At 40.4% G+C, this 288,358-nt stretch overlaps 3 protein-coding genes and 1 pseudogene across 7 annotated transcripts; 2 read left to right on the top strand and 2 right to left on the bottom strand.

Moving 5' to 3' along the window:
• Window positions 1-25,337: 25,337 nt before the first annotated feature.
• Window positions 25,338-27,110, bottom strand: LOC139587661 (inositol 1,4,5-trisphosphate receptor-interacting protein-like 1). Its single transcript, XM_071422052.1, has one exon. The coding sequence runs from the start codon at window positions 27,108-27,110 to the stop codon at window positions 25,431-25,433; it is 1,680 nt and encodes a 559-aa protein (XP_071278153.1). The 3' UTR covers window positions 25,338-25,430.
• Window positions 27,111-32,831: 5,721 nt separating this feature from the next.
• Window positions 32,832-34,604, bottom strand: LOC139587659 (inositol 1,4,5-trisphosphate receptor-interacting protein-like 1; annotated as a pseudogene).
• An 86,703-nt stretch (window positions 34,605-121,307) lies between these two features.
• Window positions 121,308-261,035, top strand: SEMA3D (semaphorin 3D). 5 transcript variants are annotated; one of them, XM_071424039.1, is made up of 19 exons: window positions 121,308-121,484; window positions 129,459-129,590; window positions 162,896-163,086; window positions 180,599-180,759; window positions 193,110-193,172; window positions 194,872-194,991; window positions 199,281-199,374; window positions 202,635-202,763; window positions 209,140-209,282; window positions 220,718-220,832; window positions 221,271-221,340; window positions 223,472-223,616; window positions 233,874-234,096; window positions 237,137-237,225; window positions 239,037-239,078; window positions 240,297-240,454; window positions 242,489-242,553; window positions 244,742-244,881; window positions 254,543-261,035. In XM_071424039.1, exons 3-19 carry the CDS (start codon window positions 162,972-162,974, stop codon window positions 254,954-254,956), a joined length of 2,286 nt encoding a protein of 761 aa, XP_071280140.1. In that variant the 5' UTR covers window positions 121,308-121,484; window positions 129,459-129,590; window positions 162,896-162,971; the 3' UTR covers window positions 254,957-261,035. The 5 variants fall into 5 exon arrangements, with proteins under 5 accessions (XP_071280140.1, XP_071280141.1, XP_071280138.1 ...); XM_071424038.1 differs by lacking the exon at window positions 121,308-121,484 and adding an exon at window positions 121,798-121,927; XM_071424040.1 differs by lacking the exon at window positions 129,459-129,590.
• Window positions 173,835-175,589, top strand: LOC139588729 (inositol 1,4,5-trisphosphate receptor-interacting protein-like 1). The gene has a single exon (XM_071424333.1). It carries the CDS (start codon window positions 173,887-173,889, stop codon window positions 175,210-175,212), a length of 1,326 nt encoding a protein of 441 aa, XP_071280434.1. The 5' UTR covers window positions 173,835-173,886; the 3' UTR covers window positions 175,213-175,589.
• Window positions 261,036-288,358: the final 27,323 nt, after the last annotated feature.

The raw sequence follows: 288,358 nt of genomic DNA, 5'->3' as shown, positions 1-288,358 counted from the left end.
ATCATCAGACTACAACCTTAAAAATATATTTACATTTATCACTGCAATCAGAAATAAGGAAGGCCATTAAAGTAGTAAAACAGCAAACTCAAGAAATAGTATGTAGGTTCATAGAAAAATGGCATTCATTTACACCTGCTGATCTTCTTATCCATGATTGTGAAGGAGATAATGGATTTTAAACTTTACCTTACTTACCAGGCATGCAGAAAAGTCCAGGTGTTAAAGGAAGAAAATGTGGAAGTTTGTGAATTCTTTCATCTGCTCTCCAGACCCTTGAGGCAGTTTTTACTTAAAAAAACCCCTCTCTAAATCCTCCCTTAGTTCAGGAAGGGGGATTGCTTGAGACCTGAGGGGCTGGTTCCATGCTTGTCTGAATGACAGATTCCTGGACAATGGGATACATGATTATCCACACTCTATTCAAGAGAACAAAAAGGTAGGAGGGCTGACAGAATACAGCAGTACCTTTTCCATGGGATTATCTCAAAGTTTGCTATCAAAACTATCTTCTTTTCTTTTGAGGGTTTATTGATTGTTTTGCTGCTGCTTCTTTTCTTTATGCATGGGATTAAGAAGATTTTCTGTCAATGTCAAAAAAGAATAGATCAGCAGAAACCCACCAAACCTGAAGGTTCCACACATAAGGAGAGGCAGAGTTTCCTAAGCCCAGGCTGATATGTTTGGATCAGGATTCTTCAACTGAACTGAATAGCATTCCTGCAAGACAAATGTCTGTCCCTGTGTTTTCAAGGGGTGCACAGAAAAATAAAAATCCTTGACATGGCTTTCAAAGGGTTGAAAGAACAAAAATAGAAGTAGGAAATCACGTCTTCATGGGGTGAAATGCATCTCACCCCATGTCAGCTATCTAAGGGCTAGGCATTGAGTTTAAGCCAGCCATGCCAGTACTCTGTAGTTTATGAAGAGGCAGGCACCTACAAAGGATAATTCATCTTCTTGAAGGACAGATGTGTATGAAGGATGAGGAGGAAGTCTGTCTTTCATCAGAGACTACTGGGGGAGCCCAGATGATGAGGTGAGGCCAGATGCCTAACCTTTGGACAGCTGATGATAAAGGAGATGAATCTGTGACTTTATCAGAAGATGAGAGGTGATAGTACTGCTGTGTGACCTGACAAACAAACTGGTTTCTGAAGAATATGTGCTATCAATTTCTTTAAAATCAAGCTGTATTCTCTCCTGATAAGAAAAACACATCAATATTTGATACTTAATTCATTGGACAGCCTTTGCATGAGTTTCTCCATTAGTTTTGGACAACTACTTTTCTGACAGCAGAACTGGAACATGTCTAGCCAAAATGACTTACAAAGGATGAGAGAAGAGAGGATGATGGAAAGAGACAAGCTTGCTATTAAAGTACATTACACTCAATAACTGCTGCTTTAAGGATGAGGGTGTTAAGCTGCTGCTCTGATGTGTCAACTTTTTAAAGTATAGCAGGAATGGAAATAAAACAATCATAGGATATGCTGAGTTGGAAGGGACCCATCAGGATCACTGAGTCCAACTCCTGGCCCTGCATGGGACATCCCAGAAATCCCACAGTGTGCCTGAGAAAGCTGTCCAAACTCTTCTTGGACTCTGTCAGGCTGGTGCTGTGACCACTTCCCTGGGGGGTCTGTTCCAGTGCCCAGCCACCCTCTGGGTGAAGAACCTTTACCTGATATCCAACCTAAATCTCTCCTGATTCAGCTTCAGGCCATTCCCTCTGGTCCTGTCACTGGTCATGATAGTGAAGAGAATGAGGTTTACCAGCACTCCATGCAGTCATGGGAATGGATAATTGGGATCGAGGCTTTGTTGACCTCAGAACAGTACTAATGGCACAGAACAACATACCAGGCACTAGGGGGCTTTCTTCCATAACCCTCATACTGCTTCAAAGCTAGATCTAAGGATTGCAGAATCATAGAATCAGTGATTTGGAGTGGAAGGGACCATCAAAACCATCTAATCCAACCCCCCTGCTGTAGGCAGGGACACATTTCACTATTTCACATTTCACATGTTGGTCAAAACCCCACTTTCAGCAATGGGGCAACAGCAGCTTCTTTGGACAACCTGTTCCAGCACCTTGTCACTCTCACAATAAAGAATTTTCTTCCAATATTTAATCTAAACCTGCACTCTTTCAGTTAGAAGCTGTTCCCCTTGTTTTGTCACTACAGACTCTTACAAATAATCTCTCCTCATCTTTCTTGCAGGCTGCCTTCAGGTACTGGAAGGCTGCAATTAGGTCACCTTTTCTTTACCAGACTGAACAATCCCAATTGTTTTAGCTTTTCCTCATAGGAGATATGCTCCATCCCTCTACTCATCTCCGTGTTTCCCTCTGGGTTTGCTCCAACAGGTCAATATTGTTCCTGTGCTGGGCATTCCAGAGTTGGATGCTTAAGAATAATGACACAGGCACCTTGAACTACCTAGAAAGCCATTTCTTGTTCATGGAGTCTAAGGATTCTAATACGCAGGCCATTCACACCCTAAACCACCCAAACTTCACACCTCAGTGCTTTTTCCCTATACAGAACATCATCTTGCAGATGTGCAAGACTCAGCTGAAAGGCTTATTTCTCAAAAAGGATTTAACACACACAGGCAGACCTCATTCCATCACCCAGGACAGCTGTGTTAGCCCATAACAGTAACACCTCCTGTTGGCTTCCTACATTAACAGAGAACCTCTGAGCCGTGAGCCATTCCCTTGAGGTATCCAGGATGTGTTGGCACATCCTTACCAGCCACAGGGCTCACTGATAATGACAGGACTCCTAGATAGCATAAAAATACAGGAGCAAGTGGACCAGGTACTGTTCTTCCCTTTACTCTCATTAAATCATTCTTGACACCCTGCAGCTTGGCACATATTAGGGTTGTGGAACCTTTTTAGGACTTTTCTCCTCAGAATTATTCCCTTCCTATCAGCTTTTTCAAATTTGTCTTTCACTTTCATGTTCAAAGCTAACAGGTTTGCTGTATAGGCAAAATTGCAGCCATGATATTTCCTGAGCTGGCATGGCAGAGCCTTGTTCTCAGGAGAAGGTCCTGAGCTTTGGACCAGCAAGAAGCAGAAGGTGACTGCTTGCAGCCTTCAGTCAAGTATCAGACTTCCCTGGATACAACCCTATGCTCCTGTTTCTATCAGGTAATTGTAAATTACCCACCTGCCACACAATGGCTTTAAATGTACTTCTTTCTCCCCAAATTTTCTATTAGAAAACTGCTTTCTGCTGTACTAAGACATTTCTGATTTCCATTTCAGGGGATAGGGAACCACTTTGGCATTTAACTTGCAGACAATGAAGCTTTTCACGGGGCCTACCTCTTTCCCTATAAATCTTGTCAGTAAAGGAGAGGAACTCACTTGTCAGTATCTAAGCCATCTACAGCTACTTATGGGTAAATCCGGGCAGGTGTGGAGCAGTTTTGGGTTTCCTCCTGTAGGCCTGCAGCCATATTATTCTCTGCAGGAGACAGACAGAAAATTTATAGCTATGCAATTATTGAATAAGCAGCAATGACTCGTGGGGAAGCCTCTATGTAAAGGAATCCCTGCAGAAAGAGATTATTTCATCTTGTTTTTATGCTAGTCTCCTGCATTGATAATCAAAGCAATTATATCTACAGAAACATCCCAGTTATTAATTTACTTGGGAGTGTTTTCATTTTCCTGACTTCAGTGAAGAACATCAAAACTGTGTTAAATCTGTTGATTCTCATTCATCTGCTTGACAAAGTAAATTCAGTTTCTACAGAATATTTCCCATCAAACTTAATTAGCCCCCTTGTAAATAACTGAAACAGCTACAATCAGTTGTCATAATTAACATATTTTACTCTCTTCTTTCTCCACCTGGGGCAGCAAAAGCTGTTCGGTTCAAAGGACCAGGGCTGTGACTTCATGAAGCAATAAATCTATTTATAACTCTTTAATACATGATCAAAAATTCTGCAATCATATGAAGTAGAGCACTGATATAGTCCGTGTTTTGGGTTTACTCACTGTGCTGGTCACTTTGCTAATTTAAGCTTGTTCCAAAAAATGTGACTGGCTAACTTAATTCCAGGAATTCAGCTGTTACCTCTGCTCCTGTTGCTGGCATCCAAATGGAATTAGCTACTATATGATTGCATATGCCTACCTGGCCTTATTCAACCTAAAAATCCTTGTGCCACCTACCTGGACTGGACTGGAGGAGTCAGCCAGAGCCAGGACATCACTGCGGCAGCTCTCTGCACAGAGGGGCAGTGAATCTGGTCAAAGACTTTTAATGGACCATTTTTGGTCTTTTCTTATAGATGCAGAAACCAGAAAGGGAAGATGTTTGTTGGTTTGGGGTTTTTTTCATGAATGTGTACTTCAGAAAATGTCTCTCAGAATTTTTTTTAAACATTCTGTAACTTGAAAAAAAAATCTTTTAGAATAAATAACTTCTGGACTAGAATTTCAGCTAGTAGAACAGATGGTGAAAAATTAGCATTGTAATCACATTACACATTTCTGATATTTTCAGAACGTTTCCACTTTCACAATTTGCATTTGTTTACTGGTATTAAAACTTGGAAATTTGCTCTTTTCATCCTGATCTGTGAAAGGGGCTCCTTGATTTGTTTGCTTATCTTTTTTCAAAAGTCTAAATCTTGCAGTTTGAGAAAAACAGCTTCTCGCTCAGCATAACACTCCCCATCGACTTTAAAAGCCTGTCAAACATCTTTCTGTAAATCTGATTTATTGAAGCCATGCCAAAGGTGGACGGAACAACTCTGGGCTTACTTGACCAATTCAAAGAGGGTGTTTATGGGCAGACACTGTGGCCTAGAGGACGTTATCTCTTTCCCACCCCCTGCCAGGATGGAATCTGACACTTCTCACTTCGTTGATGTTTTCTTCTCCCTTGCCCCTGGCTGTGGCTAAGTGATTGTTTATGGCAGATACTTTAAATCATTATCACCTCCCGGGCCTTTGAGCACAGCTACATAATCTGCTGTTGCATCAAGGAAACTCTTCTTTCAGTACAAAACAAGGCCAAATGTTTATCTGGTGAGATGATAGTCAAAGTGTCTCCTCTAATATTTAAAAACAAACAGCAGTGTCCCTGCTCTGTCGCAATGAGCATCTGCTGGCTGAAGCTGAGCAGGATTCCTGACACTCTGCAGGGTGTGACAAAGGACTCCTTGGATCTTTGGCTTTAAAACATTAATAAATACTCAGGAAACTTGAGGGATGGGAGAATATATGAATAAGCTCCCCAAAATCTGGTTTGTTTATGGCACTGCCTTAGCACTTAGAAGCCTGGTTTGCAGTGTGGTGGTGCCGTCACACCAAGAACAGATGTGCTGTGTCCAGCTGGGCAGCAGCCGACAGCTGGGCAGGGCAGAAGGAGATGCTGGGAGCACCAGGAAGGCCATGACCTCTCTGCCCGACTTGGGAAACCAAAGCTTGCTGTTGCTCCCCGGGGGGAGATAGGAGTTCGAGGGCTGTGATTAGTGATTATCATCAGCCAGCCATATCCTGGGCTGCACCAAACCATGTTGCTCTCCCCCTCTACTCTGTTCTTGTGCGATCTCACCCGGAACACTGTGTCCAGCCCTCGGGCCCCAAATACAAGATGGGCATGGAACCGCTGGAGTGAATCCAAAGGAGGCCACAAAGATGCTCTGAAGGCTGGAGCACCTTCCTGGGAAAACAGGCTCAGAGAGCTGAGGTTGTTCAGCCTGGAGAAGGGAAGGAGCTTAGGGCATTTTGCAGGGGCTGCAAGAGAGCTGGAGAAAGACTTTTTACAAGGGCATGTAGTGATAGGACAAGGGGTAATGACTCCAAACTCAAAGAGGTAGGTTTAGATATATATAATGCAGAAATTCATCACTGTAAGGGTGTTAAGACACTGGCACAGTGCTTAAAGTGACTGCCACATGCCTGGAAGTGTTCAAAGCCAGGCTGGATGGGGCTTTGAGCACCCTGGTCTAGTGGAAGGTGTTCTTGCCTGTGGCAGAGGGGTGGGAATGATGGTCTGTTAGATCCCCGCCAACCCAAATGATTCTGTGAGTGGTTTTATTAAAACAGCCTCTCCCTGAATCCCAGTGACTACAGCTGTGACCCTCCCAGCTTCCTGGGAAAAAGTGCTCTTCCACAAACATACCCTGGTTCTTGCCTCCTTGATTGTGCCTCTCATCCTCTTAGTTCTCCACATCAAGGCAGCAACATTCAGCTTTTTAAGGGGTTTAGAGACCTTCAGCAGGCTCAGGCAACTGCCACAGCAAACCTCACAGCTCGCTAAGGGTTTGCTGTCCTTTTCAAGTAGTTTGTTGGCAGAGGGGAGTTCAAAGGAAGCAATGGAACGATCCCTGTCAGTCGGCTGGTAATAATTACATAGCTCCTCTTACACACTGAGGCCAGGGGTATTTTCTGGGAAGCTTCTATTCGAGAAGGACTTTGAAAAGAAAAGTCTCACCTATTGAAAGGGCTCAAGTGAGTGTTGAAAATTTTCTGAATTGAAATTGGCCCAAAGTTCCAAGTCTTAGGAATCTTAGATCACTTGCTACTAAGTGAATGAGAAAAACACTGTCAAATGTTACTGTATAAAACCCTAAAATTAGAGTTTACTTTAGAATTCACGTGGAATTTTGTATTGGAATTGCAGTTCAATGATTTACTTGGTAAGGAGCTGGTGTTAGAGTAGGAGTTGATGTATAGGCTTAAATTCTGGTTAAAATGAAGTTCCTCAGGGCTTTGGCATGGACCAGAGTTTTTTGGAGCCTTTTTTTAAGGAAGTGGATGGAGAAAGAAGGGAGAGGAGACAGAAATCAAAGAAATAAGAAATAAGCAGGTTTCATGAATTTTCCCATTCTTCAAAGGGAAGTTTGCTGTCCAAAAACATTAACATCAACAGAAATGTAATGGGTTTACATTTTTGGTTAACCATACAACACAGCTGTTACTTCACTGTTCAATATATTGCAGTTTTAGTGCATGAAATCACTCTGACATCCAAACTAATCCAAAACATGGTAGCAGGAATAAACAAAACTAAATAAAGAAGTCCTGGTTGTGGCTTTGAAAGATTCCTACTGTTGCACTGCATTGAAAATGCCCAGAGTTGTCAGCACAGCCAAGGCTGACTCTCAGCATGGGTGCCTAGGAAATATTTTAAACAGCCAAAGGAGCTGCAGTTGCAGTTCGAGCCAGAGACACAGTAGTTGTTTTGTCCTTTCTATTATATTACCTCTCACAGTAATTGCCTGACAAAGACAGTAGTGGGGAGCAGCATGGGAGCATTTTTGTTGACTCTGCCCCTGTGAGCATGAATTAAAGAAAAATCTCCCTGTGCATAGGAGCAGTTAAAAGGTAGCACTGTTTTCTAGCTTGGGATATCAAGGACCAGACACGGACTATAATGACCTAATGAGATTCACATTTTCAACGTTGAAAGAGAGCTTGAGTCTGGTCCTTTCCTTATTCTTTTGGCTTTGCATTTAATAACCATATTGAACGTGTTACCTTTGCACTCATGTCTTTCAGCAAAGTATTCCTGCTGTTGTAGTTATATCTCCAAAAGTTAACCCAGCAAGCTAAGCCTGAAAAGGACATTTAATCACCCAGATCCAAAGCTTTGTGAATTTGACCTGAGCAACCACATTTTCTTTCAGCTGACTGATTTATTCCTGGATAGATTTCATTCTCCTTGCTGTGCCTAAACTTCCTAAGCATTACTCTGCATATTTGTTTCTCATGCTTTATAAATAAACTATTCTTTGCCTTATTGGAGTCTCTGACACAGCCTCACACCAGCTTTCTTCTTCCCTATTTTGACCTGTATTTTTTTCCTTCTGTCTAATCTTATCATTATTGACCCAGTTTTGCCTTCTTCCACTGCCTCAAAATCTTATATAGTCCATTACTTTTTGTCTTGCTTTGCATACCTCTCTCTTTAATGACCTCAGGATGGGAATGATTCCCTTAAAGTGGATCACTCATACTTACTCTTTTACCTCAGCAGTTCCAGATCAGATAGTCAGTATGGAGTTATTTGTCTAATATCCCCCTTTTGAAGTTCTAATGCCAGTTAGAACTTCAATGTGTCTAAGGATAGAAGTACTAATTCCTCCTGGTATCTCTTCTGCTCACTTTTCTCCACAGTTGTTGGAAGCTTCACCTCTCCATGTTCACATTCTTAAAGTAATTTGAGTTTGTCTTCTCCTTGTCTCCCATGCTTTCAGTCTTCCAGTAATTTTTATCATCTTCCTGTCCAATATTGTCAAACTTCTCTCTCTTCAAACTTTTGTTGTTCTGCTGTTAATCAGACACACAACTGTGATATTTCTTGCTTCAGTTAAGGTAGGCTTTAGCTTTTCAGGTTTTTTTATGAAGGTGTAGATACTGTGTTTGTCCATACCTTGCTCACAATGCCTTCTGGGAATCAAACAATTTTTTCACTATTAGTGTGTGTCAGTTACTGTCAGGTTCTTGTCCAATTTATTTTTTAATTCCAGTGTCTGAACAAAAAGGTTTACAGAATGGCCCGATAGTAATTTTTTAAAGCTTTTCTTACCCCCATGCTTTTCTCTCTGGTATTGAAACAATATTTAAAAGGCTGATTCCACACTGAGGAGAGGTGATGTTACAACATGTTCTTTGATGTATAAGCCAGTGTTATGTGGGACTTGAAACATCCTGAGTCAAATATTAAATCCCTGAAACAGAGCAAGAGATTTAGAATATTATTTTTTACCACCAGCTCCAGTTGGAGAATTTTCTTCCATAAACTCTTCAGTCTATGATTCCTTAATGTTGATATTTCCTGTGAAACCTGGTCTGCTCTTCAAAATACTGCAGTGCTCAAATGACAAGAAATTAGGATCTGGAAATCCAAACTATTAGATTACAGAGTTATTTCTTTTCCTTACTTCAATACTCCTCAGTATGACAGAGAGAATTTTCTCTGTAAACTATATTTCAGATTACCCTGACCATTGAATTATTGGGGGCCACTTGCTCTAGGGATGTCAAAATTAATTAACACAAAAGGATTATGATTTTAACAATTTTTTTTTTCTAAATTTGGCCATATTTTTGAAGTAACCAGAACACACTGTATAAAGTGATTGATTTTTGAAACTCACACAGCTAATTCCATCTAATGTGACCGAGAAACAACCTGACTTTGGTGGTGCTTTTTTTTTGCAGCAACATACCCTGATTCATGTAAATCTAAAAGAACCAGAGGAAGAATATTGAATAGCATTATTGACATTTTTATCCTGCTGCTGGAGATCTAGAAGAGATTTGTTTGTATGTTTGGTTTGGTTTATTTCCCTACTTAAGTAACATTATTTAACTGTAATAATGGAGAAAGGCAGAGGGAGGACAAATAGAGGAAAAAAAGAAAACCACATTTGTAGATTATGAATACAAATATATTATGAATATAAATTGTTTCCAGCATGACAAAAACAATGAAACCCATTAATTAACAAAAAGGATTTACAAAAATGTATTCTCATTGGAACTTGTATGGGCAATAGTTGAGAGCTTTACTTGCCTTAAAGAGGTAGTTCTGCTGTACTCAAACTTTTATTTGAAATATTTATTGTTTTGAGTAGAAGGAAAGGGCTATCCTTTTAATTCAACCTTCTAGCTTGATGAATATTTCTTTTTCACTACTGTAGTCACAGCTACTTGTTAAAATAATACACAGTGCAACGTAAAGGAACATCATCTCTGGGGTTACATCTCTGGGGAACACCGTTCATACTGTCTTAGATTATAACCCAAAATGAGCTGTTGATCTCATTTGTTTGCAGTATAAAACCACCACATGGTTTGGCACAAAAAGAATTCCCTATCCAGGGAGGGCTGTGGTTTTTGAAGGGTGTAGCAGGTTTAGTATTTAATTGAACACAAGGAATACACGAATGGCAGTGTAGTTTAATCACTGAACTAATTTACACACAGAAGAAATATGTTATTTGTGTTTTCTAACACCAGATACCTTCCTGGCTTGATTATTTTCTCCTTCTCTTTAAATTCTGTGATCCTTTCCTACCAGTATTGTGGAAACAGTCTAGTCAGAGTATCTATGAGTTCATTGTCTAGATGCTTGCATCATTTAGTAATAAACACAGCTGACACTGTTTTAGCTGATCAAGTCAAATTAAACCTTCCTTTCTCAGCAAACAAACCTGACCTGAAAGACAATAACACCTTGGTCTATAGTGTGGCCTCTCATTATTTTCTGAAATTAATGTTAAATTAATAGGATGTTGAAAAAGGTTGTTTTGGCTTTTGTGCACATGAAACTTGATTCTGCCCTGAACTGTTGCATGCTCATTAACTCTTCACTATTGGAAGTCAACACACAATTACATCTTCTATGTCAGTGTTCAAATTTTGAGGAGGAAGTATTCAATTAGCATTGTCAAATGAAAATGTAGACATTTGCTATAGAGAAGGAACCTTTTGTTGATTTAGAGTCAAGCTGTGTCAAAGGCACAGCAGGAAATTGCCATTAGCCAATCTGGACTTTCTCAACACGCAGCTCTACATCCCATAATCATCAGCTTCTGAAGGAGAGCAATTTAGGTAGCAAGTCAATCACATCTGTAACTTTGGCCAACCCATCTATGGCATGCATCCACAGATGGGATGAAGATTGCTTACACATTCCAGCTCCTGGACCTACTGCTTGACTCTTTTCTTTATCAGATGTGCCAAACACCAATGGGAGACTGTTGTTATTTTGGAGGCAAGAGATAACTGGCTTATCTTTAAAGTTAAACCAGCTGTTTCATTTTATACAGCCTATACTGCCAATATTCAAGGTTGCATTTGGTAATTGACATTTATTAACATGTTCAGGAGATGAAATTGTTGAAAATTTGGATTAATATTCAAATGGAAGACTGAATCATATGGAATGTTTTATAAGCAAATTTAGAAAGATGTGCTGAGTATGAGTCCACAATTCATTTCCAAAACCAGTCAGTACTGGAGCTATGTGTCATGTTTATGACATCATTCCACCTCACAACTGAGGCTCTGTGATGTGGTTGCATGCAATGACTGTGAAGTCATAAGCTCTGACTGACATTGTGCAGCAGCTGTGCCATGGGGGAGGAATGGACTTCCAAATGTCCTGCTCACTCAGCTGTGTGAAAATTTAGTTCACAGAACCTTTCTGAAAGAAAAACCTTATAGACCTTAATGGAATGAAAATTTTAGAAGATGGTTATGAGGATAGATTGTACCTTTGTTTATTAGAAACTGCAGTTATTTTAGTTTTAACTGAAAAATAACTGTTATTTTAGTTTTAACTGCAGTTATTTTAGTTTTAACTGAAAAATTATTAGGCTCGACATTGAAAGGTGCAATAAAGATTTATTTGGCTTCTCTTGGAGATTCAGGATAGTTGCATTAGTTGCAAACTCAAGGATAAGAATTAAACAAATTAATTAGTTAAACACAGACTGGATGATATAAAGTATCTTCCTATTCTTACTTTTCTTTCATTTTCCTTTGTATGTATGTGAAATGATTCAGCTCAGATATAATTTCTATAACTTTTAAATTGAATTGAATGATTGGAGAAAATATATAAACAGTAAATACTTTATTTAAAAAGGTACCTTATCTGGAGAGGGAACTTTGCTGAAAATGAGTAGATAAGTATGGCTAGCAATAAATATCATGAGATAAATGTTAACTTAAAACGGCACCCACTGTGTATTTATTGCCTAAAGAAGGCACATATCAAGAGATAAAGCGAAATATTCCTTTAGGCTGTAGATAAAGAGTACCATAAAAGATTGAGTATGCTCCTTGCAATCAAATGCCTTAGAGGGATTCAGCAAGGCTGCCAAATAAATTCCCTGATCTTAGCCTGACTTGCTATTTTTTTTCTCATGAATTTGCCTTTACATTGGTTTGAATAACTGCTGAATCCAAAGCCAGGCTAATTTTGGCAAGAAATTCCAGAAATGCTGAAAGGACTAATATATAGGGTGATAGAATCATAACTCAGCTGACAGATGGAACCAATTCTGATACACTGGTCTGTACTTGTCCATTACAAAATCATCCCTGGCTCAAAAAAGTAATTCAAATCATGGAGTACTTTTCAATTGACACATAACACAAGACCATGTGTTCTTACCTTGAATAGCCATGAAAATTGAGTTTAAATGTTTGGAAGTTGCTGTTGAGTTATAAGTTAGGTTCAGTCTACTCCTGGTGATGCAGTTGCAAATCCATGATGACAGAATAACTGATGGTATGTCACACCACTGATGAGATAATGTCATTACTGATCTACATTTTAATAACACAGCAAACACCACGATTACTCCTCTACTGGTGACCTAATCTCCCACTTCTGAAAGAGTAATAAATATCTTGCCTTAGACGATAAAACACACACAAAAGTAAACCATTTTAAATGAAGTTGAAGCCATAATCTCCAAGTTTTATGTTATGCAACCTTTTATTATGGTATGAACAGTCATCAATTTTCCTAATTGGTAGAAATAAAACTATGTTTGTAGTACAGCAGAAAACTGGTTATTTGATTTTTATAACCTTAAAAGAAGATTTTACTAGATATTAGGTGATCAGAATCCTAATACAGATATATTAGTGTACTTCAAAAGACCCAAAATCAAAAAGTCTGTTCTGTGGGAAAATCCAGTACTTTAGTAGGAGAAATCTTATCCTAAATCTGAACAAAATCCAGAAAGTCTGAAGTTTCTCTGGAAAACAAAATTCCTAAAAATGTTACCAAAGATTCTGGCATTGGAGGTTCAGCTGCTATCCTGACTCAGGAAGCCCCTGATACTGCTGAAGGACGAAGCATTGGTAGCATGGGGAAGAAAGATTTCCCTGCATCTGGATAAGAAGCCCAGAAGACTTAAGCCAGCCAGAAGGCTCCCCCACAAACACAGATCTGTGACAGACCTAGAAAGTTTTCTATCTATCTGCACGGCAAGATGGGTGCAGAGTATAAGGTCTTGTGAACCTGAGAAATGCCTGAGCAAGTAGTCTTAGGACCAGAAAAATATTCTACTTGTAAATTATCAGGCAAGTGGGATACACTTGTGATCAGGTTTTAGGTCATCTGTCCTTCCAATCCAAGTCCCATGTTGACCAAACCAAAGAAAAAAATATATAAAGATAGATAGATAGATAGATAGATAGATTCATATTACATAAACAAAGATTCATAGAAATCTGTATGATCTCCTGAAAAGAAAAAGTCTCAGCAGGAATCCAAATGGAAAAGTTCAACTGCAAGTTCTCTTTTTCAGACCTTTTCTCTTCTTTTGTTTCCTTGACTCCTCCTAGCTGAGAACAAATCTTTAGAACTGAAGTTATGAATTTTTAATTTTTCTCTCTGCTGATGAAAAATAAATAAATTTTGTTGACTTTAGTATCATATTGAAAGTATACAAAAGCAGACAGGACAAAAATAATTCAAAGGCTTCTTACTTCCTCAGGTGCTATTTAGTAGGGCTTGAGAATTAGAATGTGGCAGTGCTTTTCATGCTGATTTTTACAATGTGTTTGTGTAAAGTATGAGAAATGTTTTTCTGGCTATTTGCAGTAATGAGCTGGAGATTTCTACATCTGATAAAGTTCACCTCTCCATCATGTGAATAAGTAGTGCCATAAGTATTTTTTTTCAATTTATTAAAAATATACTTTTATATTAATATGCATTTAATTCCTGGGGTTTTTTTCATCAGGGACAAGTAAGTATCCAAAGAGTACAATTATCACTACAACTGACTGAATGCTTTATCTATATTGTTTGTAGATTAGGAAACAGAATTAACTATTGGCTCTTTCTGATCCAGTCTGGATTTTCTTCTCCCAGAGAAAAGGAAACATTTTTTCCTGAAAAACCCTGAACAAACAAAAATATTTTTCAGGTCAATTTAGAGCTTTGTCCAATTATTAAAATATTAATAAATATTTATTAGAATATGAAGAAGAGGTAATGCATATAGGATAAGGAGCCAAAGTTAGAAAGCCAGAGGAAAAGCTTTGGTAGAGATGGTAACAGATCTGTCATTCTTGGCTCTGCTGGGTGATTTCATTACTGAGAAATTAACACCCTCCTGAAGTTTAGCCTGAAAATACATGTAAAAAAGAAAACCTAAATGTACTGTGGTCTCACTGTGAGTTTTGGCATTAAGAATTCTATTACTGAATTACTTTTTAAAAAGAATTTTTTTTTTATTAGGTCTGCAAAATTTCAGATCATGTGACATTCCACTCAAACCAATGGAAAATATGTCACCAGCTTGGCTCTTTGTCTTTGTTATGCCCCACTTAAAAATGCCTTTCTCTTCACTGACACAATGTCATGAGGCATGAAATGAGTTTCCTTCCCCAGATTCTTGGTGCAATCCACAAGAATGTAATTAGATCTTGGTCATGTAAGCTCAAAGATGAAAAATTCTGTGTTCAGAGGTTCACTGTTTTTAGGAGAGGTACAAGTCATGAAGTGTGTCCTTCAGCAGTTTAAAATTGTCTGGAAAATAGTTAAGAATACAAATCAAACCTCCTAGTTGTTCAAATGTCTCTATTTGTCCCATTGTTACCCTGTTTGTATCATTCTGCTTAGAGGCTTCTTAAAATTCATTAAGGTGAAAACTGCTTCCAAAAGCTGCCTGAATCTGATCACTCCAAAATTGCTTAAGAAGAATTATCAGTCAGGAATAACACATGTAATTTTTTTGCTGGCATTATGCAAGATGAGTGCAAGATATTTTTGGGAGTAGGTCAGGAAGGGTGGAGTGACAGGGTGGGAATAAATAAGAAAGAATGAACCTTTTATGGAGCTTCCCTGTAAGGTAAAAATACAGAATATTTGTTGTACTAGGCTATTAGCAAAGTTCATTGCATATTTTTACTGATCCCTTAGGAAGAGCTTATTACCATCACTCTTTGATAGAGATCCCAGTGATGGATGAAAAAAGTGATGGATAAAAAGATAAAATTTCTCTGCTTTTATGTGAACTTAGTGTTTTGTCACACTGGTTGTTGGAAATGATGCTTTAGATGATACAGGTTATAGTTCTGATTCAGATTTTTGTAAGCAAGTAAACTTGACATTTGTGCATCAAAACCACTTCAGCTTAGATTCACAAAGGGCTGGGTGTGACCTTACCATGAAGAATAATTTTAATAGGATTCAGTTTCATAACCTATGTTACCCTCTTTTCCCTTCAAGGCTTAGTCCTCCCACCCTCTCATCAAATCAGTGGATTTGCAGATGCAGTAAAATTCTTAGGAGTCCAACCATATTTAGTTTTATTTCAAATTAGGGAGTGGTAATTGTGGACCTGAAAAATCTTTTAATACCAGTAAGATTCCATGACATTTCGTATTTCCATAATAAACCTGAAGACAGCAGCAAGTTTTCCTGCTGCTTCTGCTCATCGTCTCTGGGAGCAGCTGTACAGAGCACAACACAGTTTTAAATTCTAACTCAGTTAGTGCTTCGCCGATGAAGGAAGCAGGGAGAAAGGACTTGGCTTCACACTTGGAGAAAATGTGAATTTTCTTGTGGATTTCAGTGTCCAACCTGTAAGGGATTTTCTTCAGCAAATCCAAGGGACTGACTCAAGAGCTCTTCTGACACCACTGGCATGCGCTGAGAATTCTCCAGCTGTGATTCATTTTACTCAAAGCTGCGTTCTCCGAACGCTCATCTGACACCAGGTCTTGCCCCATTCAGCCTTTGCTAAATCCTTATTTAACAAGGATTAATTAAAATCCTTATTTTAATTAAAATTGTTAAATTCTGCTCACCGAGAGGCACTCTGGGAAGGGCTCAGCTGCAGGTCAGGTGAGAGACTGTTGAGAGTCAGTTGAACATCTGTTTAGCGGCGGTTGGAAGCCAGGCAGTGATTGGTTGGAGAGATGTGAGTGCCATATGAACAGAGAGCTGATTGGATGCAGTTGAATGTCGGTTGAGTGCCGGTTGGCAGAGAGGCAGTGATTGGCTGGGGAGATGTGAGGGATTGGATGCAGTTGAATGTCGGTTGAGTGCCGGTTGCCAGAGAGGCAGTGATTGGTTGGGGAGATGTGAGGGATTGGATGCAGTTGAATGGTGGTTGAGTGCCGGTTGGAAGTGAGGCAGTGATTGGTTGGGGAGATGTGAGGGCCCTATGAACAGAGAGCTGATTGGATGCAGTTGAATGGTGGTTGAGTGCCAGTTGGCAGAGAGGCAGTGATTGGTTGGGGAGATGTGAGGGCCCTATGAACAGAGAGCTGATTGGATGCAGTTAATACCAACTGAACTTGCTCAGTTACGTCATCAGTGCTGCCTCCTGTTTTCAAGGCCTGAAACAGCAGCTCAGCAACAGAAATGACATCCACATCATTTGCCTATGCTTGCTCTTACTGAGTAGTTTTCAATTTCCATCCTGGTGTTACTGCATACTACCCACCAGTAAAAATCAGCACCTGAGTTACACAGTAGTGTTTCAATGGCAACACTAACAGCTGTATGTTCCAGCCTTCCCCTCCCTCAGCATGTCCCTCACACACACAGCACACTTGCATCAAAACTCACAGCCAGACTAGCAGTTTAACTACCTGCAATAACCCTGGCCCTGGGTGGACTGTGCAGCAGGAAGCCATGGGGGCCGTGTTTCTCCCTGACTCCAAGCACTGCTTGAGAGCCCACACAAGCTCTGTGGTCAGGCTCAATGGCACACAGAGATCGAGGCCTTTGCACTGAGAGCATGTGTCCTTGTGGAAGGGGCTGATGAGCACTGAAGCTGGGGCAAGGGAGAGGGGAGGTCTCTGCACCTGGGGGCAGAGCAGAGGGGAACAGAGTGGGTGTGTGTGTTTGGGGGAGCACAGCGGGGAGGGTTTTCTCCTCCTTCCACAAGCAGGGCCAAAGGGGCTGTGGTGCGGGCAGTTCCTGCCCAGCAAAGGAGACAAAAGGCAGGGACCTCTGCGAGTACAGTTCTCTATCAGTGGAGCAGCAAGTTCTGCTGCTGGCAGCAATCCACCTTTGGGAGGTTCCTGCTTGCTCTCCCCCAAGGGAGCTGCTTGTTCCTATCCCACAGCAGGATTCCCTCTCCGACATGAGCCACAGCAGCTTTCATTTCCATGCCTTTAAGGAGGGGGAACTTTTATAATGACAGTGGGAGGATTGATTAATTAATATTTTAGCTGTTTCGAGCATCCATGATTTCTGGTTGAAGTCAAGAGGCAAAATTATTAGCCCTGCTTTAAAGTGCTACAGAAGTGGAATACCAAGAAATGACTGCTGAACACGAAAACCATTTGAACCACTTTGTCATTTTTTCAGGTAGCTGCACTGGATGGACATTCTTTAAGAAATAGGGGGCTAAATAAAAGGGACGACACATTTCCAGCAATTTGAGAAACTTTTCTCCTTTTATTTCTTCTTCTCACATATAAATGTAGATATTACTGAAGGGCAGCTATACCAGAGAAGCTCAATTTTTTAGGACTGAATTGTTCACCAGGAGCATATAAAGGTGACTGTGTAAAGAAAACTATTCCAAAGAATCCTAAAAAATTCAGGAGTACTCTGCTGTAAAATTTCAGGCACGTGAGGGCATTTTCAATTCAAGCTTCAAGCATTCTATGGGCATGCTTGAGAGACAGCATACTTAATATACCCAACATATCTGATTGCAAAAAGTATTTCGGATAGGGGTAGAGGAAGGACATCTTCTAAGATACAGAGGGTTAAATACAAAGAATGACACATTTCAGGCAATTTGAGAAACTTCTCTTCTTTTAGTATTTTTTAAACGTAGATATCCAAATATTATTTAAAAGCAGACAAGCAACTACAGTAGGGTAGTTCAATTCTCTAAAATAAGGGTAAAGAGGTAAATTTGCAAAACTGTAAACACTAAAGGGCCTCTCTAGAAGGAATGCTAATAAACAAGTCTTTTAAAGTTACAATTAAAGCTACAATTACAACAACAACGAAAGCTATACCTAAAGTTGCAACTACAGCTGCAACTACAACTAAAGCTACAGCTACTAAACTACATGATTACACTAAACTACAACTAAACAACTACATTAAGCCCCAACAGGCTAGGTTGCTGTCATCGAGATGTTCCAAGCAACCTCTCTCAACGTCACTGTCTTCTGTGGGGATGTGCAGGTGGAGCCAGTTTCTGCCTCACACACTTGGTCAGCAGCACTGCTGGAAGTGGAAGGTTAAGGGCAAGGCCACTCAGAGATGTGTGGACACAACAAATCCATGTGCTGCAGCATCTTTCTTCTGCAGGAGCAGGAAAACAGCTTCTGGATAGCAGTGACAGATGTAGCAGCTAGGCAGAGTTCAGGTGGCTGCCATCTGTATTCTTGCTGTCCATCTACGCTGTCTTCGCCTTCATTTAAATCATCATTGTTGCCCGCCTTCATATTTGCACCATTGTTTTTTCTTCATTCCCATTTTCTTCCGCTTCCTTTCCTGCGTTCTTGTCTTGCTCCACCTGTATATCCTTGTTTTCTCCATGTTCTTCACGTAATTCTTCTGCATTTCCAGTAACTTTGCCAGGTTCTTCTGCAGTTCCTTCAGCACTATTATCTCCTGGCACATTCTCATCATTGCATCCTTCAGCTTTAAGTCATGGCAATTGTCATTGTAAACATTGTTGTCATCCTTCGCCTTCACGTCATCATTCCCTTCAATGGCATCGTCATCGTCTTCTTCTTCTGTAGCCACAGCACTGCCTTCGCTGTCCTTTTCACTGCCGCTGTCGTCTGTCTCCACAGTCACATCAGTGCTTTCTCCACGTTCCTCGGAATCAGCACTGTCTTCTTCCTGTGTTTTCCCTCTCTCATCTCCCAAGGTCTTGCAGGAGTTCTGGTCCTTGCCGCTGCTGCTGGCCTCACAGCTCCTTCTCCTGCAGCTAAACCACAGGCCCAAGAGGAGCACGACTCCAGCAAGGACCCAAAATGGCCACTGCTGCAGGGCACCAAAGAGCACGGCCCCCCAGCCCTCGTCCTGCTGCTCCAGCTCCTGCAGCAGCCGAGCCATCTCATGGTCCAGCAGCTGCTGACGCTCCTTCATTTGCTGGTGCGTGGCCTCATCCAGCCCATCCCCAGCCGGCTGGGGGTACTGGATCAGGCTTTGCACGAGCACGAAAAGCAATGACAGTAAAGCCATGGTCTGCAGGAGGACACACAGAAGGGGTTCAGTAGGCCCAGAATGTAGACAGACAGGGGGGTGCAGGAGCCGCAGGGAGGTGGCGGCAGGAAGGAGAGGGCCCCGGCAGCTGGCGGGCGGCCAGGCCTGCACCGCTGCCCCAGCAAGCACCGCGCCCTCAGCGAGGCGCTGCCCCCGGGGCTGGGCCCTGGGTGCGGGGCCCGAACGCACGGCCCGGTACCGGAGCTCCTGCCCCAGCCCTCCTCCAACCCCTGCCCTCAGCAGCCCTGTCTCCTCACTGCTGTGCACTCACCGCTTGCCCAGGCTCTACTGGGGCAGCGGCACCCACCGGGGCCTTTTAGAGCTGCCCCCATTGTGACACAGCCCCTGTGCTGTCACAGAACCCAGAGCGCATCACAGGCCAGCCCCGCCCGCCCTCCCCAGCCCCCTCAGGGAACTCATCATGGCCCTGGGCACTGGAAGCCCCAACAGACACCAAGTGCAGACCCATCACTCGGGAACCTGGGAACCCCAGAGCTTCCCTTGACAAAGCAGGCAGAAGGAGCCTGCCACGCCACTCTTGTCAAATACAAATTTGGGTGACGTGACCCATGGATGTTCTCGTTATACAAGTGTACGCTTTTATTTAATACCGGTGGGGGACATTTTTTATTATTTGTATTCATACTTATTAGTTTTGGAGCAGGATGTCATGTAGGCTAATGCTGTGTTACAGATTGAGTGAGAAATCTTTCTGAAAGAAATCCAGCTTGCTTGGATGATGCACAGGAAGATTTCATCCTATCTAAAAAGGCCAAATAATTTAGTTACCAAATTTTGGTGCCTTCAATAACCTCTTAGCTCTCAAACACTAGAGTTCAACACCATACAAAATTTCAGGCAGTTCAGGGGATTTTCTGTTCATGCTTCAAGCATTTCTATGGGAATTGTCGAGAGACAGCACACCTAATATATCCAACAATTCTGTTTGCACAAAGTCTTTATTTTCAGATAGGGATATAGGATGGACATCCTCTAAGATACAGAGCGTTCTATACAAAGAATGACACATTTCAGGCAATTTTAGAAACTTAACTCCTTTATTAACTTTTCAATCATAGATATATAAATACTACTGAAAAGCAGACAAGTCACTACCGTAGGGTAGTTCAATTCTCTAAACTGAGGGTAACTTTACAAAACTGTAAACAAAAAAGGGCCTCTAGAAAGAATTCTAGTGAACAAGTCCAATTAAAGCTACAGCTACAACTACGACTAAAGCTACACCTACAGCCACTAGTAGAACTACAATTACAATGAAAATTAAACAACTACATTAAGCCCCAACAGGCTAGGTTGCTGTCTTTGAGATGTTCCAAGCAACCTCTCTCAACTTCACTGTCTTCTGTGAGGTTGTGCAGGTGGAGCCAGTTTCTGCCTCACACACTTGGTCAGCAGCTCTGTTGGAAGTGGAAGGTTAAGGGCAAGGCCACTCAGAGATGTGTGCACACAACAAATCCATGTGCTGCAGCATCTTCCTTCTGCAGGAGCAGGAAAGCAGCTTCTGGATAGCAGTGACAGATGTAGCAGTTAGGCAGAGTTCAGGTGGCTGCCATCTGTATTCTTGCTGTCCATCTACGCTGTCTTCGACCTTCATTTAAATCATCATTGTTGCCCGCCTTCATATTTGCACCATTGTTTTTTCTTCATTTCCATTTTCTTCCGCTTCCTTTCCTGCGTTCTTGTCTTGCTCCACCTGTTTATCCTTGTTTTCTCCATGTTCTTCACATAGTTCTTCTGCATTTCCAGTAACTTTGCCAGGTTCTTCTGCAGTTCCTTCAGCACTATTATCTCCTGGCACATTCTCATCATTGCATCCTTCAGCTTTAAATCATGGCAATTGTCATTGTAAACATTGTTGTCATCCTTCAACTTCACATCATCATTCCCTTCAATGGCATCGTCATCGTCTTCTTCATCTGTAGCCACAGCACTGCCTTCGCTGTCCTTTTCACTGCCGCTGTCGTCTGCTTCCACAGTCACATCAGTGCTTTCTCCACCTTCCTCGGAATCAGCACTGTCTTCTTCCTGTTTTTTCCCTTTCTCATCTTCCAAGGTCTTGCAGGAGTTCTGGTCCTTGCCGCTGCTGCTGGCCTCACAGCTCCTTTTCCTGCAGCTAAACCACAGGCCCAAGAGGAGCACGACTCCAGCAAGGACCCAAAATGGCCACTGCTGCAGGGCACCAAAGAGCAATGCCCCCCAGCCCTCGTCCTGCTGCTCCAGCTCCTGCAGCAGCCGAGCCATCTCGTGGTCCAGCAGCTGCTGACGCTCCTTCATTCTCCTGTGCGTGGCCTCATCCAGCCCATCCCCAGCCGGCTGGGGGTACTGGTTCAGGCTTTGCACAAGCACGAAAAGCAATGACAGTAAAGCCATGGTCTGCAGGAGGACACACAGAAGGGGTTCAGTGGGGCCAGAATGGAGACAGACAGGGGGGTGCAGGAGCCGCAGGGATGTGGCGGCAGGAAGGAGAGGGCCCTGGCAGCTGGCGGGCGGCCAGGCCTGCACCGCTGCCCCAGCAAGCACCGCGCCCTCAGCGAGGCGCTGCCGTTGGGGCTGGGCCCTGGGTGCGGGGCCCGAACGCACGGCCCGGTACCGGAGCTCCTGCCCCAGCCCTCCTCCAGCCCCTGCCCTCAGCAGCCCTGTCTCCTCACTGCTGTGCACTCACCGCTTACCCAGGCTCTACTGGGGCAGTGGCACCCACTGGGGCCTTTTATACTGGTCCCCATTGTGACACAGCCCCTGTGCTGTCACAGAACCCAGAGCGCATCACAGGCCAACCCTGCCCACCCTCCCCAGCCCCCTCAGGGAACTCATCATGGCCCTGGGCACCCAAAGCCCCAACAGACACCAAGTGCAGACCCATCACTCGGGAACCCCAGAGCTTCCCTTGACAAAGCAGGCAGAAGGAGCCTGCCATGCAACTTTTGTCAAATACAAATTTGGGTGATATGACCCATGGATGGTCTCGGTATACAATGTAGGCTTTTGTTTTTTACTGGTGGGGGACATTTTTTATTATTAGTATTGTCATGATTTGATGCTGGTGCAGTGCCAGGGCTTCCATGAAAATATATTCTCTCTGGCGTCTGCTGTGACATGAGACTAGGAATAGAGCAAAGCAGGCTCTTACTTGGGAATAAAGAAAAACTTTATTAACTTACAACTATATATAAAAAGAAACACACACAGAACTCAGAATGAACACCTTCTAAAAACATTCCTTCTTCCCCCACTAAATTTCTAATACATCACAGTAGTACAAAACCTTGGATTCTCCATTCAGTTACTACCCCTCAGATCACCAACTCTCAGTCTATTACCACCTTTCAGATAATCAATTCTCAAGAATTATTGTTTATTAAGAAGAGAGGAGTCCTTCTTGTACCATAGGCTTCCCCTGGAAACACAGCTGAGACTTCTTGTGTTTCCATGTCACATGTGACACCCCCTGGAGAACATTTGCCATCGTGACATCCTCCTTCCATGTACAGTGCTCTCACCACTGCACATGGACCAGAGCTGCTTCTAGGGTTCTCTTTTTAAGGATGCTTTGCTCAGTTCCAAAAAAAGCAGTTACTCACTTTTGGGACACCTGTCCCCCCCTAAATTCACCCTCTGGGGCCGAGGGGTCTCGAGAACAGAGTCCTTCTTCTTCCCTGAAGATGGAGGGCGCTACTACTCTCCTCACGCGTCGTCTCTGTTCATGCACTCCTTCATATCCCTGCAGTCCCTTGGCTCTAAGCCACTGCCTCCCCCTAAATGCAGTCTTTGTGTCACAGGAAAAATGGTTCTGTCCATGGCTATACAAGAAAAGTCCTGCCAAAGGCCACTCCATCATCTCCTCCCACCTAGGATTCTTCTCAACTTCTCTCGGACATCTTTCACTTGCACAAACTTGCATCACACCTGCCCATTTCCTCTTATTTCATCTTTATCTCTCTTCTCATTCAGCTCTAAAAAAATTAACATTTGTAAAGTTTCTATAATCTAAAAAAAAGTTAAAATCTCAAGCTCTACCTGTCCAAAACTCCCACAGCTGCCCTGCTAATCACCTTCTTACCACACCCCCTGCTTTTCCTTCTCAACCAACTGTACTATCAAACACCAGCTATCTCTCTTTCCAAAAAAAAAGAAGAAAGTAACTGCCTAATACCTCACAGTACTTCTCCATGCTTCTATCCTGCAAAAGCCTTCACCTCCCTTCTCTGTCCAAAGCCCCAACCTACCTCACCCAGCTGCATTGCTTCCCTTCCCCCACCCAGCCCGCAGCTAAACAAAAAAGTCTGACTTCTTTCACAAACAAAACTCAAAAAACCTTCACCCTAACAGTTCTCTGCTTTTAACCTCCTGTATTCTCAAAAGTGTACCCATGTCCTCAGTAGCCACACCAAGTGCCAATCTTCAAATCTAAACACCTATAAATTTAACCACAACATCACAAAAAACTCACTTCCTTTTCAAACAAAACCCAGTATTTATACTTATTAGTTTTGGGGCAGGATGTCAGGTAGGCTAATGCTCTCTTACAGATTTAGTGAGAAATCTTTCAGGAAGTGTTGTGTTGTGTATAAGTTGGACTGTTCTGTTCCCCCTATCATGTAATGTTTCTGCCCTGGTTCTCCCTTCCCTCCTTTATGCTGCCAGTTATCCCAACTCCCCCCCAATTGCCTTGGAGATCAATGTACCCTTTCTCAAATCCCTCCCCAGTGCCCTGTCCATCACTCGGTGCTCCCACCCTTCTCTCTAGAACTCTCTAGAAACTTCCAGCTAGAGCATCGAGTGATTGGCTCAGGGGCCGGGGCCCCACCCTCAAGTTATCCCCATTGGTGTTCTCCCTAAGTCAATCTTTTGTATCCCACTCCCCTCTGAAACCCTATTCGTCCAAGGACTGACTCCTCCCTTGTTTCCCTCCCTCCTTATAAGCTGTTGCAACTTCCCCCTTTTTCCTTTTTGGTTGTTGGTTTCCCTTGGGACCCAATAAACCAGGATTCACCACAGCTGGAGAGCGCTCTCTTATTTCTGCTGACTGTAGCCATAAGCCAAGCCACGTCCTACCACAAGGTAGTACTGCTGTCATAGCACAGAGTGTTTGCCTCAGGTGCTGTCCGAAACCACAGAAATCGGGATAGTGCCTCCCTACTGCTAGCGGTGCTGGATAGCTGGCCGGGACATCCGAGAAGGACAATCAAACTTTCGTCTGCTGGACCACTTCAGGAAAGAAATTCGGGTTGCTTGGATGATGCACAGGAAGATTTAATACCATCCCAAAATTTCGGTGCCTTCAATATCCTTTTAGCTCTCAAACTCCATAGTTCAAAACCATATAAAATTTCAGGCACTTCCGGGGATTTTCTATTCATGCTTCAAGCATTTCTATGGGAATGCTTGAGAGACAGCATACTTAATATATCCACCAACTCTGTTTGCAAAATGTCTTTATTTCAGATAGGGGTAGAGGAAGGACATCCTCTAAGATACAGAGGGTTAAATACATGGAATGACACATTTCAGGAAATTTGAGAAATTTAGCTCCTTTTATTAATTTTACAAACTTTGATATTCAAACATTATTTAAAAGAAGACAAGCGAATACAGTAGGGTAGTTAAATTCTTCTCTAAACTAAGGGTAACTGGGTACATTTGCAACACTGTCCACATCAAAGGGCCTCTAGAAGAAATGCTAATGAACAAGTGTAATTAAAGCTTCAATTACAACTACAACTAAAGGTATACCTACAGATGCAACGACAGCTATAACTACAAAAAAAGCTGCAGCAACAATACAAATACAGCTACAATTGAAGCTACAGCTAGGTTTACAAGTACAGCTACAATTACAACTACAGCTACAACTACAACTAAACGACCACGTTAATCCCCAAGGGGCTAAGTTGCTGTATTCAAGGTGTTCCAAGACACCTCTATACGCTTCACTGCCATTTTTGAGGATGTGCAGGTGCAGCCAGTTTCTGTCTCACACACTTGGTCAGCAGCACTGCTGGAAGTGGAAGGTGATGGGCAAGGCCACTCAGAGACGTGTCTGCACATGGAATCCATGTGCTGCAGCATCTTCCGTCTGCAGGAGAAGGCAAGCAGCTTCAGGATTGCCAGTGACAAGTGCAGCAGTTATGCAGAGTTCAGGTGGCTGCCATTGGGTGTGACCATCCCAGCACAGCTCAGTGCAGGGAACTCCTCTCAGAGGCTGGAGAGCAGCACCCAGAGGCGATATCGCAGCCAACCATAAGCTTGCATTGCCTCTCTGAGGGCGGCCGGATCTCGGGCCAGGTGCTCAAAGAGGTTGGGTGGCTCAACCCCTCGCATTGCCGGCGGCAAGCTGATCTCTGTAGGAAGCCTCTCATTGCCTAGCACAAAGTGCTCCAGGCGTGTCAGCTGCAGGCAGCGGTCCAGGTACGCCATGACATCCCAGAGCCGCCGTGGAAATGCGCTCCTGTGCCACCGGGACAGCGGTACTGTGGTCAGCACGTGCATGACCACAGTCTTCCAGGTAGAGCTGGAAAAACCTGTGCCCCTCAGGATGCCGGTGAAGAGCTGCAGGCATTTCAGGTGCAAGTTCTCACATGGCAGCTGCCTGGTGATGTGCCGGTAGAATTTCGCCTCTGCCACAGCGTACATCTCAGGCCATGCTGTGCTTGCAGTGATGTTGGCCTTGGTGGGCTGGCTGCTCACAAAGATGCTGGAGCCGCCTTTCTGGGCCTCTGTGGGCTGGCTGACCACAAAGATGTCAGAGTCCCCTTGGTGCACCCCAAAGAGCATCTCCACCCTCAGGCTCTTCCTGCCTTTGCTCAGCTGCAATCGGCAGGACCGGCTGCAGGGCTGAAGCACCAAGTGCCATGAGTGCCACTGAGGCACTTGCAACCACGAACTCCTCACCAACTGGCAGAACCAGTGGGAGGTTTTTTCCACGTCCAGGTAGGAGCTGGTGCAGAGTGTCCCTAGGAGGCTGCGCTTCTGCTTCCACCGCAGTTCCTTCCGCGAGTGGTGCAGGAAGCACAACGGCTCCTCTACCAGCTGCTCCTTCTCGCACGTGCACACCAGCTCCACACGGACGCTGAAGGTCCTTGCTGCCACCTGCCCTGCACTGTTCAGCTCCAGCTGGAAGGCGTGCCCTGGTGGGGCATTCAGTGGGACCAGCACACGGTACACCCCATCCCAGTGCCCGGGACTCCAACCCTCAAAGGCACTGCCCACCCCGATGGCTTCTTGAGGCACTGGGTAGAAGCTATTGCTCACGCTGTCCACAAAGACACGCGTCAAGCTCTCCATCAGCTCAGCTATCACTGAGCAACCTCTCTCCAGATCCTCCACAGGCCACTCTATGCGGTTCACTAAAACAATGCCTTGCTCATTCCCAACATCTCCGGTCTTTTCTGTGTTTTCCACACTGCTGCTTTCTTCCTTGCCGCCATCACTGTCTTCTTTTTCAGTGGCAGCCTTGTTACCTTGTTTGCCTTCTTTTCTATCCTCCTTCTTGTTTGCCTCTACATTCCCATCACCCTGTTCTTCAACTTTCACATCTGTGTATTCTTTCTTTGTATCTACTCTTTCTTCACCTTCATTTACATCATTGTTGCTGGCCTGAGGGCTCCTTCTCCTGCAGCTAAACCACAGGCCCAAGAGGAGCACGACTCCAGCAAGGACCCAAAATGGCCACTGCTGCAGGGCACCAAAGAGCACGGCTCCCCAGCCCTCGTCCTGCTGCTCCAGCTCCTGCAGCCGCCGAGCTATCTCATGGTCCAGCAGCTGCTGACGCTCCTTCATTCTCCTGTGCGTGGCCTCATCCAGCCCATCCCCAGCTGGCTGGGGGTACTGGATGAAGCTTTGCACGAGCACGAAGATCAAGGACAGTAAAGCCATGGTCCGCTCAGCCAGGCTCTACTGGGGCAGCGGCACCCGGTGGGGCCATTTAGAGCTGTCCCCATTGTGACACGGCCCCTGTGCTGTCACAGAACCCAGAGTGCATCACAGGCCAGCCCCAGCCGCCCTCCCCAGCCCCCTCAGGGAACTCATCATGGCCCTGGGCACCCAAAGCCCCCACAGACACCAAGTGCAGACCCATCACTCGGGAACCTGGGAACCCCAGGGCTTCCCTTGACAAAGCAGGCAGAAGGAGCCTGCCACGCCACTCTTGTCAAATACAAATTTGGGTGACATGACCCATGGGTGTTCTCGCTATGCTGGTGTACGCTTTTATTTAATACCGGTGGGGGACATTTCTCTCTATTCGGATTTATACTTATTAATTTTGGGGCAGGATGTCACGTAGGCTAATGCTGTGTTACAGATTGAGTGAGCAATCTTTCTGAAAGAAATCCAGCTTGCTTGGATGATGCACAGGAAGATTTCATCCTATCCAAAAAGGCCAAATAATTTAGTTTCCTAATTTTGGTGCCTTCAATAACCTCTTAGCTCTCAAACACTAGAGTTCAACACCATACAAAATTTCAGGCAGTTCAGGGGATTTTCTATTCATGCTTCAAGCATTTCTGTGGGAATGCTCGAGAGACAGCATACTTAATATATCCACCAACTCTGCATAAAGTCTTTATTTCTGATAGAGATTTAGGAAGGACATCCTATATGATAAAGAGGGTTATATACAAAGAATGACACATTTCAGGCAATTTGAGGAAATTAACTCCTTTATTAAATTTTCAATCATAGATATATAAATACTACTGAAAAGCAGACAAGTCACTACCGTAGGGTAGTTTAATTCTCTAAACTGAGGGTAACTTTACAAAACTCTAAACAAAAAAGAGCCTCTAGAAGGAATGCTAATGAACAAGTCCAATTAGAGCTACAGCTACAACCACGACTAAAGCTACACCTACAGCCACAAGTAGAACTACAATTACAATGAAAATTATACAACTACATTAATCCAAAACAGGCTAGGTTGCTGTCTTTGAGATTTTCCAAGCAACCTCTCTTAACGTCACTGTCTTCTGTGAGGATGTGCAGGTGGAGCCAGTTTCTGCCTCACACACTTGGTCAGCAGCACTGCTGGAAGTGGAAGGTTAAGGGCAAGGCCACTCAGAGATGTGTGCACACAACAAATCCATGTGCTGCAGCATCTTCCTTCTGCAGGAGCAGGAAAGCAGCTTCTGGATAGCAGTGACAGATGTAGCAGCTAGGCAGAGTTCAGGTGGCTGCCATCTGTATTCTTGCTGTCCATCTACGCTGTCTTCGTCTTCATTTAAATCATCATTGTTGCCCGCCTTCATATTTGCACCACTGTTTTTTCTTCATTGACATTTTCTTCCGCTTCCTTTCCTGCGTTCTTGTCTTGCTCCACCTGTATATCCTTGTTTTCTCCATGTTCTTCACATAGTTCTTCTGCATTTCCAGTAACTTTGCCAGGTTCTTCTGCAGTTCCTTCAGCAGTGCTATCTCCTGGCTCATTCCCATCATTGCATCCTTCAGCTTTATGTCATTGTCTTCTTCATCTGTATCCACAGCACTGCCTTCGCTGTCCTTTTCACTGCCGCTGTCATCTGTCTCCACAGTCACATCAGTGCTTTCCCCACGTTCCTCGGAATCAGCACTGTCTTCTTCCTGTTTTTTCCCTCTCTCATCTTCCACGGTCTTGCAGAAGCTCTGGTCCTTGCCGCTGCTGCTGGCCTCACAGCTCCTTCTCCTGCAGCTAAACCACAGGCCCAAGAGGAGCAGGACTCCAGCAAGGACCCAAAATGGCCACTGCTGCAGGGCACCAAAGAGCACGGCCCCCCAGCCCTCGTCCTGCTGCTCCAGCTCCTGCAGCAGCCGAGCCATCTCATGGTCCAGCAGCTGCTGACGCTCCTTCATTCTCGTGTGCGTGGCCTCATCCAGCCCATCCCCAGCTGGCTGGGGGTACTGGATCAGGCTTTGCACGAGCACGAAGATCAATGGCAGTAAAGCCATGGTCTGCAGGAGGACACACAGAAGGGGTTCAGTGGGGCCAGAATGGAGACAGACAGGGGGGTGCAGGAGCCGCAGGGATGTGGCGGCAGGAAGGAGAGGGCCCCGGCAGCTGGCGGGCGGCCAGGCCTGCACCGCTGCCCCAGCAAGCACCGCGCCCTCAGCGAGGCGCTGCCGTTGGGGCTGGGCCCTGGGTGCGGGGCCCGAACGCACGGCCCGGTACCGGAGCTCCTGCCCCAGCCCTCCTCCAGCCCCTGCCCTCAGCAGCCCTGTCTCCTCACTGCTGTGCACTCACCACTTGCCCAGGCTCTACTGGGGCAGCGGCACCCACTGGGGCCTTTTAGAGCTGCCCCCATTGTGACACGGCCCCTGTGCTGTCACAGAACCCAGAGCGCATCACAGGCCAGCCCCAGCCGCCCTCCCCAGCCCCCTCAGGGAACTCATCATGGCCCTGGGCACCCAAAGCCCCCACAGACACCAAGTGCAGACCCATCACTCGGGAACCTCGGAACCCCAGAGCTTCCCTTGACAAAGCAGGCAGAAGGAGCCTCACACACAACTCTTGTCAAATACAAATTTGGGTGATGTGATGCATGGATGTTCTCGTTATACAGGTGTACGCTTTTATTTAATACCGGTGGGGGACATTTTTATTATTTGTATTCATACTTATTAGTTTTGGAGCAGGATGTCATGTAGGCTAATGCTGTGTTACAGATTGAGTGAGCAATCTTTCTGAAAGAAATCCAGCTTGCTTGGATGATGCACAGGAAGATTTCATCCTATCCAAAAAGGCCAAATAATTTAGTTTCCTAATTTTGGTGCCTTCAATAACCTCTTAGCTCTCAAACACTAGAGTTCAACACCATACAAAATTTCAGGCAGTTCAGGGGATTTTCTATTCATGCTTCAAGCATTTCTGTGGGAATGCTCAAGAGAGAGCATACTTAATATATCCAACAATTCTGTTTGCACAAAGTCTTTATTTTCAGATAGGGATATAGGAAGGACATCCTCTAATATACAGAGGGTTATATACAAAGAATGACACATTTCAGGCAATTTGAGGAACTTAACTCCTTTATTAACTTTTCAATCATAGATATATAAATACTACTGAAAAGCAGACAAGTCACTACCGTAGGGTAGTTTAATTCTCTAAACTGAGGGTAACTTTACAAAACTCTAAACAAAAAAGAGCCTCTAGAAGGAATGCTAATGAACAAGTCCAATTAGAGCTACAGCTACAACTACGACTAAAGCTACACCTACAGCCACAAGTAGAACTACAATTACAATGAAAATTATACAACTACATTAATCCAAAACAGGCTAGGTTGCTGTCTTTGAGATTTTCCAAGCAACCTCTCTTAACGTCACTGTCTTCTGTGAGGATGTGCAGGTGGAGCCAGTTTCTGCCTCACACACTTGGTCAGCAGCACTGCTGGAAGTGGAAGGTTAAGGGCAAGGCCACTCAGAGATGTGTACACACAACAAATCCATGTGCTGCAGCATCTTCCTTCTGCAGGAGCAGGAAAGCAGCTTCTGGATAGCAGTGACAGATGTAGCAGCTAGGCAGAGTTCAGGTGGCTGCCATCTGTATTCTTGCTGTCCATCTACGCTGTCTTCGCCTTCATTTAAATCATCATTGTTGCCCGCCTTCATATTTGCACCACTGTTTTTTCTTCATTGACATTTTCTTCCGCTTCCTTTCCTGCGTTCTTGTCTTGCTCCACCTGTATATCCTTGTTTTCTCCATGTTCTTCACATAGTTCTTCTGCATTTCCAGTAACATTGCCAGGTTCTTCTGCAGTTCCTTCAGCAGTGCTATCTCCTGGCTCATTCCCATCATTGCATCCTTCAGCTTTATGTCATTGTCTTCTTCCTCTGTATCCACAGCACTGCCTTCGCTGTCCTTTTCACTGCCGCTGTCGTCTGTCTCCACAGTCACATCAGTGCTTTCCCCACCTTCCTCGGAATCAGCACTGTCTTCTTCCTGTTTTTTCCCTCTCTCATCGTCCAAGGTCTTGCAGGAGCTCTGGTCCTTGCCACTGCTGCTGGCCTCACAGCTCCTTCTCCTGCAGCTAAACCACAGGCCCAAGAGGAGCAGGACTCCAGCAAGGACCCAAAATGGCCACTGCTGCAGGGCACCAAAGAGCACGGCTCCCCAGCCCTCGTCCTGCTGCTCCAGCTCCTGCAGCAGCCGAGCCATCTCATGGTCCAGCAGCTGCTGACGCTCCTTCATTCTCGTGTGCGTGGCCACATCCAGCCCATCCCCAGCCGGCTGGGGGTACTGGATCAGGCTTTGCACGAGCACGAAAAGCAATGACAGTAAAGCCATGGTCAGCTCACCCAGGCTCTACTGGGGCAGCGGCACCCGCTGTGGCCTTATATAGCAGCCCCAATTGTGACACGGCCCCTGTGCTGTCACAGAACCCAGAGCGCATCACAGGCCAGCCCCGCCCGCCCTCCCCAGCCCCCTCAGGGAACTCATCATGGCCCTGGGCACCCAAAGCCCCAACAGACACCAAGTGCAGACCCATCACTCGGGAACCTGGGAACCCCAGGGCTTCCCTTGACAAAGCAGGCAGAAAGAGCCTGCCACGCCACTCTTGTCAAATACAAATTTGGGTGACATGACCCATGGATGCTCTCGCTATACAGTTGTATGCTTTTATTTAATACCGGTGGGAGACATTTTTTATTATTTGTATTCATGCTTATTAGTTTTGGAGCAGGATGTCGTGTAGGCTAATGCTGTGTTACAGATTGAGTGAGCAATCTTTCTGAAAGAAATCCAGCTTGCTTGGATGATGCACAGGAAGATTTCATCCTATCTCAAAAGGCCAAATAATTTAGTTACCAAATTTTGGTGCCTTCAATAACCTCTTAGCTCTCAAACACTAGAGTTCAACACCATACAAAATTTCAGGCAGTTCAGGGGATTTTCTATTCATGCTTCAAGCATTTCTGTGGGAATGCTCGAGAGACAGCATACTTAATATATCCACCAACTCTGCATAAAGTCTTTATTTCTGATAGAGATTTAGGAAGGACATCCTATATGATAAAGAGGGTTATATATGAAGAATGACACATTTCAGGCCATTTGTGAAACTTAAGTCCTTTTATTAATTTTATGAATGTTGATATCAAACATTATTTAAAAGCACAGAAGAAACTACAGTAGGCTATCTAAATTCTCTAAACTAAGGGCAACTGGGTAAATTTGCAAAACTGTCAACATTTAAGGGCCTCTGGAAGGGTTGCTAATTAACAAGTGTAATTAAAGCTACCATTAGAACTACAACTAAAGTTATAACTACAGCTGCAACTACAGCTACAAGTACAACTACAACTAAAACTAAAGCTACAGCTAAGTTTACAAGTACAATTACAATTATAACTACAGCTACAACTACAACTAAACAACCACATTACTCCCCAAGGGGCTAAGTTGCTGTCTTCAAGGTGTTCCAAGTAACCTCTGTCAGCTTCACTGTCATCTTTGAGAATGTGCAGGTGCAGCCAGTTTCTGCCTCACACACTTGGTCAGCAGCATTGCTGGAAGTGCAAGGTGATGGGCAAGGCCACTCACAGATGTGTCTGCACAAGGAATCCATGTGCTGCAGCATCTTCCTTCCGCAGGAGCAGGAAAGCAGCTTCAGGATTGCCAGTGACAAGTGCAGCAGTTATGCAGAGTTCAGGTGGCTGCCATCGGGTGTGACCATCCCAGCACAGCTCAGTGCAGGGAACTCCTCTCAGAGGCTGGAGAGCAGCACCCAGAGGCGATATCGCAGCCGACCATAAGCTTGCATTGCCTCTCTGAGGGCGGCCGGATCTCGGGCCAGGTGCTCAAAGAGGTTGGGTGGCTCAACCCCTCGCATTGCCGGCGGCAAGCTGATCTCTGTAGGAAGCCTCTCACTGCCTAGCACAAAGTGCTCCAGGCGTGTCAGCTGCAGGCAGCGGTCCAGGTACGCCATGACATCCCAGAGCCGCCGTGGAAATGCGCTCCTGTGCCACCGGGACAGCGGTACTGTGGTCAGCACGTGCATGACCACAGTCTTCCAGGTAGAGCTGGAAAAACCTGTGTCCCTCAAGATGCAGGTGAAGAGCTGCAGGCATTTCAGGTGCAAGATCTCACACGGCAGCTGCCTGGCGATGTGCTGGAAGAATTTCACCTCTGCCACTGCATATGTCTCGGGTCACGCTGTGATTGCAATGATGTTGGCCTTGGTGGGCTGGCTGCTCACAAAGATGCTGGAGCCGCCTTTCTGGGCCTCTGTGGGCTGGCTGACCACAAAGATGTCGGAGTCCCCTTGGTGCACCCCAAAGAGCATCTCCACCCTCAGGCTCTTCCTGCCTTTGCTCAGCTGCAATCGGCAGGACCGGCTGCAGGGCTGAAGCACCAAGTGCCATGAGTGCCACTGAGGCACTTGCAGCCACGAGCTTCTCACCAACTGGCAGAACCAGTGGGAGGTTTTTTCCACGTCCAGCTAGGAGGCAGTGCAGAGTGTCCCTAGGAGGCTGCGCTTCTGCTTCCACCACAGCTCCTTCCGCGAGTGGTGCAGGAAGCACAACGGCTCCTCTACCAGCTGCTCCTTCTCGCACGTGCACACCAGCTCCACACGGACGCTGAAGGTCCTTGCTGCCACCTGCCCTGCACTGTTCAGCTCCAGCTGGAAGGCGTGCCCTGGTGGGGCATTCAGTGGGACCAGCACACGGTACACCCCATCCCAGTGCCCGGGACTCCAACCCTCAAAGGCACTGCCCACCCCGATGGCTTCTTGAGGCACTGGGTAGAAGCTATTGCTCACGCTGTCCACAAAGACACGTGAGCAATAGCGTCAAGCTCTCCATCAGCTCAGCTATCACTGAGTAACCTCTCTCCAGATCCTCCACAGGCCACTCTATGTGGTCAACTAAAAGGATGCCTTGCTCATTCCCAACATCTCCGATCTTTTCTGTGTTTTCCACACTGCCGCTTTTTTCCTTGCCACCATCACTGTCTTCTTTTTCAGTGGCAGCCACGTTACCTTGTTTGCCTTCTTTTCTATCCTCCTTCTTGTTTGCCTCTACATTCCCATCACCCTGTTCTTCAACCTTCACATCCGTGTATTCTTTCTTTGTATCTACTCTTTCTTCACCTTCATTTACATCATTGTTGCTGGCCTGAGGGCTCCTTCTCCTGCAGCTAAACCACAGGCCCAAGAAGAGCAGGACTCCAGCAAGGACCCAAAATGGCCACTGATGCAGGGCACCAAAGAGCACGGCTCCCCAGCCCTTGTCCTGCTGCTCCAGCTCCTGCAGCAGCCGAGCCATCTCATGGTCCAGCAGCTGCTGACGCTCCTTCATTCTCGTGTGCGTGGCCTCATCCAGCCCATCCCCAGCCGGCTGGGGGTACTGGATCAGGCTTTGCACGAGCACGAAGAGCAATGGCAGTAAAGCCATGGTCCACTCAGCCAGGCTCTATTGCGGCAGCAGCACCTGCTGGGGCCGTTTAGGGCTGCTCCCATTGTGACATGGCCCCTTTGATGTTCATCATGGCCCTGGGCACTGGAAGCCCCAACAGACACCAAGTGCAGACCCATCACTCGGGAACCTGGGAACCCCAGAGCTTCCCTTGACAAAGTAGGCAGAAGGAGCCTGCCATGCACAACTCTTGTTAAATATAAATTTGGGTGATATGACCCATGGATGTTCTCGGTATACAGGTGTACGCTTTTATTTAATACCGGTGGGGGACATTTTTTATTATTTGTATTCATTCTTATTAGTTTTGGAGCAGGATGTCACGTAGGCTAATGCTGTGTTACAGATTGAGTGAGCAATCTTTCTGAAAGAAATCCAGCTTGCTTGGATGATGCACAGGAAGATTTCATCCTATCTCAAAAGGCCAAATAATTTAGTTACCAAATTTTGGTGCCTTCAATAACCTCTTAGCTCTCAAACACTAGAGTTCAACACCATACAAAATTTCAGGCAGTTCAGGGCATTTTCAATTCAAGCTCCAAGCATTTCTATGGGAATTGTTGAGAGACAGCACACCTAATATATCCAACAATTCTGTTTGCACAAAGTCTTTATTTTCAGATAGGGATATAGGATGGACATCCTCTAAGATACAGAGCGTTCTATACAAAGAATGACACATTTCAGGCAATTTGAGGAACTTATCTCCTTTATTAACTTTTCAATCATAGATATATAAATACTACTGAAAAGCAGACAAGTCACTACCGTAGGGTAGTTTAATTCTCTAAACTGAGGGTAACTTTACAAAACTCTAAACAAAAAAGAGCCTCTAGAAGGAATTCTAGTGAACAAGTCCAATTAAAGCTACAGCTACAACTATGACTAAAGCTACACCTACAGCCACTAGTAGAACTACAATTACAATGAAAATTAAACAACTACATTAAGCCCCAACAGGCTAGGTTGCTGTCTTTGAGATGTTCCAAGCAACCTCTCTTAAGGTCACTGTCTTCTGTGGGGATGTGCAGGTGGAGCCAGTTTCTGCCTCACACACTTGGTCAGCAGCTCTGTTGGAAGTGGAAGGTTAAGGGCAAGGCCACTCAGAGATGTGTGCACACAACAAATCCATGTGCTGCAGCATCTTCCTTCTGCAGGAGCAGGAAAGCAGCTTCTGGATAGCAGTGACAGATGTAGCAGCTAGGCAGAGTTCAGGTGGCTGCCATCTGTATTCTTGCTGTCCATCTACGCTGTCTTCGCCTTCATTTAAATCATCATTGTTGCCCGCCTTCATATTTGCACCACTGTTTTTTCTTCATTCCCATTTTCTTCCGCTTCCTTTCCTGCGTTCTTGTCTTGCTCCACCTGTATATCCTTGTTTTCTCCATGTTCTTCACATAGTTCTTCTGCATTTCCAGTAACTTTGCCAGGTTCTTCTGCAGTTCCTTCAGCAGTGCTATCTCCTGGCTCATTCCTATCATTGCATCCTTCAGCTTTATGTCATCGTCTTCTTCATCTGTATCCACAGCACTGCCTTCGCTGTCCTTTTCACTGCCGCTGTCATCTGTCTCCACAGTCACATCAGTGCTTTCTCCACCTTCCTCAGAATCAGCACTGTCTTCTTCCTGTTTTTTCCCTCTCTCATCTTCCACGGTCTTGCAGGAGCTCTGGTCCTTGCCACTGCTGCTGGCCTCACAGCTCCTTCTCCTGCAGCTAAACCACAGGCCCAAGAGGAGCACGACTCCAGCAAGGACCCAAAATGGCCACTGCTGCAGGGCACCAAAGAGCACGGCCCCCCAGCCCTCGTCCTGCTGCTCCAGCTCTTGCAGCAGCCGAGCCATCTCATGGTCCAGCAGCTGCTGACGCTCCTTCATTCTCGTGTGCGTGGCCTCATCCAGCCCATCCCCAGCCGGCTGGGGGTACTGGATCAGGCTTTGCACAAGCACGAAAAGCATTGACAGTAAAGCCATGGTCAGCTCACCCAGGCTCTACTGGGGCAGCAGCACCTGCTGTGGCCTTTTATAGTGGCCCCCATTGTGACACGGCCCCTGTGCTGTCACAGAACCCAGAGCGCATCACAGGCCAGCCCCAGCCGCCCTCCCCAGCCCCCTCAGGGAACTCATCATGGCCCTGGGCACCCAAAGCCCCCACAGACACCAAGTGCAGACCCATCACTCGGGAACCTGGGAACCCCAGAGCTTCCCTTGACAAAGCAGGCACACGTGCCCTCCCATGCACCTCTTGTCAAATATAAATTTTAGTGATGTGACCCATGGATGTTTTCAGTATACAGTTGTATGCTTTTATTTATTATTCAAGGTGGAACTTTTTTGCTATTAATATTGATATTTATTACTGTGGTGGTGCATGTCCCCTCCCTTGCTCCTTTCCAGGCTGCAATGTGGTCTGAGATATTCTTGTTAGGCCTTGGCCTTGACACGCCACCTGGGATCAGATCCTACTTTTTTGTGCGATCTCTAGCACACCCATTTGTGACAATTACTTTGGGGGCAACATGTCATATTTGCTGATTTTTTTGTGACATGAAGAAATCCACACTACTTTAACGATGCACAGGAAGTTGTAACATCATCCAGTGTTAAGGCCTACACTTTTCATGAGCGCTGTCCTGTCTCACAGATCTTTTGTGAAAACAAAGATGTGTCAGGGTTTCCCTTCTGAATTAGGAACACTTCCCAAGATCTCTTTATTGACTGAGAAAAGATCACGCATAACCAACTTATGGTTTGCACAGCAGCGTAAAAATCCTCAGGCCCCTACAAACTACTTCTTACACCAGAGATGGCTCATCAATGGTCTGGCTGAAGATTGGGCAAGCCACTGTAATCAAGAAATACAACTTTTAAAATGGAAAAAGAAAAGTTCTTGAAATACAGAACTTTTGAAGCTTAGCTCATTCCACTCTAATGTGCTTTCCCCCAATAGCACATAAAGATGTGCTCATCCTGACACTTGCTGCAAATGGCTACCCTAGCATGACAGCCATTCTGAGGGAAACTCTTTTTTATATGATATGTAGACATGTCTGCATTTGGACACCATCCTGGATACAAACCTCTTCCCTTGCTTTTTTTCTGGTTGGAGATCCTTGCTACTGCATATGATGGAGCTGTTTCTTGGGAAGAGTTTCTCTGATGTCGATCACAGCACAGCGGGAGGTTTTTGCTCCCTTGGGCTTCTCAAATTCTTTTTGGATGATCTCTTTATCAGCTGAGGGATGACAGAGCACAGAATGTCTGAATAATTGCCTTTCTCTTCTCCACCCATGACACAAGAGCTGGCTGCACTCAGAAAACAGTTTTCTGAACCATCCTATATAATAACAAACAATGCCTTCTAAATTCTGCCATCTAAATGAAGTCACTATTGAACAGCTTCATGTCCCAAGTGTTACATAGCAGGGAGGGAAGAAGAGGAAGACAGGATCAGAGCAGCGATTGATCAGTCATTCATAGGCATCACCAGGAAGAAACAGAAGAGATACATGAATTTCACAGGCTACTGTGTTTCAGCAGTCCATGTCACCCTGCTCCTTTTAAATCTCTTCTGATGACAAGCTTCCAGTCTCATCACAGTGCTCACCTGAGGCACATGAGTAACTAAGATGAAGAATAGGGGGGGAAGTTTCTCTGACCTCCAGTCACTTGAGCATCAAGCAGACAAGAAAAAACCTCTGCCTTACTCTTAGGGAGGTGGTTTAGGCTCACTATAGCTAAAACTATTCTGAAAGCCTTCATTATTAGACCCAGAGTGATAAAGAGCCTATGAATTTGCTGACCCTGGGAAAAAGGCAGCTTTAAATGAACTCTTCTACTCCTCCTCTCTCTCCTTAGAACTTCAAGTTGAGATGCTTAGGACCAACTAATGAAAAAAGTAATTTCATTCATACCCTGGTCAACTATTTCTCAGTCTCTTGTCCCTCCCAATGCACCAGCCAGTCAAACACAGAAAAAGCAAGATACCTATGGTAAGCTTCCAGCAGAAATACTGGCAAAATCCTCTTGGACTGCATCATTTGAAGGACCTGAGGTCAACTCACTGACTGTGAATCACTTTTACTGCTCTGCTTAGCCTACCACCTCAGCTCAGCTCAGCTCAGCTCAGCTCAGCTCAGCTCAGCTCAGCAACCTCCCAGCTACCTGCAGCTGCATAAGCCCATGACCTGCAATCAGAAAGGCATGAGTCTTATGAAAAAAAACAAACATGGGGACTGAAGGGTGGAGATTAGTCCACACTCTGAGGAACAGGCAACACTAACAAACAGTCTGGCAATAGGTTGTGTCTAGAAGCTGTGTACCTTCCAAACCACCTCAGGGGTTTGGGACTTGTGCTGAATTGCACAAAGGAACCCACTCCACCCTGCAGCAGTGGGCTCCTTCTTTCCAGCCTGGATGGAGACATGCCCTGCATTTTGCAAGCATGTCCAGGTGTTCAGAATGGAACATGCTGATCATATTTAGCACCTTAAGGCATACAGCTCTTCCTTTCTCAAAGTATGCTTTGTGAAATTATAGGTAGTGCTATCCCTACCTTTCCAAACAAATTACCCTCATTATATTGAACTTGCCTTCAAAATACTGCCACTCCTGTGTTTCAGACTTTGCTTCCCTCAGAAGGATGCACAAATAGATGGAGTAGTTGCAAGCACCTGCAATTTTCAACTAACTGCACCTCAGAAAGGGTTCTGACAACAATACATTCTCTGACAAGAACACAGCATGCTTAGGCAAGACAGATGACTTTGCTACATCTTCTAGCCCAGATCTCTGATGCCGGAGTCACAGTCCTTGAGATAAAATGAAAAAAAAATCAGGAAATGTATTTTTGCCAAATGAAAATGAATTAAATCTATTGTGGGCTCTCATTCCGTTTAAGAGCAGAGTTCCATATACCTGAAAAACAGGTTTGTAAAGGAAAGGCTTCCAGACACTACTTTATAAGAATGATAACAGGCACCACTGTGTTGAAGGCACAGATAACAGCCCAGTTAGAGAGGATTTTCTTTCATTATAGTCATACACAATTTAAAACCAGCTCCTTACTTGCTTTCTTTTGTCATATTCATTGTGAATTTTTCCTTCTAGGAAAATGTAAATCATTGTTTTCTATTTATGTTTCTTGTGAATTTGCAGTTACTTTGTAACCATTGTTACTCTCAAATTAGTTTCCTTAACCATTGAAAAGATGAAGAACAGCATGGTCTTGGCTGAAGAGAGTGATGTCAAGAATAAAAAAAGCATGGATTGTTTTTGCTATTCACATCTATTATTATTTTAACAAATAAATTTTCTTGTGGTTTGACTTGATATTTGATTTGAGTTGATATTGATTTATTTGAATTGGTATTACCTATAGGTTTCATAGGTCAGCATATTAATTTTTTTCCTTTGGTTCTGCCAAGAAACCCACTCATTCTAATTCTTAATGACGACACCTTTCATCTTTATTTATGTCTTGTAAGTTATAAGCAGAAAACAAATTGTCAGTGAAAAATGTTACCTTATTATTCTCTATTTTCTCCTTTTCTCTCTTCCTCAGCACAACTGAAATGGTTTATTTAGTTCAGTAGTCCTGGAAACAAAGATAAAAATTGTCTTAACAATTCTGATCGCCATCAGTTGTTCAGCAGATATTACAAGACTGTCTTATCTCCTAATTAATCAGGAAAGCACAAATTGCACTTGTGAATTTCTATTTTAGTTGTACATACATCTTTTGCTTCCAGAGAAGCAAGATGATGGTAAAAAGATCTTCCATGGAAACCACTATGCAGCTTCCTGATCAACAGGTTTTGAAGTTTCTGATCCTGAAATTTGACCATTAAGGGTAAATACAAACAGCTACAGAGCTGCAATGGAGCCAGTGAAGGTCTCCTTGAGTCTGTGCATTGTAATAGATGATGGTAATGGGAGAGCTAAAATAAAATGGTTGTAAATCCACAATATAAAATCAGCATATGAAAAGGAAAGACCTGAAAGATTTAAGAGTCCATAGGAAGAAAACCTGATGGCAACTTTATTTCATCACTCTCAAAACCTATAATAAAATTTTAAAAATTGTTCTCATGAGGTAGTATGAAGGTGAAGGTTTAAATGTGTGAAGAGAAAGGAGGAGGTGTTAGGGATGGTATGAGTTTGCTGGATTAAGTGATTTGGCTCCTAAGAAGCTGTGTTGAGTGATGAGGAAGGGACAAGGAAAAATGGAGAATTCCATTCTAACCAATAAAACATTAAGGAGAAGCATTACATGAAGAGTTCATTCTCTTGCAGCTTGATTCCTCCCTGCTGAATGTAAGGGCAATAAATTCTTCGTGGTTTTCAGGAGAGAATGCACTGAAAATTTTTGTTCCAGGAACTGTTCCATTCTTTTATCAGTGATGATGTGTGCTGCATATAAACAGTTGCCAGGAAGGGTAAAGTGATAAGAAAAGGTTAAATTTACCGATGAAAAAATTGCACGATTAAGGCTTAAAGAAATTCAAGTCTGAGACATTATTTTGAGCTAACGCCAGCATGTTTCCTTCTTCTTAGTCTGAGAAGAGCCACCTTGTTGCTGTGCTCACATATTTTCAGCTTTTGGGATAGAAACCTGCTCCTTTAGAAAGGATCTAAAAGAGCCTCTACTAAACCTGAATATGGTGGGCTTTTGCTCTGCTATTTCTGAACAGCCTGTTCTTATGAGGAAAAGCTTTTCTCTGAAAGGAGATCTAGGGAACCTCTAGGCCATAATGGAGATGGGAATGAAACAAGACTGAAGTACAGTAGGGAAAATAATTTATTTGCTGTATTCTTTTTGCTCAGATCTTTCTGAACAAATATCTGTGTGTGCAGAAGCAGCCAAATCAACCATTTGGGCTTCTTCCTTCCTCCTGACTTGGATAAAATGTACAACAGTGAGCATGAGGGAGGCCAGGAAATGGCAGATGTAAAAGTGAATTGCTGTCATGCTTCCTATCCCTTTCAAAAGTGTGGCATAATAGTATCTGAAGGCCTCTGATTGTTGATTTGAGATCTTCAACATGGCTATCTTGCCCTTATGACACTCACAGTTATGAGAGATGGTTATCCACATTGTTACAATGGCCCTTTCTCAGTGATTCTTCCTGCAGGGGAGTGTGACTCAGCCAGCCTGAACATTTTTCTCTGCATTTGCACCCATGAAACACAATGACAATGGAGCTGATGCAGCCTTTATGAGATTTGACCTGTGATTCATAAGAGGTGATCCTCACTTTCCAGTCTGCCCCTCTTCCTGAAGGCTTCCTGCTCAGATTTGATTGATCACTGAATGCATTTTCCAGATATGCTTTTTTGCTTTTATTTCCCCTCTCCCTTCTCCTTCCTCATTTCTGAAATGAAGCAACGAGGGGGAAGAAATGAACTGTAAAAGAAGCACAAAAGCAGAGATTTGCTGAATGACTACAGCAAACTCAAGGAGCCTTCAGGTAAGAATGGAGTAATTGGACAACAAAATATCAAATGATTTCAGGACATGATGTGACAAGCATTCATATGACCTTGAATTATACATGTTCAAATACTTTTCTGTCTTCACCCACCATTCCTCTGGGACCTCTTTCTGTATCATTTAGCTCAAAATGAAAGATGCTTTGTTCCTTTAGGCATACATAGGGTTTCTCAGATATCCTTCAGCCTATGTTTAGAAGGAGGGGAGGACACACATTTGCAGCCTGTCCTGGCAAGTGTGGAAGGTCTGTGACTGCCCTCATAGCTGTTCAGTTACCTCTTCCTCTCCTGTGGTTTTTATAGCTCTGCAGCCACTTCAGCTTTCCTCAGCTCACCAGTCTTCCTGAACACATTTCCCATTGGCTCCTTGACTTCAAGTGCATTCCAGGAAATGGTTTTGGTTTTAGAGTTGCTCTAAGTGAGTTTTTATCTTCTTGCAAAAATTTAGGCTAGCATAGTACTTCTCTGAAAATACAGACAAGTGAGGGGATTGGGAATAAGGCCTAAAGAATACAAGACCATTGTGGTGCCTGAGAGTTTTCCTGTATGTTGTATATTTCTTAACCAGGAGACATAGAACCTCATCCTTTTCCTCTTTCTGAGTCCTCTGTTTAGGTTGAAAGAAATCTCTCTGCAACACAGGGTTTCACACAGTGAGAGAGTCTCAAAACTCCGTGACTAATGAAGATGCAGGGAATGGGAATTCCTTTCTAATCACAAGTGAAATCCACAGCAGCTTTTAAAAAAGCATTCTTAGAGCTAGGCTGATTAGTACTGCTCTGTTGTTCAGAAATGTCTGAGAAGCAGACTGTATCTAGATTATTTTAAAATGTGTTACTCTTTCAAACTGTATGGAGTATCCAAAATGTGTTTTATATATGTATAATTACAAATAACACCAAATATGAGATGCATCATTTGGGTGTCTCCACACTGGGTTGGTCACATAGGACATTAATTTTCTCAATGTTTCTTTTTTGCTGAAGAAGATTTTATTTTGCATACTGTGATAGATGAGTGATGCGATGGTTGACTCTCACAATTAAAAGGCAAATATCATGTATATATGTTAAGAGAAGTTTTATAGACTTATGTTTTACCCTGTTTGCCTTGTGGTCAGGGAGTGGCCTGGGTTCTGGAGGGTTGGCTTGTTGCTATGGCAACAAGCAAGTGACCTCCAATCAAGGTTTAAGGAAGTAAACTCCACCACTGGACAGTGAAGGAGGAGTTGATGGACAGAACTTTGGGAGAGGCTAAAGGGTTGAAAGGTGGAACATCGATTGTGTGGATGAGCACATGGTGGGAAAGATCTCCTGCTCCTGGAGCCATAATATTTTCTCTGTTCAGTCTTCTCTTGCATTTTTGATAAGGTTTTAATAAACTTTCTTAAATTTTTGGAAGTGAATATCATTTCTCACAATACCTTTATAGAGCCTGTAAGTATTAGATATATTTATTCTTTAAAAAATTAGATTTACAGAAGTCTCCTGACATGCATACATCATGTCAAATTAATTTTGAATACACATCTTAAGACAAGTTTTGTCCAGATGTAGCTAATATGGTGTAATTATGAAAATTCTTCTGTGTTTTCAGGAAGGAAAACTCCTCACCATTTATTCAAAACTATTGAATTCTGTTCCTTTTTCTGAGCAGCATATGTCATTAGTAAACTTAAAATATGCATTGGAAGTGCCTACCTCAGGGCTATGTTGCTGTGTCCCTCTCTTCTCCCTGAACTGAAAGTGAGCTGGAGTCCTTTTAAGAGAACAAGAGACAAAGTGCAGTTGTAAAAGACTTTAAATCAGTGAAATTTGCAGCCACTTGAGCAAGCTTCATCTCTTCTTTCAGTGGAAGAGAAAAGGAAGGTGAATGTTGTCTTGATTAGAAGAGCATGAATAGGGAAGGTCTGTGGAAAGTCAATAGTGACTGTTGCCTCCTTTCCTGTGACTTAAGTACCTTTAAAAGAGGTTTGTTTGTATTCAATAGAACACAGAGTGTTCCAGTCCTGCTGCAAAACAGAGAAAACATCCAGGGAACAGCACTCACTCCTGCACCAACAGCCGTGTATTGTTTGAACCGTTGGCACAGGGAGGCTCCTCTCCCATCCAGGGGAGGTGGAAAAAGCACAACCTAGAATTTTTCATGCACACAGAAAGCAAGAAGGTCTCTTCTTCCTTTGGTATCTCTCCAAAAGTCTTCTGTTGCATCACCTTTTCCTATTGCAGAATCGTCATAGTGGGGTTGACTGCAGTATGGAATTCAGTCTGCCTCACGTGCCAGCCATTGTACTAGCCTTATTTTTCTTTTTACTTGCTTGTTTCATACTCATCTTTCTGTGGCTTTGACTCTGACATAAATATTTATAGGCTTTTGGATTTCTTTTCGCTGTAAGCGATTGTTTTTAATCAGTATAAGCTCCTGGGAAGTCACTGGTCCAGAAACCAAAATGTACTTTTTCCTATGTATGATAGCAGAAGAGGAACATAGGAATCTGTTCCCACTTCTCAACTAGGAGTCATTTCCTTTGCTCTCTGTACTAATGTTCTCAGACCAAGGCCAAGAAAACTGTGTAGATTTTTTATCTGCACTTTTGACCCCCATAAGATAAGTGAATATGGACAAAGATGTTCTATGTTTTATCCTAGTGAACAAGGAATGGAGAGGAAACTGATGACTATTTTCAGAGTAGCTACACTTTAAAATCACAGAATTGTTGAATGGTTGGGGCTGAAAGAGACATTTCAGATCACCTAGTTTCAATCCTCCTACCACATGAGGACACTTTCCACTGGATCAGGTTGCTCAAAACCCCATCCAACCTAGCCTTGAACACTTCAGGGATGGGGCATCCACTGCTTCTCTGGGCAACCTGTGCCAGTGCCAAACCACAAAGAAAATACTTCCTTCCTTATATCTATCTAAATCTACTCTTTTTCAGTTTAAAGCCATCCCTCCCCTTGTCCTATCTCTATATGTCCTTGGAAAAAGTCCCTCTCCAGCTTTCTTGTAGACCCCCTTGGTGCCCTGGAAGGCCACTATAAGACCACTTTGAAGCCTTCTTTTCCCCAGGGTGAACAATCCCCTCAGTAATATTTCCTCATAGGAGAGGCATTCTACAAATCATCTTTGTGGCCTCTGGACTCCAACAGAGGTTTTGTCCTTCCTCTGCAGAACCCCATCACTTTCATGATGCTGATTCACTGCTGAGCAGGAGAATGTAGTCTCTACACCATCAATTATCATCCAAACCAAACGTTTCCAAGTCCCAGGTGCCACGTCCATGCTCCATACCCATGCTGTGGTTTAGCCTGTGCTGCCCCAGGTGTGGCTGTCCTGTCACTGATCTGCTGGTAGCAGCATTTTGTTATTACTCTGTTCACAGTACCAACCACACACATTTACAGACAGGGGTGTAAATATTGGATTCTCATTTTCACCCCAGAGTATCTTAGTGGAAGGTGGGAGGAGGGTATGTTGTGAACAGTTGCTGCTCTTGGGAAAGAGGTGATAGTGTGGGAATGGAAAACCAGAGGTCATACACGTGCTGCTTTGGCCTGTCACAGGGCCAGTACTCTGGGCTTTTCTGAAAGGGTCTTGTGGACAGTCCTAGCACAGCAAATTAAACCTGGGATCCTTTCCCTAAAACTTTTCATCCCTCAGATACATCCATTTCCAACACATTCTTCATTACCCTGTAATATTCCAAGAGAGATAGGATTCATATTGATAACAGCTGTCTGTTTCTTCAAGCTTCCAGAAGCCACACGTTCATCTCCAAAACAACACATCTGCCATGACATTATCATGGGAATTTTCGGGGTATTTATATTGATCTGACTGAGGATGATAAGCCATTTGCAGTGTTGTCTTCCTTCATGAAGGCCCTAAGTGTCTAGTGATGCTCTTGCAGCTTGGGTACACAATAGCCACTGTGATGGCAGATCTTGAAAATCTGAGATCTGATCTAAAAGGCAGATCTGAGTTTTGTCAAATATATGAGTATCCCCACTGTACTGATTGAACCATTTAGGCATTTGGAGAAATATCCCTTTGGCAAGAGTGCACGTCCTGTGTTGTCTAAAGCATTCCAGTGTACAACGGTAAGGAGCCATTTGAAGTCATCCTTACTCATATTTCTTGCTGCAGTTACCTCCATAGGTCAATTAATCTGGTAATTTACAAAAGGAAAATAATTGCAAAATAATTTACAAAAGGAAAATAAAAAAAAAAGCTTGACACACTAGACTGTGGTGCTTTCTCCTCATCTCTCTGAAAAGAGTGATGATTTTGCTGTAAATAATGTGAATGGTGCAGTATAGTAAGTGTTAATTTGTAAAACTGTGTAGCTCCACCTGACCTAGATCCCCAGAATCCCTCCCCATACATGTGCAAGTGCTCCTCATGCTAATGAGGAAAGCATGCTCCTTGGAGAGGAAATACACACATCATGCTTCACATCTTAAAGTACTCAAGATGTTTTTTTGACATGCCAGAGATAAGTAGCACGAGACACAAATACATCCAATGCTTGATGAGGTACCATACTACTTGATGAGATACCAAAATATACACAAATCCATTATCACTCAGCTGTCTTCCAGTACACATGCTGAGACTATCAATAATCACACTTGGTTTGGATTCCTGGGTAATATCCTGAATTGAATTAAAATACAAGTACAACCTGGCACTAAGACTTTTTTCCTGCATTACAGGAAAAGCAGAGCTAATTCAAAAATGTGTTGGATTCACTGAGAATTTTGAAGCATGTATCTGCAACTACTTGCTGCAACTGGATTTTTTTTTTTTTTTTAGGTTTTACACTCTTTTTCTTCTCAAATTTTCCAGCTTTGACTTAGGAAAGTACAGAATAAGAAGGTAATAATTTAGTTTTCTTATATTTATGATAAAACTGAAAAAAAACCCCAGCATAAATTCAATATTACTTTTTTTTAAGAGGTCTGGCCTTGGTTAACTGTCTTTGAAAAACAAACCAACAGAAGCTTGATTAGACTCAAAGGTCATGCTAGATCAAGAGTAATAGTTAAATAATTAAAATAAATATAACCAGCCAAAAATATTATAAGCATTTTAACGAAGCCATACAATTCGAAAGAAAATAAATTATTGACTGGCAGACTGAGTGCTTGGAAACTTGCAGCTGGCAAAGAAAAGAAGCTAATGTGTTCTTTACAGTACTTTAAATTCATAGATTACTCCAGTAGTTTAGAAATAGGGCCTGTAATAGGACCTGTAATCCTTAGCCAGTGCCTAGCTGGTTATGTTTTCCACATTCCCAGTGAATCAGAAAGCAAACACCTCAACAGCACTGCAAATTCCTGTGTGATTTGTACTCATATTATTTTTGCAAGGTCTGACTCCTGATCTACCTGTGCGTAGAAAACTCTTATTCATGCCAACGAACACAGATGTAAGAATGCTGTATTTTACCTAATTTCTGTATTGAGTAAAACTTGAACAAAATTTGGGTATAAGTGGTATGAAATAATCACTATAAGAAAACACCTTCATCTGGATGTATATACTACATTCAAAGAACTACTCATAATTACTTGGAAATGGACATTATTTGCAAGACAAATGAATAATATTGCAAAACCCTGTCATGGGCTGAGAGCAAAAACAATAAACCAACCTAAGTACTATACTGCTCTAGGTTGTAGGCATGACCAGAGAGAATAAAAGTATGAAATAACAAAGTCCATCCCAAGTCCTCCTTGACATGTCAACAGGACTCAGAATCAGATCATTACATGCCCCCTTGCACAAGTGTATTGCAGTCCTGTTTTATTGTGTGAGCCTCTCTTTCCTGCAGTACAGCTGCATCCAGCAGAGCACAGGGTGAGCAATATTCCATGAGTGAGACTGCTGAGATTCCTTTCCATTTCTTACCCTTCAGTATAACGCTATGCCTCATTTACTCCACACTATCTGAAGTTTCCAGAGAGGAATCTTGTTTGTTGTTGCCCATCTGATTCTTACTGTAACAGTATTTGTGCACATCTTCAACAAGGACAAACTCCTCCTCAGCTCCCAGTTTGGGGCAAAAAAGGGAGGGAAAGAAGAGATTAAGCCACTTTATTTGTATGATATAAGGAGCAAAAGCCAAAGGCTAAAAAAATACCCCACTCTCTCAGATTGCTCTCTAACACCCTAATTCAGTTCATCTCTTCTGTTCTTGCTGGTTTAATCCCCTATTCCTTGTGGTCTCTGCCATGAATGTAAGAGTTCCAAGACTAGCAAACATCATTGTAGGACAGTTCTAAGTTTGGCACTCCCTGCTCAGCAAGGAGCTGCCTGTGAGCACTGTGGAACTCAGTGGGTTCATGTAGCAAAAACCCAACAGCAGGGCTAGGATCACTTTGGGATTTGATGGCACTTTCCCAGTTTCACTGGGATAGACTAAGAGCTGTTATGTTGAATTGTGCAGTGGTAGAGGAAAGAAGAAATTCCACTTTGTAGCTCTGTTTTCTGGGCAAATATTGAACAGTAGTCTGGAGAAAGGACAGCAGTGAAATGATAGAACTAGGTCTATGATTCAACAGTGAGATGGTGACAACATAGGTGAAAGTGTCTTGTGGTGCCAGATACTGCCTTTCACAGCCAAAGGAGACTAGCCAGTACTTCATGAAGGGAAGCAGATATTTGGAAAAAGGGGTTTTACCACTCCTGGTATTTGCTGATTCCTAGCACTGAGATAGAGCAGCTAATGCTGCTCCATCCTCACAGTGCTCTAATTGCTCCATTTCCAATACAATTTTCATTCACAGGGGAGAATGGGGAGGCCTTTTCTTCTTGCAGATAATGCAATTTTTCTACAGAGAAATATGTTAACTTTCCTGCAGCATTGTTATGAAGAACTTCTCTGCAATATCTGACATCCCCCCATATTTCTATCATTTGGCCTTGACAGGCTTGAGAAGTGGGCTGATGTGAAATATGTGAAGTTTGCACTTGTTTGCCAGTAAGTCTGTGACCTGCCTATTACACTTCAAGTGTCTGCCATCCAAATCCTTCAGTCATGATGTGTTTGAGATTCAGTGGTAGCCCTCCTAATAATCCAAAATGCCATCCCTTATTTTTGAAGATTGGATTTTCTAGGGAAAAAATCATTTTGGACTACTACTTGGACAGAGAAGAAACAAGCTATTCCAGATGGAAAAATTAAAGCAGAGAGGTAAATGGAACTGAAAGAGGTCTCAGAGAAATCTTTGTGTAGCTTTAGGGATAGGGATTGCATTAAACTCTGACTATAACAAACATGCATTTCATTGCAGCTTTAACTCCAGCTGGGAGCCAGCTTTGCATGTTGTAAAGTAAAGCAGGGTGAAAGGACAGCTGAATGGTAAAAACAAAGCATCAGGATGGACTAGGCACTGAAATGAGCTGTTTGGACTACTTGTAAAATTACTGTAGTATTGCTGGCACACTTCTTGGAGGTGATGGATTGATAAGCTGATTTCATTGAGGGCTATTTTAGGTGGAATACAAGGTGCTGAAACATTATTTAAGGCACTGAAAAGAGTGTTCCCTGTCTGCCTTTAGGATAATTCTTAATCATTTATCTAGAAATGTTTCAGATGGTGACAAGTTTTAGCCAGTATACTTGGTATAATCAGAAGTGTTTAAATGTACTGTTTTGACCATGGATAGACTTTTGGGTTTGGTTTTTTTAATGGTTATTAGTTTATTTGATTGTTTTTATAGATCTCCAAATTTAAAAAAAAAATCTAAATATAACTTACCAAAAGTCTCTTTGGATCATCTGCATAACCCACAGAAGACTGTCATCCTCCAAACAGTCATTCTGAATCTTGAAATTGAATTATCCTTTGAAACTGGCTTTCAAAAGAGTATTTGTATTTGCTGACTATTCAGTGACTACAGGATAATTAAATACTGGATGCAGCTCACCAGGTTTCAGTGCCTGATAGGTACATCTTCACCTGAACTAGTCCTTTAGGCTCAGTGGGGAGAAATACTTCAGAGAATAATGTACACATCTCTCACAAAAGACACATATTTGTCCAGGCAGCCATAAACAGAATTTATGGAGTGATTATTAAGTAAATCCTTCCATTAAAGAAGTCTCAAATTATATTCCTAATGTTTAAATACCTCTTTATTCTCTGTCCTCTACCTGTCCTGCTTTGAAACAGATGTCCTGATTATCCTTAGCATTTAAATGATAATACCTTGATTTTCCACACAGCTTGAAATAAAGATTATTATCCCGAAAACATAAGTATATAATTTGGTTTGTCTCTTACTCTGAAGTGACAAAACGTTTGTTGAACCAACTTCTCAGGTTCAGGATTTAATTTTTAGGAAGGAATGCAAAACCCAAAAAGGCCAGCACTTGGGGAAATCTGCCCAATTTAGAAGAGGAACACGAGGCTTGGCTCCTTCCATGCCAGATGCAAAGCTTATCCTCCACATTGTTGGCAGTTCTGCTGTAGGCCTCTCTTTTTCCTCTATCTTCCACATGCCTTGTCTTCCTTCCCCCAGCTTTGAAAAAGCTTTGTCAGGTTTGATTTCCCTTCCTTTGCCATCAGAAAAGAAACACTGTTTATAATCTAAAATCTGTGAAAAAACAGAAGATGTTTCTTTTTTAGGTCAGTCTGCTTATGAGTATGCTCAGCATCAGCAGAGAAATATAATAGTTTTGTTTAAGTGGCCAGAAGCCTCTGTTTAAGAAGGAAAAAATATGCACTGCAGCAAGCATTAAATGAAAAAACCCCAAACCCCCAGAAATACTTATGAAATGGAAATTAAGCTAGTGTTTCAAAACAACTTTTAAAAAAAAAATTCATTTCATTTTCTGGCTTCATTCAGTTTTCTGTTTCTATGTGTTCCAATTGTTTTTTTTTTAAAGAGATGTATTATTGAATTCTTTTTGCTGAAGATACTGCTTTGTGGTAAACAGAATTTGATCCCTCTTTTTCCAATCCTTTTGTCAGGCTAAAGAAAATGATTCTAATGGTTTCTGATTTTTGTTTAATAAGAAGTTCACTCACATCTTCCAATTTTCTTTCTTTCAAAACATCAAATAATGAAAAATTTCTCCTCTGAATGTCATTTTCACCTTCATTTTTACTCCTTTTAAATATTACTCTCTCTGCTCTCATTAAAAGAGTAGCACTATCTTGGCTTATGAACTGGGGGACTGTCACAGGAAAAATGGCTCCTACACAGATGACCTTGCTGACATAGGGTTACAAAAGTTTTTTTTGTGAGATTCTAGCTGATAACAGAAAAAGGACTCCAGTCCTGTTGTGAATATCCTAAAGTGGAAAAGCCCATCTTCATTTATCATGAAGGTTTTCTCCTTGCACTTGGCCATTCTTCATCTTTACTCTTGCTGCTCACTGCCTGTTCCATGACCTTCTTATCACCTTTTCTCCTTCAGATTTCTTGATCTCCCGAAGCAAGGTGCTTCCAGAGCCTGTGTTACAGTTAGGTAAATCAGTTGCTTGCTCACTCCAGGCCACTGCTATCCTCACAGGCACCTGAACACTAATGCTAGTACAGAGAGCAAAACTGATGCACTTGGAATCATAATCCTAGAATTGCTAACACTGGAAAATTGCTAAGGTTGGAAAAGATCTCTATGATCGAGAGCAACCCTTAACCCAGCACCACCCTGTTCACCACTAAACAGTGTCCCCAAGTGACAATCCACTTTTTTTGAACATTTTCAGGAATGGCACTTCCACCACTGCCCTGGGAAACTTATTCCAACACCTGACCACCCTCTCAGTGAAGATTTTTTCCTGATATGTAATCTAAAAGCTTCCTGTGTGCCAGGCTCTCAAACCAGAGGAAAGCCCAGGCAATTTTCAGACAAATGACCTCTGCTCTGTTCCTTGCACTAGAGTGGTAGATATGTTGTGTCATTGTCTACACAACACACAGCAGCTAGTTCAGGATGTTTCTGCTCTTTCTTATTCTCTTCTGGGTGTTGACTGTGTGCCCAGTCTTGTATAATGCTTAAGAACATATTGTTCTCTTGCAGAAGGTCATTGCATACATATTGGATATATAATGCAATTCTAGACCTCAAAAGAGCTCTTTCAAAGTGATTTTCTTTCACTTGCTAGTAAAAAAGGTCAAAAAACCACTGCATTTTTCACTCTGAAGCAAATCAAAAGCAGAGTTGGATGCTCAGGAATTTGTTCTGCCAGAGATGATGTTATGCTTAGAGCACAGGGGTCATTAAATATACCAGTATGCTCCTACAAGAATAAGGCACAAAGGGTTCAGAATTAGTGTCAGATACTTAGAATGAGGCATACTTGAATCAGAATCCTGCCATGAGTTTTTAGACCCATCTAATAAATATCCAGGAACCTCAAGTTTTGTAATTAATTTCTCAATTCCTTACTATTGTCAACTACATTTTAGAAATTAATTAAATGCCTCCTTTGTGAAACCCTTTTTGTGAATAAGGGTAAGTGAAGATGGTGAAGGGCCTGGAGGAGATGCCGTACAAGGAGCAGCTGAGGTCATTTGGCTTGTTCAGCCTGGAGGAGACTGAGGGGAGACCTCATGATGATCTGTAGCTTCCTCACGAGCGGGAGCAGAGGGGCAGGCACTCATCTCTGCTCTCTGGTGACCACCGACAGGACCTGAGGGAATGGATGGAAGCTGTGTCAGGGGTGGTTTGGGTGGGATATCAGGAAAAGCTTCTTTACCCAGAGGGTGGCTGGGCACTGAACAGGCTCTCCAGGGAAGTGCTCACAGCACCAAGCCTGGCAGAGTGCAGGAAGTGTTTGGACAATGCTCTCAGGCACAGGTTGTGATTGGTGTGCAGGACCAAGAGTTGGACTTGATGATCCTTTTGAGTCCCTTCTAACTTAGGGTATTCTATGATTTTATGGTTCCTCAGGAATATCTGTTTTCTGCATCACCTTTCAAGTGACTTTGAGGTGGCCTTCATATCCTGACACTGGCTTGATGAAGTCTTTTCTCACTATCCAACTGCATTTTTACAATCAGTCTACATTTTCCAATTGCAATTGTACTTCCATTTCAGCGTTTGAATCCAGCTTCAAGGCTTCCCTGACAAATAAATCCCAGAGTGGTTTAGCATCTGTACAAATGACATACTGCAGACACAGTACACTGAAATATGTTGTAAAAATTCAGATTTTATATGGTAGTCTAAGATATTTGAGTGAAAGCACAAACTGTGCTATCCAAGAGCAGATGTTAATTAATAAGTCTTGTATCATACGTGTTCTTTGCTCTTTATTGTGCTGTTTCAGGAATGTATTTCCAGACTACCTCAGTTATCTCCAAGACAGTTTGGATCTTCTATCATCTCATCAGTCTAAGAGGACAATCAAATTCTTACCTTTTGGAGAAGATATTTTGTCTGAGCAGTTCCATGTGTGCTGAAGCATATCCATCTGGCATCCATGAGGGGAACTCAGTGTGATAAATATTATTACAAATTAGCATAATTTGAAACCTTGGCTCCAAAAGGATTTAATTAACTTTATTTACTGAATGGTCTTGGGATGTATTTTAAGACTACTCCCTGCAGAGAGATGAAGGTAAACACAGACTTTGACACTACATGCTTGTGTTTGTATATGTGGATGTCTGCTCTCTCATCCAAAATACAGGTTTTGTTTTCTTATTCCAAGTGCAATATCCAACAACTTAGTCATTGGCAGTAAAACTTTTGGGTGCCTGAACTCTTCAAAATAAAATGTCAATAGCTGGTTTTTTTAACATATGACTCAGGGTAAAAGCGCTATTGCCAAGGTTTATCAGTCATTAAACTTTCACTCAGTGCAGATACAATCTGTGTGCCTGGGAGTTGAAACAAGAAAAAACACGTATTCCGAGGCATAAACAAAGATCTCATATGATTATAGTGCTGACCTATCTTTGGTTAAAATACCTTCCAGAACAGCTGTGGATCACCAGGCACATACTTATGGACAGGTATTTCATTGGCAAATTGATGGAGGTTCTGCTCTTGGCAGCAGCAAGTATTAGGTGTGGGATGAACAGCAGTGGAGAAGCAGCCAGTTCTGTGAAGAAGTGTGAAAGTAGCAGCAGAAGATTAGGAAGGGCAACTGGAACCACTTCTAGATGGCTAGACAGATGGAAATGAGTTCAGACACTTCGGAAAGTAAATTAAATTACAACTCAAGCATGTGCAAAAATTAAGAGACTGATAACAAAAGACATTCGGAAAACTTTAAAAATAAATAAAACATGATTCAGCAACTGCTCAGCTTCGCTGTGTTAAATGAAATAAAACTCCAGATGGACCAAAATCAAGATATGTAAATATGGCGAGGATACTTTAGATTGGTATCTTGTAACTGGCATTGTACATTAATAGACTGATCCACCTACAAAATATCACACATTCATAGTAATGATTTCTGGAAGACAGAAAGAATATTACTTCACAGAATGAGACTGGGTCAAGTCCTCAGCTGATGCAAATTGCCATAGTTACTTTGATTTCACTGGAGTTATGCCAGTTAATTCTGGACTAAATCTTCAACTAAAGATTTTACTTGTAAAAGTTTCAAATGTTTCATTAATACCTTCTGTGCTGAAGAAATTCTCTCTTCCATATTTCCTCTGTACTTCTGGGTTTTTTTTTTATTTTTTTAAAAAAATCACTCAGCCTCTTTTTTAGTGATTAAGGCCTTTTTCTGAATTAATTAAATTAGAAAAAATATTTTCCAGGAAGACATACTAGGAATGCATCACTTGGATTCATTTGCAAGGCAAAGCAATCCTAGTGAAAATGATGTTCCAGTTATTCATTTTTGGAATCTAGAGTTACATTGGTATTTTTCTTTTATTTGTTGGAATCTGCAATTGACTTTCAACATAATTTTGTTTTTTATAGGACTCTTAACTCAGTACATGTGAGATTTGGTGTCAATGTAATATTCTTACATGTATATATATACATATATATGTACATATATATACATATATATGTGTATATATATGGTCACTTTTCTTTTAGGTTTATGTACACAAAAGAAGTTATAGATAATTTTAATATATATTTATAAGATATAATAGATCAGGAGATTAGGGAAAACCCCAAAATATTCCCCAAGGTCTTAAGGAGCGTGCAGTTCCTAATTCTGAGATTCTCTATACTATCTTTGAAAACTGCTCACTCTCTTTGTGTCAGTTCCCCTTTACCTGTTGTGGTTTAACCCCAGCTGCAGCCAAGTCCCACACAGCCACTCCCTCCCCCACCAGCAGGATCAGAGAGAGAATTGTAAGGGTTTAAAGGCCAGAAAACTCAGAGATACAGACACTTTAATAAAGGACACAAAAGCTGCACATGCAAGAAAAACAAGGAATTAAGTCCCCTCTTTCCATGTTCAGCCATCACCAGGGAGAGCAGGGCCCCATCACACACATAATGGTGAGGTGAGCTGGGAAGACAAACACCATCGCTGCAAATGTGTCCCTCCATTCTTCCTTCTTCCCCTTGCCTTATGAGCTGCCCACAATGTCCTGTGGCCTGGAACATCCCTGTGGTCAGTTTGGGTCGCCTGTCCCAGCTGGGTCTCCTCCCAGCCTCCCACACACCCCCAGCCCCTCGCCAGTGAGGCTGTACAAAAAGCAGAAAAGGCCTTGGCTCTGTCTAAATCCTGCTCAGCAATAACAGAAACATCTTTGTATCATCAGTCCTGTGTCCAAGACAAATCTGAAACACAGCCCTGTACCAGCCACTGTGAAGAAAATTAACTCGGCCCCAGCCAAAACCTGCACATACTTGTGTTTAATGAGACATATTCTCATTCCATATCAATAGATAGCAAGGATAAAACTGCTGGGTCCTCATGTGCTGCTTTGACATGGTCAGGTGGAGTCAGATTCATCCCACCCAGCCTTGTCTTCTGTTCTATAATCTTTAGTCTACCTCACTGACAAAGGAAGAGAACCTACTTCCAGAAAATGCTTGTTCTTATCCATCTTATATTCCTCTCATATGCCAAGGTGAAACCATCCCTGAGATGGATTTGTTCTATTTGGGTTGGAAGGAGCATGGATTTCTAATCTTGAAATTGCTGAAATTAGAGAACTTAATCATGCATTATTAATTGATGATTAATTACATGTACAGCCAAATAAACTGGCTTGAGAAGACTGAGTTTTATAAATCATGATATACCTAAACCTACTCACAAAATCACTGATGTTCATTGCTGCCTGGGGATTTCCCAACAGTTCATAGCAGAAGTATCTGAAGGAGGAATTTTAGGGGGAACAGATGATTGCAATATATTCAGATCAATCTTCAGGGAGTATTTTGCAAAAGATAATCATCAACTACATCTTTATTATAACCTCCCAGATATTAGACAAGCCATGTGTCAGTGCTTCTGAATTTGAAAGGGGGGAAAATACTCATGGCTGGAAGCAAATCTATGTATGGGTTGATGGGTATCAAGCAGATATAAAATTAAATTTAGCCTGGTTTATGCTGATTACAGAACCATTAGAGATCTATGTAAAGGCTTAAATGATGTGTCACCCTAAAGATCTATAAAATTGCCTGTTCCATGGGCAACCCATTAAAATGATCTTGTATGCCTAGAGGGGTTCAGGATTTCTTTTACTTTTTCAATGTTTTGGTTTTTGGGCAGGCCATAAACTCAAGGCCTGTGCCTGGAAGGCAGAAGTTTTCTGTTTGACCTGGGATTGCTCTGTTTATGCCAAAGCAGAGGAACAACATACAAATAAGTTAGTCTTCTGTCAGTAGGACACATTTGCTTGACCACAACTTCCTTTACTATTTCTCAAGCTTATAATTTATATATAATTATTTTTATATAATTTATATATAAGCCAAGATTACCTTTAGCAAACACCACAGCTGAACTGAATTTCCTGCTCCACACTGAAAATTAGACTCCTTTTTGAAGCTCTTTGTGTCACCCATGTTTTATCCTTCAGTTTTCCCCTGCCTTCAGAGATATTTGGTCTCTGATGCAGTTCTTCATGCAAGGCAATGGTCACTGACTGTGTCCTAAAATTGAAGAGGAAGTCATGTTAAGAATTTTGAAAATTTGAGTATAAAATACACTTTATGAATAGTATAATGAATAATTTAAATTTCTTTTCTTTATACCATATGCCACAATCCTTAGTGAATTGTTAGGTTTCATTAACTTTCTATGGAATCTCTTAGGTGTTTTCACTTGCCATTTTCAGAATAAGTATCTGAAAAATTATATTGAATTTAATACACTACAATATTTTAGATCATAACCTCTCTGTACACATGCAAACTACATTATCACAGCTGTGTAATGCCCTTTTGACTGAAACTGACAACTCCAGACAAGAAACCTGTGCATTAACTTTTCTCTTGCATACAGCTTCTACTTGGTTCTCACTCATTGCTGACTAATCAGCTCTCTAGCAGGGTCTGGTGTATAAAAGGCACCAAAGCAACTTAAAGCCACTTTTGTTCTTCCATCACTCGTGTGAGGAGGTACAAAATACACAATTCAACTCATTGTGCTTTATACCACTTCATAACCAGCCTTCATCTTGTTTTCCTCTCACTAATGGCAGTAAAAGGATTCTGACTAACTTGGGAAAAGTATGGCTTTAAATAATTATGGTTTCCTGAACACAGCTCAGATGGTAGATACACTCAGCCTTTGTATTTCCTGGGATATTGGCCTAACCAACAACAAAATAAAAAGCACAAAAACTTCATTCACATCTCTTTTTTTAGTAGCAGAAAGGGATATTATGTAACTTTGGAAATTTGATAAAGACATAGCTTCAGACATGGGTGAGTTAATGGAAGCATTCTGGTTTCCTCAAAAGAATGATGTCTCTTTGTAATAATCATGGCTGAAGAGTCCCCCAGGGCTTGAAGTCCTCTTCTGTACTGCTGAAAGGATAATATTTAGAACAGAGACAATCAGCTACTCATCCCCTGCCCTGATTTATGCTGTAGACTTTGGATAACGCTCATGCAGTAGCGGAAATTGTCAAAGCTTTGCCTATCTTTTAAGCCCTGGGCAAGGATGGAAGGGGAATAAGAAGCTTGAATGAAACACTGAATATAATACACTCTGCTGCTGTGCATAGTAGTTATAGACACATTAATATGCTTCTCTGGAAATACTTTTGACCTCTAGGTGGAATAAGAGCTTTTTACCTACAGAATCTGTTCTGTGAGGCACCACAGAGAGTGGCTACTAGAGCGGATTTACAGTGTGACATGAAGCTTAAGGAAATGTCCAGAAATACACCTGGAAGAGGAGAGAATGTCAGAAGACAAGGAAGGCTGGATGTATCACAGGAGAATAAGGAAATACTCTGCTTAAAAGAAAGCCATGAGGTCAGGACATGTGCTCACTAAGACACATAACTGGTAATGGTGACAAGGAGAGAATTTTTGTTTGAGGGCCTAGATCTCACTGGGATGAGAATGATGACTGGTAGGTGAGGTAACTTATTCACATAATGTTTAACAGTTTTGGCATAACTCAAAGAAAATGTAGTCCTCTTCTCTAGGCTTTTAGTAATTTATTAGGCTCTGGGGCCACCCAGTTTCACCACCAAACAAGTTCCCTGGAGGCAGCAGTGGGGGGGTACTGGAGGGATCATTCTTTAGGCAGCAATAGCACAAATTTTTTTCCAGATAGGTCAGTGATTCTCAAACTAATTTTCCTTTGCTTCTCAATGGGGGGGGAGCTTGGGATAGGACACAGCAATAATTATTTAGCTCTATGGCTCCCAAGAACTACAGTCCCTGTTTTCTGCTTCTGCGTGTGCGGTCCATCTGTGCCCTTAATCAAAATTCTAGATAGAAACTTTGTGACTCTTAACTGCCACTGCTTCTTGTGGGAATCTGCCTGGCAATATGCCTGATCTTCTTTTCCATTCTCTTTGTCTCTAGTTTGAGAACTCTGATCCTAAGACAGGTTTTGCTTATTTATATATATATTTATATGTATTTTTTAAAATTTAAATTAATTAGTTTCCTGAAGCTTTCAGCTTCCTTGAGGAGTTTGGAATTGATCTAGTGAATAATTTCAACCATTTTTCTCTGCTAGTATCTTTATGTCTCCCCTCTCCTTTTGTATTTCAAATTCTCCTCCCTCATCTTCATGATATTACATTAACAGCTTGGGAGGGTGGGGGAGGAAAGGAACAATCCCTTTTTATTTTCTCATTTCCCTGTGTTACCTCTACTGCTCTTGTTTTAACACTGAGAGAAGCCATTGCAATGTTGTCATACTTTTTCATTGGCACAGGTTCAGTGTTCTGAAAAGCAACCTCATGCTCTGAATGGCATCTCTATTTGCCAGGAAATCACTTATTTACTCATGAATGGCTACACCCCCTGCTGAAGCTGTCAGGTGTTCTAAACACATATGGAACTTCTTTGGGATATGGAGGTTTTGGCTTAGCTGGCATCTTAACTAAGAGGCCGTACATACAATCAAAGTGGAATGGATCTTCTTGAATTAAATAGAAATGTTTACAAAAAAGTTTAAAACAAGAGCCTAAAGAAAAAGGGGAGAAGCTTACCAAAGATAATTTCATCTTTATTCTGTCTTGAAAAACAATTCTCAGTAAGTTAAACCAGGCAGGCACAGGGAGACATGCCTATGACTGTTTTGCACTCAGAAATGTTATTTTCTTAATGAATCCTCCACTCAATCAGATGCCACTTGCTCCACATAGTTAACAGTGTGGTGTGTTATTGCCATCCTAGGCTGACCCAGTACAGAAAGAAATTAAACAAGTCCATCACCAAATAATCACAAAATTTTAAGCATTTTTTAATAAGTGATCAAGTATTGCCAGGAAGTAGAAGCAACTAAAAAATGCTAGGATAAATATAGCAAAAAGTTTAAGGAAATAAATATGATTCTGTATTTATGAGATGTGCAAGTGCTTTCAAGAACCTCCCTGACATCCTCCCTGACAAAAGTAATGCTCTTGTAGACATTGGCTTGCCTACTGCAGTGCTTGGCCAGAAAGCCTACACATACAGAGAAGGGTGATAAGCAGGAATTCTGTAGAAGAGAAAATTCTCTGGAATTAATTACCTGACTGGCTGCAATAATTGGTATGCACCAAGCAGGATTGTTCAGAGTGAAGCTGGTTTTCTGTTGTCTTTGCCCTGGCAGAGATTAGAATTAACTGAAACAGAAGGTAATATGTGAATGCTCATGTCCATATTCTGAAATTCAGATAATACCACCTGGCTTCTTAAATGATTTCTTGGTTCCGGCTGATTTTTTTTTAAGGTAGAAGGACCATCTTATGAAAAGGATATTCAATTGAAATTCATATGCTGAACAAACACATTCCCTGAAATTTAAGTACTAGCAAATACAGTACAACTAAAGACCTGAGATAATTAGATATTAATGATAACCAAAAAAAAAGGTATTTTTTGATCTATTTAAACTCTTAAAATTGTGAAAAATAAATAATTCTTTCATCCATTCAATGTGATCAAACAAAGAAAAAATGCTCTGCTGGGCAAATTCATACCTTTATCTACAAAATCTTATATCTTTAAATAAGATAAAATTTATATGCTGACCTTTCAAGAAGAAACCACTTGGAAGATACTGGAATGCTTCATTGTGAATGCTGTAGTACTGAGACACATTCATATGCTTTGTTATAAAAGTACTCTTTTTAGATGACAATTTTAACCAGCCATAAAAATTACTAAGCCAAACTCCACCTTCTGTGTCTAACACTGCCCAATTGTACTGTCAGTCATTACACACAATAGTGAGATTTTGATGTTTTCAATGTGACTGAAAGTTCTTATATGACTAAATTAAGGTCATTAAAATACTGCCAACTTGAAATCTTCATGGACAAAAGGAGGAAATGTCTAATACAGATGCACTTAACCCAGTTTAACCCTCATTTTGCTTGTGAGAATAAATCTTTGGGTTTTATCACTGTAAAGAATAAATTTCTGTGTGTGTCATTGCTTTGAATAGGTTGGGTAAAAAACCCACTCAAACCAATCCGGCACTCCCAACACTGACCATGCTTTAATCACGCTCACAAGCACAGGCAAAAAAGGGCCTTAAATTTTCAGAGCATGTCCCAGTGGAAACATTAAAGATCTTGCTAGTGGAAAGGGGCTATCTAATACCACAATAAATATAAATCTGCCTGGAAAGACCATGATTATCCTGGAAGTCTAACAAATTGAGACACTTGGTTTTGGTTAGGAGAAAGCTTTCAGGTTCCTCAAGTGTTATCTGCCCAACATTCATTTCATCTCATGCAACACTTCTAGAATTATGTTAAACTGAGGTGTACAAGCCCTTCTATATTTCATTTTTTTTTTTTAGTTAAACAAAATGTTTTAGAGTTCCTGTGGCTGAGGGTTGATGAATTAAAATGCAAGCTTTGGTGAGACATGTAATTAGTAAGGATGTTTGATCAAAAAGAAGGAAATAAAAATAATAGTTAAACTGTTACAAGTTCTTCAGTTTTATATTGCTGTTGTCAGGTCTAGAAAAATGATGATGAACCATGCTTAATATGGTTTTAAATTTGGCCAGTGTCTAACATGATGTATTACTTCAAATAAATGTTTTGAGTGAATCATATCTATAAGACATTTGTAAAAGTCTTATGTTCATATAAATATACAGCTTAGACCTTATAATTTCACTTGTCACAAACAAATAAATGATTGTTTGAGAGTAAAATATGGGATTTTTTATCCAAACCATTATTTTTTTTTCCTATTAGAATAGACAATAAAGTTCTGAAATAATTTTCCATTTGTCAGAAGGAAATGGACTTGTAGGAAAGAAATATTTTTTTTCTTTGATGAAATAAAAGAAGACTGTGTTTATTAGATGTTATTTGGGGATTCAAAACAATGGATCTTCTGAAGAAATCCAGGAAATACTGTTCTGGTTGTAAAACTACCAAATTTGTAATATTTGGCTGATCATTCTGAGACTTTTTGTTCAACATCTGGATCTTACACTGGATTGATACCACTAGTTACATTCATTAGTATTATCAATACCGGTGTGTTCTTGGTAATGTCTAATGCTTTGATCTCTTCTGGATACAGCTGAAAGCCATAGTTTACTTTGTGTTGCCTTCATATGTGTTAAGGATTCAAATTATTCATGCAGAGTGTAAATGTATGCTATAACTGACAAAATCTCAACATCAAAACCTTGTGGCTGGTCACCTGAGACTCTCTTTGCACACAGCAGAGCTAGTTAGCAGAGATATATTTCATCACATCTTAAAATAAATGTCAAAAATAGGTCAAGTGTATCACACCCTGGAAGTCCTTAATTCTGCCTATTGACATTTGCAAACTCAGCTCTTGATGTCTGCTGCAGAAATCCGAGCACAAGTGTTTATACTTTCATTGTCAGATATGATTAGGGACTTGAAAATAGCACTGAAGTGATTGGAAAAACATTCCTGAAGCCTCTACTCCAAATCTGTCCAGCTATTGAAGAGATGTATTTATTCCACAATGAGAATGAAAAAAAAAATCAGTTTGGAGCTATGATAATTTTATTTTCTCTGATTTTGGGATTCTGATGGCACTTGCAGGGAAACAGGTTTATGTGTGTTAATTGCAAAGTTCATGGGAAGGCAATGCAGCCTGGCATGACAGCTAAATGAGCACCAAGTTCACATTTTGTCAATAGTACAGGCTGGACTCAGCAATGAAAGAAATGTTACGTGATAACAAGTATTCTTCCTGACATGAAAAGTCATGAAAGAAAGAAAGAAAGAAAGAAAGCGATAGAAGGGCTCAAAAAGGATGGAACTCCTTAAAGTACTGGAAAAAACCACCTGATATTTAGAGCAATTAAGCTGAAGACAAAGAATTTTGATCAGAGAGGGTAAAGAAACTAATTGTTGCAGCAGAGAACACAATAGGATGAGAGAAGATAAAATCACATGCAAAAGAGGGCCAAGTGGTTCTTTCTGTGCCTTTTGGAGTTGCTGATAATTGACAGTTCTTGGATTCAAACCAAAAGTCTTGCTGTATTTGATATAAAGATAACCCCAATAGCTTGGAGGGAATTTCATGAGTGTATCTTATCTCACTTCATGAAAACAGTACGTATTTTTAACTGATGACAAGTTCATTTCTGCAGAGTAGGAAAGAAAGGTGTGGAAAAAATGACTGATTTCCAAATACGATAAGAAAATAAGGTAGTGTTTAGTTTAGAAGGTGTGTCTGACAGCAAGCTTTAATTTATATGCCCAAAAGCCTTGGAAAATCTGGGGTGGGGGAAATAAACTTCAACAAAAATAGAACAATCATCATTCTGAGGTATAATTTACCTGCATTAAGGAGGCAATACATATCATGCTTTGTTTTGAGCAAAGTCTCTGGATGTATAGAGATTAGATCCAGCAGCAATTAAACCATTGCCTCTGGAAAACTGCACATTTTCAGGTATGTAACACAGGGTAAGAGGAAAATTTGATTTATTCAACCACATGAGAAAGAAAAAAGAAAAAAGAAAAAGAAAGAAAGAAAGAAAGAAAGAAAGAAAGAAAGAAAGAAAGAAAGATGTGTATGTTGTTATGTATGTTATCCACTATTCAAAATCATAGTATCAGTATGTGGAATACAAGACTGAATTATCATTGTTTAACTCATTACTGTCTGTTGCTGTTTTCTGGAAATAATGGATATTTTTAGCCCACCACCAGTTGTGAGGTTATAAATTATTTGTGAGGTTTTTAAACTGGTTTGTGTTGCCTCACATGTGAAACTGGATGAGCTCAAATATGTAAACATATAAGCTCAAATATGAATGTGCAATAACATTGCTAAATCCTAATTAGGTTGTGTACTCAAGTCACTGAGCCATTGGATCTAAACCCAGTCACTCAGGAGCATGCAATACTTCTTTCATGTCTGTGGAAAAAAATAACCTTGATTTCACCCAGAAACAAATCTGTAAACCGTCTAGGACAACTTTCCATTCCAAATCAACATGATTTTTGAAGATGACAGCAAAGGAAATCTGCATTCATTAAAGGCAGACAGGCCAGTTTCTGAGAAGTTCTGTTTTACTGCAGGAATGGATTTAATCAGGTCAAAATCACAGACTTCCAAAATATCATATGGATCAGAAATTTACTGTGTTCATTTCTGGGGTTTTTTGTTTGGTTTTGGGTTTTTTTTTCTCCTTATTTACAAAATCTGTAGTACAGGGAAACAGGTCTTGAAGTTTCATTAAAACTAATTCTGTTGCGCCTCTCTTCAAGAAAGACTGTCCCCGAAGACAACAAAACCATAAAAGATCATGAAAAACTGATTAAATGAGGACTGTTCTGGAAAACTGAGGTTCAGGGTCACTGGACTCCTCACTGTAATCCTGAAGGTTTAGCCCAGCTGAAGCTTTGGGACTTCATTGAATCAGGAATTACGGTCTACCAGATGAATCACTCTTCCAGGGGACCATGGAAGCTGTGGCTTCACTGGTTTTTTTTAACAGGAAAGGAGAGCTTAGGGAAAAATCCACTTAACCCTTTCTTGGAGTTAGCAGAATGGTCATTGAACTGGAAATGCTTCAAAACAATCTGAGTTCAATAAACCACTCCTGAATTAATGCTGTTAATTAAATTTTCCGACATGTTTAAAAAAAAAAAAACCATGAAATATTTCCATTTCTTGGTCTTTCAAATCATAGTCACTGAAAGGAAAACACATTTATAAATTTCTTTCCAATGTAAATTAACCAGGTTTTGTGTACACACAAGGGTCCATTTAGAAAGAGAAATGAGAAGGAGTTTTGACTGCTCAACAGCCAACAGACTTATCTGCTCCCAGAAGAGTCTCCTTGGTGTTGAAACACTGCTCTTGTGTCTAAATGGAAAGCAAAAAGTGACCTGTTTAAAGAAATTTCTGGTGTTGGTGTTGGGTTCTCATCAAAGGTGGGACTTTTTAAGGAAACATGCTAACTTCCTATATGCAATTACCAGCATGCTATGTTTTTTCCTTTAAATCTACAGTTAAACATGAGCCTGCTTGGCTGCCTATAGAAGAACCATTAAAAGATGCAATCTGTTCCAGTTACAGTAACCTGCAGCAAATATTTCATAATTGAGAGCTGTGGAGGTGTTGAATCCATACCTGAAACATTAATATCCTTAAAGCACATAAACAACTTCAGTGTCAAAAATCTTTTCCCATGAAGTTTCATTATGCTATTAAAATTCACACCTGAGGCTGCAGGGTAGGCTTGTTAACAGCTGACTTGGAATAAAATATAGTCTAGATAGGGTTTATTCTATTAAACTGACTTGTCAGTAGTTTCACTTTGTATTCTTTCCATAGAGCCTGATGTATGAAATGAATGTCTTAAATTAAGACAGTAAATGAAACTTGATACTTTGTGTTTTAAACATAGATCTGTGTACAAATAATTGATGGTATGGCTGTATTTTTCATGATGCAATGACATTTTGCATAGTTATCAGCCACTAACGAGGTTTTAAGAAACTGCATTTTTAAGAGTCAGCCTATGTGTGCTGATGGAATATATCTGGCAGCCTCAGAGAAAGCCTGTCACACTAAACAAGTTATTTTTCTGTGAGTTATCTGATAAGTGGCCTGTATCCGTGCAGAGCTCTAATGTAAATCTTTCAAAAATGTAAGAAAGCCTCAATATGATCACAATATGGTCCTGGGTGTTTTGTAAAGCCAACAACTCTTCCAGCCAACTTAATATTCCAGCCCTGGGAGGGACTCCTCCCTGTGTTTTGGGAGCTCTACAAGTTGTTTCTGAAATTCCAATATAATTACTAGCTTTATACCAGAAATCCCATGGAAGAGGCCTGATTGGAATGTATGCATTTTCAAAAACTGTATGATGTTTTAAAGGCTTCTTTTTGTAGCTCTGTTTAATGGAACTGACTCCAACCTCAGCCTGACAAGAAGAGAAATACTTTCCTTTCCAACATGTCAAAATATGGTCACTTGCTCAGTCTGAGAAAGATTATATTCATATTCCTTTCCATGCTGCTTCTCCTGTCACATCCACAGGGCTATCCCTTTAACTTTCAAAGCATTCCTTAAAATTGTTCCCTGGGCTGCTTACAAATAAGCAAGCTAACATCAAGATAAGACCTTTTACCACTATTAGTGATCACCAGATAGACCAATGTTATTTAATTTCCTTAAAAGCCCTTGGCTGCCTTTGCATAACAGTTTCACCTCCACATTTATTTTTCAGCCTTTGGTAATATGGGTCAAGGTCCAGTAGGCCTCCTGCCTTCATTCAGTGTAGATGCTGTGGCATTTTATAAAAACAGACTTGGCATGGCATTTAGATCAAGATTAATAGGCTTACAAGAAAGACATTTTCATATGCTGTATTTAATATCCTTTCTTATTTATTAACAATATAGTCAACAGCATCAATGGGATTTGAGGATGTACAATTCACTTTTAAAGAGACAAAATAAATTCAGCTCAGTATCTCAGATTTAGGCACCTAAAGATATTTGGGATGCTTGAGAGTATCAAGTATAGAGACAGAACTGACAGATCTGACACTCTACCAGTGATCTTCTGAAGCAACACTTCAGGTGATTCCAAATTACACTGGAGGTCTAAATGGCATCCTTAGTCTGAATTCCACATTTTGCATTTAGAAGCTAATCTAGATTGTGTAAATTTATTCTGTCATTAAGGAGAGGCAAAGTATCTTTAAAAAAATTGGGAAATTTGTATGCTGAGCTACCTGGAGCCCATTAAATATTATCTCTGTTCAGATGTATCCAAAATTATTCTTTTCTGTAGACATCTTCCTGGGGTTGTACATTTGTTCATTTGGTCTTCCCTAGTCTGGCAAACTCTTTATTTCTAAACCCATGCAATTTCTGTGATTAATGCCTGATGCCAAGACCAAGGGAAAAATACTTCTCAGAACTATTTCCCTCTAAAGCATTCAGTCTATGGTGTAGATAAAAGGTACCAGCTGGACAAATTGCTTGTATCTTTCCTTCCAGAAGAGAACACTTTCTGAAAGTCTTGTAAAGAAGACTTATTCTGATCTAGCTGGTGGTTAAACTGGTTCTGATCTAGTAATTGCTCTTTTAAAATACACTTTCTACAGGACTGTAGTCTAAATTTAGCATAGTGAATGTTTTTGTTCAAAGGCCACGCTAGTCAACAATTTCCAGTGCTGGAAAATATTATAAAAATTACTGGGAACAGCAGGCTGTCTGTTTTTTCCAAAAGCATTAGAAATTACCAGCTCTGAAATGAGACCCAGGCTCCCAGCTAGCCTGGAAATGGAATAAGAACCACCTATTTCTCCAGTACAGCTCTTGAATTAATTCTGGCTTCTGGTTGGAAACATAATTAATTTTCCTTTCATTTTTATGTTCTTGAAAGTTTTTTTTTTTTTTTTTTTTTATTAAAACTGGGAGGTGACATGACAGGAGAATGCCAACTTGGTGCTGCTTGATTCTTGAGAGCAAGAAAACCAGTTCCCTGATGGAGACCTCATGGAAAAGTTTTGTAAGTCTGAGGGGAGGGATGGGCTGAAGGAGAGGGGAAGATGGGAGAACAGGAAGAGAAAAATGGAGATTAGTAAAAAAAGATGAAAACAGAAAGCTGCAAAGTAGAAACTGAAAAATTTTTGGGTTGCTGCTTCCAGGATTTTGTACTGACAAGGAGGATTTGCTCCTTTTATGAAAGGAGTAAGTTTGGGAAAGCAAGTAGAGGCAGAAATGGTTTCTGGCCTAACCTTTCACAACAGCTTGGCTGAGCTGTAGACAATTTTACAGTGGAGATGAAACAAGTTTGGAGACAGGCTTGAGCATGGAATAGAGGTGAACTCCAAAAGCCCCAGGTTTTTAAAGAAAAGAGGTTATGTAAGGCTTTAAAGAGTATCTCAATTAGAGACCTTCGCTGTGTTATTTTGATTTGTAGATATACAAAGTGCCTTTGCTGTGAGCTGATAATCAATGTTTTTCAGAAATGAAGGTGAAAATCTTTCAGTGAAAGATTATCAGATTCATCTCTGTACAAATAGCAACTGTTATCTATCTCAGAGGCTTTAAGTAAATGTTAATATTTGCATAATTGCAGACAAACATTTTTAACAAATAGGAAACTTTGACATGTTCTGAAAAAGCTTCTTAAAAGAAAACCAGCTCCAAACTCAAAACAAACAGCAGAAAAACCAACTAAAGTCGTGCATGGGAAGCATTTAATTTTAGTTTATTCCATCCTTGATTAGTTTAAAGGAAAATATTTTATTATAGGAGCATGGTTTAAGAATAAATCTCTGTTCAAGTCAGCACTGGAGTAGTTACTTACTTTCCATTGGCACCTGTGGGACCTAAGCACATGATTCATATTAGACAGATGCTTAAGTGCTTCCCTGAATAGGACTGTGACACAGTGACCCAGCCCCAAAAGTGTATTAATGTATTATATGCAGGCTCTATAATATGCCAGTAAACCAGAAATAAAATGGCTGCTTGTGCCAAAAACATCTCATGATATGTAGCTTACAGAATGGCACATTGTAGGTTTACTACTGTAATTCATTTTTATCACTGCAGTTCAGCTGATTTCCTGACAGAAAAGGTAAACAGGACAGAAGAATCAGCACTCCACGATTCCTCTGTACCTAAAGAGATTTATTCTCAAATAAGCTTAGGGACATTCCTCCTGCATTCTGATAGACAGCAAGCAGATGGAAGAAAGGCCATGCTATTCCTGGGGCTCTCAAACAGTAGAGAAATAAAAGGATTCCTAAGACATAGATTTAATTTTGTAAGCACTCAGCAGAAAACCCTCAAATGTAAGTGAAAAGCAGAAACACAGTGGAAGAATAAATTCATTCAACAACTCCCCAGTTCACTAATTTAGAAATACCCTCCCATATGACAGCTAGGATAAGATACATTTTAAGATTGTTTCCTTATTTTTATAAATTTGTTTTGTAGATGCTTCCAGTTCTGTAATTAAGTATCTTACTCTCTTGCTTAGCTGGAATACAATTTGTCTTCCTATTAAATCCAGAGTTCAAAGTGATTAGATAAATCTGGGGGAGTACATAACACATGTTCAAGCAAAAAAACCCAAATAAATCAGTGTTGCAAATAAGTTCATTGCAGGGTCTATATTTTCAGAGGAATTAGGAGATTGAAAGCAGTGGTATGCTCTTGATAAATTCCAATGCTTGGATCAAGGTCTGAAGGAAAAAAGGAATTGCTCCTAGATGGTAATAGGCAATTCATGACTTAAAATTACACCAGGGAAATTAACCCTGAACTGCTCATTGCATTGAAAAGTGCTGCAGCTGGAAGACTAGGATGGAAAAAACCCAGACAAGTGGAGCTGGAGAAGTGACAATATGTAGGTGAAGATGTGCAGGAGATGAATTCAACAAGGTGAAGTCCATCCTGTGATAAAGGAGCTCTTGGTGCCTGAGTCCCACGAATGGCAAACGTGCACTGAGGAGCAAAAATGCCCCAACAGTGAATTTCAAAAGTTTAGTGCTGAAGAAGATTTAAACAACAAAGTTTAAATTACTGTGTTTAAATTGATTAGCACAGTTTCTGAATTGAACCTGAATTTTGGTACAATGACTGAATTGTATTCTAACTGATGAAAAAGAAATATGACTCTTTCCCATGCTGCTGCCAAATAGTCACTGTTCACATTGCATTAATACTTGCTAGTTTTTCTAAATGATTCTATTTTACATATTGCTAAGATGAGCCTGCAGGAAAACTTTCTAAATCCTCTTATCTTCATTGAAATTGCCCCAAAGAAATGAAGAAAGTGAGACTGATTCCCACCTTACTCAATCCAGCCCTAGAGACTTGGGTTTGGTGGTGATTACCTTTTCTCAGAGAACTTACACAGAAGAAAACTGCTTTGAATTCCTGGGTTGATACAGATCTGAAATCATCACCCACCTCTCTCTTTTTTATCTTCAAAAGAATAAACAGGATTGCACACAACCATTTAAATGAGCTTAAAGTGCAATCTGTTAAAATATTTCCCACTAAAGTCTTACTGAGGAAAACCTGTTCTGTGATTCAAGCATGTCCAAATCCACAGTAATCATGCATCTTCTGTTTTCACAAAAAAAGTCCTGGTAGGAAATATTAAAAGAGAATACAAGAATTCTCTAAAAAAACCCTTACAAATTCTCTAGTTTGATTGCAGTTGTATTTGAGTGCCTAAAGCACTGTGTTGCTTTGTGAATCAAAGGTTGTTTTTATTTTTAGATATTCTTTCAGCCACTGATGAAATTTCTAATCAACAGGAACATTTTCATCCTTTGTTATCTTGTATAAATTGTTAAAAAAAGCTCCTATTTACATTGAGGGGGCACAGAGCAAACTTTCACATATTGCAGGAGAAGTAGGTTGTGAATGTCCACAATGTCTAATTTTAAATATAATTTAAGGGTTTCTAGTGTAATGTGGGATTGAAGATGCTTTGCATAAGGAAAAAGGCAAATCATACCCATTGTCTCAGTGCATTTACTTGCAAATGCAGATCTGCCCAGAAAGGTGTCCAGATACAGTAATGTATGCTAAACACATTACCTGTGTCTGAAAGTAGGAGAAAATGAGGGAAGTTTTCTCCTTTCTTACCTCATTTGGTCTTGCTTTGCCTTTCTTCATAAGCCAAACTAAATACCAAGTGTATAAAAACCACTTGGAAGTGGAAAAAACAACAAAACGCCACAATGCATTTCTTGACTAGGGTGCTTCTCCCAAAGCAGAACTCTTTTGGAATATGGTGCTGGCACTCTGAGCCTGTATCCAGGCAGGGACTGTGAGCTGGGTGATAAGGCTCTTCCTCCAACCCAGACTTTTTCTCTTCCAGTCTGTCAGATGTTATTTGTCCATTTCCCTGCATCATTGTGAGTCTTAATCACTTAGGACAATGCTCATATAATCATCAGTGGAGAAAGGTTAAGGGTCTTAATGTGCCCCAAGCACTATGAAAGTCTCAGAGAAGAGGTTCAGTGATTGAACAATATTATCTTAAAGGATAAAGATGCTTTTTTTCTCCTTAATGTACACAACTAGACATGCTTTTACTGTAATGAGCAGAAGTGAGTATAAAGGTCACTGATAATACTCTGTATTTATAGAACCATTCAGAAATATTCCTATCTCTTCCCATCATTGTGGAGGAGTTTTACAGTCCTTTCCTTTCATCAGGTTGGCCAATGACACAATTTCTTTTACAAAGGTTTTGGAATATGGGTAGAACTTGGAACAATAGTCAGGAATTTGGATGTACGTGTTTAGGCTGCTACAAGTTCTTCATAATTACTAAAACCTTTATCTACTCAGGGACTTTAGTGAGACTTTCACAGTTCCATATATATAAATTAACTGATTTAGATTAAAGATCTTTGAGATCGAGCAGCTTCAAGAACTTACTGCCCTCTAATTATCAAAGCAATCATCACCTACCTAGCTTATATTTCAGGTTCTAGGTTTAGCAGCATTGACATCTCACACTCTCTTTGTGTCCCTGTTTTACAGCAGTGAAAATCAGGTGTCCCACCACTGTTTTAGCAGCCATTTTAATGGGTCATGGAACTTTTTTCTCTGAAGTGCCAATTTTGATACAACAACGCACACCCTAAATTAAATAGTTCCAGTAAAAGGATCAGTGCAGCCAACTAGGCTTCAAATTAATGTAAGTTGGCCTGAGTAAATCCTCAGGAGAATGGTGTTAAGATACCAGAGATACTCTACCATTGACATCCAAAGAACTTCCAGAAAGTACTCATGCATTTCTGTTTCACCATAGGCACATCTGAGTATGTGAGAGAAGGGCTCAAGTCTCAGTCATGTGGCTGTGGAGGCCTGTGAAGCTTTTGTATACATTGTGTATAAAAGGGGTATTTCAGGCTCTGGGATGTCCATTTGGCACTTCTTCAAGAATGTGAAAAGCAGGCTTAAATGAAAAATTCAAAGTTCTGTAATAACTGATTCTTCCACATAAAAGAGACAAAAGACTTCTTTACTGAAAGCAAAAATGTTTGTCCAATATAATAATTCTAAAATAAACAAAAGCTCTTCTATTTTTTTTCCCCACATGATGTGATCAAGTACATTTGTCATGGATAATTTGTAAAGTGCATGCTTTTAACACTGTGTTGGTCACAAGATTTGTACATTGGAAAGGCCCAGTAAAAGCTCAGAAAAAGCTTGGAAAACAGATCCTTGCTCATTGTAACTAGAGCATGGAACAGACTGATATCTGAGCAGTGAGCTAACAAATGACCCATTACAGAGGTTATTTAAATGTTTGGAATAAAAATGGTAATGCCTCTTTAGGTACTTCCAATGGCAACACAGGAATTTGAATTCTCTGTTGTAACAACAAAATGCTACACAATTTAATGAGAAGAGCCTGAACTATTAAACCCTACAAAGGTCACATTAATTGAAATCTATGTGTAAGCCATTTCACTGGAACTTGGTTTTTTAATCTGGAAGTTGATTTTTCCTCTTTTGTGGTTAGAGTCTATCATTATCTAAATGTTTACACAATAACATTGATACATTTTCTCATTTTTGAGTGAATGTGTAACCTAGTTTTTGCATATCGTGATGGCTATCACATTTCTGTATTTTTGTTTACCTTTAGCTCAGTATTTTTAAATATTAAGCACTGGTAACAGTCACTAGCAGTAGAACATTGCCTCCATGCACAATCCTGAAGGTATGGATCTGCACCACAAATCCACCCACAGTAAAATCAGTACTTTAATATTCTATGCCTTGTTTTCTAAAAAACAGTGTTTAGGGCATATCAAATGTGAAGGGCTTTCTTTAGAGCTGAGAGACCCTGAATTCCAGGCTGGAGGTGAGAAGGTTTACCCTGTTCATCTCATATACATAGTGGGATTTTACAGGTGCTGTTGTCTAGACTCCCTCTGTGCAGTGATAACTCCCTCAGTCCAGGAGATGACTCAAGTCACCCATAACAATATCATCCATTGAGTACAGTCTGTTACCCATAAAGGGAGTTGAATAATGCTGCAAATGTCTTTAAAACATAAAATAAAGCATTTTTAATGATAGTTCTCTGAGTGTGGAGGCTCTGGAAAGCTTCAATTAATTTACTTCGTTATGAAGTATTTTCTGTTCACAGAGAAATGTGAAGGGTTAATGAATACTGACACCTGAAAGTCTTGGAGATCTAAGTATTGGAAACACATCCTCTTACTGTACATCCCTAGAGCCAACCAATGCCCCTTATCAGTCACTGGATAAGCAGTTTCACTGTCTAGGACTTGTTTTCCTTAAATAAAGATTGTTTCATATGGTCCTCAGAAATCTAGCACAGCAAGCCAAGCTAATAGCTTTCTGCTTCATTTGCCTGAAACAATTATTTTGGTCTTTTCACTTGGAGAATTTTTTTACTCAGTGGTGATGATTAGAGTTTGGCTGACTTTTTTCTGTCTGGTCACTCTAAAGTTTTGTTATCTGGTACATGGATAAAACTCCATACAAACCAATCTAAGGTAAACAAAACAAAACTAAACTTTAGAAAAATGGAAACAAACAAATGGGAATTGGAGAAGTGTTCCATGGGATGTACAGCATCTGCAGGCTTGCTTGCTATGCTCAACATTTCAGATAAAGAGCTGAGAACTTTAGCCAATTTCTTTTCCTCTCATCTATAATTTCAAGTTCATTTTTGTATCATGGACATAAACCCATCTGCTGCAAAAACACATAGAAAATTATTTCTATAAAGCTGAAATTGTTGTGGTAAACAATACTTTTACTTCATGCAAGTAGAAAAACTCAGAGCAGTTTTACAGTACCATAACAAGAAAGAGTTCTTTAGCAGAACACTTTGCTTTGTAACTAGAATGTATAAGGGAATAAGTGATGGAGCTTCAGAAAAGCAAAGAATATTCATAGCAAACATCTGACTGTACAGTAGGTTTATAGCTAATATAGAATAATTTAAACTTAAGTTACATTCTCTCTTGTAATTAGATAAAGTGATTCCAGACCATTCTGGCTTGTAGCCATTAGGACTACTAAATCCTGAGCAAAGGTTCATGTTTTTAGATCTCTCTTTCCACTGGTGATGACCTTTTCAGGGAAACTATTAAGCCAGTATTCTTCATCACTTCATAGACAAGCAGCACAATATTCTCTTTCATTCCTTTCCAGATCTCATTCTTCTCTTAGGCTAAATTCATAGCCCTCTGTATGAGGTCCACCACCTATCAATGATCACAATGTTTGCCCTTTCTTATGGGCAATCTGTCAGCTGTCATCTGCCACTTTTTACCATCATTCATTTTTAATTAAAATGTTGAATGATTATCTTGATATTTTCCTTTTACTTTAGCACCTTAACCATCATTCTATTCCTTATATCGAGCTGAAAACTAGGGAAGAAAATATACACCAGAAGAAGAAGAAGCTATTTTGAATATTTACTTTGAATTTAAAAATTGGGAGAAAACAAAGACTGTTAACACCTAGGCAGTTAGCAATTTGTAGGTCTCAGGTCTAAATCTGGACCCCTAAATTTAGGAGACTATGATGTAAATATCTTCAGGTCTGTGAGAGACATTGTTCTCTCTCTCACAGAAGTCATTGGAGACCTAGCACAGGATTTAGTCAGGTTTGATGTGTGGTGGCATTTCAGGTTCCTTGTGGCAGCTGCTTGGCCTCTCTCTGCCAATTGAGGGGGATGTGGCTCCCCTGTAAATCTTCTGCTCTATCTCCCACTCCTGTGAAAATCTCAGACTCCCTACAGCATTTCAACTGGTGTCAGACACCTACATTCAGATAAATTAATTGAATACAGTAAAACACAGCACAGAGATCACAGCTGGCCAAAAGCCAGGTTGCCTAATCTAATCTAATCTAATCTAATCCCATTTGAAATATTTCATAGAATCTCAGCCAGGCTCAATTGTCACTGTCATACATCTCCCCATTGTTCTGTATCATTTGATAAGCAGCATGTCTTGTGTGCCAGGAGATGCATTTCCATCATACAAATTAGTCATGCCATAGAAGTCTGCTCTCAGAAGAGCTGAATGGCTTTTCCACGTGCTCTCAATGGTATTCTATCAAAATCTCTGTTGATAATGATGAGATCTTGGACACCTAATGACTATATAAAAGTGTGCAAATATGTTACTGAATTTAGACACATTTTACACAACCAAAATCTGCACTACAATAAATTTTATTTATGCCACTCTTTTGATAGTTCTAAATAGCCCTGCAGAGGGACAGGCTTTCCACCTATCCTTGTTCAAATGCACAGGTCCAGGAGAACAGCTGGGAGTGTATCTGTGTAAGTCAGCAGAGGACAGTGATAGCTGGTAGCACTCCACACTCCCACCCTCAAGGCCAGCTGACCTGTGCTTTGGCTTTGTGCTTCACAGTCCAAAATCATCCCTGAAGGTGCTCAGTTCAAAAGTGCTGTGTTTTGCTGCCTAAAGACTTGCTAGGCAGCAGTTCCAAATGGAATGCTGTCCATGATGGGAGTCTGGACTTAGTCTGATGGAAGTAATAGCAGGTGTGGAGAGATCCCTTTGGAAACAAAATGGGCCAGCACAGTTTTTGTGTTAATGCAACATGTGTTCTTAGTTTCATTTGCATGAAACCTTTTCTGTCCATGTGCATTTATGCAACTGAAGAGAAAAGCTAACATAATATAAAAGAACACAATGCAACTTTTGGAAAGCAAAGTGTGTATTTGGGAGACAACTGTTCACATCAAGGGCCAGTTGGATTTTTTTTAATACAAAGGCAACTCAGTAAAACCAATGAACAGTCTTGTTGTTGTAACTGAACAAGATTTATCCCTTGCTGTCTCAATTTTACAGCTGCATGGGGTGCTTATAAGGGTCAGGATTCTGTCCCTTTTTTTTTTTAGCCCTATTCCCCAAAATCTCAGCATTCAATCAGCAAGGTCACAGAATCCTTTGGGGGAAAAATACAGAAATTGGCCAAGAATTCATTCTTGCTCCTCTGGTTTTTTTTATATTTAGGAACTACAAGCTTTCTTTGAGCAGCATGAGCACAGTGTTTTTACTTTCTGACACTGAGAGGTTTTTGGAAATGCTTGATGTGATTTGAGTTTACTCTGTGCCTTTCTGTCTGCCTTGAAATAGTGCTTGATATTTCCAATGTATGTACTTCTGGTGTTTGAAAACTGAATGGTAATAAACACAAACAAGCAAAAAAGCAACCCAAAAAACCCACAAGCCAACAGTAGAACACATTCAGAGAGAAGGAAAACAAAGCATGGAGGAACTTTGTTGGAATATAATGGTGAAGATGGGAACTACATTAACAGCTCTGAGGAGAAACCTTGAATCTTGTTCAATTTGGATTTTTCTTGGGAATGTTTGGGAACATTTCTGTTTGAGTTAGCTTGTTCTAACCTGGAAGAAATCACAGCTTTAATAATATTCATCTGTGAAAATCTGAACAAGCTAATTATGTTTAGGCATGCCTGGGCTGAGGTGTTGCCCTAATTTAAGGCAACATTTTGTGGCTTAGCAGTGCAATAGTCACAAACCATAAGGAAACATAGAAGAGACTATTAAGTCTCCTCCCACCAGGAAGAACTGTGTGTGGTCCTTCATCCTACAAGTACTCTCAGTTATATGTAGAAATCACTGGAAAATAAAGATGATTAGTGGAGCAAGAGAACTCAGCACAGTGAATGGCAGCTCACATTTCTGGGTCAGCTGGATCTTAGATGTGCCCTTACTAAATTTCATGACTTGTCAAAGCCTTGGAAATTGTAAATTGTGAATGGAGCATTAATATAGAGTGTCTGGGAAGCAGCCAGTTGCCCATGCAGTTGCTTCCCAAGAAATTAAAGAAGACTTAAAATGTTTTCGGAAGTACTTTGGGCAAAGAATAACTTCTGATTGTATATAATGCTGGTTTTTATTGCAGTGCATTTCTAAGTCCACATTCAAAAAACGGTGTATTTGTCTCCTTGATTGCAGGAGCACCTAGACAGTTCACTATAATTTTACCAAGATACTCATTGGGAGATATAAGTTGTTTTTATTAGTGGTCCTAGAAACCTAACCTGGCCTATAAAACTGTCTAGCTGAAGGATTACACACATATAACTTTATTTACTCTTTTCAACCCTACCTGGCAAACATTTCACAACTGCACACCGTGTTTCAGTGGAAAGTAATCATTGTACTGCCAATGGCTTAGAAGAGGGTCTCCATCCTCAGCTGTAAATTTACCAATCTTCAGTGAGCAGCACTGATTAATCCCAGATGAGTACGTGATTCTCCAAAGCCGTGGTCACAGCGTTGCAGATCTGGGATGGAAACCAGGGGTCACATTTCTGTTTAGAGTGGCACATTCACATCGCTGGCTGCCTTGTGCTTTGCATACCTTAAAATCAACAAATGACTTACCTAACCTGGAAGGAATAAAGCAAAACAAAACAATACCCCCACAAAACACTCTTGTGAAATGAGGAAGATTAGGAACTTGCCCGTATGGCCTTTATATCTGTCATATCTTGCTGACTATTTTGCATTCCTATGCTATTGCAGCAATTTCTAAGTATGAAACTTCCTTTTCAGTGGTGTGTGTGGTGGGAAGTTATAAATTAGACCTATAGACAAATACAAATCTGAGGCAGAACGTTAGTGTGGATTATTCACAGCAAAAGAAGGAGCTGTCTTTACCCGAGCTGTCAGTGACTCTGCTATCCCACCCAAAATGCTAGATAATGATCTGTAGGGAAGAAATCTGTGCTGGCAACCAGCAGAAGTAGCATTAATAGGTCTTTTTTACTTCCATATTTTAAAAAAAATCTTTCAACACAAGCATGGTTTGGTGGGTATCTGGAGACTTTACTGAAATATGTCCATTTCACTCACATTGTGGTAAAAACATGTACATCTGAGCATGATCTTTTTCCAACTTGTAGAAGGAAAGAAAGTGGTTTAGGAAGCAAAATTCTGCTTTAAGGAGTTAAACTTCTGATCAAATTGTTCCCACTCTGTGTGACACTTTAAGCTGCCTTTTCAGTTTTCCTCTCATTTGAAAATTCTCTTGCAAGCGGGGAGATGGTGCTCTGGTGATTAAACACAGATTTTAGTGGCTTGCTTTATTAACAATGTCTCTGTTTCTGCCAAATGTTGTTGTTGCTTCAGGATTCTCTGGTGTGTACCAAGAGCTGGCACATCTTCCTGCATTTGTTCTGGCACTTTTCAGTCCCCACAGTGCAGCAGCACAGGCACTAGAGGAATAATCCAGCAAAACGCCCCAGGGACAGGAATGCCAACCAAGCGAAGCCTGACTTGAGTAATGCAGTCAGCATACTTGAACTGTCCTGGAAAATAGGAACTGGAGTAGTGGAATTGAATTTTACAAAAGGTACTATTAAAAAAAAAAAAAAAAACCAGAAAAGGTCTGAATTGACTTCAGTTTTAAAGCCAATGTGAGCCTGAGCAGGGAGCAGTGCATGGCTGCTCCCAGGGCAGGGCAGGAATCAAACTGATCCATATTTTCCCTGAGAGCATGAAAATGATGGATGGCATCTTTCTTACAGGCATTGATTGCTCTCTGCTTAGCTCTGGCTGGTAGAGATGAGAGCTCCCTGCCATCCATTCCCACCCACCTGGGGATGAGGGAGGCAGATTTTGACCTTCCTTCATCACAAACCCTGAACACCTTCCAGAAATGCAATGGTCCCCATGAAGGACACTGACCTGTGGAGAGCAGGAGGGATCTGTGCCCATCACACGTGAGGCAGGAGCACACAGAGGCTCAAGAATACAAACTCAGGTGTGAAGCTGAAAATGGAACAGCTCTGTGACCAAGAACCCAAATTTGCCCAAAACACTCCAGAGCAGCAGTGTGGGAAGACCCATGGAGCACCAGGCTGGGATTTGAAGCCGTAATTTTCCATGTGGAACCTGAGGTCTGTGCTGTGATCTGCAGTGTAATGGGAACATCTCCAACCTGCAAGATGCCCCAACCCAGAGATATCCCTGTCACAGAGAACACACACCTGGGTTTGTTGGGACAGTTTGGCCTCATTCTCCTGGAGAGACCAAACATGTTCCAGTTCTGGTCTCACCCTCATCCTGGACTTGCAGAGAAGTTGCAATGAGCTCAATTTACCCTACCTGCAGTATGGGAAATACGGTTCTTGTTTAAAGTGCTCTGTGATCTGCAGCTGACTGTGAACTATTGATTTCTTTGTTCCCTGCTCAAAAGAGCTCTTGCTTCCATTTAAGAATAAAACCTTTTTTCTCAGAACAGTAATTTTTTTTTCTGTATCCCAAATAAAATTAATTTTAAAATATCATTATATTAATTTTCATTTATTCAAACATATGAATCATCTTAAATTTTTTACAATGCTTTTCCAAAAGCTTTTAAAGGAAATATAATTTATCGGAAGAGTCACTTTTTAACACAGTATTTCTATAAAACGTAATTTATTTCTTTAGATAAGACAGGTAATATTTTCTTTCTGGCATCCCACTGACATTTTGACACTCTTCTGCTTCTCTCTGTTCTTGGATAACAGAAAACAACACTTAAGAAATTACAGGGGATTTATTTACAGTGAGACATTCATCAGTGAGGTGGCAATAGCCACTCTGGTACTCATTGCAATCACATGAGTTAAATAAATCCCCAAACAGCTGTGATGCCTCCTCTCTCCAGCTGTGCTGCCCATGACTATTTTAAAGATCATTAACAATACTCATGTAACAGCAGACTTACAATCACCATGCAATGTAAAGTTCCCTGACTAAACTAGCAATTTTCCATTACAATTTAAAATTGTTATTAATGGCAGGGATTTGCATATTTTAAAATATCATTTTATGCTTAATTTGTCTTCTAATGGCTCCAAACATGCAGTGCTTCAGTAATGACCCTTTGGACTGTGTTCCGCTTTCTTTCTGAATTAATCCTGACAGCTTTCTTACTGTAAGAAATCATTGATTTCATAGTAGTGGTGCACAGATTTCAATCATAGTCTTGAATCTGCATTTAGTTGTCATGACTGCAGCTGAACACTCTTCAAATGTTTAAGCCCTTCTGCTACCTCAACACCTTTTTAGAAAAGGCACCTCCCAGTGCCCACCAGGAATTAGCCATCAAAGCAAAGGCAGTTACCATGGTCTGGGGAATCACTGAAGCATCAGTCAGGAAGCCTTTTTTCTCCTTTATTTGCTTGTTACCTAGGAAGAAACCCCACTGTTTTTATGTTATTGATTCTTCCTTGATTGCTATCTCGATAAGTAGATTAAACATTAGCACTCTGTAGGGTCAGGCCACTCCTGCTGCTCATAATTTCCAGCTCTATTACAAAGATACTGTCAGTTTGCCTCAAACTCCCTAGCACATGTGTTTCACTTTAAAACTGAAATCATCTCCTACAGATGCAAATGGCCTTGTTGCCTCCCCAGGGCTTGTGTGAATTGGCATTCCCCATCATAGCCTCTCCAGCTTGTGTGTTCCCTGAGAGCAGCCACTTAAATTCCACCTTACACCTGCAATATTGTTCCCTTTAGAAAGAACTGCTCTCACTCCACAGGGATATGTCAGAATATAGCTGGTGGAAGCCAAAGGAGTCTTCGAAAAAAGACTTATTATATTTGGAGTTGAATAATAACGGCTTCTCTGCAAGACTGCAGATTACCAAAAGTCCACTTAAACCAAAATCTCTTTAGCATTCAAATAATCATTTAGACAGGAACTCAGCCACCTAAAGAAACTCCTTTCCACTTCATCATCATTCTGGGAATCAAGCCCTGAGACTTTTCCAGCAGTCTACTGGTATAAGACTGGTGTAAGAGGAAAATCAGACACAGAATTTTCAATTTTTTCCAGCTATTAGGTGCCTTTCAGTAATTTCCTTTTTTTGCCATTAATACCAAAGAATGTCACTTCCTCAACCTTTTTAATTCCCCCCTTTTCCATCTGGGTAATGAAAATAGAAGGTAAGACTCATGGCAGCATTACAGCAATGAAATCATATTATCACTGCCTTCAGTTTCCCCTTCCTGAGCACCATGCTTCCCTACTGAGTTTGTATATATCTATTTTTCCTGAACATGAAACATTTTTCTTTTTTTTTTTCTATTTTTAAACATTAAATATTAAAGGTCTTTACTTTCAAAATTACTCACTGGATAGATCTCTTATTCATTAAATCTCTTTAGCAGTTTAACTGCCAGTTAATTCAGGAAGGGTGATTCAGGATTGGGTCAGACCTAAACTTACTACAGTTTAGTTGACTTATAGCATGCTATTTTAAAGATTTTTTTAAAAATTGCATTTTTACATCATATCTTTGCTGTTGATGATATGCTGTGGGAGCAGCAAAGGTTTTGACTTCTGCTTCATTGACACACAAGAACCATTTTCCACCTCCTCAGACCAATTATCTCATGCACTTTCCATTTCAAAACCTACCAGCTGAATTCATTTGCAAGGAAATAATCCTACATTAAAGGATGTCCCAGGAGTAAATGCTACTTACTCTGTGCAAAGCAATGAAAAAATCACAGTCCTTAAATTATAATGTTGGCATTTCAGCTCTTTGGTTTCAGACTCCCAAGAGTTGTTTCCACCTTTTTGAGGTGGAAATAGTAATTTCTATTAAGATGTGACAGCATCTTTCCATAGACAGTGTATCTCAGGGAATTTTTGAGAAATTTGTGCCAAACCTCTTATTTGGTTCAGTTGGTATTGGGAGACTCTCTGATGGTCAGTTCTCATGGTTGCTTGGAATCCTCTGTGATAGATAGAGAGTTATATTATGTATTTTTTTCTTATTGCAAACCCATCCTGATGGTTTTTGCAGTGTACACTACCCAGAATTCTTGTGCCAATTTAAAATTCCCTGCTGCCATGTGAACAGAATAAACTGTAGCAATGGTATGCAGACAAACGCGGCCCTTTGTTCATTGCAATCGCATAAATCTGTGCGTATTGATACCGGTGCAAAGGTCTCTGATGATCCTGAAAGAGAGAATTTGGGCAGGATATCAATCTCTTATGATCCCGAAATAATGCCATGAGATCTTTAACTTCCACTTGAACAAGCACTAAAGGCAGGGAGATGGAAACTTGGATTAACTTCTTAGCCGAGTGACACCTCTCGCAATGTTTTTGACCCTTACTTTAAAGCTGTCACCGGTTGCCTTGATTTATGGAAACACTATCCTTTTAAATCCTCCTCCCTCTTATCTCTGCAGGCAGTTTCCTGATTTGCTTTTCTTTCTCTTAGATCATCCATATTATTCCTTGACAGAGGCTGTGTGGACAGCCACACTTTCGATGGTACTCTGAAAGAAAAATGATTCTCTGTTTTCCAGCCAAACAGAAAATATTACAGATGGTTTTAGTAGTTTCACTCAGAAGACTCCAAGACTTTTTGTTTCAGGTTACAGAAAGAAAAATAATATTTTTTTTAAAAAAATGCAGGAAAATATCACTGCAAAGTCGTTTTCATCTTACTCTAATTTCACAAGCTAAGTTTCCCAGGAAAATCTGAAGTGCACTATAGTAACAGGATACCTTTTCCATCATTCCAAAGAGCTTTCATCAGTAATAAAGAACCTGTTGGGCTAACTCTAATTCACCAACAAAAATAAAAGCAGGCCTCAGCCCCAGAGATTGTCTATACACTAGTAGAGTACAGAACCACGACCAGGGAACAGGTCAGAGCATGAGCACACCAATATCTGTGTTATTTAACAGTTGCCATGAACCCTGTGTTGCTTTGTGCCATTTAGTGTTATCCAGACAATACCTGGGTGCAGTTCAAGAGACTGCACGTGCCTGTTTCCCATGGGCAGTTTGGGTGTTTTCATCCTTCTCTTTTTTGGAGAGAAGCAAGAGCCAGTGTCTGAAGTCAGGCTGTGCCATATCATCAGGGGTGAGGGGCACAGAATGGTCTTTGTCCATTTTTACAACTCAGACACAGGAGGGAGTTGCAGATGAAACACCAGGAAAGCGGCAGCACAAGAAGACAGTGGAGTATCAGCCCAGGGGAAGGAAATTTTGTGAGGCATCACCTGGAGAAACATTGTCTCTACTCTCATAGTCTCCGCTGTATTTAAAAGGAGCTTTTCTAGAATCAGTCTGTATAGATGAAATAAGTAATGAAGTCTGGCTTAAATGCTGAGAATGGATGATAGAGTAGGATTGTTAGGTTTTGCTTTTTAGGCAGAAATGCACATTCATTTTTAAAATTATATGAAACTACCATTGGCCACGCTGTTATTATCCCCTGCCCATACTGGTGGCTTTCACAATTTGCTTTGGAGAGAGGACAATCAAGCTAATTCTGCTCTCATAAAAAAAAAAAAGAGTGATGAGGTGGGGCATGAATGAAGCAGAGCACATTTCTCCTACTCCAGTGGTGGCTGATCTGCCTTGTGGAAGCCTGGCCTTTCCCAGAGACTCATTCAAACACACCCCATAAAATGTTCAATACTCTCTATTATGTTCATTTTTCTGCCATGGCTTAGGAAAATCTAAAAAAAAAATGCCTAAAAGGTAATTTTGCAAAGATGACTACTGTTAAGTTAGTTACCATATAACAGCCCTACAGCTGAGATTGGTATCTCCTTTGGTATGTGAGAAACTGTAGAAATAGACTTATAAGAGTTTGAAAATATGGACAAGCAAGTTGTACTTGATGTCCTTCTGAAAAGCCATCAACAAAGGGAATAAAACCAGAAAAAAAGAGTAAGTCAAATATATTTGACTTACAAAATAGTAAGTCAAATATGTCACTTGAATTTAGACAAGTGAGCTCAATAGTGTAATAACTTGAATGACAAAACCATTAAAGAAAAGGATCAGATCTTAAAAGGATCAGATCTTCTCAATTTGAAAATAAATGTGAAATAAATCCACCTCCAGCAAAGTCACTCTCCTTGTGATATTAGTATTGCAATGTTCTGCAAAGAGATCAAAACTGCCCCACCTTAATTATTTTATATGCAAAACAAACTGGGGAGTTGTGACCAAAAATCTCAAAGTGAACTCATACAGTTTTTAATCTTTCTCTTCTTCTTTCTCTTTTTCTTTTATTTTTTTAACATGGACCTAGATTATATTGTTTTTTTTTTTTTTTTGAAGCTACTCTGGTGAAGAAGGGAACTGTAACATGAATGCCAGAACTGTCTGCAGCACCATCTCCTGCTGCTCCAAACCAGCAATGTGGGTAAGATCACAAACAAACAGCACAATCCCAGTAGGCTCCAAATATCCTGAACTTCCACTCATTAAAGTTGGGCCTTAAAACAATACAATATGGCTTCCCCTAGAGATACTTTTTTCTGAGAGAAAAGAATAATACACTGAATCTTTAAATTTTTTTGCTGTGTCTTGAGACTTCTGTGATGAAGCAGGGAAAGTACAGCATGATTTCATTATGTCTTGACTATATACATTGTGAATATTGACTTTTTTGTCAATAAAAATGTAAACATAGCTTGAAGATTCCACACAGCTTAATACATGATCAGCACAGTTACTCAGATTGTGGATATTTTAAGAACACGCCTAGATTTCAGCTATTAGAAGCAGATAATTTTATTTGATGTAATTATTGTGGCTTTCTTATGTGACTTAAAATGTGCAAAGTTGAAGTTCTCTTTTTCCCAAAGTCAATTACCACAAAGCTATGGGAGAAAAGCATTTTTTTCCACATGAAACCCAAGTTCTTAAGCTCTGTTCACACAGCTGGGCATGCAGAATCAGCAAAGCTCTTAAAAATTCCCCAGGGAATTAATGTGACTTAATGGCATTGTAGCAATGGGATAGGACTTGTCGCAGTCTTCCAAGTGACTTACAAATAAAATAAATTGTAAAAAATAAATAAAATAAAAAACAACCATTCAACCTTCTCTGACAGAGATAGCTGCAATGGTATTAACCAGCAAATTTGTTCAGACTGAGACTGTGACCCTCACTGTGTTTATTGCAATGAGACAACTGCCACAGTCACTGGAAGTGTAGTATGTGAAAATTTTTCATTGTTTCTGCACTAGTTTGTTCTGCTACAGTAGCTGAGGTAATTTAAAGGCCAACTCGTGGGAATTACTGCAGCATACATGTTAAATGTGAGCATTATGTTAATATCACAAGCCGATCTGATTTAGCAGCTCTTTAAGGCATAGTACAAGATGGTCCCTAGTCTCCTTTGAACTGAATATATGTCTTTTCTTACTGTGGGGATGATTTTTAACTGATCACTGAGAGACATTTTGAGCATTTTACATAATTTTATGGTCCTTATAATCTTGATTCTTTTTTAATAGAGAAAAATTGGCTGGCCTTCTCATGTGAATCATTCTGGTGTTTGGAAAGGGAAAACAGCCAGTAAATGTTACATAAAAACAGGAGGGGAATTGAGTTACAGACCTAACCCCAAAGCATCCAAACCAGTAAAACATATCACATATTATTCTTGAACAGTGCAGCCTTTTCAGAGGTACTGGACTGCTTTTCCAAGGTCCTGTTTAATACATGATTAACAAGAGAATGACATCCCCTGTCTTGAAGCTGACTTGACTGGCATCAGTGGAGGGGTCTCCTTTTGTCCCACCAAGCCTGAGCACTGAGAGGCCATCCTGTGCCTGATATCTCTTTCCTGCTGTCAAAGCATCAGCTTTGGGTTCCTGCTGCCTGCAATCCTGAGTGACACAGCCCAGGGTATCCTCTGTGCCACCCTTGTGTGTCGATGGACACAGCCAGTCTGTGTCTTCTCCTTCTTCCAGACTTTTCTGCAGTTGTCTCAAGTGTGAGGCCCACAAAAGGCTGATAGCAATTACTAAACTGGCATAGATTGAGGGGGGCTGTGAAAAGAGTAGACCTGAAAATTTGCTTATTTTAGTTCCGCAACTGAAGAAGGAAAAAAGAAGGTAGTGTTTGACAACGTGCAAGAGGCAAATCCATTCAGGTCAGAAAAGGTTAAAAATTGAAAACCTATTCCTTTGTCCAGCAACCCAACCTAAAAGACAGTCCTGAAAAAAGCTGCTCTTGGAAAATAGCCTCATGCCATTCTGCCTCAATATCCTGTCAGTGTAAGCAATCAAACCCTGGGCAGGATTCAAGGTATTTAGGACTTTACAGGGTTTTAGAGTGAGGTTCAGTGCATCTCTCTGCTGAGGACATTTGAACCTACTTTGTCCCACCTAGAAGAATGCCACAAGGGTAGCATTATGGTTCAGCTCTTTCTATAGATTAATATTCAAAAAATTGGAGCATAACTATCACTTCCCAAGTGAACACCTAAAAAAGTGTGTGGGATAACCAGTGCTGATATTTTTATATGGAATGATGTATACTTAAATCAAATTCTCAAAGGAGAGACTGGAGGAACCTCCAACATTTCTGATGATTGTCATACTCACTTGAAATCATACTTTGTTTTATTGAACAATGATTGAGAGTGATGAGGGGATTGCTGTGGGAGGAGAGGGATTTAAATTACTTTTTGTTGGTAGAAACAAAATTTGATCCCGTGTTTCCCAAATTCTGCATGAATTCTATTATTACTAAGTAAAATGAAGAATGAAGACATTGTTTCTGTTTCTCTTTAAGGCAGACTTAAGAAACTAGCCTTTTTCCTTCCAAACTCATAGCATTTCCTGGACACAGAACTCAAGAGTGCTACCATTTTGCAGAAAAAAAGAAGGAAAAAAAAATACTCAAAATTACCCAGCTTTCAGAGTAAATCTTATTCTTAGATTTAATCTAACCTAATCTAATCCAAGCTTCTCAATTTTCTCAGGTTAACCACACACTTCAGGGTCTCATTACTGTGTTCACACATCAGTATTTTGCCATTTATTTATTTATTCTGAAAATGGTCTTCATCTTCTAATTCTGATTGTATCTATTGATGTATGGGCTTCCTGATACAGTGAGACAATAATTCCTATGGAAGGCACACGAGGATTTTTTGGGAATGAAAGAAGAGAGAAATCTGAGGAAGCCAAACCAGAGAGTGACAAAGTATATATTGGTAGAAGATATTGTTTTCACTGCCTGGTGACATCACAGTCAGATTGTGTTCTGCACTGCATCTGCTGTGATGTACTTTATTTGAAGAAATACAACTCCCATGGTACAGTGTTTCCTAATGCCAAAATTGAATGTACATGTAGAATTCACTTAGACAGAAGCTGAACAAAAAAAAAAAATTACCTCCAAGAAGTAGGTGTTCCTAGATTAAATACTTGAACTGCTCATTTTGGAGATCACTTCTCAAACTAACATAGATGCAGGTCATGTTTTCCAAAGAGTAACAGTCTTGACCTCTGTTGGCTGGGACATAAAATTGTTGTGGGAGGCTATTGTGGAGCACGTTCCTTAGGTGAGTGTGTTTCAGTTTAGGTCATTGGACTCTGAGATAAAACCTCTCCTTTGGCAGTTTGTAAAGGTTTAGGCTCTTCAGAAAGTTCATGCAAGCCCAAAAAAAGAAAAACAAAACAAAACAAAAAACAAACAAACAAACAAACAAACAAAAAAACAAAAAAAAAACAAAAAAAACCCACCCCAACCTGGGGAAAGACATTGGCCATGGTTTAATAATCTCCTTTCCAACTCTTTTCCAATAATTTCTTTTATGAGGGGTAGAAAGGAAGGCTGGAGGCAGAGAGAGAGGGAAGCTTACTTAGGAGGAAGGGAGGCAGCAGAGCTAAATGATGACTTATGAATAATCATTTCTTTTGTTGTCATGACATTTTATTGCATTTGGCACCAAATGGCTGTGTCGTTATAGGAATTTATGTTCATGCCTCATAGAAGTGGAAAAAAAAGGAATTAACAATTTGTTTCTAAAATAAAAAGAACATGCAGGAGCATCTGCAATGAAAATGACCTCTTTCATTTAGTCCAGCTTTAATAATGTGTAAAAGTAGAAATTTACTGTCCAGCTGGTTTGGTCAAATTCTGTTTGGTTCCCCTTGGGCCTTATAGTTAGTCAAGCAGAGGAAGAACCTGCTAGCCATGTTCAAAACTGAAACATTTAGGTAAGATTTTAAAAGGTTGTTGCACTTCCAGAGACTATCACTCAGGTTTTTGGTTCCAATTCTTGAATTAATTACAACAATTATCCATCCCTATCAGAATTCATCTAAGGACTCCCTGAGAGCTGAACACTGGGCAGGCTGTGTTAGGTTAGATACACTGATTTGAAGAGCTCCTCAAGTGAAACCAGTGTATGTGGAGCCTGGGCTGAGAAAACAAGACATCCCACCTCTGTCTAAACTGCACGTTCTGTTTGCCTCTTTCCTGTCTCATCTCAGAGCTGGACCTATCCAGTGCCTCCACATATTTCCTCTGAAGCTCCTAGGTTGCTTTCAAAGCTGAGTGACAGCAACATTGGCACTAAAGAGAGCTGGGGTTGGGGTTAGCTGCAGCAAAGTTCAGTGTCTGTGGGTGTTCTCCCAGCTGGACACTTGTGTGCCCATGGCAACTGGCTTCTTGTGATGTCCACTTTGTGGTGTTGTTCTTGGATGGCTGGAATAGAGAATGCTTTAACAGCCATTTGCTTCACTTGACTGAGGATGGAATGGTTCCAGTTGTGTAAATAGCTCCTGGTGCTCTCCCAGTTTTTCTCCTCACTGCCCCACGGAGATGCTTTTGCTTAAGCAGGGCATAGTAGGAGAAGAAGCTCTGCTGGATTTGTCCTCACAAACCTCCCAGCACATCTCAGGCCTGACCTCCAGCATCCCTGTCAGGACAGCCTGTGACCTCTCCTCGAGCAAAAAGGACCAATTTTACCACATTAAGTCATGGTTTTGTCTAATAGCAAATTAAGAGGGATAACTTAACCCATGTGACTCCTGGCAGGACTTGGGCCTCCAGAGAATCAGGGAATATCCCAATCAGCTGCACATCTGTCTACCCTTATATGAGTCCCATGAGATAACAGTTGCACAAAAAAGGAATATTATCTAATTAACACATGCAGTTGGAATTTGATCTTCCATTTTCCTTTGGAATATCCCAGCTGAAACTGCACTCACATCACTACAGGATTTATGAGGATTACACAAAGAGCTTTTTCCCATACACATGGTGAGTATGAGTTTCATCCATCAGTGCAAGCTTCCATAAGCCCTGTGAATGACTTTGAAATCCTATCTCAAGTGGATAGTGGAAGAAATGGAAAGTGCTCAGAATATAACATACAATGTGTGAATATGATTTCTTTTTCATGGATAGTTGTCATCTGTAGTTTATGAATGTTCAATTCAGGCTGGAAGACGTAACAACCTGTATAACATAGTTTTCCTTTGTTTGCTTGTTAACTAAACAGCATGGGAATGAAATAACATCTTTTGATATTCCATGTTGTAGGAAAAACATCTGAAAGTTACTGTTTTTTAAGCAAGTTAAAGGCTTGCTTGCCTCCAAATACCCACAGTTACAGAGGAGAAGAGTGAAAATTAGTACTTATAATCCCCTGGCTCCTAGTTTTATAGCCACATCCCTAGATGCTTCTGGGAAAAATGATGGAGAAGGGAAGATGCCTGAATTCTGCTCTGATATAAATCCCTGTAGTTACATTTGTTCCTGGAGTTATGTTAAAAATGTATTTAACAAAAAAATCGAAAGCATTCACTGCTGACTCACAGCAATTACTCTCCTTCTCCACAGGTTGGAGTTGGTACAAAGTGTTGAACAATGCAGCCAGACAAAAAGTCCATCAAACTTTCCTACCCAGGGACTATTGTCTGAAACACTTGAAAGAAAAAATCACACCGAAAAACAGTTCAAAAATGAAGTGGCTTTTGTCCTTTCATGGCCTTTTAGCTTTGCCAGGGTCTCATTCAGACCTTTGAAAGAAGTGGAGAATACTGAAAGCTTTAGAGTAGAGACAATCTTTCCTTTTTCCTTCTTTCTCAGCATTAACTTTCTTCTCAAGCCCTTCAGTATCCTTAAACTTTCTTCCTCCAGGAAGCAGCATTAGGAACAGAGAAAGTCCGGACAGAAAATGTGTATTCCAGGGGCACAGAGACAGGATAGGCAGTAGAAGAATAACAAATAGAAGACTATTCATGAAGAGCTGGTCTTTGGCATCCTCTGGCATATCCCCAGAGGTGGAAATCGTGCCAATTCTTGGGTTCTGTTCAAAACACTGCAAAAGAAAAGCCAGCAGCATCCTCACTATCTTTAGAAGAGCTATCCTAGGGCAGAGAAAGCTGCTAAAACCAAGATCACACGAGAAGGAGGTTTTCAGTCCAGCTTCCGTCATTTTAATGGAGACATAATTTTAAGGAGTGATGAGCACTGACCTGGAAAATCAGTTTCTAACTGAGATATCTAAGAGGTAGAACCAAAAATGTTCAGTTAGTTTTAGCAGCTGAGCCTACAAAATGCAAATTCAATTGCTCAGAGAATTCCTAATGGTTAAAAAATATCTGGTCTTGTAGACTAGATACTGATCAGGATGCTTTACTTGAGTAATTTCTGAAAAATAAGACCCTATAAAACATAATATATTTGCTGGTAAAGAGATATTAATTGCATTTGTACCTCATTCTGTCCAGCTGGATTAAGTTCTTGCTGAGCACATCAGACAGCTTTTATTTGCTTCTTGTCAAGCTAAGAAAGAAGGCATTTAATGCTAGAAAATAGCTTTAAAATTATATAAATCTTTGCAGCCACAAAAGGACCCACTCAGACTGAAAATCCTTGCTTTTTAAAACAAACTCACTCTGTTAACATATTTTCAGTCCAAATATTCCAAGTATTGTTTAACCCTTGTTGTCTTTTCTCCCCTCTTACACGATACCCTGGCTCACTTATTGCAGTATACTTGATTTAGATCACAGCTCTTCACTGTTTGCTCAATGCAATGTACATGTAAGCATGGTAAAGTCTCATTAAAGCAAACAAATATAACTTTCAGGTCACTCTCTCAGTAACTTTGTATGGCAAGAGAACTGATGCATGTCTTTCATTAGAGTGTGATGTATAATAATAAAAATCCCGGGAAAGTTAAATGGACAAGCCTGGATCAGATATATGCTCAAAAATGTCATCATTCTGTAAACCTGAGAAGCTCAACAGGACACTTTGGATGCCAAAAATTGATTCATTTAAAAGTGGGAGCACAGCCTAGATTTAGCCAAGTCCAGGCTTTAGAATTTAGCAACATACGACATGGCTTATAACAAGGCATCTGAAAAATGGATTTTTATCTGTTCATATTTGCCATATACAGATGTAGACTTTATATTTTATTTTCATAATTAAGTTTTCATAATGAAAATATTTCAGGATCATATGAGTCATCTACTTCAAATATCCTGTTAAAGAAATGTAACACCTCAATTTAGAAAATGTGGAATATTTTCATGTCTAAAAAGCTCATGAGTGCTAGAAATTTTTTTTAGACTATCTACAAATTGAATTACAGACTATATTTTGAAGAAAAAAAATAATGAAATGTGATGCAAAATGATTGGTTTAGCAATTCACTCATAAATACTAAATGAAAAAGACAGGAGAGTGCTGCACCTGGAGACCACGTGCGTTAGAAAAGGATGCTCATTCCAACACTGGCCTCTGGTTTAGCCCTCTCTTGTTCAGTTCTGTTCATCCTTGAGGTGTAACAGCTATAAGCTCCATTGGTAACTCTAAATTCGGACATTACCAGGATTTTTATCATCTGTGGGCAAATTCTATTATGAAATGAGTTGGTTGCTCCACTCCTAGGAAAGATTTGATGATCTGAGTCCTTGCATGCAGTGATTTCCCATTCTCTGTGTTAGCAGAGGTCCATGAGAGCGGATTTTAGGTTGATTTTCAGCCATCAATCACTTTTTCTCCTTGAAGTCACAAGTTAGTTTTTCTGGCTGATATTAATCTGGGACATACCTTTTAAGTAGGAGCCAAGATAATAAAATTCACATCTTTGAATGTGAATTTAGGGAATTATCTGAAAGAACCTCACTAAAACAAAAAAGGAAAAATATCATAGGCACTTCTATGCAGACTGAAAATTAACTACCCTGCCAGGTTCTTGTTGGATTGGCCTAAATATTCTTGTGTCACCAATTGCTTTTACTATGAATATTTGGATTGCACTTGAGTGGTGTTGCAATGTTACCTGCATAAATCTTTTTCCAGTCTGCATTTAATGTGCGCTTTGTTCAGTCAAGGTCTAGAATCAAAGAAGAATTCTTTAAAAACAAACAGGAACAAATTCCAAGGTTGAGAAGATATCCCTCAGGAGCTCCAAAGGAACATATATTGAGTAATATTATCAGGAATTCTGTAGGCAACATTAATTGTTACTACCATGCCCAAACACTTGAAAAATCAGTCATTGGCTTACATGAGACTTAAAGTCTATAGTATTTTTCAAGCATGGTTTTCAGCTATCTTCTATTTGCTTTTTATTGCTGAAGTTGCTATGGTTTGAATTTCCAAGCTTTTCTCTGCCACATTCTGTAGGCTGATGTTTTAACCATGTTAAATGGAAACTGATCTTGTATGAGCATACAGCTTGGAGCTGAATTTTCAGAAATCTCTCAGCTCTTTCAAGCCCTAAAATAATATGATGAGTCTTGGAGTTACAGGGGCAGGTAAGAAACCACCTCATGGCATTTTGCTCCTGTGATTTGGAGATCCCTTGAGAGGTTCCCTTCCCAAAAGGCCCAAAAGTGTTACTGTAAAACCTAAGGCCTGTTCCATAAAAATCTTGCTCCAAAGAGAGGACCATGCCAGTTTGTCAGGGCCCAAGAATTCATCCCTTGGGATCTTTTCATCACACCTGGGCAATTCTTCACTGTGTGGTGCAGTGAAGCTGATAGACAGGTCCACTTGCTGTGTCTCTGTGAGAGAAGAAATAAACCCCAGAACGTCTGAAATAAACCCCAGAGCACAGTCCTGCAAGACTGATGTTTAAAAAGCTCATTATCTATGAAATGCATTGCATGTCTTTCATTGGATTGTAAGAATGTGGAATCTACAGTAATTTCATGGTGTCTTCCTTACAACAGCCTTTTTGTATTTGTCTTCTCAACAGTTTCCAGGGAATTGGTATTAGACTTTCCTATGAGCTGGGGGACAGGACACAGAGATAGATTACCTTGGACAAGTCTTCAGAAGAGTTGAACCTGGGCCATCACCAGACCACACACGTGTTCCTAACCCAAACAGGTGGAAATCACTCTTTGCTTCCCTTCCACAAAAATAGATCTCCTTATGATTGCACTTGGAGTTTCAGCTGCACTGTTACTTCCTCCCAAGGAAGACAGTAGGGTGGTAGCAGACTAATCTGCCTTTTATTTCCATCAGACAAGTAGCTTGACTTTTCAACTGACCCACTGTGATTTCTGAGTTGAGGAAAAACACAAAAGGTTTGTATTAAAACCAAAATACTTAGCTTTTTTGAAACACCCTGCTTGGTATTTGCTTTCTACACACTAGACCTGTTTTTCTTTTATCCCTTCATAATGTTTTGATGAAATGGATCCTCAAGCCTTACTATTCAGCAATTGGGCCTTTAAAAACAAATTTTTGATAATATGAGTTTTTAGAACACATTTATATATTTATTTCTTGGATTAGTGTATTTAAGGGGGTGCTTTTTCTAAACCACATGGGGTTCTCTTGGCATTAGTGATGAAGCTGTTCTATGCCAGATAACTGAGGCTTATGAACAAAGCTACTTGATTTAAGAGTTCACGCACAGGTTACGGAAACACTGGTGGTGTGAGCAGGTTTTCTGCTCTCCTCTTCTAAACCCTTAAACACCTCTTTTCCCAGCAACAGCTAACTCCAGCTAATGGGCTTATACATGCCTGAAGAAAGCAAAATGTCTGTGCTTCTGCTTCTCCAGCAAACCTGGCCACAGGTCCTGTGGCAGGCCCTCATTTGCTGCTTAATTCTTTTTACAGGCAGCAGGTATTAAAGGAGCTCCTTGCAGCAGCTGTTCTGGGAAACACTGGCAGGGCTGTAATCCCCTGGCTGAAATGCTCCCAGGTATTTACTGACTCTGCTCAGCTGAGGAGCCTCCCAGTCACTGGAGCCAGACTAACTCTGGGCTCCTGGTGTTAGGAGCCAAATGTAAAAACAAATCAAAACATACATTCAGGATCTGAGTGTTAGGCTAAGTAGGAAAAGCCCAGATCAAAAACCTCTACAGTGGGGCACCCAGGAAAGTTCTGTTCAGCTCTTGAGTCCTTTTCAAAAGATGCTTGTTTTCTTTAAATTTAATTCATCTTTTGAAATGTGGAATATGATTTCAAACTGGAATTAGAAACATATTTGCTTATGACTCAAATAGATAAATCAATGGGTTTTTTTCCCCTCCAGTTTTTTGTTTAATTTGAAACTACTTTTCAGCTTCTTTCTTAATTTGGTAACTCTGAATTCTGGGGTTTTTAAAATTTTATTTATTTTTAAGCAATTTTAGAAATAAAGTATTTACTGAAAAGCATCACCCAGCACTGGAAAATCACTTTGGAAGGAATTATAATGAAAAATGTTCTCAAAGAAAACACTGAAAAGGAACCAACAAACATCCTACTGCTAGATGAATGCGAATATGAAAAAAAAATAGACTTCATTAGACAGATCAATTCCTCATAATAGCCTAATCTAATAATCAGGCTGACTAAGGGCTTTGTGTCCTTTAGTGAAAGGAAGGATGTAAGAAATGCTGAAGTCCTGGTTCACTGCCTTCTCTCAGACACTGAAGTTCTATATTACAGCCTCTGCAGTAGCTTATTATTATTATTATTATTATTATTATTATTATTATTATTATTATTACTACTAGGCTGCTTTAACTTCCTTATCCAGGGATGAAAGTTTCATGGATTGAGCAGGCGGTGTACCAGCAGCTGAAGTTAAAATTATTCACTTCTTATATTATAGAAAGAACAGGTCATTTGGAATGGAAAGCTTTTACAGTCTCTGTAACTGAGATGGGCAAGGTGGCTCTCAACATTTTCCATCCACAGGATAAGTAAGATACTTGGATTTGTCTGTCTGGCTTGGGAATGAACTAGAAGCAGTTCTAATAGGAGCATAAAGATGGTTGAGCTTTCAGGCAATTCTGGAATTCACTGCCACCACATTAATTTACTCAATTTTATGGAGTCAGATCCTAACAGAGCATGATGCTCTATATAGAAAACACACAGACACAATGAGGTTGTGAAGTAGCTTGTACAGAAAATCTACCAGTGAAAGCTATTCAAACACTACCATTATTTTTTCAGCCTCCCCTGCTTGTTTTCCAGCACAATGTGGTACCTTGAAGAAACCTTAATGGCCAGGCTTTCTGTGCCATAGGAAGTGCTCTCACCTGGCCATGGCTCTGCAGAGGCAGCAAGGCTAAACCACAGGACAGCTCTGCCACAGGCACTCACAATAAACAGCAAATCACAGTTGTGTCCATGTCAGGGGGGCTGGAGCTAGATGATCTTTAGGAAAAACCTTCCATCCCAAATCTTTCTAAGGTTCTATTATTCTATAATTAGCATACTTAAAAATATTCAAATTGCTCCCATATTATGGTGCTGGCTGGCATTTTCCCCAATTTAATCCCTCTTCAGTCCAGTGTGTGAGTGTCAGAATGTATGCACTGCACCAGATGAAGTCTGGCCATGACCTTGCACCCAGGCACTTTTCCCCTGTTCTCTGTGGATCCCCTTTGCCTTCACAGAGCTCTGCAACACCAGCAGCTCACAGTGCTGCTGTGAGTCTGCTCTGCAGTCTGCTTCTCTTCCTTGCTGCTCTCAAACCCTCAGCACCCAACCCCTCCAGCAGAAAGTTTTATTACTGCCTAAATCAGTCCTCTCGCATTTCATGGCATGGAATTTTCTCCCATTTCTATCTCTCTAACAAAAGGCTTTCCAATTCTTTCTTTATGGCATGCCCATCTTTCACTACAGTGACAATGACTTCAAATGCTGTGTTGTCATGTTTTATTAGCTCACTTCTGGGCTTCTGTGCCAAAGTCATAATGAAAACATTACATTTAGTTAGCCCAGGTCTGATCCTTGAGAAATCCCACTGCAATGTCCATGTGATCCAAGGCTTCTTGTTTAGGTACAGCTTGTCATCTTCCATCTAAACAATCCTTTAGCCAAGTTCCAGTTCTTGTATTAGTTGTCTCCAGCCCAAGAAATTTCCTGTGACCCAGTCCCAAATACTTTACTGAAGTCCAGATATATACTGCATTTTTCCTCATGAGAAGTTGAAGTGTTTTATGAAAGGGAGATTGAGTATCTTTAATAGAAACATGTGGGACAATCTGTGGTTTTATAATATTTTCATTTGACTTTTTTTCCGTAATTATTTTTTTTAATTTATTACTCCTTTTCTACAAAATTTTCTTCAAGCCTTAAGAAATGCCATTAAGATTATAATGCCCTTTTCTCCTCTTTCCTTTTTTTTTTTTAAACAGCAGAGAATGACAATATTCCCAGATAACTAGTTTGTTTTAAAAAGGAATCAATACAACAAAATCTTTATGTGAAAAGATTTTTTTTGGCGGAAAACAAACTCTGTTTGTGACTCAGATTCCATTAGCCTTGGTGTATATTTGTCACAAGGCATTTCTGAATTTCCAATCCACATCTGGTATAAGTAAGACTAAAATGATATTATAAATTGACAAAAACCAAAAGACTACAATTCATGAATTGGAAGATGAAGGATTCCTGTCATAAGAAACTGGAAACTGTGTAGTCAGCTACATCACAAAGGAGGTCTTTGGATCACTGTCAGCAATGATGCAAAAGATGGCATAAATTAGATGTGGGCATTGGTGAAAATGCAAGATGAGGAAGTTATATTCAGAAGAAGAAGACCATAGATATTCTGTTTTTACAATACATAGTATTGTAAAAAAGCCCACTTGTGATAATTTAACTTTTGATTACACTGACAGACCTCTGATGATTTAGCTATGGAATTACTTTTTACCATCACCTCTGATGGATGCCCTAACCAAGACAGGCTGCACTCTTCTAATTAGATACTTCACCCTCCTTACAAATACATTGCTGAAAATGATACACGTTCACAAGTATTTAGTATCAATGTAGAGCCATTTTTCCCCCTCAAAATATCCTAAATTATTGTCTTAGAAAATTTCTGATTCAGTTCTTTGAGCCCACTCAAAACCTGGAGGAAGATACAGGTAAAACAACAGAGCAGGGAGGCACTTTCCAAGCCATGACAACAGTAACTTTGGTTTATTCAGTTTGTTTTTCTCCTGATGGTGGCTCATCTCCTGATCTGCACGTGTCTTCTTACACTGGGGAATCAGGAACTGCCACACACTCTTGGCCATTTTTACCCCTGTTAAGTTGTTTGGACCCCAGAGCCAGACTGGATGAATATAATCTTTCATTTCTGATTCTAAACATTACTGTTCATATGGAATAAGATTTTTTTATAGAAGTCCATTTTAGTGGAAGACAGAAAGGATTTAAGGACATCACCCACCTTCCCTGCCCTTGCAATGTGTGTGATGCCAGGTATGAGGTCACCTGGGTGAAATACAGAGATGCTTGGTTTCATAGGAGCCATAAACAAGAATTAAAAACCGAACAAAACCAGTGCTGCAGTGAAAATGAAATAATTACATTAATCTGCTTTAGGGCAACTGGTGTTGGATTAGAGCTAATCAATTGGCCACGCAGAACACATAATAGCCACCATAATGGGACATCATACAGAGGCAGCAGATGGATTTTTGAAGAGTAACAAAGAGACTTAGACACCAGATAGATTGACTTTCTTTATCTCTTCACACTTTTTATAAGCACAGAGCAACTCCCTCGGCTGGCATACACTCACTTGGGTCAGCTGAGCTGAGTGGAACTAAAGAGATTTACAAGAGCTTACAGTCAATTCCTTACACCTCTTTTTCCCCTCATTCTGCTTGCACAACTTAGCTTTACTTGCAATTTCAGTCTTTTTGGGCAGCCTCTGCAACTTATAAGAGGAAATTCTATGCAGAAGTAAGTTATTAAAAATAAATCATTCCACTGTAAAAGTTTTCTTGGTTGAACATCTCCTATGTACCTTGCACCTACACTTGATATCTATGAATTTCTTCACACGTGGCTATGTTGGGGAGGGGGCATTATTACTTCTCTATTTTCTCTTCACATCAAAGTGTGTCATTTTTTAAACATTTTCTCTGGATGCTTGCACATATGAGTAGTTCTGCTGACTCTGTTATTATGTGGAAGCAATAAATGTTGGAGAGAACCAGTCCTCTGTGAATAGTCAAAAATACTTAAAAGTACATTATAGCCCCTAGACATTAGACTCAAATTTCTGAATGAGGCAGCTTGAGATCTTATGTGAGCTCCCATATTTCTGCATCTAACTTTGATAATTTTAGCTGATGTTCCTACAGTGACAGTTTGCATATTCAAATACTTTCATAGCCCATTAAATTTTGGTTTTTTCATGCTTTTTATCAAATCAAGCAGAGAGAAAGAGAAAGGATTTTAAATTAGTGATTTATTTGCTCTTTCCCAGAAGTCCTTTGCTATTTCTTTATATTTCAATCCATCACTAGGAATAGTGAGAAAAGGTTAAAACAATTGAAGGTGATGAAAGTCTTCATGGTAATATAGATATCAGCTTTTATAAAGCTGTCAAAAAAGTACTGACATGCAAAATTTCAGTATTAATATAATAGCTTAAATAATTTTGTTATTTTTATAACAAAATTTTTGTAATTTTTATAACTCAAGCACATTCTGGATTTACATATCTACCAAAAGAAAAGGAATCTCTAATATGCATTATGAGCAACAATATATAGTTGTATACATTTTTAGAAGAGGAAGGCATCTCATCCTCCAGTGTTTAGGGCTAGTAAGAAAACTGTTGGACAGTGAAGGGTTAATTCTGAGGAGGACTGAATTCTTTGAACATTAAAGCTGCCAGTGGCTTGTACAAAGTGGTTTGTTTTAATTGTTCTTAGCAAGTATGTCCTGGATTGCTAAACATGATTTTAATTTATAATGGTATTAACACAGCAGTTTGTTGCATTGTCACTTTTGGGAAGCATGAAATGAGACATGAGAGTTACTGGATTTGTTTCTGGGCACATGGGAAAGTTTCATCACAGAAATCATTCTCTTAGGACTGAGCAGTTCATACTTGGATTTTTTTAAAAGCAGGACAGACACTAAATATTTCAGTAAAATTCTGGGTTTTATTGGCGCTTCTGTTGGAAGAAGAGCCTAGGGAGGGTGAATTTGAATTTAAATTTTATGTTTGTTGTTTTTGTTGCTACAGAAAATCCTAAGTGTGCATTGGGATCCCAGTGACAAACCCATAACCTCACAGCAATCATCCTGTCTGCAAAGTACTTCTCCTTATTTCTCCACCTGTGGGAACAGACTGAAGAATAAATCAGGGAATTGCTCTAACTGCATCAGGAGTGTTGTGTGGGAATGCAAATCCATCTGCAGCATTTCCTGCAGCACAGGCATGCACATCTCAGGTGGGTCTGACCCTTGGTTCTTGTTGCACAGTGGGGATGGTGACAGTGTCCTCACACTGACACTGCTGCAGTGGGAGGTGGGTGTAGAACTGCTCCAGCATCACCTGGACAGCCTTTCTATCACCTTTGGGTGCATCTCGTGTCCCCAGTGGGAAGGGAGCAAAGCTAAAGGAAAGGCTGAGGGAGCTGGGCTTGTTCAGGCTGAGCTGAGATGACTGAGACACAACCTCATCAATGTCTGTATCTGAAGGGATGGAGAGGATGGAGTCAGGCTCTCCTCAGTGGTTCCAAACAATAGGACAAGAGGCAACAGGCAGAAACTGGAACACAGAAAGTTCCACCTGAACAGGACAAAGAACTTCTTTACTACGATATCACTTTTCTGTGATAGAGGCTTCCTAATAGAAACCTGATTTTTGATTTTTTTTCCCATTTGTTTTTTAATACCTGTAGGCTTTTGACACCCACCACAGCATGCCACAGTCTGCACCACAGCTAAACTCAGTATTGTGTGAACAGATGCTTTCCTGTGACCTAACACTGGATAATTTTTTTGACACTTAACTGTTTCTTGCATCACAGGAAAAAACAAACAGCCTTTTCCAATATGATTTGATCAGGAGTAGCAGAGATAAACTGCATGAAGTACAGATGTGATAAAGAAACTAAAGGACTACTACTATCACAAAAGTATCTAACAAAGAACACAGGCTACCTCAAAACTTTCCTTTGTATCTGCAACCTCTCCCAGAAATATCCTTTGTTCAGACTATTCAGGATCCTTTATTCATGACCTCCACTTCCAATTGCTCTGTGAGTACTTTTACTTGTCAGGAAAAGTCTGTTCTTTAGCATCATCACTCTGAAATTGCATCATAGTGGCCAAAAGAGCTGGAATATTGGATCTTCTGCACACTGAGAAGGAAAAGTTCTGTAAAACACATGGAGTGATTTTGCAGGGTGTGGCAGAGAAAAGGCAGGTGGATGTTCTGGCAGTACCACCTGGATTTGGTGTCAGGGATAGGGCTTGGGCAGGGCTCACAGAACCCCATGCCAGCTGGGTCAGCATGGCAGGCAGAGCACTCATTTCTATGGATGTGCTCTCAGAATTGTTTCCAGATTGTCCAGCCTGGCAAAGTGATGCTGAGTAGCATTCAGTCAGAGCAAACATCTCCCTGCAATTTTCATTCCTGAGAGTTTCATGTGCCTGACAGCAGCCCTGCTGTTCCTCAGGTGGATATGTCTCACAGGTTTCCTGTGACAAATCTGCACATATGCTGCAGCATGGAAACAGCAGCACTGGCTTTCCCTGGAAATGTTCAATATGCATCTGTTAACAGGATCAGATTTTCTTCACACATTTTACAATCTGTTTATTATACACTGTTCAGGCTTCTTTGGCAACAGGGGTGTTCTTGCTAGCAAAACACCCTGCCATTGTGAAACACGTAGAGATGCCAGTTTGCCATGAGAATGGTTACAAAATGTTTTAATTTGGCATTCTAGCCAGCAGCTAACCTATTATCTACACTGCTTGTTTCCCATTCCATGTTCTTGTTGAGTGCTGAGGAATCCACTGGTTTTTTCACTACAACTGAAACTCTCTCCTTCTGTAGCAGACAATTCTCTGTGATAAATAAAGAACATGACCACTTATGTGGTCTTATGTGCTGTCTGAACTCTTGGGATGCTTATTCAATAGCCTTACTTCCTGTCCTATACTTAAGGGTTTAGGATAATTGGGTAGTTATGTTTACAAGCTGGAAAATTTTGGATAAAATCTAGGCAAAGCTAATTGTTTTCTGTTTTAGAATGAGATTCAGCTCATGGACTAAACCTAAATTTGGACATCTCTGTGTATAACTATGTGCCATGGTTGCCAGTGTAGTGGCAGCATATGCAGATATGTATTAGAGCACCTCAGATAACACTTAAATTTCTACATTTGAGCTACTGCTTTGAGTCCAGAGAACTAAAAAAAAAAAAAATCCTAGAAGAGAGGCCTATATTTAATTTTACAAAACTAATAACTATGAAACTTGTCAGGTCAAATGAGAAAGATTAGTAAGGTTAGCAGGAAGCATGAAAACCCCCCAATTATAGCTTGTTTACAGCACAGTTTAAAAGAACATTCTAGGAAATAAGCATTGTTTCCCATTATTTTGATACTTCCTTTAGCATCTCAAAATGCAAGCGTGCCAACACAGTGGTGCACTGGGACATAGCCACTCTTGGAGCATTTTAAGAACATTAAATCAAAAAACACTATGTTGAATAAGTAAAAACATGCCCTTCAATCTGTTTCAATGGTTTATTTCATAGCACTGACAGAAAACACTATTTATAGACTCGAAACTCCTTGAGTGGAAAAAGTTAACAAAGGTATGTTCCTTTCATGAAATGGTCCAGCTGCCTTTGCCCATCAGAGTGTGCTCTCTGTCTGTGTGTGACACTGGAAAGGCAGTGGCTTTGGACACACATAATCCTCTCCAGGAAGACTTTGAGGCTGTAGCAATCATCCTCACTGGATCAGATAACCCTCCCATGCTGCAGCATGACTCCTGCATTTCACAGCTTTATCTGCATTCTCCCTTTATCTGATGGAAGCAGACATTTTTTTGCATAACAAAGCTGTTAATTAGTTCTTGAAAAGATTGATAGGGACTTATTTTGTAATAATTAGAGCTAATGCCATTACTCCTGAGGCTAAGGCTGTGCTGGAACAGAGATTGACAAGCTTTGTAGTTAAACAGAGATTCAAAGGCACTCCATAAACAAACCTGTTTTATGAAGGTTTAATAGACATATGCATGCAAAAGCTGTGTATACCAAGTGTGTTTTGCAAGAACACATTATGTGAAGGAAAAACAAATTTTCAGATGATGTAATGGAATATAATACAGTAAAGTAGTTGTATTTCTTACAGGCATCTGAATTTCTCAACTACATTCTCTCTCTTTCTACTTTTGCATATCCAGTGCTAGAAATAAAACAATTTAGCTTTTCTGTGGAACTCCTAAAATAAACACATTTCTAAGGCTAAAATTCTGCCTTCAAACCCCTAGGTAAAACTGTCATTTCCTTCACTGGGTTATTTGGATGATGAGCACATAACAGGAGGTATCAATAGGTAAGTCAGAAGGAGGAGTAATTATCCATACCCTTTAAAACACAAAAATAGTTGTTTAGAACTCCCAATTACTTTTTTCAAAAATAAATTCAGGCTTCAAAAATAAAAGGCAGGCTTTTATTTAGCACATTTTGAACCATTGCCTCTTCCCTGGAGAAAACAGGGACCTCAGAATCATGGAATGGTTTGGGCTGGAACTGGCATTAAAGATCATCTCATTCCAGACACCTTTCACTAGACCAGGTTGCTCAAACCCTCATCCAGCCTGGCCTCAGACACTTCCAGGATGGTGCATCCACAACTTCCCTGGGCAACCTGTCACCACCCTCTCAGGAGATAATTTATTTTTAATATCTAGTCTATATCCACCCTCTTTCACCTTAAAGCCATTTCCCTTTATCCTGTCACCACAGACCTGCACTAAGGTCTTCCTCCAGCCTCTTCTTCTCCAGCTTTCTTCACAGGAGAGGTGCTCCCTCCCTCTGACCATTCCATGGCTCTCCTCTGGGCCCATCCCAACAGGACCATGTCTTTGTTGTACGGAGAGGCCCAGAGCTGGATGCAGCACTCAAGGTGGGGGTCTCACAAGAGCACCATAAGAGAATTGTGAATTAAATACACAGAAATCATGACCTCAGTACACACTGGCTAGATTAAATTTGTATGACTTAAAAATAGATATGGAGAGCAAAAACCATTGTATCAGTTTTAATCTGATAAAAATGTGTTCCTATAATTTTATACCAGAAGAATATAATTAGTAATCTGGCCCAAACTTCACTGACTTAAGAGAAATAAGCATCACTGAAAGGTTTTACTGATAGGACACTTTAATGTATTTCTTTACTATGAAGGAAATTATTTTTTTTTTAATACTTAAAAGTATCTCTGTCTTAAATCCATCTGCAAAGTGCACATTCTGCACAATCTAAATCCATTTGTAAACCTACCTACCTTATCTGAAAAAAAAATCTATTGTTTTTAAGTTCCTTTTCCAAGATCTCTGCTTACTTGCTCATAGTCTCTGATCTATCATCTACTTGAAAATGCCTGCAGGAATGCTTTATGTCTGTAAGGTGTAAATATCATAAAACAATTTTTTTTTGGTGTTACACACCTGCTGCTCATACAGTTACTTAAAAACTGCAGAAAACGCCCAGAATAGAAGTAGGATGAGAATAGGAGAACAGGGGGTGACTGCTGGCAAGTTATCATCACACATGAGCTTCGTGGTACGTGGGCATCAAATGCTCTGCAAGATGAGTGCTCCAGCAACCACAGGGAGGTATCTATTAACATATAATTAAACAATGGAACTCAAGAAGCATTATGGACAATCAGATCAAAAGTCACAACTGGCCAATTCATGAAAGGAAGGGACTGTGGGAGATTTTGTCATATGAAGACACCACCTCACACTTGAGTAGGACATTTTAGCTTCAAATGAAGTCATTGGCAGGGTTTGCTCAAGTGTATTCCTGCACAAAAATACCACTTGCCTGCACTTATTTTGCTTTGATCACCACTGTTGGAGACCAGACACTGATACAGATGGGCCCTTGGGCTGTTCCAGGACTGTTTGTTCTGAGGTCCTGTAAGGTTGGTTTTTTAAATTTAGATGTGGTGTTCAATGTCTTAAACCAGAAGGTGCCTTCCTGTTCGGATGAGGTATGAAGGATGACACTTAAGCAGGGAAAAATACAAAAGCAGACTCCAAATCCTGACTCGCTGGTAGCTGGTAGGGTGGTTTAAGCCAGATGGACTAAAGATGGACATTAGTCTCCCACATGTTATCCTTTGTGATTATCCTGTGAATTCAGCAGAAAAAGCCAGGGTGTGGGTGCTTTGGGCAGGCTGCACAGATGGCCACTGTGCACTGATGCCAGGGCAGGAAGCTGCTCATTTAGAAAAGTTTCCTCCTCTCCTTCCCAAACTTGCTAGCATGTGTCACAGGGAGCAGCCTTCTGATGTCCCATTTTTGCATCCCTGGCACGACTGGCTGGCCCTGACCACTGAGCTATAATAGCTGATGGATCCAGTGCTCCAGCATGAGCCACCTCAAATCTGGTGTTTGAATCTTGGTGCTGTAACAGTGCTTTCAGCTTCGAAGGCAAGAACAAAAGGAAGTGTCTTGAGAGTGTGGAGCTATGAAGAACCCATGTGTGACATTTCTGAAGTGAAGCACATTTGTAAAGCTACAACTGATCTCTTGCTCAAAACAGATTGCATTCTTGTACAAGCAGCATTCCCTTCTCCTTAAACTTGAGTACAGCTGCCCCAGGCTTGACCTAATCCAGCTCTCTGGAAAGTTTTCTGTGTGATAAATATGACTTAATTTCAGATGTTAATAATTTCTCCTCTATTTTTTTCCAAGTCTTATTTCTAACGACATATGTGAACCACTTAGGCTTCAAAACTTTATACCAAAATTGAAAGAGCAGGTCATTTACCATTAAATTACTAAAAGGAAGCACATACTCAGATTGAAAAACTGTGCCAGGAAAATACCTATGCTACTTGAAACAGGAAGAGTTTGCCTTAAATTAGTACTCACAGCTACAAAGAGATGGCAGGGACCTGCACTTGGGAACCCAAGCCATCTTTCAGGTGCCACTGATATTCATCAAAATGCCAGCAAACCCTGTAGGTAATTTAAGTGCCTAGATTAACAGATTAAGGTGTCAGTGACAAAATTACAGCATCATGCTGCTTTTTCTGTTATTCATGGACAGAAAATAGCTCCAGGCTGAGTCCAAGTGGCTGCATCAGGCTTTTGCTCTGCAATGCCCTTCAGAGCAGATCCTTTTTCTCAGTAGGGAATAAAAAGATGGACATTAGTCTCCCACATGTTATCCTTTGTGATTATTCCACATAACTCCCCATGTGACATCTGAAGTGAGAAACTCCAGAGAAGAAGGTTCCTGAACTGAATGTAAATCTTGGCCTGTCCTAACTCCACGTGAGAGTGGGATTCAAGCACCCCCCAGACATCTCCCAAATCTTGTTTACTGGGGAAAGATAACTGAGGCCCAGGCTGACTGTCATCCATGCTGAACTGTTCAGGGGTCTTTGTTTTGAAGCACTGCAGTGTCTCCTGTGCTGCAGAGCTGCAGGTCAGCCTAGGAGCAGTCCAAGAATTTGCAATTCTGTGTCAGGAAATGTCTGTTTTGAGGATGTCCAGGAGCAAGGTGCTGAACTCAGGCCCTCACCCTCCAGCATGACTTCATCCTCTTGCTCTGCCTGCCTCACCTGCGTGGTCTGATTTGCTTACAGACTTGCTTACAGCTTCTCTAACTCCATCACAGATCAATGAGTGCAATACTGCTGCCTGCCCACACACTCCATATTTTCGAGGTTGCAAATTCCCTTCTTCTGAGATTAAAACTGATTTTGTGTGAAATACAGCACTATTCATTTGAGCAGCAAGTGGAATGTAATTTTCTGTACAACCTGTTCGTGTTTTTGTTATAATTATCTATAAGGTTAATTAAATCGTGGGGAGATGAATGTTAGAGGCTTTTCTTAAAGAAAATCTGTTATCTTTCTAAATCAAATGGAAAGATTTCTTTGCAAAACTTCCTGCCAATTGGGAACATGGAGAAAGTTTTACTAAAATTATTTGCAACAAAACCTAGTGTCTTTTTAATTATTTTTTTCCCAAAACAGAGAAAATCTCCTGAAATCCTGAAACTACACTAAGAAATTAGAAGGAGCAAAACTAGCAGCCAACTCTCTCCCTTCCTTCACACTTTCTGGATGCCAGAGTTATTCCCACTACCCTCAAACCTCTCCCAAACACTTTCTCATAGGAATACTCCAATCTTAACCTGTTACTCCATGCAGAGACAACTCAGCTCCTGCTGTTACCCAGTGCAAACCTGGTGAGAAAAGAACTGAGCAATACCACAAACATTGCTCATTGTGAAAAAGTAAACATTTTATTTACCTATTCCACAAACAGAACAAGCAAAATCAATCCAAGAAATCGCTTTGCAAAACATTGCACAGGGCAATTCGTTCTCCTCCTTGACAGAAGAAAATGATGGAGATGATTTGCATATGAGAGCTGTTCATCATGTGTAGAAATAGTTATAAAAATGTTGTCAGCACCTTTTCATCTGAAAAAGGCTGTTTAGCAACAGTGATATATTTAAATACAATGTTGTGTTGCTTCCAGCAGGAGATTCTTTGATCTAAAGAAATGGACATTTCACTTATCAATGCATTAAAAAATCTCCTCTGTAAGCTGCTATGGTTTTTCATCTTGCATGTTAGTTTTGGCACAGCATTTCACAGAATTTTGTAACTAGCACATATGTAATCACATAAAAAGTAATAATAAAAATGCAAGGAATCTGGAGACTGAATTCAGGGCTGCTCAAAGTTCTGTTCAGGTCCAGCAACACCTTTAACATATTTGGTGCATAGTTACCCTCATAGCTATACCTATATGGAGGTAGATATATAGCTATCCTTACAATGACAGCCTTCTACCATGGATTTTTCACCTTTCAGTTATTGCTTGAACCTTAAAAACTTCAATTGAATTCATTTATATCAGGTTTAAGTCTTAAAAACAAACTTCCTGAAGAAGTTTATTCCACAGGGCATCAACTCCTGTAATTATAGTGATTTAAACTATATCTTTTATAGTTTTGTATATACAAAACTTCCTGCCTGATTTGCTCAGTTTCCCAAAGGTTGAAGAGCTTGCTTTGTCTTTTATCCCATAATTTTCCTATGGTTTATTTTAATTTACTCAACAACTCATGCCCTAGAGTAAAATCCCTTCACAGATTCCTTTTCATATGGAGGAATTACATATTTTTTTATGTGCATACATTTAAGATATGAAAAAATCATCTTTCTTACAGGCTTACATTGAGAAATAGTAGTCTTTTCTTTTTCCCTTTCAAGGTAAAAAATAAACTTATCTTTTATTAGCAGCGAGCCAAGAACTTGTCCTGTTCTCATTGTGCTCACACATAATGAATATTTTCAATAATAATCTTAATGAACAAGTCAGGGAATTAGTTGGCAGCATAAGTGATTAGGATCAGGTCACTTAAAGGGTAAGACAATCTTAAAATTAGTGAGGCACTGGGGAGGGCTATTTAGAACATTTCAAAATGTATATGTTGAGATATTCAAGAAACCTTTTTAACTCCATCTTTTGCTATAAAGAAACGATCTCCCACTGGCTGAAAAATGACAAATCATCCATACATAATTTAATTTGTTTTGTATAATTTTACCCATTATTTTATTTGGAATGAAAGACACAAGTTTGCAAGGCTTCTCAGCAAGTCTCTACTTGAATTTCTGCGTTTTGGTAGTGCACAGCAGGATAAATATATGCAGTGTTTCTTTCTCCCTTTAAGTAATGGAGACAGACAGTGGCATGGAAACATATCTATCCATGAAAGTGCTTGGTGCAATTCCTTTAGTCAGGCAGGTCAGCAGCTGATAATACCTGGTTGTGATGACCAGAACGTGCAGGGTGTGTTGTGTGTGTCCTTCCCTCCCACAAATCAGGATTATCAATCAGGATAGTGGTTTAAGTGCCATAAAATATTTTAGAAGACTTTTATATGTTACATAGAATTTTATTCTCATGAATTATGTCTTTCCATGTGTGAGTGTACAGCAGAAGTTCTGAGCCTTACACACATGTGAGTGTTTGAGAGTAGAAAAATAAAAGGCAAAACTGCGATGACGGCGTGGGTTTGTCTGACAAACAGAAAAAAAGCTAAGACAGGAACAAACTGGTATGGAACAAAAAAAAACATGTCTGTGAACACTTCAGAAATGCTTTTATAGGGAGAAGTAATATGTTGTAAATACTGCTCATATTTCACAATTGACTGTCTCTGCTCATAGCTTCGTGAGGGTCTGTGTAGAATTCCAATTCAATAATGAGGATGAAAAACCAAAGGCAAAAAAAATCATCCTTGGGAAATTAATGTTTGTCAAGGTAAAAATGCTTTTGAAGTTCATGTTTTAATTTATTCTGAAAGCAGACCCCAAATGAACCCCAGCCAAAACCCCTCTCTCTCACTGCAAAATGTTGACACTTTTAAAGGATTTTTCTGCTTTCACTTGACATGTCAAGTGGGGTCTGCCCACACCTAGCACAAATTAACCATTCTGTATTGAAACCAAGTTTCTCAAGTTATGGCTGCTATACATAGAAGACCAACATGTTTAATATACTTCAGCTCTAACCCACTCCTCCAATGGAAAATGAGTAATTTATAATTTTATTTTAATAAATTATTTCACCACTTGTTCTTTTTTGAGAAAACAGGCTGTATTGCTTGGCATAAGTGGTAGGATATTGTGCAATTCACAACAGAGTTCATATTTTCAGTCCATATTTGCAATGTTTCAGCACAGCTTCACTGAGGTCAGCGCTGCTGTATCAGCCAAGGATCTGCTATTGAACTGAGCTGCAAATTTAGTGTGTAACACACAGAGACAGGGGTAAAAAACCCCAATTCATAAAGAAAAAGCAGGAATGAAGGCTTGAGTCCTTAGTCAAAAAAACCATCTCATAACCAAAAAATTTTACAGTCATTGTTAATTTCAGTGGCTCACAATTCACTCTTCACTAAGCCACACCAGTATTTGTTTTGGAGTATTTTGCTATACCAGATATAGAAAATAACACAGCTTAAGAGTCATGGGCAGGGCAAAATGACACAATGAAACACAGACATAGAGAAATCAGCAGAACTACCTGGCATACCAAAAATACAACAAAAAAAGCCTCCTGAGAAGTCTATTGTGTATGTCAGCAGAAAGACTTGAGATGAAAAGAGAGGGACAAATTACAAATATTTGCCTTTTTTTTAATTAAAAAGTATATTTGCTTTAATCAAATATGAGAAACTAAAGCACCCACTTAAAAGCCCTCTTTCTGATTCCAGAAAGGAAAAAAAGGAGCACAACCATTCAAAGCAAAATGAAATATTTTCCCTTCCTCATCCTTGCTCCTGCAAATGCCACTTTTTTCAAGTATTGGAGGAAGGTGCAAAGATTCCTCTAAAGGACACATGCAAAATAATCTGCTAGAAGGGAAGATCTGCTTAGAGAAATAGATGCCATTTTTGAATGGTGGTCTCCTTGAAAAGTGGTAGAACTGAACCTTAAGTCTACTTTCACACATTATCTTTATATATATATATATATATATATATATATATATATATATATATAATGTTTATATATATATATGTGTGTATATATACCTCTTATATACATCATGTTATGAAAAATGTAAGTGCCATTGTGGGGTATCAGTTAAGAAAAATAGGGGAGGTTTTTGTAGCACAGTTTCCTTCACAAATTGGTGAGTTTATGTCTGCCAGAAGATTATCTCTTCTTTGGAGAACATATGTAATATGACAGTTGTAAATTCTATCACATTTTTCTTCTGGGGTGCTCATGCACAGGATTCTGCACTTAAAAGGAATTCTGTGAGACTAAAAATTTGAGGTCAGTGGGTCTGGATGTCTGTAACTGAAGTAGATATTCTGTATTTAATTAAGTGGCTGATCCTGAGAAAAGAATCTGCTGTTTCTCCTAACCTGAAGATGTGACTACTCAAAACTTTAGGAGTCATTCCCCAAAGTTAAGATTAGCAGTTGAAGAACCCATCCTGTGACTCATGGGATCTGAGATTCACAAGTCAAACCTCCCTTGTTTTGCAGGGGAGCAGTGAAATTTGGCTGGGAGCTCTGGGAATTCTCCCTGGTGGTTTCTATCTTGCCTTAATTGCTTTGCAGACTTCCAACCTGCCCACGTTCTCCTTTGGACTGCACAGGAGTAACAATGACATTGTGGGGCTATGGCGTTGCCTGCTTAAAAAATATAAAATCTTGAGGCTTTTTGGTGAGTGAGTGCCATGTAGAGGTCTTGGCACAGACAAATTTCTGCAGCAGCCTTGAGAGGGGCTCATGGTGGTGATTTCAGGCAGAAATTCCCACCTTCACCTCTGTCCAGCTGCTCCTTCCCACAGCTGGGCTCTTCAGCCAGTCCTAAATGTGGCCAAGGGGTTTGTGCATGCCCAGTTTACCTCCTTTCCACACAGTTTGTTCTCCCACATGTCCTTCTTCCTCACCTTCACTGCTATTTGTCACTTTTCCAATTGCAGCCCCTGCTGCAGCACAGAGCTTTCAGAAATGGAGTTAAGGAAAAAAACCCCTGTGTCCTAGATTGAAAAACTACAGATTGCTACAGATTGCATCTCTGTAATTGTTCTGGTTTTCTGGTGGTTTTTCCTGTGGATTAGGATGAAAATCTGGATCTCCTGATTGTCTCCACATGAAAGTAAAACATAAAATTCTGTTTCCAGAGTGATCTTCCTTTGTTATTTTTGTGCATGTTTGGTTTTGCATTGAAATATCATTATAATAACTTCTGCTGCTACTTTTTTTTTGTGTGTGTAGGGTTTGCAAAACCTCTCATTGTTCTATCCCAGAAATAAGTCTGACGTGCATGAGCTGCTTCTCTTGATGCACAGGACTTGATTCTGATGGCCACATATGAAAGGAGCAGAACTAATGGGCATTGTCCATTACAAAAATACCATTTTGATTCATGGTTTGGGGATTTTGCCTTGTCAGTGGTGTGGTATCACAAAACAAGGCTTAGATATTTTTCAGTGAATTCCAAGCCAACAGTTTTGGAATATGAAGAATGTAAGATATGCCATAAAGCCATGAGCACAGAACCCAATTCTGCCACAAGCACCACAAAAACCGGGACTGAGTTGCTTCAGATCACTCCAAAAACCACCCAGATCCTTGCCAAGTCTGTTTGCCTTTATAGTTTAATTCTAGAGTCAATAAACACAAAGGAAAGGCCATCAAATGAACAGTATGCATGTAATTTACAATTAGAGCATGCAACTGGTATATCATAAAAATATGGATACAGTTATGTCTCTGGGCTGGATGGAAAGAACCACAAGTTTTGACAACTTGCACCTGCAATATAAATTCGCTGGGTTTTTAGAAAAGTAAAATACTGCATTACATGTACACAAAGTACATATTCCTTAGCTATGGTCCTCTTTTGAAACTGAGATCCTGAACAATGTTGCCAAAAGAAACAGCTTTTGTGCTTTCAGACAGCCAACATCTTATAAAACCAGGCAGATGAATGATGTTATGTGTAAGGGATGAATAAAAATATCAAAGACTGAAGTTCCAAACAGGCTTTGCAGGCCAAGAAAATGGTATTAAAATCCATTCCTTAGAAAATAAAAGCAAATAACATTGGGACCAACCTGGGCATTTAGTTCTGCTCCAGAAGTAAAGGCTTGTGAATATTCCTGGGGCAGATTGATCCCTCTTTTTGCACTGAAACTTCCTAAGGTTTTAGACACATTACTACTCTGGGTTTGTTCATTGATAATAAAGCTGTGAGCCCATGGTTTATGGAAGTTTTTTGATAAGTGGGTATCCTTATTGCTCTTTGATATTGATAGCATTCAGAGTCATGCTCTTGTATTCTGGCTTTTGAATTTGGGATGAACCTTTTGCCATCAATGTCAGAAGACTGGATTTCATTCTGACCAAAACCAGAAGGAAGATTTTGATAAGTTAGACTGACAGCCTTCACAATTTAAGAATTGCATTAAACCCCCCCAACTTATGCTTGAGTTAGCACCTAATAATGAAACAGCATGAATGCAATTCCTCAGTAATCTCCAAAGTTATATATTAGTGTACAATTTAAATTTAAAAATTCCTGATTCATGTTAATGAAAGAATTGAACACAACAATGATCAACAAAGGCACACACTGCCTTTTAACTTTCTCATGCCAGGAAAATATATAGGTGAAAAATTCCTCTCTGTTCTTCAAAGCAATTGCCAGTTCAATCTGCATTCAGTTATTTATATAAAAAATGAATATTGGTAAAACATGAATAAGGTACCCTAACTAAAGACTTCAGAAAGAGCTAGATCCATTTATCAGATATTATACAAATGCACAGAAAACCCCATTCTTTTCCTTGGCTGCACCAGATTTTAATCAGAAACTATCAACTGACCATCAAAGGTGATAAGAAGAATGGCACTATACAGACACACATCCCCTGTGGGTTAGCTATGGGTGAGAGTCACCTCACCTGACTGGACATATCTGCAGATTAAAGTTCAGACAATGAACTAGTCACCATGCTCTGCCTTTGGGGGCTTCCCCAAAGGAGAAGTCATCTGACCCTTCTAGAGCAGGATCACGGATTCTTTGGAGGTGCCTGTTTCCCTTCTTGGACTAATTGGGAGTCTCAGGTGACTGGATCATAATTAATGTCTTACTTTTGGCTTGTACTTGCATGGTTGATCTTTCTGCATGACCAAGGCATATCCCAAAGACAGGAACAGAAGGGGTCACAAGCTGAAAAATAGGAAGTAAGGAAACAAAAGTGTACTTATACCAGTATTTTTTAAAATGCCTAATTTAATGAAAATATTCCTCCTTTATCTTATTTTTTGGTCTTCTGTAGAAGAGGGTTGCTGTAATACAGAGGGATTCTGGCAGCAATCCTCAGTGTTACAAGATACATCTTGGAAGAATGTAGGAAGCTGGATCAGCCTCTGTCCCTTGGTCACATAAGTTACAGCTCAGTTATATATTTGAGCTTTTTATGGCCTTGCAGATGCTTCTATTGTGACCAGTCACTTCATTTGTCTCCCTCATTCTATTTTATTGGTGTTTTATTACTTTCTATTTAAATAAATTTTTAATCATGTTTTTTTTTTAAATTTTTTAACCAAGAGCTGCACAAACAAAACAGTGTGATTCTTTGATCCCTTATGACATCCAAATATAGAATAGGTGTAAGTACTCCCATGTAATTACTCCCAGGTAAACTCTAAAGTTATCAGGTATTTTTAGCCTGTTTAGACATAACCCAGAAATCCCTAACATACATCTGGATCTGCTCTGCTTTTCAGTTTTGCCAACAATACATTTATGTCTGGTAAATAGTCTATTGGGTCTCATGTATTCAGAGACCTTCAAGTACCAAAATAATTTGCTGTTGAACCTTTGCCTTCCAAAAATCAGGATGATGAAACATACTGCTACAATGGGATTTGCTCTAACACCACCTAAAAATCAATTATCTTGATAATGATCATGGTTTTTAGCTATGGGAATGGTTTCTCCAGAGATTTATCTTCCTTCTAGTTACTTGGCTATTTCTCTTCCTCCCAGTTACTTAGCTCAGGACTGGCACTTTTTCTTATGTATCTGTTCTAGCTCAACCTGAGGTTGAAGGTTGAACTTGGGGAACATTCACTGAAATTCCTGAGTCAAATCAGAGATAAGTGATCAAAACAGTTTTGGCTTTAAAGTACTTCTCTACATAAATGAAGGCTTCTCATCTAACTGACATTAATGTGTAGCTGCCAAGCAGCTGAGACTGAAATAATTAATAGATAAATGAATTTCCTTTTTTTTTTCTACTTCCAATATAATTATTTAACTAGGAAAAAATTAAGCTGATAATATTTTTCTGTGCTGAACAAAACTGTTGAAAAGGACCCAATTTGTAGAAATTGCAGTCTTCCTTTTTAATATAAAGCTATGGTTTATTTAAGTTTGTCAGTAACCTGAAAGCACCTGGAGCTTTGCACTGATTTGGTAGATGCAGCATCTTTTCACATGTAAATACCCTTGGTGTAAATGTCTGTTTCCAAAAGCATTTTGTGAGTGCAACAACTGCAGTGCAGCTTCTTTTCTATGGCCTCGGGTTCTGCTTCCATTGCAATCAATGTCCCAAGTCTTCATTTAGTAAAAGAAGAAAATTTGAAAGAGATAATGTTAAAATCCAGCAAACCAAACCAATTCCACATGACAGTTCATGTCTGTAGTTTGCTAAGACAGAAGTTATCTCTCCAAACCAAAGTATCAAATGCTGGCTCTTGAATGCACTGGGATCCTTCCCATTTCGGGTCAAGTTACAGTCTTCTCAGCTGATAGAGCCACAGAATATATCAGCATTTTATATAGATGCACATGGTTTCAATGATGCTAAACTTCTTAGATATTTTTTCGTTGTTGTTGTTATTTTATTTTTTTAAACCCTAGCCCTGAAGACTGAATGGCAGCCAGGCATAGCCACATCTAGAAATGCTGCTGATGTAAACTGAATAAAATCTAGTATAAAGCTGAATCAATGATTCACCCTGAAAGTAGAAATATACAAAATCAATTAACAATCTGTGAGTTTAGTTTGAATAAAATAACTTTCCATCAGACTCTGACAGCAATTTCATTCAACGAGGAGCACCAACATGTGGCAGGTCTGTTTCCAGGTTGTAATGCTGAGATGAATAGCACCTTTCATAACAGAGTCCTCAATAACCTCTGGACTTGATCCTGAAAACACTTTGTATGTAATTATGTTGGCTTCAGCTGTACTACTTCAGGGTGGGTTTCACTCATTTAACATTAGACATTTAGAAGCAGACATGGAGGCTCCCTCTGCAGTCAAGGGAGAGATATGGAAAACACTAAGGGACAGGTTGTGCTCCTTCCCTGAAGTATTTTTAATTATTTTTTTTAATGATGGGGTAGCTCATCACAGAGGGAGATTGGCACCAATCTCTGTTGACTACAATTCAAAATCTCATTTTTATGCAATAAGCTTATCTGAAAATTCGAGTGCATTTGTTTTTGGTGAGGAAGACTGGGGTCCTTACAGCAGTCAGCTGAGCTACATACGGAGAGACCCAATCAGTGCAACATTTACCACTGCATTTAGTGCAAAACTTGTTGGTAATGATTGATGTCTCCTGTGGCAGGAAGGTGGCACTCTACAGGCTGTAGATGCTGCAGGACAATCAGGCCTGGGTGCAGTTGTGGTGCAAATGGGAGCAGTGTGCAAGAAGAAACCAGTTCATCAAATGGACCATCAAAGCACAGCTGATGGGGTGATGGGCTCATGTACTACAAATCCACATCTGGACATGTGGGAAAAATGAGAGCTGCTCATGTAAAAAGTTCTGTTGAATTGTAAATAAATTAAAAATAAAAACAGAAAAAAATAGTATTTGTGTTTTCCCAACAGCTCCCCACAAAATACTTTTCTAATTTAAAATGTAGCTTGCTGTGGATGGTTGAGATACTCAAAATACGATGATGCAGGGATTTTGCTAAGCTTTTGGGATTTGGCTTCCATTCACTGGGATTCAGATGTCTCACTAACCTCTTTTGGCTAGGCTAGGTTTCTTATACAGAGAAACACAAACTTAAACCTTTGAAGTTCTCTTCTACAGCTCTCAAAATCCACTTCTATAAATATATGCCTGCCTACATTAGAATGGGTGATCTTCAAGTTAAGAGCTCCTTTCCTTCAAACCTGTTGAAGATATTTAATAAAAGGATTTAAACAAAATACCAACATAGAACAGAGGAAGCATGTAAACAAACCTGCTATACCAACTTACTGTTTTCATCCTTCTGAAAGTGCTGAAAATTCCCATCTTCCAGACCAATTTCATATTGACTTGGCCAGTAGCATACTGTCTTCAGCTACTGACAGCAATCTGTTCTCACTGAGGAGGCTATAACAAATTTAATGTTTAAGAGTTTAAGGGAGGTGATCTTATAATAAAATCAAAATAGTTATTTATTGAGGACAGTGAACATGAGCCCACATAATGTATGCTGTAAATCACTAAGGCATGTGGTTCCATTTAACACTATTTTGCTTGAAAAGTGATCACTCAAGAGGTAAGGTTTGCCCTCAGTTGGGTAGGAAACAAAAATATTCAAGAATAAGTAATAAATAGGGTGTGTTTTGGACAAAGCTATCTTTTAGGGCCATTTAGAGGAAAGAACATTTCTATCTATAGAACCATTGCTTGGATGTTTGTCTTCTGTTAACCACAAGTACATATTTTCACTGGAAAAATGAGACTTTCAGGCATTCACAAAGATTTGTTCATGCTAAGGATAAACAGAACTAGATATCCTGTGTTCTGAGATAAGAAAATGCATGGTACTATTTCATGTAATAGCACTCATGTTTTATTAACATGAGGGTTTTATAATTCCTATTTCTACAGCCACCACTGAGGGGAAGTGGAGTTCTCTGGACACAGCTCAGAGCTGATTTTATTCTTACCCTCCCCTGCTTGGTGCTGAAGCCCATAAATCAGTACAGCAGTCATTGCCATTTAGGGAGACCAGGATAATGCCTTAAACCAATTAGTTCAACGGCTGATTTCATTGGAAGTAGAAATATAGACGTTTAATTTATACAAAGCAGGAAAATGAGCTTCAGTTAATTGTTTTCTCATAGAACTGTGGGCTCTCAGAAGCTGATTTTCTTTCCTATCCCGGACATAAGTGGATATGCAACAAACTTTTTCTTGACATACTATTCGTGATCTGTAGACAAAATTTTTATTTTTCTCACCATATTTGGGGTCAGATCCCACATGCAGTTTATGCCTGTCAAGGTCCTGGCCAAGACAGGGTTAATTTTTGCAGCAGTCAGGAAGGACATGGCCAGGACCCTGGGATTATTGATACCACCTCTTTAATGAAGTTGACTGAAGTCACATACTTTTCTTGTGCCATAGGCTTTTCATTATAAAAAGGGGTACTATTCCCTCACTTGACATCTCTGTATCTCTCAAGACAGATATCCATTCCTGACTGCAAAGAGGAAGCCCTGTGAGCATCCACTTGTATAATGAGGCAGGCTATTTTTCAAGGTACAAATTTATCAATAAGCTGCAACAGTGGGAATTCCATTCTCTTCTCTGGGGCAATTTTAGAAGCTGTTTCTTATATTAAAATTAGAGCCCAAAAATAACTAATGCTTCATTACGGATGATTAGGGATAGGGTAGGGTGTTTTCCAGGTTTGTTTTTTTTTTTTTTTCCAGAGACATAAAATCAGCTTTACTGTGCAGGTGTTACATTATGATTACCAACACTGCAGTAAAGCAGATTCTCCTCTTCCCAAAGTGGTGGAACAGGAAGAGAGCAGAGTCCTTTTTCTTTGGAGATCCCCAAGGGTCAGCCAAGCTGCATCAGCACAGGGAAATGGACAAGCTCTGGCTATTCCTGTGGAGAAAGGGTGCAGAAAAAGAGCCTTTATCTCCTGATGGACTGCAAGGTGGAAATTCAATACTTTACTAGCACTATTCTTTTTCTTACTCATCCTCTTTAAAACACCTGCCTTCTAGTATATGCACACACACATACTCTCTGGTATGTGTGTGTGTATATATATGTGAATATATATACAGTCTTCTCTATACAGTCCATTAATCAATGTAGGTGCCATTATTGGAAGTGGAAATACAACTTAATTGTCTTCAGAGAATATTGATCCAGATTCTTGGACAGCATTTGATTTGAATTTGACTTTATTGCAAGTGTGGAACTCAGTCTGCCCATGTGCTTGTACAGTAACCATAGGAGTTTAGTGACCCAAACCTCCCCAGGGAAGCAAATTTGGTGGCTGAGTCACAAAGAGGCATTTGGGGCTGACTGGATGAGGTGATTTCTGTATTTCTGTGCCCAGCTGATTGCTCCCTCTTCATCCTTACAAAGGCTGCCCCCACTTCTGGATCCTTCACTGCTCATCTGGCTTTCCAGCAGATGAAGGTAAATCAGTTCTGGTCTTTAGAGGCTTTATCTACCATGTTCAACATTTTCTGGTTTTGCTGGAAGCAAATGCAGGGATGGGTGGCTGGGAACAAGCAGGGTAAATTGACACCTTATTCCTTGGGCTTGTAAAGAGTGGGAGGTTCCTTGGAAAATTTTCAGAGTTGGACATGAATGATGGGACCTTCTTATGAAGGGCCTCAGAGTCACCAAATGCAGAGTAGCTCTACTTGAAGTGATTCACTAGGCACAACTTAGCTCAACGTTTTGGAAAACAATCCCTCTCCTTCAGAGATTTAGGCAACACCATTGCATTGCATCATGCTGCAGGCATTTCTGTCACTGCTTACAGAAGGAATAATAGTACTCAGCATAAGGATAAACACAGTGTGGCAGCAGGCTGCTGTCTCATGTTTCTCCCACAATCTTTACTAAAGGACTGTCTACTTTACCATGACAATTAATTTCACATGAAAATAGTTTTGCCTGAAATATGCCAGTTTGGCATTACAGCGTCTGGACATTGTTCGGATTAACGATCAAGCACAAAATTAAGCAAATGGGAAGTAACAAAAATAGCTGACCTCTCTTCCTCATTTTAGTTATTTATGAAAGATCTGCTTGGTCATTTATTTAATTCATGCTTGTATTATTGCCCGATGAAAAAACAAAAATGCAGGTATCTGATGTTCAACTTCTGCTCTTTCATGAGCCAGGTAATTTGAACAGTTGCTCTGGGCACTGTGTGTGGAATTTGGCCTTAGGGAAGCCCCAAATTAGCTACTAAAGAAAAAAAGAAGAGAAAACCCCATCACTTTTGAAATTCATGTTTAAAATGAGCTTTTGAATGCTTCTTCCATCCCATAGTCAGTGTCCTTTCTGTACAAAAAATAATGGCATCATCCTCACCATCATTATAATCATCACAACTTCAAAGCATGGGAAGAAACCTTTCTTTTCCTATGGAAACTTTAGACAACTTCTGTAAATTTGGCAGAAATTCCTATTTCAGGAGGCATCTCCAACACGCTGTTAAGAGCAAATGCAGTCCTGACCAAAAAGATCATTTAAAGAGGTGGCATTAACACAGATGCTGAGAAAGGTAAAATTCCCTCTCAGTCTCCCAGTAAAGCTGTGCTTATCTGCTCTGGGAATTTCTGCGCAGTGGTTTAAAATACAATGCCAAGGAATGCATGGGGTGATCATTTACAATGATGCTGTGCAGATGGCGAATGCCTGCTCAGCCTGTGTCCATGGCATGACCTCGTGTAACCTTGTTTAGAGCCTTCCCAGCGAGGCTCACAAAAGCGCTCCTGCTCCTTCCCTGCTGTCCGCAGATAAAGTTATTTTATCGGCTTTCCTTTAGCCAGCAGCCACAAGAGGGCGGATTTTTTCCTGCTTTCCTCCACTTCAGGAAGAGCTTCTACTTCACAAGTTCGGTTTTACCACTCTTGAAAGACAAATCTTCTCCTATTTATTCCAACTCCATCACCCCCCCCCCCCCCCCCCCCGCAGCTGCTAAAATAAAATCATTTCCAAAGCGTTTATTTTTCCCCCCTACATTTCACAGAGTCTGTAGACTTGTTCCACAAATGAGAGAAGGAAATATTCATGCTGATTTCTTTTTCACGGGAGTCTGAAACATCTCCAGAATATGAAAAAAAACAGAATTTTGCAGCATATTTTCTTTTTATCAGGATTCATGTTGTCAGAGTACCTTAAACCCCTATTCCATAGTTCTAATAAATGCTTGAAAAACCAAAAAACCCACAAGGATTTTTCTTCCACCAGCCTGCTCCTCATGTTCTATTTGTCGAGCTTCTTCAGGTGCAGAAGGGGGTTATCATACAGAACCTGTGATCATCAGTGAGTGGGAACAAGGTAAAGTGCAAGAATTATTCTGCAGAAATTCAAAACACAAACTGGCTCAAATCTGCATCATACTCATCCCAATTATATTTGTATTAAGTAGTGCCATGTGGGGATTAAAGCAATGGAAAGTTTTACCAGTGATAATGATACAAATGTGGAAATTCAGGATAAAATCTCCTTTCATTTTTTTTTTTAAGGCCTTAAACAGCAGAAGTCAACAGTAAACCTATCTCCAAATTCCTCCCTTTGTCTTTTGGGAATATAAAACTCATGTAGGTAAGTACAGTCTGTATTTACATGTGTAGAATTTATAAAAAACAATGTCAGTTTGGTACTGTAGAAACAAACTGTTTAAAAAACTTAGGTTAAAGAAGGTGTAAAGTTGACTTTTGGTGAACCTAAAAACCTCCTCTTATTTAGCTCCTGTCCTGTATACCCAGACCACCCATCTGACTTGTGTGTGAATGGTAGGTGAGGATGAAGTTCTGCCGAGGTGAGTTACATGATGGAAACTCCGGTGTCTTTCTCTGGGCTTCCTTGGTTATTTCACGGGAGCAACAGTCGGGGTCTGTTCCACAACCGAGCTGCCAGCTGAAGCCTTTCAATCTGAGCCCTTCACTGAGGGAAACAGCTCTTGAAAGAAGCCCAGTGTGTCTTGTCTGGAAGGGTCTGATACTGCCTGTGCCATGTGTGCAGTGGCTCTCAGCCTGCGGGCAGGAAGGCTCTTCCTCGGGCAGCCACAGAAGGAAATATGTTGGGGAGAATGGTTTGGTGTGGGAGTGGGCTGGTCCAGGAGAGAAATTCTCTCTTAGGAAGTGGTTCTGCAGCCTGCGAAAGCTGGAGAACCACCAGTGGAGCACATTCCGGGGGCAAAACAAATAAATGCGAATGCAGATGTGCCCCTGGCAGCTACAGTTCGGCACACAGGCAAACTCTTAAACGCGCACCAGCCCTGAGCTCCCGGCCACTTATCGTGAGTGTGGCGAGCTGGCTTTGTTTACTCAATCAGTCTGCAAAGCCAGTTCCGTCCCAGAGGGAATGTGTCATGGAACACCGTGAGCGGACCTGAGGCTGCTTCAGCCACGTGGATGAGGAGCAGCAGCCGCGCACGGCGATCCCAGAGACAGCTGGGGATGCTCCTGGCCGAGCTCGCAGGTGTGTGATCCGGCCCTGCCGGAGCGGCTGCGGCCCAGGCAAGGCACACGGGCTCGGGGTGCCCGGGTGGGCGCACGGCTGCTGCGGTGGGTGTTGGGGTGCGCACCCCAGCACTGCTCGGGAGCCCCGTCCGGCGGGCCGGGAGCGGGACCTGCGGCGAGCGGGGGGTGTGCCTGCGGCGGCTGACAGACACCCGGACACACAGGCGCACTCTCAGGCGGCAGCCCATTTGCTGGAGGGGTGTGCATGTGCGTGCGAGGGAGTGGAAAGGGGTGGCGGGATGGAGGGAGGGCGGCCGAGGGAAAGTCTGACACTCGGCGCAGAAGGAGCGAGACCCTCCGCTCCCGCCGCCGCTGCCGCTGGGGAGGAGCCGCCGCGCTCGCAACGCCTCCGACACCCGGCCCCGGCCCCGCCGCGCTCCGGCCGCTCTCCGGCCCCGGCAGGTACCGGCCCCGAGGCTCCGCGGCCGCTGGGGCACTTTCCGCGCCGCGGGGAAGGGGAGGAGGGCGGTGTGGGAAGGTGCCTGCGCTCCCCTCTGCCTGTCCCGGACGCTCCGCTCGCCTCTGCCCCGGGCGCCGCCGGGGCTGCCCCGGCAGGAGCGGAGCGGTGCCGGCACCTGGCGGCCCCCGGGCCACCTGCCCCGCTGTCAGCGGGGAGATGAGGCTGGCTTAGGAAAGGGCTGGGCTCTGCCGGAGCGTGAAGGGAGAGAAGGAAAGAGTTTTTAGGAGCGGGGCGGTAAGGCTGTGAGATAGGAGAGGAGTTGGTACGCTCAACCCGGCACCCCTGCTCCTACTCCCCAGAGCTGGCTCCGGGCTCTGGGAAGGCAGCAGGGCGTGATCAGCCCATGCTCCTCAGCAGAACTGTTGCTTGCTGGAGCAGTGGTAGAATTCCTTCCTTTCTACGCAGTCCTCCAGCATCGCCGTGAGCGCGCCCATCCCTGGAGCGCAGAGCACCTGGCTGGCCGGGGTGCAGCCCAAAGGAGAACATTCGCCTGCTCACAGGGACCACCTCCCGTTCACTTTGGGAGTGAAGGAACTCCCAGGGTGGGAAAGCTCCTTGTTTTGCTGCGAATATTGCAAAATGAAAGCTGTTGCTTGTAGAAGGGAAACATTCCTGAGCGCGTTAGGTAATCGGTGACTGTGCTACAGGAGCACAGAGCAGCCACCTATGTTTCCTCAAAAAGAGCTTCACTTTGATTTGAACTGGGGCAACTTGTCCAAGAATAATAGAGATAAATGGGACCAGAAGCTGAGAAAGCAGCAGTTCACATTGTGTCCGAGTCTCTGACAGAGGCCAGGAAGATGCAGGCAAGCACTTGAAGAATTGTAGCATGTCACTGTCTCTTTCACTTGCAAATCTGGGGGACAAGTAAAGAGACTTGATTTTGATGTTTACCATTTGGAGGTGTTTAATGCTAATCGCACACCACCTCTCTACCGTTTTTCAAGTCCTCATTATTATAATTGATGTGACTTTTCATCTTTGCCTTTTAATTAGTTTGTTTAGGTTATTATGGGCTTGATCCAGAAAAGCACATCATCTCCTGCAAAGTGTAAGGGCCAAAGTCTTCTGTGAAAGTTGGGTGTCTAAATAGTCTTTTAAAGAGAAATTGGGGTATTTTAATCCACAATTGTAAACCTACTGTCAAACAGAGATATCCAAATTCTGCAGGTGCCACACCTCTTTTTCTTAAAATTTCCAAGACAAGTCCTGCTCGGAGATGTCTCATAAATTGAAGCATTTTCGCCTTGATCAGGCTGAGCAGCTTGGCTTCACTTTTAGTTGAACTTTATTTTGGCTTAGACATCCAGACTAGCCTGAGATCCAGGAACTAAATTTGCTTTCCCTCTCCTTAGGACTGGATTGATCCAGCAGGGATTCTCAGGGTGTGGGCAGCACAACAGGCTCCCATTAGGTGCAGTGCTGAAGCACTGAGAGTTGTGCTCTAGACCAGTGCTGTGATTCCAAGTCTCCTACAGTCAGTGTGTGGGCTCTGCCCGTTGAGTGCTTTAACCAGAAATGGAAATAGCAGCTTCACCAGTCTCTGCTGTGTCTGAAAATACAAGAATGACTTCTATTACAAAAGCTGGTAGGTGCTTTCAGGACAATAATCCCAATAAAGGAGAAGTGCCACTCAGTAGTACTGAGTAAGGCGTCTGATATGAGAAAGATGTAATTTCAAGTTGTATTCCTGCCCTCAGCTTTGTCTTGGTGAGTGGCTACAGTCAGATCCCCAGAACACTGATACCTCTTTTTGACCCCACTCCCAAATACTGGCCTCTGCCTGCTTCTTTCCCAGCTGCAGGTTGTGCCATCCACCAACCTTCCAAAACACTGTAATTGCTCTGATCTTACTCTGCTCCCCAGTGTTTTGGGTTTTTTTTCTTGTTTTCTGAGAGGTGATGTTTTCACTGCGGATACCACTGTGGTCATTACGCAGATTGTGCTGCAGCCTGGACATTCTACTGGGATTTTGCAATTGAATTAATTGAAACAAGGCCCTGGGGGGGAAAAAGTTTTAATTAAGCTAGAGTGTTGAATGGAAATAGATGCTGTTCATTGGGAAAGAGCCCTTTAAATTGTTTGAGGATGCTGCATCTTTTTACTCAGAGATTAAGTAATGATAATTAAGCAGCTAACAATGTAAACAGCAAGATACTGAAAAGCAAAGGCAAAGGATGAAATGCTCCCAGCAGCACCTGTCCTTATTTTGATCCTAGCAGAAGGGATGTATATGCTCAGCCTCTTTTCCATGTCACAAAACAAGCAGAGGAGTGAATGTCCCACACAGTCAGGAGCTTTGCAGTTTAACTGGCAGAAAGCCATAAACAGTGGAGTCACCCTGTGAGCCTGCTGTTAGCTCAGGGTGGCCAAAATAATGATGTCTTTCTGAATTCTTTTTAAATCCCTGTTCTGCTTTTCCTCTCATTCTTTTTGCTGTTAAAAATCCAGCAGCTGTAATCTCAGATGTCGCTTCACTGTGTGCCACTGACATGCCGTGGATGCAGAGAGCCTGATGCATCAGCTGGGAATCAGCTGAATTCCCAGCACATGCCAGGATTTCTTTGGCTAAAACCCCTGGAGCTGGAATTGGCCAGTGAGCCACCTCTGTGCTCTTTGAGGTTTCCTCCACGAGGGAATCCTTCGGGGCTGGTTAAGCAGGCTTTCCCACCGCGCTCTCTTGGCAAGGCAGCCTGCGGGATTGCCGGAGCTGTGCTTGGCCCTTTGTCTTTTTAACCCCTGGAGAGAGCCATAGGTGCGTGCTAAATGCCATCGAATCGGATAGACGCAGGGAACGTGCCCTGTGTTTGTTTTCCTTGCTTTCTGGATTCCCTCCAGCTGCAAACAAGCGACAGAGAGGCTCACAGTACAGCCATGTGCATGAGGTGTGTAGTGGCTGTATTTAGGTGTGAAGGAAATTTTGCTCTGTGGGTGTGCTATTTTTAACTTTTTTATAGTCCTGCACCTCTGTCACACTTCTCAACAGTTTCCCGCTGCCCCTACATTTTTGTCTGGGTTTTATATATTTTATAAACTTAGCAATGGCAGTGAGTCATTATTTAAATAATCCCTGTATAAATCTTTAGCCCTTTTATCTTATTCTTTCTATCCTTGTGTATTCAGAAAGGCCCCTCTCTGGTATTGTTGGTCTTTTTCCACATTCTGGAGACGCGCTGCGAGAACATGCACGTGTTATCTGACAGTGGGTGATAGAAAAAAAGAAAAAAGCAAAAAAAAAAAAAAATAGCACAGCCCTTCTATTCTGCTCTCCCCAGCTTAGATGGATCCAACGTCACATGGAGGGGATCCAGGATGAGTCAGGAAACAGCGCTGTGGTCCAAAATTCCACTTTGCATTACAGCTGGGAGGCAGGCAGAGTGTAGCATCATGTGGATTTATTTTCTTTTGACGGGAACTGCAAAATAACTTATGGAAGTCACATAACCTAATGGGCAGAAGAGATAACAGTAAGCCAAGAAGAACCTGGATTCCCATCTGGGTTGAATCATTGACTCAATTGACTGTCATTGTGATGGGTGTGGTACTTTAAGCCTGGGACATTATACTGGCCTTAACTAAGTCATTGCACTTCCCCACAACGTAACTGGAAAATGTGATTCATTTTCAGAGCTCTGTTGGTACCTGAGAGCTTCCCTAACAGTTTCCCTGGTCAGACTCAGCACAGGACATTAGAGACATTTATTTTCAAACTTAATTTTTCAGGACAAATCCTAAATGGCTCAAAACATATGTGACTAAAGACAAATTCATGCTTTAGAGTTTATATGTGCATGGAGACCTGTAATTCTGTGCTGCATGAAATTCACACTGTGTCTATTACTCAGCTTTCAGTAACACTTATCCTTTTTTGTACATCTTTGCATATTTTTCTTCCTGTGCTACTATAAACAGAAGAGTTGCATGAGCTTTGTCTTATAATGTGGTCAGTTTAAAAGCAAAATAAATGACCATAGTTAAAGTGTTTCCAATTCTGTTGGTCAGAGAATCAGGAGACTTGCAGGAAGCACACGTCATGCAGGAGAAGAGAGGCTAAAGCCTCTGTAACATCTGAACATACTCCAGTGATGTGCTGGGGTGGTGTTGCTTTCTTATTTTTTTTTCTCCAAGGGGGCAGAAGAGAAGTTACCAATTTTCCTGGAACATTCTCTTCCAAAATTCCTGAAGACACTGCAGCACCAAGTCTGATCTCATCTTGTGTCAGCATAACTCATGCCTAAATGCACTGGGAACAGAAAGCCCAGGATTAACTAAAATTATACAAATCTGAGGCTGTCACAAAATGAAAGACTTGGGCCTGTTCTCAGTCTGTCTGTACTTAGTGACTTCAAGAGACTTAAGCACATGTTTAAAGATAGGCTGCTGTGTAAAATGCTCTCTTGAAAGAGTTACTTGCCTAAAGTCTAAGCCTAGAGTGAGATCAAGCCTTTTAAAAATTAAGTGCAGTCTTGAGGGCTGGTGTGGTCAAATAGTCCAGCTTAATCTTGGCTAGAATTTTAAGATTTTGAACAGCTAGATCTAATGGTATGTGCCTACCTAGCCTGTTGTATTCCCCTGGAATTTATCAATGACACACTCCATATAATTGTGGTTACTTTTTGTCTGTCTAAAATCCTTTTTTGGTTTTGCAAGGGGCAGACTGCAAAGAGGGAGTATGTAAAAAATTCTTTCTTAAACAAAAGCAAAAAGTTGATTTTTTTCCCCTTCCACAATGAAGAATTAAAACAATGTCTGTTGCTCCCATGCTTATGTCAGAATCTCTGCTAAAAAATAGAAAGAAGAAATATGATGAATTTTTCATATGGAACTTATTCTCTGTAATTTTATAATGCATATATGTGAGGTTTTATGAAAGCTTATACTAAAAGGCTTTAGAACAGTGTAATAAATGAAAAATGCTCATAACATCCTTGGGTGTCCAGAGAGCTCTGCTTTGAGAGAGGAAAATAAAATAAAGGGCAATGACAAGTAGTAATAGGCTGTTGCAAGTGCAGTTCCTTTTCTCCAAGATTTACAGTAAGAGCAGCTCTAACTGTAAAATTCTCTGTACTATCATAATCTGTAGCTTTGCAGAATGTAGCATTCTTATATCCATTCTCTCACCTTGTGAAAGAAAGGTTCCACCTGCATATGAATTACCTTTAAATAAATCCTTTGCTTAATTTCATGCGTTATTTCCTTTTTTTAAGCGGGTGCTCAAAAACCTTTATTAAGAACATAAATAAATCTTCAAAGCTGGTACTATACTGTGTCCTAGTAATAGAGTGATCATTTGTTATATCTCTCTGAAAATCCATCATTTGTTCAATAGAAATCATAGAAGACAGAGGAACAAATTTGGCACTTGTGTTTATGTAGTCATTAGTTACAAGCAGTGGGCCTTTTCTCATTCAGAGGAGTTTTTATTAATTTATTAGCTATGTTTTAATAGTGTTGGGAGGGGCCTGTGAGACAGAATCATAAAGTGGTTTGGGTTGGAAGGGGACCTTGAAGATCATCAATTTCCAAGCCCCTTCCATGGGATTCCTTCGGGATCCTCAGCAATGAACTCTCACAGCAGACTGGTATAAGTAGGGTCTATCTTGTACTTCTACCAATATTTTAAATAAAAGCTAAACTGTAAAAGTGTATTTCAGTGGCTCAGGTGCTGAGGTGGCCTGGAAGGGGAGTTTCCCAGGTGTGGGTCAGAGCAGTGGTGCTGCTGATGTTCTGGAGCTTGGCTCTCTCAGCCACCTCCGTTCCATTTTTGCGAGCGCTCCCTTGTCAGGCCCAGCAGAAGGAGTCTGGCTTTGCACAGCTGCTGCACCATCTTCTGGGATGAGACCTCTTCTACTGGATCTGCCCCAGTTAATGCTTTGCTATCAGTGTTGGTGTTTCCTACCTGGTACTGAGCTGCACCATGGAATGGATCATAAGGAGACCAGTCCTTCCCAGAGGAGCGTGCCAGCCCTGGAGCTGCTGGATGAAGGGTGTTGGGAGAGGTGGAACTTCTCCTTTCAGTCTGTGGGAGAGCTGGGCACACTTGGAGCCCCCCCCAGCCCTGCAGGTGTTTCTGAGCCTGGTTCTGAGCTCCTCTGCCTGGTTCTGAGCACCACAGGCACCGAGCAGTCACAGCTCTGTTGTGTGTGCACCCCGTGGCCCAGGTGCTGTGGGCAGGGGTGGCTACATGTAAAAGCTGAAAACAGCAAAAGACAGTTTTATCCTGATCTTTAAGGCTAAAGTTGGCTGACTGAGGAGTCAGTTAATATCATAAATCTCTGTTATTAATCTGATTTTTTCCTAAAACTATTTTAATAGGCAAGGATGCTTTACATAACTACAGTCTGAATCACTGTGGTCAGTTGATCTGATGTTTTGTACAAGCTGTAATCTTGTCAGAAGTGAGGTCTTCTCAGACCTCATGAAATCCAAGGTGTTTATTTTAAGACTCAATTTATTATATTGCAAATTGAACTCCTTAAAGCTTTGAAGGCTTTAAGGAAGAGCTGACTTGATGTAATTTTTGGAATGTCACGCCCACCTAACTGAGGGAAAAAAGTAATGAGATCTGGTGCATCTAAGGAAGTTACTAACATTGTTCAGACCCAAGGATCTTTTAGGTGCTCTTTCTAGAAATAAAAAAAGGTGCACTTAGCTGTGCTTCTCTGTGCTGTCTGTCTTTTTAAGATGAATGTCCTGGGTAATACTGTTTGTGGTGTACAGGTTTGTTTTGGAGTTACGATTCGGTGTTTAGAGTCCTCTAGTGACATCTACAAAAAGCAGATTTACTTCATCTCATAAAGCTGCCTCAGCTTGAAAAAAAAGTTAAAATTGGATTTATGACAAAGAAATACCTTCCCCAGTATAACATCCCAACAACCTGTGCAGCTTCCAGTGAAGTTAAAGGAGTTTTCACATGGAAAGATTTTCTGTCCTTAGATAAAATAATTATAAACTGCCTAGGCTGAAGATTGATTAAACTTACATAATAAAATTTATATGAAGGGGGAAATGGGCTGATTTTCTTAAGGTATCTCTCTACAAATTCACATGCCTGTGATTTGGTTTTTAGGTTGGTGAGGTTTTTTTAATTTTATTTTATTATTTCCCTAAAGAGTTTTACACGTCCAAGTACAGATAAATTGCTGTGCTGTCCTCAGGAGACTGAAGCTCCTGTGTCCTTTGCTTCCTGTGACTTTGCTACAGCTCATTACTTTCCTAAATGGCAACACGAGCACCATTATGGAGCTCGTAACACAGACAGTTATCTCCTCAATGGCACTTAAAATCAAATCCTTCCTACTTGGTGAAAGATGAGTTACTGTGCTTTGGCTCCTTAACTGATGCAATGATGGAAGGATTGTTTTTTTTCTCTATTTGTTGCTGTTGTACATTGATGTGTAAGGATGAAGAATGAGTACTGAGGCACAATACACTACTGAATGCTCCAGTGCCAATTTCTCTGGTTTTTCACAGCCTGACAGAAAAGCAGAAGGTGTGTGCAGCAAACAGTGCAGGGAGTTCATCTCAATCCAAACATCTGCTTTCAAAGCAAGAGAAAAAAGAAAAAAGCAGAATGCAATTGTTGTCTTCCATTTAAAAGCCAAGGTGAGATTCTGTGTGGTTTATCCTTTTTTCCATTTAAAAGTCAAGGTGAGATTCTGTGTGGTTTATCCTTTTTTCCATTTAAAAGCCAAGATGAGATTCAGTGCAGTTTATCCTTTTTTTTTCCACTGTGCTGTGTCTGGGGTACTGCCAGCATGTCCTGTGGCACAAGGGCTTGGTCTTTCCTAAGAGGAACTGTCCATCCTTACCTTTCAGTGGCAGCAGTTCTCCAGGTGGTTTCAAGTCACAGGACAATCTGCTCCTGCTTCCAAACTCCCCTCTGAAATTTAATCTCCTTCCTACAGTTAAACTCTCTCTTGTGCTTTTGTAAAAGCTTCAGGCATGGTTTTCCTGTATCCCGTCAATTCCCAGAAATGGCCCTGACATGATGAAAATCTCTCACTCCCCAGGGGTACTCTGCTCTAGCAATCTGACATGTGGGGTGTTAAACTGTTAAAGGGAGAGAATTCAGACAGATTTCGGGGCTGGTGCCAGTTTTTCACGACAATGGTAGAAATTCCTTTGTGATAACATTGATATCACAGGCACAGCTGCTCTGCAGTTGGTCAGTGATGAAATATAGATAGCCATTTTCTTAGTGAAGACAGGCTTTACTTCTATTTTTATCCTAGGTTACCACCATTATTTATGGCTAATAAAATCTGTTCTGGTAAATGGTGTTAAAAAAAAAAAAAAGTACTTTCCATCCTTTCTGTGCTTTCCTTCCTTCCTTTCCCTACAAACAAGGTAAATGCCACTGAAGTGGTGTGAGAAAAGCATTTTGGAATGTGTGTGGATTTGTTGTGTTTTATTTTCCATTCAGGAATTCAACATGACACAATGGAAAGTGGGATTTGACATCTCCAAGATAAACTATTAGACAGTCTATAAAGTGCTGCACTCATCTTTATAAGATAAATAGTGTGTAAGGCCAGAATAACTGGGACACAGTGGCTTTGATAACAGGCAGCATTGTTATCTCCAGTGCAAGCATCAGCAGAGATTACAGTGGTGTGTTGTGGTGGCCCTGGGGGAATCTCACAAGGCCTTGCAGTAGGCAGTGTACAATTTGTTTTCATTCTTTTCTCAGCAAAATACTGGTTTGATGCTTGGAAAGCATGACCCTGTTTAAATTGTGCTGACTCTCTTCATTCTGGTTTGAGCCACATGGGAGGAGAGGTGTGAGCACAAGCAGTTAGAAGAGGTGAAAAGGTGCTGATGGAGGATGGATACATTAGCGATTGACAGTGAGCAGACAGTTTGTTCTGAAGAGCCAAGACCCTGTGGGCCTTGTGCTCAGGATTCAGGATCCTCAGTCCGTGTTTCCTAGAAGATCAGTAATTTTTGTCCAACTTGTTTTACTAAATCTCACTGATGGGATCTGCTCTGAGCTGCCCTTATGTTATGTTATGGAAATTGTACATTATATTATGGCTTAGCCTGTGTGTGCCACTGCTCAGAAGGAAAACCCAGCTGTGCTGTGGAGGCTGCAGCAATTGCTCAGAGCTCTTTTTGGACGTCTCAAGATGAAGATGTGACCTCAGTCCCATGGGTGTCTTTTCTTGTGTAGCAGTCATTTCTACCTCCTACTTTTCTGTTAGGCTGGGAGAAGGTTCCAAAATAGGCATTTGAGTTTTTGGCAGTGTTTGCTGCCTAAGCACTTACCCTTCATTCCCCTTCAGAGATATGGTGCTGTGTGTAACACTCTGAAGGAATTTGTTCTTCTGGTGGTTTGCAAGACAGGTTGGAAACCCTGACACAAACATGTTTCCTTGTTCTGAAACTGGCTGATTGGGCAGAACTTTCTCTTATTGGTGTGGGAGATTTAACTTTTTCTGTTTCAGAAGATGGACAAGGCAGTCCCATGCAAAGGAGGTTGCAGAATCTTGTTTTCTTGATATCCCCAGAAACTGAATCTTATTTGGACAATAAGAGCTAGTCGAAAAACAAGCTACTGGATTCAATATAAGGGTAGCTCTGTAAGGTTTTGGGGGTCTAGTTAATACAGGAGATGATAAAATATCCCTCTAAAAACCAGACATCTGAAAAACCTTTTATAATTATTTCAGTAGCTTTCTTGAAAGATGCATGGTACTTTATGTGTGTGTTTCCCACAAGCTGCCCATACTCTGTGCTCCTGGTTTCTGAAAACAGAACGTGGTTAGACTTTGATAATTCAAGGTTGATACAGAATTGTTTTGATTAGTTAGGGATCAAGGCATCTGTCCTAGGAGGGGGGGAACTGCACTTATTTAGTACCAGAAACAGTGTTTTTATCTTGTCATTTGCTTGAATAGTATGGGGCTGACATCTCTTTCTCTACAGAAACAGGCTTTTCTGTTTCACTTTAATGAGGCAATTGCCAAAAAAATCTTTCCAGATGAAAGGAACAGAGTCTGTTTTATAAATTGACCCATGTTACAAGCCAGGTGCAAGTTCTGGGCAAGTCAGAGGACATGCTCAGCATCCAGCAGCTCTCCCCAAGATTATTCTAAGAAGCACGTATCACCCAGGGCTGGAGCCTGCTCTGGACTGATAAAGGTTGTCTACATCTGGGAGTCAGCTTCTGCTCAACTGGAATAACAGTGTGCAGAGTGGTATCTTCCCCACACTGGCTCTGCATGGCCTGTCTGCCCTAAGGCTGTTGTTCAAATTAAGGAAGTTGCTTCCAAATTAAGTTGCTTCCTTCTAATACACACTTCTGTGTGATGTGATTGCAGGGCAGCCAGTGTGCTGCTAATTCACATCTTACTGTGTCTGGACTCTCATGTTGATGTGCCCCAAGTATTTAAGTTTTAAGGTCTTGGTCAATTACTTCTCTAAGTGCAAGAGTCACGGTGTCAGTGCACACGGTGTCAGTGCACTGTGCTGTGATGCAGAGTGCTGCATACCAGAGCAGAACTCTGAAGTGAATGTTGTATTTCCACTGATTTTAGTGCAAGATCCAACTCTGTGCTGGTGTTCCTGTGTTTAATTCACAGTAACACCTAGAAAACCCTGGAATTTTGGCCTCACTGTGCTCTTACTGCAAAGTTAAGATCTAAGGATAGCTTAGAGAAGATCAATAAAAGTGAGAAGGGAGGCTTGGAGTCAGGTTTGATTTATGAGGAAGAATAAAAGGCTTTGAGTGTGCATAGCTTGTTAGAGTTTGACAAAGAAGAAGACATGACTGTAAATACTTCAAAAGTTTTATTCAAGAAACAGCAGAGGATTTGCTTGATGTTAAGGACATTCCAAAGGTTAGGACAGCAGCTCAGGAGACCTAGGGTTAATTCCATGACATATGTCCTTAAGGCAAGTCAATTCTGCTTACATCCCAGCAAATTCCTAAGGGCACCCAACTGCCTCTGCTTTGTCTACATCACTGAGTATTTGTCAGCTGATTGAAAAACACCTAATTTAGACAATTAACTTAGTAAATACCTTTGCAGGGCTAGAACTTGGCTCTACCTGCCTCAGCTATATGTGTAAATGAGTCAGAGTCACCATTTATCAGAGAAAAAGTGTGAGAATTACAGGTTTGGAAAGTATGGATGTTCAGATATTGTAACAATGCAAGTACAGTGAGTGGTAAAGCTAATTAAGATGGGATTTATTTCAGTTGTCTGAAGTGTGAGGTGGTCACCTAATCTTCTTCTGTTTTCTGTACAGGATGAGGTGCTCCCAGGGGCAAAGCAGTATCTGAGCCAGGGGATGAATTAACTTGGCAGTGCCTGTCTCCCTGTCTCTCCCTCCCTGGAGGGAGCCCAGACAATGCCTGAATTTTAGATGGCTGGAATTAGGCAAGATGAATGTTATCTTAAGAATATAATGATCAAATAAAATCAACTCAGCTTGATTTTAAGGAGGAAAAAATGTCTTTACTGAATGTGTTTGCTGAAATGTTCTTTTAAAACAATTATATAAACCACCTCAAAGAACTTGTGTTTTCTTCCTTTTATTTCTTGTGAAACATTCAGGAAATGCTTTTATTAATATCTAATTACATGAGCTCCCATTTCTCCTATTTCCTTAAAGCAGTCCTTACACAGGCTAGCAACATCCCAAGAAGTGCTAGTGTGCTATGTATTACTAAAAATGTTGTATTATGTACAGCCTACATGTCCCATGTTACCTAACACTACACTTGGAAATCCAGACATTAATAACTAAATGGGAGCTGAGCTCTTTTGGCAACCTACTTCTGATGGCTCTTGCTTTCATACAGCCTAAGTGGTTGGAGATACTGTGTTAGCTCTGGGGGGTTGCTGTCTCCTTGAAAAGGACTGATCCTCAGAAGAAATGCAGTTATGGACATGGTGAATTAAAAAAAAAGAAAAAAAAAAAGGTGGGAAAATTAAAGTTCCTCAGAGAAGAGTTACAATAATTTTGAGAGCACTGCTGGAAGTCCATGTGTAAAGCAGCTCTAGGATGCCGGGGATCTGAGGGAAAGCTAGGCAATACAGATTCATGAGGAGGACCAGGATGACCTGTCTGAGGTCTCTGCTGACCCATGCAGTGGCACAAGTTCTCACTTCAAGGAAAGAGGAGCTTAATTAGTTTATCTTGTTGTTGGTGGGACTTGATGTCAGAGTCCTTCCCCCCTTGTGGGATCACATTCACTATTACCATGCAGCGACTTTGTGAGTAGTTTACTCTTCTTGATTTGCACTCCTGAAAGAAGAGGGATGCTGTCAGGCTTTGTCCCTCTTGTTTTGGGATCTCCCACCTCCAGCCTCTCCAGAACTCACCTTCACAGAGCTGGAATCTGACATCCCTGACATCCCTCACCTTCACAGAGCTGGAATCTGACATCCCTCACCTTCACAGAGCTGGAATCTGACATCCCAGTGCTGGTCACTGGGATGTGTGAGCATTCAGTCACTTCAGGAACAGGGACCTGGTGTCAGAGAGCCTGTGGATTTCCAGTATGGTACTGGACTAGACTTACATGTGGGAATGTCTAAATGTGCTCAATTCGGAAGTGTTTGCAGGAATTTATTGTTTTTGCTTGACCTTGCAGACCCAACACTATTGCTTTGGAAATCAGAGCTGAACAGTCCTAAGAACATAGAGGGACATTTTGGGTTTGCTCAGAGGACCTAAACACAGTGGGGATTTCATCTGTGTGTAAAGCAGTCATGACTCTGATCAGGAGGTGAAATAAGTAGTCCCTAATTTAAGAAATGCATTTGGGTCATGAGGCTATGAGCTTCAAAGCCCATCTTCAGCCAGAGTGAGACTTAGTGAGTTAGGTGGGAGGTGCACCCATTGCTGGTTCCCTGGACAGCTGGGCTTGAATTAACACTTGTGTTCCTGGACACCATAAGGACTCAGGCAGTGTGTAAGGGAATAAAGACACAGATGATTATGTGAACTGCACTGAGATCAGCTGCCTTGCCACCCCAAAGCCGTAATCCTCCCGTGGGTCACTCCAAACCTGTGATTTCACACCACCCACTCTGTGCCCCAATTCAGGGGGCAGTGAAAGATGTTCTCAAGTGCCCAGAGCTTCAGGCATGCAGAGGACGAGTCTGTATACGAGTGTTTGTCCACAGGTCACTGCAGGTTGTAAAACATGGTACCAAGGACAGAGAGAAAAGAAACAGCAGTGACAGGAACTGTACATTGCCTGTATGTTGCCAAGCAGCTGTTGAGCTCTGCCTGCCACTCTTACTAGCAATTGTCTCACTTTTTCCTCCCTCTGACTGTTTTCTCCATCTGGTCTCATTCAGTATGTATTTAGACTATAGGCTGCAAGGAGGAGAGGCCCTTGCATCCTACTTGATAGTATGTGCAACATTATGGGGTCCTGCCCTGGCTGGGGCCTCCAGGCACTGTCCCAGTGTAAATAATGCATAAAAATAGATCAGCAGTGTAACATCGATCAAGGAAACCATACAGAGACTTAACAGTGATTTAGTATTGAATTGCTCTACTGTCTGCCATAGCATTCCTGCACTGACTTGCTGTAGTTTTCTGCATTAAATGACAGACCATACAAAGCCTTGTATCTATGGGCAGTGTGCAGGGAGCTGGGGGGAACCTGTAATTGCTAAAATCAGGAAGTGGGCCAAAGATGATCTACAAATATGTGGAAGAACGTATCTTTTGTGATGTTCAGGGTTTTATCATTTTTATTTTGGAGGCTTTCCAAGATTTAATAGCAAAAGAGCAACCAAAAATTTGGTTGAAGCAATCAGACCAGATTTCAGCTGCAGCAATAACTGCAATAGCCTGAGCATTTGCAGTAATTTCTTCTCTTGTGAACATCACCAGCTGCTCCTGTTGCACCAGGTAGGGTTACATTAAGCAAAACAACTTAACTAAGTGATGTAGGCAGCTTTTGAGGTGATCAAGTGTAATACACAGCAAAAGTAGGCATTATTATCACCTGCACTGCTAAAGTTAATCTGCACTCAGAGCTAGACTATTTGCTCTGTTTAAAGAACATGAGTTGAAACTGATGAATGACATTAGCAAGTATGTTAGAGACCAAAGGTACACCTCAGAAATGAGGTAGGACTATTTCCTTTCATTCGTGAAGGTGCAGTGATCTCCTCTTGCACAGTTAGAGGTAATTAACAGTTCCTTGCAATCAGTTTGATGGTATTGCAGAAGGGGTTTGGAAGGAGGAAACGGACAAGTCCATGGCCACTGAGAATATGTTTCTTGTGAAAGCAAAGCACTGGACCTGTAGCACCAATTTTCAGATGCTTTTAAAGAGAAATTAAAAACATTTTCAAACCGTTGATCCACTTAAATTTGATAGATCATTTTGTATAAGTCCTTTTTTATTTAAAGCATCCCTGGTGGTGCAAGTGCCAAGAACTGTGCAAGTGAGACTCCGGATTCTTTCTGTATCAGACAAACTAGTGGCTCCTGATTTCAGTTTCTGCATACTAAACAAAGTCCTTCTGTTCTGCAGAAGTCTTTACAAATACGTGTAGGGAGGCTGAGTCTTTGGTTTCCACAGATCCAAATAAACCCATGAAAAAGTTTCTACCATTGCTTTTAGGAAGAGTTAGGCAAACAGCAAGCAGCAAGAGGAGAGGTAAGAAGTTGTGTAGTTTCCATTCATATCATTCACAGTCACACATTTGGAAAAGAATTCACAGCTCATGAGTGGGCTCAAAATTAGAAGAGAAACATCCCCAAGGTTTCTGGAATAGAAAAAAGAAAAGAGGCTGCAGAAGCTCCACTCTAAAAATTTGTTAAAAAAACCCCAACAGCTGGTTGGCAGAAGGGCTCTTCTTTGACATAAAATGCTTCCTGAAATTCTTTCTTCCAAGACCCATACTGATACTTTTTTTGTTTTAGTTTTTCTTTCACATGAATTAATAATAATAAAAAAAAAATTAGCCATCTCATCTGAATACAATAGGAGATGCTGGCAATAATTTTGCTAGTTTATCAGCTGATCAGTTATTAATCCCTTCTTTGGAGCATGTGGTGGAAGAGAACAAGAGACTCATGACACACCTTTCTTTGTCTGTAAGCCTGCTGTCTTAAAAGGTTATTTCCCATTTCCACTCTCATTTCATCATAAGCCTTCTGTCCTCAGTCCAGCAGGCACAGCAGCACTGAATGCCAGGTGTTTATAATAAATAAGCCAGTGCTGACTGCAGCTGGGACAGTGTCCATGAATGGGTCCTCTGGCAAAGGAAGGAGGTGGTGACATGTGGCATGAGGGCTGTGACAAGCACTGGAGATCAGCAGTGCCCCCCTGTCACAGTCCTGTCTGCATGGCTTTTATCCCCTCTCTTCTGAGGCTGGTATCTCCTGGCAGGTGAACTGAGCACAGCTGTGAGGAAGTCACTGAAGTTCTGCTCTAAAACCAGCAGCACTTTGCAGAACGACACTTGTGTTCACTGTAGTGGATATCAGCTCTCTGCTGGTTCTTTCCAGTTTGGTCAAAGCTTTTCTGAAAATGGCTTCAGTGATCATAAAAAAGCAGCTGATATTTTAGCCTAGCACTGCCTTTAAAAAATAAAAAAGTTACATTTCCAAAGAGTTCACCTGTAATTTATCTGTCCACAGGCTAATAAAACCTGGAACCTTCTTCCTTTTTTCATTTCTACCTGATGGCTGTGTTAGCCTCATTCTGATGTGTATTCAGACTGTTGGAGTATTTTGCAAGGTTTTGCCACGTCTTGTATTTTCCACAGGAATTACACAATGAAAGGCAGTATTTTCTAGGTGCCAAAACTTGTTGGGATGTTTTTCTGGCTGTGTCACTGGCTGATGGCTTTAGTGGCACATTTCCCTTGTGAGTGCAGGGACTCTGAAGGCGCTCACAGGGGAGACAGATGAGTTACATCTGTATTTGCAAGTTAAACAGGGTCAGGAGACGGTGCTGGCCTGCAGTGGCCTGTGTGTTTGTTAGTGTGTTCACTGGACTGGGTTTTGCTCTTGTCAGCTAGCACATTTCCAAGCTGCCTGACTGTAAGCTGGGGGGATGCAGGGCTCCCAGGAGACAATATGGATGAGACCACTTGGTGTTGAAGGGATGAGTGCTTAGCTGTATAGACAGAAGCTGTGCCAGGCTGCTTTGTCTCAGAGTCTGCAAATAGTGTCTGGCCCATTTTATTTATTGCTTCAAACTTAGACTTGGGGTCTGGAAGCTCAAGTCTGAGCAGCTCTAGGGGTGACTGCACCATATTCCTGTAATTAGACAGACTTTTCCTCTACTCATCTTCTCTTTGTTTTATCTTCCTAGTTGTAAGCTCATCGGGGAAGGTATTGATACTTGCTCTTTATTTGTAGAGTATTTAGTACCATGTGGTCCTGACCTGCACAGATTTCAGTTCAAATAAAGGCACTTGAATCTGCTCTTGCCTGTTTGCTTTCAGCTTGGAAAGTTTTCCCTGGCTATAATGTACTGTTAAGGAAGGAACAAAGGATAGCCTCTTAAGAACTGTAAAACCTGCCTCACTTTAGTCCTGGCTATTTAATTTTGTAGGCTTATGTCAGACCCTTAAGGTTAAAAATGTTTCTTTTCTTGTCTTGGCTTGAACAGCAAATGGAATGTTTCAAAGGGAAAAAAAAAAAAAGAGTCCATATGAGGCAGGCCAGAGTGATGCAGCCTTGCCTGTTTTTCTTGATCTGAAATACTGTATTAGCTGGAGCACAAAATGGTCTGGCTACCTCAGTTTCCATCCCATTTTTGGATGGAAAGTTGCTCACCAAACAAGAGCAGAAGCAGTCATTTACTTCTGAAAGGGAAGGTTTTTGCTCATTTTCTTTGCAGCATAACATTTTCTTGGTTAGACTTTTCTCCATCTCTTCCTTCTCCATGAACGCCCCCAAGCAGAAGAGTAAATAATTTTGGCTTACACTGAACAAGTCCCTGAGATGATAATGAGAAGTGGTGAATAAACTTTCCCTGTCTTACACAGGGCAGACTTGAACTCTGCTGAAGGGGCCACATGCAGCAAGGTCAGGAGTGTGATGAAGTATAAGTTTGGAAGGGGAATCTGCTGGAAAGATAGAATAACCCACTGAGTGATAAGTGCTGACAGACTGGCACCCTGGTGTTTGAAGTGCTTTTCCTTGCAGGAGAAGTATGTCTCTGATCCTGTTGTGTTATGGCCAGGCTCAGTCTGTTTTGAAAGCCTATCCTTTCTTCACATGGAGACTCAGAAAGATTCAGGCTGAATGTGTTTAACAGAACCCTGAATTTTGGGCCATGGTTAAAGCCTAGTTTTATAAATTCGATATGGTTTTCTCAAAAGGTATTTATAACAATAATCATAAGCATATGTCAGTACATTTATATTATTATTATATGTTTACAATAATGTTTTTCTAATACTTCACCATTAAGTAACTGTGTTTAGTGTACTAGTTCACAGAGAATAAAAGTATTAAATTATGATTTCAAAGGAATGATAAAACAATAACACTGGGGAAGTTCAGTCATCTTAACAAATTGGGAGCATTATTCAATCTGTCCAGGCAGGCTCTTGCATGGTTCCTGTTCTTCTCTGTTTCTTTCCTGTGGGTTTAGCTTGAGAATGCTCCCAGTATGGCCACACAGGGAGACAAACTGAAATATGTGAGTGAGACCCAGGGTGGGAGGCAGAAGATTAAGTGAAATGTCCTGGGACCTTCCAGGAGAAAGCTGCTCTGCTCTTTACCCAAACCACAGTGACAGAAGTAGTATCACAAGCTAGTCGGATGGTTTGACTAATAAGAGCTTTAAAAAAAACAGTAGTGATATGTTTTCAGTTCCTTGAATCAGTTTATTTCAGTTACATTTGCAAATGTATGTATATAAAAAGAACAGAATTACAAATTCTGTAAATGAAAAAGGTTGGGAGAAAGAAAAAGTGAGGTTTTTCTTTTTTTTTATCTTCAGTTTTTAATCTAGAAGTGGGGCATGATCCCCATCCCATTTCCTGTATATCCAGGATAGCAATATTCTGCCACTTTTTCAGAAGACTGCTGGTACCTAACATGGAGGTTCTGTTGTCTAGTCAGATTCTTTGACAAGCACTGCTCAGAACACTTGGATGCTTTGGAAGACAAGAGCAGGCAGGGGTGGAACCCTCAACAGTGTACAGGACTAATCAAGCCTCTTTTAACTACTTGAGCACAGAAGGTATATCTATATAGATAATTGAATAAAACTGTTAATATTTTCAACAGTAATAATAATAAATCACTAGACTTGTAGATCTATCATGTTTCAGTGATTTTCAGCCATTCTCCCCTCCACTAAAAACAATGAGATATAACTTAGAAGTGCTTTTATTATCAGCATCCCATAGGATCACTGTCTGCACTTCCATCCCTTCCCACTCTCTAATGTATGTGCACTAGGCTGCACTTTTGGGTCATGCAATCATGCAAATCAGAAAGTTCATGTTCCTCAGGCCTCCTGAGTTATTTCTGCAGAGGATGGACACTGATGGAGAAAGACACCAAGGAAGAAGAAACATTGTCTTGTTATTTTTAGATGAGCTGAGCTCAGCATTGCCTTTATTTTTTCTCTGCTTCACAGTTTTACTGTAAGAGGCAGGATCACTTTGTTTTCTATCACATTCATTCCAGCTGTAATTTTTGCAGCTTTTCAGTTCTTGGCCATGTGATCTTCTCAATTCATTTGTGATGAAATCCCTGTTGTGCAAACTGACATTTTTGTTCATTTCCTCTCTAGTGAGAGTACAGGAAGGACATGTACACCTGACATCCCTGGCATACTTTTCTGACATAGTAGCAGGAGGATAAGAACCTCTTACACAATTATTGGAGGGATTCTTTACCTCCTGCAGCAGAGGACCATGCTCAGATATGCCAGGGATGTTTGTGATTGTTCAGCAAAGGGCATTCTGTAGTAATGAAGTAACTACACGTAGATTTGGAACTGGAGAAACAAAAGAAATTGTTCAAGTAATGTTTTTGTTGACTTTGGAAGCATTTATTTCGTCTGCCTAGTGAAATATATAATGCAAAGTGTCAGCATGGACCTACATTTTTCCTGCTGTATAGAATCTGAACCTTAAATAGATTACTGAGAAGGCACTGTGCAGCTCAGGTTGGTGGTTTCACTTTCCAGTGGTTACTGTTCCTCTCTGTTGGTTATGAGTGTAGCTTCAAGTTAGCAGGCTGCCACCTTCTATTTGTCGAGTACCTGAATTGAGTGGAGGTGAGTCTGAGCCTTTGTGATATTATCAAATATTTTTACACTAAAGTAACTAAAGACAAACTCTACTTTGATTCAAATTTTCTGAATGAATGTGCTCTCTAATTGTTCTGTCAAAAGAATTTACAACTGGGACTAAGACAAGAAATGAAGTGTTTGTGTACTAGTGGCCACAAATGTCACCAGTATTAATAAGTCATGATGGTCATGATCCTTTCCTACCTAATTTAGTGCAACTTCAGTGAAATCAGTGGACACACACCAACACACACCTTAGTGATTCCTCTCTGCATTGCTCTGATACAGCTCCACAGTGGAGACTTCGTTATGAATATTTATTGTAAATCACTTCTGCTTTCATTAAAAATGTGAAGGTATTCACAAAGTTAATTCCTGGGAAAAGAAGAAGGAAAATGAGAATGAGCAATTGGATAATTGCTGTTCACAACTGTAAACTTTTCTAAAGTACTGAACATCATTATTGAGGCAAAATAATTGCATTTTTATTTTATCATGTTTAGAAATTGCATGATCTTAAGAGGCTTGAAAACCTTCAAAGATACTGAACATGGTCAATATTATTATCATGGGTAATAGTATTCATACCATTTATATATATGATCTAAGTAGACATCTCGCTTGGACAAGATAAATTAGTCTTCATTTTTAGTGTCATGTGTGGGTCCTCAGAATTTATTTATCTACATTAGATTCAGTACAAAGCTTTCATGTTTACTTCTGCAACTCATTTGCTCATGAGAATCAGTTTACCTGATGGACACCTCTGGTGTGATGCCACAGCTCTGTGCCTTTGTAGAGATCCAGTTCATCTTTGTGAAAACACAGTGGGGCTGTCAGCGTGCAGTTGTTTAAATTAAGCTCCACACTTCACCGATGTGGTGGGTAAGATCATAGTTTACAGATCCACATAGGATTTTAGAAGGAATTCATAGGGATTCCTGTGGGGCTTGACCTTGGTGACAGTGTTATTGACATAACTCATTTTCTTCTCTGTTGCATAACGGAAATGTAAAATGCAGCCTTACTAAATAGTCTTTAATGGGGCTAAATAGTCATTTTTGAGTTGTACAACTGTTATTACTACTTTCAAACTTTTTTAAAATTTAAATGTCATTTATTAACAAAATTCCTATTAGGGTAATTTTCTGTGCAAAGAAATGAAACAACTACCATCATGTGCAATTAAGAAATATTTCTAACGGGAGATTATGGAATAAATTCCCTACTTTTGCTTGATGAGGAGTGTGATAAGGGAAAAAGTAACCTGGGGGAAATTCTGGTTTTTATTCAGACACTTCTGCTTTCACAATTGATATAAAAATTATAAAAAGCTCTATAGAAACTGGAAACTACAATGTGCTTTTGCATTGTGACTCATATTTTCTCAGTATTACACAGCACAAATTTAGGCATCATTTAAACAACAAATAGATTGCTAGTTAGTGACACTGCTTTTGTTTTTCTATTCTTGTAATTCTGAAGAATCACTAACTATTATGGACATTATTTTGCAACAAACTTTGCAGGTTTCTCATCGATCACTATTTTGCTGACTTCTTCCTTTTACACCAAAAAAAAGAGCCATGGTCTTGCATAAAAAAAAAAAAAAAACCAACAAAATAAAAAAACATAGCAGATTCTATTGGCTTATTGTATTGAATGTGTTCCCAGAGATATGTCCAAGAATCTATGTTGTTGTACAGTGATAGTTTATAATTAAACTTCTCGTTCCCTGGAGAGCCCTAGTCTTGGCTTCTGCAGAGTGAAAATGCAACGTGATAGATGTGTCGTTTTTTTTCACTACAGATGAATGGAACAAATGTCCAGATTTGCCTAAATTACTGCCTACATGTAGTCTTTAAAAATTAAAAAAAACTCAAAACAAAACAAAAAACCTGGCAGCTTGTTTATTTGAAGGAATTCTGCCAGTATTTGAAAGCAACATAAATGCAAGAACAAATAGTTCTTTAATTATTTTAAAGCACTAATGTTGTATTTATTGGCCTATTGTTTGTGCTAAAATTCAGCTGTTTTCATGATGTTTAGTCTTCTTAATACAAAACGTAAATATGCAGTTAATATCCTGAGGATTTTTAAAATAGATGTTGCCTTGTCAGATGTCTTTCAGAACTGACTTTGTTTTGACAGTTGTGTCTCACTGTCTTTTGTTTGGGTATTGTTCCTTAGTCAGTTCACACAGGGTAATCACCTCAGCTATTTCCAACTCTAATAAATCTATTTTACCAAGCCCAAAGTGTTCCTTCCTTCCCCTCCTTTTGCAGGTGCTTCTTGCAGGGATGCTCCACAAAGTCCAGCCCAGCAGGGCAGAACAGGGCTGTCAGGTGGGTAAATCAAGATCCTCAGCTTGGCTGATGGGGTCACTTCTTGTTTTTGGAGACACTTTAGCTCATTACCTCAGTCATGCTTGAGCTCCCAGCCTTGGCTGTGGCTGACAGCACATCTCTGTCAGAAAGGCGGCTCTGCCTTTTGGTCCCCCTCAGAAAGCTCTGCTTTTATTTTGAATGCTCTAATTTGTGGAATTAGTGCAAAAGCATTTTATAGGCAACATCCTGCCTGGAACCACATGTTGGACAAGGCTGAGCTAGAAGATACACTCTGGGTCGGGGTTAGTCTGACACACAGGAAAGAAGAGAAGGGTTGTTGCAGAGTTTTGAAATTTTCTGTCCTCCAGCTTGGAAATGAGGCTGGGCCAGCTCCCAGTGAATGTACCCGTCAGTTCATTACTTGCTCCTAGAATAGGCTCTTCGAGAGTTCAGTTGACTTTTTTTGGTTGTTCTTTTGCTTTTTGGGTTTTTTTCCCCTCTGTCTTTGGGTACACCAGGGAGTCATAGCTAGCTACCTCACTTTCTAAATTCAACAACACTTTGGAATTATGTGCTTAACATGAGCACAGAGGTTTTGGATGTCCTGTGACTGAGTTTGGTGGTGTCCTTGGATAAAGCAGTCTGCCAGCTGCAGGTATGCCTATTCCCATTCAAATTTGGCTCTTTAGATAGTGAATAATTTCAGTGTAATCTAAGTGTTCCACCAGTTTTGAGGAAGACCCATCCCAATCTCCGTGGTATCCCCATCTTAGTCTTGCACCAGCCCAGATGGACACAGCTGAGCACAGACACAGTGATGGTTTGGGGCAACTCTTGCAGAACAGGTGCTGGCCTCGTTTGCTCAGGAGCCATCATCGTTCCTTGGTGTCACCTGCCCTTCATGTCCCTGTTCTCAGCCCCAGACCAGGGCTCAGCCTTGCAGTGGCTCTCTGCAGCTTCCAGAGCCGCATCATCCAGCCCTTGTCCTTGCTGCGTGTTTCTCGCTGTCGGGGGTGCTCGTGACAGATGACAGCATTGTTTCCTAGCCTGCTTGCTGGGATTTCTGGCCCTGGTCTGCCCCAGAGTTTGGCAGTTGCCCTTGCTCAGCGTGCTGAACTCTCCATGACCAGCTCGAGGTTTCTCTGCGGTGTCCCGTGGCACGGCACAAGGATCTGCCTCCAATTAGCTCGGGAGCACAGCTCCAGACACATGTGCTGGGTTCAGCAAATGCTGTTTGTTTGCTGGGTGATGATGTTTTTCTAAGCTTATGCTTTATTCATAGCATGAGTGACATTTCTGCAAGAGGTGGTGACGTGTCTCTGGGTCTTAGTTCTGTTCTGGTTTTGGAAATACACTTCAAACAGCTATAGCAGTGCACATTAGATAACCTACATATGAGTAAAATTACAGTGATAACCAGGGACTTTTGTATTAAATTAAATAAATATAGACACTAGGTTTTAAAAACAACAGGGGTTTACTGTGATGAAAGGAATAATTTTGATTCAAAGATGGAATTCATCTTGTTTTTAAATATAATTATATGTTACAGTTTTGCAATTATCATTGTTGGATTACTGATGGGATTAAAATGCACACCTTTTAAAATGAAAGGTAGAAATACAGCTTTTTAAACATTTCATTTTAAGATCATTAGGTACATTGTTGCCTCAGCTACAAGACAATTTCATATTTGCTCTGATCCTCTTTGATCTCTAACAGATAGGAAAGAGCCTTCAGTAGTCTCTCTTCATAATGTTTCTTTTTCAATATTCCCATGTCTTGGACTAAATTGCTTCTATTGAAGATCTGCAATGGCCCAAATGACCATATTTGAGCTCTGAATTTGTTGTATCTCTCTTCCTGTTTTTTCTTTTGGCCTGTTTTCAGATTAATAATGTGGGACTAGATAAGCTTCATGGAAAACCAAAAAAAAAAGTTTATTTCATCATGTTAACCCAATAATACTATCAGGCAGCATCAAACAAAAAAGCTGTGTGTGTTTCTCCAGAGCCCTCAGAGCCCTGAGACAAATACCTTTTTTGAAACCTGGAGATTTATATTCCTGTAGGAATGTAAGTGATATCAAGGTCAGCATATTTTGAGTGCAGCTGTAGTTATCATTAACAGAGGTAAGGATTTGAAGGAATTTTGATATTTCAGCCATGATTTATTATCAAGGGTCTCTTGTGTGAAATATGGCAACCAGAACGTAGATGACCATTGATTACTACTCTTGGCTTCATTAAAAAAAAGACAGAAAAGGAAGAAAACTTCTTAAATGCATTATTTTTTCAATATGTAGGAAGTAAGTTCATAGTAACCTGGAAACTCATACTCAGGTGCTGTGAATCATAAGAGTTTCTTGTGGAACAAAGCACAACTATCTATACTGTGTATGTATCTGAGTGTGCTTGGGTTACTTTTCTATGAATCACATCTTTTATATTTTAGGTTATTATGAATAGAAGAATATTAAAACCACTTTAAAATTCCTTTACATTGACATCTAGAGGATCAAATACATAGAAAGAAATATAGAAGTGTGGGCACTTCTGAAATTCTAGAGTTCTCCATATTACCAAGCAGTAGTGTTTATAATCTCTGTGTTTAAACTTTCCTTGACCAGTAATATGGACTAGAAAAATAAAATTTTTCTATAGTGTCCAAAAGCATAGAAAATTAACAGTTTGAAGTACTGCCTTCAGCTTTCACAAATTTCATGGAGAAGTGAAGACTAAGGACAGTAAAGGAGGTGTTCAATAGCTGTGTGTGATTGACCAAAGCAATTCCATTAGATTTTCTTTTTCCTCTTTTTTTTTTTTTTTAATAATTTGAGCTGTGCTTTTGCCAAATACCAGTCTCAGAACTTTGCACCCTACACTCTGACAAGAGGCAGCAGTATAGAAGTGGTGGGAAGAGAGCCTTTAGCAATATATTTTCTCTTTTGCTGTTCTCCCAAGGCAAAACTTGGAATCTCTCTGAAGCCATTTGCCAGCATTTACTATTAATCTCCAGCCCATATATACATATTAAAATTCTTTTTGAATTGTATTCAGTGGGTCATGTAAATAAGTCTGCTGTCCAGCCATTATTCATGTAAGACTCAATGCAACCAAATTGTATTGTGGTTTTCCTATTGCAAAATCTCTTCCTTTTTTTTTTTTTTTAATTTACTAATATTGTGTTTTTCTGAAGGCAGAGTGGATGCAGACAATGTACCTGCCAAAGTCAGAGAGGCTGCAGACAGAGGTTCCAGTTTTTAAGTTTCCAGAGCTTTGTGTATTCAGATTCAGGCGTTCTAACTTTGAATATCTTACAGCCTTTAATCTTGCAAAGACAAAGGTTGTATTGGCATGGAAGAAAATACAGAAATGCACTCTATAAGGCCAGGAAAGAATGTGACTGCATTACAGCAGCCTAACAAGTTATCATACGTCAGCTGAAGAATTGTAATTGTCTGTCTATGCACTTGAGCTTGCCCAGAGTGAGGTAAACATCCATATGCTCCAGGGATTACTCATTAAATGAAGCATTATGGTTTAGTACTGAGAAATCTCTGCTGTCCTCCCATTATTTTCTACTTGAATGACAAATTTCTTCTCCATAAAAATCTTAATTATGTGATTTGTTGTGTGTGTATGTTGGATGTTTTTCAGTTTCTCATGCTGACTGTAGACAAACACATACATGTGTGCACACACAACATTTTCCCTGCTATAATTTGGTATTTCTGGCACTTTGCAATAGTAGGGTCAAAGCCAAACTGTAGCTACCTCTGGAAAATCTTAAAAGTAGCTGTAATTGAAAAAGGCGGTGTAACTTTTCTATATTAAAACCTAGTGAAGATTTTTTTTTTCAGAAAGTGTAATGCTTTTCATCATGCTTCAACATTAGTTTTTGATAAAGTCATGAAACTTTTGAGTGTATTTTTAGAAACAATTCTGAAACTCACTAGGCAGTAACAGAAATGCCTTTACATTATTGTGATCCACTGCAGACACTAACTTAACTCGAAATTTGACTTTTGATAGATGTAGTAAAAAGAATGAAATTATTCTGAATTCTAAGAAAGTAAATATAACTAATTTGATCCTCCAGAATAATTACAGTTTATAATACTTAACTGAAAAGTTTGTTGTTGTTTTAAAATGAAAGGAACTTTTTTTGATAGGCCTTACTGTTATAGTTCTGTGAGATGTAACCCTTTTGGATTTTCCTACCCCTCATGATTCACTCTGTTGCTAATGAAGTTATGTTCTGACAGGCCTTTAAATTAATGCCTATGCCTTTATGAAGCACAAGTATGGAGTACATAAAGTACAATTGTTTAAAATATTTGTATTTGTCTACTGATGCACTAGAATCTAACAAACTCAAAGGAGAAACCCCTTTCATAAGCTGTAAATTTCAGAAGTTCTGACCTGTTGACTTCATGAGAGTAAAAATTCTCCAGTGGGAGTAAGATGTTCATCATGTCTTAACATAAAGCCCAGGAGTCAGGGAAATGCCTGGCTGGAATAAACAAGCAGCTCATCCAGTCTGCCATTCTGGCACCAAGGGTGGGTAAGACCAGATGTTTCAGCGGAAGGCATAAATCTTCACAATTTTACTGTTCTGTATTGCAAGATGGTGTTTCTTACATCACTCACACCTTAAAACACGAAGATTAATGGAGCTTATAACTCTATTTCCTCATAGTCAGTTTATAGCATAAATCTTAAAGCACATTTCTTAAATTATTCAGTAATTTTGAAAGCAGAAGGTTTTAAAGATACATCATCAACTGGTGCAAAAGCAAAACCCTTCACCCCCATGCCGCCTTTATCAAAGTAAAAGTTGGGAATATGAGAAAACCTGGCTGTTTCAGTAAACTAAAAGTGGATTTTACTGCAGTGTGAGAGAGGCAAAGTGCTCTGTCAAGGAGAGACATGACAGATCTCCCCAGCTGCTGGATGCTGGGATGCTTTTGCATCATACCTGCCTGCAGGTATTCACCAGTTCATGTGTGGGATCCCTGCTGCTACCAGTGTTGAGCCACTGATGGCTGTGAAACTGAAGGGTTTGTCTTTCACTGATCTCAGCTCTGGTTTTGCCCCACCCACATATTTGCCAGCCTTGGCAAATACCTACTCTGTTGAATTGAACTTTGTTCAAAGCTGATCCTGGATTCTCACCAAAGATTTAGTTGTGAAATCTTATATCTCATCTTGTGCAGTGACCATAGCAAGATATTTTTCTTTGGCAGTGAACAGTTGTTAGAGCTGATGATTGCTATCACCTTCTTAACTTTCTCTTGACCAATTTTCACTTAGTTTCCCACTCAATTCGTGAGACAATTATACAAAATAAAATAAAGAGGTAGCATGTGTAATGCAGCTAGTGTTAAAACTGTTGGATGATCATCACAACTAAATGAGAATTTTCTTTTATTTTTATTGCCCAGTGGGATCTACTTTCTTGGTAATGTGAAGGTGATGGTGTATGAGGGGAAATTAATACATTGTCACATTGCACTGTTGGTATTGGAAGTGGTTCTTCACACATTGGGTAGCAGACATATAAACTTGTTTGCCAGATAGTGTTGGAGATGCAAGAATTTTACAAGGGCTCAGAGGGATACTGGACAAGTACTTGAAAGTGATATCTACTTGGGGGTTGCAAAACAGACAGGCCACCATAGGCTCAGGAAATCTCCTGAGCTGAAAATAGATGGAGAGGACGAGGAGCACTAAGGGTGGGGAAATATCATGTATAAATGTTCTATAATTATTCTTCTTGCTGTTGAAAAGAGACTGCTAGACTGGATGAGCCTTCAGTCTTGCCATTACAAACATTTTTATATTCTTACTTAAGTAACGAGTTGTTGTGTGAGAGGATTTTTCTGGAATGAATGGAAATGAATGTTGAAGGTGGAGAAAACCCAGAACTGCTTAAATGTAGAAAATTAGTAATATGTTTCATGATCTGTATTGCTAAGGAAAGAAAATTGAGAGACAACTTGCATGCTGAAAGAAGATCAAATGTGATTACTTTCTCAGTTACTGACTGCATAGGTTTGCAGTCTTGCCTTTTTAGCTTTTATATTTCACTTTACATTACCATGAGGAATAGATCTTCATTGTTTTGTAGTGGTTTCTACTGGTAGTTCTCCAAGTGCATATAGAAGGCATTTTCTGGTCTAGCTGCGTATCTCCTACATCCTACATGCTTCTTTCTGTAGCAGAACTTAAGTTCCATAACTTGCACTACAGTACACAAATACTATTGATAAAGAAAGAAAAGAGCTGTAGCTCTATGGCTACTGAAGATATTCTTCTTTTTCAGAAAGTGGATCCTTATGTGGAACAATTAAAAGAGGCATGGTCAAGTTACAGTTCACGGGTCAGTTTAGTGACTCATGATATTGAAATTTATTATGCATGTAAGGCATTTATTTTAATCTCGTTTTTTTCATTTGTCTCATCCTTCGTTGGGGTTGGCCTTGCATGCTGGATTCTTATCTTTTTATTGTTTTGTGGTTTTTAATGTTTACACAAGCACTTCTGAAAAACAAGAGTGTGGTTGAGGTGCCTTTAAAGAAACAGAGATGCCAGGGCTTGAGTGGGCTTTTTCAGTTCACTCACTCTGCATGTCCTGACTGCCAGAGCTGGGTTATAACTTGTAAAACTCACTAGAAACGGCTGACTTTCTTATCATCCATAAAGTTTAAATTTGCATCTGGCAGATTTTTTGTTGCCAAAAAAGTTTAGAAAAAAAGTTATGGTTATCATTGTTATTATTGCTGTTCTTAATATTATTAGGATTAATTAAGAAGATGAAAACTCTGCTGCAGTGGTTTCATTTGCATATTTTAATGTTTTGATAGATAATATCAGCTCCAGACTTTTATCAGCTGTCTGAAGTTACTGCTTGCTGATCATTAGCATGACTACAACCCATGAGCTTATAGATACTCTGAAAACATTCAAGAATAAGTTCTGTGAGAAGGCATTTTTCCAGAAAGTCCATCAGTAAAAATACCTGCTTTTTGCATCCTCCCAGTGTATTAGTGGTGTGAGACAATAGCAATTTAACAATCATTTTCTTGGTATGAGTTACTAGTAATCTTTGTTCTTTTGAGGAGATTTTTTCAGTTTGGTGGGTTTTTTTTGGCATTAATGGCACTTCTGTCACCATCTGGCTTAGTCAATTGCAGATCTCCAGAATAACACAACTCACAGTTTTCATGTATGTCTCCGTGTTTTTCTTGGGGTCCAGAGAAATGTGACTCTTCTGTGTTTCCTAGAAAGGGAGCTCTGAGCCCTCAGCCCGCATTGCACATTACACAGAGAGAATCTGTAATGAGCTCTTTCTGTGCCTCAGGAGGAGCACAAAGCAGCTGGAGTGGGACTGAGGGTCCAGACAGCTGAGCTCAGTGGGGATGGAGGATGGTCAGCACTACAGAGAAAATGTTCGATAGCTTGTCAATTCATGACCCTGAGGTCTGAGAGGCTTCCATTCCCTCAGACAAATGCTGATCCCCATTAATATGAATGGTTGAACTTCATTTGACATCAGTCAGTCCAGGGTCTGAGTGCAAGTACATTATTCCCCGTGCCATTAATGCAAGTCACATAGCCCAGCAAGGCAGACAAGGGAAATAGAATTTTCAGTAGTCATTGTTGTTTTGCTTTGCAGTACTGTGTGGAGGTGGTCAGTTCCTCGTGCTTGATTATCTTCAAGATATTTGTTGCATTTTATAAAGTTTATCTGCAAACTTGTGCTTGCTTCTTAAAAGTGGTATGCTGTATCATGCAGCCCGTTTGACTGGGTAGAAAGAAGCATGTCATGTTTAAGATAGTGACAGTGATAATTAGCTGTTAGTATCAAATTCCACTTCTTTTTTCATTTCAGTTCCTCCCAGAATATCTAGTGAGTACATTTAGCATCAGCTTCCCCAGCAGAAATAGTAGGGACACATTTCCTTTGCAATGACTCAATGAAGTATGTACTAGTTACTGTATATTTTAAGTTGAATGTATGAAAGATATTATATAAGTTTTGAAAACTACTTTAGGAGTGTTTTATTCTTCTCTAGGCACAGGAATTTTGATTTTGTATTGTGATTTAAATATACAATAACTAAAAATCAAGGCTTTAGTTGCTTAATTGGTTGTCACATATCTCATTTTAGGGGTGGTTACCATTTAGTTTGCTAAAGGACCCAAAGACTCAGATTCCTTTTGAACAGCCAATATGTAGTTTTTCTGATGATTTATTCATAGAAGTTTGGTTTTTGCAATTCCTTGTGAGGAAATTACCCTTCATAAGATCTGTCTATGTAAGGTTGTTGTATAATGCATGCTCATTTGCTTAGTTATATTTGTAAGGTCCAGCTGTGCCCATCACTTGCTAAATCTGTCATTGAAGGATTTTGTTTTAAATTCTGCCTGGCTTTGTTTTCAGATGTCTCTGAATTCCTTCCTGTGTTGAGTCACAGCTGTGAAAAGAGAAATCTCCCTCTTTAATTCAAGGGGTCAGTGGTTTAAAAGCACTAAAGCCTGGTGGGGAATGGCTTAAGGAACGTACTTAATCATGGTGATCCCAAGGCTTCATAACCTTACACAAGGCTCATCTGACAGGAAGAGTCCTGGATATCTTCAAGCCCTGGTTTCTTTGAGGAGTAGCTATTTTGCCAGGGAGTGGAATCCTCTATGGAACAAGCACCTGTGGTGGGACTTTGCCACCTGCTCAGCCATGGCTATAGAAACACAACTTAATCTTCTCCATCACATTTCTTTTTCTAGCTAAGCCAGCATGGAGCCCAATTCATTTCTAGTCATTTTTTCCCCCCACAGCTTTGAGAAATATTTAATGTGGTAACTACAATGGCTTCCACTTCTTGGTGCCAGTGGGAGATAATAGACTGGCAGGAAGGAGTTCTGGTCTGGATAGAAAAGGGAGGTCAGCCTGAAACACGCTGATGGTCTTGTGTACTGGGTGAGCAGAAGTCATTGCCATGGTTTGGGTGTCAGTAGTTCATCCAGTGGCCTTTTTCACACATCTTCTTCAAACTCCAGTGGGGGAATCCTGGAATAAATGCCCTTCTTGTCTTACCAGTGTTTCACATACTGTGTTAATAATTTTGACACTCAGTTCTGTGCTTAGTTTTCAAACCAGGACCTTGTGGGTTAACTGTACCTGGAAGCTGTGAGATACTGAATTAAGTGATACAGCTAATGCAGTGCCTGCACCTATGCTATGTGTACTCCACTTGCCCTATGCACACATTGCTATTCTTGATACAGGGGTTTATTATCTGCCTGTGAATCAGTTCTTGAATTGCTTCAGCTTTTGGACAGTTTCATAAAAGAAAAGTGATCCTGTTTTCAGTCAGATTTTAATAGTAAAGTAGTTACTTTGTAAGCAGCTCAGGTAGACATTGCCCTTATCAGAAGAGTCTTTGGGAAGATAAGATCACTAGAGAATAGAAAAAGTCATTTGATGGCTTTCAGACATCCAAGTATAAGTATAAGGGTGTTGGATGCTGGGCAAGACCTTCAGTGTGTGATTAAGTTCAGTTTTTCATTTGTCCATTAACTGCTAAATGAAGTAGTAGAAAAATTAGGGTTGAAGGAGACATGAGGAAGTGATATGGTTTAGTTTGTATTTCAAAGCATGGATAAGTTCAGTTTTGGATTAGATTGCTTAGAGTTATGTCCAGTCAAGCTTCAAATGTCTGCAAAGATGGAGAATCCACTTTCTCTGAGTTCCTGTTCCAGTGTTGACAATCCTTTTAGGGAATGAAACCTCAGAACTCCCTCGAGATTGAGATTGTCTCATCATCTTGGGGGACAAATGACTGCTGGGGAAGATGAAATGAGAAGTGGTGTTTTACAGCCTACCTTTTTAATATTGGTCTTCTGGTTATGGGAACTAACTGGTTAACCATCTAAAAATCTTTCCTTTTTTCAATGAAATACTGATTCAGCCTTGCACACTGTATCATCACTTTGTTCTCACAAGACAAAGGAAAGTTATTGTGATTTTAAACTAAAGTGGAAGTATTCTGTGTTGAATGGATTAGGTGATGCCTGAATTCTTGGTTTCTTTTTTAATATGGCTGTTTCAGATTCCAGGAACTGTCATGATAACACCCTTCACAAAGCAGCTTAAAAATAGACCAGCAAAACAACTATTGCACCAAATATAAATTGATTTCTGCTGTGACACAAACAGAAAGTTTTTTGAGGGTCTGAATAGATAGCAGCATGTTGTAACCCTTGAAAATGGTAAAATTGATGATCAGAGAACACAGGGCTATTAAAGCTTTGATAACCTGCTGTCTGAACCCACACTGGCAGTGTGTTTTTCCTTACGCAGCTCTGTGAAGTTCTTTATAGAAAATGAAACTGTGATTGCTTGTAATTTTCTGCAGTTTGCACAAGCACTTAAATGTAACAAATAAAACACTGGAAGAAGTGATGTGTGAGCCATGGATCTCAGTGCAGGAGCTACGAGTCTGGTGTCCCTGTGGAGAAGGTTGGCTGTGTGACTAGGGGGATGTGGGTACTGGTCCTGACTGCTAGTGTGACCTTATCCAAAGGATGTCATCTCCTTTGGCAGCATTAAGGGAAATCCAGTTAACTCCTAATGATAAGGACAGAGGGCAGAGAATAGAGACATTATGCCTTTTAAACTGCTTGGATGCTGTGATGGTGAGTACCTGAGGGAAGCCCATCAAGAGGAACAAGTCCCCATTGAGCCAGTGACTTGTGTAAGCTCACAAGTGGGATTTTTTATTGAGGCTCTGCTGATTCTGTCACATATACTCCAAATTTAAATGAAATAAAATATTTAAAAAAACAGGGAAAAGCAAATGTGCTCAGCCTAACAATAAAATAATTGGGTTGTTGGGCCAACAGAGATCACTGCTCTGCAGCGTACACATTCATATGTGTATCACTTTACACTTTGGCTGTACAAAATGTTTATCTAAAATTAGTTGGACAATGGATTAAAAAAACCCTTCTCCAATAGACTGCAAGCATATAGTTATGAATTATTAAATCAATTTGTTGGAAGTGGAAATTAAAATCCTTCCGGCATGTCTTTCCCTGTAGTGCAGTTTATACATTAAATTCTGCAGACTGTGCTGTACAGAGTTCACTGACAGTGCATCAAATAATGAGGCCATACGTTGATGAAAGGAATTTTAGGGAAATATGCCATTGGATATACAGCAAACAGATTTGATCAAAGCCCAGCTGCCCTATGAATTACACATTTTTTAACCATTGCTAAACTGTACTAGCCTGAATTCTTTGTAAAGTTATGATTTGACTTTTACACAGCTGACAGTAAACTAAATAGTACTGACAGTAAAGGAAACATCCTATCAGAATTTGTAAAATAGAAATAATAAAAAAAGTTTAATTATATTAAGATGCGAGCTACAACATGCAGTTGCCTCTACTTAACATTTGTAACATTCTGTTTTTATCTGAGAGTCTCACAGACTTTAGATACAGCTGTGAGTGCCTGCAAGCATTTACACAAAATTACAAACTATTTGGCAATACATTAATGCTTACAACAGATAATCTAGCTACAAATTTTGGTACAATAAAGCATTGGCTGTGAAATGAAATTTACATTTTAAATATTTATGTAAATGTAAATCTTTGTTCCTTTATTTCTTTCTGCTTTGGGGAGGGTTTGTTTTGGTTCAGTTTTTGATTTAGTAGTGTCTGCTGGGCTGTGATTGTGTGCATGATCTGCAGGTTGTGTTCCTGCACACAAAGTTGGCTGCCTGGTGATGCCTCAGATGTATGTATGGCTGAAATGTGTAACATATTGCTGTGTAGTGTGCAATTAATGGAGCCATACAGCAGTGGGAGCTGGCTGAGCTCTGGATTGTTTGGATCAAGGACATGAGAGCCCCACCTACTCCCATCTGTAGATGTATCCGTGCAGACACTCGCTGGCTGTTCCCTTTCAGAGTGTGCACTGTTATCCACCTTGCTGCTGCTGTATCCTGCAGTAAGTCTGGATTTGATATATCACAGATGTCATCAGAGTGCTGCACTGCCTTCCCATCAAGCTGGGTTTTTCACAGATGTACAAAAGTCATGGTAGGGCAAGTTCAAGTAACTAATCTGTAGAATACCCCATTGCCACTAGTTACTGGTAATGCCCAAAAAAATCAGCCAGTTCAGACTTCTGGTCCCTGCTAGAGGACTGGTGCTTCACTCCGGCGTATGTTGGAAGGTCTCCTATGAAAGGAAATAACAGAGAACGGTTTTTCCATAGCAAAACACTGGCAAGAATTCCTGGAGGTGAAAATGAGACTGTAATCCTTCCTTTGTGTTGGCCAATGTAGGTTTATGTTTCTTCCAGCAGCAGAATGGTGGTTGCAGGGTCAGTGGTTTGGGTGGCTTGACAGTGCTGCCTGGGGTTAATTCAGGCTGCAGCAGGACAAATGCAATCTGCTAGAGTTCAGATGCTCAGGCAGGTCTCCCCAAAATGAGCATTTTTTTTCTCTGATGGCCATTGTGACATTTTTCTGGCTTCCCAGTGTTTTCTCAAGAGCAGGCCAAGGCTGTTCCACAGGCAAAGCTTCCTGCAAGTGTTGTCTCCCTGTCTCCTTCACTCAGAGCTGAGCCAAACCACCCCAAGTGCTTCAGGTGGTGACAGACATTTCAGAGGAAAATTCTCTGTCTCTCTTTGAAACCCTTCAGACGTCACAGTACTTGGCAGAAAGCGGTTTTCCATCTAGTCTACCTTTTCATTAATGCCTCTAGGAATTTCATGCTACTGCCTTTTTCTTTTCTTGGATACCAGAGTTACAAAACTCATCTTAGAATCACTTTTCATAGCGTTAGTGGTTTTTTTGGTCTGCTGGGGAAACATGCTGTACTTAAAATAATGTAACACTGAGGTTTGGCTTAGGGCTCCTTTTGATTCTTATGTGTTGCTAAATCGTGCCTTACACTGCTTTCTTCTTTGGCTTGTGTTAGGGTTTTGTTGTTTGGGGTTTTTTTTCGGTTTTTTTTTTTTTTTTGGATGATCAGACTTGTAGGGCATTCTCATGTCCTTCTAAATAAAGAGCCTATGGAAAGCTGTTATTATGGACGTAATACCTCAAGTCATAGTTCCTTCCCCAAAGAAAACAAGAGGAAACAAGAGGGAAAAAAAAAACTTAAGAGATACATATATACATCTAACTTTAGAATGAAAGGAATGTTGTGCAAAGATCCCTTCACATCTGACTGGTGGGACATTTTATTTATGTGCCTACCTCCTTTTGGAAATATCATTTTCAGATGACAAATTGCTTTCCATCCCATCCTTTTTCTTGAACAATAGATAATGTGTTTGAAAAACAGACTATAGAATGTAAAAAGTTATGAGTCTGGTTATTTTTTGGGGTTTTTTTGGGGTGTTGTTTTTTCTTTTTTCTTTTTTTTTTTTTTTGGTTGTTTGGTTTTTTTTTTTTTTTTTTTGAGGAGACACAATATACAACAATTAGGGTTAGAGAATAGCATTTGATTTAGCATCAGTCTTGGATTTATGTGTTACATGTCCAAAAGATGTAATGCCACAGATAGAATTTCTCAGAATCACCATTTGTAATGATACATAACATGTCTGTGTGCATGGCTGTCTATCTGCCACCTTCTGAAAAGATTACTTCTGTGTCTGTGTGAAATCTTTGGGTGTAATCCTGACCTCACTGACATTGACCTGAAAAATATCCTGATATCTTTTGAGGATGAAGTGCTTGTTTCCTATGTGTATAATTTTAGGTACCCAACAGTAAATTTCATGGTCAGATAAGATCTTCAGAACGATGTGACACAGATAATTCTGTAGAGTTTCTACCATTTCTGCCAGTGTTTATCTCCAAACGGACTACATGCCTGTTAGAAATGCTTCCACCAGTAGATTCCCTTCAGAAAGATGCTGAAAAGTATGAAAAAGTAAGCAAAATAAGAGAATTCCTTCCTTCTCTCATTTCACTTCCTTAGTGACCATTTTTACTTGAGCTTGAGTTCATCTCAACAAAAAAATCCAATGTAATCCTCAAATGTATTTTCTCTCTCTATTGGACAGCTTTATTTATTATCAGATGGTTCTCTACAATAAGATTTTTTGCTGACTCTGTTCCCTCAATTGCATCCTCATTGTCTCTCAGACCCTTCATTTTTCTTTGCTCTATTCGGTTCTTCTCAAGTGGGAATCACAGCAGTGATTTTTCTTGTCAAGTTATTGGTGTTGAATGGATGGTGTGTAAATCCTGTGAGGAGCTCAGTAAAAGTTAAAGCCTTTATAGTTTTGCAAACCTCATTATGAGCTGAGTTAGGCTTCTTAGGGGTCTGCTAATTGCTTGGGTAATTAACAGTAGCGAAGACTGCTCTATAGCAAAACCTCATCTAAACCAGGTACACTAAGCCTAGTGATTTATGCAACACAAAATGAAAAAAAAATCACTTACTGCAGGCTCACATAATGTTTTTTGATTGTACCATTGTCTTTTTGTTCATTAATTTCTCCTGGTGTTGGGAAGTGAGGTAATGCTGATCTGGGGTTTGTGTAAAAAGCAGTATTTTTCTGAATCCTGAAAGAGAACATTTTCTGGACTATGAACAGCACAAAACCTACTTAATAAGTAGGAGAATAGTGATGAATAATACTGTTTACCAGTTCTTGGATGGAGTTAGCTTTAACTGAGATTTCACAATGAAGAGAAAAGCATCTTCTGCCAAATAATAAACAGACCATCTAAGGGGTACAAGAACATAGTTTCATTGTGCTCTGGATAAATGTCATCTTTGTTATTGCAGAACTAAGTTAAGAATGTTAAGTAAGTCTAAAGATGTAATTTTATTTTTAGTCTATTTGATTTTCTGTGTTACTAATCTGAGCCATGTATGCTTACAGTTTTCCCTCTTATTAACAAAGACAATTCAATATCCAGCTCATGATTATAGTACAGTTTTGAACCACACAGTAGACAACCAGTGTAATTTTTCTTTTGGAATTTGTATGATAATTTCAAGATGAGATATCTACATAATGCATTGGACACACATATCTGTATACTTGTAGTTAAAATAACGTGCTTTAAGTTTGTGTGCATATACATTTTCTACTTATAATAGTAGAAAATAATCTATTGAAATAAATAGATATTTATCTCTTAAAAAAAGAGATGATAAAGTGATAATGTACCTTTCAATAAATATGAATCATAGGTGGGGTGATTTTTGTTTATTCTTGTAGCTGATTAGTTTTAAATCTTTTAAAGCAATATGTTTTCTGAAAGGCCACTCATGCTATTTTCTTGATGTCTGGAAGGGACATCTTTTTCTCTCTTCTGACTCCATAGACCAAAATAAAATAAAACCTCAAGATGTCAAACAAGAATAGATGAGGAGAAGAAAGAAATACTCTTTCATCAGTGATAGAAAATTACATATTGAAGCTGCATGGCCTAGGCAACTTACTCTTTAGGTTTATAATGAATTTATAAGCTGATAGTGACCAGGTTGTTCTAGATTTTCAGTTGTCACAGTCTGCAACTTTGCTATTAGATTCACTAAAACCAAGCCATAACTCCTTATTGGAATATAAAATCCTGAATTTTAAAATGGCCTTGGAAAACTAGTGCTGGAAACAGGTTTTAAGTTATCCTCCAATTCCATAAAGGCTTTTTTAACAGAAATAACTGAGATTTTCATGAACACAGTTTAAAAAGTGTGTGTTTGCAGATGGGTCACAGTAGTTTCAGCTCTGGACTTGGTGACGCCAGGAGAAGTGGGAAACTACACAGTATTTGTGAATGCAAGATTTTGCATTTAGATAGGTTTGAGCTGAACGATCTGAAAAAGCTCCCATAAGCACAGAGCTCCTTACTGTCTGTGTGTTTGAGAAGGCTGAAGAGCTCTGTTTATTGCCACAAAGGGCCTGGAATAAATTATGTTTAGCAAATTGGCTCCAGGTTTTCTTGTTTCAGACAGTAGCTTCGGAGCAATCTGTTTTATGGGCTCCACGAGATGTGACCGATTGCGGGGAGGTGACACCTCGTTTTAGGGACGTTTTTGGGATGTGACATGGCACATGTGCCAGTCAGGTCTGGCCCCTCTCTCTCTGTCAGGATGGCAGCACACTTGCAGCTCCACTTTCTGTCTTCTGGCACTTCAACCCACAGCCCAGTCCCAATTTATGGGCCCCGCTGGGAGGTCCAAGCAGGATGGAGCCAGGCTGCTCAGCCCCTCTCAGCCCTGTGCCTCCCGCCCCTATGTGGGGCAAATAAAAGCTCCTTTATTCCGCTGGAAGTGCCCCCGTTTCAGCAATGTGTATGCATGGCTTCCTTCCCTGCTAGGTCTTGCAGGTGATAATTAACACAGTGCAGTGCTATTTCCTAGCTGAAGCCAAGGTGGGGAAGCAGCTTTAGCCTCAGCATTTTTCTTTTCAGACTCTTTTTCCTCATTTATTTTGGATCCGTTCATGGTGAGGAAGTTTTAGAAGGTGTTGGTCCTTAGCTGAAGTATCAAAGAACTAAACAAACCAGTAATTTTTTCCTTCTCTGACCAAATTTGTCTTACTTTTGAGGGGAGGAAGGAATAGGGGAGTCAAATTTGCTTTTAGGTTTTATGTTTTATTTCAGCTCATGGGACTGTTTGCTTGTGATCAGTGTGACTGTGGGTCTTTTCAGCACAGGACCCTGATTGACATTGCATGTGTTACAGAGAGGAAGGATATTTCCTGAAGATTAATGGCAAGTTAGTTGGCCTGAAGTTCATTAACCTGAGCTAGACTGTTGGAAGGACTCTGTGTGGAAGCTGGAATTGTATTAGAGGATCATCATAAACTAAAAATATATGTGACAATCTGGCCAGATTGCAATGAATCTAAAGACAGGACAGGGTTGGCTCGGGCTCACAGACCAGCTGCCTCCAGTGTAAACTAACCGCCTTGTGAAAGCAAATGGTTTTTCACAGACATTATTCAAATAAAAGGGAAAAGGGGGGAAAAAAAACCCAACCAAAAAAACCCGAAAGTTCCCATTAGCAAAAAATGCTTAAATGAAAAAGTGAGGTTGTGAGCTATGGTCAAAGGCCCGAGTTTGGTGCTGATTCTCAATCAATTCAGCAAATGACAGTGCATTGACACAGCTGGTTTTTTAGTCAAATTTAGTCTTGATTCTTCACAGTAATTTGCCTCAAGAAAATGAGCCCCAAATCCTTTGGTGAATTCCCTGTTGGCCGAGGCCCAGACCTTCAGGCCATGACTTCTCATCATACTTGCAGTGAGACTGGCTCCCACTTAATTGCTTCTTTTTGAAGTATGGTTTGTCACTATCATCCTGCTGAAGATGAACAGGACTGGTGTCTCATCTTCATATATTCTTCCCCCTCCTCCCCTCCCCTTCTTTTCCCCTTCTTCCCCCTAAATAGATTTCTTAAAGGCAGTTTAACCCTATGGTAGTCTAATCCACATCAGTCCTTCGTGGTCCACCCTCAAATAGATGTGTTGGCACAGAAGTAAAGGCCTTCTCTTTGGATCTCATACTGTAATGAAGGGAAGGGAAAGATGAAACAGGCATTTCATGTTTGCCTGTTTTCTCTCCATGTCATCTCATGAACATGCACTCCCCTTGGCCAAGACCAGTGCATTCAGACACAATGTGAGTGTTGAAGAGGGGATTGAGAAGAAAGAAGCTCAGTGTTCTGCAATAGGAGCTATGCTTTGGGCATTTTACAAATTATTTCCCTCTTTCTCTTTCACCATCGTGCTCTTCTTGCACACTTCCTTGTCTTTTACTATTGACAGAAGGTCTGGAGGCTCAGAAAGCCCAAGTTTCATCTGAGACAGATTTCCTCTGTCAGAACTGTTTCCATCCTTTCATGCCAAGGATGAGCTGCCTGCATCAGGAGGTGCTGAATTGGTTCTGGGTGCTGCTGTAGCTCAGAGTTGCCTGACCCAGTGCTGCAGGAGCTTAAATGCCAGACCAGGGGCCCCAAGCTGTGCTGCATCTCTCATGGGCTTGTAAGGAACCTCTCCTTTGATGTCTGTGCAAGTGCTGGCTGATGTGGGCACTAGGATTGCTCTTTTAATCAGGCAGTTCCAGTACCTTTCAGAAAAGAATTTTCATGGCAAGTCATGAGCCATTAATCTCTCGACTAACCATAACATTTCTTTACTCCTTGGTTTTACAGCATTACTCAAACACTGATATTTGTCATTTCACCAGCTGTCCCCCTTGACCTCTAGCATCATGCACTTGCAGGAGGAAGTATCTGATCTTACAAGTATTTTCATACTCTGATGTCTGTGATTTATTAACCATCAAGTTTTGCCTTCAGAACTCAAGATGCCATTTAAAATAATTTCATGTGCAAAAGTGGAGTTATTGGGCAAAAGGGATCCTTGATAGCTGGGTACAAAGGACACCAGGATTGCTGTTGCTGTTTTCTTTTCAACTACTGTGCTGTATGACCTTGAGGAAATAGGTTCACTGCAGCTTTATGGTTCTGTTTTTGCATAGGGAAAATAAGGACAGTGATAATTGCTTTCATTTGTAAAACACTTCAAGATTTATGGAATATGAATGACACTTATTAAGTGAAAAGTGCTGCAAAGCTGGCTTAGTTGCACACTGTGCTAACAAAATCTCATATCAGCCTATTGACCCCAGCCTGAAACACTCATTAAAGTTTATAAGACATTTTGGTGGATGAGTTGCAGTTATTCTGCTGGAAATATCATACTGAAAGCACTTTTAAATACATCATCTGCATTGACTGTTTTTTTCTATTAAAACTAAACACAACTGCTTGTTCCATCCAGTTTTCTTAGTTTATTTATCAAAGTTTTGATGGGTATGTACTCATTGTTAACTCTGCTTGTACCCCCATGGCATCTGAGACATTACAGTTCATTCTAGTCATAGCATAAACATAAAATAGCTGTTGTACTGAAAAAAAAAAAAAGAGTTATAAAACATTAAGATATCCAGTGGACTGGTATGAACTAACAAGTTGCGTGGTCACTTTTGAATGGCAAATGTTCTTTTTGTGGATACTGCGTTAATTTAATTTCTGCTTGAACTTTAGCTGTGCTAGACACTGGTGTTTGAAAAGTTTACATATTTTTCCAATGTCAAAATGTGTAAATTTAGTATTAAAGAAACAAAACATTTTTACTTGTACTGGAGAAACAAATACTTTTGTAGCAAAGAAATTAAATTAGCTAGTCTTTAAAGATAGGTCTGGCGGTCTGGCTTGCTTACAGAATTATTATTTATTCAGTAATGCAGGTCTACAGATGTTTTCCTTTTTTTCTTCCAGATATAACTTGGGTTGTTTGAAAAGTGAAGAGATATTTCACTGTAGTGCAAAAGAAGATACAGAAGAAGAGAGCAGAATGAGAGCTGTGCAAGTGCCACATGCCTGCAGCTTGCTGTCTTTAGTGATGCTGTTCCTTCCAGTCACTGGAACGTCAAAACAAAATATCCCAAGACTGAAGCTTTCCTATAAAGGTAAACTTTTCAGTATTTTTTTCTGATTCTGCTGCTTTTGTTTTGATGTGATGTTGCCAGCAGTTCATTTGTATTAGTTACCAGGAAAGCAAAACACAGTCCCAGAAATACATAACAGAAGCCTTAAGGATGGATGAATTCTGCCTAGGGATGGTATTAAATTCTGGGGGGGTTTTGTCATGTAGAGGCACATGTTTCTGAAATATAATTGTCTTTTTAAACTATTATTTCTGTTTGCTCCAAGAGGATATTAACAGACCATATAAATTAGAGGGGAGTGGTACTTGAAACACTCTGAGGCACACTGGAGACATTTCCCTGTGACTGGTGGGGATTTGTGAGACATGGAGGACATTCACACCTTCCTAGAGCATCAGAGAAAGTCAAGAGAGCTGTCTCAAGTGTTTCAAGGGGGCTGACATTAACTTTTGTAATTCTTTTTCTATCACTTTGTTGATATGTTAAACTCTGCATATGGGGTTTTCTTTGTCCTTGTCTCTCTGGATCACAAAAGTATGATTCTCTGTGGAATTTCTTAGTCTTGTGTGTAGTTCTTGTTGAGAGTGGTACAATCTGGGGAGTTTCAACACAGACATATTTATGTATTAATGGACAATTTTTAAAAGAAGGTGGATTTCTTGTTCCTTTGAATGCAGAGTACACCTCCATAGGCACAGAGATGTGTCATTGATGCTGTCTTCTTTAGCTAAAACAAATGCTCTCCAGTTAGTTATGTTTCAACTGTGTCAGCACCCTGCCCTTATGGGAGCTATTTCTGCTCTGTTTCTCAAACTTATGTCTTCCTATGCCTCGCAGAATTGCACTCAGGATGGTGTGATGGGGCAGGCTGTAAAGCCTTCATCAGGGCTTATGATGCGTTTATCATGAGTTTAACACCCAGAGGAATTTATTGAGTAAGCAGAATGACGTGCTATTTATTTACAGGCTTCTCTTTTGCTAGATTTGCATGCCACTGTGCATGCTATTCCACTGTGTATAGATGTGTTTGGATGTGTTTGTGTGAGAGAGACGGAGGAAGCGAGATCAAGGGATCTTGACAACATTTTTATAAATTCAGGAAACAGTTGCACTCACTGAAGCCAATGAATACAGAAACTGAAAGACATGACATGAGTTATGAAAGGTAGCAGTAAAACCCTCCTAACATACAGCCAGCCTTCTCACAGCTAGGCCGTTTGAGATAATTCCCAAAAGCAGCATATACCATATGGCAGTGGCATTTATTGTGGATTTGACACTCACGATTAGTGAATTCCTCTCAACTTCAAAAGCAGATAGCCTTTGGCAAATTCCTGATGGATGCATTTGGCAGGTAAAGAGGGGGAGAAAGAAAAATTATTGAGGTCAACACAGGGAAAAAAGAAATGGCTGAAATCTTAGTTTGAAATAGTGGCAGAGACCTGCTGGGAGCGGTTGGGAAAATGCCTGAGCTCATTTAAAAAGACAATGAGCAGATGATTGATATTTAGGCCCTGACCCAAACTTTTATTAGCAACTTTATAAACCTTTCAGTTTGGCTTGAGGGATACTGCTTCCTGTCCAAACTTATCCACCTATATCCCTGTAGGGGGGGAAAATCAACAACAGATACAGATGCAAAATAGCACATAAATCTTAATTTGGACAGATGTGATGGAACTGAAAAGCCAGAAGAAGAGAATTATGAGAATTTATTGTGCCTTGTCTTACCTTTTTGGGAGGGTGGAAGGTGTGTATTTTTCCACATCGAGCAAGAAAATATTCACTGCTGTTTTTTCACACTGGTGTATTGTAAATGATACCAGTATGGCTTATCATAATTAAACCATATTTTTGTTGTTGATAACAGGATGTCAGATGTACTGAATATTTAATAAAGTTGTCAGAATTAAGTCTACCTTCCTTCCCCCAAGTGTTTCAGACAAAATAATTCCACGGTTTCTGTGAGTAAGATGTAGGAAAAATGAACTGTCTTGCCAGTTCTCGTAAAATTGTTAAGTCATGTCATTGACAAGTCCTGGCGTCTCTGTTCTTTGGAATTAAGACTTGAAATATCATGAGGAGGAGAATAAAGGATTCTTTCCTTTCTTTGTGGAAAACAGATGAAAAATGGCCACACCAGGCAGCTCCAAAAACCTGCTCACATGCATGTCAGAAGGGAAGGTTTCATTCCCTTCAAGGTGCAGTGTGTTTATGGCATAGGTCCATCTTCCCAGAAGAGCTGAGAATTTACTGGGGTAAGAAAGCCGAAATTAAGCAGGATTTTGCTCTGCAGTTACTGAATCTCCCAGCTGCATCAGTCAGTAGTGGATGGGGAAGAGGGGAGAGGGTGGGGTAGTTACAGATACGTCAGGATAACTGCAGGAGTGCTTCAAGAAACCACAGCATGTCACAGCTCCTTTGTGTTCAGACAGCAATTAAAATTTTAGACCTTCTCTTAATGGCAGTTACAGGTTTTCATCTTCTCTGGGTTTCCATCCTAAGAACTGGAAATCTGTGCTGGAAATGTTAAGATATTCCAGTGAGTGATGTGGGGATCAATGCAATATCATATGATGGATTTTCTTTATTGTGTGCCCCAGTCTAAAAATGTGTTCTAAAAAATTGTGCATGTATAAAACTAAAACTACACACAATTCAATTGAAATATATCAAAGTCATATATTCTCCACTATGTTAATATAATACACTATAATCTTTAATCACATATCTCATCCTTTATTCCCACATTTTCCCTGATCCATTAGTTGAAAAAGTCTCTTCTTCACTTAGACTTAACTTCTAGATATTGGTTCATGTCATTACTATCCTAGAAGTTGTCACTGCTCTTGTGATGTTTTTAGGGTGCTCTCACTGCATAGACCTTACTTAATCTATGTTTCTTAGATACTTCTACAAGTTTGAGGTGCTTTTATTATTATGTTATAGATTTAATATACGGAGGAGCTAAGAAACTGTCTTCTAATAGAAGATTCCCATCTTTAGAAAACCAGGGGATGATTTTTGAGTAATATTCCTTATTTTAATACTCTTTGTCTATCACTGCTTTCAGTCTAAGAGAAACAGTGTGTATTTATCATTTTCATACAGCTGGAGATAACCTGCGACCTTCATCCAAACTGTAGAACTCCTCAAACACAGAAGTGATGTTCAGCTTCCCTAAGAAGCACATCCTTGTTGTCTGCTGCCTCATTTAACAGCCTCATTCCAACCTCTAGAGCAGATGCTGAAGGTTTTCATATACCAGTCTCATTCATTAATGTCACTTTCAGGACAGTATCACTTACTAAAGAATGGAAGGGTCTGTGTCCTAATTCATATATGTTTAATTCATACAGTGTAGACAGTCTTGTTTCTGTCTATCTTCTGAGTAATAATATTTTTTTAATTAATTGAAAGGTACTTGCATACATATTTTCTGAATGTTTCTCTAGGTTCTACTTTATAAGAAAGAGTAGAGAACAGCCAAACCAGAAGTTTGATTGCCTTCTAAGGAAAAGAAAACAAAAATTAGACATTTTTCAATTTGTGGCTATCCTAAAATTTCCCTGCAGAAATGCAGATTCCTAATTGCAAATTTAACCCTATTGATTTGATTTACTTTGCTGCTTTTCATGGACATCTTAGTTAGTGTAGTCTTTGTTCTGAGTGAATGCATTTATTTTACAAAAGTGTGCACCCTGGTTTATTGGCTGAGGGGGATGCCCCAGCCCAGATTTGGATGTTGTCACCAGTGACATCCACAAACATATATCATACATGTGTGGGAATGTGGCCATGCCCTAGAGCCTTGCTTGCTGTGAACGGTGGTGACATGGTCAGATGACCAGGAACCCTGCATTGTGACACAATACATAGGGAAAAGCATGCCTGAAGGTAACCTTTGGCTTTTAAAACAGGATTTACTTAGCACTGTTAAAAACAACTATGGTAGTAATTTAAATCTAATAAACAAGAGCATTATTCTCAACTGATTTGTTTTTCTCCACATTGAATGAATTAAGATGCAGTCTCACTCCCACTGAAGTCATGGCAAGTGTTTGGCCACTGAAGAAAATTGAAGCAAGATCAAATTCACACTCCTCACTTTTTTCATCTTACATAAGTAAACTAAAGACAGGCAGTTCTTTCTCCTCTGCTGAAGGATGACAGTGCTAAATCATCAGCTCCATATGGAAATTAGCCATGTTTAAGGACTGTTTAGTTTCATGCAGTGTTTTGCACACAGGATTTTCTTCCCCCTAAGAGTGATCCATTCTTTAAACATGGTGAAAAAGCAAACAGAGAACATTTTGGTGCCAGGAATTCTTTTGAAAATTTGACTGGATGAGTACACTTGCTTAATCTTCAAAAATGCTCCTTTGAACGTGCTACTTTACAATGTCAGGCATTCTGTTCTCTATATTATTTTTGCTTCAAACCTATTTTATTTTATAACTGGTGAGATACTTGTGTGTTGCATCAGAGCAGTTAGTTTGCTAAGTTTCAGTACAGCTGGCTTATTTCCATGTCATGCATCATTTAATTATCCATATAAAACATAGTTTTGCTCCTTGAGCCTCACTTAAACTGTCTGTGACACTGCAGTAATCCCAGTACCCTGATGGGTGTTGCACAACTATGACTGGTTGGAATGTGGTAAACTGGTGATATGTAAGAGAGCCTAGAAATGAGTTTGCATTTTGCAGCTGTGCTTGCTCTGCTGGAAGAGGAAGTAAAAGCAGAGAAAACCCTGCTCCTGTGGTAGCACCAGCAGCTGTAAATCTGAATGCTCATGAAAATCAAGGGAAATGTGCTGAGTGAAGAAGTGGTGTTTTCCTCTTGTTTATTATTTAATTAATTCTTGATGGCTTGTTATGTCTCAGAAAAATCTCTCAGATTCCTTTGCAGAAAAACATAAAGTGTTTATGTGAGAGTGAAGACCCTACTACTGGAAGATTGTATAGTTGCGCAAAAGACTTTGCCTGTTTTGTCTCAAAAATGCTTTCTGGAGGCAGTGATCATTGAGACTTAAAATATACCCTAGCTTGACAATGGATGGGCACTGCTGTCCATGCAAGGAAAGTCTCTTGTATATGCAGTAAACTAAATATAAATGTGAAGACATTTAGTAATAGGAAAACCAGAAAATTTCTTACAGGCTTTTTTTTTTCTTTTTTTACGCTAGTGAACTTGAAGGTCAGATCCAACTATATGTTGCATTTTCTGTCATATAATTATCATATATATATAATGTCTTGGAGAGCAGCTTCCAGTCACTGACATCAACAGTTTACATAGCAGTTGAACTAAGAATAACCTTGGAGAACTGACCCACATCAACCTTTTAAGTGTAAACTGTAGCTCACTACAGTTTTTATGTTTTCATAGTCACAGAAGGGCCTCAATTGGATAAAAGAAGAATTGTGTTCAAAAAATACAGAACTATTCTGCTGAGTGTTCACTTGATTAAATCTTGGAAAATGAGAGGAAGAAAAACTGAAAGAGTGATACTTGTCAAATAATTTTTGCTCCCTTGTAAAAAGAAGGATGGGACAGCATCAAAAACAGTTTCCCTAGAAGAACAGGAAGATACATGATAAGTGGCATCAGCTCGAAAGAGGGTTCCAAACTCTTTCTTTGACTGGTTTTACTAATGACATCTGTTAAGCAAATCCAATTCAGAGCAGTTTCAGCAATCCCAACATTGTTCTCATTCTACGCATTATGGGATGGCGTGATCCACCTGATATCAGTCAGTGTAGCAGTGGACATCTGTGGTCACTGTTCAGGTTCTCAAGTCACATCCTGTTTCCCTTTCCTCCCTCCCCATTTCTGCAGTTCCATTTATAGATGAATCTCTCAAAGAAGGGCTGAGCAATATAATCTCTCCTGTATTCACAGTCCTTTGGAGATAAATACACAAAGAGATAGCAGAAAGAGACAGAAGTTCCTGTATCAGTCAGAAAGATTGGCTAACTCTGTTTGAGTGAGACAATTCTGAAGATGGTGGGAGTAACAGAGGTACATCTTTGCACAAATTTGAAAAAGCAGACATTCTACTTTCTGAAAATCCCGGTTATACCAGAATTTCGCACTGTGTTGAACCTTAACCTTTGAGAGCTAAGAGGTTATTGAAGGGACCAAAATTTTGTAATTAAGTTATTTGTCCCTTTTAGGATGGTACTAAATCTTCCTGCGCATCATCCAAGCAACCTGGATTTCTTTGAGAAGGATTGCTCACTAAATCTGTAACAGAGAATTAGCCTACATGACATTCTACCCCAAAAGGAATAAGTATAAATACGAATAATAAAAAAATGTCCCCCACCAGTATTAAATAAAAGCCTACACTTGTATATCGAGAACAGCCATGGGTCATGTCATCCAAATTTATATTTGACAAGAGTTGTGTGTGAGTCTCCTTGTGCCAGCTTTGTCAAGGGAAGCCCTGGGGTTCCCAGGTTCCCGAGTGATGGGTCTGCACTTGGTGTCTGTTGGGGCTTTGGGTGCCCAGGGCCATGATGAGTTCCCTGAGGGGGCTGGGGAGGGCAGGCGGGGCTGGCCTGTGATGCGCTCTGGGTTCTGTGACAGCACAGGGGCCGTGTCACAATGGGGGCAGCTCTAAAAGGCCCCGGTGGGTGCCGCTGCCCCAGTAGAGCCTGGGCAAGCGGTGAGTGCACAGCAGTGAGGAGACAGGGCTGCTGAGGGCAGGGGCTGGAGGAGGGCTGGGGCAGGAGCTCCGGTACTGGGCCGTGCGTTCGGGCCCCGCACCCAGGGCCCAGCCCCGGCGGCAGCGCCTCGCTGAGGGCGCGGTGCTTGCTGGGGCAGCGGTGCAGGCCTGGCCGCCCGCCAGCTGCCGGGGCCCTCTCCTTCCTGCCGCCACATCCCTGCGGCTCCTGCACCCCCCTGTCTGTCTCCATTCTGGCCCCACTGAACCCCTTCTGTGTGTCCTCCTGCAGACCATGGCTTTACTGCCATTGCTCTTCGTGCTCGTGCAAAGCCTGATCCAGTACCCCCAGCCGGCTGGGGATGGGCTGGATGAGGCCACGCACAGGAGAATGAAGGAGCGTCAGGAGCTGCTGGACCATGAGATGGCTCGGCTGCTGCAGGAGCTGGAGCAGCAGGACAAGGGCTGGGGGGCCGTGCTCTTTGGTGCCCTGCAGCAGTGGCCATTTTGGGTCCTTGCTGGAGTTGTGCTCCTCTTGGGCCTGTGGTTTAGCTGCAGGAGAAGGAGCTGTGAGGCCAGCAGCAGTGGCAAGGACCAGAACTCCTGCAAGACCTTGGGAGATGACAGAGGAAGACAACTGGAAGAAGACAGCTATGATTCAGAAGAAGATGGAAAAAGCACTGATGTGACTGTGGAGGCAGTCAACAGCAGCGGTGGAAAGGACAGAGACCTACACAAAGAAAATGAAGGAGGAAGGAAGGATGTACAGGTGGAGGAAGACAAGGATGCTGGAAAGGAAGAAGAAGGAGAAGGAAATGAAGAGAAAACCATTGGTGGGAACATGAAGGCGGGCAACAATGATGACGTAAATGAAGGTGAAGACAGCGTGAATGGACCTGGACAATACACAGATGTCAAGGTGCAGGAAAGCAGTGATGCCAATGAACAGAGAAGCAGGGATTGCACTGCGCAGGGAGATAGCAGAGATCATGGGAATGAAGCAGGCCATAGTGGTGTTGCTGCAAGTGAGGAAGAAAATAAGGAAGATATAGAAGATGGCAGTGATAGAAACAAGAATGAAGAACAGGATGATGTGAATGTGGAGGCAAACAAGAAGGAGGATAGAAAAGAAGACAAACAAGGTAATGTGCCTGTCCGTGAAAAAGAAGACAGTGATGGTGGCAAGGAAGAAAGTGGCAGTGGTGGAATGGAAGACAGAGAAAAGCCCAGAGATGCTGGGAATGAGCAAGGCATCCTTTTAGTGGACCGCATAGAGTGGCCTGTGGAGGATCTGGAGAGAGACTGCTCAGTGATAGCTGAGCTGATGGACAGCTTGACGCATGTCTTTGTGGACAGCGTGAGCAATAGCTTCTACCCAGTGCCTCAAGAAGCCATCGGGGTGGGCAGTGCCTTTGAGGGTTGGAGTCCCCGGGACTGGGATGGTGTGTACCGTGTGCTGGTCCCACTGAATGCCCCACCAGGGCACGCCTTCCAGCTGGAGCTGAACAGTGCAGGGCAGGTGGCAGCAAAGATCTTCAGCGTCCGTGTGGAGCTGGTGTGCACGTGCGAGAAGGAGCAGCTGGGAGAGGAGCCGTTGTGCTTCCTGCACCACTCGCGGAAGGAGCTGTGGCGGAAGCAGAAGCGCAGCCTCCTAGGGACACTCTGCACCAGCTCCTACCTGGACGTGGAAAAAACCTCCCACTGGTTCTGCCAGTTGGTGAGAGGCTCGTGGCTGCAACTGCCTCAGTGGCACTCATGGCACTTGGTGCTTCAGCCCTGCAGCCGGTCCTGCCGATTGCAGCTGAGCAAAGGCAGGAAGAGCCTGAGGGTGGAGATGCTCTTTGGGGTGCGCCAAGGGGACTCCGACATCTTTGTGGTCAGCCAGCCCACAGCGGCCCAGAAAGGCGGCTCCAGCATCTTTGTGAGCAGCCAGCCCACCAAGGCCAACATCATTGCAAGCACAGTGTGGCCTGAGACATATGCAGTGGCAGAGGTGAAATTCTTCCGGCACATCGCCAGGCAGCTGCCGTGTGAGATCTTGCACCTGAAATGCCTGCAGCTCTTCACCTGCATCCTGAGGGACACAGGTTTTTCCAGCTCTACCTGGAAGACTGTGGTCATGCACGTGCTGACCACAGTACCGCTGTTCCGGTGGCACAGGAGCGCATTTCCACGGCGGCTCTGGGATGTCATGGCGTACCTGGACCGCTGCCTGCAGCAGACACGCCTGGAGCACTTTGTGCTAGGCAGTGAGAGGCTTCCTGCAGAGATCAGCTTGCCGCCGGCAATGCGAGGGGTTGAGCCACCCAACCTCTTTGAGCACCTGGCCCGAGATCCGGCCGCCCTCAGAGAGGCAATGCAAGCTTATGGTCGGCTGCGATATCGCCTCTGGGTGCTGCTCTCCAGCCTCTGAGAGGAGTTCCCTGCACTGAGCTGTGCTGGGATGGTCACACCCAATGGCAGCCACCTGAACTCTGCATAACTGCTACATTTGTCACTGGCAATCCTGAAGCTGCTTTCCTGCTCCTGCGTAAGGATGATGATGCAGCACATGGATTCCTTGTGCCAACACATCTCTGAGTGGCCTTGCCCTTCACCCTACTGTTCCAACAGTTCTGTTGACCAAATGTGTGAGACAGAAACTGGCTCCACGTGCACATCCTAACAGAAGACACTGAAGTTGAGAGAGGTTTCTTGGAGCACCTCGAAGATAGCAACCTAGCCTGTTTATGGGCTTAATGTGGTTAATTAGTTGTAGCTGTAGGCTTTTGTTGTAGTCGTAACTGTAACTGTCACTGTAGCTCTTGCTGTAGTTCTTGCAGCTATAGCTGTAGCTTTAGTTGTCCTTGTAACTGTAGCTGTAGCTTTAGTTGTAGTTGTAAATGTAGTTTTAATTAGACTTGCTTATGAGCATTCCTTCTAAAGGCCCTTTAGTGTTGCCAATTTTGCAAAGTTACCCTTAATTTAGAGAATTGAACTCCCCTTCTGTTGTGCCATATCTGCTTTTCAATAATATTTGAGTGTTTATGTTTGAAAAGTTAATAAAAGGAGATAAGTTTCTCAAATTGCCTGAAATATGTCATTCTTTGTATTTTAACCTCTGTGTCTTAGAGGGTGTCCTTCCTCTACCTCTATCTGAAATAAAGACGTTTTGCAAACAGGATCTATTGAGATATTTTAGGGATATAGTATTGGATATATTAGGTATGCTTTCTCTCGAGCATTCCTATAGAAATACTTGAATCTTGAAGTGGAAATGCTCTGATGTGCCTGAAACTTTGTATGGTGTTGAAGCATAGAGTTTGAAAGCTAAGAGGTTATTGAAGACACCAAAATTTTGTAATTAAGTTATTTGTCCCTTTTAGGATGGTACTAAATCTTCCTGCTCTTCATCTAAGCAAGCTGGATTTCTTTGAGAAAGATTGCTCACTAAATCTGTAACAGAGCATTAGCCTACATGACATTCTACCCCAAAAGGAATAAGTATAAATACGAATAATAAAAAATGTCCCCCGCCAGTATTAACTAAAAGCCTACACTTGTATATCGAGAACAGCCATGGGTCATGTCATCCAAATTTATATTTAACAAGAGTTGTGTGTGAGTCTCCTTGTGCCTGCTTTGTCAAGGGAAGCTCTGGGGTTCCCAGGTTCCCGAGTGATGGGTCTGCACTTGGTGTCTGTTGGGGCTTTGGGTGCCCAGGGCCATGATGAGTTCCCTGAGGCCTGTGATGCGCTCTGGGTTCTGTGACAGCACAGGGGCCGTGTCACAATGGGGGCAGCTCTAAAAGGCCCCGGTGGGTGCCGCTGCCCCAGTAGAGCCTGGGCGAGTGGACCATGGCTTTACTGCCATTGATCTTCGTGCTTGTGCAAAGCCTGATCCAGTACCCCCAGCAGGCTGGGGATGGGCTGGATGAGGCCACGCACACGAGAATGAAGGAGCGTCAGCAGCTGCTGGACCACGAGATGGCTCGGCTGCTGCAGGAGCTGGAGCAGCAGGACGAGGGCTGGGGAGCCGTGCTCTTGGGTGCCCTGCAGCAGTGGCCATTTTGGGTCCTTGCTGGAGTTGTTCTCCTCTTGGCCCTGTGGATTAGGTGCAGGAGAAGGAGCTGTGAGGCCAGCAATGATGATGTAAATGAAGGTGAACACAACATGAATGGACAGGAAGAATACCCGGATGTGAAGGTGCAGGAACGCAGCGATGCCAGTGAACAGAGAAGCAGGGAAAAAGAAGACCGTGATGATGGCAAGGAAGAAAGCAGCAGTGGTGAAAAGGAAGACAGAGAAAAGACCGGAGATGTTGGGAATGAGCAAGGCATCCTTTTAGTGGACCGCATAGGGTGGCCTGTGGAGGATCTGGAGAGAGACTGCTCAGTGATAGCTGAGCTGATGGAGAGCTTGACGCGTGTCTTTGTGGACAGCGTGAGCAATAGCTTCTACCCAGTGCCTCAAGAAGCCGTCGGGGTGGGCAGTGCCTTTGAGGGTTGGAGTCCCGGGGACTGGGATGGTGTGTACCGTGTGCTGGTCCCACTGAATGCCCCACCAGGGCACGCCTTCCAGCTGGAGCTGAACAGTGCAGAGCAGGTGGCAGCAAGGACCTTCAGCGTCCGTGTGGAGCTGGTGTGCACGTGCGAGAAGGAGCAGCTGGGAGAGGAGCCGTTGTGCTTCCTGCACCACTCGCGGAAGGAGCTGTGGTGGAAGCAGAAGCGCAGCCTCCTAGGGACACTCTGCACCAGCTCCTACCTGGACGTGGAAAAAACCTCCCACTGGTTCTGCCAGTTGGTGAGGAGTTCGTGGTTGCAAGCGCCTCAGTGGCACTCATGGCACTTGGTGCTTCAGCCCTGCAGCCGGTCCTGCCGATTGCAGCTGAGCAAAGGCAGGAAGAGCCTGAGGGTGGAGATGCTCTTTGGGGTGCGCCAAGGGGACTCTGACATCTTTGTGGTCAGCCAGCCCACAGAGGCCCAGAAAGGCGGCTCCAGCATCTTTGTGAGCAGCCAGCCCACCAAGGCCACCATCATTGCAAGCACAGTGTGGCCCGAGACATATGCAGTGGCAGAGGTGAAATTCTTCCGGCACATCGCCAGGCAGCTGCCATGTGAGAACTTGCACCTGAAATGCCTGCAGCTCTTCACCGGCATCCTGAGGGACACAGGTTTTTCCAGCTCTACCTGGAAGACTGTGGTCATGCACGTGCTGACCACAGTACCGCTGTTCCGGTGGCACAGGAGCGCATTTCCACGGCGGCTCTGGGATGTCATGGCGTACCTGGACCGCTGCCTGCAGCTGACACGCCTGGAGCACTTTGTGCTAGGCAATGAGAGGCTTCCTGCAGAGATCAGCTTGCCGCCGGCAATGCGAGGGGTTGAGCCACCCAACCTCTTTGAGCACCTGGCCCGAGATCCGGCCGCCCTCAGAGAGGCAATGCAAGCTTATGGTCGGCTGCGATATCGCCTCTGGGTGCTGCTCTCCAGCCTCTGAGAGGAGTTCCCTGCACTGAGCTGTGCTGGGATGGTCACACCCGATGGCAGCCACCTGAACTCTGCATAACTGCTGCACTTGTCACTGGCAATCCTGAAGCTGCTTTCCTGCTCCTGCGTAAGGATGATGCTGCAGCACATGGATTCCTTGTGCTGACACATCTCTGAGTGGCCTTGCCCATCACCTTCCAGTTCCAGCAATGCTGCTGACCAAGTGCGTGAGGCAGAAACTGGCGCCACGTGCACATCCTAACAGAAAACACTGAAGTTGAGAGAGGTTGCTTGGAGCACCTCGAAGACAGCAACCTAGCCTGTTTATGGGCTTAATGTGGTTAATTAGTTGTAGCTGTAGGCTTTTGTTGTAGTTGTAGTTTTACTTGTAACTGTAACTGTATCTTGTTTTAGTTCTAACTGTAGCTGTAGCTGTAGCATTAGTTGTACATGTAACTGTAGCTGTAGCTTTCCTTGTAGTTGTAGCTGTAGCTTTAGTTAGACTTGTTTATCAGCATTTTTTGTAAAGGCCCTTTATTGTACTAGTTTTGCAAAGTTAGCCTTATTTTAGAGAATTGAACTACACTTCTATAGTGCCATGTCTGCTTTTCAATAATATTTGGATATCTATGTTTGAAAAATTAATAAAAGGAGAGAAGTTTCTCAAATCACATGAAATGTGTTATTCTTTGCATTTAACCCTCTGTATCTTAGAGGATCTCATTCCTCTACCCCTATCTGAAATAACGACGTTTTGCAAACAGGGATGTTGCACATATTAAATATGCTGTCTCTTGAGCATTCCCAGAGAAATGCTTGAGGTTTGAAGTAAAGATACCCTGAAATGCCTGAGATTTTGCAGCAGAATTTTTTAGGAATCTTTGGAAAAGTTTTCTTTACACTGTCACTTCTATACGCTCCTGGGGAGGAATTCAGTCTTAAGAGATGAAGACAGAGAAGTCCCTAACAGCAAAACATGTGGTTTAATACATCTTTTTTGGTCTTCTCATAACCAATGTTTTGACACAAAATTGTGACAGCAGAAAGTCATGTTTTCTCTATTCCTGGTTATCTCTGTCCTTTTGGAATGGCTCTGCTGGTCTACAAATATAATCTTTTCCACCAGGCCTATATAATACTGTGTAGCAATGAGAGCCACTTTGCATGCACAGCTTTGTCCTTGATGAGATGCAGCTAAACAAAATATAATTTACTTCTTGCAGTACATAGTAGAAATTTGTAGTAGTTTGGAAGTATTCGTTCTCTGTGCCTTTGTACCAATACAGCTGGGGTCAACTGGTCAATTTTAAACTTAGAATTCGTTAGGAATTTGATAAATAGCTGCAGTCATGCTATAAATACTTTATCTCAAAAGTTTGGTTGAGAATTTCTACAATTCCCATGTAAATCTTCATGTGTACTCTCCAACATGAGAAAGGACTTGCTCCTCCGTAAAGGAAAGTGAGGCGACCTCTGTTTTGTGTTGTATATGAAAATTATACAGCCTTTAATTTCAGAGGCCTTCAAAGGTGTCATTAGGTGTAACTGTTTTGAAAGAGGTTGTGATGTTCCCTTTCGGTGTGGTTTGTCATTAAAAAAAGTGTGTAACTGTTCACAAAGGGAATTCTGAGTCTCAGCCAAGTTGGCTCCACATTGTTGCATTCTTACACTATGCTGGAGTTGAGGAATGGTAGCATCGTCACCACAGATGTGACTTGATGCTAAGAAGCCTAAATATGTTTTATAAATGCAAGTACGTATTATCAGAACAGAATGACATTTTTGCTGTTGAAGCCTTTTTGCTGTGGCTCTGCTGCTGGAGATTTTTTAAGAGTTTTTTTAAAGTAATCAATGATCATGCTGTTGTAAGCCAAGTCCACTGAGATACTGTGCTAAATGAATAAAACCCAGTCACTATTCCAGCTTCTACCACTCAGCAGTGAATTATTAACCCAGAAGGGAGTTAGCTGGATGCTTTCTAAATCACCAAGCTGGAAAAAACTATTTAATTTTGAGGAAAACAGCAAATAGAGACTATAAAACTGAGTGCTGAACATGTACTCATGAAAGATCATCCCTGTAACTAACTTTGTTACTGTGCCTTGTGAGAATGCTGTTTCTGTGTTAGCCAGGCTACAGAGATGCAGTGAATCAAATTGACAGCTTGCTCTAAGCTTCAAAATCACTGGGAAATGTGCTTTTCACAGTAAATTTTTCCAGTGTAATGTCCTTGGTGATAGTAAATATGTCTCACTGTGAAGGGAAATTTCAACGCATAAGATTGGATTGTGTTGTTTTATGGAGTGAGAACAGTGATTAATTTGGCTGCAATTTAATCAACCCTCTGTTAATGTTTACTTGTGAAGTTTTATTAGGTCATGTTACAGTTATAATCTTATCAATGGTCATGCTCAGAGTCTTACTTCCAAGCTGTTTTCAGTAGTAAATGACTGGCCAAACCTGATTCTTCATTATTTGCAGCTTGTGTTGTCATCTGCATCAGTAAGAAAGGAGTGTGCAGTGTTGGTATTTCAATCTGGAATATTCTACGGATGTTTTCCTTATGATGTAATGAAATAAATGATTGTACAAGACATCAGACAGGGCTCATTCCCACTTGAGTATTTCAGTCGTGAGGCAGCATTTTCCCCTTACTGTTGTAGCTCTTCTAGGTGGGGTTTTGTAAGAGAAATTCTAGAACTGTTAAACAACAGATGAGAAATATCATTTGGAATGGTTTCTTCAGAGATCATCCCTTTCAAATAAGAAGGAAATGGGAAGTAGAGAGGAGTCTCAGTCATCATCCTTCATGTATGTGGAGAATCAAATCCACATATTTTTGCAATTGACACTTTTGCAAAGGCCCATGCTTTTATTTGCACAAGCATATAATTTATCATTCCTTAGATCAAATTCCTGTGGCTGCAGATGGGAAGGAATTTTCCCTCATATTCTGTATGTTAAGTTGCTTGTGTCCTACAAGTGAGGACTGAGGTTTTTATAGCACCATGTTAACCATGAGCTGTTCCTAAGTGATCTTGGTGGCAGCTAATAAGCAGATCTTTTAAACTGTTACTAGTTTAGAAAAACCCTGTCATCTTTGTCTTCACAGAAAATATGAGAGAAAGGACAGTGCTGATGTATAGCAGTGTAGTGCCCAGCATTGGATATAATTTTTCAATGTGAAGCAGGATTTTTTTTTTCCAAAGAGCTGCCAAGTAAATCTCACCTAGTGGAATAGGAGTGGCAATACATGGCAATTTATTTTCAGATTGTACCTTAACAACACCCTGCACTGAGCCAAACAAACACACATAAACTTAAATAGAAGTGACTGAGCCAAAAAATAATTGTCTTAATTATATTCCAGTTAGTCAGATTAGTAATGATAAAATATTTTTCCTCCCAGAGTGCTGTTTATTAGCTGGCACCAGAACTTAATATTTTTTTGCCTGTCATATGGTTTGTGAGAGACCTTGGAGAAAAATATTTGGGTGGGGTTTTTTTCCTTTTATTTCATTCAGGACTTTTTCTCCAAAACACTGTTCATGATCAGGATGTGCAAATGACTTTTGCAGTAAGTCTGGCTTTTCTAGCAGGAATGCTACATTGTCCATCCAGTGCCAGGAGGGTGGAAATACCCTTAATTTTATGTTCAGTTTAAATACAGGATTTGCCTTTCTGTCTGATGATTTTCAAATAGTTTAGTTTGGAGAGTTTGCTTGTGGAAGAACTGATTCACATGTTTATTTTCTGTTCCCAAAAGTAATGACTACCAAACAAGACTTAACTATCCTTGTGCTCTTTTCTATATGTTGTTTGTGTCCTCATCCAGAATTACGTCCACAAAGTATTCATTAGGCAGAATGTTACAGAATTTTTATTTTACAGCCCTTTAGCTTTTTTGCAGCTTTATAGATTCTTTCATTAGTTTCACAGAGCATTTTTTTTTTCTTAATTAGGTTTTTAAAGAGATTTGGAGCTACTGTTAATTCACAGTAAAACTTTATTGTCAAATTTTTGATTCTAATAGGGATCTTAGAGGTGTTGCTACTGGTATACCATCCTCACTGAATTGGAATAAATTATCTTTGAAGATCCCTTGATTGGCTGGAGAAGGAGGCCTGTGTAAGCCATGTGAAGTTCAACAAGGCCAAGTACAAGATCCTATACTTTGGGTCAGGGCACAGTACTTGATATCAACACAGACTGGATGATAGATTGTGTGATGAATAGGTTGAGTGCAGCCCTGCAGAGAAGAACTTGGGGAAATGGTAAATGAAAAAAAAATATTTGAGCCAGCAGTGTGTTCTCACAGCCTGCAAAGCTGGCTGTACCCTGGGCTGTACCACAAGAAGTGTGTTCAGCAGGTAGAGGGAGGGGATTCTGCCTCTGCAGTCTGCTCTGGTGAGACCCCCACCTGCAGTCCTACATTCAGTTCTGGGGCACCCGGTTCAAAAAAGACATGAACCTTGGAATGAATCTTGATAAGAGCCCTGGTCATGGTCAGAGGCTGTAAGACCTTCCATATCAGGACAGGCTGAGAGGTTTGGGGTTGTTCCACCAGGAGAGATGATGGCTCTGAGGAGACCTTATTGTAGCTTTTCAATATATAAAGGGGGCTTGTAAAAAAGATGAGCAAGGACTTTTTACCAAAGCCTTTAGTGACAGGACAAGGGGCAGTAGTTTTAAACTGGAAGAGAGTAGAAAGAAACTGGATATAAGAAAGACATTTTCCATTATGAGAGTGGTGAGAAACTGGCACATGTTGCCCAGAGAAGTTGTGGATGCCCCATCCCTGGAAGTGTTCATGGCCATGTTATGTGGGGCTTTGACCAAGCTGATCTAGTGAAGGATGTTCCTTCTCATACTGAGGGAGTTGAACTGGATGATCTTCAAATGTCCCTACCCACTATTTCCTGCTCCTAATTATTCTTGGCTGGCATTGACCTTCTTTGCTGCTTTATATTTGGAGCACCAAATATGGTGAGGTATTAATCCTTGAGCATGTGTATCCGTGAGTATGGTAATATAAACATAATTAGTTTTCTTAGAATGAAGGAAAGATATAGCACACATTTTGCAAAGATCTATCTTCTGTGGTTTCTAATTTATGTTCAGTTTCTGATTCTTCTATGCCATACAGATAATTTATTCAGAAAATTTTACATAGAAAAATATTTTGTGAAAGTAACTGTTACCCAATTTGGAAGTAAAAACCCCCCCAGAGAACCCCAGGGTTAACAGGAACTGTATTATGACTTTGGAAAGACATGCTTCAAGACTGCACTTATCTCACTGGTATACTCCATGCTGGTTGCATATATTTATAAAAGACACTGATGAGTCATATATAAACATTTTGGATTATAAAGATTTTCTTTGTTTTCCCACAGACTTGCTGCTTTCAAACAGCTGCATCCCATTCCTGGGCTCAGCAGAGGGGCTTGATTTTCGAACCCTACTGCTAGATGAGGAGAGGGGCCGGCTGCTAGTTGGGACAAAGGACCACATCTTCCTGCTCAACTTGATTGATGTAAACAAAAATGTAAAAAAGGTCAGTGTGCTTTCCATGGAGTTTACCTCCTAAGTTAAATTTTGTTAAATTCCTTTTTTGCTTGTTTTGGTTTGTGTTTTTATTTATTTATTTCTTCACTGGGTAACTGCAGATTCGTTGTGCAATGCAGTTTACCAAGATTTGATAATCTCACCTCCCCCAGTTATACATATTATCTTTAATCAATTGAATTTCTCATGCTATATGATCTCCTGTGTGACTGATGACCTGCAAGAGATTAGCTATGTGGAAGAGCTCTGCAGTGCATGAAAATAGCATCAAAATATCAGCAAACAGGAAAAATGTAGCTCTGAGTGTTCACTTCTCAACTCCTCTGGTCATGGTTACCCTCTTCATTTAAAAGCATTTGGAAGGAAATAACTGAAGACAGCTCTTTCATTGCTTCCTGGCATCACTGGGATTGCTTTACTGTAATACTGAACAGAGCAGAAGCAATTTGGATGTTTTAAATTATAGTAAAATGTAAGTGGCAATTTTAGCATTTTTGTTAATATCTAGAATTACTAGTGATAGGAAAAGCTCCACTGGGATCTGCTGTAGTCCCTTGCCTGTGCCCAGTGACAATGTGTTAAATTGAGATAATAAGATGACAATTTAGCCTTCAATATTTCTACCAGACATGGTGAACTGGAGCTTTTGTAAGCGCAGTTGACTGCTATGGGTGAAAACCAGATGCTTGCACAGGAACAAATGAAAACTGGTTTCCTGCTTCTTCCAGATATGAAGAAAATTTGAATTCTCAGCTGTGTTTGGTATTTTCTTTAGGCACCAGAGGGGAGTTTTAAATTACTGCATTCTGCTGCCAGCTCTGAAGAGGTAACTGACCCTGAATTAATGCGATTGCAGGCAGGGGCTGAACAGGTGGAACAAGATACTATTTTGCTCACATGTTTGAGAGCAACACTTGCTGTCATTGTATAGAAGAGATATAGTACCAGGCAGAATATCTTGTTACCTATCTTGACTTCAGCAATTCTGCACATGCCAGTTTTTGTAAAACTCAGATTCTGAGTATTTCAGAAAATTTCTCCTTAGGATGCTTTATCAAGCACTTAGCTTGCTTCTGTCATCTCAGTAACTGACTCAAAATCCACCCCTCCACCCCCCTGCCCCAGGCTATTGCATTAATAACAGCACTGCTAATTATAATTGCAAATTTTCAGACTACAAATTGATTTTTGATGTAGGCTTTCTGTAGCAAACAAGTTTTGTTTGTGTGAAAGGCAGGCTTTTGTTTCTGTGGGACGCTGCTTGCCTCCTGAGAGATGCTGAGTGCTGTCACTTCCCATTATGTTCAGTTGGGCTTTATGAGCCCAGACCTTGCTGGAGGTGGCAGCCCCCTGTGTGAGCCACCCCTCAGTCCAAGCTGGTGACATTTTGCCTTTGGCCAAGCCCCCACTGATCATTATGGACCTTGTGCCTTCCAAGAAGAGCAGAACACAGAGCCAGGAGAAGTAACCTGCAGTCAGACAGTGATATAGATGTTACAGAGAAAAGACTCTGTATTTGGGAGGAAAATTTGCATTTCCTAAGATGAATAGAGAATATATGCTTACATATCTGTGGAAACCTGAAAGGAGGGAATAAAATTCCTAACCACTTGCATATCTAGACTAAACATGTGTGCAGGTTCAAATACTTCTACTTGTTTTAGTAGTAAACTAATAACAGTTTAACTATTCAGATAATATTTAACTTCTTAGAAAAGAAACACATGAGGCAAAATATATCTAAGTGGGAAGAAGTGACTTGAGAAGCCTTGCAGAGCATCCTGGTGTGATGATTTCCAAGGCCTCCATGGGCATTCAGCAACTTTATAAATGTATCTTCTTGCGTAAATGCCCAGGTAACACAAGGCAATGTCACACAAGTGTTTCTCTTTAATCCCATTGCTCTTGGTTGGTTGAATCTTGTCAGTGGAGGGAAGGGATGAGGTGAAGGAAGTAGCGTGAGGAGCTGTGTATAAATCTCAGTGCTGAGGAGGATGCTGGAGGATTCTCTGCAGTAGCAGGGAAGTGTCAGAAAGTAGCATTTGCCGGTGCTGTGTTTAGACTGACCGTAGTTTGGGTTGGCTCCGGGCCAGGCGGCTCGCTTCCAGGCTTTCCCAGCGTGAGGAAACCACACATGTTGGGACTACAAGGGTCTGAAGTGTGTCCTTTGTACTCCTCTGGAGTATGAGTCGTCTGGAAAAAATAATCTGCTTATACACAGCCACTAAAATGAGTCGAAATTGATTAGAATAATAAGTTTCTGCCTGTAAATGATGTGTTTATTAATGACTTTGAGGAAGGAGTGTTAAAAGCAAGCTGAGGGGGCAAGAGAGGTATAATGACTTTGAGACTAGAATGCAAGATTGTTCATAGTTTAGGGTTTCCTTTCTTTAAAACAAAGCTGAACATTAACTTTAGAATGCTCTGTCCTGGGTAGATTCATTTTATTTAAATAAAGCTCTCAGTTTCAGATATTTGTTTTGTTAGGAGCTACTGATACCTCCAAAAGCCAAGTCAGAATCCCCAACAATTTATTCTCATATGTGGATATAATTACTTGGGAAGATTATATTTTAGAGTCTGAAGCTCTGTATTAAGACATTTCTAGAATAGTATTCAAAGAAACATCCAAAGCCTTGTATCCTGCTCCCTTCTCTAATGTATACATATATATAATTTAATAACTTCCTTTTTAAAACCTATTTATTTACCTAAATTAGTTAATTTGACTTACATAGATTAAGTTATGGCTTTATTTCCTGGTTTATTTTTCCTTATGAAATAAATCAATAGTTCTGCTGGAGTCCCAATTTCTTAAATCATTGTAGTTGTTATTCAATTTATTGTGTAATAGGTTGAAAACTTCCTTAGCTGGCAGCTTAAAAAAAGTCTGTCCGGTTTCCAGTGCTTGCAAACCTCATTATAAAATAACAGTAAGTACTGCAGTGTAACAAGCAAGTCTTCCAGAATGACAGGCGAATGCAGAAAGCTAAAGTGATTATAGTCAATAAATATATAAAGTTTAGCAATGGATAATCATCTTTCTGTAGCAGGGATATATTTTCTCTGAGGTTTTCCTGTACAGAAGCCTTTAGCTTCTGTTGCTGCAGTGGCATTATCAAGTGCCATAGTCTTTTTTTGAAAGATCCTCACATGCCTGACAAATTCTGCAAGCTGTTTGCAAACTGGAAGAATTGAGATTTCTTCCTATGAGTAAAATAAAGATGATTTGTGAAAGAAAGCAGTTCTGCTGAAGGCCTCTGTGCCATTACCGCCAGAAGTGCTGTGTAAAACAAAAGGATGTTTAACAGCATGAGAGGCTGAAAAACTGGAGAAGAAATTCTGTAGGAACACCAGGCCCTGGGATCCTGCTGGAAACATTACTTTAGTACATCAAATTTTCTCGTGAGTTTGCTTAAAGCCTTTTCTATTTTACTCCTTAAGCTAAATAAATAGGAACTACAGGATGTTGTCAGCTGGGTAAACAGTGGGTAAATAGCTGCAGAGCAGTGGTGCCCCTCTCTGTGGCTGTGCTAACAGTGCACGCGGGGTTACATGTCAGCGCGATTATCACGGTGTGATCCGCAGCGCGACCCGCCCAGCTCCGCGGGAATAGGAATGCTATCAAGGCCTGACAAGCTTTTGAAAAGCTGCCAGCCTGCAGGAGCTGTCAGTGCTAGAAGACACAGCCCCATGTGGGCCAAATAGATAAACATGTCAGATCCCCAATAGCAGCTTTGGAGCAAGCTGTTTTCATCTGTCCCAGTGTGCACTGGCTCTGGGTCACAAATTATCATCGCTTGGAGCATCCTTGGTTTGTAGTTGCTACTGTTTCTCTGGCATGTGCAGCCGTCTTGTGACATCCTTGAATGCCCTCTTCTATTGACTATTTTCTGTATTTCGCAGGAAAAAATATACATATCCAAAAATATATATTTATCTGCTGGGTAAATGCTTATGAAATAACTGCACGTAATTTTTTTCTATAACTCCAGTGCTTGCCAACAGTTCAAGTGGGCTTGTATTTCAGCACTATTTGCAGTGTGACCCACCCATCTCTGCAGGAAGGGGAACATGTATGCAAATACATATGCATATTTATGTAAAACAGCACCCTTGAGATGCAGGAGCAGAATTTTACATTCATTGCTCTGAGAAACTTTCTGTCAGTCTATATAAGCATGGTCTCAATTAGGAATGAACCCAGTGGGAATTTAGCCAGTACTGAAAGGAGGCTTTGGTTCTTGCCATCAGGCCTGAGCCTCAGGAATACATACAGAGTCTGAGGTGTTTATTGCAGCCTTGAAACACAGTAGTACCAAGTTGGTCCTTCTTAAAAAATATGTGCTGCTTATTCTATAGCTCAAAGGAAGTTAGCTTCCTGCCTGTCAGCAAAACTGCAGACAGTCTGAAGGTGAAGCTTTCTTGACCTGTCAGAAGAAAAAGTTAGCCAGGAAATATTATTGAAGGCCAGAGAGTCATGTGGAAGCCACTGGAGATATCTAAACTTAGGAGAATGGGGCATCAGGATAATCTAGGATAAACCCAGTGGAACTTCAGGTTAGGGACTTCCAGAGGCAGAGGTGATACCTTTGTGCTTGTGAGCCCTTGGAGAGGTGATGGACTCCCCAGGAACCACAAACAAATCGCAGCAGAGGGGTCTTACTTCGGAACTATTTATTCTACAAAGTTGTCTGACAGACTTAAATTTAGGCACCTGTGTAGACAAAGTGAAAGCTTCTGAAAAGTGTTTACAGACACAAAAGCACAGATGGAGCAAAACGTGAAGAAAGCAGTATGAATCCAGAATGACAGCAGTCCTAGCTGGAAGAGAGTGTCTCTGTTATTTCCTTTTGCATTGTTGCCATAAATTCTGTTTCCATAAACATCCGCTGTCATTTTTGTGTTTTACCCATGTGTTTAGCTATAAAGAATGGCCAGTATCCTGCTCTCTGAAAACATTTGGTTATATTGGTCATTGACTTTTTCAAAGGTAGGATTTGTTTTTAGTCTGAAGTGGTAAACATGTCAGGAGCAATGCCATTTACCCTAAAAATCCTGGTGTATGGTTTCCTTTTAGGAGAAACAGACAGTAGTCAGAAGTCTGCTGTGGTTACACTGTGGAAAATTAAGTGTAGAAGCACTGAAACCTTTTAAGATTTCATACAGTGTAAATGAAATCAGCATCTGGTCTATTTTCTTTAAGCTTTCCCATGTGCTCATAACATACACGTGAAAATGCACTTTTCAGAAAACCCTTGAGGATGGAAGTATTGGCTGCTACTTAAGTTGTGTTGGAGATCAGTTTAAGAGGAGAACTGGGGCATGTGGAGGTGTTGCTTTGTCCCAGACAGATGCAATATTATTATGCAATAAAGCCCATTGGGTTCTAATATGAGGTTTCACTCTTAACAGCCACCTGCCAAATTAAAGCTACCAAAATCTTGTGAATGAGTCTTCCAAATACACAACTTTTATTTTCCTCTGACTTCCAGTGCATTTTACTCAGTTTGACAGCACCATGAAAATAAAGAATGCCATGCACTGACACTAGCATTCCTGCTGTGTTGTAAATCACTTTGAAACAAGCCTCATGTTCTCTTTTTCCCTCTTCCTGCTGCATCAGATTATATCTATCAGAGATCCAATTTTCTGTTACTGTGAAATAATTGGAGATGGAAATTCTGGTCAGTTTATTTCCTGGATGCATGTTGCAGGTATGGGAAATAGTACCACAGGTGAAGATGTAAAAAATATTAAGGATACATTCTTGGCTTTTGAATATCTCTTAAATATTTCTGGGAGTTAGCTAAACCTTGATGAAACTGCTATAAAGAAAGCTGGATGAAAAACCTCTAAGGACAGCCTGGTTAGTTTTCAAATACAGGGAGAAGTTTAGATGAGGAACTTAGATGTGTCAGCTTCTCTTGTTTGCTGATCACTTTAAAATACGGAATTCCAGAGTACAGCAATTACAGTGGGAGTCAGTACCAAGACCTGCTTGGGGTAACCTTTCTGTTAGGATTTGTGAGTGAGAACAATCTGTCCAGTTCCCCAAACTGTGGACTTCAATACTGCCCACATTAATGCAGCAGATGTGAGATATTTAGAGAACAACTGGTATACAAATATGGTGTGCTAAAATCAGATCATTTTCTCATTAATTAGTGCAGCTGGTTAGAGCATGGTCCTAATAAGGTCAAGGTCACAGGGTCAGCCCCTGTACAGGCCATTCATTTAAGAGCTGAACTCAATGATGCCTGTAGGTCCCTTCCAACTCAGAATATTCTGTGATTCTGTGATAATTGTAACACTCTTGGTTTTCCACAAAATAATACAGAGAATGCATTAAATTATTTCCAGTGTTTTCTGGGAAATTCAGGAAATTTTTAGTGCTTGCAGTAATTTTCAGTGAAGTGACCTGGGGTCAGCATACAGCAGTGACAAATGTCCTAGTTCTCAGGATGCAATCCATGAACACCCACTCTTATTGCACTGGGGCATGACATTTGTGATATTGTCTTGTGCAGCAGGGTGACATTCTTATTGGATCACTGCCGTATGTTTTCTCAGTGCTCCTTGATCTTACTGTTTTTCTTTGCTTCTGAGTTTTGAGCTATGAATTACAAAGTTCTTCAGAAAATCAAGAAAATAAATTAAAAAAAAAAGAAAGTCACATTATTGTCATTTTACTGGTGGGAAAATTGAGACCTGACTGTCACATATAGTAAGGCAATAACAAAACTAGGATTAGACTGTCTCCTGGTTTACTTCAGTCTGTTTGGCTCATGTTGCCTTCTTTACTGTACTCATTTTATAGTCCCATTGAGCTAAGTCATGAATCCTTTTTTTTCACACAAGGGGGTAGTTTTTCATGGAGAAGAGTTTCTCAGGGGGAGTGTATTGCATATGCCAACGTGACAAAGGGTTTACAACTCAGTCTGGCTTTGTTCTTCAGAAACTGCAGTTGGGACTGTCATATGGGGAATTTATTCATACCAATGAGCCTAAGCTTCCGAGTTATAGTGGACATGCTTCACAAAGCCTTAATAAGACATTTTGATGCCCAGAAAGCTGTAATTTTATTGCATACCTTCCCTCAAGCATCAGTATGATGAATATCTAGTTCAAAGAATGAAACAAGGGAAGAAAGCTGACCTGCTTTTGCTGCATCAAGCAGCTGTTTAAAATCTGTATTTTCACCTAAATGCTTTTATCACTTTTAATTCCTTTAAAATAGGAAGGGAGCAATCCCTTTCTTCCCAGGCCCCAGATCTGTGTGGGGTGTTTTGAGAGGTGCTGATCAGCTGATGTCCTTCACTCCTGGTAGGGACACACCGTGCTGGAGCTCCCTGCACCCCTAGCAGAGCACTTTGGGGTGTGTGGTACCAGGGGCTGCACTGATAGACAAGTGCTGCAGCACGTGCACAGCATCAGGCACAGGAGAGGCCCCTGTGAAAGCCCCAGGGCTGCTGAAAGCCAAGAGCCTCAATGGGACACTCAAGTGCTTGCTGCTGGCATGAGCGTGGCTGTCCTGGGGACCTGAAACTGGAAGGAGTCACGTTGGTCAGTTGGGCTCACTCCCTGCTATCAGCACCACCTACCTCATGGAGCAGCTATTCCTTTCATAACCCAGCTGTTGTGAGTGGCCCTTTGGGATACTTCATGCAACTTCTTTAGGAATGTTGTTGCCGTGGAACAGATCCTTGTTACTCCGATGTTTCAGATTTAATTTTTGTTAAAGTCCACAATCTATCATATATATTTATTTATGAGCAGTTTATACCCATTTCCTCTGGCTGTTTATAATTCTGGTCTTCAGAGCCCTTTGATTCTTTCTGCATAATTTAATTCCACTTGTATTAGTGGTGCCTCTCAACTTTCTGTCACCTGCGTGGGTTGTGGCAGAGTTCTGGGTTTTTACCAAAGCTATTGAAGAGTACATGAAAGAGGATGAGCTCTGTTCCTTGAGGGACTTCATGAGTAAAATTCTACCTGAAGTTACTTATCAGACCATTTCTTTTTTTCTTGTACTAGTGCCTGTTTTTGCAGCTGAGCTAATCAGTTTCCATGAGACAATTTAGTAAAGAAATACTTAAGTGGAGCCATGAGGAAGAGCAGCTCTAGCACCTTAATGTACTTCAGCTGGGTTACTAAAGTGCAATATTAGAGTGAACCAATGCCTGTTTACCAAGTTATATTGTCTTCTCTACCACACTCCATTTTCATTGGAAACTTGTGTTATTTCTTTCCTAACTAAAAACTTGTTTTGAAAACTTGCAAGCAGATGAAGTAAGACCAATGGGTTTTTTAATTGTTTAGGTAGCTTATGATCTTCCTCTTTTGTATTGTGACAATATATAGCATTTTCCATTCATTTTATGAAGTCCTGCACCATCCTAGATTTAGAAGCCTAATTAGAAGTGATTCTTGAAAAAGCTCAAATTTCACACAACATTTTTTTTGTAATCAGACTTCACTGTTTTATTTTTGAGTATCCCTTCTCCTAAGGATTTATATTCTGAAGTGTTAGCTTAGGAACAAAATCTGATAGAGAAAGATAGATACTGAAAAATGAGTAAAATACCAATATTATTAATTCATGACAGATAGCAGCTGAAATTAAGCTCTTTTGGAATGAGAAGGGTGGATCCATATATTTTTTTTTACACATATATATATGCACACACACATAGGTATATACACATGTGCATATATTTGTATATATATAGATATATTTATCATCCCCATACCAATACATATATATATATATATATATATATATATAAAATACACATTAAAAAAAAAATTGCTTTCCTTTTCATTCCTTTCTTATAGTAAAAATGTGTATTTAGTGGACAGGAAAATGTTACTTTTAGAAGTCTGCTGCTCCTGATTTGGAAAAGACCTTTGTGGTTTTAAATGTTTTGTTTTAATCAGAAATCAATTTCCAGCTACCCTTTAAAGTGATACCTTATCTGTCCTACACTTATGTACTGCTTAATTTTGTACTCCTGGGAGGTATTCTTTCTCTCTGATAGAAAAGAGCTTATTAAATTTCATTTATTAGGAGAATTTAATTTCTTTCCTGTTGCTAAATTTAAGAAAATATTTGAAGAATGATTTAAAAGTAATGGTAAGGTTGTTTTTTGTTTTAATTGGACGATAGAAGATAAAAGCTGGAAATCATGACAGTAGCCAACCTTTGGAATTTTGATACGGTTATTTTAAAAGGAAAATAAACTGAAGATTAAGAAAAGAATCCTTTTTAAGTATATAGTTCACATATTCCAACTGGTTGCCTTCTTGCCTTAAATTCAGTAACTCCACTAAGTTATTCTAAGATTTCTCCATACATTTCAAATACAGATGCAACTATAAAATATATTAAATATATAATTTGTACTGTTTGTAACACAAAATGATTATAACTTAAGTCAATGTTGTTGTCACCTTTAATATATAGCGCCTGTTATCTGGTTTTTTTGTTCCCATTCCTTGAAGTTTTTGCTTATTGAGGAATTTGGGGAAAAAAAACCATTAATAAGCTGTTAGCATTGTGAATAAAACATGTAAATAGGAAAAAAAGCCAATTTCAAAGCTTCAAACCATTTAAAATCTCAGTTATTTTAAATCTAACAGGAACTACAGGAGCATGCGTTCTTAGGTTTTTTTGGAAATTGTAAAACTAAGTAACTCATTGGAATAAAATATAATAGTAAAACTTAATTTCACCCCCTGCAGAAAAGTCAATACAGATGTGTAACATTATTTGTGTCAGTGTTTGAGGGAACCAGACCTGTGGTACTGTTACACAGCATGTCCTGTAATAAAAAATGAGGGTTATGCTTTCTTGCTCAGCACATCGACTCATTATTTATTATGTCATTTTCATGATCCATTGCAATTTAGAACTGACAGTTTCTGGGAACCTCTCATTTCTCATATATAAAGCAAATAAATATCCCTTTTACTACCCCATATATAATTGCAAATTGATTTTCAAGTTGGATCACTTAGCTTCACTTTTCATTGTCTAATGTGGCTTTATATAATGCTAAATACTGTGGCTGTTGAGTAACTAGAGAGTAAAACAATTGATTTTTTAATATAATTGTCTGTGGTCAATTACCATAGAAGTGGGAGTGTGTGTAGTTCAGCCTTGTAGGACAAACACTAATTCCCATGAAGGAATCTGTAGAATTGAGGATAAGTCAAGTCCATTAGCACTTCTGATGCCTTGAAGCAGATGTCTCTGTTTTTAAATCCTCCAGTTCTTCTGTGTATTTGCAAGGAGAGCTGGGCATTTTCAAAAGCCTACAAAGGGATGTCTTGTGTGCCTAATTGGATAATTAAACCTTGGCCAAACATCTCCCAAGCCCCTTGGCCTCTAGGCTTCGCTGTAAATGATTCAGTGATCGTGGGCAGAATTGGGCATAAAGTTTATGTACAAGAGAGCTGACAGCTCAGACAAATCTCCTTGGCCAGATGTGTTTGGAGATCCATGATCTTACATTCCTCTATCTGTTCCTTCTCATCAGCTTTTCTTCTTAAACTTAACCTGTGTTGCTGTTGAGACTCATCCCACTCTGCCCAGGCAGACACCAGACTGGACGTACCTTCAGCCCTTCCTGATATTCCCAGTATTTTCTGTGCTTCCTGGCACTGTGCCCTGTGCCACCCACACACCCTGGCACGGCTGATTTCAGATTGCATTTTCATACCTGGATGCTGTGACTGCATCATTCTGAGACAATGCTCTGGGAAAGCAAAGTTGTGCTCCAATGCTGCAATGCTGTTACACTGTCTTATCTCTGACTCCGTGTAAATATTGTTGTAGAGGGTTAAGGTTTAAGTAACTTAAACTACATTATCTCTACTAAGAGGTTTTTATCAGAAAGGTAACTAAATTCACGTGAGAGGAAATTAATTTCCTTGCAGAAATCCAGTACATGCATTTTCACTGGGCATGAGAGAGGGAGAAGTAGAATGAAAAGTGTTTCCAGACTGAGAGAAGCAGTGAGTGTAGGTTTTGGGAAATGATAAAGGTACTTGACACAGGACACTGGCTGTTTGCTTTCCTTACCAGTGTGGGACTGAGCCTGTGTATGTCAAGCCTCTTCCTACAAGGTGCCAACAGCTGGGTGAAAGGGAATGTGACAACAGTCAACTCCTCTTATATGCCATTGGGTTGTGCATCATCCCTTGATGTTTTTATTTCTGATGCATATTACAATAATTCTTCATTCTTATATATTTGCTATTTAAGATTTTGTAAAGATTTATTGGAGACTACTCAAAAGCATTTGTGACTACTAAAGACCTGCTGACTGGTGCCTGAGACTTGAGGCAATGTACTAATCAATATTTGCTTAAAATTAAGTGTGATTTGTGGTGTTTTTACTGTTGGTTATGAGAAATAACAATAGTTTTGTCTTGTCAAAATTAGAAATACAAAATACCCATTTTTATCAGGTTGTAGAAGAATTTGTATTTAGCTTCTATTTTAAATTTAGTAGAATCAAACACTAAATCATATCCAGTCTTGACTGCTTAATTGAAGTCAATGAAACAGAACCTGAACTGTTGTTCATTGATATTTCTTTGCTAACATAATTTGGATTACAGTAACTGATAGTATTTTGCCATCTGGATTCATCTACATCAAAACCTATTTTATAGAATTCTTCAGGGCAGATAAAAAAGATGGAGAAACTGTATCAGTATTTAATGCCACTTATCTAAGGTCCACGATTCTTCTCTAAACCTCTGTTTCATTTTCTCAGTAAACTCAGTTAATGTTGATGGGTGACATTTTTAAGCCATGCACTGTTGATGTCTGTCAAATGTACTTTTTGTTCTACAAATTTCTCTTTATCTATCCTTGGTTTTTTGAACCTAATTCTTTTCAACTGAAAATTGGCAGAAAGAGCTAAATATTTTTTTTATAACAGTTATGCCAAGTCCACTGGTCTAAATTCTTCACAAATGTAATTTGCCTGGCTTTGCAATCAGCTTAGTTTCCAGATGATTTGGCTCATCATAACTTTGAGGGAAACACATAATGGTGACAAGGTGCCCTGGCCAGATTAACTGAATGCTTTTTAAAAGTACATGGGGCCAATGAGGAAATAAACAAAGATCAGGGGGTTGATTTAAAACCTCTTAACTTTTTGTAATGGAATCTTGTATTTGAAGTCATGTTCATTTCAATTTACCGGCAAGGTCTTTCAACATGCCTAAATCTGTTTTAAGTGTTTATTCATATAATAATTATTCTGTCAGTCATAGGACAAGTTATAATCTTCATAATCTTGTTTTATTTTAACTATGTTACAGATTTACTGGCCTGCAGCAAAAGAAAAGGTAGAATTATGCAAATTAGCTGGGAAAGATGCCCAGGTAAGTATGATATATATTTTTTATTATTGCTGTGATTTATGAATATCTGTGTGTTTGTTACTAAATGCACAAAATGCTTTAGTAAGCTCTTGTTACACTTCTTCTGAATTAATGTCCCAAGTGTTATTTTCTTAATTTAAAAAATTAAATTTATATTGTTTTTAAAATATTAATACTTAAAAAATTTCATTATTGCAGACAGCAATCACACTAGATTTTTCTTTGATGTAATAAATGCAGCTGAGAGATGAATGGACTTACTTTAAGTCCACTTACCATTCATTCCATTATATATATATATATATATATATATATATATATATATATTCTGTATATGTATACCATTGCCTGGTATACATATACAGAAATGTATACCAGGCAGTGCTTCCATAAAAGCCTCTTTTTTTTGCATTAAAATGCTTCTTTTTTTCTTGGGAGTGTCCTGAGTTTAACTTCATTATAATTCTTTAAAGAAACAGAGAAGTAGAGCAGTGTACAAATCAACTTAACTTGCAGACAGCTTCAGTTAGGGTTAAAAGAAAATCTCAGACTCAGTGGCTTTTCCCTGGAACCACACATTTTCTTTAGGAAGTATATTTCAGGTACATATGTGTATACAATACAACTTTTATGTGTTTTGCTTAGCACAGATTACATCATGTGTCTAGAGCTTAGCCCCATAAATGTAAACATGTCCTGGCTGTAATATAAAATTTCCTCATTTTGTCTCAAAAAAATCTCCTAATTTCTGTCCAGCATGTCGATTACCAAGGTAGATTCCAGTTCAAAACACTGTCAGCTCTCTGCTTGAAGAATTGCAACTTCTTATTCTAACTTGTTGCTACCATTATATTCACAGCAGTCAAAACCTCAACAACACCTTTGCTGAGCACTGGGAATATTCTTATACTGGTGTATATGGAAGATTTGTGCTGTTCTATTTCTATACTAAGAGAAGAAGGAAAGGGTCCTGAGAGGGAAATACTTGTTTTGGACTTCTACTTAGGTGTAGGGTCATGTCTAGAAAGTATGAACAGATCTTGTGTATTCCCTCTGAAGTACTTGTTTTGTGTTTCTGTATTAATTTCATTTTGGGGAAAGCTAGAGCAAGCCTTTTCCTCCAGCCCATGTACCATCCTTGGAGCATGTAGCAGCTGCCTGTGCTTCCCAGCAAGGACCAAGCCCAGCTAGACCCAGGACAGCCCATTGGACTCAGAAATGACCAAATAAAAGTCACCAGTAAGATGTGGTTGGTGCAGAAACAAAGCATAGCCTTGGAAGTGTGTTGAAGCCTTTCAGCCCATCACAGTTACTTTAATAATTTAATATTTGGTGTTAAAGCACACTGAGCTGGGAAGCAAAGGCAGGAGGACTGGTAGCCACACAAACCCAGTGGCTCTGCGACCTCTGCCCAGTTGTTGGCAGGTGTTGTTTGCTACGACACAGGCTGAACAGATACCCTCCAAACCATGCTGTGAGCACACAGCTTCCTGTGGCTGTAAGCCTTACAGCAGGATTAGGTTTGCAGGTCTGATTGATGAACTGCCTGGTAGATAGCCACTGTCAAATTGCAGTTGTCACAGCTTTGAACTGCTTCATAAACAGTCTCTGCTACAGTAGTTTTAAGTATAACAGTGCTATGGCTGTACGTGAAAAAGAAGAATATAAAAAGTAACCTTTATCTTTCTTTTCCCAACAGACAGAATGTGCCAATTTTATCCGTGTTCTCCAGCCGTACAACCGGACCCACGTTTATGTCTGTGGCACAGGAGCATTTCACCCTCTCTGTGGATACATTGAACTTGGAACTCACAAAGAGGTAATTTAACTTTCTCACTAGTGTGATGTGTCAAGGAATAGCCCTCATCTTGTTTAGCATTCATCATAGATTGGAAAATGCTATGTGAGTGTGTAAAAAACGACCTGACAGCAGCTTGCATAAATAACTGGATAAATGGTGGATTCTGCGGGTCAGACGGGAACTCTCGTTCTCACATTTGGTATGTGCATATCACTTTTGAACAAAGCACTTTCCCCAGGCTTAATACACAAAGTTCTTTGGAATGACACTTCCATGTGATTAACTAAGTGAAGAGAACATCTAACCCAGATGTCTTCCTTTCTAGTAAGTCATTTCTGCACATACTTTCCTTATGCACATACATTCAGAGTTCAAGATGAAACTTGTAGTTCTGTCTTTTAATGTACATATTCCCTTGGTCCACAGAGGAATTCCTATGCCTTGTGCATGAGAGTAATGAACACTTTGAAAAGGGTCTCTGAGCCTGAGTGCAGGGACAGTGTCTCAGGACTTTGCAATGTGTTGCAGTCTGGTCACTGAGGAGGTGTTGGTTGCTGTCCATCACTTGTGGCATATTCCGAGCTGAATTTTAGCAGCTGATTGGTCTTCATTTGCTGGTGACAAAGAAATCTCTATCCTAAGTGGTAAATGTTTGAGACCTAACCCCCAAAACAGAATAATTTTGGTGTTGTGTCAAGCAGCCACTTAGTACACAAGTCTCTTTTTAACTCCTATATGCATCACACCTTGGCTATATTTATCCCACTGGCGCTGTTCTCAGACAGTGTTGAGATGTGACCTGTCTGGCTGATTGCCTGTGGTGCAGGCTTCCTATGCTGCTTTAGAAATAGCTTTCTCTTTTCTTCAAGGCTGGGTAAAATTCTGGAATATATGAAATGACATCTAAAGTTACTAAATGGATTAACCTGAAACAGGATAAAAATCACAGAACAGTTTGGGTAGAAAGAGCTCTAAAAGACCACCCAATTCCAACTCCCCTGCCATGGACAGGGACACTTTCCACTAGAGCAGGTTGCTGAAAGCCCAATCCAGCCTGTCCTTGAACAATTCCAGGGGTGGAGCATCCACAGCTTCTTTGGGTAACCTATGCTGGTGCCTCACCACCCTCACAGAGAGTATTTTCTTTCCAATATCTCATCTAAACCTACCCTATTTCATTTAAAGTTGTTCCATCTTGTTCTGTCACTGATACATGCAATCAAGGGAAGATCCTCACGGAAGAAAAAAAGGGATTAATACTTGCCCAGACTGAGATCTCTCATTATGTACCCCATAATCTGTGGGTTGGATGACCAACCCAGAGGGGCTGCCTGTGCAAAAGACAACTAAAGCTATGAGAAATCTACACAGTAGTGTTCTTTGCCTAATAAACCATTCATGCTCCTGGTATTGTCTGGTATATTGTGTATAATTTGGTTTACAATGAAATAATTCTGTAGACTTCTTTGCTTTACTACTTCAAATATTCCGGTTGAAGTAACTGAAATTTTAGATCCCTTGTATCATGCTGATTTCTTCGCTGAATGATCAAATACACAGCTGAGTAGACCAGAACAGCTCTCAGCAAGAGTATAAATAAGGCTCTGGTTTACCTCTGGGTCATTAGCAAGATTCCTTATTCACTCCATCATTGCCCTACTTCATTTCATCTACTTCATTTGTGAAGGTTGTTTTCACCAGACCTTATGAAATTATGGATTTGGTCTGACTGTTCAGTCCAGCAGCCAGTCTAGACAAGGGGCCTGTCTCAGCTAGACATGACCAATTACCTTGTGAGAGGAAATGGAAGAAGAATCCTGGTATTGTATTTCCTAATCCCCTCACTGTCCCCCAGTCCTGCCTCTCCCACGTTCCTGCTGGTTGCTCAGCTGCAGGGGTAGGTTGGACAGTGTTCACCCCTGCCTCCTCTGACAGAGCAGCTCTTCTGCAGCCTCCTACTGACTTTATCAGCCTTGAATGGCATCAGGCATATTTCCCCTTTCCTTCTTGGAGGCCCAAACACTCTTCAGCCACCGTCCTTCCACTGCCTCTTCAGATAAATGTGACAAGGCAGGAGAGTGCTGAGGATAGGCACAGTGATATGAATTTGACAGGCAGTTGAAAATGTCTCCTTGTAGGAACTGAAGCCAGGAAATCCATTCTCTCTGAATTTTTTCTTTATTCCATCCTTCACCTTTTTATTTTTTTTTTTAATTTAAATTTTTTGGGTTATAATAACAGATAATGAGTGTCTGGTAATTAACAACCTCTCCAGGAAGATGTGGGATGCTTGGGAGAGCCAGGCCCTGAGAAAGCCTCATGGAGGCTGGGAAGCCAGGCTGACCTTTGAAAGCTGCTGGTGGATCTGCACAGTGCTCTCCTGGCCAGTGCTAGTGCTGTGAAAACAGAGAGGAAAACACTGTGGATCAGGTGACTCAAAACCACAGCAGCCACTGCTTTTGAAGCAGTACAAATCCCCAACGGGATCACACAATTAAAGGGGATTAAAGTCCTCGTCTTGTTATTGCTCGAGTCGCTGCCAAAACTTCTCTTGGCTGGTGAAGAAGAGGCTTGGCCTGGTTGATGCTGTTAGCCACAGCTCTCCAAGGGATGCTCTTTTCTTTGAAAGCTTTGCCTGAAGTGAAAGCAGGAGGTTAATTCTGTGTGAATGCCTGGTAGTGTCCATTAGTTTGTCTGGGTGAAGTCTGAAATATTTGATGTTGATCTGTAACTCCCTTGGTCCCCTGAGTACTGCTGGGCTTGCAGACAGCCTCTTCCCATGTGATAAGGCAAGGGTTCTCTGAGCTGCTCAGGCTTCCACATCCTAGAACAAAGAACAATGGGATGCCAGCATTGTCAGGAAAAAAAAATCCAAATTTTTAGTTTAGTTTTATCCTTGCTGTGCTCACTTCAGGAGCCTGAGAATTTGGTTTGCCTGGTATTCCACAGGTTTGGGAAGGTAACGAGTTTTTTTGATGATTAAATTCTGCTTCCTATGACCTAGGATTGCTGGAGGAAATTGAATTTATGTTCCCAGATTGGAATTGATTTTTCTTTTCTCTTAAGGAGCTTAATTATTCAGTATCCTGGGCTTTTGTCTTTTGAGCCTAGAGAGTTTAGGAGGCACCTCAATAACATAGAAAGGTTTGGTCATTTATAATCTGATGTACATTAAGGATGAATTGAATTAATGTGTTGTGAAGTCTAATCCTGTGTGGCCATCTCTGGACATACTTGCTTGTCATTTGTACTCTCCTGGCCTCTTGCAAGGTAGAGATATGGAATAATTAAAATAATTAAAATCACTTAACCCATATTTAATTGTTGAAATCATGGAGATGTTTTGATTTTTTTTTAAACTAGCTTCTAAATTTTTGTTTCTAATTAGATTTCTGAGCATTAGTGGGTAGGAAAGCATGTTAAACGAAAACATGTTAAAAGCACTTCTGTAGGAAATCTCCCCTCTCTTAAAGGCAGCACAATTCTGAATGTGGAGTCTCTACACCTGTGGAAAATTCACTTTACTCCTCTGAGCTATCAATTTGCCTTCAGCAGGACTCACTATGGATTTTGGGTTAACTGTACTTTCAGGAAACCATTGAAAGGGGCAAGTAAAGAATCCCTGTTGGCAATTCAGAACTATAATAAAGCTTCAAATGGATGCCTGCAGGAATCGAGTTGTTGATTGCCCACTGAAAACATTGGCAATAATTTTTAAATAACTTATTTTCTTTATCTTCCTCTGTGCTCTTGTTCTGTGGCCCAGGAATTAATCATACTGTATTTGGAAACTACAAGGAAGAAACTATTCTGATATCTCTTGTATCTTTAGCCTTGTTAAAAATAATAAGAGAGAGCAAATGCTGCTTTCATTTTAAAAGGGTCTGAACTGTGTCTGTTGTGAACATTATTCAGCAGTCCCTGGAGAAATTTCAGAGTCAGCCAGAATCCCTTCAGGGTCTCCTGTTGCAATACAGTCTATCAGCACTTTCCCAAATAGAAGCCAGTGCCTTTTAAGTACAATCCCGCTTTTAATTGGAGTAGAAATGAACAATGCATCTCTTATCTTCTGAAAATAATTGTATTTTTTTTTTAAGATTTGTGCTTCACTATAGAGTGACCAGGATACAGTAAAACACTGAGTGAAAAAATGCAGATATGAAACAGACACAGACTGTAAACATCAATGCTGAGATGACAGCTGCATGGTCTAGCACACCTTCACTTTGTACACTAGCAGATCAGGCTCTCTAAGTGAGTTTTGCTCTGCAGCCACACCAGGATAATGAATTTGTGTTTATTCTCAGGAGATGGTGCTCCGTTTGGACACCCAGAACCTGGAGTCAGGCAGGTTGAAGTGCCCCTTCGATCCCCAGCAGCCATTTGCTTCAGTGATGGCAGGTAAGGAGCCACCAGAGCCAGGTGCTGCCCTCGGGCCTGCGATGGCTCTGTGCCAGCCCAGGGGCTCAGCAGATGCCACTGCTGGAGCTCCTCTGGCACTGGTCATGTTTCCAGGGCTGGTTTGTGCTCTCAGAGCTGGGAAAGCCTTGGGGCTGCAGACAGCAGAGAGCTGCAAGGGCGGCAGTACAAACAGAGGCATTAGAGTGGCAGTGAAGCTCTGTCAGCCGGGCAGGAAGGCGGTTTCACCCTCACCCAGTCATTGCTCCTTTAAGAGGACAACAAAAAAACCCACATGGACAGAGAGTGATTGAAGCCCTTGTGGGCCTCTTTCTGCAATTATCAATATGTTCTGCCCTTTGAAGTCTGCTGACATGCAGGATTTCCATAAATACGTTTCTGAGGTTTCTATTTACTCGAGTAGCCACTTCTGAAGCCGGGAGCCGAGGAGCAGATAGTGCACTCTGCCTGCTGCATGCATCCCAGCACTGTGTGGTCTGACATTTGGGGCCAAGGAATGTCAGCTTGACCTCTGCATTTCAAATCACTATAAGAGCTACTTTTGTCATGGCTTGGTTCATAGCTTTGGACAATTTTCATTTAACTTGTCCGTCGAGCATATGAATACAAGATAAGAGTGAAGCACCATGACGTTTTCATTTACAGCCAAAGAGCAGTGGTGACAGTGCTTTGAAGTATCGGTCACTCTGTGTTATAAAAAGAATATGACTAATGTTCAGCCTTTATTCTCAGATAATAAGATAGATGATTTGTGATTCTGACCCTACAGATGGGGCAGGACTTCCTTTATTAAAAACAATAGATTAAAGCCTGTGCTTATTCTTCTCAGAGACCCCTAGTACTCTTTAATGACCGTGAAGTCTATTTTTAAAATGGGGTTCCAGAAACTTTAACTTTTTTTTTAAACTTTTTTTTTTTTTTAATGCAAGCAGTAGAACTCTGTGATTTATTACAGCATTGCCTAATTTCAGTAGCACTATCATGCTCTGACTGTTCTATTAAATCTTGTGAAATGAAGAAGCTGCTGTCTTTTAGCTAGCTAAGACATGAACTTTGCTGCATAACAATTTTTGAGCTAGATTAAATTAATGGTCAGGGTATTCTAGTACCCCTTTTTTGACTGTTGCTGGTGTCAAGTGCTTCACAATAATGTACAAGGAGCACTGTAAGGAATTACAGGCCTGACCAGAGAATGTGTTTTGGTCTATCTTTGGATGCTTACCTTATTCCCAAGTGAACTAGGAGAGCAGTATGGTTCCTGGGTAAGATGCTGCTCTGGAGCTCAGGTGAGATCATTTCCCATCTCTGCCATTAATGAGCAGAGTAACCTTGGCATGTCACTTCTCTCCATCTACTTTTATTTATCTGCCAAATGGCAATAAAGATTACTTATATCCTTCAGAGAACACTTTTTATTCAGTTACACATTTATGAGCTAAGTAATATCTAACTATATTTTCACTCATATATGTAAGTTAATGCAACTGAGTAATTTTCATTCTTTGTAGAAACAAGCAATCTGAGTACTACCTGGCATATCACTTCAAGTAGACCCATAGATAAATTTGAAAAACTAGGTTTTTTGACTGAAAAATCACCTGTTCATCATCCATCCTCACAAATTACCACTCACCAAAACTGTTCAGGTCGCTGCAGAAACTTGGAATGAGAGATACCAAATGCTGAGAGAAGTGCTGAAAATGCCTTGTCAGCAGAGCCTAAGCAAGGATGGAGAATTTCTGTTGGCCCTTCAGATGTATCGATCACAGAGTGCCTGTCACTTAGCAAACACCAATTACCCTGCCCATCCCTCATTATGACAAATACCTTTCAGAATGCACTATTGTTTCTTTACAAAGGCAACATGCTGTCTGAAAGATGTGCTTTCCACAACTGTCATGGAAATAATACAGAAGTAACAATAATAATGAGGTAAAAGGAAAGATGATAGATCTTTTTTGGACAAATAAAGTGCTTGTGGATCATGGGTTGTGGGTTGGTTTGTTGATTTTTTTCCCTCCCTTGATCTTATTTTTTTAAGTGCATTTACATCTTTCGCAAATGAAAGCACAAACATCAGTGTTGAATGGTATTTATTCTGCATTCACACTCAACAAAGGCTTCTCTCTAAAGGATCTTGTGAAATGTTTCAACCCAGGGGTATCAGAAAACCTGGATGAGGAACTTTTGGAGGGGGATTTTTATGTATCATACAGCTTTTTATAAAATTATAATTTGTGAACATGAACTTTTTTGTTTTTATGAATTCTAGGGATTTATTTCTGCAAGTCATTAAACAAAATAAAACAAAAACCCTCTCCAACAAATAAAGCTTGCCATTTTACAGAAAAAGGAGTATTTTAAAATGCACTATGTGGTAAAAAACAAAAAAAGTTTTACAGTGATACTGTTTCTTTGCTTCTTTTTGAAAAGTACTGAGATATGAAGGGAAACAAAATATTGCGCATTTCTTAGCATTTTCATTGTCCACAAAAGGGGCAGAAGAGCAAATGGTGACTGTAGTTGCAGCAAGTGGCAGGGCACTGTGTTACAGATGTAGTGTCCTTGTGAGGCAAATTCTGGCTGCCTTATTCAAACAAAATGTGTCATTTAGTTCAGGGACACCACTCTGTGTTAAAATGATGATGGTTTGTCTGTAGCCAGATTCCCGCCATTAACACAAATTCCCTGAATTTGTGCCTGAATTGCTCTTTATGAATTAACTGTTGGATGGAGATCCTTACTCTAGGAATGGGCCAGGCTGCAGCATTCCAGTGGGGAAGCATCCATCCTGTTTTTCTGGCTCAGGAGCAGCAAAGCCACTGGGGCCATGGCAGTCCTGGGACACAGGAGCAGCTGGAATGGACAGGTGGCCATGCCCTCACCATGGCTCCCAGGGGCATGGGACAGGGTGCTCTGATTAAATAGACATTTATACCCCTAAGAGCCAGTTCCAATTAAAGCCTGGGAAATTTACTTTCCTGAGTGCCTAAAAGATCTGAAAATTAGGCGTTGGCTATGTTACTTCTCAGACATAAAATTACAAATATCACTCTCATTTAAATGTAAATAAATCCACAGAACCAAAAAACCCATTAAAATATGATCCAGTAATATTTTAAAGCATTAAATTAGTTTATAGACCAATTAAACACAGGTGTTGTTCACCCAACAAAATGTAAATAGTCTTAATTTTTTTTTATGATACAGCTGTAGGAACCCTATTTCTTTTTCATTTGCAGATGAGTATCTTTATGCTGGAACAGCTTCTGATTTCCTTGGCAAAGACACTGCTCTGACACGTTCTCTGGGCCCTTCTCACGACCACCATTACATCAGAACTGACATTTCTGAGCATTACTGGCTTACTGGTAAGATCCCAAACATATGCTGTTGTCATTTGCATTGTGCCTGCCTCTGAAGTTAATAGCTCCTTCCTTATATAAATATATGTCCAGTAACTATAAATATAGATATTGTATCATGGAGGCTTTGGATTACGTAGGCTTTTTTGAAAAAGCTCAGTGGAACAGAAATGCACTTGAGAAAAGTCACAGAGGTGAAAATGCTAATTAAGGGAAGAGTGGGAGCATAAGACTTAATCATAGTTTCCGTCTTTGATGTGTATATCTGTGTATAATCCTACCATTGAAATAATATCATGATTGAAATGCTTCTATATCCAGTCTTGTCAGAATAATTTTTTAAACTGTATTTTCCAATCACTTGTCAGAAGCTCTTCTGTATAGCATATTGAAACAACAGACTAGAAATCCCACATTTTTTGGTAGGAGGTCTTTTTTTTTTTCCCTTTTCCTTTTTTAGGGGGAAAAGTACCCTTTGTTGCTGTGAGGATCATTTTAAAACCACTAAGGGCACACTAAAATAGCTTCCCAAGCAAAACAGTGCTTTTTCTTGCCCGTTAAAAAACATTGGGAGCTAGTAAACCCTCTAAAAAACTGGCTGCATTTGCACCCAGCCAGTCTCAAACCACACACAGAGTAACATGGAAAACTTCACTCACAAGCTAACCCTGCACAATTAAAGCATCCCCCTTATAGCTGTCAACTGTCTTTAAAGATGTGGCAACACTGTCCCTGGCTCGGGATGCCTGTGTGACTATTATGGGTGCAGTGTAAGGCCAGGGCCTGCTGACCACAGGATTAAGTTGTCTTCCCAGCAGACAACTTCTAAAAAGGATAATTTTGCCTCTTAACTCTTTGAGACCTCAACAAGAGGAAATGTTCTTTTTTTTCTTAATAATTTTTCCCTACCCCTTCTCTTCCTTCTTCTCTATTGTTGCCTTGGATTTCTATCTAGGTGCAGCTCCATAACTCCAGGATTTCTGCTGCAGGATCAGGAGAAAAAGAAAAATCCACTTACAAGTCATGTTTACCCTTCCAAATATGAGATTGAAGAATCTCACTCTGCTGACCTATCCCGCTTTCATTTTCCGTGCTGAAAGTCTTTCTTGTCCCACCTCTCCTATCTCATCTCTGATTTCCACACACCCCTTGTGCAGTGCAGAGCAGAAATGGACTGTGCTATGGACCGCGATGGGTCCATCCAGCAGTCAGTTCTCCAATTCTAATTAGCCTTGCAAGTGCATATCCAGTTTTATCACTGATGGCCTGCAGATGCTCAGCATGGAAAGGTGGCTGGGTAGCTGCTTTCCTAAGGGATGCAGTAATAAGGTAAAAACAAAGGTTTACTGTGGTTTGGCCCTGAGGAGCGTCTGGTGCAATCATTAGTATAGATCCACATTGATGAGCATTACAGGGTTCAGCTGCCAGTCCAAAAGAACTTGTAGCTTAAAAATACATTTCCAAACATTTCTTTCTCTTATTGTTGTTTCTTCATGAGCAGTTTGAGGCAAAGGAACAGTAGAAGAAAACAGACTAAACTGTAGCTTTGAGAAGTGCTTAAATGTTTTAGTGGGGGGGGGGCGTGTCTGCCTTTCCTCTCTCATTCATATTGATTCACAATTTATTCTGTTTTCACTTAAAGCATCTGTATTTGTGAAACTTTTCTAAGGAGAACAGTATATTAATATGTCTGGGTCTGAAAAGCAGCTTTAGTGTGCTAGACTGTGAGGTGAAAATTGCCCCACACTATATAAACACTGAAGACCCTATATATTCTTCAGGTTTACCCTGCTTCCAGCCATATAAAACCCTACAGCCACAATTCTGTCTAAGACTTCACAAACACAATCCATTCAGTGTTATACTAAGAGGCATAGACATAAACTAGGTGCTTTTAATATTTTGAAACAGTCCTTTTAAGGTTGGAGAATATTTTTAAGTGCAACTTGAAATGACGGCATCATTTTTGCAATAAGCCATAGGGTGGCCAATATATTTCTGGTTTATTGTGTAATGTTACCAATTACATACTTCTGTGCTTTCAGCCGATACTGGTATAAAGAAAATATTTACTTGATTTCAGATTTAAAACTCCCATCTCATGTAAATCCCCTCTTCCCTAAATCTACTGCCCATTTACCAAGCATGTGTTAGACCTCCAGTAAAAGTTGTGCATACTTGGATAATTGTACAATTGGAAATAAATTATTACCGTGCATGACTCATGTTTTACTTAGGATAAGCATAAAATGTACAGCTTGTTTTCTTCCAGAGGGCCGAGGAAGTTTTGCTATAATGCACCTTAATATTTTTAAAGTTTAGTCTTATTCTCTTTCTGGAAACAAAATTATCCTTCCCTGAGGGAAGGGAGGTAAAGACAAAGCATGAGGGAAAATGCGTGGGATACCTTCCAGTTCCTTGCAGGGCATCTCTCTCTTGGCTAATGAAGACATGTCCCAATCTCAGTGACTGAACAGCAGCTCGGCAGAGGGGGCAGGAGGAAGGCAGCTAATCTTTCCCATGACTCAGGCTCACACGTGCTCATCCTCCCGCAAGGGTGGCACTGGAGCAGAGGGGAGCAGGGCTGGGCCAGCTGGGGTTCCCACAGCTGCTCCCTGGAGCTGTCTCGCCCAGGGACGAGGCACACGGGGCTGGTGGCTCCTCTCCGGATGGCAAAGCCACCCGCTGGAACTGAGTCTGCCCCGTGCCAGCCCCGTGGGCAGAGAGCGCCCCACAGCCCTACACACAGGCATCCAGTGAGCAGCTGCACATTCCTGCCTCCTTCGTAGGCAGGGAAGGCCATAGCTGGAACGAGGGCTTCCTTGAATTGCATTCATCTCTTTTTTTTTTTTCCTTTTCACTTTTTTCATAGCAATGTAGTCGTCTTTTCCAGGACAAAGTCTTGGAGGCAATGAGTTCTTTATATCCTGCGAACTTTGGATGGGATTCAGTTCCCTTAGCTCTAAAAGGCAAATGTAGCATCCTGTCTGAGCTCAGTCCTTTTGCTTGCCTCTGTAATTTACTGAGAGAGGTGACACTTCCAGAGGGTGACTCACCCCGCCTATTGTAGGAATCTGTCTTAAAATAGGATTATTCATTGTCACTTTGTCCCTCCCTGAGAGAGGACCTGGCTGAGAATGGGTTAGGAGCTTGACTTCTAAGTGGTTTTGGTAAATGAGGTAAGCACTGTCCTTTGTATTCTGTCATGCCATGTATTCCTGGCAGCCAAGGTACACACAGAGGTGCTGCTTCCCACTGTTTTGGGTTGCTTTTAATTTCTTTGTGTTCTGGGACACTCACTGCTTTGTGGGTCTCTTTTTCTGAGCTTAAGTTCTCCGTAGGTTGCACTGCCCAAAATCACTGCTGGTTTCAGAAGGGGGTGATGGCCAGCAGGTCACCAACAGCCACCCCAGCAGTGAAGAACCAGCTGTATCAGCTTTCCCCATCAGAGCACACGAAAAAAAGCACAAGCAGCACATGTACCATCTATTACCAGAGCTCATGAAGCCATTAATCCCCAGGCTGGTTACATACAATCTACACATGAACTTAATATGTGGGAAGATCTTCTGCTGAAGCAAATAGTGGAGGGGATAGCTCTGTCTATGGGAAAACAAACAGTAGTTTAAAATCATCATAATTAGTTTTTTCTCCCATAAAAAGAATCCAAAAGCCTAATTCACAGTTAGTTTAAATGCACTTTTATGTTTTGGATAGATGGGTTAGAAAAGATGAGACAAACATCTCAATTACAGAACATTATGTGCTTTTGAGGTCATAATCTCTTCCATTTAATTATTTTCACTTCATATCTTTTATGATGTATTTCTGTTCGAATTTAACTTTCAATTTCAGTCTTTTCAGTTGTGATTTAAAATTGTTAAATATTGGTGTTCCTTTAATTAGTTAGAGATTCTTCTAAATCTGTTCCAGGAATTGGTATTGAGACATTTATTTTTGCATTTGGCTTGCCAAGGAAAGCAATGAAGTTTAATCTTCAACCCCCCCATACATTCAGTGTTTTGTTCTGTGAATGTGGATTAAGAAAAAAAAAGGATGTGACTTTCAAAAACATGGAATAGAAGAATTTCACAGGTTTCCTCTTAAATGGCTATTTTGCTAACCACATATTTAAGAAACCATACTAGAAGCATATTTGTGTATTTATTCATGCCTAGAGATCTAATCTTCAAAGTAGCCTTACAGGCCCTGAGGGGTAATGGAATATTTTCCTCAAGCTCATTTTGAAATCCTAACTTAAATTTATAGATCTTGATGCCTGCATCATTTCATTTTTTCTGCTGACACTATTCTCTAGTGACAGAAAGGTTTAAAATGGAAGCAGCACTGTGACTGTTTTCACCCATAAATTTACTCTTCTGTCACAAAGGTGCACACTGAGCACTTTAACACATCCCATTTTGTCTCAGGCCCTTTGTCTCAGACTGCAAACTTTTGAATCAAGGACTCCCTTTTTCTTCTATGTGTACTGTGGAGTTCATGGTGAAAATTCCTCAAGGCTAATATAAAGTAACAATCATGATGAAAAGGACAAAGGCATGAAGATATATTGAAAGCTGATAATAGTATTCCCCCATATAAACAGTGTGCTCTGTTTGCTCTGCATTCTTACACCACCCTCCTTATTGCTTTCTACTGCAGCCTACCTGATACTGGGGCACAAAGACTGTGTATTTTATTGCTGAAAGAATGTATTTTAGAGTCAAGGGTCTCTTTGCACTGTATTTGTATAGCCACTTCTGTTTAAAGAAAAGCACCATTGATCCAAGTGCCCTCAGAAGAGCTCATCTCTTGCAGCACACTGGGGAATGTCTTAAAAATCCCTGCCCCAAGTAGCTGGTTCACTTGTGCAAGGCAGGGTTGCTGGCTGCTCTGCTGCAGTCAGGGACCCTGGAATTGCTTCAGGTTATGATTCTAGTGCAAAATTAAAATGAAAACAAACAAACAAGAAACCCCAACACTGAAAACAAAACCCCTAAACTAGTGAGCAGGTAGAGCAGGATTGGAGACCATGGATGAGGGGCTTGGGAGCAGTGAAGAGCATCTTGGCCTGCAAGATGCAGGCAGACACCCACTCTTGCCTTGGAGGAGACCAGGAATAATGCAATGGTCCAGCATGCCACAAAAAGGCATTTTGTGCAAAAAGCAGATTTAAATAACCCAAACAAACCATTACATTGATATAGCCGATCTGTTTCCAAGACAAGGGAGCTGGATCCTTAAGAGTGACCGACCAGTTTTGGAGTTTGCTGTGCTAACTGGGGAATCCCAGTGTGGCACTGTGTTGGATTTGTGTTGGGACCCTGGTTACTGAGAATTTTAGACTTTTAGTGCTGACAAACACTGACCCCCAAGAGAACACTAGATTTGATGTCAAGCCATGGAGAAAATGTCCAAAATTAAATTATAAAACTAAGATTATTAGTGTGTAGTTTGAATAGAAGTGTGTAATATCACATAGTAAAAAACTTAGAATTTAAAACTTTAGAAATAGTAATATATATAAATCAAAATAGAAGTTTTAAAGCAGAAGCTAGTCCTTCTTCTTCACCTTCTTCCTGGATTTGGGTGATATTGTATAATTAAATAAAAAGTCCACATTACAAACTACAAATAGTTAGTTATTGAGCTAAAAGTAAAAATAATTTAAGTATCATTTCTTAACAAAATAGCTTCTCCTTAAAAAGCCTCATAGAGAGAGATATGGCTCCATTTTTTAGTTTGTTAAAATACTGTTAAAATACATGAAGTACTACAGAACTCACAGTTTGTGAGATTATAATATAAATAAGAACTAATAAATATCTAAATCCAAACAAAAAATACCATTTCACACATTTAATCCCAACCCTGACAAAAAAAAAAATTAAAAACTCCACAGATTTGGTAGATATAGTAAGATTGCTGTATTACAGATATGTGGGAAATACTCCTTTGCAAGCTATCTCTAGTAAACAGTAGTATATTTCTCTATTGATAACTGCTGCCACGAGTAATTAATTTAAATTCTACCAGGTGATTTCAGAAAATCTACTTAGCTTCATTTTGGTGGCAAAAGCAGTAAGGTAGATTTGTGTGGGCAATATTTTGTACTGAGAGTTACTCTGTTTCCAAACACAGAATGATAACCAGTGCTGCATACTTTTGCAAGTGGTAGTAAGAGCTACACCAAAACCTTAGCCTGAGAGTAAATACTTCAGACTCCATGGTGGTTTTCACTTGGAGTTGGTAAGAAAGTTGCTGCTACATATCTATATAATATTTTTATTTCACTGAAAGGTGCAACATAAATGCAGAATTTAACAGCAAGTGCTAAGGCTTTTCTTCAGATTTTTAACCCCATTTTTCTTTTAATTTCCAGGAGCGAAATTCATCGGAACTTTTCCTATCCCAGATACCTATAACCCAGATGATGATAAAATCTACTTCTTTTTTCGAGAAATATCACAAGATAGTGGCACATCTGACAAGACAATCCTTTCCAGAGTTGGGAGAGTTTGTAAGGTGCGGACTCTATCTTTTTGATAAAAATTAAGTGTGATTTATTTCTGTGAGAAATGTGTTTTCCCCTTTGTTAGCAAACGAGCCACTGTAGTAATTTTTCTGAACATTGATTACTAATGCCATCTGAAATTTACTTGGGAAAAAATAGACTTGATATTGATGGTGCACCTCTTTTAAGAAGCTAATTGGTTTATAAATTATAATTCTGTGTCCAAACAGTAAAATATTTTCCTTCAGTGCAACAGTGTTGTTCATGAGCTTCCAGTGAGGGTGGATGAGTTAAAGTGTACACAGTGGCAAGGTATTTGGGGTTTTGTGGAAAGTGCCCATTGATGCATGGATGCACAAACCCACTCCTTAGCTTGGCTCTGTACACCATTCCTGGGCATTGCTGAGAGCTGGGGTCAGTCATTTGTTTCTGCACATTCCTGATAACCTGCTGGGGTGAGGGGAGGCTAAGGAAATACACAGTTTCTGAGATACACCCACATCTGCCTGGAGGTTTCCTCCCTTTGGAAGAAGAGCAATCCTTGACCCATTGACCAGGAGGAACGAGACCCTGGGTCTCCTGCAATGTAAAAAGTTAATTTGGCTGATGCCTGACCTCCTTTGAATGATTACTCCATCACTTTCTCCTTCATTCTGCTTGGGTTTGCCCTTTATGAAAGGTTTGTGCTTCAATGGTATATACAGACTTAGGCTTTCATGAGCTTCAGTCTTCTTGGAGGAGCATCTCTGTCAAGGGCAGAAGCCTCCTCAAAAGACAAGAAGAAAAACATCATTCCTGCACATGAAGACAGCAGTCAGTGTAGTTTGCTGTTTAGCAGCCTGATGGTTTCACTGAGGTCTCTATCCACAGTGGCAGAAGGGTTTGTAGACTTCTGTGTCAAATGCACACTCTATGCAGTCCCTTGTCCCCTAGGACATTCTGTCCCTCTCTTCTGTAGTAAGAGAAGCAGTTGGTGGAAGCACTCCCATCCTGAGGTCTTTGGGTCCTCAGGAATCACTGGTAAAAATCAAGGAAATGGAACTTGAAACCTGCCTTCATATTAGTAACATAATAAACATAAGCTTTGAGCAAATGTTTATATTGTGATAAATTAGATATCAGCAACACCACAGAAGTCACACAAGTAGGTACATTTCTATGATTTTGTTCAGAAGCTTTAACTGACTTGCAATTTCTGAGCAGTGTGACTCTGCTGGAAGTTTCTTGAGAAACTTGAAAATTAGTACATGAACAAAAGTGTTTGTGATTTGCAATAAGACGCATATGGGAGAAGAGCACTCATTCAGCTATGGACACACACTGGAAAACAAAGAGTGGACAAGTGTATGGATGTGTAGATCTACAGCTGCTCTGCAGTCCAGCAAACTCCCTGCTCCAACTGAGATTTCAGTGGCCACAGCCATTTCACACTTCTGTCCTTGACCTAAAGTGTTAAGATAACAAAACATTCATTCATAAATCAGTTCTCTAGTAGGTTTTTAGCCAGACAAAAGAATGGATAATCTTTAGCTGGGTATTTCACAGCAGTGTGATTAATGACAGAATGGAAATGCAAACATTTATGATTTGCTGCTAGACATGGCATTTGCTGATTATGAGAGAGCACTTAATGCATTAGGAGAAATTGATAGACAACATTTTCAAGCCAAGGCAAATGAGAGAGTGTAGTAAACTAAGATATATTGGCTAGAGAAAACCAGCATCCTTTACCTAGAGAAAAAGGGAGATAAGCTATCATTATAAAAGCAAATGTATTGTAAGGAAATCCTAATGACTGTGTATAATCATACCTCAAATGAGAATGAATTTGTAGAGTAATCATGTTAACGGGAGAAATGTCATGAATTTTATTTTTAGTAGTCAAACCAAAACAATGAAAACTGATAAGCAAGGTGATTATTATTAATAGTTCTACACTGTCTTCTTTATTTACTGAGCACTGGTTGCAGAATTCTTTTGATAATCCAGAATCCTGCTTTTTTATATTTGTCTTAATTACCATCAAATTAAAAAAATATATTTCTAATTATTATAATAAAAATAGAATTATTGTGGGTATTTGATATAAATTAAATATGCAAATAGATTTGTGTGTTCATGGACTGAGATATTTTGGGTCTGTGTTGTGGTATGAAACATCTGCTGTGCTTAATTGTCTCTGACATGGGAACAATGCCTTTGCAACAATTGATAACAACAGTTTCTAATTGCACCGTCTCATTAATGTGATCTGTCTTGCACGAAGTTAAGCCTTTGCCTTCTTTCCCTCTTAAGCAGAAAATAACAGTATTTGGGAGGAGCTCAGCAACTTCTGAAGTATTTTGCTTGGTGTAAACACAGGTTTTTTTTCTACTAGAACTTGATTGCTCTCTACCTCGCCATGCCTTAAGGCTCCTGTCCATTAAAGCCAGAAACACATGCTGAAATTAGAACAGGCTTTGTTTTTAGTAAGGAGCTCAGTCAATGCAGCCTATTCTTTGGCTAATTTCCAAGGGTTCAACAGTATGGTCTCTCAGCGATCCCCTCCCTTAGGGAAAACCTCTGGAAAGCATTCCCCTTTCCCAGCTGCTCTCAGAGCCAGAAGACTGCAGTGCTCTTGCTGGCAGCTCTTTGCCCAGAGTCCAGCACTGTCCCTTGTGCTGTTCAGCAGAGCATCTGCACGCAGTGCCCGCAGCCCGCGCTGCCGGAGCGCAGCCGCTGCAGCTCTGCACAGCCTCCCTCGCCTCTGCATCGTCTCTCCTGTGTGTCACTGGCACTGGGGAGGAACTGCTTTCAGCAGCCACTTTCAGAACCAGTTGTGGCATTTATCATGGCAAATGGCATTTCCTGTTTTTGGCTTGAGCAAGGCAGTAAAAGTATCATTGCCCTGTCTGCAATACCTGATACTATTTCTTGTGTATTCATACGTACATAATTTGCAGTGTTTGGGGTTATTGGTTTTCTTTTCATGTAAGGCCATAACAAAAAAGAAAAATTACTATTTTAGCCAGCAAAATTTATTTCTTTTTTAAAATGCTTGCAGTTAGACATAGTATATTAATTGATCACCCAAACCTTAACTTCTTAAGAGCATGGATCCACTTATTCCTATTTCTAGAAACACAGGCATAAGCTTTTAGAGCTACACTGTCTTCCAGCCCACAGTGCTGAACCTCTTTGTATCAGATAAAGACAGGACACAGTCATTACACATTGAGAAAGATTTTGAAAAAAAATACAATTTCAGCATCCATACAATGTGCTCTATGCAGTCCAGTAGCAAGTCAGCCTCATTTTTGTACATATTCACCACTAAATCATGGCAGAATTCTAATTCCATATATTGACAACCTTGTATATGTACAAGTATAGCCCTAGAAAAGAACAGTTTTCTCTCCTATTTTTCCCACTCAGATAAAGGGAGAAATAAAAATCTGACATAGAGGAGTCACAGAAAAAGTTTTGAAGAGGGAGGAAAGTTGTTGGAGCTTTGTTTGTTTGTTATCTATATAGAAACACATCTTTTCATAGTTACAACCTCATCCTCTTGGAATGAAGTGGAAATTAGCCAAAAGCAGTAGTCTCTCTGCTGCAGTATGAAAATCCTGTTTATTATTACAGCGGTTTGCATTTGCTGTGTTACAAGCTTCTCTTTAATGGTTTTGATGATGTATTGCAAAAGTTAAAGCTTGCAGTCTTAGAGGCTGGTTTCTGAGACCCCAACTGCCAAGAAATCAGACTTCAGCCCCTGATGTTTTCCCCATATTTCCCAAAGTGTTTGGTATCCAGAAGCAGCCTTTGTTCTAGTGGGAACAAGTGAGCTCTTTGTCTTTTTTTTTTCCCTTTTTTTTTTCCCTTTTTTCTTTTTTTTAATACTGTTCCACCCCTATATATACCAAGCTGTACCTGGGGAAAAGAATACTGCAATTAGGCACAGCCCTCTTGGTTAAACTGTACTTTCTAAGCACACTGGAATGTAATCATTTTAAGAGCTCTTGAGTCGAGGGCCCTGGACACACCCTGCATTCCACCTTTGGGTAATGTAATTTATTTCCAAAGCCATGAACATCAGCAGAGTTCAAGGCTGTGACCTTGCCTCCCGTCTGGTGTTCAGAGCAATTTGTATTCCCAGAATGGCAGGAGGGAGCTATTCCTCTGTGGCTCCAAGTCCAGAGTCTCCACAGGCTTTGCCACAGGGCTGCTGGTGTGTGGAAGTTAAGTTTTTCTTGTCCTGGATATAGTGTAGCCATGCCTTTACTGTGACCAGGGATAACTGGCCCATGATCATTATTGGTATTTCTGTGGTGTGTAGATAATTGATATTTGCTAATTGATATTTGATAATTGATAATTGATCTCTCCCCAAAGCCCTTGGAGCTGTCCTGGCAGTGTCCTGCTTTCCCATTCAGCTGCACTAGCCAGGTCCTGGAAGCCAAATAGCCATGTTCACATGTTCTCAGCAGGGCTAATTAATCTGGGCTCTCAGCCATGCTCGTGCAGCCATCCTGCTTCCAGTTCTGGAGGCAACTCATTCCAGACGAGATTTAACTTCCTGTGTGTTACATGTTTATATACCTCCTTTGTCACCATAATATTGCCTAGCCACGACTCCTGCCCTGGGAAACATTTTTTTTTCTTGATTTCTCAATAATTATGATTAAGAACTCTCTGAAAAAATCGTCCCTTGAACAACCTTGGCCCTTATTTGCCTACTGAGTGTCCTTGCAGCCATGAGTCCTTTGGCAACCAGCTCCTCTTGGACTTCCAAATTTGCTATTTGCACATTATGTGCCATTTGAAAGTTTTCAAATTATGTAGAAAAGCAGATGCTCATCATGATGATTTCATTTTTACGGGCTGATGTGTTGGAGATTGTCCAGTTCCATAGAATATCTGCTTCTAACTGTGATGGATTAAGAGATATAACATCAGGCTTTGTCAGGTCTTTTGGTCCAACTTTCCTTATTGGCAAGGGTTATATAAGTATAGGAAGTTCCATAAATTTCTGTCCCTCATGGGTGTGTTTCAATAATTGGTGTTTTGAAAGGGGAAATTAGGATTTACAGATGAGGCAAAAATATGTTAGATATGCTTATATGTAAAGAGGTGTGACTGAATTTTACTGAGCCTCAAGGAAAGTGAGAAAGAAGTTGCAGTGTCAAGATAGATCTTTAAAAAGTGGACTATGGAAATGCAGCTGCACAACCTCCAAAGCAAACTTTGGAAGCCATCCTAGCAGCCAGAGAGACATTGCATAAGACACTGCCAGTACACCTTGGCTCAGAAGTGGAAGCCTCTAGAGTTAATTGAAGTCCCTATGGTTAATCCAAAGACACTGACTTGTGAGTGCTGTGGCTCAGATGTTCAAATATCTGTAAAATTGCAAATAATGACTTTCTGATTTTTAAGTTTTCCTCACATTATTGAATTATCTTCTCCTATCTTTTTTTTCCCTGTCAGTACATTTACTATAAAAATGTACCATGGTTTGCAGCTTTGCTATTGTTGATTGAGTACAGTGTTGTAAATGCAGATGTTTCAGGATTCCAGAGTCTAAAGGACTCTTTAAGATGATGACCTACCTTTGTTCTTTGGTCTCATGCCCTTCCCAGCGCTCAGCCTGTGGTTATCAATGCTGTGGTCACAATATCAAATGCAAGTGACTTCAGGCACTTGTATATGTCCAAGTGAGGAAACTAATTATCATGCATTCCTGTTTTTATTCTTTTATTTGTCCCAAGCCATCCTTGTCTTTACCTGAGCCTGTTAGTTTCTGGATTTTGGGGATTTTTTCATGATATGTTTAGTAACAGTCCAGAATTTTTTTTTTTTTTTTGCTGTGTAGTTAGGTTTTCCAGTCTGGATCCCATCCAAAGATAATTTGGTGGAAACTTCTGGGTGTGATGTTTAAATATTTTCCAAAATAAAAATCAGCGTTTTCCATGGTGAACCAAACAGTTATGCATGCTCAGTGTACTTTCTCAATGAAATAAAAACCAGCCTGGTTAAGGAGCAGGAACTAAAGAGTCCCCACCTCATTGTCAGATGGGAACTGCAGACACAGAGGAGAAGTAACTTCCCCAAGTTTACTTGATGTATCCATGGAGAGCAGTCAAAGTTCTGAAGTCTCATGTGCCTTCTTTCTCTTGCTTATAATTCAAGTACTATTATAAATTATTATAACTTATAATAATTATTATATAATTATTGTAATTATAATAACTTATATAATTATTATAACTTATAATTCAAGTGTGCTTTTATTCTTTCTCAAGTCACACTCCATGTGTAGCTTGATGTTTTCACTTGCAGCCTGATGAAATCACGAGAGGAATCTTCATCTACATTCATATGGTTTTGACAAGAAATTTTGCACCTGAATTCCTGAAGGAGCAATTTAACTTTCCTGTGTTAGGTTGGTACCTAAGAGAGTTGAGTGGGGACAGAATATGTAAAGTAAAACAAAATAATTAAAGAAAGAACTGTGGACCTGAAGACAGAAGTTGAAAGGAGACTGTTGGCCATTTCCCCATTTGTAAAGGCAGCTGCAAGGTTGGAGGTTTTCTCCTCCATAGTGTAAGGCTTTGCTTCAGGGGATGCCATTTGTTTCTGGTAGCTTTGTCACATAGCTAAGCTTCAATAAGAGAAAGGCTCCAGGGCGTTTTGCAGTTTCAGCACTTTTCCTCTCTGTTCCCAACATTTCCTTTTATTCAGGCCAGGAATTCTCTTTGGGTAGTCCTTTTGCACATCTTGCCACTGGCTGTAATTAATAACCTGCTTCTAGAAATTCCACTCATTGTCTTTTTTCTTTTTTCTTCCTTTTTTTTTTTTTTTCTTCCTTTTAGAGGCTGTTCAGGATAATTACTGTCTTTAAAGTTTTATGAATCACAGTGTTTGACATCTTTGATGTAGACTGATTTTTCAGATAACTGCACTTTTTGTTCTAATGTTCAATTTGTCACTGTTACTTACAAGCAAATAAGAGATTTAAATCCCCAAAGATGCAGATGTTCTTTAGTTTTGTTGCCATCTGTTTTCCTGCCTACTGGATTCCAAGACTAACATTTGTTCATTTTAATGAAGCTATATTTATATAGTATAAGATACAACGGAATAGGAAATAGATATGACAGAAAGTCTTTAATATAAGTTGATTTTTAAATCACTTGATCATAGAGCAGTATCTTTTCTGATGGCTTTTATTCTCATGTGAACTTATCTTTAGCTAGATGGTTTGAAAAAACTTAATCTGCAATTAAGTTGTTTTGCTTAATTGCACATAAATTGCGGATCAGAAAACTGAAATTTCCATGGAAGACTCCCAACAGAGGTGCATGACATGACCTTAAATTACTTCACAAAATTTACACTCTGCCATTTAAACAGCAGTCTTCCTCAATGTCAGAAAGCCACACAATTACCTATGCTCATGGAAATGGGACATCTGATGTTTGAATTCTCAATGTAATTTGGTAGAAGCTTGATTTCTCACTCCAACAAATTGTTTTCTGCAACCAGTTCAATGAAAAGGGTTGAAATTTTAGGATTCTGTAAATGAGAGTCTGCCTGACTTATTAAAGTCCTATTGGATTACTTCCCCATTTATCCAAGTAATTTGTGCTTAATTTTTTTTGTGATATTTTGGGGTAGTATTTCCTCAACAGGTGACAGGTTGAACAGCCCCCCTTCTAGTTGGCAACTATCTACATTTCTAACTCAGGCAAGCACAAGTAACCAAGATTTTACAGGCACTTCTTTCTGTTAAAAAGAAGGTATTTCAGGCAGAAGTGTTGGTATTTGTTACAGCTTGTGAGATTACAAAGCAGTAAGTGCTAATTAAAGCTTTATTTATATTCAAAATGAAATATGCAGTCCCTAAGTGCCTTCATCTGTCCAGTAACAAAGTTTATAGTAAACACAGCTAATCTGGTGTGCTTGGAAGTGATATTTTGGGAGATAAGATTTCAGATACTCAAGACTGGTTGGCTGTTAAAAGATTAGCCATATTTTTGGAATGAAAGGCTTGTTCATGCTGCCTTCCCCTTCTCTCAGCACTTAAATTTATCTTGTCTCCTTGTCCAATCTCCCTGAAATATTTAGAGTTCTTTGTATTCAGACCATATTTCTTGTCAAAAATCATTTCAGTACATCCAGTTAATTACTTAAACAGGCTTGAGGCAAACCTTTGCTTGGTATAAATCAGCTGAATAGGCTTCTTAGGAGTCTATGACTTGGTGTTTAATCCTCACTTCTGCCCACCTGTGCACTAACTGGACTTTGCTTTGGTGATTTTCCCTCTTCCATGCATTTCTTCTAATCCTCTGACTACCCAGCCTGTGCATCTGCTGTGTTTATGTCCTGCCCTCCAGCCAGCTCACAGCATTTGAGCGCACCAGTGATTCATCCCAGACTGCTACTACTAAATAATCTCTTTGGCAAAAGAGGCTGTCTTCTTTCTGTAGCAGCCCAGTCCCAAAAATAACTTGGGCCAGCATTTCCTTTGTGCAGCCTCTCAGAGGCCAATAATCAGGAATGATGAGGGTGCAAGGAATCTCCACCAGAGTGGGCAGATATGATGCAAAGTGAGTGAGTGCACATCAATATGGAAGCAAAGGAGAACAATTGCATGTTCTCCATCACCTGAAGCCTCAAGATGGGTCAATGACTGACCTAATATGCACCAGTAAATAGTATGAGGAAGGAAGGGGTGGCCTTTCTTAAAAAAATAGACATTTACAGAGCTTAGTAAGATAAATTATACTTTAAACTCTGTACAACTCAAGGAGCAAAGACATACCTAGACTATTTATAGTTTCTGAACCTTCTTAGTCTGAGCTGAACTAATTCTGTACGTTGATAAAATCATCATAGCATTTGTCAGTTCCTGCACTTTCTCAGTCAATCTCAATGAATCCTGGGCATGTTGTAGGAAAGGAAAGACACTGTATTAAACAGAGATGACATATAGAATTGAGGAGGACTATATGTCTACTGATCCAAAAAATCCCCCAAAACCACAAGCAAAAATATCTTCATAGTAAAATGTGCTTTTTATTTCGCTCAGCCGTGGCAGTAGGAAGAATCATGTTGAAGGATATGTCAGCATATTATATGTGTAACTGTCTAAATCAGTGAAAGGTCTTTTCAGGCTCTCTGCACCATAAATTTGTCATTCTCTGGCTTCAGAAGGACTTGGTAGCTCTTGGAATGCTGACTGGTCACTGAATCCCCTTTGCTCCATTATAAAGTGTACAGTGTTACTTTGGCAGCTTTTGGATATGTAAAGCACACCAAGTGAATGTCTGTTCTAATGCCTCTTAAATTCAAATAACATGGTTAACATCATGTCCTGGCTTGAGAGCAAGCAAATATAGATACATCTTAAATCCATATATTTTATACTTTAATGCACATAACACTGGCTAAGATTGCTTCCTTTGAGCACAATGTTTGGTTCACACTGCTCTCTAGCAACTCAGTGGAACTACTGATACATTTAAAATAAGCATTTGTGAAAATGCTGTGGTGGATCACAAGTTAAGGTTGGTAAAACACAAGTACATATCTTCCCATGTCTTGCAGAAGCTGAATGCTGCAGTGACAGGAGTAGGAACTAGACAAGGGTCCTTCTTCTATTCCAGCCCCATCACTTGCTCCACGCTTTCTTCCTGTTCTCAGATTTTAGTCAGGTAGTTAGAGACATCTCATCTCCTGTGGTGCTACACTGCATCCACCAGAAATCAAAGTGGTAGCCCTGCAATGTGAAATTTGCTTAGCTAATCTGAATTGCCAGAGGAAGGAAAACCTTAACACTCCCTGCGTTTTAACATTCTTTGTTGCATCTTTGTAGTTGTTTGGTTTCAGCTGCACCACAAAGTCTGTTTGCTCTGCCTTTGAACAGAACACACACATGCAGAGGGTTTTTTTGCTATTTGCTTCAGGCTGCTAATTTTGACACCTTTGTAATAAATCTGTTGGCTAGATGCAAAGCTTCAGGCTTGGCAGAACCTCAGGAAATCAAGAGAGGAGGCAGCAATTCTTGTAAGAGCAGGAGTTCCAAAGGCCATATATTAACAGGAATCATTTCCAACTGAGCTAATCTGTTTGAAAGTAGCAGGTACATGAAAAGGAAAAGCAGTTAGAGTGCATTACCAGAGAAGTGTTACTCCTTGTGAAGTGATTTCAGCACTCAGAACCATCTTTCTGAATGCCTGTAGGATGTATGATACAGCCCTGAAGGGCCAAATACAATCTGTGGTGATGACATGTAATTCCCACCCCTCAGTGTCTCCTACTCTGGCTGGTTCTATGCCTTCAGATTGCAAAGTGAATTAACAAAAAAGTGATTTCTCCTAATGAATCTGAAGGGGCCAAATATTTATGGCTAAATTCGTGGTCCTTAAACTTATAGCACAGATCCCCTAAGCTTCAGAGTTTATAACTGAGGGGAGGAGGTACCTTCCTGGGGTTATTCAGAACCTGCAGCTGGGAGGCTGTTGCTGGTGATAACATTCCTTTTAAGTGTTTCAATTCTTGCTTCCTGCTGGTATATCATTGCCCTTACCATTTTTAGGATAAAGAGTTCTGGGGGCCAAATAGCTTTGCAGAAGCTAAATAGTTCTGCTGTTTGGAACCAGCAGGGTCCTTCATGTAGTCCATGGAAGAAGTACATGAGCAAACTCCTAGTTTGGCTTCTTAAAATTTAAGTCTTCTAAAATCTACTATCCATAAATTTCTGCTGATCCAAGTCAGTAGAAGGTCACTTAGCCTTCAGAAAGGTAATTCAAATTTCATGTGACCCTTTATAGATTTTTTCTTTCTCCAGTGGCTAAAGGAAATTTGGGCAAGCATGCTTATGTTTTGGAAACCCATAGTAAAATAAATGAAAAAAAATCCCTGTTGCAGGAGGACAGATTGATATTTCTGTAACAATGATTATTAGAATACTATGACTTTGGTTTTACCTAGAATGCATTTTTCTCTGTGCTGTGTACACAAAAAAAACAGTGCAGTATTTGCATTGTAAGGTCCTGATGAATATAGTTTACCTTTTTTTTTTTCAAAATCTATCCAAAATATTCTGTCCTGTTATTTGGTTTGTAAAGAATTTTGAAGAACAAGTAATTATAAAAAATAGCCTCACAGTGAGCCAGAAATCATGGGATATTTATATTCCAGTTAAAAAGCTGGTGAAGGAACTTTCACTTTTGGGTATAATTTGAAAATTTAAATTGCCCTCTCTGAGCTGATAAGTAACTACAGAAACTACTTAGAAAAAGGCTCTCCTGCACTCTTTTAGGAAAAAGAAAATGAAAAAAAATATTTTATGTTGTTGTGGTTAGAGCCAACCGTGGAATCAGACAGAAGATGCTGGTCCATACTGTGCTGTCATGTGTTAAAGCCCTTACTTTTGTAATATTCAAGAATTTAATTTTATTTTTGTTAGAATGATATGGGAGGCCAAAGAAGCCTAATAAACAAGTGGACAACTTTTCTGAAAGCCAGGCTTGTGTGTTCCATACCTGGTCCTGAAGGGACAGACACACATTTCGATGAGCTGCGTAAGTTGATTTATGTTTACTGGTTTATTTTGACGTTAGTAATACCTGCTTTTGTTGTATTTTTTTCCTCTCTGGTTTATAGAAGTGTCTTGTTTTGATTTGAATCTTCTTCCAAACAGGGCTAGTAATACCTCTGACTTTGATCAGAAGTCCCTGATTATAACTAATATTGATCTGGTCAGAATTACAGTGTTTTTCCCTTTCCCTTCAAAAACTGGAAAATAAAAATCTGATTTGGTATAAAACCCACACTATCTGCAAATGAACACATTTCAGAATATTGCTGCAAATTCACATGGCAGAAACTAAAATTCCAACAAAAATAAAAGCTGGTTATGTTTTTACGAATTTCCTAGTTACAGGTGGTTAATGTAGAAATAGTCAATGGATGTTTAACTAAAAAAATTAAAATCTCCAAATATATTTTTCTCATTGCAGAAGATATATTCTTACTTTCTACAAGAGATGAGAGGAACCCTCTTGTGTATGGAGTCTTCACTACAACAAGGTATGTGTTGGGATCATGTTTACCTCTGGAAACAAATGATGAAGATCTTACTCAGAACTTTTATACTTTTGTATATTCTCAGGTCTTCTAGACTAGATCCTGATTCCTGAGAGCAGTTAGGGACTACTGGAATTAGGTGTCCAATGTCAGGGCTGTAGTCACTGAGGCCAATATTTTTCAGAACTGGAAATAATAAATTATGTCCGTAAACCTTTGTGTGCCTAACTTTTGAGAGTGATTGTAAAAATTAATGTAAATGTAACAATCAAAAGCAAACTAGATTATTTGAGCTTCATCCAGTGAATTTGTAACTATTTATCCTCATATTTATTGAGGAACCAATAGTTACAATTTTAGGCAAATTATTGCTGTGAAGCCTCATTTCTGTAAGCAACACTTTGACATCTGCTATTTCTTAGTATCAAAATTACTCTCTAAACTGATAGTTAAGTGATTTTATAGTTCAGAGTTAATGAAAGGATAACCCAACTTTATCTCAGGGGGTTGCACTAATTAATTAATGACCTTTCAGATCAATAGTGAGGTGCTCTCTCGAAAAAGTCAGAAAGAAAATTAAAAATTCTTTCTTTTGTCTCCAGAACCTTTGAATTTAGTGTAAATAATGACTGGCCAAATGCTGACGAGTATGAGTACAATGAGGAATTGCCAAGACACTCCTTAATTCAGAAGCAGTTACCACAGTAGCTCTCTAGAACCACAGAAAATACTCTAAAACTGAAGTAAATATTGCACAATAAATGAAATGGTTTGTGAAGCAACTAAAGTACATGCTACTCAGCAAATTCGCATGGTGTTCTTTGGAAAACTGAAGTGTTTAAGATTTTTTAGACAAATACATTTTAAAAAGGGAAAATGCATGAAAATTCAATAAGTGTTTATTTTTATATCTTGTTCTTTTTTGGTCTTTCCAATGCAACATTTAATTCTCAGGGACCTCACTTATATCACTAATGTATGGGCTTCTAGATGTGAACACAATGTAAATTAATGTCCTTCACTGGATAAAATTCTAATTAAAATAGCTAGTAAAAATAAAGCTAGTAAATGATAGCTGGAGACTGTCAGCCACTAGAAAAATGACACTCAAATAGTCCCAAAGGTCAAACCAGGTTTCAACTGAGCAAAGCTTAAAATTGTAACAAAGATGCCTTAAGTTCTAGCTTTCATGTTTTCCAGATTCTGTACTGCTTTAATGTATAACTCTGAACTTCATATAAAGTGTTAGCAAGTTCTCTTCACAGTTTAGTTATACAAAAGAATAATTTTCCAGCCCAAGAACAGCGTTGCAGCTTCAGGCCCAAAAAGTATAAATAGCAGGGAATTGAGGAGAGCAATCTGTGGGGATGGGACTTCATAAGCTGAACCTGTAATGGGACAATTAACCCCAATATGTAAATGGACCAAAACTTATAAAAGTGTGAAAACTTGTGACTGGTCCATCTTGGGTAGAGCCCCAGCTGGGCTCTTGCATTTAAAGGATACCCAAGGTGTATCCCTTAAAGGCCTTTTAATAAATACCTACTTTATTCCTTTAATGCTATCTTGGGTAGATCCCCAGCTGGGCTCTTGCGTTGCCCAAGGTGTATCCTTTAAAGGCCTTTAAATAAATACCTACTTTATTCCTTTAACGCTGTCTAGCCTCTGTTCCAGGTAGCCTCCCTAGGGATCAACAAAAGTGACATTAAATATCTGTAGTTAGCAGACCTATGCTCATTGATGCTCAGCAGCACATCAGGTGTGGGACTGATCCCAGCCCCGTCAGGGGCTCCCTGGCTGAGGCACCGGGGCTGTTTGCAGCCTGCCCACGTTAAATGAGTTCCCTCACAACCCCTCAGATTCTCCTGTAATCATGGAATCTTAGAATCATAGAATCCCCTGAGCTGGAAGAGACCCATTTGGATCATGGAGTTCAACTCCTGGCCCCGTGCAGGACCCCCAGGAGTCACAGGATGTACATGAGAACATTGTCCAAATGCTTCCAGAGCTCTGTCAGGCTGTGACCTCTTCTCTGGGGAGCCTGTTCCAATGCCCAACCATCCTCTGTGTGAAGAACCTTTTCCTGATACCCAACCTAAACCTGTCCTGACTCAGTTTCATCCTTCTCTTGCAGCTCGGTGTTCAAGGGCTCTGCAGTGTGTGTGTACAGCATGGCCGAGATCAGGGCCGTGTTCAATGGCCCCTACGCGCACAAGGAGAGCGCGGATCACCGCTGGGTGCAGTACGAGGGACGCATCCCGTACCCCAGGCCTGGCACAGTGAGTCTCTCCTTCATTACACACCTCTGGTTCTGCTCAAAAGCAATCGTGCTTCTCACCCCTCCCCAGGCTGGTAATTTATATTTTCCACTCAGGATGTTTCAAATTATCCTCTCAACTCTTCCCCTTCTGTTGATAGCTCAGACTTCTACCTACACTGTGAGTATATAAATATACATTTTTCCATGTCTCTGAGATAACATTGTGTCCAGACTGTTTCCTGATTGTCTCTCATATTTTGGTCTCCCACTGTACAGCTATATTTCTGTCTGGTGGGATCACCTCTAAGGCATCAATGCTTCATAAAAAGCCAAAGGCATTTCTTTATATAGTTATCACAGGATTTTTATTCGTACTTCTCATATCTTCATGTCTGTTAAAATCATTGAGATACTGTCATTGGTTCCGTTGCGTGTGTTTGTGCATGTGCTGTGTTTTGAAGTAAAATAAGGAGCTAACTGCTGGACATCTTATGTGATAAAAAGTAAGTGACAGGAAGAAAAGAAAAATTTCGTATCTGGAAATACTTCTAACCCCAGTCTCTCAGTTGTAACAGTTAAAAGCAAGGAAGAATACTGAAAAACTCATTAAAGTTTTCTTTTCCCACTTCTGTCACAGTATTAAATTTCAGAAAGCACAGGCCGGCCTGACAGATGAGGAAGAAATGGCATTTTCAAAAAACGCCTTAACTTTAAAAACATCATCACAAGTTTAGGCAACTCTTTGTACATAAAATTGTGAAAGAGCAACAATTTTATTTTCATCCTCTTGGTCAGGTATTCAGTGAACAAGTATTAGGCAGCCAGCCGTGAGCTGTCAGTGTTGGACGTGGCCTAGAAGCCATGTGGCCATTTCTGCACTATTTCTCTGACCTCAGCACTGATGTGAGCCACATTATCTAGTTAATTTAGTTGATCTTTTCACACATTTCATTGTGTCTCTGTGTTTCCTTCTTCATCCTCCCGCTGGGCTGAACTGAATGGTCCAAGCTGATGCTGTTTGCTGCACATGGTGGTCCCAGCGCTCGGCAGGTCAGGCCCCAGGTGCTGATTCCCTTCTTTCAGCTGAGGATGAGCCTCAGACCAGCTCTCTCTCTCCAAAGACCAGGACAGCTCATAATTTGGCTGCCCATGATCTGCCCTGATGGACCAAATCTCAACTTATTTGGACAACTTAGGCATTGCCAGCTTACGCATCTCTCTGTCATGTGAAATACACAGTGCCCCCAAAAAGAAGATTAAATTTAATTTTTTTGTGTGTGTGCAACTTCCACGGCTGGTTAAGAAGATCAGATTAATTTAATTTTAGCTACAAAAATGGTGCCAAGGAGAACAATAGCTGGTCCCATGGCATCTAAAGAGATTAAAATAACTCTCTTGAAAAACTCAGAGTGCCCCATAAGGATGAACACTTTGCACAGATAGACGGGTCATAAGCTCATTGCATTTTTGAGTGTATTAGCCATCACATGGTTGAGCTGGGATTCTCAAGGAAGGAAACATGCCATGCTGAAGCATGTCAGTGCTGATCTTTATCACTGATTTGAATATCCATGGTTGCAAGTTTTGTAGAAGTTGGAAAGTTTAAAGATAAATATTTTCTGTAAGCCAGCCCTTAGCTCTCCAAGTGCTTCCTTTAAGCACCTGATAACAGCTGTAAGAAAACAGTATCTTAAAAGTCCTCCAAACCTTCATAGTCAGTGAATTCCTGTAGGAGTTTGTCTGACCAAGGAGTGAGAAAGGAAGTGGATTTACTGAGGTAAGCTGTCAGAAGAAAGATATCTATCATATTTACTATATAGATTAGGTAAATGTATTGTTGCATAACTTTTTATCTGTTCCCTTAGTGAGCTGGATTGCAAAATACTTCAGGCTCAGTGGTTCGATGTAGGGTATCCAAATAAGTAGATTCATGCCATGGTCTTGGCTTGTGATGGGCTATGCCAAACTTGGATATGAATGGATTTAGGGTGGGATCTGGACAAGCAGTGCTGTGCTAAAAGGCAAGGAAAAGAAGCAGCATGAACCTTGAAGACCACTGACATACTCTGCCTTAATTTTGTCATTTTTTGTCAGCTATGAGGTGGTTCAGGAATGCCCAGAAACAAAGCCAGAGGGATAATCTGTCCTTTTTTAAGTTGCTAGAACATGTTTGAAATTTAACCCCCTTGTAAGTGTTGCCTACAGTTGGTATAGCTAACACTGCTCTGATTCTATATTTCCTATACTTTAAGTTACAGGCAAAGTCTAAAAATGGCTATTCTAGGAAATGCATTTCTTTTGGTGGTTGGCTTTGAGAAACGCATTGACTTCCTTTCAGCATTTATACAGAAGCAGGAGACTGCATACCCTAATTTAACTTTCTGCTCTGCTGCCTTTATCTCCTAAGTAAATAAAGCTGCTCACTATAGAGACTGTGACTACTTTGATTTTGAAATTTTGACAAAATGCTTCCTGTGGCAATCTGTGTGTGAGATAAACTCCCAACATGACCATGATATCATGCCTTCGCAATGCTGAGTGGGTTCAGGCAGCAGCAGCCCCTCTCTGCTCATGTCCCTGAGCTGTGGCAGGCTCTGCCAGCCCTCTGCTGTCATCAAAACACCCCTGGGCACCGTGGCAGGGGACCTCTGGCACACTCCACACCACTGACACTGCAGAACACACAGCTCTTTAACTTCTCCCAGTGGTATAAAAGTGCAAGTGGAAATAATGGGAATTAAACAGAGCAAGGCTTCAAATCTGTTTCCATTTGGAAGGTGAAAATAAAAAGAGACAGAAAGAAAACCATGAAGCAGGCAGCCCCGACACAAAGGATGAGTTGAAAACCAAGAGAGCTTTTGCTCTATCTGCTTTAGCTGTTTAAAAAATTGGACTTGTATATCTGCAGCTGTCCCCAGATAACAAATCCAGTTTTATTCCAGTCTTTTAGGGTTTCTCTCAGGAAATTGTCCATTAATAAAGAAACCATGGAGAATTTCCGTTAAAATGTGCTCTGTATTCTGAAGCAGAGTTTTCATAATGCCGTCCAAAAATCACAGACTGCTTTTGAACAAGATTTTCAGTGAATTAGGAGGAAGAAAACTTTTCTAGTTTATTTATTGAGCTATAGCAATTGCAGTATCACAGCAACTCATAGTGCCCATTTGGAAATTCTGATGGGGTACACAGGAGTCATACTCATTTCACTTATCAGTGAGTAAATGTTGTTAAGGTCAGATTTTTAGAGAAATATCAGTATTTAAAGATGCAGATTAACACTCAGTCTGATCTACTGCAGAATGCAGGACTGTTAAATGCTAGCCAGGACAACAGCAAGTGTTTTGATGGGTTTAGATATCTTACTGATCTGATTTGTCAAGAGATCAAAACAAACATCTGAATGAGCAAAGTAAGAACCTGGCAGTCTGTGTCACTTAGCTGCAGGAGGAAGCACCAGCCCAACACATTGCTCTTGTCCATTTGAGGAGTTTAATGTCTCACCTCTTTATACTCCAGATCTGAATATGGTCCTGGCCTCTTGAATTCTTTGTGTTTTCTTTTTAGTAAATGAGTTCCCTTACAACCCCTCAGATTTTCTTGTAATCATGTAATTTTAGAATCATAGAATCCACTGAGTTGGAAAAGACCCATTTGGATCATGGAGTTCAACTCCTGGCCCCGTGCAGGACCCCCAGGAGTCACGGGATGTACATGAGAACATTGTCCAAATGCTTCCAGAGCTCTGTCAGGCTGGTGCTGTGACCTCTTTGGGGAGCCTGTTCCAGTGCCCAACCACCCTCTGGGTGAAGAACCTTTTCCTGATATCCAATCTAAACCCCTCCTGACTCAACTTCATCCTTCTTCATCTTCTTTTCTCTCAGTACTTTCTCTCCCTTTCTTCAGTGAAACCCCTTCCTTTATTTCTCCTGGTAGTCCCGTGTGCAGGCTGATCAATATGCAGTGTCCATTGGGACCTGGCTGTGCCACACAGAAACACTGCCTGCCAAAAGCCTCCCTTGTCCTCCCTTCTGGTTAGTTTTGCTGCTTTAATAAGCTCGTTCATAAGACATTTAAGGTTGCCCTTGTTATTTTTTTAGGCTTATCTTCCCCTTGCACCTATCTTTTATGGGACAGACAGCATTCTTTGCTTCTCCAATTCCTCCCTCCTTTGATCTCCCTACTGTAAAATGGGGCAGCTTAATTAAGTGAAATGTTTCACTTTATGGTTTTATTTTCCTCAGAAAGCCTCCTACACCTCCTGTTACTTACCAACCTGTTTTCCACAACATGAATCACCTTCCAACTTGTAACAGCCTTTTGCAATGTTGCAAACCTTGTCACCTTTCCTCATGTTAGAGGTCAGCAGAGAATTGCAAAGTGCCACCTGCAAAGTCAAGTTCACTCATCCAGCTGGTCTCAGCTCAGCTAGCCTCAGATTAATGCTCAATTTTCTCAGCTTTTTCTATCAAGAGCACAGGTGTGTTAAATGGAACAGCAATATAAACTGCTCAAGAAAAAACACAAGAACAAATATTGCACAAACAATGGGATACAACCATTAAAAAAATAATAGGGGACTTAAAATTTTTGTTTGCTTTGTTTGTGCTTTTTATTGCAAGGGAAGAGTGAGTTTGATTCCATTTAAAATTGGCACTGTTTATTTTTCTCCTACAAACCTGATCTGTCCCCCTCACCCCAGCCTTCCTCCAGGCTCACTGAGTAGCTTCAAGGTTACTGTGAAAGTCTCCCCACGAGTGTTCAGTCCTCCCGGCACTCATCTTGTAGAGAGCATTAAGGGATCTTGTAGACATTATAGACAAATACAGAATGGATTGTGCAGCTCTGGTCAGTCTACAGAAAAGAAGCCACATGGTATTTAGGCCTCTCAGGAGCCCAAGTTCCATCTTCAGTGCATTGTCTGTGTTGCAGGTCCCCATTTAACCCAGAAGTGAGAGGATGAAGGTAGTTCCTCTATTTTATCTGCCATTTGCTTGATGAATCAGTGATAGGACAACTTCTACAGAGCCTGGAAGACTTAACTTATTAGTTCCTAGTTTTAGCTAAGATGAGAGGTAATAAACCTATGAAAAGTAAAACACCTTCAACATGAAGGAGCCAGGAGTTCCCAGAACAAGGGACACCTGCTCAAGGAGGGAAGCCCAGACTAAGACATCTAATTCCCTGCTATGGGAGAGGTTTAAGAAATACTTCACTCTTTCATGTTTCATACTGGGTACTTCCAGTACTCACAAGAGTGACTTGCTGGCATGGTTCTCAGTTGTCCTTGTGAAATCCATAAAAATTCCCAGCCTGGACATTATAAAAGCAAGCAGATGCCTATTTCACTCCGTATAATCAATCTACCCTGTAGCTGCTTGAGTCTCAGTGTTAAATGGATCTCAGGATACATGTGACAAGATGCTTTTAAACTGGGATTTTCAACACACTTGTAATAGAAACCCTTTTGAAGTTCCCAGGGAACAACATTCTCTTTTTAGTTTGTCAGTAGACACCAGCACTGCTGAACTTCAGATGCATCATTAATGAAAAGGATATGTGTTCATATACCTTACAGCTTGATTCCCAAATAATTGCCACCATTTTAATAGGTGTTAGATCCAGCAGCTCTTACTGAGTTCACTAGATGGTGTGAAGCACTATCCAGTTTGGCAAATTGGAGGTTTATTTAGGAGCCCAGCTTTTGGCACCAGCTTTTGCAAAACTTGGCCACGTTTCCCACATAATGTTAACACAGTCACACTGTATGTCTCAGCATTGTGTGAGATCCACACATCCAGCACTCTGCTAAGCTGCAAATTTAATAAGACAAGTAAAAAAAGGAGAAAAGCTTACATATGTGTGGTGGTGTTAATTTAGTGTGTATTTGCTTTTATTTAAGAAAGATTAGCCTTAACTTACCACTGTGTGACCACATTCAGATACAAATAACAGGTGAGGGAAGAGAAGGCATCTTTGTAGATCACGTGGGATCAGGACTTAGTTCAGAGTGATTACTGTCAAACTGAGCTCACACAGAAGGCATTTCAATGAATTTAAGTAACTACTGATTTTTCAAGAGGTTTGTGCCCATAGAGTGTGCCCATATATTATTGTGTGCCCATTTCATCTGCCCATTATGTGCCCATATAATACAGCAGTTCAATAGAGATGCCCTTAGCACTTCCAACTCTGTTTCTGTTGGGTTTGGGGGTTTTTGTTTGTTTCTTTTTTTGTTTTGGGTGGTTCTCTTGTTTTATTTTATCCTTCATTTCTGACACATATATTTTAATGAAGTTATTATTTAATAGCAGCAAAGGCCTAAGCAACCTCTGAAGAATAGATTATATGGTGAACAAGCTTCTTGCAAAATTCTTACCTCGTGGTAGGAACTGATAGCATGTGATTAATTTCAGCTATCTAGAAGAAGAGCATCAAATCTGAGCTGCTTGTTTAGAATTCTCTATCAGAAACAGAAAGATAGCCTTCTGTGAGAAGAGAAGCTGCTCTTCTGTGCAGTTCACATGCAGCCAAGATTAAAATCTAGATCAGGTGAGATGAATCCTACCCTATAGCAAAAGCTGAAGGTGCTGAGAGAGCACAATGATAGTGTTGTGAGAACTTTTATGAAGCCAGATTCTCTTGTAGTTCACATGAAACAACTCTGCCAACCTACTCCTGTGACATTTGATATAAAAGCCAATATCTTATTGTCCCCAGTGGGAGATGTCACATATCTGAGACAGCATCTGGTGCTGATGATGTGAATAAATGAACTATGAACTGGGCAGAGAACCCGGTACTGCTGTCACGAGACCTGCAACAGGATGTGAACTCACATTTTCAGACATGAAAGGCTGTTTCACTCACCCACTCAACCATCCTACATCCTACTGATTGCTAGGAAAGGAAGCACAAGCCTACAGGAATTGTTCTGCAGTGATGGGTGGACACAGCTTTAAAAAACTGCCTGAAAACTTTGCCAAAGGGTGGCCAAAATGACTTTCTCATTCCCCTGTTCCATCCATCATGCCACAGTGAGTGATGCCTCTGGAAATAACTCCCTTGGCCAAGGATAACAGTCACACCTGCCCAGCTGTTCTTGGTGGTCATGCTGTCTTAGGATAGGGTCCAAAGCCCACTGAAATAATTGGAAAAGACCCTGTTGACTGAAGCAGATCTCTGGATCAAACCCTTAGTCCTTATTTTTACTAAATTAACTATGCAAGCTGGCAGAAGATTTCCCTGTATCGTGCATGGTAGGGCTTGGGCCTTTGGGATGACTGTAGCAGCTCTGTAGTTCCATATTGTCAGAAATTTTATTCCAGTGGTTTTTAGTAAGTGATGTCACTACTCTCATCTTCCTCTGTTGATGGATTTTTGGCAAAAAATCTAGGAGATCTTTAAGACTGAAGGGGCTACTCCCATTTTTATTTTTCACATAGAAATGGGCTTCTGGAATTGAGTTGTTAATAGGTGAGCAGTCAGCACATTTCCAATAGATGGTCACTCTGAGTAATGAGTGAGAGCATAAACCACAGAAAAGAAACATATGGGGAAAATCAACCTGTCGTCCACTGTGAGTGGGAAGAGAGTTACTGCATGGTTGGGAAGTTGAAGAGGTGAATTTGTTTCTCATCCTTTACAGAATAAATTAATGCAAAACTCTGATTCAAAGACAATTAAAGTTATCACATGTTTCTCTCTATCCCAAAAAACTGTTTTTCACCACCTCTAAAGGTAAACATAATTTTTTAATCCCAAAGTCTACTTTTTGTCCCAAAGTCATATTTCTTTGTGAAATTATTTTACTGATACTGTTCTCTTCAAAAGCCAAGCTGAATACAGCCACTGCAAGGATGTAACCTTGCAAAGACTGTGTAAAAACACAGCAGAAAACAGAATGTGGGAGATGATACCCAGCAAGCCAGAGGGTGAAGCTCTTACAGGAGTGCTGGCACAAACCCCCTAGGGATAGTTCCTTGCAATATGTGTTTCTAGTGGAACTGTTTTTTAAAACAGGACTTTTCTTCTTTCTTACTTGTATTCGACTGTATCTTCAAGGAACATTTTTTGGGTGGTTATCACATGACAGTGCAACCCTTTTTTTTCTTTTTCTTGAATATTCTTTCACAGCCATAAATGGAATTGTACAGTGAAACAAAAATGACTGTGTGATGGAATTTATCTTAATTCAAATTGGCACAGGTTTGCTGTCCATGGGGAAATTGCCAAAAGCTATTAGGTGATCCAGGGGCTTAAGATGTTTTTCAATCAACTATTTCAGATCCATTATGAAGATGGGGATGCAGAGGCTTAACTCCCACAGTCTGAAACACCACTAAGCAAGTGGACACTTGCACAAAGTCTGTTAGCTCTCTAGATAGCCATAACATTCAGTTCAAGCAAGGAATGGAAATAGGCTGCAGACTCTTAGATCACCGGGACTACAGCTCTGTTAACTAAAAGCAGAGGTCAGGTTCAAGTGCAGACCCCTAGTTAGCCTTTTGTTTAATGTTAAGATGGGCTTTGATGCAGTTTAGGTATGCTCCAAGTGTCACCTTCCCCGTGGCAGTGCTGTTGCAGTGTTTGGGGTCTAAGGTAGACCAGGAATTGACCCCAACAGACATTTCAGATGTGGCCATAGATGTGGATGTATAACATCAGCTGGTCTGTGCTTTGCTGGCCTGTTTTGTTTCTGAATATTCAGGTAGTCTCAGATACTTCTGTGAAGCTTTTACTTCAGTCAGAAATTTGTTTAGTTGCCACTCTACATTACATGGTGAAAGAAATCCTAACCACAAGCCCTTAACTGGCACCACAGATTCAACACATGTCAAACTGGGTAGCTGGGAATGTGAACTAAAGTCTTCTCTGTAAAAAATTGCTATGAAGGAGAACTGTGGAGCAACTTCACCACGAATCTTAACTTACTCTTGATAGAATACAGAGGTATTAGCAGATCACGCTTCTTTCTTCACAGGCTGTGTTAGAGCTCCACCTGGCAGTAAATACAGGGATTGCTTCATTAAAAACTTAGAAAAAACGCAGTGACTTTTTCGTATGTGAAAGGTTGTCACCAACTAGAATAATGTGTCCCATTCATCTTAGAATTTTAATTCCCTAGTAACACATCTAGATGCATCCATATTCAAAAAGGAAGTTTTTTCAGGCTTGGATTTGAGACTGATTGTAAAAGAAGGGACAGAAAAGAGATGCAAACAGTTGTGGAAAGAAAGCAGAGATAGGTGATGAAAGATCACGGGTCACCAAAATGAACCACCTTGCACATACGTACTTGGGCTTACCCTGAAAAGCACAGAAGAGAAAAAGTCTGATGGAGGTTGAAGAAATAGGTTTGTGGGTGGTCTTCAGGCAAGATGTGTTGGAACCAACTTTGTGTAAGTGAAAGAAACAGGTGGAGTGACCAGTTTGTCAGTAGGGATCAAATAGAAGTGGGAGTGAGGAATGTTTGAAGGAGCAGAAGAGGATGAGACTGTGCTGTTAAAAGCTAGAGAAAAAGATTCTGCAGCAGGTGAGCCCTGGGCCTGGTCAAGAATGTCACCTCAGTGAATGAGTAAGGAAGCAAATTTTGAAAAATAATGAGCCACAGGGATTTTCTGGCATCTGGAGAATACACCTTTTTTAGAAGAAAATAGGTGTGATGTGTAGGAAGTAGAGTTCACTGAAAATTAATTGATTTCAAGCCATATACAGGGAAAAGCTATGGCCTCTGATTTCAGGCCAGAGGTAGAAACTCAGGCAGCAACTCGGGCAGCTTTGGAAAGAGGAACAGAAACGCTAAAAGCAGGAGAACCTTGAGAGGCTGCAGTTGAAGTACGTGCACTCCTCCCGCAGCAGCCACGGGAGGGCAGCCCAGGCTTGCTGTTGGCTCTGCTCTGGGCAGCCTGCAGCAAATTTATCTGTGCTGCTAGCTGTGCCCAGAAGTGAATCCTGCAGAGCATGACAGGTCACAGGTCTTCTTTCCTCTCCTTGTCTGTGTAGAATACCAAACGTGGTGTTATGGCAGTGAGCGTGGCAGGGAACAAGGAGGTAAAATTCTCTGCACCCACAGTCAGCCCGTCATGAGAATTTCTCTGGTTTTAAAGCAATTCTTTCAAAAAATTAGGCATTGGTGGCCAAGTGCTGCTTTGGGATGAGAAGAACCACTGAAAAATACCATTATTACCAGCTTTGCAAGTGTTACTGCAGAAAACTTGATTTCTACTTGCGCTTCTTTCGTAAAATTCCTCTCATCTCCTTGTTCTGTGTCCTTCAGTGTCCCAGCAAAACCTACGATCCGCTCATAAAGTCCACCAGGGACTTCCCTGACGAAGTCATCAGCTTCATCCGGCGGCACCCGCTGATGCACAAGCCGGTTTACCCGGTGACGGGAGCGCCGGTGTTCACCCGGATCAACGTGGACTATCGCCTGACGCAGATCGTGGTGGACCATGTCATGGCAGAGGATGGGCAGTATGATGTCATCTTCCTGGGAACAGGTATGGTGGAGAGCTTCCGGTGTCGTTCTGCACAAACCCCGTCCTTTTGGAGCGCCTTTAGTCCAGTAGGTCCTGAATAAAGCTGAATAAAGCTCTAGAGTAACATTTTTTTCCTATGCATACGGCTTCAGGAAGCATGTAGGTGCTCCTGGTTCTGATCCAGCTCTCCATGCAAGTGCTTAAATTAAATTAATTTGTCAATTCAGGATATTACTACTGTTGGGATTTAAATGCCTCCTGCTGCCTGGGTGATAAACCATTTAGGGGTCAGAGTACCTGAACTTTCTTACCCTCCAAGTGCTACCTGTCTTTACATTACATGGTAGTCTCACATCCTGCTGAAAGCACATCAATAAAACTATTAAAAGAAAAAGAAATTACCTTGATAGCTTCAAGAAGCATTTCCTATTATTGATAGTGACATGGTGCTTCAGCATTTTATCTCATGTGATGCTGAGCAGTTAAGGATTTCAAATTGAGCCTAAGGCAACAGTTCCACTCAACTAATTTTAAAGATAAAAATTAGCAACATGATAGCTCCAAATGTGACAACCAGGATTGAACAGAGAGAGAGGTTAAGCTGTTCTGTCAGGGAAAAAACTGCTTTGCTGTTTTTTATGGATAATTATTTATCTATTTACATTTTTATAATAGATAAATGCCTTAAGGAAAAGGCCTAGTTTTCCCATAGTAATTAAATTTAGAATCACTGGATGAATCACCCTACAGCAAGGTATGCTAAGGAATAGGAATATACCTATTCATAACATTTCTGAAGTAATAAGCTACCACATTACTCCACTGGGGTTTTTTGTTCTTATTCCATAATTCAACATTGTCTCATTCTCTATAGGTCTTAGCAAGCACTTTCCTCTGGTAGTTCTGAGTGCTTTAGTAAGGAGGTCAATGCCATTATCCCCCACTCAGAGAAGGTGAAACTGAGGTACACAGAGGTGGCAAGGTTTATCCAAGTGCAGTGGATGAGCTATTACCATGAGCTGCAGGGAAATTAAGATTTCAGTTTGAATCCCACCCCAGTGCTGTTGAATTGCCCAACATTTTATCTGGCTTGTGAGCAAATTTTGTCATATAGCACAATTTGATGTGTGGGTATTCTGAAGTAATTTGAGGAAAGGAGTGAATTGTCAGAGAGCATCATCTCTTGTAACGTGGCTTGTCTCAGCCTTGAAGAGTTTTCTACCTGTGTTACCCCACACAGGAGTCTAGAGATAGCCTCTCTCAGAACTTTTATGTCTTTCTGCAAAATTGGTTTCACAGCCCTTGTCTTCTAAAAGCAGAGAATGTCACAGACCCTCTGTGATCCCAAGTTAGTACAGTGGTGTCAGAGAAAAAAGCGCAGTTTCATTAAAAAAGAGCATTAAAGTGCCGTTTGCTCCCCCACTGGCTGAGAAGGCTGGGGATGAGCTTTTAGCATTATGATGGAAAATCCTTGTTGCTTTCTGAGAGCAGTATTAATATAGTCAACAAAGTAAAAGGAACTCTTCCCCAAACTGTGGGATGCCTAGGATTTGGGAGTGCTCACTGAAACTTACTTTTCTTCTGATAAGAGTGAGAAAAAGTAATTTGAAATTTAGCTGTCTGAGACGATGAGTTCACTTGTAAAAATGTACAAAATATTCTTTTAGTGGATGTAGAGCCTGATTTCACATGTTTGTTGTCCTCCATTTTAAAGTTTTTTGTAGAAATAAAATTATATTGAGAGACCAGCAATCGAATACTCTGAGGTTAACTGTTCCTACCTGGCACTAAGAGAAACACTTCCAAGTGTAAGTAGTCAGGTTTAGAGGTGACAAGGCCAGCAAGTACCATGCAGTCACTAGATGGCACTCCACAATATGCAGACATTTATTTTTCTGCAATGCCTTCTTTAAAAGTGAGTTTTCGTCTCTCTAAGTGCATGGTTTTGTTCTGTTTTATCCTCTAAACTCATTGTAAGGAAAGAAATTCACTGAAAGATAAAATTTCAATTATATAGAGAGACTGAATAAGGAAATAACAAATAATCCTGGAGATGCTGAGCAGCAGAAGATCAGTAGCTTATTATATGTTTGAATGTACACAGCCAACTTGTACATGTGCAGACTTTGGCAATTATGTCAAACAAACTCTGGAAAAAACCTCTAATTCATAAGGAAAATAATTTTACATTGATTGGTAATATGAACTTCAATAGTTTGGGAAAAGAAGAATGAAAATCTCATTCTTTCCCTTATAATGTATTATTTTTCATTATTTCACTGCTATGTGTAGAGCTTAGGGCTAAGCTGCATTGCATCACTCTCACATCCCAGCACCCAACCCACTTCCCCTGAGCAATTTCTGAGCTCTTTTTAAGGCCATTCAAGGTTCACTAATGTGTAATGGTCTGACATAAAATGAGAAGCTATTTTTTTCCAGCAAGCAAGAATCCAGGTTAAAATTGATGAATAGATTTGACTTCAAAAAATCCTCTGGATGACTCCAAAGAAGTAATGAATAAATTAAGATTTTGATGCTGAATGAAGTTGGATTTAAAAAAAAATCCTTATAAATGAAAAAATAAATTTAAAAAGTGTATTGCTTAATTCATTGCATTAAAATGAAGTTTACTTCTGATTAAGGAGCTATACTAGAAACAAATGAATTCTATAAAAAAGAGGAAATCATTTTCTGCCAATTTAGTCCCCTGAGCCAGTTCTCTTTGGGGTCAGATGGGCCCCAGTTCTGGCTCAGAGACATGTGCAGAAACTTGTAGCTGGCAGCATGGACATGCTTGTCTGTGTTTGTGTGCTTGTGTAGCAGGAGAGCTGGACCATCCCTGCCAGGAGCAGCCTGTGACTGTGTTGGCTCAGCCATACAGTGAAACCATAAATGCACTGTGTGGAGGGAGCTCTGCAGGCAGCAGTGGATGCAGTGGGGATAGGTGTGGCTGGAAAGCAGCATCCCTCATGGATGAGCTTTATCTGCAGGGCAGGAAATGGAGCAGCCCACACCTATTTAAACATACCTGAGGGTTTTACATGAGGCACATTTGTTTCAGATGTAGGCACAGTCCTGAAGGTTGTGAGTATCACAAAGGAGAAGTGGACCAAGGAGGAGGTGGTCCTTGAGGAGCTGCAGATATTCAAGGTAAGCATTAATAGCCACAACATCAATTAAATATTATTCAGGGGACTTCAGTGGCCCAAACTGGCTTTGTCTGTCTGGTTGGTTGTTTACTGGAACTCATTCAAGTTTCCAGAGGGACACTACGTAAATTTTTAAATGCCTTGGTATTCTTTGGGCAAGTCAATTAAAAAATGTCCAAAACCAAACAGACCGTGATTTTTCAAACCCATAGAAAGTGTCATTTAGCCTGCTTTGTTCTAGTTTGAAATCTTATTATGAGCCCACTTTTTTTATTATTTATACATATTAAAACAGTAGTATTCTATTTTTAATGTAACATTTTCTATGGCCCAATTGGCATTGACAGTATTCTAAGTACCATCATAAGTTTTAAAAGACAAGCGCACCAAATTCCATGGGTGTGAAGAAATGCTTTGAAATAGCTAAATTGGGAATTGAAAGCATAAGAAAAATAAAAAAGAAATTAGTTTTGATTATCAGTGTTCCTTTATTTATTGGTGAAGGCTGACTCAGTATTTTTTACCATTTTGATTTGGTTATTCTGTAACTGGAACCTTGCTAACACCAATGACTTCTTCATAAATACAGTTTGTGAAAAGCCCAAGATTCTTTTTGTCGCACAGGCACAATTTCTAACTAACTTTAGTGCTGGTAAAGGAGCTGACATCAACATACTTTTACATCAGAAAAATGGAAACGTTTGTATTCCCTACTGATTTTCTTTTCCATTTATTAGTTTCTTCTTAGTTCTTTGCATTCTCAATTTGCTTTCTTCTCATGCTGCACAACTCTTCTCCAGTTTTCACTTTGCTTTTCCATCAAAGTTTGTCTGCATCCACAGCATTTTGATTAATTTCCTCACATCCTCTCTGCTATGTGCTGTCCAGCCCAAATTGTTGTCCATACTGAATAAATGAATTTGAAACTTTTCCAAGTGTAAGCACAGGAACCATTAACAATTATTTCAAAGAGTTCATTTCTTCATATGCCTTTTGATATGTCATGTGTATGATGAAACTTTGATTTAAAGGATCTCTATGTCTTCTTCCCACTGTCTTGGACACCAATTATAAATATCACTCAGAAAATACCAAGATTACTCAGTGGCCTGCCAAATAATGAGCAGTTCCAGTATGTGCACCAATTTGCTGCATTCTTAAAACATAACGTCAAGGGAAAATGTGCCATATCATATTTAAAACAAAAAGAGGTCATTTTTTTCTACTCAGTAGACATTCCTTCACATTTTTATTGGTAATGTTTATAACTACTACCTCTATGTTTTTGAATACAGAAAATTGAAGGGGGTAATGGCTGAAAAAATGTGCTTTATTTCCTCAAACTGCATTAATCTTAAACAATAGGCTTAGATTAATCTTCTGTTGGGTGATAGCTAATACCCTGAGCTTTGTGCTGTTCTTACATCAGTTACAGGCAAAAATTTCACTGTCTCTCATGAAATATATCCTGGTGCAGAGATCTGCCTATGTATCCCTTAAATGGCAACTAAGCCTTTCAAATAGTGCTTAATATGAACTAAAGTTGATGTAAAGGCTCATTGTCCAGGATGGGGTAAATAGCAAACTCTGAGAATCTAATTGCCTCCTTCCAGCTGGGGTAATTGATGGGAGTTCTTTTTGGCAGCGTGAATTTCTTGATTTTCTATTGTTTGGGATTTTTTTTTCATATTTGTTTAAACCGTGCAAACGAACCCGTAATTTTATTTGCTTATTGTGTGTTAAGTTTTGCTCTCTTTTTCACTAAGAGCAGGGAATTTGTAAACTAATACATGTTGCTGTTTTATTTTTCAGCATCCTTCAGTTATCTCGACCATGGAGATTTCTCAGAAACAGGTAATCATAATCTTGTTTAACTACTGGAGGATATGGGGTACACTGAACACCTATTTTCAGGTGACGCCTGTTGCTTAGTGGCCAAGCTTTCCATAGATGGCTCTTAAAATGTAACTGGAAGGAAGGGGATGTGTTTGAAATTGTTTCCCTGCCTAATTCCTATTTGCTTACAAACAGTAATTTGTGTACCCAGGCTGGTAATTATTCGGGGAAACAAACCTTTAGTCATATGGTAGTGGGATTTGTAAGAGAAGCCAATGCACATTCTTTTTCCTGCCTCCAGAAATACTTGTCTCTTTACAATCTAGCAATAAATTATTATTACTATTTTTGTTTTTATTTTTATTAGTAGTCAGGAGAGATCAGGGCCTCACTGTGCTAAAATTTGTATGCACACAACCAGTCCCCCTCCTCTAAAATTGCAGCCTGAATCTGGGTGGTCCAGCCCTGGCAGCACAGGGGCTGGTCCCAGAGCAGTATCTCCTGATGGGAAAGGATTTTATGGCAGCTCCAAGCTCTGGAATGGCTCCTTGCATGTTCAGGAGGCAGTGTGACACCAGAGCCACCCCTCCCTGACCCGCAGAAGTGGCCAGAGCAGCTCTGGCACAACCCAGCTCACTCACACGGGAGGAGGTATTTTGGCTTCAGGCACGCACAGCACAGCTGGGTCCCATCTCCCATGAAAAAAGGTGGCAGGCCAGATGGAAGTGCTGCATGAGCCAGCTCCAGCTTGGACCACCCTTGGCTCCACAGGCGACCCACTCGCACCTGGGGAGAGGGCAGTAACATTATCCCTGTCCTACCTCAGGATCAGAAGCAGAACATGAGGTTTATTCACACGAGGTCACCCCTAGTTCCCAGATTGTTAACATCATGACTATCCAGCCCTTGTTAGAAATGTGTTATTAAGCCATTCTTTCCGTGGTTTGGTTCTGATATTTTAGTACAGCGCACATCTGAAGGTGTGAGGGTGTTGAGTGCTGGTGTCTTTCCAGGACTGCAGTCCCCTTTCCTCTCTCTGTGTTGCTGGGGTGGATGGGCACTGGCCAATTCACACTGAGCCCTGAGAAACATTTCACACTAAAGGAGAAATTTTTCCCTTGTTTTACAAAATCTGGGGTAAGGTTAAAAGTCTGCAACTGTGGCACTGAAGAAGGGAACTTTTTACACCGGCTACTGGAGAACACTTCTAATTAATTCGCTTTGCCTGATTTGCAGCAACAATTGTACATTGGTTCCAGGGATGGATTGGTTCAGCTCTCTCTGCACAGATGTCACACGTATGGGAAGGCTTGTGCAGACTGCTGCCTTGCCAGAGACCCATACTGTGCCTGGGATGGAAACTCTTGTTCCAGATATGCCCCCACTTCTAAAAGGTAAGAAAAAACCATGATGTGCTGTAAAAGATCTTGCTGCTTGCAAGAATTTTAGATGTTCCAATTCATAACTTGTTGCCTTTTTACTTAGCATATCATTTGCCTTAAAATGTGATCATACTCTGGCCATGTTTCACATTTCTGCTCGAAGAGCTGTGAAGACAACATAGCTTTGTTTAAGTGTGTGTGACAGTAACTTGGCTACAGCAGCTAAGATCATAAATCCATCACTTTCCTTTTTTATGCTGAATGCTTTAAGTCACAAGATGCTCAGATGGAGGTCCAGGTTGTGGCTAATTCTGCCCAAGAGGCAAGAGCCTCTCTTAAGCTCCTGACTTTTTCAGAGTAGTTAGAAAGCAGAGTTTAACGTAGCATCCCAGAGTGGTCAATAATAAAATATATTTAATTCCCTGACCTAACCCAACAATTGTATTTGTGGTCTAGCCATGAGAGGGAGACAGAGATTTAAGTACCATGATTTGACCACATTGGCAGCAGTCTTTCCACAGTGAAAGAAGTTTGATCTGAATTTTCTATACCCACCAGCTAGGACAACACCTTGGATCTTGATGGAGGGAGAGCACGCTGCAGGGTCTAACAGTGCAGTGCCTAAGCTGCTGGAGGTGTCTCCTGAAGTTTTGGGCTGAGTTAGCTGGAACCAGAGTCCTTCACAGCCTCTTTATTCTGCTTTGGACAACGTCCTCCTGACAGTAATTCTTGCAGTGGGGTTGCAGTTAGAGCTCAGGCTCTGGAATGACACTTTCTACCTTAGGGGTCACAGGGCTGGGTCCTGAGCCATTGAAGTTAATGACTCATAAGTTACCCTGTCATGGTGTCAAGAAACTTTATGTGTTCTCCCTCATAGCCAAAGCAAACTAAATTCAGAGAAGCATAAAAGCAAGGAGAAAAGCAAGTGTTCAGGCTCACTGCAAAGTTAGTGACACATGAGGCTTGCTGAAGTCTGGGGTGGGCTGGGACACGGAGATCGATGGTCCGTGCTTTTTAACAGATGTGCAGCTTGGAGGGAAGGCCAAAAGTCTGTGTCTCCAAAAGAGAGGATGGGTGACTGGCCCTGGGAATCCTGCAGCAGATCAGTTGCTTGAATGTTTTCCTTCTGTGCTGAAGGCTGTGCTTCCAGCATGTCTACAGCTTTTGCTCAGTGAACACATCAGCCTTAGCAACCTGCTCTCCTTCCGAGGCCATGCTCTGCACACAGGAGGTCCCACTGCAGCTGCTTGTGAGGAAAGAACCAGTTCTTTCCTGGGTCTCCAATTCTTCTACTGAAAAATTGAAAAAGTTTCCATTTTTTTCCATAGCTCTTGTGAAATAAATGCAGTCATACACAGAGGAAGAGTTGACCTTTTTTTTAGTGCTATTACATTGAAATGACAATAAATCATGGTGAGTTCATGTAACACACCCAGATTGGTGGGCAAGTTAGTAGATCATCTCAGATGATGTTTTTTCTGTCCATTTATTCTTTATTCTTCATTAAGATGAAGAATAACAAGATTTGTCAATTGGTTTTTTAACAAACTAAAATACATGCTCTTCTCTCTTCATTTTAATAATTGGTTTATTAGTCAGTATTACCTTGAGCTAATACTGAGCTTAATTTTGAATATCACCTGTTGAACTTCAGACCTTTTTCATGATCTACAACATGAAAAGTTTTTAGGTATTTGTAACACAGTCCACCCCACCATTAGACCTGTGCTCCTAAAGCAAGTTTAGACACTGTTTCTGTCACTGCTTTACAACTCTTTATTTTAGGCAGATATTTTTCTCTTGCTTTTTCTCTTTTCCCTCCCAGTGGTTTTCCCAAATCACAGGCTCTTCTCTTGATGTCAGTTATACAAATCTCTCTAGGCCATATGCTGCTTTGAGGGTGAGACTGGTTTTAGTTAAGACTGTAATTGTCAGCAGTAGGATGGGAGCAATGCAAGTCCACATCTGCTGAGCTCCTCTGTATTTTGTTGTTGCATTCCAGCAATTATGTCTGAAGTGTTACAAGTTTGCATGTTCTTCCCATAGGCGAGCCAGAAGGCAGGATGTCAAGTATGGAGACCCAGTTGCACAGTGCTGGGATGTGGAAGACAGTGAGTATTTTTCACCTTTCTTGCTCTTTTGTTGCTTAGGCAGCAGATTTTGCTGTGACAGCCTCTGTGTCCAAAAAGTTGCTAAGCTCAACAGAGCAGTTGCCCTTGCCACACTTCATATCCATTAGCCCTCACACAGTTAAATTTTCAGAGCTGGAGCTGGTAAGGGACAGCCAGCATGGGATGTCACCCTTGCATCCCTTATGGGCAGCCCTTCACACCAGGCAGGGAGATATGCCCCTGACACCAAAATATCACACATGTCCCTGAAGTTAGCTAATGGGGTGTGCATGATGTTCCATCCAGAAACAGGGCAGTAAATCCCACAAGGAAGCTTGCAGGGTTGGGTGGGGAACATGCCATCTCCTCTCTGCCACTTGACACTGGCCCAAAGGCTGAGCTGCAGCTGCCAAACCAGCCCCTTCTCCTTCCCACAGCTACTTAAATATTCCTGTTATTAACAAGAACCCCCTTCCCCCTGCCTGCTTCCCCCCTCCTTTTCCCACACCCTCTTTTCAGATGCCAAAGGGTCTGGCTGCTCCTCTGGCATCTGCAGCCCTTCTCTCCCGAGCGAGCACTGTCAGTGTGAAACCCTGCGGTTACACAGCAATCCCTGTGGCAGCACAAAATAAATGAATAGCATTCAAACCCAAGTGTGGCTTTGTCTGGGGTTCTTCTAGCTGCTTATTAAAGTGAACAATCCAGACAAAACAGTATTGATTGTATCACCACGTTGAACACTGGCTTTGGGACAAGCCACCCCTTGCCATTGATCTCTGGTTATTCCGTGCTGCTGTGGTGCTGGGTCCCTGCTGCAGGCATCAGTGGGAGGCAGTGCAGAAATCAGAGCTGCTTGCCATGGGATCAAAGCCTCAAGTCTGTTGCACAGTCTAGAGGGCTCTGACTGTACATGTGTGCTTGCAGACATAGTTAAAAAGTCAGGGTAGGATCTCATTTCCATCAAAGTCAACGACAAAACTCCTGTTCATTCCAAGGGCCAGAATTTCCTTGCTTGCTGCTTGCCACGACTCTCCAAACCCTGATATCTGAGACTGTGCAAAGCTCAAGGTTATAGAAACCCTAGCAGAAAGGCTGACAGTGTCACATTTTCCTGGAAGGATAAAGAGATACTGGAAGAGTTAGCTTTATTAGACAAATCTACAGTCTTGTAGCACAGAAATTGGTATTAATTCTTTGCCCTGACATAGTGCCACCAATAGCAATTTTATCCACCTGGGAGTGACTCCTGTGTGCCATAAACCCGTGAAGTTGACCTTTGTCACTCCGGGGTCTTGGCTTATTTAGGCCATTTGTGATAATCAGTAATATTATGGTCCCCAAACTTACTTAGATCCACTGCTCCACTATGTGAGATTCTCTCCCAGAGACTGTTGGCTGAATGAAGTTGTTTGGCTCTACCTAAATCTTAGTGGTGCAAGGAAATGATGCAAATGATGAATTTCTATAGATCTCATACAGGTACTTGTTACATTGAAAGCATGGTCCAAAATTGTTTTAATTCTGATGTGGAGCTAACTTTTGAATCAGGAGACACCACTGTTTTCACCTTCCTTTCTGGTATTCACAGGGCATAAGAAACAGCTTTAGTGTCTTGCTAAGGGAGATAAGACACAGATAAGACAAACTAGAAGGAAAAATGAAGATGCAGAGATTAGAAATTATTTGCTCAGGTTTACAGAAGACCAAGAAAGGATTTCAGATCTCCTCATGGCTCCTTCTGTGTTTGTTCTGAAACACACTACAGAGCATTTCAAATTACACTGAAGGGAAGCAAACTTCAGTTTACTTTAGCTCTGTGACTCCTTTGGGTGAACAAACCAGACCATAGAGTCTAACTTAACAGGTTTAGCTCAGGTTTAGTAGTTGCATTACTTAAAGGAAAAATAGAGGTCAGCTTTTAAATTCCTCATAGGCGAAAGCCCCAAGTTTAAAATGGAGCAAACTCATGATACAGATTTTATTGACCTCCTTAAAAACCAGTTGCACTGAAGGAAGGTTAGCAGCCGCCTCTAAATCCTCATAGTTATAGTTTAAGCTAAAAGTTAAGTTTCCTTTTGCATTTTTATAATTCACTCACTCTTATAGCATCTGTTCTGAATCAGGCTGTTTTCCCATTGCTTTAAAAAGCAGGTCAGGGTTAATCTCCTGTACCATGTTTGCTTTCCAGGCATTAGTCATGAAACTGCTGATGAAAAGGTGATTTTTGGCATTGAATTTAATTCCACTTTTCTGGAATGTACTCCTAAGTCCCAGCAAGCCTCTATTAGGTGGTATGTTCAACGCTCTGGAGAAGAACACCGAGAAGAGGTAAGTTATAATCATCAAGGCAGGTTTCCTCCATAGAGAATTCAGCTGAGCACTGAGAGGCAGAAGTTACTGGGGCCAGTCAATGTTTTGCTTTTCCCTGCCCTCACCTCAGGTATCACATAGCATTCTGCTATCACCATTTGGGGCATGCAGTGGGGAAGAGAGAAGCCATTTGCACTGTATCATAAGCAGATTTTGATATTTATTTTGACTTAACCTGCCCATCCTATTAAAAAAAATAAAAAAAAAGAGGTTTAATATAGATAAATGATTAAAAAGTCAAAGCTCTTTTGTCCAACAGTTAATGCATCTGCTTCTGTAGGTAAAAGTATGTTCAAAACCTTATGTTTCAATAAAGTCTCAGCTCTGTTTAGTGTCTGATTGCTTTCCCTTTCCATGTTGAGCAGTGTAGCTAAGAATTGCATGTATGGTTTGCTGCTTCTCTCCATCTCTCCCCAGAGGAGGAATGGTCTGTGGTTAAAAGGCTTTTTATTTGCTTTTTTCTTGTTAGTGGACTCTGAGATTTTTGCTTAAATGGCATTTAGAGAATTCAGGTTAAGGATTGCTCCTTGCATCTGATGTAGAAAGCAGTGAGATTTGTGATGGCCCTTAATTCCTTTGGGATTGAGCTTTGTGGTCCTCACTGATGGAGAATCTCTGGAGAAGCCTCCAGGTTGCTGCAAACCCCCTGCACAATTTCCTGATGATTCCTCTCTGAGCTAGTGACAAAGGGGCTCTCCAACATGACTAAAAGGTCAATGTACTGGGACTGGTTTGGACTGGGTTTGTGAGTGAGTTTCAAACCTCAGGAGTTTTCATAGCCTTTCTCTTACATGAGTGATTTTGTGTCTGAGGCCAAGTCCTGCTGTGATGGCAGCCATGGCAACAGGGAAGGAGAAGGGAAATGAACTGCCCTTTCAAAGGATCTGGTCCCAGGTGCTAGATATGCTTTTCTGTTAGATGTTCATCCAAGACAAAAATCAGTTTAAATGACAGGAACTATCAAACATACAACTGGTGTTCCACTCTCAGTGATAATTCATCCTATGAGACTTCCTGAGTGCAGAGGCCGTGCTGGTCCTTTCCAAAGGCTGGGGAATTGCAGGCCAGGGCAGGTGTCTGAGAGGGAATCACCTCTGGGTGAGATGTGACTCATGGTACTCACCCCAAAGTTGCAACCCCAGTTATATCATGGCCCAGAAAGCCAGAGTTAGGAGGTACTTCTAATTTTCTGCCAGATAAGACAAAAACCTACAAGGCTGTATATTGACTGTAACACTCCAATACTTCTAATTTATTCCTCTTCTCTTACACATGTTTTGGATTGACAAAACTTTTTTCCTCTGCTGGGAGAAAAAAAGCATAATTAACTTTTAGATAGGTGCATTAACACCAAAAGAAAGAGATTGCTACTTTGAAATACTACCTGTAACCCCCATTATAGCCAGTATGTGGAAAAAACAACAAGAAAAAAGCCTTCTGATCAGATGGCCAGGCACCCTCTCAGCTACAGGAGGTTGAAGTGCACACCCAGCTAGAAGCGTATTGGCATTTAAAGACCTACAGTCATTCATTTTACTGAAATGGAATTACCTTTACCCTCCTGTACAGCAGACTCAGTGCTCACCTTCCCTAAGGCAGCAGTTTGTAAATGCACTCACATATTTGATGTTCAGGGAAACAAGTAAAGTACTTTCTTAACTATTACCATGTATTTAAGACTAATTTTAAAGTAAATTTAAGCAGATAGCTAACAAGGTTTTGACTTGGGGGCAGGGGGGAGAGGGGGTGTTTGTTCTTGTTGTTTTTCTTTTCCTTTTGTATGGTTTTCTTTCTTTTTTTTTATGAATGAGAAGTCAAGTTTTGAGAAGACTCAATCTTTTAAAAAAGAATTGCAACTATACCATGAGCTATAAACTTTGCATAAAGGAGCCAGTTCCCAGTGAAGAATGTAATATTTCTATATCATAAGAGATTACGCTTTCAAGACTTAAAAGCCTCTTTTGAAGGGCTGCTTTTGAGTTTTATCTGTGTCAATTTAAGGAAAAAGATATTATCAGTTGATTTGCTCATAAATCACAGGTTCAGCTAGGCCTCTGAAGGTCATGGAACCAAGCTCAAGCTGTCTTTCTTGTTTGATCATAGAACAAACTGCAGGTGAAACCAGCTTTTGAGCAAATTTACAGCATGTAACATGTATGGCATAGCCTAAATTAAGGCTATACTCTTCTTGATACACATTGCATTTCCAAGAGGTTTGTTGTGGCAGTGGCCTGGCCCCTCCTATTTGTTCTGATCCAAATGCTCCTTACCCAGGCCTGATGCTGTCCAGTATAGCAGGACTGCCCAGCATGCCAAGGATGTGCACGTTGGGAGGGATTTAGGGAATGTGTGCACATGTGTGGTGGCATTAGAAGTCCCAGTAAGCACATAGAATTCATCTTTGCACATTAACAGCAATGTTTACTGGGCTTGCTCTGTGTAAACAGTCTGACATCTGTTTGCATGAGAAAAGTAAATCTTTCCTAAAAGGCTGGATTAACCTCTGAGGCAAATTTAGTAGAAAATTTGAAGGAGAAATGTGCACAGATTCTCTACAATATGAATGTTAGAAGTAGGCAAAGAGCTTTTTGTCACACATTGTACCTTAATCCACAGCAGTGCCTCTGTGATCTAGTTTTGGTAAAAATCAGATCTTGGGATGGTTTTGGGTTTTTTTTTTTGTTGGGGTTTTGGTGGGTTTTTTGGTTGTTTAGTTTTTTTAAGTCTGAAGATAATAGCCTATAGAAATGCATATGCACACATTGATGGTTCAAGGATCAGGTCACTTAAAGACTCTATAGATATTAGCTATGTTTGAAGCTTTCCAGAAAATTCTAATAATAACAATTTATAGTATTTTGACCCAGCTTAGTTTCAGGATCCTAAGAAATTGAACTCCTGAAAAAACTCTATTTGCTTATATTATATTGATAGACATCATTTTTAGAAGAAACAACAAAAAAGAAACTTTTTGTTTACTTTTTAAGATAACTGTATCAATGTAGAAATTACATGCTTTCAAATGCGGGATGTTAAATTCCTAATTTCATTTATGGATCCCTAAATGATTGACCAGGTCTGTAGAGATGCTGAATAATCATTCCTCCTATTTGATGGAATAAGGGTGAAGTGGTTAATATGTTAATCCCTTAATAATTTGCAGATCCAGAAACTGAGGTTTCCAGGTTTTCTAACTTGACTTACCAGTGCAAATGAGTTCATCAGTATAAAAACCTGATTGGGACCTTCCTAGTAAATCCAAAGAGCAGAGTAATTGACTTTCTTTTCAAAGTACTTCAGTTTGACAAAAATACCATATGTGACAGAAACACTGAGGTCATATTTAATGTATAGCTTGATCTTTGCTCAACCAATGCATTACCATAACTTTTCCCATTACAATTATATTTTCTGCTCTCTCTGTCACCCTTCCTGCAGCAGATTTCTCAAATAACACTGTGCATTCTTTTGGTGCATGTCTTAGCAGTGTAACTTATTGTGATGACGATACCATGCTTTGCAAATGACTCCACGCACCTGGAACTTAGGTTACGGACTTTTAGTTCCAGGGCTGGAGCTGTAATGTCTTAGCAAGTCTTTAAACTTGGCTTTACAAAGAGATGGCTTTGCACTGTCCCAGACATGCAGTGCAGCTTCCTGAGGGAAGGGAAAGGGCAAAATCCAGACTAGATGGGAAGCATTTGGCCCAGCAGGATGTCCCCGACATTTCACCCTTAAGGTCATGGTTCAGAATGTGACTTCCAGGCAGAGCAACCTGCAGGGAGGGACAGGATCTCCTGTGGTACAGAAGCTGTCACCAGGTCATTTTGCTGCCAGTGGGAGTACATTTCCCTGTAGTTTAGGGCTGTTTTAAGGTCAGGAGTCAAATATCTAGTGCTTTTGTGGTTAGTGTTGCTCACGCAATTGATCGTGTTTGTTCCTGTGCGTGCAGCGTTACTCACTGGGATGACGGAGAGTGTTTCAGTGCCTGGAGTTCATAAAAAACTCTGGGGACGTCATCTGTTCGTAGTGTCTTGAACTGCTGAAGCTCTCTGAAGCTTTAAACAGATACTAGTTATTTCTCAAAAAAAGTCCTGTGTTATTTTATGTACATAAAAAGTGTCAGGACTGCAAAAAGCAAATGCATGGCTCCCTACAAAGGCGTTAGTTTTGGTGCCTCGTTGCTCTGAAAAGCTTCAGCCCCTCTGCTTTAGGCTGCATTTCACTCTCAGTCCCCTGTGGCTCCTGATCTGCCAAGCTGCCACCTCAGCAGCAGGGGACAGAACAAACCATATGGTCTAAAGTGACAAAATAGGTGCAGATCACTTTTAACTTTCTTCTTTCTGCTCTGCTTATACCTGGTGGTGAAAATAAATCCACCAAAATGCCTGAGGCCATTCCAGTTTCTCCTTCAACAATTCTCATCCTTTCCACATTCCTGCCCCACAGCTCAAATTGTGTTTTCCTGATGGACCAAACTTGAGGACCGTCTGATATTTTGGTAGATACAAGAGCCAGACCCACTTTTGTGCAGGACATATTTCAAGGCACAACATTGTAACCTAGCTCCCTCATCAGAGCAGGGAGATGTTGTTTCATTCCACATTTTAGGCATTTTTTTCAATTTATCCAAGTGATAAGTTTCAGTATCTTTTTGCATCTGGAGGTTTTTGCATCATGATGGGAACTTTGTTACAAACATCTGGTCTAGCAGAGTTGTAAGAAAAAAAGCCACAGATTCAGTGCCAGCCCTGAAATCCAAAAGTTGGATGATGGCTGAGTCAGGCAGAAGACACATAGCAAGGACTGAATTTCCACTAGTATCTTCTGTCAGGGGAGTGGTGTTTGAATCTTTAGGTCAATGAAAAAGAAGGTCAAGAGAGTTGGGAAAAAGAAAAAAAAAAGATATTAATTCTGCAGCCTAAGTTTGCATACTTTCATTCTTTTATTTTACTATATAACTCATTGCCTTTTTTTTCTTCTAATACCTTGAGTGTCTTAAGTAAAACTAATGTTTTTGACAGTTTCATTGGGAAAGAGGAGAAGTAACTGTACTGAGTGACATTTCTGATTTGATTCGGATATATTGGAGAAGTAATAGGAAGGAGGAGTTTAAAGTTTAGTCTCAGAGTAAGAAGTAAACTTCACCTTGAAATTAATAGGAATCATGCATGTCCCTAATGCCATTTTACCAGCAACACATTCTTCATTTTTCCTGAGACTGTTGGTGAATTAAAAAAAAAGATGTTTTAAAAAAAATTAACTATACAGCTGTGTTGTAGCTAAATTATTATTTTCCCATACAAGAGAAACAGTCATGTGTGACAATAATGTCAGAAAATCCCTAGAGTGATCTGTATTTCCAGTCAAATGATGAGGATGAAGAAAACAATAGAAAAACAAAGATGAATGTGAATTCTCTGCAAATGTTCCTCATTTTCTTTTCTCCCTCTCTCAATTTGTTCAGGGGTTGCAGCTAACCCATGATTAGTCCAGCTTTACCTCTAACATTTTTTCACATGTTGATTAATGAGGAAAGGCAGGCTTTGAAGCCATTTTCTTCTCCCAGACAGGTGCAGTGTTTTAACTGTGAAAGAGCTGACGTGAATTATTTGTAAAGAGGGAGCTATCTAAACACATCATTAGCAAAGGACAAAAAGCATTGACCGAACCTGGTGCCACAGCACTTTAAAATCCTTGGTTGTTTTCCAACTTACTGATCGTTTAAAGATTTGCCATCATTATTGGCAATATTTTTTTTTCTTCATTGCTAAATTCAGATTGTGAAAATCAAGTGTTAGATTTGCATGGAGTTCTTTTCCTTTTATCATGCATTGCCAGAATCTATGGCATGTGCCATAATTCAGTTAATGTAAATTTTGTAAAACTTATGTACTTATCATGAAAGATGAAAGTACAATTTGTTTATACTATCTCATCAAAAATCTGCTCCCACTTCACTAAGAAAAGAAAGCGATTGGTAATCAATTGCTTCAATTTTAATGATTTTTATGTTGTTTCCTATGGAACAAAGCTATCTTTCATGTTAAAGTTTTATTGTATGCTCAAATTTAAGGACATGTCAGCAAGCTTTTATGAATCTAAGCCTGTGTACTTCTGAATTGCTAAATCCTATTTAGAAATATTTTAGAAGAGTTACTGATTTTGACATGGTGGGGGGTGAAACAGTGAATCCACAGTTGAACAAAGCAAAATTTCTTTTATCTAAGTAATCTTCTCACTTTCCTCAGAATTTAATAAATACATTTTACATCTATAGGTCAGGAACCAAAGACCACATTAAACATTCAAGTGAAAGGTTAAAGATCTACTACCAAGTAATGAAATGCCAGGTGTTTATGAAACTCCAGAGCCCTGTGGGGAGGAAAGCAGAGAGGAAAGACAGGAGGAGTTCTGAACCTATGGGTAAAACAACATAAACAGGATACCAAAAAGAGAAGTGAGGGGGGAAAGCAGTAATGAAGTGTTGCTCAATATGTGTGAAATCGGAGCCATAATTTTATCCTGCCAGAGGATAAGAAAGGAATGAACAATGAAGGCACAGAGGAGGAGGTGACAGTCACCCTAAATCAGTGTCCAAGGTTAACACAGGACACTGTGTAGGAGCACTGCTTCATTCAAAATAGGAGTCATGATGGGCTGGGATTAAGGGACATAACCAATTTAGACTTTTACCTTTCTCTGCAGTATCCCAAGGCAGAGGAGGGGACAACTCCATCAGTTAACACAATTATGACTAAAAAGTGATGGCTGTTACACAAACAGCAAATAGTTATGAGTAGCAGGGTGCTGGACTTGGGGGTCTAGTGATTTTTTCAAGTCTAGATCTGCCATTATTCTGCCTTTCTTTCACTGAAAAGAGGCAAAACCCTGGAGAGGGCACTTTGGACTGGCACCCAGCCAGCCCAAACAGCCAGCTGGAGCCCTTCCAAGTGTGGGAGGTGCACAGCTGTCAAGAGGCTCTAGACTACAATACTGGCAGAGCCACCGGCAGGCAGATGCTACTGCTGAGATTGCATCAAGCCTCAAGCTCAAAGACATCAGTCCTGTTTTCACTCAGGCAATGTGGGAACGTGGTCTTTGCACAGTGCCTTATGAAACCCAAATGTCTGGAAGTTAGCTGCTTCTTCCCAGGCTTCTCCCTCAATTTTGCAAATGTGGATCTTCATGTTGACATGAAGCCTGGGCAGAAGAAAGGGATTTCCTTGTTGTCTTGGAAAAGCCAGGCCTCCAAGCACTTCCACCTGGCCCCTGCTCCTGCTGCTCTCTCTGGAGCACAGCACCACAAGGAAACACCTGTCCTAGACATATTTCTGCCTACAGCTCCTTATTTGTGGATTCTTTTGTAAATTTTATGCTCCTGTTTTTACTGTAAAAAAGGAGCATTTAATTGGAGTGAAATGTCACTAGCTGATCCCATTGAGGACTAGTGCCCTGTGCCGTGGGTTCTGCAAAAGAAGAGCAGCCTTTTCTAGTTTGTCCCCCTGTTATCTTCTGTGCATGTGGCTTCACCATAATTTATCTGGTTTAAACTCAGTGTGGTAAATCAGAAGTAGCTTGTGCTCATGTAGCACCTGTTGTCAGGGCAATCGATTTTCCAGGAATTTCCTGAAATTTGTATCATTTCACCCTCTGGGTACTGAGTAGACATGCTTATATACAGTTTACAAACAGCGAAACTAAAGCTCCCAACACCAACAACTGGGGGCAGGAGCCAAAAAATACTTGGCCAGAGAAACTGACAACCAAAGATACAATCTGACCTGCTTTTGTAGCAGCTGATTTCTTGTGTCTGCTGCTCTCCTGTCTGTGGCAGCACACAGACCTGTATCCATCCATCCATAAGACTTTCCTGCATACCTGTCTAATGCATGTGTTACTGAAGACTGTTACAACTGAAGCAGTAGGAAACAAAAATCTCTGTCTCTGGTTGTATTATTTCTATGTGTATTGTTCTTTCTGGTGATCTCAATATGGTCTCTAAAACTTTTTTAATGATTTCAAAGTCATTTTCATAGAAACTTAGAAAAGGGTAAAGCTAAAAGCCCTCTAAGGTAATCTCATCCATCCCTTTGCTCCAAGAGACTCTATTATGATAAAGTACCAGTGAGCTAGAATCATAACAGATGGAGAATCATATGTATGTATAAATTTTTTCCCATGGAGTAGCAGAGGGAATCGTGTGCAGATTTTTTACATAAAGAAACAGTGTGTAGCTTACCCACTGTGAATAAATCTAATTTAGTCATCTTTATGCCTCCCTGATCTTCACCCTCTGAAGTTTGCTGGAGGGTCAGATGTGCACTCTGGGAAATTTTGCAGATTCTGTGTTGGTTCTTTCTGCCCCCAGCCCCCCTTCTCAAACCCACTACCCAACTTGAGCTGGAGTTTCCCCCTTGGCAGTGATGCCACCAGCAGAGCTGAGGCTGCCTCCAGCAGCAGTCCAGGCCTGTGGGTGCCAGCTGTGCTGCAGCCTCTGTGTGGCAGCAGAACACAGCACGCCTGGGAGGGAACAGCCTGGGACAGACCAGCATCATTTTCAAAGGAAATGCTGGTGCTGGATGTCGGGAGTTAGGGCTCTGCTTTCTGCTTCCACCTCTGCTACTAATCTTTATATGGTCTTTGGCAAATCACTTACCTTCTATGTTTCCCAGATGTAAAAATACTTAGGTGCCCAATGCCCCATCCTGTTTTTGGTTTGGTTTGGGTTTGGCTTTTTTGTTGCTTTTTTTTTTTTTTTTTTTTTTTTTTTTTGAGGAGGGGAGCTATTTTTTGATTTAAGTTGGTTTAGAAATAGTTTTCAGATTACCAGATACATAACTTACCTGACAGTTTTACTGGTCTAAGGTACACCTTACTTCTAACATGTGAGACCCTGCATTTTTTAAATATTTATATTCGTAAATGAAATTACATCTCTATGCTGTCAGATTTCAGCTCCCACTTGCAATCTTATTCTTTTGTTTGGGGTTTGTTTTTTTTTTTAAGTCTTATTTTTCTCAAAGTTATTCTCCACAGATCTTAGCAATAAAAGAGCTGTACTTTGTTGTATCCATTCAGCCTTATTGCCTGCTTTTAATCACATCTCAGTGAGTCAAAGCCAGGATCAATTTCCTTTTGTAAAACTTGGTTGAAGAAGATCAGAAACACAGCATTTCGCTGTAAAGATCAGTAGTAGTATTCATATTCATCATAACAGGGCCTCAGCATTGCAAGCACTCTGGTATTTTGGGTGTATTACAGTTACCTCAGAAAGAGCTGCTAAAAAAATGCTGGGATTAGTGGCAGTCAATAGCTCCCCTTCCTTGGAGAATGCAGCCTCACTGACTGCACTGTGATGAGTGTTGCTGTCTGTCCTGTCAGCTGTACAGCATGTGTCTTTTGCTACTGCATGCTGAGTGTCCGTGATCCAGATGTTGCAGCTAGGAACAGGATCAGGCCTTGAGGGAACTGCTGGTTTCTGTCCCAGCTGTACCACAGGGAAGGGACACGCCATGTGCCAGCCGGGCCGTGCCTCCACCTCAGCATAGCATTGACACACATCTCATTTTGACAGTGAGACTCACCTCCTGTGCTCTTTTCTTGTCCACCCCCACAGCTGAAGGCTGATGAAAGGATCATTAAAACGGAGCACGGGCTGCTGATCCGCAGCTTGCAGAGAAGGGACGCGGGAGCCTATTTCTGCAAAGCCCAGGAGCACACCTTTGTGCACACCATCGTGAAGCTGAATTTGAACGTCATCGAGAATGGACAGATGGAGGGCACCCAGAAGACGGAGGACGAGGAGGGCCGGGTGAGGGATTTGCTGACGGAGTCCCGGCTGAGGTACAAGGACTATATCCAGCTGGTCAGCAGCCCCAGCTTTAGCCTGGATGAGTACTGTGAACAGATGTGGCACCGGGAGAAGCGGCGGCAGCGGAACAAAGGTGGTGCCAAGTGGAAGCATGTGCAGGAGATGAAAAAAAAGCGAAACCGAAGGCACCACGAGCCAGCCAGGCCACCATCGACGTAGTTTGTAAATGCTATTTAAAGAAAGGACATTTTCCATAAAAAAAAAAAAAAGAAATACTGTGTTCTGGTTTTGTGCATCTTGCCTATGAGTTAGCACTGCTTCTTCTTGAAATCAGAAAATTTACCATCACTGTTAATCTGTGTGAGAATGTACAGTGGGATTCAATGCCAAATGAGATGTTCCTTATTGGAGTGCTGCAAACCAGGCAATCATTTCAAATGCGTTCATTAAAAAAGAAAAAGTGTACACTTTTAGCTAATTTCTGGGTAGCCTTAGACTGCGTGAGCTGTGTTCTTTACTTCCTTTGTAATTTTCACATAGGGTTTAGTGTTTGTGTTCCCATATTAACATTTGCTGCCACATTCCACCCCAGAGGTGGCTACATTTCAGGGGAAGGCAGATGTACTTCCAGTTCTTTGGCATCTTTCTGAATAAGAAGCATGGTAGAAATGTGTGACAGATCTGCAAAAATACCCCTAATTTACCCACTGGGCCTGTATACAGGCACACGGGTGGGGTTTGCTAGCACAGAGAGGCACAGCAAAAAATCAAATTAAGTTTTGGCTTAGGGACAGCATTCATTCTGCCCATAAAAAAGAGAAAGCATAATCATAGTTTAAGAGAGGGGAATTATCGAGTGTTACTCGTTAGTGTTTGAGTAGCCACCAGTTTGCAGTCCATCTGCTGAAATGAAATGCTGACTCTAATTGAAATTGCCACCGAGATGCTTGGGAGTAAATTTCCTAAGTGGTCCATGGGAGGTATGTGCACAAATCCTATTAACAAATAAAGGGACTCCTGCCTGCACCTCTTCTATGCCTCTAAAGGTTTGACTCTGACTGTTTCTCTGGCCCTTTGCTGGCTTTGTTTTACGCAGAGGAAAAGAAAATTAAAAGACAACAACAAGGCTAAAATGAAAGACGATGAGGGAAATATGTAGTGGCTGAGACCAGTGCTCTTGACACAGAGCTGACATTCCTCAGATGTGTGTATTCTTTGGGATTTTTTCTCAAAGGTGTTATGTATTTTTAAGTTGAAAATTTGCATTGTTGGAATTAATACTTTTATTATAATTAAATAAGAGATGTCCACGTGTAAATAAAACTTGTAAGTTAGAAATTTGCTGTATACCATAATTTCATTTGTAAAGTGGTCCTTGTTCCTTGGTTTATATTTTGGGTTTAATAATGTAAATTTTTACACATATGCAAGAAATACTGGCCTCATCCTTGTCTGGTTTACATCAGTATTATTCAATTGATTTTATTCCTGATATGCAGCAACAAACACAAGCTCAAAATCAGGCCTACTGTCTCCTCTCATGGCTGAGTCACAGCCCCCCCTCTCCTCTGTTCCATCTAACCTCCCTCCGTTTTGCCTTTCACGCCTTTTTGAGTGTGAAATGACAAATTAGCCACTTCCTCACATGGAAGACAGCTTTGATGGATACCAAAATGACAGACTTTACTTGTTTCTCATGCATTCTACAGATCTTGAGAGCAAAGTCTGTGGGAAATGCGTGCAATTGATGTGCACCTCATTAAGGGACCAAAACTGTTGGCTCTGAAGCCCTCGCCCATGCTGGTGTTTGTGTGCGCATTCAGTCACAGATCTAAAATTGTGAAGGTCCAATTTGCATCGCTGTTCATTTCCTCTCTGTTGCAAGTCGGATACAGCAAAGTGTTTGTCAGATTTCAGAAAGGAATCTCAGCTTACCCACGTTTCTTGTAAAACCCGAAAGCTGCGTTTGCATGTGTTGTACAAAAGCCAGCGATACCATATGTCATTAATTTTGGATGCTTTTTTAATAGGAGATGTATGAGTTAATTAGGAGATATTAGATAGCATGCGTACAATGCTTTGATAGTGTAAAGCACTGAGTGCTAAATATTATAAAACACATCTGTGGGGAAGAGGGAATTTCTCAGCACAGGACCTTTAATCAGCAGAAAGACTGATGCTGAAGATACTAACCAGTTGTACAGTACTTTGAGAACATGCAGAGAACTTCTTGGCATTTTTGCTGCAAAATAATGTAGACCAGGCATTTCACAAGAGGCTCATCAATTTGGGTACCTTGATTTTAAGACCAATTAAGACTACTTAGGGAAGGTATGGGGGGTATTAAACTACTACATATAAAGCACAGGATACTTAATATTCTTGGCTGGAAGATTATGCTGTCACCATACAGAACCTGCCTAGTTATTCCTTATTAGATTTTTATCAGTCCAGAAAGTCCCATTTCTCTGGCTTGGGCATTAAGGAAATGAATGGAACCACACCAAGGCTATAGAATGGCAGGTGGGCTGCATTTGCAGGCACTGGCAAAGGATCCACTCTTGTCATCAGTGGTGACATGGTACTTCAATTGACAACTCTCATCACATGTTTACTTACTTCATAAAAAAGCAAAGCAGGGTCTTTTTTCATACTTTTTCTCCTCCATCAAGACTAAATAATCTGATTTTATGTTTGGGTATGATTGGGGGTTTGTATTCTACAAATGAAACCCCCCCAAACTGACTTTAGTAGAAATACGGGGTAAGGGTCTAGTACAGGGAACATTAGATTTAAATGGTTGAATTAAAATGTTATTGCTCTTAAAAACTACTTTCATTTCTTTTATTTAAAATGTTCTTGCAATGAGATTCTTCTTACAGAAATGACCTCATCAGTCTGGGGTACAGTGGTACCATAAAACCCCAAGTGAGATATAAGACCTCTTCCATCATGGGAAATAAATTCAATATCCTCCAAACCAGTGTGTTGCATTGAGTTCATGCCACCCCAGGGAACATATGTAATAGTCCCACATAGATAAAAGTCTGTGCTTTGATACAGTGGTAAGATGAATGCTGTAGCTGGCAAGGGTAGCACACCTCATACAGTGCAGGTAATATACATGCAAGGAATCCAGGGGACTTTGGAGACCAAGGAATGAGAGAGATAGATTGACAATCACTACTGGAAGTAAGGCAGGGCTTTGTTAGGTTGGACTCAGCATTGCAAACTCAGGAACAGGAACAGGAGTAGCCGTGGGTCTTTTCCACAACCTTCAGTCCCAGAGGGAGGTTCAGAAGATGAGCTAGGCCAGAAACTGCAACAGAGGAGTAGCCCCCTCTTTTCAAAGGGGTTTAATCTTTAGTGTAATTTAGAGGCTCAACTTGAAGCTTGAATTTCAGTTTGATGATTTGGGGCTCAGCTGGGCTGCTGTGAGCTGTACTATGAGCCACAACAGGCCCATAGTTAAAATGAAACTGAGCCCTACCTCTTTCAAGAGTGCCATAAAAATTTAAACTGAATTAATTTTTGGTACAGAGTGGAAAAAAAAGTTGCCTCCACATTAATATCTGTAGCTTTTAAACAGATCCCTTAGTGCATTGTTTCAAATGTCATGAGGTTCAACAAGGCCAAATGCCAGGCACTGCACTTCGGCCACAAAAAACCCCTGCAGTGCTACAGGCCGGGATGGAGGAGTTGGAAAGCGGCCCAATGGAGAAGGACTTGGGAGTGCTGGTTCATTGTGGCTGAGCATGAGCCAGCATCACCCCAGGTGGCCAAGGAGCCAATGGCCCCTGGCCTGTGTCAGGAAAAGTGTGGCCAGCAGGACCAGGGAAGAGATTCTCCCCCTGTTCTCAGCACTGGTGAGGGCGCACCTCGAGTGCTGCGTCCACTTCTGCCCCCCCCAGTTTGAAAAGGACAAGGAGATACTGGTGTGTGTCCAGCAAAGGGCAAAAAAGACTAGAGAACCTCTTCTGGGGAATGACTGAGGGAGCTGGGAGTGTTTGCTCTTGAGGAGACTCATGTGGGACCTCATCACTCTCCACAGCTCCTGAAAGGAGGGAGTGGTGAGGTGTGGGCCAGCCTTTTCTTCTGTGCCTGCCATGAGGGAATGAGAGGAAATGGCCTTAAGCTGAGGCAGGAACGATTCAAATTTGATATTAGAAAAAATCCTTTTGCTGCCTGGGTGGTCAGGCATTGGAATGGGCTTCCCAGAGAGGTGGTGGAGTCACCATCCCTGGAGGTGTTTAAGAGGCACCTGGATCTGGCACTGGGGGATGTGGTTTAGTGGTTCAAGGGTTACAAGGGCAGTGCTGGGCTGACAGCTGGACTAAATGGTCTAAAAGGCCTCTTCCAATTTTGTGGTTCTGTGATTCTAATCGTTGCTTCTATATGATCTATTTATTTGAATATGCATTCAACAGGGATTACAGTTATTAATACACTGTCTTTTTCTTCAACAAAACCTTTCTATTGACCATACTTCAGCAACAGGTCAGTGCTCTACTGAACCAAAGGGGTTTCAAGCAGACTCTTAGAATAACCAATACAATGTGAGCTGTAGTTATAAAAATGCTGAAAACTGATATAAGCTTTAAAGCCCAACAGGGCTCTAAACTTTGCAGCAATCTTGCAGTCAGTTAAAATAAAACAGAAAATGGGATTAGCAGAAAAAGGAATAAAGTATTAACACTTACTCTGATAAACTGGTTCTGTTACTGGAAACCATTCCAACAACAGGTGTGAATGTGTGTTCATGCCATAAGCAAATACTTTCCCCTCTAAGCAGTTAAGCTGCTTGAGGTATCTAAGAACCTGAGTACTTTTCAGGTCATATGTAGATTTTGTCCCCAGTTCTTATGTCACTCATAATGAAGTAATTAGGCTAAATGCAACAGATACCCCCTGGTTTATGTGCTTTTGAGATCAGAAGATTCCTTCAGTTCAAATGGTATGAACCTCTTATTCAAACCACTATGGGTATTGATCTTCATTTAACATTTCAGATAATGAATAATTATTTGTTATCATTACTCATTGATCATGTAATCAGCCTGTGTCCCATAGTAATGTCTCAATATTTAATAACAGCTAATGGAAATTGAGTTGTCTGACATTTTTTTCATACAAGCTTATGTGTACAGGAGTGCATTTACAAATGTCCTGTTTTCTATTTATTTTGTAACAGAGGTTAATTTGCAAAAAGCAAACATGATTTCAAGAGTCAGGGTTCATCTCAGCCTCCATTGACAGCAGAGATTAAAATCTTTCTGGAACTGAATTGAAGCCTAAGTACACTATAATCTATTTATAGCCTGGTAGTCAAATCCCAAATCTGTGTGTTGCTCTGTGGAGTATATTGGCCTGGTTCTTTTTGCACACAGTTTTAGATGAGACCTGGAGGTCTAAGGAATTACATCTACATGAATGGAAAATTAAGCCCACATGTCTCTCTAATATATTCTGTTACATTTTATAAACTTTAAATGGTCTCTCTTGTAATATTTCACTATAGTATTGCTAATGTTACCCTGAACTAGGCTGCTGTCACTTGCTGAAGTGTGACATTCTTTGTAGTTGCAATCCAGATTTCAAGGTTGGTAGAGTAAGTTCATTACAGCAGAAAAAATGAAGTCATGTGAAAAAAAGTTTAATTATTAATTCTACAGAAGAGATTTATAATATTTTATTTCCACATAACAAAATAGTGGTTATACTAGAATGTGTGAGAAACACCAGTATTTGTTTTCTGTGCAGGTAAGGATACATAACAAATTGTAATCTTGAGGGTCTCACTTGCCAATGTGCATTTGAAACAGCTGGTGTGACAGCTGTGGCAAGACTCATTTTTTACTTGCTTGATCTTTTCCCACTAAACCCATTGTCTCCTGCCTTTCAGACTCTGGTCTAGCAGATAACCCCACTTTTACACAGAGGAGGACTCTGGAATCAGGTATTTTGTGACATATACACACACACACCGCTACACAGTCATGGTATCACAGTCTGCCTTCAGGTGAAGACTTCCTTTAGCATTAACTGCAGCATTCAGTTGCAGATGCAAACCAGACACTGTGAGGTAAATTGGAGGCCAGATGGAGTTTTTGTTCATAAAGAAAAATTTTGGGACTGGTGCTGAGAGGTCTCCTTTCTCTTTTTTCTTATGTGGTTGCTGTGTAAAATTTAAAATTAAAGTGGTTTGTGCTTAAAAGCATAAGATTTTCCACATGATGTAAAAAATATGAACAAACAAATAAACATTTCCATGTGATTGGTTTTTTATTTTAATATGGAATGCTGGTCCAGTGTCAATGCATTAGTCCAGATAGTACAAGCCACGAAAATAATGTGTTCAAACAGTTTGCTGTGACATCTGTAAGGACCCCAGACACGTCTCAGTTTTTGGTGGTATTTCACATTCTTCTCCCTTCCCTCTATGGTACAGAAGTGGATTTGGCTGGATTTTTGGAAATTTTTTTGGGGGGTGGTAGAGTGGTTTTTGTCAGTTTAATTTTGTTAGGAGGGCCTCTTTTGGTGGTCTGGGTTTTTCAGACTTTTTGGGTTTTTTGGTTGATTGGATGGTTGGTTTTTGTTTGCTTTGTTTTGTGTGCATGTGTGTTTGGATTGCTTTTTGTGTTCTACTCTTCTGTTCTTTCATGTTATTTCTCCTACTAAAAGGGACCATGCCCAAGCCCAGATGCTTTCTGGTGGTGTAATATATGACAAAGCAATAAGAGGAACAGAAGGCTTGGCAGGTATTTCGGTATGGAGACAGCACAGACTGCAAGACACAAAATCTTAAGGCTTAAAAAAGACTATGCATAGTGGACTTCTCAGGCCTAAGTTGAAAATTCAGTTAGATTAATAGAAGGTATATTTTTTTACTTTATGAATGTTTTTTCTTAAAATATGTTTTAAATATTCACTTTCAAACCTTTCTTTGCAAAAATAAAAAAAAAAAAGAAAAAAGAAATCCAAGCCAAACAAAATAAAAAAATTCCCGGAAGTCCAAAGAAATATCAGCATCAGAGGTTTTTCATATCCCTCTTCAGAGACTTCATGTAACTTCCTCCCAGGATGCTTTTTGTTGAAATTAATTGTAATAATCACATATTAAGACTGCCTGTGAAAATGTCTTGGCTGTAAAAACTGGATGCAGAGCATGTGTGTCTAAGAAAATACAAATGAAAAAAATGAAAAAAAAACCTTGTGTCTAAATATTTACATTATTTTTCAGTTTTGGTGATGATGCATCTCCATCCCATCTTCCCCAGTGACTGTCTCAGAATGTCACTTGCCTGGGAAGAAAGGAGGAGATTGCAAAAGCATATTATCTCCAAATTATAAATTCCAAAATGAAAGGTCACATTAAATGGACTGGCTGCAAGGATTGTGATTAATACCTCCCTTTTGACCAAGAAAGACTATTTTTTCTCTTAAAGTGAAGTTTATCACTCTGCCCAGCACAGGAATTGTATGCCATTTGGCTTCTTTTTTGATTTTTAAGGCATGAGTGGTTCTCAGGTTGATTTTGAGAGTTGGGGTGATTTTCACTCTGTAATACAACTATTTATACAACAGTAAGACTGAAGCATTTATTTGTACATGTTGCAGCTCATTGAGTTGCTATTATTACAGAAGTAGAGCTTAAATAATCTACATTTTTGCCTGGCCTGCTGGCTTATTACATATTTCAATTTTATATGCAAAGGTAACTGAAACAAATATATATTTCATTAGTATTATAATAAACAGAAAAATCTGAGGTTTTGCCTCTTTTTTAAACCCATGTAAATCTACAGCATAAAACATAAGATTTTAGAGAAACAAAGTCCACAGCACACCACAGAAATAGCAAGGGTGCTAAGGCAAGGTTCAGTAATCTGAAGTTTCTTTCTTAGAAGTCTTTCCTAAGTGAGGGTTGACCGAGATTCACCACTCCACTGAGAATGTGCTTAAGGCCCACAGAGTGAGTTTACAGACAGCTTAGAGAAGCTGTGGGCTGCAGAGTGGTTGATGCAGAGCAATTCACAATAGGTAGCTCTATGCTTATTAATTTAAATTCAATAATAGCTTTTTAATGCCTGCATTTCTCGATGATTAGCAACAACCATTTTCCTGAAAGTCTACACTGACACTGTGCTTTAAAGTTACCCTTAAGCCAAATTGATCACCCATCCATCTTGGGCTGTCTCAGGAGTACCTTTGGCTCTAGAGTGTGATTGTCTCTCTCAAAGTGTTTTCAGGACAGGGGTAACTGGGGAGAAGGGAGTTTTGTTCATTTTTTTAGTCAGGCATTGCTGCCTCTGTCCACAGTTACGGGGCGAAATAATTTTTGAGAAAAAAAATATCTCTAGGCAGGAAAATAAATAGGCTGACTGGTCCACCTCCTGTTCTAGCCTTCAGCACAGCACCCTGGGTTTCAGGGGATTTATGGAAGGTTAAAGAGGCTAATTTGTTAACAGACGGTCAGCGTGTTGCTTCCAAGGACAGCCGCATCGCTGCTCTCAAGGATGCCTGTTTCCCAGTCCCATGCTGTGTCCATTAGACCACTGTGCTCCTGACCCTTTGCTGGGAAAGGTCTCAGGGTACTGCTGGCCTGAAAGCTGATGCCAAGTCCCAACTGCGGCAGTAGCGTTCTGCTCACCTAAATTCCACCTGCAGCTGCAATTGGATACGGCATTCTTCATTCCCGAGCCTGAACTCTCGTTTCTGCCTTGCCCTGCGCTGCTAAACAGCTGCTGTGCTCCCCCTCTCCCTCCCCACAGGTGGCTGCCGTTGATAATGTCTCATGTAGGATCAATCTTGGTCCCATTGAAGTGAGTGGGAATTCTGCCAGCGTGTCCCAGATCTGGCTCTGCATCCAGCTGGTAAAGCACTTGCAGCTCCTGCAGGAGAAGAGAAGAGGTGCTCGGCGCAGCCTGGCTGATTAGCCACGTTCATTAGCAGAGGCGGGTGTCAGAGGGAGGGAAAGAACGAGAGAAACCCTTCAGCTTCCTCCTGACACCACAGGCTGGGGAAGAGCTTAAATGCAGCACTGCTTTGTGTGCACTCAAGGAAACAAAAGCTAATTAAGCTGAAATCTGTCATTTTCTCTGTAAGAGTTTAGCAGGGTCAGACTTCAAGACAATTAGTGATGAGTTTCAGGAAGATGCACACAAGCTCTTCTGTAGCTGCTCAGAAACATTTTCACCACTGATTGGCTTCCTGAGCTCCCCCTGCTTCACTTTTTTTTTCCACCTGTGATGCCTCCTTTCAGGCCCTTGGAATCCAGGAGGGCTGTTAGCTGAGGAAATCTGTGCTTAAAGTAAGAGCAATGAGGTAAAATCCGGCCCTTCATGATCCAAATGCCGGGAAGTGTTCTGGGACGTGCTCACACACAAAGTCCATGTGCACTGTGAAAACAAGCTAGCAGGCTGTTCATAATCATTTCTATTTCTGCAGTGTAAAACACAGTCCAGGGGATACTTAGGGGTTCATATATTTTGCACCACTGCGTCCATGTAGTTAGTGTGCAGAGTAACAAGGGATAGAGTTGCAGAATGAGAGAATCTGCAGTTCCCAAGCACATTTCTGCAGGAATGCTCATCAAATACTGAACAAAAATGCACACCAGCTTAGACAGGACAATTTATGAATTGCTAATACACATTATCTCCCTCCCCGGTTTTGCTTTAAATTCTTTATAACAATTTGTAACTGAATATATAAACGGAAAAAGTTAGCAAGCAGTTTTAAGAGTTGCTAGATGAAACTGAAGTGTTGTTAGGACAGGAAATGACAAATCTGGACTCTTTGGCCAAAGTTTGGTTCTTTCCCTTGCAATAAAAGTGTTAGTGGCTATCCTTCTTAACATCTTCCAGTGCTGCAACTACATGTCATTACAATTACATCTTCCAGTCTTAGGTGCATTTCCACATGAAGGAAGGAGCAAGCTGCTTCTTCTCTGCTTCTCTCATGGGTAGGTGGGGTTCTTAACTTTCTCCCAAGAAAATTGGCTGTTGTTTTTTTCCTTCATGAAGAAAACAACCATAAATACTCAGTGTTTGGACTGTACTAGACTTGATTGTCTCTGTGGATGGATCAATGCCAAGGATTTCAAGTTGAGCACAGGTGTTGGCATGTTCAGCCCTAAAATTGTTGTTTTAGCTTTGGAAGTTGACAGCTTGGGCATACAGGAATGTTTAAAAACACTCACATGAGAGTCATTGTCATTAAGGTTTATTAGTTAAGGAAACACAATGTTTTGTTATTAAATCTAAGTAATATACATTTTGGGTGATGCTTCCATACAAGGGAAGATGGGTAGCAGAATGAAATTGTTGCTGTCCTTTAAGGAAAAGACCTCAGATGTCAACAGCTAAGGTAAACTGCTCCATTTCCCAAAGCACAGCTGTGGACTCAAGATTTTTGAAGAAAAGTTTTCCAGATTAGTAATAGGAAAGTTGAGGGAAACATGAAAAATTCTCCTTTAATGAAGAGAAGACTAGAAATTCTCTGTTTCTTAATGTGATACAAGTCAGATATTTGCTGCCAGGTCAGCAAATCATAATCATACTCTCAAGGAATGTACTTTTAATGAAGTATGTTGCATGAAAACAAGCTGTGCTGGTTTCATCTGGGGCATATTGCACCTTTCACTTCATATTATTTTTTTGTAAAAAGAAATAGTAGGAGGATAGGAACAGGCAACAATCAACCTGCATCTGCATATTGTTTTCTTTGTATCTTTCCCTTCCACCTGGTAAGTATTTTTACTTGTTATATTTTTCTCTTACTTGTTCCTGAGGAGATGTCACATTCTCACATGGGGTATATTTCAATTGCATTCCTGATTGTAGGACTTAAAACTTGCTGTAGAGGGTAACAATGTTTTCACTTAGTACTGTCTAAACTCCATTTTGTAGGGGTGCCTTTATCTCAGGAACTCATAATTCACTTGTTGCATACTTCACCTTCCCTCCTTTGCCATGTCACTAACACAGCCTGTGAAGGTCCTTTTTGACAAATGAAAAGACTCTGGAACACAAGCAGTAGGAAGCATATGCTATTTTATGCACCAATGCAACTCCATTCTGTTCCTATTAAAAGAATTTTTTTCATCATGAGTGTTCTTGTCCTTTTTCTCCACACACAACACTAAAACTTCTGGGTCTTATTTTCTAGCTTTTGTTGTTTGTGATATACGTTCTGCTTTTGTTTAGACTGGAAGGAGATCTTTTTTATTCATAACAGAATGTAGGATTACATTATTGCATAGAAGTTTTTTGAAAGAGGAAACCAATACTAAGAAACTGCCAAAATTTCAGACATAATACGAGAAGCTTGTTTTATGCAATGTGCAACCATTTGGATAAATGAAGCAACAGGAACTCAAAGACCAGGAAAGTATGTGTGGAAGGCAGCTTCATGTCTCATCCTATGTTGCATTGTGTCATCCACCATGGTTTCTCAAAGATGGATCTTTTCATTGGCATAATACATTGAATCACAAATCTGAACTTTGGCTGAGGCACACATATAAATAATTACAATAGCGGGAGCATTTTTAGGAACATGGTGACAGCAATATATGTGTTAGGAAAGTTGAGAAGATTTAAGATTTAGTGTTCTGGACAGTGATTTGATATATGACACCTGCAGGAGAGAGAAATCCAAAAGGTGGACCCTTGATCATAGCTTTTGGGGAACAATGAGAGATAATGTGTGATGCACATTTAATGACAGATCCCAAAATACATTAGGACAAGTTAAGTCCTGAACTAGCTGAGTGACAAGGACAGTGTTGTAAGGAGTGTCATAAGCATTAGGGTTTCAAGGGTGGCAGAATGGATAAAAATTTTACACTGAAATGAAAATGATAGATTTTTTTCCTTTCTCTTGATAAAGAAATAATGGAAATGATAATGTGTTTTCTGGTTTGCATTATTTCGGGGAGAATACATCTGTGAATGTGCCAAGTGTCTGCTCAAAATAAGAAATAAGATATACAGATGTTGAGTATTTGGCCTATGTCTTTGTAGATATTGTTGCAGAAGCACATTATTTAAAAGAAAAAAATAAAAATCTTTCAAAGCCTTTTCTGAAATGCTGTTTTATAGACCATACACAAGGATCTTATTTTATTACAAAAGATATTCTATCAAAGGCTATTGGCAAAAGCCATCATTATTTGGCTTTGTCATTTGTAGCTTTACTTCCTATTGAAATATGGGATCCATCTGCTCACTGATCACAGGATAACAGCTGTCATTCCCACTTGCTTATCATAAATGATAGATCTGAAAGGACCAGAAATGTGATGGAGTACAATCCCAACCCCTGGTCAGTTCTTAAATCATTCATAGTTATCTTAATTTAGGCCAGGCTGATATGCCTCCAGCATATTGACTGAATTCCAGCTTGACTAAATTCAGTTTGATCCACTTGAAATTTCCAAGGCATGTCTAAAATTCCCATCCTGCTTTATTTATTTTTTTTTTAATAGCCTATTTGCATTGATGCTCCATTCTGGTGCTCTGTTGGTACATGTGAATCTGGCTCATGTTTTAGCTTACTGCTGTGCTGTAAGGACTGCTTTGTTTTAATCTTAAAATGAATGTGTCACAGAGTTTGAAGACACATAGCTATGAAATCTGGCTCACTAAGCACCAAATCCATCACTAAACAGCCACATGGGAGTTGGTCACAGACTAAAAGAATTTGAATGCCACTAAAAAGTGTAAGTTATTTGTCTGTTGCTATGTTGATCTGTTCTCAAATTCCAAGATGCCTGTATATAGCATTTTCTAAATAAGAAAACTTTATTTAGAGTTTGGCTTGAGAATGTGGAGTCAGCACCAAAAATTTGGTCTTTTGGACTCTGATTGGTATGAGTGATACTGTACAAAGACAGAATTCAAACTGCAAGAAAGTTTCCCAATCCCTGGTGTGATTCATAGGTTATCTGAAACTTCATCCCATAAATGGATCTCATTCAACAGCCATTAACTCTCTGTCCCTCTCCACAACCACTTATCCAACCTTTTAAATATCCTAAACTCCCAGAAGTTAAAATAGTGTTTTGAAGCTTTGAAAAGTCTTTTGGATACACCTGTCACCAGCTTTGCTCCTGATAACTGCTATCAATATTGATTTATTTGCTCTGCTTAGCCAGAATTGTTATTCAAAGTTTTTTCACTCAAAAACCTTCTCCTGATGAACCCACTCCTGAGGTGCCAGTGAACATTATCAATGCATGAGTGATGCAGAAATCTGCTGAGAATGGGCAAGTGCAGCTGCCTGTGGTTCTCTGTTAGCTGCACACAACCAGTGGTCTCTCAAACCCCACACCAAAATTGCCTAAATCATGTGTTGAGGACAAATGACTAAAGAAATGTCCTTTTATTATTCAAAATTCCTTCCAAATTAATTGTTTGAAGTGATTTAAGAGAGCTTGCAAGATATAATACACCTGGAGCCCTTATCAGCTAAGAGAACATTCTTCTTTCACCTTAAGGCAGTATGTGTCAGCAAAGTACAGAATTATTTGTGCTACTGAGAGATTGCTGCTTGATGCATTCATTTAACACATAACCCAGAACATGGGCATGGTCATAAATTCATTTTGCTTGAAAATGGAAAAAAAAGCCCCAGAGCTGCACATCTATTCCATGTGACTTGACCAAAGAGACACTTGGACTGCATAACTTTAGAATCCCATTTTGCTGTCTGACCTGTGCTAATAGGACTCTATTAAGTCAGTTGTCTTCTTGAAATCTTTTGACCTCTCCATGATTAGTTACGAGATGATGTAAGTGGCGCTGAAGAAATGGGTTATAAGTCACAATCTGACATGATTCCTCACTGAGAAGCTTCTGCATTAGAAAATAGTTCTAATGAGGCAGCTTCTCTTCTATAGCAGCATCTGAAAAGCCTTGGGTAAATTTCAGCTGGACTGAAACCTAGAGTTAGCATTGTTACTTCACAAACTGTGGATACATCCAATTTTTGTTTAAAAGCTTCAAATGGAACCATGTAGCCAGAAAATTGTTTAAAAATAATTTCCTGCCAATTACTTAAAATATATGCTAACAATTTAAATTTGAGACTCTTCCTATGGAATTTTCAAATATGGCGTGTTTTATTATTTCATTGTTTTAAATGTCAAGAAGTCTAAAAATCAAACCACTTCTGTTTTTCCTGAGATGAGTTGGGGAAGAAAATTACAAAAACTGTGCTCTCATTTACTGATCAAAATATAGCTTACTCTGAAGCACTTTTTCAAGTGTTTATTTTCAACTAAATGCAGTGACTTAGTATTGAACACAGAGTATTTCTATTTGCTTTGGAGTGCAAGAAAAAGAATCCAGTAGAAAGATTTGTTGATTTACATTAAGACATTGCCACAAACTGTGAATTCAGTGCTTCCAGGGAGTCTGACTTCAAAGAAAAGCTTTTCAGAACCATGGCATTAAAAAATTGCTAGCATGATCATGGGGATTTGACAGAAATACTTTCCTTTTTCTTACTTCCAGCTAGGAAAACATGGCTAAGCATCATTCCAACTCTTTGTGGAAACAGATGGTTTGTGATAGCAAAAGACTATTTCAGACTGAAATATGCTCACTTTTTTTCCTTATCATTCTTATCATTTTTGCCAACTGTCCTTCATTATAGTAATTTGTGTGCATATTTTCTATGGAGTCTTCTTTCAAAAACATAACCCAGACCTTTAACATTTTCTGTGCTTCTGTGCTGAATCAAATCAAACCTGGGTCAGCAAAGGAAAGATGCTTGTATTTTCTGTGTGTGCATTTTGCCACCCTGTTCATATCATTTTAGAAATCTAGTTAAATCCACACAGGCTGGTTTCATTTGTGCATTTAACCTCTGCAAAGGTAAGACCAATAAAGATTATATCCAACTGTCACTGTGTTAGATCAAAATCTCAGGCTAAACATATGGTACAGAAAGGTTTGGGTATATAACCCTTGAATCTGGATTTGTGGCGTAGAATTTCTGCTCTTACTTGGTAAAAGATGTGACTGTCAACAGTGCAATTTTCTCAGCTTATGTAGCTGTGAGTCTGGCATGCTGATATATCAGTACATATTATAAATAGAAAAAGACCAGGCTTTAGTGTGTACTCTTTCCAACTGTCCACCAGTAACAGTGAATAATTTAGTAATTAGACATGTCTTTAGCCAATATAGAACAATTTCACTAATTCCTACTATCCTTGCATGATAAATGGTGACTGACAGAAGAAGTTTTGTTGTTTGTTTTTTATAGGATAGAATGGAATTGTAAAGTGCATTTCTAATGAGTTCCTTTCACTAAACCCCTCAACTTCTGGAGATGAAGAACAATGTCAGGATGAGGGGCTAATAATTTAGCATGGCAATTCCTGTGAGAATAAAAATATCCCTTTAGTTAGTTAGAAAAGTAATTTTAAAAATAAATCTTTAAAGGACACTTTTAAATTTATTTAAATATCCTCCTTTCTACTGCTTTCTTTACCAAAATCCACCACTGTGGCTATAATGACAATGAAAAAGAAAAAAACTAAGAAACAGATCAGGTAAAAGCATGGAAGCAAAAGAAAGACAAAAATATTTTTTGAATAAGGTTGGGGTTTTTTTGTTTGTTTCCTATGCTGGATTTCACCCTGGATTTCTTCTCTCTAGTAAGTTTCTTGAGTGGGGAGGAATTGAGGGGCAGAGAAAGTACTAGAACTCAGTAAGGTACTCAGAAATTCAGCATTTCAGAGAAAAAAATGGAAAATTCTGATTTCCAAAAGGGATAAAATTTAACATTCATTATATTTATGTGTCATAATAAATGCCAAATCTTTCCATTACTGATATATTTATGGCTTTTCAGGCTGATTTTTATAACAAGGGAAAGCTTCTTAGTTGAGGATAGTTAATCTCACTCACAGATTTTTTTATAGATCACAGGCAGGGGTTTTTTTTCATAATTCATGTTATTAATGTAGATTCCATCTTCCACAGTGAACTTATACTAAGCTGAGTAACTATTTAGATAACCCTCAAAGGCAATATTTTCCTGCAGACATTTGACTATTGTGGAATGAATCATTAAAGCAATTTACTATAGCAAAAAAGAAAAAAATAAAGATTATTTTTGAAAGAGAAGAAGTTTTCATTCCCATGCTGTTTCAGAATTTATTTGCCTATTATGATTCCATAATAACTTAACTGGTCCCTTTCCATTCCTGATTCATCCAATAACTTCTTTGAAAGTTGGAAAGCTAATTGCAAAAGTGATTATTTATAATATCTGAGTGCTTTATTCAGGGGGCCCATTAAAAGCATAAACACTGGGGACAGAGAAAGGTTACAACTGTTTTAATGAAAAGAAACATATGAAAGTTTTATACAAATATCACTCCTAGACTTTCCCAGATTTTAAATAAAAACTTCTAATGAAAGTCATGTTTTCCTTCAGAGTATCCAGTACGTTCTATTCTAACCAAACCTGATTATTTTACTCCCAATACAGCTATTCCACTTTGCTTGACAGTGTTGTTGTCAAGATTTTCTTGTGGTATTCCCAAAATCAAATGTTTTCTTAAAGTCATGATGTTTAGTGAAGTAGTGAGAATTTCAGCTTGTACTTATGAAAAAAAAGAGGGGCCTCAAAATACACTACTTCATCTTCAAGTGATTTTTGTTTGGTTTGTGGTTTGGCCTTCTCTTTTTAAAGAATCATACCACTAGTAAATCAATGTGGTGACTGTCTGAGATCAGAATATTTTACATTTGCACTGTTACCAATCTGGTTTTAGATGAGTATGGCACCTCTGAGGGCCAGCAGGACAAGTGACATTCTACACCATCTGCTGTTCCCTTGGACAGACTGGATCATCCAGAAGTATTTTATTTATCACAGCCACAATTCATCTGTGAAATGATGAACTGTTTAAAAATTATGGGTTTTACTTTCATATGTTTCACTTTTTTCATGGTGTTTGAAAAACCAAACCAAACCAACCCTTGGCTTCTCATGCCAATTGTTCACAAAGAGATAGGCAACACTTTTGGTTAGTTTTTTATTGTTAAAATGTGATATTTTGTTAAGACAGAAAAGCCTTGCTATTCAGTTTCAAACTATTTCAGTTTTAGTTTCACAAAAGATGATTTTGGATGGAAAGAGAAAAGAAAGCAGAGGTCTGTTAAACCCTCCTTTCTTTCTGCATGTTGGTCTTATGTGTTAATTCACAATGACACTGAGGAGGGATGAGACCTCAGTTTAATCCATCATCAACTGACAGATTTTGCATGCATGCAGAGCCAAAAAGATGATTTGGAAATCTGAATATTTCATATTCTGCGCCCTATATGCACATTCAGTTCAGACTAACATTTGAAATCATCCTCTGGGACAAGGTCATAAAGATTTAATTTCCAAAGTGTTGTTGTCATACAACTTGGAGTTTTGCAGCTTCTGTGAGCATTGTTTTCCTTTCCAATGTAGAATAAACTGTTGTGAACAATATTATGAGAGGCAATTCCCATCTCCCATATAGACCCAATCCTGAATATTTCCTACCCCCACTGGAACCAATTGTATTTTGTGTGTGTATTCAGTGACTCTAAGGTATTTTTATAGTGAATTAATATTTTCCTAATAGATCGAAATTTGCTAGTGCAGTTTATTACATATTTTCTTCAACTTAACTAGTATTCTAATTCTTATATCACTTGCTGTTCTAACCCATGGCATTTTTCTCTTCTTTCTTTTGCTTCCCAGCCTTTGGACAATACTTGAGACATTGTATGAGCCAGTATTATTGTATTTTGCAGTGCTAGGTCTCTGCTGTGTCAATAGACAGAAGTGAAGGGCATGTGAAGACTGTGAAGGAATAGAAACTTCTGTGGATGAACTTGGGAGGACAAGCGCGTTGCCTGAGGACAAAGACAAGGACACCCTTGAAATGGTGAGGCAAGCCATCCTTTCAGTATATCTAAGTGTTTTATGCTACATCCCTCAGGCTACATCTGAGAAATAGTCAAGACTATGGCACGTAATGCCAGTATGATGTGAACAGGAATCCACATCTGGAATGTAGATGGCCTCCTGCAGAGTTAGGTAGCCCAGACATCTGTATCAGGATACATCCTGGAGCAAAAACAGACCCTTACATAGGGAACAGTGCAATGTCTTGACCTTGGAAACATTCATTATGGTTGGAGAGGGATTTTTTTTTAGACAGCATGTTCTTACCAACCCTAATTTTTCAGTTGATGGGTAGGCCAGGGGATAGATTGTGTTTGATGTGGGGAGGAGGAAGCCATGGCAAAACTCTCCAGTGAGCTCCTCCTGGGAGACCAGAAATGAATTGCATGTGAGCCATGTTAGTTACTCAATGAATAATTGGAAGGGCTTCAGATACAACAGCGATGAGAGCACTGTAAGAACCCATGGAGAGTGCAATCATGATGGTAACAAAAGATGGGGGGTGTTCAGCTTCAGAGCAACATGCCAGGAACATGATATAAGATGTTAAACTGGCTAAAATATCAACAGATCAAACTGAGCGAGGCTGAGACATAATGTCATCCTTCAAACTACAGATTTGGGACTGAATTTACACTTAACAGTTTGAGACTCTTCCCACTGAAGTCTGTGGCAAGCTGCCAGCTGACCTCAGTGGGAACAGGCTTAGGCCAGAAGCTACTGTGCAAGCAGAATTCACAAATGAATCGATGCATTAGACATAAAAGTCACGGTTTTCATGCCAGAGAAAAGAGAGAAGGGCAGGGAGAACCCCACAGATATCTAAACAAAGGGATAAAGGACAACATACAATCCAGGGTGGAGAGTCAGTGGCACCATGTAGTTGCAGAAGATAAAGTAATAAAAGATGGACTAGAGAAAGAGAGTGAAACCAGCATCAACATCCACCTGTAAGAGAAGGTTCAGGTTCCACAGCCAGCCAAGGGGCACAGCAAAGGTGTTCTGGCTCCTGACAGTGGGAATGTGGTGCTGTGTGGGAATCCAAAAAATCAGAGAGTTTTGGGAAAGCTGCAAAAGGCAGGCCTCAGAGACAGCAGAACTGTGATTACAGCTAAGCAGTAGCCATAAAATAAGTCAGCAAAAAAATTATGCAAGAAGTGGAAAAGTAAGGACAAATAGAACAATGGTCTGTGTATTAATGCTTGTCTAGAATAACTCCCTAAGCTGCAGAAAAGTATATCTAGAGAGATATTAGGAAGTTCTAGGCTTAATAATGGAGCTCTGTGCATTGTGTTTTAAATCCTACACGCAGGTATTGTATTTGAAATAAGCAAGCACCGTTTTAAGAAAAGGTACATGTGCTTATAGTGGTTGGATAGAACTACTGTCAATATGCTTTTGCTTTGTGTGATTGGTCAAAAAACTTATAAAGTAAGTAGTAACAGTAAGTTCTTGGTCTGCTGCTTGGGATGTGAGCTGATGGCATCTCCCCATTGTCATGACCATGTAATGAGACTGATGCTGGAAAATAAAACAGCTCAAGGCACGTTCCCAGCAGCCCCGTCCCGTTTGTAATTTGTACATCGCCCCTGGTTGGTGATAGTGCTGGATCAGCCCTGCAGAGGAGAGATTCAATGGAATACTGAAACCAATTCTACTTATTTCAGTTAGTGTGGGCATGATTGGGAATTAAAAATATGCTGATTTGGTAGGGAACTCTTTAAATTTGTGAACACTGAGTAACCACAGTGCAGAATCAGATGCAAATTCTGAATAAAAGACCTCCCTATCTGAAAGGAAGGATAGAGCAATGCAGGTTTGAAAGCAACTATAACACTAAAGGAAACACTGGTATAAAAACAAAGGAATAAATCTATTTTTTTCAAGAAGAAGTGCTAATGTAAAATAGAGCTGCTTCACTGATGTCAGTTAATGCTGTGACCTGCACTTGGGGGAAATCAGCAATGATAGAAACAACCTCAATGCTCCGACCAAACAGCAAATGACATGTAATGTGATTTGATTGAACAGTTTAAATTGAAATGTCACATTACCAACAACCTATGCTTCTCTGAGTGAATGCATTAGGAAATTGTCACAATGGATCTGCCTTGGAACACGGCACAGCAAATGGAAATCACCACAAATGGAAATTACCAAGGACACTTCCATTGTTGTCACTAATTCCAGGCATTAGCTTCTTGACTTTGATGTGTGTTTGAGCTCTTCAGCCTATTAGCTTCCATTTCCTACCAGTGCCCAAGCATTCCTAAGAGCAGCTTTTCATGGAAATCTCCCTGGTATGTGCAGTCACTGGAGCATGGATCCCCCATCACTGGAGCATGTAATGGGGGCGCTGGTGCTAGTGGTGATCCACACTGTCCCTGCTGGGACACCAGGATGGCACAAGGTCACCAGCTCTGGCAGCATGACTGTGACAGCTCTATTTACTCCACTGTGGGGGCCAGAGTCTTTGGTCTGGGTCTCCTCTTTCATCAGAAGTGGGCTAGAACAGAATTTTGCCTACATAGAAACCACATGTTCCTAGTGAGCTGTATTTTTATTAGCAACCAAAATTACTAGTTGATTGTGTTGTTACTTTTGAACTTTGCTTTAGAAGCAAGTTTGTCAGCATTTTTGGTTCAGAAGATTGAAAAAATATGGTGACTTCAAAATAAAAGCAATTAGTTCATAAAGAATGCTTAATTTCTAAGGTATATGCTTACCTAAGGTAAGCACATGCACATTACCCTGAGGTAGGACATATATATTGACCTCACTTTGGTTAACATATATATCTGAAATAAAATGTGTCAGTGAAACTTGACAAATGAAAATGACAAATCGACTTGAAAAATAAAAGCTTTTCTTTCAAACCAATGTTTTTATGTTTTTAATGCTTAACTTTCAATGCTAGTTCTTTTTTCGTTACTTAGGAGAGCACAAATCTGTAATATGCTTTAATTAGAAAATATTTTCAATTTTTTTTTCTATCTGAATCTAGGTGTGACAAGCAATACCAGAATTCTCATTAACAGAGTTTGTTCTATAGAGGTGAACTGAACTCTACAGGCTTCAAATTCGTGACTATTTGGCTTCCATGGACTGAATGGTCTTTTTTGCCCTTTATCAGTTTTTGTGGGCAAATAGGGGGGAAAAACAGCAAAAAAAAAGAAAAAGCATAATTGGCTCTTCTACATTGTGGATGAGCTAATATCACTTGAAACTGAGGCACATTTCTATAGTTATTGGAATACCAAATCTGTCTTTATAAATCTGAATACAGAAACATGATGGACATCTATAAGAACAGCAGATAACAAGATGAAGGATCAGAGGCTTAACCAATTGCTCCCTGATGTCAAACTGAGAACCAGCAGAAATAATCATTTTGGCATCAGACAGGAAAAGTCAAAGGTCAGGATTTAATGTCATCACAGAAGGATTCTTCAAATAAGCCAAGCAGGTGCTTACTAAAGCATGATTATTTGTTGTGTTTAGGGATTCAGAGAAAAGCATATTGTGAATGGGAATGCAAGGTCTCTGTGTAAAAACAGGGAGGCCTGTCTTATCTGGAAAATCTTTCCCACAGTTTTTACTTGAACAATTCCACAGAAAGTAGGTGAGTAGGCTTCTCATCTTCCCTCCTTTTCTTGTCCTCAGCTATTAAGATCTGCATTTAAAGGATTTCCCTTTTTACAGTGAAATAAAACCAGTGTCCTACTTCTCAGAAAGCTGGATGTGCTGTTGAACAGGAAGTGCAAAACTGCTCATGTTCCAGCTTGTCAGATCAGAAACAATGTCTTAGTTTTGTTCCAGCACAGAACACCAAATGTGACTCCAATTGCCAAGGATGTTCTGCTGTGGAGCACCAGCAAAACTCTTGGCTGCACTGGTGTCTTCCAACACAAGAAGGTGCCTGTTTGTGCAGTCCTGCTTCTTATCAGTGCCAAGCTGAATGGAATCTTGGATGAAGTTCTTAGATGTACAGATCTATGCTGTGGATGCTGGTTTCCACAGAACCTCAGAATCTCAGTTGTTAACTCATGGACAAATAGTCACCTTTATAAAGTCCTCTAAGTATCCAGATTCTATTGATAGTTGAAGTATTAGCTTGCTACATCTGCTTAATTCAAAAAACTGCTATCACACATTCCTCAGCAGCTCCTAATGTATTTGTCTGTCAGAACTACTGGGAGAAATGGAACAGAAGGGAGGAAATGAACAGTTCAAGTAATACAATTTACCTGTGTCTGATATCAGTCCTCCTTCTGGCTTTTGAATAAAAATAAAGCAGTGCTAGAGAAATGCCATTGCTTGAGGGTTAGGGGTAATGAGAAAGCAGATCTAGTTCAGGTTAAAAATGGTTGGAGTATTAAGCATCAAATCTGATACAGAAACAATGTTGTTCAGTGATGAAACTTTGAATTTGAATTACTTGTGGAGTTATCCCTCATTCCACAGGGTGCTTAGGAGGGAGGGGTGGGATTGGAGTAACCTCAGACTGCTTCTGCAGGAGAAGATAAACTTTTGAGGTCAGACTAAAAAGCTTTGCTCAAGCTGTTGATTGTATCTTCAGAGTTCACTTGATTCCCTTCCCCAGCCTTACAACACAAATTAATGTGTATATATATATATATATATGCACACTGTATAATCAGCTGGAGGTTTCAGAGGTTGAATGTTTTGCCAAGTCTTGGGGAATGCCTCAAGTTCATTGTTCTTCAAACCTTAATGCCATCAGAACCAATAAAACAAATTCCCTGTGCATATAATAGGAGCAAAATACATGCTCAAGGATAGCTCAACATGGAGTGCATTGAAAGCCAAGAGAATAAGGCAGAAAATTACTATAGACACAGCAATTAGAAAGATAAAGAGTGAGACTGCTACAGGTATCATTGATGATGCCATCAACCTTGTCCTCAAACTTTGTATGAATTGATCTATAAACTTTTAGATCCTTAAGAAGATCTTCTTTCTGATTTCTTAGATGCCCATATGATTTCCATGTGGAGCCCATCCTTAAGAATATACAAGTTTTCCATTTCTCTCTTTCAAAAAAATCTGTTTCCTTATTTTTGCTTCATCATTCTCCCCTCCCTCCCCACCCCCCTCTCTACCTTAGAGTATATTTAGCACATGCTGCAAACCAAGGGATGAATCTCCAGAAGGACTTGAACACCTGCTGCTTCTGTTGACACTGGCTGGAGGGTTTAAATGTTCTGCTAATAAAGTTCCTAATGGTTTCTAAATTATCAAGTAGAGTAGCAGTTTCCCATTTGAAGTTAGCAAGGAAGTTTCCTGATCCCTTTCCATAGCTTGCTGTGTTGGCTGTTTAAGACACTCAAGCTGGAGCTGATGGATTCCATTGCATGAAATGAGTCATTGGGGTGAGGAATATAATAGCAGAGGAACTGTTTTAACAGAATAGATCAAAAATCCATCTTATCCAGCATCTTGTCTCAATTCAGAATACTTCAGAAGGTGTTAAACCCACTTAGTGCATGTGATATTATGTGATATTATACAACAGGGGATATTTCTTCCTTACCCCATCTGGTGATCAATTTATACCCTGAGGCTTATGGACTGAATTCAAATTGGAACTGTTCAATACTTTCATTTTCAAGATCCAGAAAGAGTACATTTCTAAATGCTGCCACATCTGACTGCCAGACACAGCAAGTCTGTAGTTTCAAGCAAATATCCTGTAGCATTTTGTTTAAAAAAAACCAAAACCAAACCCAAAAAACCAAAAAGCAATCAAAATCAAAATACGAGCAGGTAAATAAAAAGAAAATATACCACCAAAAAATCCAGCCTCAAAGCAAAAATAAGATCATGGAGGAAAATAATCTAATAACCTTTTAATCAAAAAATTGTAACAGTTTATTTAATTATATTTGAAAAAAAAAACAAAACAAAACAAAAACTTGCAACTACTCTAAAATACGCTTTTGTTTGAGTAATTCCAGGATTAACTTCCAATCATTTCAAGCTGAAGTTCTGAATCATGTTCTTTTCACTAATGTTGTGACACTGTGAAATTACGCATGTTTCCACTACTTGAAAGAAGAATAAAGGTTAAATGTCAGTGAAGTTGTTCTACTTACTGAGTGGAATCAGCACATAAAAAGGTTTTTTTTTTTTTCCCCTCATGATTCTATGGCCAAAAGTTCATCAAACTGTTGTAGCTGAGGGTGCAACTTGCTCTAAGCTCTTCCTTCCTTTGTTCTTTGTCGCTGAGAGCTTCAAAGGAGTGGAAGGATGATTGTGATACAGTTCCATTCAATTCTGTACGTGGTTCCCAGGTCCCAGCACCACTTTTGATGCTCATTAGTTTATCCAGAAGGATGTGTTCCCAAGCTGCACTTTACTCTTCATACTTACAAGTTACTGCAAATGCTTGTCCAAAGAGTGGGCTCTAAACAGGCATCCCAACCCACAGGAAATTCTGACATTTTGACGTTTGTTTTCCTTCTGAATTGTTACATCAGTATATCAAACAGTTTGAAACTTTATGTCAAACAAACTGCTGAAATATTTCTGTCCTGACATTATTAAAATGTTTTAAGGTAGATTGTATTTTAAAGGTTATTTAACCAAATAAAGCAAGCATTCTGATGTGATCCTCAAAAAAAAAAAGTTGATAAAAATGTCATGTTCCTATGAAATTTTCAAGCTCATTTAATCAACGTTTTTGCTGGAAAACTGTTTCTTCAGGAAAATGATAATGTCTGCCTCTTCTGTAGCTGATCACTCTAGTATTGGACTGTCAAACTATGGTGAAAAAGAGTAAATTTACATTCCTATTGTCATGGATATTCTTATTAAGATACAGATCACTTGAAATGATAAATTAATCATAAATCTGAATAGTCATTTTAAGTAATATAGGCAGGACTTGATTGTTCTTGCTTAACTGTTTTATAAAGTAGCAATGTTGCTGATATCCAGTGTGGTTTGCAACTAAAAAGCATTCTGCATTTATCTGAACTGTTGAAATGTTAGTCCAAATTCCACTGAAAAAGAAACTATGTCAAAACATAAAGTCTTTCAGCTAGTTGCAGAAGGTGTTTTTCATTATTTTTCTTCAAGTGACATGTGAAAATTTACTTATTTTTAAGACTTCTATTCTGTGTGGTGTAATGCATTTGCCTCATCCCATCACAACCTCCATGGCATCACCAGAAATCAGGAAAGTATGAAAAGATGAGATTTGTTCTCAAGCCCTACAGCTAGGTTTTAATCAACATGTAAAAAGCATATGTGGTCCCTCTGCAATGAAAAGAAGAATGACACAAATGGGAGATCTTTGCCCTCCAGAACTAAGTACCATGAAGGTGGGTGTTAAAAGAGGCAGAATATTCAGGAGCAGTCAGCACAGGGCTAACACAACTTCTGCTGAAAGCAAAGCAAGCAGGTTTGACCATAATCTCTTGTGTCCTGTCCAAATAGCGAAGTGTCAAAACTAAAAAACATGATCCGCATGTCTCCGTACTTCCCCGAGTAAAGTTTATCTTTACATTCTAGCAGTAATTTAGAACAAGCCTTCTAAAATTGCAGTGCAATTTCTTGAAGGGGAATAAGTTACAGATGATGTGTTACATGCTGGAGTATTCCCACGTGGGGTTAAATGATACCCTCCATGGCACCCACTCATGCCACGAGCAGTCATTGTTATCTCAAAAACACAGCCTGCTTGCCAGCAGGCATTCCTGGTCATTCAAGTATGGGCAAAATTGAACACCACAGAGAGGGCACATGCTTTGATTTATGTCTGAGATACTCTAATACTCCATTACTCACACACTTTAATAGCAAAACACTGCATGAGCACATGTGTTGGAGGACGGAACTCATTTACTGCACAGTCCAAAGGGGAAGCATCAGGTTTTCTGGGCTGATATTTAGTACCTGAACAATGTAAAATCTTGTGTCAAAGCCAAGGAGCTGGAATGATTGTCAACTGGTGTCATTTTGCTCTGGCTTTCAGGCCCTTTCTGTAATAGATATATTTTGTGCAGGATACACTTGATACTGCAGACATGTCACCTCTGTTAAGTTAAATACAATCCAGGAGATAAGGCAGAAAGCCTAGGAGTTTTGGCCAGCCTTGAAATCAAATGTTTAGCTAAAAGTCTTCCTTTTTTTTTTTTTTTTAATTTGTAAAGGTTGAAAGTCAAACAGCTGACACATTCCTGGGGACTGCTGAGTCAGTTGGAATGTTACTGAATTATGTTCTTGAGTCTAGTGAATTAGAAAATGTGGATTAATGGCACCCTAAGATCTTCAAAGACTGATTTACAGCTAACAGTTTATAGCTGTATCTGCTGATTCAGCTCAAAGAAAGTTTCCTGGTTTGAGTCAGAGTAAGATATTTAAATATGCATTTTAAATTAATTCAATTTAGAGTCTATTGTTCCCCCGTGACTATAAACTTGCAAGGTAGGACCTTTAAATTATAAAGCTAAAGGGGGATCAGGTCTAATCCCTTTGCTGTCCTAGTGTCTGAAGTTGTTCATTAAGTTTTTACTAGTCTGAAGTTGGGTGCTCAAATCTGCAACTTAAATATTTTTAATAATATTCTGCCCATAGTATACTTTTATATGATATATCTGTACTATACCATAGAGCACATTAAAAAAAAATTAAAAAGTAAAGTCAATCATTTCTGGAGAAGATATTTGATGCTTAACATGAATTATTGACTCTTATAAAATCTATAAAGACTGCTGTATTCACTTGCTTTCTGAAACTTCTCTGGACACAACAAAGCTTTAGGTATATATAGCTTCTAACTGAACTAGCAGTATTTCAGCAGCTAGAAAAAATCATGGAACAGAGGCAGAGAAAAATGAGATTAAATTTACCATAAATCCAATTGTGAATCAAAGACAAAATCCATGAAATAAGGAGAGTTTACACCACTTCAAAATCTGACCCTTCATCTATTTCATTAAATAGTGCACAGTTTGCACCATTGGTTCTACATTACAATCACATTTTTCTTCCTATCTAATTTGCTATTATGATTAATTCCTAGTGCTTCAGTTATTAAGTATTTATTAAACATAAATAGATCTTAAGTGGACTCCAGGAAGGGACTGCTGAGACTCACTTTTAGTGTAATGAAGTGATATTATCTTGCTTGCATGCTTTCCAGAGTTATTTCACTTTATCAAATAGTTTGAATATTTATCTATCTGTCTGTCTATCTATCTATCTATCATCTGTCTATCTATCTAATCTGAATGAGGGTTCATTACATGATGCTTAGTCTTTTCATTTCTGAAATAAATAAGAAGGAAAGAAGAGGAAGGAAAAGAGAAAGCACAGCATTACAGTGGTCATTCAGGCTTCCTACTAGATTACTTAGAAGTAAATATACAAACTAAGCCTGCTTTATGCTTTAAATACCCATTAAAAGTATCATAACTTCCAAAATAGTCATAAAATTCTTTTGTCAATACACAGGAAGTGTGGGGAAAGACAATGGAAAAAGTGAGAGAGAACTGCAGAGAAAGACTGAGACAGAGTTCTTACTTTTTAATAAGCCTCACAAATCACTTAATATCCTTTAAACAATGGTCACACCTTGGACTCCTGTCGAGCCCCCTCCCCACTGATATTGCCAGTGCGACACCTCTTATCCCTTTATTAACCCCACATTTTACGATCTGTGAGTCAGGGAGGCACAATTGCTTCACAGGCCATAACCACACCACCTGCCCAAGCATGTGAAAACCAAGATATCCGAGTGCAGAGCAGGACATGTGCTGCCTGCATGGGGATCCCAGCGTGCTGGAACAGGCAGCAGAGCAGGAACAGCCCCAGCTGCTCAAGTGGTGCTCACTTGTGGTCAGCTGGCACAGGCCTGGGCAGAAGGGAGTTCCCAACAGTTCCAACAGTTGCAAGTTATCTAAAGGGAATAGAGGTGTGAATTTGTTATGTGATCATGTAATGGAAGAGCCTCTCATGATACAAATGTGCAAGCCACAGGGTCAGGGTTGCAAATACTAAGCCCAAATCCCTGTTTCATGGAGCAGTGCTGTAGCTTTTCACTCAGTAAAAATAAACTGTGAAAGTTCAAATGAGTCCTCTTATTTAAAGTTCAGGTGAGATAGCTTCAATATCCTGAATACTCTAGCCACCAACCAGTTCTGTAAAGAAATATGTTCCAGCTTTGAATTTGTCCATCCCACCTCTCCTTTCTCAGATACTTCAGAAACTCCAGCTGTTGCTGAGATGCTGAATGAATATTCTTGCTAGAAGACAAGTTATAGGGAATAGCTTCTTGACAGCCATACATTGGAAAGAACCTATCTGCTTTTTTTTTTTTTTCATTAGTATAAGTGTCTTCTGAAACAGCATCATGGTTCTCTTATACAAGATAATTTTAAATAATGTTGTGAATGTGAGGCACACTTGTGTCCATATTCCTATTTTCAGACACGAGTTTTGATGAAGGGACAGAGAATGGGGGCAGAAAAGCTGAACAAGCACTACCATTGGTGTTTGTGTTGTGCAGAAATGCAAACCCCCTGCTCCAGCCATGGTTTATAATGGTGTAACTGGTGAGACAAGCCTGTGTTAATGTGTGAAGCAGGAGAAAGCTGGACTCTGCTCTGAATATCCCTGAGAAATGAGTCTGAGAGCAGGGACTGGTTCTTCCTGCTGGCAGTGCAGCCTGCACCAGGAACAACAGCCTGAAGACAGAGGAGTGACCTTGTATCACCCTTCATCTGGAACGAGAGGCAGCCTGGCACCGACCTTGCAATCTGAGAGCTTGTTTGCCCCATGCAACTGTTCCAGCAATTCTGCTCATAAGCTGCTGTGTGCTGCCTGCTCTCAGCATGGATCCTTCCTTACCTGTCCCTATTCTGCCCAGAATGCCCAATGCCAAACTGTATAATGCAGAAATTTTAAAGTCATTCTTTCTTGTGGATGAAACCAGGATGATTTTTAATAGAATCACGGTTTAGTTGATGTCATTTCCTGGTTTAGAAATTACAAACATGTGAAGAAGACAAAGGTTTTCCAGAAGTAATGTTTTGAATGGTTTTCAGTGGAAAACTAATGCCCTGTAACCAGCAAAACAGTTCATTTAGTTTCTGTCTTTTTGAGAATCCCTTACCTGACTTCAATTACTAAAACACTCTGAAGGAAATCCTGGTCTTTCCTAAAGCTGTTAGCAGCCCTCCCCTGGATTCCTCCAGGGCCAGGATTCCATCCTCTTCCTCACATTCTTACTTTGGCCTCCGAGCTTTGTAGCTGAGAAATTCATAACTGAATTGCTCATCTCAGCCCAGAGGGCATGGCTGCTGACCCCACTTTTACACAGCTGGTGTGCAATACAAGGACATTTCTGGAAATTTCATCTGCCAGGAGGTGCTTTCTGCCACACTATCTATCACCTTAACAACTGCAGGGGAGTGAGTACATAATGTGCTTGACATTAGCACCTGTTTTTATAACACTCCAGTTAAATACCAGAGGCCAAGACTACTGGGTTTTATTCAAAATACTGCTTTACCCTCAAAACCAGACTGTTTCCTGGATGCTGGAGAAGGAAATGACTCTCAAAGAGAGTCAGCCTCTTTAATCTACTGGTGTGATTGCTTGTGAAAAACTACTGATTGCACATCGAGGTTGAAATTAGTCGTGTTTAAATGTCACTGATTGGAATACATGATTCTATAAACCTAGATGAAGGAAAGATTGACAAAATATTCTAATCAGGAAAGCAGAGCATTACATTAACTTAATATTCTAATGTACTTTATGAATTATACAACAGATAATTAATTCAACTCTAAACCAAATCAGTAGTGACAGACAGTGGATTTTTTTAGTTCTTTAGTGTCTACTTAGAAGTCTGTGTGGCAATGGTAAAATCCTTGTTCAATTCTTCACATTAGATATCCAAACCAGCTAATTACTTAAGTAAAAAACAAACAAACTACCTTATTTTCACCAAGCAATGGAGGCAGCATCCTCCACTCACTATCTCAGAGCAGTCAGATGAGGACAGGCTGTCTACTGTCTTCACCTCTAACCAGAAAGAGGAGTTATCATCATGTGGTTCTATTGTTTGCTTACAAATTGCCCTGCAAAGTCCACCATGTCCATCCCAAGCACATGCTTTTGTTGTCATACCTTATATTTAATGTTCTGTTAACTTTACCACAATCCTAGGGAAATTTTTAGAGTGACAAATAACCTTAGTGTTTGTACTGTATCCTAGTGTCTAGTCTTTGTGTTATGGCATTCATGTACTTGCCTTATAAATAGAATACCTTAATTTAAAGCTCTGATTGCATTGATAATTATGGATCATAGTAACACATAGGTTTTTCAGTTATTAAGTCGGATAGGCCTTGCATTCCTAATGATGTTTCAGTATCAAATTGCAATGAAAGAACCTTCACCACTCCATAACTGTCCTGCAAGCAAAAGTTTGATACATCTATGCTAGTAAGGTTTTTTATGTGTTATGTCCTTCCCATCATTAAATAACAGAAATATAACAAAGTCAGCTTCCTGCCCATAGTTTAATTTCTTTTTTAAATGTTAGCCTTACACTCTTTTTTGCATATCTAACATTCATGCATTATAGACCAGAAAAAGATTAGATAGAAATCTAATTTTTTCCTTACTAAAACATGTGACATGAGTGATAGGGCACTAGCCCCAGGATTTTTATGAATAGTCCAACTACCCCTTGTCCCCACTTACAAATGTCTCTGAATTCACAGCCATTGATGGTTGTCTATTTGTCTACATAGGCTGTCATGTTTATTTTTTTAAATTTCCTTTCCTTTTTTTCAAGTCAAATGTGATACTAGGGAGCTACCATATCTCTACAGGTGAAAACAAATGTGTAATTTTGGTGTCACAGATTAATAAAACTGATATAAGATGACCCTCTTCTCTGTCTGGCCAGGTTCACCCAGTCTTGTGATTAAATATCAGAGAATTAAACTGTCAGGGATTCAGCAGAAAGGATATGATTTGTTGCCTCTTCATTGTTTCACATAATTCTTACGATGACTATTGGCTTAAATACAGGTGTTTGTGGTTATCAATCACCTTGGAAAATAAACCTCCAGGCCAGTTTTCACTGGTTTGTTGATAGGGTGAGCACATCTGCCTGCAGCCACCAGTTAGCAAGCAGATGTAATTCAGAAGAAACAGTTGCTATTGTCTATGTTGGAGCATTAAAATTACAAGCGTTTGCACTGTTGGAAAGGTTTATGGGCAGAGGAGAGAGGTTCAGCAAATTATTTTCCAGGGAAAACACTTTAATGATATTTTTAATAATTCTGGGGTTTTTCCCTAAGGTATATAGTTCATTATTTTGTGTTTCAGAGGTCTCAGAGACCTGTAATCCTGTAAACCCAGAAAGTTTTGCTGTACCTTAGATACGGAACAATATTGGAGAGAATAGCAAGCTGCTACCTGAGACAGGGAAACTTGATTTCTGCTTCTGGAGCAGGACTACCTATAAGTCAGGGAGCAGGGACCAAAGTTCAGGTCTCCACTTTGCCCAATAACTGCCCAATCACTCTTGTTCACTGGGTCATGAATCTTTTTTAAGGAGTGGAATAAAGTCAATATTTTCACCTGAAACACAGTTTCACTATACTTATCTGGGTCAGTGAGAGGTGTGGATTTGAAATTAATAATTTTTGAGAGAAGATGAGCTTTGAGCACAGGTTTTCTGATTCCCCTCTGAATTATCTGGATGATGAAGATGATGTATAGAAGCGATTACATCGTGCTTTGAGAAACTGACAACTTGGGTGTCCAGCCCCAGGAGACAAATCCAAACTCTGAATTCTGACTGAACTTTATGATGAACTTCACCATGAACATAGACTATAAACCTCCTTAGGAGGCTCTGGTGGTCTCTTTCTAAATGTCTCTTACTGTCTCTTTTGGTTGGTGATCTCTGGTGGCTTTTGCACTTACCTTGAGGAGCACTGTACACAGAACTCGAAGATCTACCCAAAATCTTGCCACAGACTGCACCATGGCCACACACTTAGAAGTTAAGTATTGCACCAATAAATGCAGTGATCTGAAGTTAAGCATTGTATCAGCACATGTAGAATTGCTAAGTTCCTTTGCAGATTCAGATTTTAACTTAATTTCTCAATTTTAACTTTGATTTCAGTGGAGACAGGCAGCTCCAGGGGACAGTGACCTCATCCCATGATAGCTGTGCTATGCCAGAGTCACTTCCTTAAGGAAATTCTTCCTGTTTAAACCAGGCTTCTTTCTGTTAATATATTTTTGGTTGTTTCCATTATTGTTATTCCTATTGCTGTTATCATTTTTGATATTTTTTAAGATTACCACTGAAAGGAAAAATCAATTTCTGTTGACTAGAGCAGCATAAGTGATCAGTTTAGACTAAATACCTAATTTTCAGTAGGTGGGACCAGTTAAGTGGATCCTTCATGATTTACTTTCCCATCTGTAAATTCAACACTGTTCTCTGCCTCACCAGAAGGCTGTAAAGCTAAATAAGAAGAAGATTGAGAAATGTTTGAAAATTGAGGTTGTGTATGATCTATGAACACAGAAGTCAGTGAGGATTTTGCTACTGACTTCATTTTGTGCCAGGATTTAGCCTGAATAATTTAACTTTTATTTGGAGGAAGCTTTTATTATTTTTATTTTCTTTTTATTTTTTGTGTTCTAGTATACATGCAACAGGTAAAAAAGTCAGTATTTGATGGCTTTCAGAAAAGCAGTCTTATTATGAACTGCTTACTGAAGATAATAGTAGAACTCTGAGTAACAAAGAAGGCTTAAATAACCCCTTGACCATATAGCCTGTATTATATTTTATAACATTTTTAAGTATGATCACTTTTGCAGATGCTGGCTGTGTGTTTCTCACATGGGGACTTCAGCTATTTGGAGATGTATGGATGTACATAGCATATTGTTTCCCTGAATGTCAGCTACTGCGCCACTTTCTCCACACAACTGGAGAAAAAAATGTCTCACCACTGCACAGGAGTGTGATAAATCCACAGAAGAGTTTTGGTCTTGATAATCTCAAAACAATAACAGCCTTAAAACCATTCTTGCATTTCCTTAAGCAGTAAACGTGCAGAGCAGACATGGTTGTGTTCTGCCTAGTATCATCAGGTGCTGGAGCAGTTCCAGTTCCAGCACTGTGCTGTGTGCTCTGATGCATCCCAGCTCCATGGGAGAACACCCATTTTTCTCCCCTACCTTGTGCCTAGGCAGAGGAATGGGCCAGCAAAGCCCTTTTGCATGCTAAAGAGTTGTTTGGCCAATGGCAAATGTACCCAGATTTTTGTGTCAGGGGTTGTTTTCTTTGTAACAAAAGTTAAGTTTTTGCAGACAGGCCAAATTGGGTGCTGTTGACTGATGACAAGGGGTGACTTCTCAAGAAGTTTCCTGTCAGCCTTTCTCTGAAGTTTCTGGAGAACTTGAAAACAAATAAGTATTAAAAAAAAAATAACCAGGGCACATGAAAATGCCTCCATATGTGTGCATTCAGTGTGTAAAACCAGACTCTGCTGAGCTGTAGGAATACCCTATCCAGTAGCTCTTTCTATGGCTATGGCAGCGTTTGCTCTCTGCGCTTGAAGGTAAGAATTCCTCTTA

Source organism: Agelaius tricolor, unplaced genomic scaffold (assembly GCF_023055355.1).
Source record: "Agelaius tricolor isolate 1412-34295 unplaced genomic scaffold, bAgeTri1.0.p SCAF_3, whole genome shotgun sequence".
Taxonomy (NCBI): domain Eukaryota; kingdom Metazoa; phylum Chordata; class Aves; order Passeriformes; family Icteridae; genus Agelaius; species Agelaius tricolor.
Note: the sequence above shows the minus strand (reverse complement) of the source record. Positions and strands in the feature narration are given on the sequence as shown.

What these genes read in the sequence shown, in the direction of transcription:
- LOC139587661 (XM_071422052.1), bottom strand. Translation starts at nt 27,110, where the DNA reads ATGGCTTTACTGTCCTTGATCTTCGTGCTCGTGCAAAGCTTCATCCAG.
- SEMA3D (XM_071424037.1), top strand. Translation starts at nt 121,731, where the DNA reads ATGTGCGTGCGAGGGAGTGGAAAGGGGTGGCGGGATGGAGGGAGGGCG. An exon ending in TGAGCATTACTGGCTTACTG is followed by an intron (nt 202,764 to 209,139) that starts GTAAGATCCCAA and finishes TTTAATTTCCAG; the next exon opens with GAGCGAAATTCATCGGAACT. An exon ending in GAGTTGGGAGAGTTTGTAAG is followed by an intron (nt 209,283 to 220,717) that starts GTGCGGACTCTA and finishes TATTTTTGTTAG; the next exon opens with AATGATATGGGAGGCCAAAG.
- LOC139588729 (XM_071424333.1), top strand. Translation starts at nt 173,887, where the DNA reads ATGAATGGACAGGAAGAATACCCGGATGTGAAGGTGCAGGAACGCAGC.